We start from the raw sequence: 288358 nt of genomic DNA on the forward strand, positions 1-288358 counted from the left end.
AGCTTAGCACTCCTTCTCATTTAAACTTACACAGTAAAGCACCTCAAGATTCAGCCTTTATGGCCTGTGCAGGCTTTTTTTTAAAATATAATTTCCTTTGAATTTGTAAGGATGACAAAAAAGGATTACATAGCTTGTGATTAATTTTGATCCTTTAAATGTGACTAACCTTTCTGTTTATATTTGTTTCTGTTATCAAACAGGGGAAAGTGCCATTTAGAGTAAACAGCTATTTAAAAGTGGGAAACCAAGTAAGAGAGAAACTAGAGTATGGTATATCATCTTTCATCTGGTGCGGGTGGGGGAGTTCATAGAGGGTTTTGTAATTTTGTTATGATTGACCCTTGCTGTCTACAGATAATTCAGGGATCACATTATTTTTCTTGTCAGAGCTGTCTTAGTGCCATGAAACAATGCAATTTATTTTATTTTTTGCTATTATCTTGCTGGGATTTTTTTAAAAAACACGTTTGCTATAATTAGTATAACTTTACTTCCTCGATGCCTGTAATTATCACTGGTTTCAGAAAATAAACAGTGCTTTACAGAAGGACAGCAATGAAACCTAAGTAACTCCATTAGAGGAGTCAAAATTGGTAGCCCTATGACACAGTGTATCTCAATGCTATACTGGAATTTGCTTTTTTGATAATTCTGGAAGTGCTTGGTTTTGTATGCATGTCGATCCAGAATGACTACCATAATATTAGGTCATAATAATCCCATATTGCCTTACATTTGGATTCCTAGATGGTACTTTCCACTTTAAAGTACCAGTTTATTATGTCTTCTAAAATTAACCTACTCATCTTGTTCATGGGTATCAGTAATCTAATAGAAAATAATATGCAGTATAAATGGCTGCTTAGTACTAATACGTGGAACTCTAAAATGTTTTTTTTTTCCCAGCCTCTTAGAGTCTCGTCTGATTCTTATCACATCTTCGCCACATGGCTCTTTCTGTTGCATGTAATGTCCACATTACTGCAGAATGATTATGACCATATAGTGACTGGTTGTTCATTTTTAGCTGTGGAAATTTGTATCTTTCCTCTAGAAGAATGTCTGACGTACTTTATTAAAGAAAGAACTAATATGCAGATGCTTTGCATTTCCCCTTGAGTTTTTCTTGCGAAAGTGGCAATTATTCTACACCGTCTCCCTTTAAAAAAAAAAAAGGCATTTCCTACCTACCTTCTTGGAGTTCCGTCTGCTCAAAAGGTAGGAAAATTAGATTTGATCTAGTACCATCAAGTTATTGTGTGCCTGATGTCCTCCTGTGAGTCAGCAATTTGTATAAATATGTGTGTGCAAAAGAGAAAGTTAAAGGAATGTTCCTGTACACAAAAGTATGGAAAGAGCAATCCATTCTGGCCCATCTCCGTACAAATCCTCATTGCATTGTGTTGAAGAGCAAGAACAGAAGGGCAATCAACTAGATAGAAAACAAAGACACATTTGGAACAGACCCTACCATCTTTGAGTGACAGTAAATGGTGTAAAACTGGGTGACAATGGAACTTCTACTTTCTCTTCTCCAACCCTTTGCAACCCCTATCCATTTGTTCCAGGGGATTCCCTGAGCCCTGTAGTGTAGACTTCAGGGATGTGCAAGGGAAGAAAGAAGCAGACTCCCTCTACGTTGGATCTCAGCCAGTATATCTTAAGATAGAAGTTGTTGAAGCCAGCAGCTGGCAGAGCGACTCAAGTATAGCATCTTTGCCGTTGGGTAGGTACAAAGAAGCACCATTGACCACTCTCTTCCCAATTCAGAGAACTCTAGGGGTGGAAGGGATCATCTAGTCCAAGCCCCTGCAATACAGGAATCACAGCTGAAGAATTCTCAACAGATGGTCATCTAACCTCTTGTTTAAAAACCTCCAATGAAGGAGAATCTATCACCTTCCCAGGTAATTGATGTTAAATTAGTATTCAAGCTTCACAAACCCGGTTATAAACCTGGTTTCAAATTTTGGTTAACAGAAGAAATATAATTAGTGCAGTGTAAAAGTAATATTACCACCAAGGGCAAAGTACTCTTTGGAAAGAACCTCATGGAACTTAGGGCAGCAGGAAGAAACAAGGGATCTCACAGTACATTCCCAACAACCAGGGTTAGGAGACTGAGAGCATGCCATCCAGCCTGGCTTCATAAGGGATCATACTGAGTAATGTGTAACACAGATGGTGTGTGCAGTTTCTGCCCCCTTCTATATACACAGCCAAGTGAAAAGCATGTTCTAATAATTGTTAAAGACAATCTGTTTCTGAGTGTGATGTCACCACCTGGATCCCCATGACTCTACCTTCTGCAATGGGAAGGACAAGAATTCAAATAAGCCTATTTCGGGAAGATTGGGTCGCTGAACTGTTTCTCAGGACTGTTTTCTGAACTGAGCAATCCGTGTAAAGATTTTGCTGCCTGTGTTTATTAGTTTTCCTCTTCCTTCCTCATTCCTTTTTCCTTTTATGTCTTGTCTTTTTAAAATTGTAAGCTTGGAGGCAGGGAATGTGTTATTTCCGTTGATCTGTTAGCCGCCCTGGGAGTTTTTTCTGCTTGAAAAGGGGCAGATAAATGCTTTGAAGGTATGAATAAATAAAAAATATATTATTGTTTTCTCAGATTGATTAATGCCGAATACTAGGGCACGGTGCAGAGTCCCTTGTGTTGCACTTTGCAAACCATCTGAGCTCTAAATTAAAGACTTCTCATAGCTTCCTTCTAATATAGGCCTGGTGCAATGCAGTAACAACTGTTGGTTTCAGTTCTCCTCTGAAAACAATGGGCTGCTTAAATGGTGGCGCAGCCACGTTGGTCATCTTCCTGGCTTTTGAATGTCAGAGTTTTTTAAAGACTACTTTTACTGTTCTTCTGTGCGGGGCTCTCAAGAGTATACTTATGACAGTGATTAAACATGAAAGGTGTAATTTCGGAAACCAAACCTGCCTCCGTGCAGGATAGTAATCATCCTGCCTACCACAGTATGCTGTTCTCTGGAGGACAATCATCAGGGCTGTTAACTCTCTCATTGTACTTGCTAGCTAAAATTAGGGCCAAACTACACATTATGCAGGAGATCAATGACTGGATCACCTTTTCTTTCTTCCTTCCTTTCTTCCTCCCCCCTCCCTACTAAAATACAGCAATGGAAGCCTGTCTGGGTTTCTTGTGGGGGGGGGTGTTAGCAGCAGCAAGTCAGGGGCAGTTAGCCCTTTGCTCATCTCCTTCAGGGTCTCCTCTTCCAAATCCCTTGCCTAGGCTCCTCCTTTTCTGAGCAAACAGCAACTGGAGGGGTGCTCCTGTCTGGAAAAGCAGCAGAGGCAGAAGGAAAAAATTAAACACCTCTTTCCACACCACTGTTCCAAAGAAACCAGCACTGCCCCACTGTGGGTGCACTCCAGTGGAAAAGAGGTTAGGATACCCAGACACAAATCTCCTGTGTAACATGTAGCCTGGCCCTTTGAGGCAAGTGGAAGTCTCTGAGCAGGAAGTGCCTATTGAATTGCGTGTTGTCTACAATAAATTCTAGTGGCACCAACATGTAACATGATAGATGGTCCCAATAACACTTGATCCCGATGCAAGGAGGACAGGGACACCACCTGCTTCAGCTTATCTAGGGCAGTGGCTGAATTAGAAACGCACATGTTCTACTCAGATATGGCAGCCTACTCTGGAATGGCAGTGCCCTGCCAGCAGGTGTCACGGTGGACTGACACCAGATTCTCTCTATTGCTTACACCTCCAAATCGCAAGCTGAGTTTTGTGGAAGTTCACTGCTAGTGATTTTGTTACTTGATACCTTAATGTAAAACACATTGTTGGGTTGTGATGGCAGTGCAAGGGCTGGTGTGTTGGTGTCAAATTTGGGCTTCACTCCCACTCACAGGCGCCTGCACACCACAAGGCGGTGTGTGGCCTGTGGGTTCCACACTGGCAGCCCACTTGGTATGAAAAGCTGGACCACCCTGCTTTGGGCCATGTCCAGAAAGACACTAGAGAACGGAAGGTGTGCCTGGATCACTGGTGTTCGATTTAACTGAGTGCCAGGCTCTTGAACTCCTTCAAATGTGTAAAGGGGGTGGGGTGAGAAAAAAGGGTGTCTGGTGTTCCTAACTTTAGCCCTGTTTCCTGCTTTGCATCAGTCACTATTGCATGCCTCTGGTCCTCGATTGGGGGGATCCCCAGGCTTGGATTCAGACCCTGAATTCTGGTCTTAGCAATGCCACTGACTATAACCGAGCTATGATCCTCCCCATCATAAACAATCTGCTCAGTTGTTGGTAATAATGTTACATCAAGCCCAAATCCACATGTAGACATTCAAAATAGTGTGAGCACTTCCCATACCCTTTTGCTGGGCAAGAAGCAGGGCTGTTTTCACAACAGATAAATGATGGCCCAGGAAATTAATTTTCTCCCACTTCCTGTAGTACTGCAAATCAGTCTCTTTCTTTTGAGTTTTGTCTGACAACCATCCCCACGGCTCCCATGAGCTCTTCGAATCATCTTTGCATACCATGTGGCAGATTTATTGTATTGCAAATCTTGGCAAAACACATGGGTAGAGATTTAATAATGCCAGCATGACAGCAAACACGTTGGGTGCATTTTGCTGTAGCTGTAAATTTAATTTGCATGTGCGTCCAGACTTGGCGCCTTTGTTATCTGATAGAGTTAGGCTCTGTTGTGGATAACATCATTATTGAGAAATCAGTTCAGTTTATAAGCTGAACACACCGCAAAGTTTCAGCTGATGACAAGGTTCCTTGGGCTTGCAAATTGAATCACGCCACTCTAGAGAGGAAGAAAAAATATCCAGAAATGGGTTAAAAACCAAATTATTGTCATCCACATGCAACAAATGTATGAAATTATGGAGAAAAACCAAGAGAGGTCTTCGAAAGTATTTAAAATAAGGGAGGAAAGTGAGAGCAAGTGTGGTGTAGGAGTGTCAGACTAGGACCTGGGAGACCAGGGTTCAAATCCCCATTCGGGCATGAAGCTCACTGGGTGATTTTGGGCTCATCACTACCTCGCAACCTAACCTACCTTGGAGGGTTGTTGTAAGGATCAAAAGAGGAAAGAGAGAACCATGGAAGTCACTAAACCTATTGGAGAAAAATGTGGGATATGTGTGTGTGTAGATAAATACATTGAGCTTCAGGAGAGGAGAGTGTTCTGCTTAAAGACATTGCTGATGTTTCAGTTTACTGTTTGTGTAGCCTTGAACTGTTCTGTGTTGCATGTGACCTGCTCAATGGATCTGCTTGCTAAGAAGCAAATACATTGCCTTAGCTTACCCCAAGCATCAGGCCATTTGATTGATTTCATTATCTTCTTGGAGCAGTCAATGTTTGGTGTACCAAAGTCTTGACAGTTTAGCGCCTCCCAAATTGCCCATGAGAGAATGAGCTGTTTACACTCCCCTGAACAAATTAGTTTTCATCATGATCAGGGCTAATTCCTCAGCATGCCCAAAGCAAAGCAGTCCATGACTCAAGCAGAGCTATTGACCCATGCTGAGCTGGTGGTTTCTCATTTATTTTGAGACTCTACTGGAGTCTCCTTCAACAAGAGAACTGAAATTGGCCACGTCCTTAGTCTGACATTACTCATGCATGGCTTGCAAGTATGTACATTTGCCCCTTTCACCCACCATTTACCTCTTTTTTCATGTCTTCTGGAAAGATTAGGAGTGATACATGGTGTTCCCGGAAGGCCATATTTGATCTTGGATTCCTGCTATGAAGATTAGGAAGCAGCTTAAACTGAGACAAAACAATTGATGGTTTCTAAAAACAGCCAGCTTGGAAGTCAGCCCAAGAGAGCCCTACCTGCTGAGCTCAGATGTGGATGCATGCATTAACGGCTATTAAGGACATTTTGAAATTTAAGTTCCCACTATTTGAAGGTTAAGGCCTACTGTTAACATTTATCTTGAGCTGGGCCCACTCTGAAAAAGCTCTGCTCATAGGAACTTGGGTTGACACCCTTGGTTTCATACTGAAGCCTGTTAAGCACATTTCTATGCAGCAGGCACAAATTAATCAGTTAAACTTTATCCCCACCATCACTACATCTGGGCAAAATGTGGTCAGTTGTATTTTCCATGTCATCCAATTAAAGTAGATGGCACTTCAGATACAACTGTGAACCACCAGAAGAAGCTGAGTGCTATATAGATTTGACTCCTCCTACATGAACTTTCCTGTCTTTCAATCATGGTTGTCACTGGGGGCTCTGTTCTGTGTCCTGTAATCGGTGGGGATCTGGGGCAGAGCCTTATCAGTAGGAGCACCCCAACTGCACAACAAGGAAGTTAGACTGACCCCTTTTTGTTGCATATCAAGGGGGTGATAAATATATTTTTGTTCCCCAAGGCTTTTACATGCATTGTAATTTTACGCTTTCTCTGTATGGCTTGAGCATCTCTTCTTTCTTTCTTTTTTTAGGTATTGGTGTGGTTTTCTTTTTTACCCATTAATGTTTTTATCACGTTTTCAAGAAGTATTGTTACAGTTGCATAGTTACAGACACAGCTGTGAACCATTGTATTCAATCACTGTAATAAAAGAATGAAACCTGTGGGCTCTTTTAAAGCCCAAATGAGAAATGGAAATGTTTTATAAAGCTTGCTTTCTTAAAGCAATGCACTGAGATCTGCAACAACAACAAAAAATGCATCATGGACTGCTCCTGTTTGGAATGTCAGCTAGGTACCCTTTCCCAGGATATTCCATTCCTCCTCTTCCCCTGCTCACCCACCCAGTAGTCAGTGTTTCATGGCTACTGATCCCACCCAGTTTTCAGTGAGCAGGGATGGGGTGGAGGAAATCCCACATAGAATTTATTTCTAAAGATCATTGTGTTTCCGCAAGCCTTAGTGTGTGTGCATGGATGGCCCATGTTGACTCCATACTCAAAATCTTGAGTTTGCTATTGGTATCTAGGATTAATTTTCTGGGTATGTCTGTTCCACTTAGGGAGCTCTCCTAACTCCTGCTCTGGGATGGTGGGGTGGGTGGGTTTGGATTTGGCAAAGATGTCTTTCTCCCCACAGTACCCCCGGCCCAAGCTCATCCAGCTCCACAGAAGCACCTGCTGTGCCCACTGAAGGTGTGGGTGCCTTGGGAGCTGGTGGTGTTGGTGTTTCTGCTGGCAGTAGCAAAATGGTGTGGAGTGGAGCAAGTCTGTCACAGGATCTGCTGGATCATAGGCTTGTCCAGACCATGCCTCTGCTATGCTTCCTTGGAGGAGCAAGGGGGAAAAACACTACGCTTCTCTGCCACTCTGATCATCCCCAAGTTAGGATTGCTCTGCCCAGCATCTTTTCCTTTTTAAATCTTCCTCCTCCCACCTTAATTTAGCTCAATCACAGTTGTGTATTAAATTTTCTATTCTTCCTTGTCTCTTTTTTGGCTGGTGGTTGTCGTTTTTTTTGCAAAACGGCGACAGACGAGGCATAATAATGAATTAGTACCTTGACACAAATCACAGACTTTCAGCCCTGAAAAGAAACATTCACATGTTGTCCTGACCTCAGTCAGACTACAAATATAGCCAGAATTGCTGGTTACCAAGGCAGTTAAATCTTTAGTTAATGAAAACAAACAGAGGTAGTAATAAGCATGCTGGCACTCAGAATTGTTCGGGGTATTTATAAATGGCACTTGCTGTTTAGTGGCAGGCATAATCGGGGTAATTATCAAGAGCCTTTGCAGAACTCGGAATGAAAAGTTCTTCTGTTTGGGGAACAAATGCAAGGCAAGCCCTCGTTTCTTCCTGGGCCATAAACATTCAAAGCAGAAAATAGCTGTCATTGCTGCAAAGGCCTGTCCAGACAGCAGCTTCTCCTGTAGTTCATTGCGTGCTGTAGCTCCCTTGGCCAAGGGCCCTGGGAGGGTCCCACTGGGGCTGATGCCGATACCTATTTGGCCATTCTGCCAACCAGTTCCCTGCCCATTGGCTTAACTGGCCGCAGCAGCAATAGCAACTGGGTCTGATTACATTTCCCTACATGTCTTCAAGTGCCTGATGTAAACCAAGTGAGTCTTGCCACATTCTAAGGATTATCCACTTGAGATGCAGAGCTGTGCTTTTTCTCTGGTGGCACCAGTGCTGTGAAATTTACTCTCTCTGAAATAAAACAGTGTTATCATTCTGCATGCTTTTTAAGATATTGTATACCTGTTTGCTTTAGCATTCACTTCATCTCTTTAGTCTTCTGAGTTAATTGTGTTATTGCCTGTTTTGACTATGGTGATTTATATAGAATCATAGACATGGAGCTGGAATGGACCACAAGAGTCATCTAGTCCCAAATTCATGCAATGCATATTTTGCCAAATGTAGGACTTGAACCCACAACCCTGAGATTAAGAATCCGATACTCTACCAATTGAGCTGTCCCAGCTGTAATTTTAATATTTTGATTGGATTTTTATCATGCATTTCAATTATGGGTGTTTATATTTTAATGTCTGCACAATTGGTTTTTAGACTTGCAAACCGCTTGGAAGCTTATTCTGGCATTAAGTGGTATATAAATAAATACATAAGACAGTAACGGCAATCGGTATTGGTGTCAGGTAAGCTTCCCCTGTTTAGGGAAGTTTTTAATGTCTGATGTTTTATTGCTTTTTTATTTACAGATAGGTAGCCGTGTTGGTCTGCCATAGTCAAAACAAAAAAAATTCCTTCCAGTAGCACCTTAAAGACCAACTAAGTTAGTTCTTGGTATGAGCTTTCGTGTGCATGCACACTTCTTCAGATACCCCTTCCAGTAGCACCTATCTAAAGAAGTGTGCATGCACACAAAAGCTCATACCAAGAACTAACTTAGTTGGTCTTTAAGGTGCTACTGGAAGGAATTTTTTTTGTTTTGCTTTTTTATTGTTATTATTATCATTAATTCTGTTGGGAGCCGTCCAGAGTGGCTGGGGAAACTCAGCCAGATGGGTGGGGTATAAATAATGTTGTTGTTGTTGTTGTTACAGTATTGGGCTGAGACAGTGAATAAACCCTCTGCACTCCTTTCTTGCACAAAGGGCAGGTTGTAGCAGGGCTGCACTTTTAGCCCCGGCCCCATTGTTTGGGTTTCTTTGTCCAAATACAATGGCTAAAGCGCCAGCCCCTCCTTGCACGTGTGGTTTATGTGCCATTGGCACACTCACACAACCAACTTCTCAAATTGGGCAGCACCCCCTACATGTGAGGAGGTGCAAGCACCTTGCCTTGGCTTGGCTTTTGCATGCAGACAACCACATGCAGTTGCTATGAGAAGAAGATCCATTGTTGGGACAGGGTGAAAAGAGTGGCTCCTCTCCAGTCTGCATCCAGGTATGCTCTACGTGGAAATAACAAGCGTGTGTGGCTTTAGTTTTTGTGTAATTCTCTCCTTTCTTGAGTGATGCACAAAGAGTGGAGAAAAGGGCTCCAAAAATGGGCCAAGCAGGAAAAAAGGAGGGAGGGGTTATTCAGGGGCTCACTAGTACAAGAAATTTTTTACTCTCGAGAGCTTGAAAAACCTGAGAATTCTACAAACCTAGCCAACTGCAGAAACAGCTTGGAATAATATCGGCACAAAACAGATTTCTCTTTCTCTGCATCTAAGGTGAGCCTTTGCAATGACCCTTCTGGGCTGCGTTGTTTAGACTCCCCTTTCTAGTCCCTGGTTTGCCAATTGGAGAAGCAGGGATCTCTCTCAGTGTGAACAGCAGATGTCAGATATGCTGAATCCGGTTAATTAATGCATTTTTGCCTTTTGAGTCATACTGTACAAATATGTTTTGTTTACCCCTTTTTCTCAGTGCTACCATATATGCTGCGTAGATTACTCATGTGGTGAGAGCATCTGGGGCTCTGTGTTGTGTGGTACAGGGAACGGGAATGAACCCGGACTCTCTGCCTCCCTTAACAAACAACTGATGCTGATAAAGCCTCACTGTTTCAGCTGTCCATCTACATTGGTCCATGTAGCTCAGTATTGTCCACACTGATTGACAGCGGCTCTCCAGGTTTTTTAGGCAGGGTTCCCTCCCCCCATCCTACCTGGAGGTAACAGAGATCAAACCTGTGACCTCTGCCACTGAGCTGTGGCCCTTCCCATGGCTGCCTTGCTACCAAATGTGCTTTTTTTCCTGGATCAGGACTTGTGTGAATAGTCACAGATACTCACAAACCATAATCAGTGTTTTATTTTGTATAGGCATTTCCACATCCCGAAGAAGGTGAACTTCCTTTAAGGCATCCGTAGGGAATTGCTCAACTTCTGTAACACAAAGCCAAAATAGCACAAAACCTTTGGAGAACTCTGAGGCTTACAAGAAATAAATAAATCCTCGCAGTGTTCTGCATCATTGTTTGTATTTGCATGTCAAACAAGTGCTTGCTTCTTTCTATTTTCTTAGCTAAAAGACGGACACAAGTGTAGAAAATGTGAATGATGGTGGGGATGGAAGAGTCACGCTTTAAGAAGAAAGAGACAGTGAGAGACATGAATATTATTAAGACGCTATTAGGGCCAAATGCAGTGAAATGTACTTCACAGTCACCTGGTTCACAGGCTCAAGAAAAGAGTCTAGCTAAAGGAAAACAGAAGGAAATGGTTGCAGGGTGAACTGAAATAACCTGAAGATATCAAAACAAGCAAGTATCTTTACTGCTGTTTTTATCTTGACAATGTTGATTCTACTTATCTGCCTGTCCCCAGCCTGTTCTGCCCTTGCCCATTTTTTAATTCTTTGAAATTCCAACTATATTCATTTTCCTAATTACTTACATATTATGCTTTCATTCCTGTTAGGTCCCCAGAGCACCACGTAGCAGCTGGGAGAATCCCAAAAGAGCAGTGGGCAATTTCTTAAAATATTGCATTGAAACAGGGTTAACTTGCCATCTGAACTCAGTTGATGAGGTAGATAGATCTTCTGAAGCAATGAATTCCATAACTTGATCCCTGTTGATGAGATGATCTGGTCTTGCATCCTTGTTCTCACATCTCACAGGGTGGAGGAATAAATAACTAAACATCTCCTAGTCCTACAGGGCTTTGAAGGTAAGGGTCAGCATCTTGAATTTCACCAGCAAGCAAATTCAGAACCAATGTCACTGATCTAATATCAGTGTTTTGTAATATGGCTGAATAAACTAGGTTACCATCAGCAGCCTCACCAATGCATATTGCACCAATTGACATTTCCAGACATTTTCAAGGATGACCCAGACAGTGTTCTAAGATTTTCGTGGGGGAGTAGGCTGTATGCTGAGACTCTTCTAATTCCTGGCTAGCTTCCTGATAAAGCAATACAGTGGTACCTCGGGTTACAGATGCTTCAGGTTACAGACTCCGCTAACGCAGAAATAGTACCTTGGGTTAAGAACTTTGCTTCCGCATGAGAACAGAAATCATGCGGCGGCAGTGGGAGGCCCCATTAGCTAAAGTGGTGCTTCAGGTTAAGAACGGTTTCAGGTTAAGAACGGATCTCTGGAATGAATTAAGTTCTTAACCCGAGGTACCACTGTAGGCCATTAAGGAAACAAAGGGAACAGTTCTGTGCTAGGCCCCAAGAGGACCTTGCTTCTCCCATATCTGCTGCCTTGGACTCAAGCAAAAATCAGGCATGGCTCTGATTCTCTGGCTTCCCAGCCTGCTGCTTTGCTGCCAGCTTCAGGCTCACATAACTCTCAACTGTAGCCTTTGTACGTTTAAGGAAGCTTTTAATATTTGATGAATTATTGTATTTAATATTTTGTTGGAAGCCACCCAGAGTGCCTGGGGAAACCCAGCCAGATGGGTGGGGTATAAATATTTGTTGTTGTTGTTGTACCTTGGTTTAAGAACAGTCCAGTTTAAGAATGATTTGGTTTACAAACTCTGCAAAACCAGAAATAGTGTCTTGGTTTGAGAACTTTGCCTCGAAATCCGAACGGTGGAAGGGCACCAGCGGCGGGAGGCCTCATTAGGGAAAGCGTGCTTCGGTTTAAGAATGGAATTCCAGAACAGATTAAATTTGTAAACCGAGGTACCACTGTATTATTATTATAACCACCAGCCAGCTGAGGAAGGGGGACCTACCCATTTCCCATCAAGCATAGAGCTGTTCCCTCTGTTTCCTTAGGGGTGGTGTGCAACACTATGACAGTATTTTAATCTGGAAGTGTCCAGGGTGCTGGGTAACTGGCAAAATTAATACAGTCATACCTCAGAAGACGAACGCCTTGCAAGTTGAATGACTCCCGAACGCCGCAAACCCGGAAGTGAGTGTTCTGTTTTGTGAAGGTTCTTTGGAACCCGGATGTCCAACGCGGTTTCCACGGATTCCGATTGGCTGCAGGAGCTTCCTGCAGCCAATCGGAAGATGCACCTTGATTTCTGAACGTTTTGGAAGTTGAACGGACTTCTGGAACAGATTCTGTTCAACTTCTGAGGTACGACTGTATTCCCAAGTAAAGGCTGGAGCTGGCACAGCAGCTGAGGCTGGAAGCACGCTTTCAATTCTGGTTCAAGCTTGGCATGGAAGAGCCACGCTTCAGCAGTATTGATAGGAGCCCAGTTTTGAAAGGGCCAATGTGTGGCGACTCCTCATTTGCCTCCCTAGGGAAACATGTGCATAGGATTTCAAGACTATAGATGGCAGAGTCTCTGTTCACTACTACCATCTCCCCCGTAACCAAATTCTGGAAGCCGTTCAAACACCCAAGCATGGAAATACACATTTACACACGCTGTCTCAATCTGATGGCTTCCTTTCATGCCTACAGGAGCACCTATTTCAAACCGGCTGGTATCTTGTCCAGGGACCACGATAATAGGCTGAGCTGCCATTATGTCCTTGTTTGATCACATCATTACCACCCTACAAAAGAAGAAAACATTTTTTTCCACTGCTCCAGCCTTTGTTGTCTGCTGAAAATGCCTCCGTAGGAGATATTGCCATGGGGTGTTTTACACAGACCGTTTGTTAGAGAAAATAGAGAGGGATGTTCCTTTGCAGATTCCGACAAGCACAATCCAGCATTTAAGAACCGCATTTGTTCCTCCACGAGTCTCTCGTACAAGTGAGATACTTTTTTTCCTCCCCTTTAAAAGAAACACCATGATATTAATTAATTTGGACAGAAACTCCTCCGTAGAACAGGTGGAGTCTTTTAGCCATTTGTATATTAACACTCCTAAGTGAGGAATGTTCCTTTCATGTCTGCTCTTTTTAAAGAAACCAAGTCTTCGTCATGCACTTCTGCGACGAGACATAGGAATGCACGCAGAGCCCTGCTGGATCAGACCAAAGGTCCTCCTGCTCCAACATCCTTTTCCCTACAGTGGCTGGTCATATGCCTCTGGGAAGCTCAGAATTAGGACACAAAGGCAGCAGCCTTCTCCGGCGGTTGCTCCCCAGAGTCTGGCATTCAGTGAAATGAGTGCGCAGAAGGTTGCGCATTGCCTTTTTGAAGAGTAGGCATTACTCTCCATGAATCTATCTAATTCCCTTTTAAAGCCATCTAAGCAAGTAGCCATGACTAAGCCCGTGTAAGAAACGCCATGAACGAATTAGACAGATTTCCCAGAGGTAACAAGTTAATTCAGAACAAAGCCACATGAGCAATAAAAGAGTCTAGAGAAGACTCCCCCCCCCCCCCCGAGAAGGAGCCTGCGTATTATTGCAAGCTACTTGTGGCCTTGCTCATTGGCTTGGCCTCTAACAATAAATTTAATTGGCAGTCATGGTAAGTTAGGAATGGAAGGTGGTGCCTGGTGGCCAAGGTAAGGGCTGAGGCCCGTGTTCTGTCCAGGTGTATTCATGGCAAGTGAGGGAAATAGGGGTGGGTTTGGGGCTTGCCATAAAAGTCTCAGCACACCCTTTTGCTGCTGATTAGAGAAAAACCAGGTTTGCAGGGGGAGGAAGAAACTCCAAGCCTAATATAGCCAGTGTGGGTACCTGCTTGCTCACCTTCTGCTCAACCTATATATAGGTAAAAAAAGTTCCGCGACCCTGAACCAGTGCTGACAAGAAGCATGTCACCTGTAAAAAGCCTTGGACCCGGGTGGAAACAAACATCACCATCAAATGAGTGCAATTGATCATGGCATCATAGAGCTGGAAGGGACCCCGAGGGTCATCTAGTCCAACCCCCTGCAATGCAGGAATGCTGCCACAGCCACCATTGGGTGGACTCAAACCACCAACCTTCTGGTTAACAGCCAGACACACCGACTCACTGCGCCACCTTTCTACAAGGTGTGCATCTTCCTGATAAGTGCTGAAACCCGACTCCCTCGCTGGATTAGAAGAGCCTCCCCTATTCTTCACAAGGGGATTCAATTCTCAGAGTGGTTTAATAATCCTCCCTCCCAGGGAACTCCAAGAATTGCAATTCTGTGAGCGGCATTAGGAGTCTCCTAACAACTCTCGGCACCATTAACAAACTACAGTTCCCAAGATCCTGTGAGAAAGTAACAACTGCAAAGTGACATGAGAGTGCTTTAAATGGATAGTGTGGACGTGACCTAAGTGTCCTATATTCCATGGATTCTGCAAAAGGCTGCACTGGCCCTTCATACCACAAGGGGAAGCAAAGAGAGTTTACTATTGCATGGATTGCAGAGGTACAAAGTTACACTCAAGTCCTAGAGGTGGTGTTTGTTTGTTTTAGCATAGCGTTTTTTTTCAAGTGTGGCTTTCTGGGGGGAAACATGGGGCAGCTGCAGTTAGAATAGGTCCTAAGCTGGCTATTAGGAAAAGTTGAGGACGATGGATGAGGCCAAACCATAGGAGACTATGATGGTGAAGGTGAAGATTAGGAACAAAGTTTACCCCTTTTGTTAGGATAATTTAGACACTGCATGAAGTGGGACTCGGACTCCTAGACCAGGCTATGGCCAAATGGGAAAAAAGGGTAGAGAGGGAGAGTCTGCTTAACCCTTTCCCCTCTTGTACTTTTTTTTAGCACCAAATTGCTCTCAGGCTGCTTTTTGAACTGTGAGCAGGGAGGGAAAGGCAGGGTCCCCAGATGCGCTTGACTCCAGTTGTCTTTTGGAGGGAGTGTGGAATGCAGGGGAAATAATGTACTCTATAGCAAGAATCTTAGAGCTGCTCTCCTGGGACGAGAGAGAAAGAATGTAAGCAGCTCCCTTTTGAAGACTGGCTTTCCGCTCCCGTTTCTCCAGCAGAATTAATGTTGTGCCTCTAACATTAAGAACATGAGCTTTTGTTTGCTGGTAGTCCATCAGCAATTGGGACGCGGGTGGCGCTGTGGGTTAAAGCCTCAGCGCCTAGGGCTTGCCGATCGAAAGGTCGGCGGTTCGAATCCCCGCGGCGGGGTGCGCTCCCGTTGCTCGGTCCCAGCGCCTGCCAACCTAGCAGTTCGAAAGCACCCTCGGGTGCAAGTAGATAAATAGGGACCGCTTTCTAGCGGGAAGGTAAACGGCGTTTCCGTGTGCAGCTCTGGCTCGCCAGAGCAGCGATGTCACGCTGGCCACGTGACCCGGAAGTGTCTTCGGACAGCGCTGGCCCCTGGCCTCTTAAGTGAGATGGGCGCACAACCCCAGAGTCTGTCAAGACTGGCCCGTACGGGCAGGGGTACCTTTACCTTTACCTAGTCCATCAGCAGGACACCAAAAAGAAAGCAGGAAGCTGAAGTCTATAAATATTATCACTTAATTATATGGGGTTTGTATCGATGAGTCTTCACCGCAGGCAGCATAACAAACAAAGGGTTTCCTCTTATTGTAGCCATGTGATTTTATTATTTGCTGAGAAAAGATAAGAGCTGCAAACTGGAAAGCAGAAGCACTCCTCTCTGATGCAACTATTTCACTCTCCCATTGCCCTGTGTTGCAAGGGCAGCCTTCCTAGAGTTTCTTCCAGCAATGTAGCAATTCCAGTGTGAGAGCCAGTGTGGTGTAGTGGTTAAGAGCGGTAGACTCGTAATCTGGGGAACCGGGTTCGCGTCTCTGCTCCTCCACATGCAGCTGCTTGGGCTAGTCACACTTCTCTGAAGTCTCTCAGCCCCACTCACCTCACAGAGTGTGTGTTGTGCGGGAGGAAGGGAAAGGAGAATGTTAGCCGCTTTGAGACTCCTTCGGGTAGTGATAAAGTGGGATATCAAATCCAAACTACTCCTCCTCCTCCAGTGGAGGCTCTCACGAGGACTCTGGGAAGCTCTTGCAAGATCTCATGAGAGCCTCCCAGAGCTCAAAAGCTATTTTTGTGCAAGGTTTTCCCAGCATGGAAATAGCTTTTAAGCTCTCCACCGTCATTGCATTTAATTTGCGCAATTTCAATTGGCCAGTCACCAAGTATGTCAAGTTGAAATTGTGTAAGTTTAAAGGCGTGTAAGGTGTGAGTGATCTGTAATCTGTTTACAAATGTGCAGGTTGAACAGGTGCTAAATGGGCTTCAAAAGGTAGCATAATGTAGGAATCTAAATCTAAAGATGTTTGTTATAGCTTATAAAGCCCATGCGACCAAGCTGCTTGAAAGATCTCCTCTTTTGACAATCTCATGCTTTAAGAACGGATGTTCTGACCCTCTCGAATGTGTCATTTGTAGGGGAAACCTGCAGTGAAAGACACTTGTTTTTCAAGGAGATACGTTGATTGGTCTGTAGGATTCTTCCCCCCTGCTTAGTAGCACCTTGGCAAGCGGCAAGGGTTTGGGGTTTGCTTCATTGTTTGCTTTCACCCAAGTCTAAGTAGCAGCCGGATGTGGGAAGACCTGCTGGTGGGCCAGGTGTAGGCTGAGTACCTGCCAGCAGGAATGCAGCTGCAGAGTTGATTAACTGTGCTGGTCCCTGTAGATTGGCCTAGTTTGACAGGTGGGTTGAATTTGGGTATTAGGCCAGCAAGCCACCAAGAGTCTAGAAGAGAAGAGCTTTTTTCAGTTCCAGCACCTCACCAGTGCCATTCGAAGAGAACAAGGGAGGCATTCATGGTGAGTCCTGACACCTCTTTTTCTAGAAAAATAGCACTGTTGAAGAGTATATAAGTTTATCAGGTGGGGTCTGACTCCTGGAGGTTCATTGTAGGCCCTGACATAACTTAGCTGGTAGAGCATGGGTAGGCAAACTTAGGCCCAGGGGCCAGATTCGGCCCAATTGCCTTCTAAATCCGGCCCGGGGATGGTCCAGGAATCAGCGTGTGTTTACATGAGTAGAATGTGTGCTTTTATTTAAAATGCATTTCTGGGTTATTTGTGGGGCATAGGAATTCGTTCATTATATTTTTCAAAATATAGTCTGGCCCCCCTCAAGGTCTAAAGGACAGTGAACTGGCCCCCTGCTGAAAAAGTTTGCTGACCCCTGTGGTAGAGGATGAGGCTCTTAATCTCAAGGTTATGGGTTCAAGTCCCATGTTGGGTGAAAGATTCCTGCATTTCATGGAGTTGGACTGGTGAGGATCCTCGTGGTCCTTACTACTCTGATTCTGTGAAAGGGTGCAACAAACAGGCCAGCTGGAATCTTCCTGTTACTGATCACTGGAGCTCAGGGTAACTGAACGGGGAAGCGTTTTACCTTGTTCGTGCTATGTTAGTTGGCTTGAAGTCTGTTTTGCTGTTTTTGTTGTGCTGTGTTTAAGCCTGCTATTTAATGAAAGCAATGTGATGTCCCTGAATCAAAGAAGAAGAAAAGCTATTGCATTTGGCAAAAACATCATTGCACCCTGTATGTGTGGAATGTTGGGTTATCTTCCTCTTTGTTTGAAAACTTTCCTCTCCCCCATAAGCATTTGATTCTGTTCCTGTTTAATGCATCTGGTGTATGGTGCTGCTGTTTGTGGTTTTGCTACTCCTTTTAGTTAGTTAATTTGTGTTTTAATGGTTGGGTTATTTTTGCTTTTATATTTGTAAGCCTTTTTGAGCAACTTCTTGGTGGATGGGGGAAGTGGGGCATATACCCATTAACCAAAAATAGCTAAATTCATATTTGACTATCCTCCTGCATATCTTCATAATGTCGTGCTTTCTTGTTGTTGTTTCTGGAACTAATACAAGGTGATGCAGCATTATTAAAACAAGCATTTGGCGGCCGGGGGGATAAGTAGCTTTTAATTGTATATTTTATGAAACAATGGAGATTTAGGATACACATCAAATTGATGGTTTCAATTTTTCATAGCAATAGAAATGATTAAAAATCCATCTATACAGATCAGAGAAATGTTTTCAGGGAAGGAGGAAAAGATAGCAAACTATGACAGATGCTAACTGTTAATCCTTCATCTAGTCTAGAAAATTGTAGGAAAGTAATAGAATACCTGGGAATTTTGTGGCATATGGAAGAAGTTGGAGGCAGAAGGAGACTGACCTGATCTTTCAGTGATATTTATGTTAAAAATAAAACGTATTGGGATGACCTAGACATATGCAATTAAAATGAATAAGAAATGAATGCAATTCAGATGAATTTTTAAAATGAAAATGAATTGAGAAAATTTGCACACCTTTTAGTAAAGAATCTTAACCTCTTGCAACTTGAACAAACAGTACCTAATTGACACAAACTTTACTGTGTTCTTGAAATTAAAGGGTTTAGTTTGTTCATATTTCCTGGCATACCAATTTAACTGTGTTCTTTTAAGATTTATTTATGTTTAAGTGGGCTGTAATTGTGCTGTGCTTTGTGATGCCTTCTGAGCACTAAAGTCAAGTCATCCTGTACTATATTTGAAACTGATTTATTAGCTGAACAACATCATTACACAACATAAACACCATTAAGCATGGTAGATAAATGTAAACATCTAGCAGTTCTTGCCTCTGTCCGGTTGTAATTCACATTGCCCTAAAGCTAAGTGGTCACTAATTTAATTCAGACCGAAATTAGTTGCCACCTATGTCAACTGCATTATTCAACTTTTTAGAAATGGTGTATTACACTGAAGCTGGCTGGGAAATTACCCTGAGGTATGCTGCTTCAGTCTAAAGAATAGCACACACTACTAACATCTTGGGAGCTGTAGTTTTTTAAGGGTGCTAACGCCCCTCTTCCTCTCACAGAGCTTCATTACTCAGAGTAGCTTAACACTCAATTCCTCTTTCAGGAAACTCCAGGAATCATAGTTCTGTGGTTTTCTAACAACTCTCAACACCCTTAAACTGCAACTCCCAGAATTCTTTGGGAGAATCCATAACTGTTTAAAGTGGTACCATAGTTCTTTAAATGTACGATGTGATTGTGGTCCTGGTCAAGATTAGCTGGTTATCTTTGTGTTCTTAACAGCTATGAGTTCTTATCAGGTGGAATAAAAATAAGAAGGAAGGAAGGAAGGAAGGAAGGAAGGAAGGAAGGAAGGAAGGAAGGAAGGAAGGAAGGAAGGAAGGAAGGAAGGAAGGAAGGAAGGAAGGAAGGAAGGAAGGAATAATAAACCTTTAATTTGTGGGTGCTGCTTAGCTGCAAAAATACAGAGGGCCTCTGATTAAAAGTATTTGGTGTTCCAGAAGTGTGTATCTCATCATAGCTAAAATAGGCACATCATGAAATATGTCAGAATCAGATAGCAGCCTCGGCACTGTCACTTTTTGCAGAGCAGGGAGACAAAATAAGCCCCTTTCTCGGTAATTGGTTGCTCTACTGTACTTATCCCCATTTTCTTACTGCCAAGTCTCATTTGCTCATTTATTCTGTGATTTGGATTGACAGTGCCTCTCCACAGTCATTCTCATTACAGCAGCCCAAGGGGCATAGTGGTCTTACTTAACGTAGGAAGGACTCAGACAGGGAAATGTTGCCTGCTAGAATCCTGCTCAGAAGATTCTGAAGTGCTGATCATGGCATTTGATTCTTTCCTACCTCCTGGTAACTTGCTAGATGAGGCAGCCGGCCCAACTGTAGTTCATCAGCCATCTTTTGCATGCAGTACAAATACTGCTCTTGGAAAAGGACCACAGCTCAGTGGCAGTCTGACCTGGTATAAAATAGTTTAGGCACAACAAATTAAAATAGTAAAGTAAATGGACAGCTGAGACACAGTTTTCACTGTATGAATGTGCATAAGCAGGCAGCACCGGCCCTACCATTGTGAAGCAGCTGCCTCAGGCAGCTGATTGTGGGTGTCAAGAAAGGCAGAACATTGTTACCTGTAGATATTATTGTATTGTTTCTCTGCCAGGGAAGGGAAAGAGCTGATTGTGGGACTTCCGCTTCCAGTGCCTGCCTTGGGATACATGATGTGGGGTTGAGGGGAATTTGGTGTCCTGCCTCAGACAGCAAAATGTCATGGGATGACCCTGGCTGGTGCTATGGATAAACGTTCTGTGCATTCCATATCGTGTGCAAACACATTTGTCATGTGGCTTGTGTCCATTTGTGTTCAGACCTAGGCTTCCAACCACGCCCTTTCTTGCTTCCAGACTCTGCATGTGATTGGGCTTTCTGTATGGTGAATGAATGTATATGTGGTGAGGTGCATGGCATGGCATGGCATGCTTACATAGGCTGGTTCTTTACCCACTACCAGAGTCTTTACAGCACTAATGCATTCACAAGCATATTTAGCATATACGTGCAGATTTCGGAAGGCATGTGCTGCTTGACTGAGAGCAGAAAGGGCCGGGTGCGAAAATGAGAAAGACATTTCACTTAATCCTGTGGCGGAAAGCAGGGCTTGTGAGCCTTTGTACTTGTCACTGGTCATAAAAAACAATATCCTTCATGGCTTGTGCTTAATTCATTACCATTTCAATATGAAAAAGGGCTCCATCCCTTGCAAGCCTTTTATCCCCTAATTAGATTTTCCTGTTATTGATGCTCTCATAATAATGGCTGCATCTGAATGGAATTTATGCAGTTAGATGACATTTAAAAAAAATAATAACTACACAGAACCAGTGCATAGAGCACCATATGTAAAGTGCCACTAACTGCATGTGGTTTCCCTGATAAGCTCTCTGCACACTCTCTCTCTCTCTCTCTCTCTCTCTCTCTCTCTCTCTCTCTCTCTCACACACACACACACACACACACACACACACACTCAACCATCTAATGTGACATCTGTGGCATTTAAATGTCTTACTATGAAATGTTTCTCTTCGCCCCCCCCCCCTTTAAATACAAAACCCTTTAACACTGAGGCAAATCGTGCTCAGCAGAGAAAGCGAATGCATGCGTTGGAGTGATTTAGAGGACACTGTATTTCCAATGATGTCATTGTAAATGAGGCTGAGCAGTTCGGCTGAAAACACCCATCTGAAAGCCAAGACCTTTCTGGCGGTGGAAATTGCTCATGGCTGCTCAGGGCTTTACCCACATCCAGTAGATTAGGAATGGGGAGCCTGTGGCCCTCTGAATGTCACTGGACTACAATTCCCATCAGCCCCAGCCAGCATGGCCAATGGGAAAAGATGATGGGAATTATAGTCAAACAACTTCTGCAGGCCTGCAGCTCTGTGGTAGATACATTGAGTTGCTGTTGCGTTTTATCAACAGACAAGCCTTTTGACTTAGTGTGTTTGTTGCATTAGTGGCATTTAGTTGTTCAGACTTGTTGGTGGTCTACAACAAATAAAAGAAAAGCAACCAACTAGGTCTTTAATGTATGCACACAGCTGGTGAGTGGCCTGATAAAAATGTGGTTTATTCTGCAAAAAGCGGCATCTAACCACTAACTGAATTTCTTCGTATTAACACATCTAAGCTAGTACCGTTGTTTGTCAGGAAATCATTTACTAGCTTTGTGTTGTCCAAGTGACCACAAAAACAATAGGGTATCTTGTAGTTCTTTAAAAAGTTTCCAAGTAGTTCTATCTGAGGAGGGTGCAATGGCGTGCCAAATTATTATTATTAAATAGTATATAGGGGGATAATGATATTCAGCATTAGCCATACTCAGAGCAGACACCCTGGAATCAACAGAGTTACGTAATGTAAGTCCATTTATTTCAATGTGGCAGCTTGGAGTATGACAGATGTTGGATATTGCCCATAATTAAGAATTAATCCTAGTTTCCTTAAGAAGTATCTAGGCCTGTGTTTTGAACAGGGACAAATCTCAGCACTATGATTCATTACCATTCTATAAATGATGACCAGCACCATGGTTTTCAGCCAAATTGGAATTGCGTGCTGAAAAGCTCTGTCTTATACAGATTTATTTGGTCCATCTACATCAGTATTTTTTTTACAGAGATTGGCAATGGTTTTGGGCAGACCTCTTGATGCAGCCATACCTGGAAAAGCCAGGGGTTGAACCTGAGGTCTCCTACGTGCAAAGTATTGAGCTGAAGCCCCAAAATTCCATCCAGTTGTGAGCGCCTCATGCTATTTAGCCAAGTGAAAAGTGTTATCCATCATTTAGCAGTGGTATCCTGAGTCGGGCTCAACATGTTAAATTTTATTTGGCCAATACTGGTTTTTTTAGCTGCAAGAGCAAGTTTTGACTGACTTATCATAGAATGATTGTCATCATTAGGCTAAATAGCTCAGCACAACCGCTGAGGAGGATTTTGTTTTAACGTGATGTAACCTTTCCCAACCCAATATCCATTTGAAGTGTTTTAATTAAATAAATAAGCCTGTGTGAAGGAAAACGGGCACTTGCCTTTTAAAAACCATGTAAACGGGGTTTTAAGTGATTCAGCAGAAAGCTGTTGCTGAGGGCCACTATACTGATAGAAGTATTTGGTGTATTATACTCTTTGCAGAAATCAGGATACATTGGGCAGTGTTGCAAGAACAGCCCAAGGTAATTCAAATGTCTGTGCTTCACCATCAGATAACTTACATGGTTATATGATAGCATGCTGGTGTGGTTATCTCAGATCAGCTCTTACAGAGAGCCTTGTAATCATGTGATACCCGCTGGTGGAGACAAGTTTATCAAGTGAAACCCAGAGCGTGTCATAAGTACCACCTCACTTCATCAGAGAAAATTGGATTCCACTTTAATCGGATAGAGTATTGATAAGTGTTTCACTTCCAGTGTAAGGTTTTTTTTTAACTGCTTCAAAGTGGGGTGGGAGGAAGCTCCACATCTTTAACCCAGGGGGTATCAGGTTGACAGTTCAATAGCGGGAGCCATAGAAGTAAATTTGACTCATACAATGCTAGGACAACCTAGCCATTTTTGTCACTTTCATCATTGTCTGGAATATGAAATATATGAGCAGGTTCACATTGTCAAGTCACACCAACATTAAAAACAACAAACTGCACTTCCTGTTGAATTCCCTTTTCTACACGAATATTAATAGTTGCCAATGCATTGGGTCACCCTACGCAGCGTGGACATATGAAATAAACCCAGGCCAATGTATTGTGCAAGTTCCCATGTAACTGCAAATGCCCTTTAAGTTTTTGCAAAATAAACGGCTTCTAATATCATGCTCCCTGATCCAGCAAATTGCTCCAGGTGCAGCTGCTCCATTGTCCATCCCATAATGACAATGAATTGTTCCTTAAGTAACATTAAGAGCACTTCACAGCAAGCCCTGTCTTGAACAAGGGTTGCCAGCTGTCTTGTTTTCCACATGATATCTCACCTTGGAGACTCTATCTTCCTTCAAGCAAGAGCCAATTATTTGTCCCCTACACAGAGGCTTAAGGGACAAATCATGCTGCTGCCTGCACAACTTTGGGGGCTTTGGGGGGGCACTGTGAACAAGTCTTTGACATCGGTTGGAAATGTCCATCAGACATTTCTCCTTCATTTTTTTTCTCAGCTTATTAATAAGGCAGGTGCAGGGAGTCACTGGAATAAAATTGGAGCTCCTGTAACATTGGTCCTCATGCACATTGTGGCAGGTAAGAATGGTAGGATATGACATTAGTTTGGGTAACTAAACTTGACTGAAGGAGCCATGATTTGGTTTCTGGTTCTTGAGCAGAGAAGCCCCAATTCCCTGTTCTCAACCAAAAAGTTCTTCCTCCCTCTGCCATTCCTGTTTAGTCTTGTCCTGTCCTTGGTTGGTGCACCCAGTAGCATGCAATCAGCAAATGCCAATAGATGTGACCCTGTCATATTTCCATGGGCTCAGGCAGCTGAGCCAATGAGCCAAGTCACTAGCACAAACTGCAGAAAGATGTTGTGCCAGTTATGTTTTTGCTCTGGGAGGCAGTGCAGTGCAGAGGAAGGGACACCACAAATGGGATTGCAACATTAAAGGAAACCATTGCACTTTACTCTTGCTGTGCTTAAGTTTTAAGGAAGAGGTTTCTTTTCGTGAAGAAAACAAAGCCTGATGAGGCACAGGCAGGAAGCAGAACTTCCCGGTGATTTTAGGTGTGTTTTGACGGCTTGATATTGCACTGGTAGGCTTATCTATATCTTTAAAGGTGTTTGGAAGGCAACTGGAGGACAGCAACATGCAATGATAAGGCTGCTAGTTCACTGAGCAAGAAGGTATCGTCTATCCCAGCATAGTTTAAGATAAGCAGAACACAGATAGCCCTTCTTTAGTTCCACAACTTGATACCGTTTCATCCACTGGACTTGAAAGGGGTGGTAAATTTGCATGACCACAAGACTAACACAACTGTAGTCTTTGCTTAAGTGGCGACCCACAGTTCAGAGGCCAGAGGCCTATTTAAAAGCCATGCCTTACCCCCACCTCTCTCATGAAAGGGGAAGTGAGCTGTTCTGCTGGTTGTACCTCTTATTTGGCCACACCCAGGCTGTGCCCGTCTCCGCCCATTCAGCAGAGAACTAGCAAAGAAAAAGTGTCCAGGGGAAACCTCTCTTGGTGGCAACAAGATTGGTGAACCGATTCTGCAGATGCAAAGTTAATGCAATCTACTCTGTATAGCCTTTCACTGTAGGACTGCCTCTAGTATTGTCACTGGCTGATCCACTGTTCAGGTGGTAGTCCTGATTCAGTCCTTAATGCTTCAACCTACAACATTGCAGCTATTTAATACTTGAACCTAGGGCTTTTTTTCAGCTGGAACTCAGCGGAACTCAGTTCCGGCACCTCTCAGGTGGGCGCTATTGCCATGATAAAAGAACAGAACATTTCCCCAGAAAAATAGCACTGCTTGAACTGAAATCATTTGAGTAAGAAATCCTAACTGTGTTGCTTAAATGGTGTATCTTTTATTGAGAAGGCTTTGCTGGAAGGGAATGGTGTTTCTGAGGTGCACAGAACATTTTGGATCAATCTTGTCTTATCAGCTGAGCATGGTAAGCACTCACTTGATTATCTTGTCTCTAACAAAATCAGGGTTGACGCTGGCACTCAACAAAAAGACAATTTAAATCTCTTAAAAATGACTTCATTTGCTTCAAATTTATTGCACCTTGTGATGTCGTACCCCATTTTATTATTTTTAGCAGAAACATTAGGAGGCAGATCTTGGTTTGTATATTCAGCTTACAGTGAGTATGAAATTTCGAAAAACAAATCCATGTTAAAACCACATAATGGGAAGATTGATGGATCTGGAAGTTTAAAAAGGCTATTTAAAAACCTGAAACAAAACAAAAAATTGAACTTCAGTTTTAGGCCAATAACATGGGAATTGTATCATAAAACATTTTAATGTGAATTACTTCTTCACTTCCACAAAATGATAAAACTATGTACAGTATTTTGTTTGCAGTTTGGTCACTTTTACATTAGCTGTAGACATCTGCAGATGTTCTTAGGTGGAAATAGGTATATGCACCTTACTCAGGCATTTAATGGCTGACTGATTGCACATGTTCCTTCTATGCAACGGCTCTCCCACAGTGCACTGTGCCAGGAGTAAGCACTTTGTATTTACATTCCCCTTTTTATTTATGGCTCAACAACAAAAAAGAAACCCAAAAGAGTAGCACTTTCAAAGCTGAACACTGCCAAGTATCTTCGTCATAGAATTTTGCTTAATCTGTGCATTTGCTTACATTTTCAGCCCTGATTTTTAAGTTAGATGTGCAACAACAGGCCTAACACAACAAACTATTATAGAACTGCACTGCTCCTAAATCAAGGAATCACTGCACACCTAGATTTTCCCCAAAAATCAAGGCACTTTTCTGAGCAATGACAAAAGCTCCTTCCCTTGCCATTATGACGTATTTCCAGTCAGGAAAACCAATTTGTTTTTCTGTTATGACAATGATATTTTTCTGCACAAGATTATTGAATCATGACACCTTTTACACATATACAGAGTGTTTTAGCCAGCAATATTATTTCCATGTTAGAACAATTCAGTTGCCTCTGCACACAGAATCGCTATGTACATTCACAGTTTTCATGGATAGTAATTAGCTTCTCCAGTTGTGCTTTTAAAATTCCAGGATTTCCCCTCCCACTAGTAGTAAGTGCAAAGCAAAATGTCTTGTGCAGCTACAATGGTTGCAGAGTTATAAACTCCAAAATAATGAGAATGTTCTTTCATTCTCCATTTTCTTCACCCGCCTTTTCAGGTATAGCCTCCAGGCTTCGACGGGGCTTTGAACCCTCGGCTGTTTCTGATCCTGGCTTGTTCAGTCCACATGAAACAGTAGCATAGTGGATTTGCTTTAGGTTCTCCAGGGCTTTGTTCTTAGCATCTTTGAGAAGATCAGCCTGCCCCTGTTAAGAACAAAAGCAGTCACAACTATCAATAATGAGACCATTTTCTAGACTTGATTTATTGTGCCACAGCCTAGTTCATGAAGATGAAAACCAGATTACTTTGAGCTAAGACACACACACACACACACACACACACACACACACACTGGATTGAACTGCATTCAACTGGCTGGATGCATTTAAAAGACAATAATATTTCCCACCAAACAATTCTGGGCAAATAACTTTTGCTAAGAGTTTTATTGTTGTGGAAGGAATCCAAGAGCCATCAGGAGTTTATTATTCATTGTGATCCAGCAACTGCACTGCCTTTATACTGAGCTTCTTTGTAACATTCAGAGTTAGGAAGAGAGTGCCCAGGGATAGCAGCTACCTTTCAAAAAAGAAAGATGCATGTGTGTGCATGACCACAGGCTTCAGGTTATTTTCAGTTTCATTGGCCAGCACTCCAGGCGTAGGCAGGAGAGCCCTGTTCTGAACAGGAGTTCCAAAAAGTAAGTGGTTTTGGCATGGGCTGAATGGCTTATGGGGTAAAGAAAATGAGCATCTAGGAAGGGTTGGGTGATATAAACATCACATTTTTTCATTAGCAACTCCTTTGGAGCTGTTGGTGGGATGGCAGCATAGTCCTCTCGTAAGCGTAAGGAAAACTGCTTCTAGGACAATTCCCCCCGACTTTCTCTGGAGGGTGGAATGCTTTGCAGAGCAGAAAACCACAAGTCTGGCAAGGTTCCAGACCTTGAGGATAAGGCAGACACTGCATTCTTCTAAGAAAAGCAGCTTGGACCATCAAATCATGGTCTAAGAATACAGAGCATATCTTCTATAACTGGGAAAGACACCACTAGCTGAATAATAAAACAGAAAGACCAAAACCCCTATGAACATTCATATGGCAATGTTGAGTTTTTTCCTGTAGGGAAGAACATCTATTCATTGGACTCTGGCTTTAGTGGCATTCTTTAATCTGTCAAAACAAAACTGGTATCCTTTTAAAATTCCCATGAAAAAGGAAACAAAGAAAGATATATGAAACATTATATGGCAGAGCAGATGAATCATATGTACGTTATCACAAATGTTTCTATGAACTTCAGCACATAATCATTTATTTAGTTCATGTTGTTTTCACTTTGGTTTGTTTAAATCTAAGCTAATCTAGGCTGACTCTTGCTAAAATAAACCGAGTGAATTAAATGCTGGGTGCAATTTTCAGAGCGCTTAGAATCCAACTGCAGCCCAACTGAAGCAGTTTTCAGCTGCCTTGTCTGCTTATCTGTTACTTGTAAATAAAGTGAGCTATAACTGACAGAAAATTCAGAAGCTGCTAGCAACTGCAGAGGAATCTCAAGCAAAACTCAACACTTGGAAATTTTTCTCTGCAAAAAGGGCATAGCCACATCCATCAAAACTCCAAAATAAGTCTTTGATCACAAATGTAAAGCAAATTATTTAAGAAGCTTAAGGCTGATACATGGCTTCCAGAGAACAGTTGCTACTGAGTGAGCTCCGAGGCCTGTTCCTAAAGGTGAGCAAGTTAATTTTAATGGGAAATGATTTAATAACACTTTCCACAAATGGCATATTCACTGCCCCATAAGGGCACTGTGATCGGCTAATGAAATCTGGCTAGTTTCTTCAAGGCTGATGATTATTGGCTTGTGGTAACATAGAGCAGACTCTTTTACTGGTAACACCAGTGCTTGTGGAAGACTCTCCCTACTGAAATACAAAAGTCCCTAAAAATGTTGACATTTCGCCAGCTCCCTAAAAATGTGCTTGTTTAGGCAAACATTTCCCTGAATTGAACTTGTGGTTTGTTTTTAAACTGTTTTAATTGTTCATTTGCTTTACGTACATTTTAATTAAGGATGTTTTAACATCATTGTGTATTTTAATTATGGCCTGATATTATAGTTGTAAATGACTTATATGCCAAAATGGCTTCCAAGAGGTAAATTGACAAATAAAATGTTGCTTTCTGAAATATTACTAGTAAATGAATTGTTTCATAGGGTCCTGTTTGCTAGTTTTTGTATCTTAGGAGAGCAAACAGCAAGATAGTTTTCTTAAAATGACTTGTTCACTTTGTTCATCCCTCCCTCCACAGATGATTCGTAAGTGCAGCGCTAGAGACCAGGAAAGATGGGCTGCTTTGCTGAGATGTGTGGGAGGGAATTAAGATGAGGTTTACAGTTTGTATGTTGGATGTGTTTCTACAATAGAATTCTATGACAAGTTAGTGAGTGGGAAGAATGAAGCTGAGAGGAGGTGAAATGAAACTGTATTTTTGAAAAACTGAAAGAAAGCTTTCAAAAGTGTGTGAGAGAGAGAGAGTGCCATGAAATGTGATGTCGTTAAAATAGATTCCAGAGTTTAGTGCAGGGATGAGGTATTCGGTGGGCAAATGGGACCTTTATCTGTTTGGGGAAGAAAGACAGGGAATGAATTACAGGCAGGCAGCTGCACTAACTTTGCCACTTTTTCCATTTTGCTGAATGGAAAACATTGCTGAGAACAAATGGAAACAACTCTGCATTTTAATTGTATACTTCCATATGAAAAAAGGCTTTGTTTATTATATGATTTTAAATTCATGCAAAATGTAAAGCAAAAATGTTAAGATGGAGTTAAGCCTAGAGAAGTGTGAAGCAAGCATATGCCTAAAAAAGAAAAGATGTTAATACTTTCCCTCCTGTGTACCTCATTAAGTACCATTGATACTTTTCAAAAGAGCGGCAAAGTATTTAATTTTCTCTTCCTAACTGCATTAATGTTAATTCAGCTGCTTCCTTTCAAAGAAGTAAACAGATTTCTAATAGCTTCATGGAGCCTCTTTAGAGCCCTAGCCACTTCACATAAAAATCGGTTTTAATGATGCCAAGTTTATAGTCTGACAACGGGGGATTCTGATATCACTAGGATGTTTTTTAAAAAGAAAACATCGAAACAGGAACACCGACAAAATTGGCAAATGTTCTTTTAAATAACTGTTTTAACGAAACAAAAAGTGCAATGATCTTTGATGTCTATCATTTTCCCCATCTCAAATATGGCCATGCAAAGGTCTAAATCAACTAGTAAACCACCATGCTTATTCAAGGGGGTGCATCATAATCAGTATGTTTAATCGCGTCTTGAGGTTACTGAGGTGTGGATATAGCAATGAGAGGTTCAACCATGAAGCTTATGGTCATGGCCATAATGGCCTCCAAGTGTAATTTACTTCACATCGCAGTTGAGGACCTCATTTTATTTGCACAAGTTCCATGTGTCAAAGGGCAGGGTCTAAATATGACACAACGTATATCCCCCGGACCATTTATTCCATGTGCCAGTGGCCCTTATTTTACACATGTGATCTTTTACAGGGAAGTAGTGGCCTTTGTGCACAAGGCAGCTGAAGAGGTTTAAGAGGAGGTTGCCCCCTGAATGCAAAGGAGACTTCAGGAATTGCTTGCTCAGAAAATCCTGAAGATTATCTGTACCTCTTCATCCTTGCAGATTAGTGCTACTTCACAAGTGCACCTGACACCTAGGAGCCCCTGTTCCCAATAGGGCCTCTGCCCACACTTATTTTCACTGCATTGCATTCATTTCATCACTTTTCCATAATCTCCAGCTAAGAAGGTCAGTTAAACACATCAATAATCAGTTAGGTCAGTTAAAACACATCAATAATAATAATATAATAAATTTTATTTATATCCCACCTCCCTGGCCAGAGCCGGGCTCAGGGTGGCAACACCAGTAAAATTACAATAAAAATATAATGGGGGGGGGGCAATTTAAAATGCAGCCTCATTTTAAAAGTAGCCCATAGATCAAAACCATAAGAGGAGGGAACCATAAGGGTCAGACTGCGTCTAAACCAAAGGCCAGGCAGAACTGCTCTGTCTTGCAGGCCCTGCGGAAAGATGTCATGTCCCGCAAGGCCCTAGTCTCTTGTGACAGAGCATTCCACCAAGTCGGGGCCAGTACTGAAAAGGCCCTGGCCCTAGTTGAGACCAATCTAACCACCTTGAGACTTGGGACCTCCAAAGTGTTGTCATTTGTGAACCTTAAGGTCCTCCGCGGGGCATACCAAGAGAGGCGGTACATGGGTCCTAGGCTGCATAGGGCTTTAAATGTCAAAACCAGCACCCTAAACCTGACCCTGTACTCCACCAGGAGCCAGTGCAGGTGGTAAAGCACTGGATGAATGTGATCCAGCAGCAAGGACATTGTAAGGAGCTTTGTCGCAGCATTCTGTACCTGCTGGAGTTTCTGAGTCAGCTTCAAGGGCAGCCCTGCGTAGAGCAAGTTACAATAATCAAGCCTAGATGTGACCGTCGCATGGATCACTGTGGCCAGATCAGAGCAAGAAAGGTAAGGACCAACTGCTTAATACGGCAGAGATGGAAAATGCCACCTTTGTGAAAGACCTCAGTTTGAGACCCTGGAGAGTTGCTGCCTGTCACAGAATCTGTTGCTGTTGGCCTCCAACTCCTGTCTGCCCCAGATATCAAGGCCAGTGATGACGGGATGATGGGAGCTGGTAGTCCAGCAACATCTGGAGAACCAGATGTTCTCCACCCTTCATCATCTGTGCAGTTTTTATTCCTATGTCTTTGATAGCTAAAACTAGACAAGTATTCCAGCTGCATCTAACTAATAAAGGGTGATGCTACTGTTCATATCCAAGGCACAAATGTTTCTGTAAATACAACAAAAGGACGGCATTTCCATTTTAAGTATAATCAAACTTTGTATTCAGTAGAACTTGGTATATATAGTGTAATCATATGGTCTAAGCATGGTGGTTTATGTTTCAAAAAGTATTCAACTTAAAAAGACATACCTTTAGGATTGTAATATTCCATGTAAAGCTCTCCACTGCTTTTTGTAGCTTTCTCTCCTTTAAACCTTCCTTGGCTCCTATACTTTGTAAATTCTCATGGAACTCCATCGCTGGGGGAAGGAAAAACAAAACAAAAGTGATCTAAGAGAATATAAAGAAAATGAAGCGATACCTTATACAATAAACCTCTGCCAACTATATATTAAGTCATGTAGGATTTGCTGCAGCACAATTATTAATTTGCTCTAAATTAATGTGAGAGAGCACACAAAATAACAGGGATCACAGCTGAGTATAATCTCATTTTCACAAGGGTCTAGGGAGGTTCACCTGGTGCTGCCTCTCTTCATCAGTGCCTCTGCTAAGCAATACAACATGATAGTGCATTAACTATTTTTGCATTAATACATACTGGATCTGATACGCTTGGTTTCTACCAACTAAACAAGGTGTCAGTTAATGATGACAGCTCATTAATTCTGAAACACAGTGACTTACAAATCATCTTTGCAATTTCAAAAGAGGAAAGCAAAAAAAGAAAGGGCAATCTCAGGGCCCTTATAGATGAATAAAATATTTTCCCCTTTAGAACTGTATTCTTGAAAGTTTCAATGCAGTGTCTAGAAAGGTTCTAAAAGGCAAAATAGGCAAATGGCATGAATGATAAATTGCCTCAGGAAACACACTAGAAGGCTGCCATCTGGCTAAAGAGTATTACTGCTAGAATGAATACTGTTGATAAAATGGCATATATGAAAAAGAAATGAAGTCTTAATAAGAAGAGTATCTCTCTGATGCAAAGAAACAGAATAACAGCTCTATGCAGATGGCTTTACCTGGTTGATGAGCTGAGGATACCACTTTAAGACACTGAGAAATCACTATGTATGAAAGTATTAACTTGTCAGGGAAATGACTAGGCTACAATTGTTCTACCTGACTTTCTAGTTTTTTTTATGTGGAATTACTTTGTATGAAAGAGGATTCACTCATGTGAACCTCCATCTGAAGTCTGAGGTGGGACAACACAAACGCACATACCCCTAGAGCAAAGATAAAACTATTGTACATTTTACCTTAAAAAGTTAGTAGAGATCTATGTAGACTCATGCATCTGCATAGACCAAGATACACAGAAGGATTTTTAATCCTAAACACAGCCCATGGGAAAATTCCACCGCAAACAAGGCTACACCCCCATGTGTTTGTGAGACTAAAAATGCAAGTCAAGGTTGTTGCTTCCTGAAAGAATTTGCAAAATCAGGATGCTATGTCAAAAATATTCATCTACCTTTCTCTTTACTCCTTCGTAAAAGACGACTTGGTCATAATTAAATGCAGTGCAAAAAAATATCCAGCAACAAATTTTTTTTGCACAAAACAAACATAAGGAAAACTAAACACTGGAGGTTTATCAGCCAGACCAAGGTTACTTATTAATACAAATATTTGATAGGTTAATATTGAACCATATACAGTGGCTTGCTAAATCAGAACCTGAGCCATGGAGCAAGTCAGACTTCACACGTACACCCAGTTCAACAATTGCATCCACCACTTCCCCAACGCAACTTCAGCACTGAAGGGTTTTGTGCACTGTGGGGCTCCATGCCGTAACTACTTGAATCAACAGTTTGCCACATGTCTTACTGAAAATGCCTGGGCATGGAAACAGTCTACATTGTTAGTAGGATCAGACATCCTTTCTATTGCCCATTTATGATGATTGCACATGCAAAAATTTGGCTTCACCTCCAATCTGTGCACATCCCATAACATCCTGGTGGAATCCTGTAACTTTTTATACCACAAACAATAGCTCAGTCAGTCTTAATCTCAGAGTTTTGAGCCCCGCATTGGGTAAAAGCTTCTGCATCACAGGGAGTTGGACTAGATGACTCTCATGGTCCCTTCCAACTCTCTGAATCACATTTATTTTTGTTGTACTTTTGTTAACAAAAGTTATAATCCCTCTTGGGAAAGCATTGCAAAACAAACTAATACAAGACTAATGCACTAGAACATGTTGCAGAAACATTGTAAATCACAGCCGTCATCTGAAGCAGTCCCTAGGAGCTTCAGTGTATAAGGACCACAACATTATCCACACTGACACAAAGAAATGGTTCCCATGAAGGCAGAACAACACCTCCAAAATGCATGTGCTAATCAGACTGCTTAGTTGGGATAATAAGTAATTCCACGGATACTTTTAGCAGTGCAATCCTGTGCCTGCCTACTCTGTCTGCTAAGTTCAATGGGTTCCTACTCAGAGTAAAGGTAAAGGTAAAGGGACCCCTGATCATTAGGTCCAGTCGTGACCGACTCTGGGGTTGCGGCACTCATCTCGCTTTATTGGCCAAGGGAGCCGGTGTACAGCTTCCGGGTCATGTGGCCAGCATGACTAAGCCGCTTCTGGTGAACCAGAGCAGCACACGGAAACGCCGTTTAACTTCCCACTGGAGTGGTACCTATTTATCTTCTTGAACTTGATGTGCTTTCGAACTGCTAGGTTGGCAGGAGCAGGGACCAAGCAACGGGAGCTCACCACGTTGCGGGGATTCGAACCGCTGACCTTCTGATCGGCAAGTCCTAGGCTCTGTGGTTTAACCCACAGCGCCACCCACGTCCCTTAATGAACCCAGTTCATGTCCCCTAACCTCAAAGGACCCACTCTGAGTAGGACTAGTACTGAATACCACCCTATATGCTTACTGACAGGTAAAGGGTTAAAGATTACAACCTTCCTAGACAATTCATCAGGCAGGAAGACAGAATTCTAACTAAAAAGCTCTTTATGCCATTTAGACCAACAAAAACATCTTTATGTTTTCTTTGTGATAAATGCAATGGTATCAATTGCACATTTATTTCCAGCATTTGATCATTAAATCTTCATCTGTTCCACTCAACTGCAAAAAAATGCATTCCTATCTGGTCCTAAAAAATGTAATTACACCTGCAAGACATGTATTACTTTCTGCTTTACAAACAAAACAAAACAAAATAGGTAGAAATTAAATGACCTATAATGTGAGATCCTCTGGCTCGCAACTGTATATACATTGCTTCCAAATGGCATAAATCCATCCTTAGAGAAATCCTGCCAACACACTATATTTTCACTATTTCATTGTCAAATAAAAGGTGGAAATAATTGAGACAGGGAAGCTGTATACTATGTATTATAAATATTTTATGTGATTTTAAATGCTATTAAACTTCCCTGTCAGGTGGAAGCTGCTCATTTAATTCTTGTTCCAGTTAACGCTTTTAAATTTTGGCATTGGCAGACTGAGGCAAATCTTGATTCTTTTCCGAGTTAAGGCTAATGTGAGACCTTCGGCAAATCACTTGCCAAAACGTTTCACTCAGCCAAAAAGCAAGTTTTTTACTCATTGTAAATTGAAATGAAAAATGAAAGAATAGAATAATCAGCTGCAATGTTCCATGTATCAAAGAAACATAACTCTCACATAGCTCCTAAAATCTTTAACACAAAAACCCAAAAGTAAGTAACTGAAATTCGTCTGTTGAATCATGTTGGTTATATAATACATTGATGTGTGACTATTTTTACACTTTTAGTAGAATATGTTAACCCACTGCAGAATACTGAATAAAAATAGAGTTGTGTCCTTACCTGCTTTTTGGCACTGGGCTATTTTTTCATATACGTTATCTGCATTTTCTATCAGAGTCTTGATAGTTTGAATCATCTGTAACAAGAGAATAACTTGAGCAATGAGAAAATGAGCAATGAAAACTAGAAGTCAGAGCACTGGCGAATGCAGACTCACAGCCTGCATAAACTGGCCATTTCTCAGGCAGAACGTATTTCCCTACCCGAGCTCTTTTCTTAATTGAGGTTGCTAGAGATTAAAACGGGACAATTGTGGCCTTCCACTTGCAAAGGATAAACTCTGCTACAGAGCTGTGGCTCCTCTCTAAACTTTGTATTGTAACATTCTCAGATTACGGTGGTACCTCGGGTTAAGTACTTAATTCGTTCTGGAGGTCTGTTCTTAACCTGAAACTGTTCTTAACCTGAAGAACCACTTTAGCTAATGGGGCCTCCCGCTGCTGCTATGCCACCGCAGTGCGATTTCTGTTCTAATCCTGAAGCAAAGTTCTTAACCCGAGGTACTATATCTGGGTTCGCAGAGTCTGTAACCTGAAGCGTATGTAACCCGAGGTACCACTGTACTACATTGCTGGTGATACTACCAGAGGCGCCAGGTTCTGTCCAGCCTATGAGCAACACAGGCCATGAGGCCCGCTGCCACCCCCGTGAGGCCTGGTGTTGCAAGGCCCAAACCCTCAAGATTGGGGTGGGGCCCTCAGTCCCATCCCCGCAGACTTGCGGAGCTGAAGACACCTCAGCCCTATGGAGCTGGAGCCTATGGACACTACTGCATTACTTTTTTAAAAAGCTATTTATTTAGATTTATACCCCACTTTTCTCAGAGACTCAAAGTACCGTATTTTTCGCTTTTCCCCTCCTAAAAAGTAAGGGGAAATGTGTGTGCATCTTATGGAGTTAATGCAGGCAGGAGGCTCTGCTCAGCGCTCCCTTTAAAGAGCCGCATACACGCTCCATGCGCTCTTTAAAGGGAGCAGAGCTCTTGGGGTAGCCTTCATCCCGCTGCCCAGAAGAGGCTGTGCACGGCTATCCCAGAAACCAGATCCCTCTTGCTGTTCTGGTTTCTGGGAGTCAGAATATATATTTTTTCTTGTTTTCCTCCTCCAAAAACTAGGTGCGTCTTACAGAGCGAAAAATATGGTACCTTTGAAAAATTCACATATGTTCTAGTAATTCGATCATATACAAATGTACAAGATTCTATAATAATTGCCTCCCTGAGGAAAACATATTCACAGGGCTGTTATTTGTACTCACTCATTTATTTGCTAATATGCCAAGTCATCCTTCTTTACTAACAGGCATTTCAAAGTGTCAGAATTTGCCATGTTAATTGTGAGTGAGTGTTTGTGGATTCTACAGATTTAGAGGTGTAGTTATGCAATAAAATGCATAGGTTGCTCCTTTTAGAATACAGTGCTTCCATGAGAACACGCTGTATATATGTTTCAAGCCACAAATCCCAGGAGCAATGCTCAACATTGATTTCATGCCTAGAGTTTAAAATGGCCCAGTTTGGATACATAAGAGTCCACAATGCTGCATCTTGCCAAGTATTGCTTGTCGGAACAAAATGCAGTCAAACAGGGCCTGAGATCTGTGAAATATTTCCTCACATATCCACTGCCTAGCAAACAGCAAGGCGGCCAGGGAAATGTCACTACCATGGCACTACACTGATGAGTTGAAACAGTTTTCACTAAAGAAGGGAACTGCCACAACACTGCAGAAACATCTCCAAGCCAGGTGAGGTCAACTTCGTAGTGTTTCATAGTCTCCATACTCCCCAAAATAGCCCAGTCTCAATTTCTCTCTTATAAACAAGGGGCAAAAGATCATACAACCCATATATTTTATAAATAATGCACAGAAAGGCAAATTATCTTTAAATTATTTTAAGACTCCTCAAGAAACATTTAATGAAGGCAGTAACATCAAATTAGCAGGTGGAGAATTGTACCATGTCCTGTATTGTATATCCTGTGCCCACCAACTGATTTAAAAATTTGGTTCATAAAGCCACAAGTTTAATGATGAAGGGCTTTGAAATACTTTCAGTAAACCCATTACATCAGATTCAATACAGCAATAAGTCTTCAATATATAGCAATAAGCAATACCTTATAGCAATATCTTCAGCTGGTTGTCAAGTTAAAGTGATCCATCTCCAAAATACAGAAAATCCAATAGCAAAAAGAAATCCTTTGTAATCCTCTTTTTGTTTTCAGATTATCATTTACTCATTATTTCAGTGTCTCACTTTCAGGGTTATTGGAGCACATTCAAAAACCTGTTTTTCATTACCTCCCCTCAGTGGAGTTAATTTACTTTAGCTTTATTCTGGTTTGTTGCCTTCTTCTGTCATGGTGTATTTTCCTACTTCACCCTGAAACTACACTCCTCCAGACCAAATTGTCCAATTGGCCCAATCAAATAATGACTAAATAAGCCAGGATATGTACCCACATGAAGCCCCTTTGCTCCTCCTTTGGGGAAAGTGCAGAAACAAGACACGGAGCTGCAGTTAACCATAGTTTCCTGTGAGCTGGAAACTGTGGTTAGTAGCTTCCAAATGAGCCAGGATTTAAACCATGGTAGAATTCCATTGCAAGGTATATATGACTGTGGAAAGGAGCCTAAGAAGATCCAACCATAAACAATTCCAATGAGAAAGCGAAATGGGACACATTTTAAAATGTGATAGCACAAAAAACTTTTAGTGGCAATATAGTTGGTGGAAGGGATACAGGTCGGAGCGAAACAATATAAACTTAAAGCGTTTGCAGATGACTTAGTTCTGACATTACAGGAGCCAGAATCTAGTACGAAAAGAGTACTACAACTAATCCAAGATTTTGGTCGGGATTTAAACTAAATAAGCAAAAAACTAAGGTGTTGGGAAAAAACTTGACAGATATTGAGTCGGAACGGTTTCAGAGAGAGACAGAGTTAACTGTGGTTAAGAAAGTTAAATACCTAGGGGTAAACATAACAGCAAAGAATCTGAGTCTGTTCAAAGATAATTATGAAAAATGTTGGTCTGAAATTAAGAGAGACTTGGATAGCTGGTCAAAATTGAAACTCTCATTGTTAGGTCGAATAGCTGCTATTAAGATGAATGTATTGCCAAAAATGTTGTTTTTGTTTCAGACATTGCAGATTGTAGATAAAACGGAGTGCTTCCGGAAGTGGCAGAAAGATATCTCCAAATTTGTCTGGCAGGGCAAAAAGCCCAGAATTAAGCTTAAGATATTAACGGACGCAAAAGAAAGAGGGGGCTTTGCCCTGCCAGACTTAAAGTTGTACTATGAAGCCGCAGCTTTCTGCTGGCTAAAAGACTGGCTACTTCTGGAAGACACGGACGTGCTGGATTTGGAAGGTTTTAACAATGCATTTGGATGGCATGCATATTTATGGTACGATAAGGTTAAGATTAACAAGGTCTTTAAGAACCATATTGTCAGAAAAGCAATATTTAATGTCTGGACAAGATACAAAGACTTATTAGAGAACAAAACACCGAGGTGGCTGTCACCTTTGGAGGCTAAGGCCCGAAAAAGACCCAATATGGAGGCCAATTGGCCAAAATATTGGGAAATACTAGAAAGGGATGGAGACAATTGGAAACTGCAGAGTTTAGAGAAAATGAAAGATAAAGTGCGAGACTGGTTACACTATGCTCAGATTAAAGAAGTGTTTAAGATTGATAAAAAGTTAGGATTCCAGGTGGAGAAATCGAAACTGGAAACAGAACTGTTAGAACCTAAGACCAAGGTACTTTCAAAAATGTATAACTTGCTGCTGAAATGGAACACACAAGACGAATTGGTTAAATCGGCTATGATAAAGTGGGCCCAGGATATTGGGCACAACATTATGTTTGAGGACTGGGAAAGGTTATGGACCACCGGGCTGAACTTCACAGCATGTAATGCTCTGAAGGAAAATGTAATGAAAATGATATATAGATGGTACATGACCCCAGTGAAATTGGCTAAAATACACCATTCGTCTGATAACAAATGTTGGAAATGTAAGGAAAATGAAGGAACATTCTTTCACCTCTGGTGGACCTGCCCTAAAGTGAAGGCCTTCTGGGAAATGATATATAATGAGTTAAAAAAGGTATTTAAGTATACCTTCACCAAGAAACCAGAGGCCTTCCTTCTGGGCATGGTCGGCCAGAACGTGTTAAAGAAGGACAGAACATTTTTTATGTATGCTACAACGGCGGCAAGGATACTTATTGCTAAGAGCTGGAAAACTCAAGATCTACCCACACTGGAAGAATGGCAGATGCAGCTGATGGACTATATGCAACTAGCTGAGATGACTGGCAGAATCCGCGACCTGGGAGAGGAGAGGGTTGAAGAAGACTGGAAGAAATTTAAGATTTATTTACAAAAGTACTGTAATTTGGTTGAATCCTAACAAGGAAGCCAGAGCAGAAATAACTGTCTACCATTAAATTATAATTTTTTATTTGAGCTTAATCTAAATACTGCACTTAAGATCATAAACAAGATGATAATTTGCTTGGAAAAATTCATTTTTAATGATGAAGTGGAAGCGGGAGACGTGAGGGAGTCCACAATAGAATGAAAGGATGTTATGAAACCTATTCTGTTTGTTAAATATGTATCTGTAAAAAATCTTAATAAAAATTTTTATAAAAAAAAAAAAACTTTTAGTGGCAATATAATAGCAATTAAGACACAAGCTTAGTAAGGAGGGTTTGGGGTTTTTTAAGGGACATGCAAAAGAAGTTAAAACAAAAGACAGGTCACTAAGGATGAATACAAAATTGTTTAGTTCAGTCTTGTAGGGCAAAAGCTACTTGCTTTAGGGTTTGATTTTACTTTAGGAATTTCTTTCACCCAATACACTGTTATACTAAAAGTTGAATTAGCAAAGTAGGTCACATTAAGTGGTTGAATCTGACAAGTAAAAGCAACTTTTAAATAGTGCTAACCTAACACTCAGTATTGATATAAGAAACAGTTATCCAGCCTTTTCTTAGTGTCTATCAGGTCTTTTTTATCACTCTTTGTCCTTTAGAATTCTTTTGTCATTAGAAATACAGGGTTTATTTATTTCCATTATTCATAGAACTGGGATAAGAACTCAAAATAAAGAGAACTCGGTGACTGCGAGTCCTTGAGTTCCCCCTGATACTTCTTGGGTGGTGTATACATGGAGCTGCATTTCAAATGTTACCCCAAACATTAACATTTTGAGAAAATACGCAATCCATACTCTTGTGGAAATATGGGCACAGCCTTTCTGAAATACATTAACTGGCTTGGAGTCACATCTAGGTATGAGAGCTTCATCAGGACCTGGGAATTAGGCAGCTCAAGTAAGAATTTGTCCATCGGGAACTTAGATGGATAGTTAGGCATGAGCAGTTATGCAACTTTATTAAGAGAGGTAATATGAAGGTAATCCTTTAACCTCTATCCTAATGACAAGATTGCAGAACTAGAAATTATGTACAGATTTGCAATGTCTCAAGAAGTTAAGAACATCTTAAGTATTAACCGGGCCTTTATCAAATTGTGATGGTTCCAGCACATCCAGTAAGGGAATTACACTAACCCATCAAACAAGGCAATGATTTAACTATGGAGAGAAGATTTAAAATATCAGATAGTGACACTTGTCAGATCACTTGAAAACAGATACTAATTAAGCTCTTACATGGCGGTTTGTAGTCCAACAACATCTGAAGAGCCGCAAGTTACCTGCTCTCGTTATAGATCAATATATGAGTGTGTCGAAACGACTGCAATATTCTTGGTTTGTTCAACATTTTACAGAGTCGTAGGGCTTCATTTCTGACTCTCCAATCTAACCTAATCTCAAGATTTGTCAGTAGCCTTCATTAAATGCTTTTCCAGAGCAGCAGGCTCACAAGTTGTTACTACAGAAATAGTACTACCTGGGAGAAGGCCACTGATATTATACCTACCGCTCTGGCAAATGTGTAGCATTTCATAACCTCTATAATTATGTTGGCAATAACACATAGCATGTATTAAACAAACTTAATAGCTATTGCCTATCAAAATGTTTTCTGAAACTTTACTTTCTTCATATACCTTATAATTTCAATGATAACAACTTCTGGGATTGGTGAAGTACAGACCTTCACTTAAGAGGAGCTTTTTACGTCAACCTCTGTGACAGCACATAGGGAAAAGAACTTGCAAACAAGACGGCAATCAATAGTAACCTCATTACTGACCAGCTGTGGTTAGGCTCAGGCAATCAAAGTCGATTTATAATGAAGTGTAATTGATCTTTCTACTGCTTTAAATGCTGTCCAAAATTGCCATGGTAAGAAAACAAATCTTCTGGGTGTTACTTATGTTTACAATAAAGTACTTGTCATCCATATAAGACTGCTTGGACAAGGTTTAAGAAATAGAATTTGTCTGGTGTTCCTAATTGGTCTGAAAACCATGGATTTCTCATTACAATACAGAAACCATATTTGTACATTGTGGCACTGCATGGTGCTATTCATCTACGGGACAAGTAAACAAAGCTTGAAAAGAACATTATTGACCTCTTTAGAACAGCCTAAAAGTGTTTTCCCTACTTTAACTACTTTTTAAAAAAAAGCCACGCTGGAGAAAGAACCATCTAATACAGCATCTTGTTCTTATATGTTCTAGCTTTTTGTTCTAGCTTTTTCTAGCAAAACTCTGTCTGCACCTGTGGGTTTCTTTCTCATATTCGGATCCCGGCTGTCCAGTCCTAGTCACAATTCCTTAGTACTCTTTGGATCCTTCACAAAATGTCTCTCAATGTATATCACAATGTAATCTAATCTTGGAGGAGGTCTCATTTCCTTGCATCAACATGTTTTTGTATTATCCCTTTATACCTCATAATTTCATCACCCATTTTATCAGAACTTTTAGCTTAAAGGAAAGCATTTTCTTCTTAGGGTTTCAAGGAAATGCAGGACAGTAGGTATTACTAGTCTCATGGTGAGAGGGAGAAACCAATATTGTACAACAATTTTGTCTCATTGCAACTTATTAGTTGCCATAATGAATCTATAGAAGGAACTGAACATAGAACCATGAATGTTTAATCTAGTTTTGGGGTGGAGCTATGTTCTCAATTCCAGGTTGGTTACAGTCTTCTTGATTCCCAGATTTGGTGTGCCAAATCCTTCAGTCATTCAATTGAGTTGCCCAAAAAAGAGTACACTGGTACCTCGGTTTACGAACTTAATCCGTTCCGGATGTCAGTTCTTAAACCGAAACCATTCTTAAACCAAGGTGCACTTTCCCTAATGAGGCCTTCTGCCACCGATGCCCTTCCACTGTTCGGATTCCATTCGTAGACCAAGGTAAAGTTCTCAAACCGGGACACTATTTCCAGTTTTGCGGAGTTTGTAAACCGAATGGTTCGTAAACCAGACTGTTCATAAACCAAGGTACCACTGTATATTAATCAGGGGTCCTCATGCTTGTTTGGTATATTAACCAGGGGCCTCATGCTTGTTTCAAGAATGTTACACGTTCAACTAGATATAGCAATGTTCCTGTTCTGTAACTTATGGTTCTAGCATCTCTCCACTTACTATAAATACTATAAATTCATCCAAATGTGGGTTCAGGCTCAACTCCCAACTGAAATAATTTGCAACTTCTCCATTAGTCCACATCAGAATAGCCTGGGGGGAAATTCCCCAATGCAAACCCAACCACTTGCATGCAATAATGTATACTGAATTTGAAATTTTTTTATCGTGCTTTATATTTTTATGAGGAAAATGTATAATCTAACAACTATCCAGGGACATCTTAATTAACTGAAAATACTTGCTCACTTGACACTAGTTCTTTAATAATTATAAGTTTCTCCTTTAACACAGAGCACATTTTCATTCTATAATGCCTCAATTCCCTGTAGTATTTTGTCATTTTAAATTACTCTGATATTGGCTAGCATTTTTACTGGAGACAGCTTACACCCTTTTGTAGGTTAATGAACAAATATACTGAGCTCCCTAGTTACTCATTGTGCAAAAATGAATTTAAAATACTAAACTAGAGAGAGGATTACTTCAGTTACCAGTGTAAATGTTTGCTCTAATTTTTATGGTAAGGAAGATATTTCTGACAAAGAAACGTTAAATATTAAATTAGTATATTTATCTGCGATGGGATTGACCCAGGAACTATTGTACTTTCAGAAACATCCATGATAACCACGAAGCATACTGAGAATGAAGAAAACAATGTAAATCAGAGATAGCCCATGCACTCACCATGGAAACCAAGGTTTGTTTTTAAAACATTCCATAAGGAAATGCCCATGTTTTCACTCTAGTGCAGAGCAAAGGCTGCAGCGTGTTAAAACACAAGTTATAAACTAGCTTTGCAGCACAAAAGTAAAAGGGTTTCTATTCTTATTTAAGAAGAGTTCGACATAACTCTACCATAAACATCACTATGATTTACATGCAATACCTATACATTTGCAGCATTGCTTGCCAATAGAGACTTTCCTTGCCCCTTACATATATACACATCCTACCAAATCACATTCTCTTGTCCAATTCTTAATGACATATTCCTGCTTCCTGCAACATATGACAAACTACATGTATAGTTTTATAGCAGCAACGTTTAACTTTCAACGTGGAGGCCCTTCGCTGCTAAGTTTTGAAATAGCTTTTGTACTAAGTTTCCTATGACATTTTTTGTCTGGAACTGAACTTTGCTCCTAAAAGCTGGGCAAATGTGCACCTACTGTATTATGGTGTCAAGCAGTTTCTAGTCTCAACAAAATGCTTAGAACAATTAATATTTTAAGTGCAAAGTTTAAACAGATTGTTTGCTATATTGCAAATATATCCTCATCCCTATCTGAGTCCCGACATCAGCTCCTGATAAAGGTAATTGTGGAAATGCAGCTTTGTCTATCTATCCACTAACAAAAGGAAATGGTTAGCAGAATGGGGGAGGGAAGCCAGTTTTGCCAACTTCCCCTCCACCCCACAGCTCCATCATCACCCCATCTGCTCTGCAGGTTCCCCCATGCCCCTGGAACAGAACAGTATCATGGATCAGATGGTTCTACAAGAAGACTATAAGCTCCTCTTAGTGTCTTAATGTGAAAATGGAATGAGCTACAGTGATACCTCGGGTTACATACGCTTCAGGTTACATACGCTTCAGGTTACAGACTCCGCTAACGCAGAAATAATATGTCAGGTTAAGAACTTTGCTTCAGGATGAGAACAGAAATTGTGCTCCGGTGGCGCAGCGGCAGCAGGAGGCCCCATTAGCTAAAGTGCTTCAGGTTAAGAACAGTTTCAGGTTAAGAACGGACCTCTGGAACGAATTAAGTTCTTAACCAGAGGTACCACTGTACTCTCAAAGTCCATTTGTTCAATAAAGACAGGACTCACTGAGAAGGGAACAAAGTTTGGGGAAATATAATGGGAGATGTTTCATTTTAGCTTGCTAAGTAACAGTTCTCGAGTGTTTCCCTTTTCCATGTTCTAGAAGCTGTATAATTTAATAGATATAATTGTATTTGCTAGATAGCCTAAGCATTAAAATATTCACATTTTTTATGAATTTCAGGATACATCTAGCTTTAAAACACATTTTCCGAAACATATACAAGGTGTTAAAGCTTGGTTGCTGTTTTTAAGTGACCACAGCTGCCCAAATTCTGGTAGCACAGAAGTGGAGAAGAGACGAAGTACCATCACAAGAAGAATGAATATATAGAACTTGCCAGCATGACAAATAGAATAAGAAATAAAGATGATAAAATTTAAAAGAGGACTGGACATTATATATAGATTATATGGAAAAATATTACAACAAGAGAGTAATCATAACAGGCTGACAAAAATACTTAGCAGTAGAGGTTACAACGTGGGATAATATAAGATAATGAAAACAACTTAGTAGAGTAAGACAACACAGTGGAAAAGATAGCAGTTAGGAAACCAAGGAGAGAGTGGGAGTAAAAGTTAAGGTTTATAAGACTCAAATAAATTGGAGGAATAAGATGTTATCATCAATATACATATATATGTCTTATACTTATGTATTTTTCTTATTATCCTGTGTGTAACACAGTGTGCGTTGATGATATGATAAAACAGAAAAGCAAATAAAAATATATATTTAAAAAAAGCTTGTAAAGAAGTTTCTAAAAATTGAACTGAACCAGGTATTGAAACTAATATGATTCACATTTTTGTAATAAAACTAAACCCTTAAAACAACACCATTTTCTTTTCCCCCTCAGACTAAAAACAAGGCTACAGCTTGGTTATATATATAAAATTGCACAGCAGTAACCCACACACACGAGCACAGCATCAGATACACATCAAGCAAATGTTCTTTTTGATAACAATGACTTGCACAGGCCACAGCTCATGCGTTATTATCTCTACAGTTTCATACAAAAACATACCCTCTGCATTCATGCAAATGATCTTCCATCCACGTGATTTGGAAGGTTAGACTAATATTTTGAAAGTAATATATTGTCTAAAAGATGTTTAATAAAGGCTACTCACTGTTTCATATGCTGTTACAATTTTTTTCAAAACTTCTGGAATGATTCCTTGCAATTCCATAACGGGATACTGTTCGCTGAGATTCATCACAACCAAGGGTGTGTTATCAGATCTCACCAAGCGTGTAGATACTGCCAGAATGCATTGCATGAGGTTTGCTACAGGAGAGAGGCCACACAGCTCTTTGAATAAAACCACTGCATTCTGTTGAAAAGGAAGAAAGAAGTTATATTTCACTTATACACATTTTGAATCTCAATTATCTTTAGTTTAAGATATTTCAGCCTCATTGTACAATCCTAATAACTACCAAAATAAAACAGCCCATATCTGTAGCCATGTTCTGCAGAAACATCAACTTTCTGAAGTAATTAAGGTACCAACAAGGCTTGCAGTAGTTATCCAGAATTAAAATTAAGCAGATATGCTTTAGAATGCTTCTACATTCTAAAGTAATCCCACTTTTCAGCTGCAGTTGACAGTACTATAATCATTTCTTCTCCCTGCAGAGAAACAGTCAAAATTCCAGCTCATGCTCTTTACTTGAAAAGCTTTCGGTCATCAATATTGTCATGCAAACTTTTTCTCTCTAGGAGTTAAGTGATCATGGGTCATTTTACATTACTCTTCAGATATATATTTTTCCAGTGCTGTATTATGATGTCTACGATGCAGGTCAACATCTGTTGATCCTGCCCAATGTTAGTGTATCTATTTCAATTCACTTTAGTCTTTGATTCATCCTTTAACAAGGTAAAACGAATCACAGGCAGGAAGCCTTATCCTAGAATAATTTAACATTAAATAAAATACCTAATATTAGTACTTGCTTAGTACCAAACTATGAGAACAGCAATCTACTTGACACGACAGTGCAGGAAACAACATAGAAATGCTGAGGATATGGAAGGTCTTGCCTCAGCAACAATTTAATATGGGGACTTGTAAACATACACCTTAAGTTTATCCCCTTCTCTAACACTAGTTTATGCAGTGCCTTTACATCCCTTGATGACTGCAGAATCAAGTGATGGATTGCATATATGAATGAGCCATCTTAGACCACACACCACAAACACAATGCTTTTTGATGCACTTAGCTCATACAATCAGCTGCAAGCCAACAAACACAACTGTTTTCTGAAAAACAGGTATGCTGAACCCCAGGCTTGCAAGCCTCATCCAACTCACCAAGCCTTTTCTGGTAGCCTAGAAGTGCCACTGAACAAAGTTCCTCTCCTCTTATTTATCTGCTACCATTGAGCAGATCAGAGCACTGGAAACCTGAGCACTGGGAGTATCAAAATAAGGCAGCGACTTTGTGTTCTGACCTATATTCACCACAATCAACAGCGTATCCATTCTGCTGCAGTCTGGCTTCTACAAAGTATGTTATTATCTTGCTGTCTGCAATTTAACATAACTTGCATAACTATTATGTATCTTAACATCCCTTTCAGTGTAAAGGAAATGTCAAAACACTGTAGAAAGGTCATTAATTACTTACTGTTCATAGAACTAAACAAGAACAACATTGAACAAAGACCAGTCACATTTGTTTACCATTCCTGACCACACATGAACATGCCAACTGCAGCAATTTCTGATTTCTTTTCTGTTTTTGTCTGAACTCTCTGATACCCCTAGCTGGGAGTGCTTGGGAAACATCAGAGCAGAGTAGAGCACTCCCTCCAGTTTCCAGAGAGCTCCAATCTGTTCAGTGGCAGTGGAGAGAAAGAAAGGAAAGGCACTTCACTCAATGCTCATGAGGAAGGGACACCGGGGAGGAAGACGACCTTCTCCCTGGCAGAGCGCTGGGGGAAGTTTCCCTCCCCACTTCCCCCTCCCTGCTAGAACACTACAGCTACAGAAGGAGCATTTTTGTCTTCCCATCCTTCACATGGCACTAAAAAAGAAGACGTCCACCTCAGGATGCTGCAGCATACAATTGCTCCATCAAGTCGAATGCTGGGCTCCTTGGCACGCTTGAGCTCCTGAACCTCTTTCCTATCTGCCATGGGTAAAAAGGTGTTGTGAAGGAGGAATGGGGGCTTTCTGCAAGCCATGTGTGGGGTGAGATGATGTATGCTGTGTGTGTACTGTGAGTATATGTGCCATGAGAAAGAAGGGGCAAAGGTGGGGTGGGGCATCAGAACCCACTAGTGCTTTGATCATAGGCGCCATTGGGATGTAGCCCTCAGATTAGTCAGCATGTAATGCAGCCCTGAGATTAAAATTCTACTCTGGGACAGATTTTAATGGAGATCAGGCTATATATTACCAAAATAAATAATAAGAGCCAGTGAGGTGTAGTAGTTAAGTGTTGAACTAGGACTGGGGAGACCCCGGGTTCAAATGTGATTCAGCCATGAAGTTCACTGGGTGACCTTGGACTAGGTCTCTCTCTCTCGCTCGCTCTGCCTCTGCCTAATTTACCTGCCTAATTTACCTCACATAGTTGCTGAGAGGATAAAATGGGGAAGAGGGAGAAGTGCCATGCCACCTCAAGCTCCTTGGAGGAAAAGTGAGGTAGTTTGTGATTATAAGTTGCTTCAAACGGTTTATTAAAAAATATTGTTGGACTGTTTTATCATTGTAACTTGCCCTGGGACCTTAGGATGAAGGGCAGGTCAATAATACTACTAAAAATAAAAATACAGCGGTACCTCGGAAGTCGAATAAAATCCGTTCCGGAAGTCCGTTAGACTTCCAAAACATTCAGAAATCAAGGCACGGCTTCCGATTGGCTGCTGGAAGCTCCTGCAGCCATTTGGAACCCTCGTAAGCCACGTCGGACGTTCGGCTTCCAAAGAACGGTTGCAAACCGGAACACTCACTTCCGGGTTTGCAATGTTTAGGAGCCAAAATGTTCGACTTGCAAGGCGTTCGGGATCCAAGGAACAACTGTAAATAAATAAACCCAGTTAGCCAACCTTGCTATAAAACATATCTATAATCAGTCATCCTTCAGAAGAGCAGTCAGATAACAGAAAATACCTTACAGCACAAAAACTGAATCCAGGTAGGGTGGCATCCGTGCCCGAGTATCTTACAGCCATCACTTGAGGGCACTGATAACTCTAATCCTTACTTTTAACTGTCTGCAAAGTCACTGAACCTCTGAGCACATTTACTACGCTTAACTTATGTCACATTATTTATTATGGAAACATATAATTACACCAGTATATCTGTATGTAAAATGGTAATCTCATATAAATGGTAGTGAATAAAAGACGGTACCTGCATGTTCTCCCTCAAATCTGTGGCATCCCGTATGGGCTGGAGAGCATTCTTGAATACCTCGTCAATGGTTTTAATCCATAAAGTCCTCATACAGGCATATTCTCTGGATTTCTTGCTCTTCCTGACAGACAGGCCCCGTTTATGTGGCTTTCCACCACCCCTTCTATTAGTTATAGCAACGTGGACAAATAAGAAAGCATGTGCCAGAGCTTCTCCTGTTAAAGACTGAAGGGGGACATGGCGATAACCTGTCTGTAAACACTCAAAGGGAATTGTGTACTGCCCAATAAATTCATCCCCGATATAATCATCGTCCAGCACTACAAAGCGCACCATGGCGAGTTCAGGTAGATTAATCTGAAATTCAAAACTCTCATCAAAAATTGGGTTGTCCCCATTCTGGTGCACAGTTTTTGTCCTTTGCTCTGCACAGTCTGCAGGGATCCCATGGATTTCTACATAGACATAAGGGTCTACAACATCACCTTTGGCACCTGACCCTTTTGGTTTAGGAAAGTTCTGTCCGCTAATAATCTTAACATGAAGAAGCTGAGGTGAAACTCCAGGCACAGAGTCCTTCGTATTTGCACTGAAGTAAGAGACTTCTTCCCGCATGATAGCAGGTCGAAGAACATAGCCACAGTTACCGTTTTGACGAAACCAACCAATGTTGAGGTCCATCATTAGTCCAGGTGTCTGAAAGTTCATTGCTACTATCTGACAGCCACACTTCCAAAAATCCTGTGGGTTCATATTACTAGAATCAATTCTCATAGGGCTAGGGAAAACCCTGGCCAGAAAACGTTTGTTGTAATTCACAAAGTCTCCAGGGTTTTCATTGGCATATTTGGTAGCAAGCACTTCATTGAAAGAGCAAACTTCCCAGTATTTCTGAAGCTGAAATGAAACCTGAAAATCTTTAAATTGAACCGACTTACACATGCTTACCAGTTCTGAAAGCTCTTTGCAGAGCTGAAACCGTTTTACTGTGATAATATTCTGTTGTTCCACACCCTCTTTTCCCATTCTCTGGGACATTTCTACGCCTTCGTCTTCATCTGTAACATCTCCCTCTAGCCCAGAACAATTAGGAGACAGCTTCTTGGCTTTAATTAGTATTTTCCCTCTAAGAGATTCAGGAGAAGGCAGATAAGATTCCTCTGTGTTTGGAGACTGCGTGTGGACCTTGTCTCCCAGTATTTTCTTTATATGCTGAACCATCACCTTCTGCTGCTTGAGACAACAATGGTTTTCTAAGCACAAAATAAGAGGGTATTCCGAAGCAACGAATGCATATTTGTTTATAATGTCGATTACACTGCGGAAGACTATCTGCGAGGTCATGGTGTGCCCTGTGTAAATTACTGGTTCATTGTCAGGACCATCCCACACATCCAACTCGACACACCGACACCCCATTTTCAAAGCACGAATGTATCCTGTGATATCAGATGGGCCTCGGAACTGATCCTCTATCAAGTACGTGTTATGAGATGAGTTTATAAAATAATGAGACAGAGGGTGGTTCATGCCCTGGCACACTTTTTTGTGCTCTGGGTCAAATATATGGCATTCTGGAGAAGTAAGGTAATTTGTAAAACCGTCTATGGAAAGCCAGCCCTTTTCCTGGCCCTCTTTAGATGGCTCATATTTGTGAATAATATCCAGGCTTATCTCTTCGGTGACATGTGCAATACCCTGTTCTGCTTCTAAAAACATCATAAGGTCCTTTGTGTCCAGGAATTCTTTATTGCTAGAAAATTGAACTAACAAAAAATAGATCTCAGGGCGAGTGCAAAGCTCATGAAAGACTTCAATAAACTCTTCCTTTGTGATTTCTGTACCAGGCTTGTCTTTTGTTCTATGTAGCTCTTTGAACTTCAATTCAATTTTACTAGTTTTTAAACCAGGATTTAAATTTTTTATAAACTGTACAGCTCTGCACATGGATATGCGCCCCAAATTATCAATATCTGTTTCTTTAAACATTTGTGAAACCCATGAAGTCCGCATTTTATCTTGGCTACTTTCTAGCATATCTAGCGTGTGTTTTCCATACGATATCAGGTATCTCAGTCCAGTGACCCATATATTTGCAACATCTGCAGAATTTGCAACGAGATCTAGAGACTCATAATTATCTCCATAAATAATAGAAAATGCGCAGTCTTCCGAAATCTGTTCCGAAATTCCATTGCTACGAAAAATGTCTGTATTTTTCCCTGTTCTCACTTCTTTGATTGATTTAACGTCGATCTTTGCTTTCTCAGAATCCTTCTTTGAAGGTTCCCAACGTAGAGACTGCATGTCCGCATCTAAAAGGAAGTACCGGTGGTAAATTCTGGAGTTGGAGCGAACCTTTCTGAGTTCTGAGCCTTCAACCATGGCGTTAATACAGTCGCTTGCACTGCTGATCTTCTTTTCAGTTGGCATGCTGCTAAATGACACCGTCTTTTTCCGTTCTCTTTTTTGCTTCGTACCATCCTGAAAAGTAGAGGAAGGGAAAGTTGGTAAGGTACTTGCCACATGTTACAAAAACAGAATATTCTTAAAAGATCTGTCGAGGACTAACAATGTATGTCCACCAGTACTGACATCTATGCAAAATGAATTAAAAGCTACACTAAAAGGTAACAGATATGCAATTTACCCTTATGCTGTTGTGTCCAACTGAGCTCAGTACGACTTATTACCAACTAAGTGTACAAGGGATTGCATTCTTAGGTGTCAATGGTGTTTTGTGGCCACTTTTTCTGCATTTTTGCAGATAGTATCTATTATTGCCTCTCTTTTTTTTACACTCACAATCAGGAGACTTGCTGAAGACCGACCAAACCAACCAACCAAACTATGCTTCAACAGTACATTACTGTACATTATCTATAAACATGTAATGTGTTTGTGGGCATAGCTATATTTTAATATCTGTTGATATTCTAGGCCACAATTGTTAACATATTAATACAAATGCCCAGAATTTTATTACAAGTCCTGGAAAGAAGAGACGCATATACTTCGTGTGTGGGTTGGGTACTGATTCCTCTGCAATGTGAGACAGAAGAATGGGCCCCATGACAGGGGGAGAGGGCAAAGGATATGAGATGCCAAACTAAGGAGCAAACAGCAGAGTGATATGAAGCCTAGCAATGTCTTCCTAGCAACTAACGAAGGAGAAAGGAACCTGCGGCTACTTTTGCCATGGCCTCAAACACTCCCCTAGCCACTGCTGTCTGCTAAGGAGTAAAGGGGTGCTTTAAATTGAGATCCTGCTCCTGGGCATGAACATGGAAATGGGTACAGCTTGGAAAACTGCCTAGAAAAGGTAGAATTCTAGCTTCGTTTACATTATAGCAGGTATAAGTAGGAGGCTAAGTTACACATTGCAGGGCTGCTGAACAGGGCTGAAAAAAGCAGTAGTTTTAAGTCAGAATTCAAAAGTCCTGCTGGCAAAAGACCCAGTGCAAAATCTAGGAGCATTAGCTTCTGCCAACTTCAACTGAAGATGCATAACAAAACTCTTGGCTGCACAGTGAAACTGACAAAAGTGGGGTGTGGGGTGAGCATAAGCTGCTTTTGGAACGGTTTCTTAAGGTAATGGGCCAAGCAAGTCTGGCTTGTCCTAGTCTTTGCATATTTAGTGTTTGGGATCAAATGGCCATCAACAATTAGTATCTACATGTCACCTTGCCTATTAGAAATGGACTAAGGTTGGCCTATTTATTGGGGGGGGGGTGAAATCAGGAAAGGCCTATAACTTAAAATGTCATTTTATTCTCCATGAAATCATCTTCATAATTCTTTCCCCAGACTTTTCTTATTAACACACAGCAGTTGCAGCAAGCTTGGAGACTGAGAGGAAGACTAGGGAAAGAAGGGGTGTTTATGCATTCCGCCTCATGCTGTTTTTATTTGGTGGTGGGAAGAATGAAAAGATACCTAGTCCTCAAGGTTGCATACCTTTCTGAAGGAATGAGGGGATATATACTTATACTGCCCATGGCAACATCTATCCATGTATGATGGGAGCAGTGGGAGTGTGGGTGGCAAGAAAAGATTGGGAAAGAACCATAACCGTATCCCACCCCCATACTCATGTCTGTACACCTGTACACATCAGATTTGATGGGTCTTAGTAACTTCACAACGTTATTCAAAATTAAAGCAACAGTATTGATATCTACACAAGTATTTCTGCAGCAAAATCAAGGACACAAAGCTGATAGGAAGCAGAGCTCAACAGTAAAACTCTGGAGAGGGGGTTGTGTTCCAGCGATCACGCCTAAAGCCAAAACTGTATATGGTCAAAACACATTGGGTACAATGGCAGGTGGGATTGCCAAAGTCTTTTTTTTCCTGGATGTTTGCCCCCGCTTTAATTTTTTTCAAATTTTTTTGGGCCAAGTTCATTGAATGTGCATAAGTTGTGGGCTTACTGTAATGCTATTTAAGCACAATGGATGTGAATCACCAGGTTAAATTTCTGAAATTATCAAAATAATAAAGCAGAGCAAAGATTTGATAAAATGCTCATTCTAAAGCAAAACCTGTCACACTGATGGTCATAACATCTAACATACAAGGATCTGTTTATACATTTATAGCTGCTACATAAAATTCACTTTACTATCTCTCCACGTGGCAACTGTTACATGAGAAGGGAACACTTAACGATGGCAATAGATGTGGGGAACTAGTGTTCAGTAGACATGCTGTAAGGTTGCAAGGAAATGGAAGGTGGCTAACTACCAAACATGCTAGGAAAAACTAATAGCATACAGAAATTGAAAGGCTAATGCCTCCATCTATAGAGCCCCATGTATTCTCCAGAGTGTCCACCCAGCTCTGATATTCACATGGAGACATGTGATTGCACCTCTGAGCTTTTGGCATTTCTATGTCAAATAAATATATGCATATATAGTCATCTACTTCCATAACTGAAATTAATGAAGCCAATGATGGCATTCATGTTTACGGTACATCTTGCAACTGATGTTTCTACATACAAGAAATCAAGAATTTTTTTGGGGGGGAGCACACCTCTTCACTCCAAATTTACACACTATCTTAAATTTACAACCAAATTTTCAAACAGGCATCAGATAATTCATTCAATTTATTTTTATTTTTTCTTTATATGCTGCAAAGCTCTGTCAAAGAATTTTAATAATTACATTAAAACTGTAAAACATTTTTAAAAATAGAAATAAATCAGTCCCGTTTATGAAACACAACGGCATCAGTTTAATGTGTTGTTTTACTAAAACATCTCTGTGGCTACAATCCTAAGTATTTTTGAAAGTATATTCTTTTGACATCTGTACAGGGATATGAGAGAAACAACCAGGCAAAGGATACAATATGAGTCACAACAGTACAGCTTCAAATGACTTTTCATTACAAAATAAGATAACCAAGTTGTAGTTCTTCCATAAATCTGAGAACACCATAACAAATCTGAAGTTGCTGATGAAGGCTTGTTGTCTGCAAAATTCATAACTCAGTAAAATATTTTCTAATATATGGTAGTACTTCCTGGCATCTGGATTCTAGAGAATTTTTCAGCTGTGCTTAAGAATCATAGAATTATAGAGCTGGAAGGGACCTAAAGGGTCATCTGGTCCAACCCCCTGCAATGCAGTAATATATCATTTGTAGAATATATCACTAGTGTACATTAATCATTTAGCCTGACGGATTTCTATTACTGCAAATCAGGAAGAAACAACGCTAGGTGGAAGCCAATGACTCACCACTCTGCTCTACAAATGAAACTGTATCTCAAACATAATTCTCGCTCAGGAGAATTAATTACCTCATCAAATGAAGAGATTTAACTTGATCAATCGATTGATCATTATTAATGCATGTAATAACTATTCAGAAAATCACTCACAGGGCTGTGGAAGCCCTAGCAAGTTATATAGTCTGACATCACTAGTGGGGAGGCTCATCTGTTCCCCTTACCATAGTATTTTAATGCTTCTTCCCCTCACACTAAAAAAAAAAATTCTTAACATGTATACAAACTCCTATATCATTCAAACACAAGAAAACCCAGAGAGTTCTCTGCTAAACCGTCCAACACCAACAGGGCTACCTCATCTCCCTTACAGTAATACCATGTTACTTCATAGGTATTTTGCTGCTTTGCAAAATGTTATTTAACTTTGAAAGCTCTACACTCACTCGCTCCAGTGATGTCCTCTGACTGATTTACTCATTTCAAGTAGGGGGGGAAAAAGAGTATAGCTATTCCCAAGCGTAGTACCTCTCCCCTTACACAGAGACAATGATTGCTTTTGGTTCTGGATTGGTGCTACTGTGAATACGGTGGTACCTCGGGTTACAGACGCTTCAGGTTACAGACTCCGCTAACCCAGAAGTAGTACCCCAGGTTAAGAACTTTAATTTCAGGATGAGAACAGAAATCGTGTGGTGGCGGCGGGAGGCCCCATTAGCTAAAGTGGTACCTCAGGTTAAGAAGAGTTTCATGTTAAGAATAGACCTCTGGAACGAATTAAGTTCTTAACCCAAGGTACCACTGTATAGCCCTTTTTAAAAGGTATGCCTTTATGGGTGCTTAGAAGGACCCTTTGTATAACCACATACACGAATATCCAGCAACATTTAAAAATAAATAAATACTGCATCACTGCGCTATAGCAGGATGTAATTTCAGCAGGTTTAGTCTAATACTTAGACAGAAAAAAATAGCAGCTATTATAGTTTATTTTAACAGCTACACCGATTACTCCGTAATCTGTGTATGGACACCATGGCAAAATCATGAGCAAATCTTCACTCAGTGTTCTCTGTCTATTCAACTTCCTGGTTAATCTCCCTGATTCGGTCATTTATTCCTGCCCATGGTGAAGGGAGTCCACAATCCAGAAGCTCCTCTACAATTTCACAAACAGGGAAAAGCCACTTTTTCACTAAACCAAGCCACTTGCTTTCATCCTTTAATTCACTGGGATCCACAGAATGTTCACTACGCCAGTGTGGTGTAGTGGTTAAGAGCAGTGGACTCATAATCTGGTGAACCGGGTTCGATTCCCCGCTCCTCCACATGCAGCTGCTGGGTGACCTTGGGCTAGTCACCCTTCTCTGAAGTCTCTCAGCCCCACTCACCTCACAGAGTGTTTGTTGTGGGGGAGGAAGGGAGGAGATTGTTAGCCACTTTGAGACTCCTTAGGGTAGCGATAAAGCGGGATATCAAATCCAAACTCCTCTTCTTCTTCACTATTGTGATTGTTGGCAACAATCGCGATTAGTACCAAACTGAGACAGCAACAACATACTGACACTGCATGAAACAAAATGGCCGTGCCGAGAAAATGAAAATTCTGGCACTGGCAGCTACTTAATGTGGGAACCACAATAAAGAGTCCAATGGGCTATAATTAACACAGACAGCAAGTTCACAAAGCACAGGGAGAACAAAATAGTTTTGTTTGTTGTCTATACTTGGTCAGCATTACATCCTAGCAATGCCAAAATAATGACATGGCTTCCAATGTTGCACTCAAGCAACTAAGCCCATATGCTTTCCACTAAAGCCCAGAAAAATGGCATGCCCAGAAAAATGTGCAAGACACCCAAACCGAACTGATTTCATATGTTAACAATTAAGGCTAAATATGGTGGGCAATTTGCCTCTCACACTTGTGTTGTACAATCTGAAACGAACCTTAAAATTATACCAATCAGACCAGATGTTTGAGCCAGTCACTTTGCATGCAATAAAGCTTTGAGAAAGGAACAAAAACTACTTTGAGATTCATCAGGTAGTAGTTTACAATGACATTTTGTGTATATGGTTTAAGCCCGCAATCTTATTTGTACGAATAAATCTATAGCAGTGTGAATGAAGTGCCACTCTTGAGCTTGGGCTCCATAAATTGGCCTCTTGGCAAAAAAAGCAAAACACATCTATCAGGTTTTATTTATTTATTCTTTGGACTGAAGCTGTCACCCTTTCTTAAGTTTGGGAACAGATTATTAAGTATTGTTTTTTTAAAAGTGAACTCTTTAAAACAAGAATATTCTTTTTAGTAAAGAATACTACAAAATCCCGTTTGGCAGCAACAATTGCCTATACTTTATTTATCACTGGAACCAATGGCCCTGCAGAGATGGAAAATTCAGAGATAATTCAAATGACAACATGCCAGAAATACTGCAGAATTATTAGCTAAGGTGTTCTACTACATCCTCAAAGCTCAGAGGTGCCTTGTAATAATGACAAAAGTTTCTTAAATTTACAGGATGTGTCACAGGCAATAGATGGGATTCAAACAGCTGGTCAAGCTTATGCAAATAGCTGGCACAACTAACCAAGTGGATTTTTATGGTACTTTTACCCTTCTGAACAGCTGAACTCATGTGATTAGCATAAACGTCTACTGCAACTGCCAACTCCTCATTTCCTGTATGGTATACTGAAGACTAAATCCTCATAGGATCCTTATCCATGTTTATGACATTCAGCTCTGCCTCCTTCAGTACAAAGCCTATTCAGTTTCTTGCTGCTTATGAGGTTACTCTGGTAAAGGATTTGGCTCAGTTCACCTTGTTATGTGGATAATTACACATTTGTTTCACCATATTCCCCTTCTGAACCTCAGCTCCGTATCAAGGCAATCCTTCTGTGGCAGTTTTGTGGGGCAAATGACCACCACGTAATTGAATCACTTTCAAAGTTCAATAAATCTCAAGGTTAGCTTTCGAATCAAATTCCACCTTGTTTATGTTTTGCAGTTACTTCAGTTAAGCTGCAGCTCTGCCCCACTAAATGATGCTTACACAGCAGCACAAACCATTGTTTATGGCTAAAATTGATCCTCAAGATCAGACTGCTTGGCTTAGCAAATGCATTGCTTGGCTTAGCAAATGCATTGCAAGGGAAGAAATGGAACATAAAACCCTAAATGCTGCAAAAGGAAATACATTAATTTCTTATGGCCACTAAACAGAACATGAAAAGAAATTATGACCTGGTGTCCTTCTATTCTTTTTTAAAGTCTCAAGTGGGTAGTACAATGTGTGCCTGTGATTTGTTAACAGCAAGCCAGCTAGTCCAGATGTCTATAAATAATTAAATTACACAGACAGTTCTGCATTGACATACAAACATTTTCCTTGCCTAAAGGGATGGAGAGACTATGCTAAAAATGACCCTCTTTATAGCCAAAAGTTGTTGATAAGTTGTTACCACTTAAAGGGTTTCAAATCTTCCAACACAAATCTGGAAAATCTGTTGGTTTACATTTTTTTATTATTTTCATTTTATTTTTGAAGGGAAAATATGGCACTTTATATTTCAACAAAAGGTGCACTATTAATGCAGACCTCCCATTTCCAGAATTCTTTGTTTCTTTTAATAGAACAGGGGATGTATCTAGTTCAGATATAAAGAATGCAATCTAACGCACACTTCCTTGGGTGTAAGACTTATAGAATTCAGTGGAACTTATTCAGAGTGATCTTGAATAGAGTTGCACTGTGAACTGCTCTCCAAATGGATAGTGGGGCTGTCATTTTTTCAGCCAGAAAACTGAACAGTGATTAATTGAACACAGCTTTTGAATTTTTGAGATTAGACTGTTATTGCAGCCAGGGCTGAACAACTGAGATTATTGTTGCAGTTAACTTCAATAGGCTAATTGTGACTCACACTGTTATATGCCCTGTTTAAACTCAAAATTACCCACATTTTAGGTCAAGTCTCAGAACATGGTACTAAAAAGTTCCTTGGCACCTTTGGAGGGGCTCAGAAATCCAACTTGAAGTTCATACTCCGGGGGGTGGGGTGGGGGGACAGAATTTGGGAAACATCCTTACCAGAGATCATGGAAGGTTCCTGGAAGTCAGTAGACAAAACTAGGCTTCAAGGCAGATAGTTAAAAGCAGGGTATAACTTCCTTAAATTAATATATGTGCAAATAAACTGACCTGGTATAAGAGAGTTTTCTATGTTTCCTAAACCTCTATGTTATGTTATACAGCTGCACAGCCCAAAGAAAGGATGGTGTGGGTGTTGATGACTTCACTGACAACTAAGGGCATGATCCAACCAGTATTGCTTCTGCACAGATCCATTCATTTTCAGTAAAACTCACACAAGGCTCATACACTAAACATGAGATGAAAGGAGGGCTCCCGACTCATGGTTGAAAAATTAACTGTTGAAGAAAGCTGTTTATTGAAGATAAACAGATCCTACATTATGCTGTCAGCTTTAGATAAACAGAATGGACTCCTCTAATTCCAGACATACTGGTGTGAAGCCATTTAATCCTATAAAAGAAAATGACAATATTTTAAAGCAGTTGCCTTACTGGTACGTGTGCGGAATGTTTACTCATTTTCTTTCTAGATAGCTGGCCATACAGCGTCTCCTTATGTTCACTTATAAAAAGTAAAGTTCATATATATAATTGGAGGCCTTTGATTTAAACTTCCGCATTTGCATTCTGCTCACCTGGAAGTTTCTTTAAATGAGATAGCTCCAATGAACTTGAGATACTGGAAATAACTTTAGTGCAGAAGGTGTGGGATCTCATAGCTAGAGTATCAGACTTGGGCAAGGGCATTTAAAGCACATGACTTCCCCCAAAGAATCCCCTCACAGAGCTACTATACTCAGCACCCCATAAACAAACCACACAGAAACACCTAGCTTCAAATTCCCACTCAGTTACTGGGTGACCTTGGACCAGTAACCCGTTCTCCCTCCCCTGTGGGAATGTTGTGATGATAAAATTGGGGGGGGGGGGATAGGGAAACAGAAGTACACATTACCCTGAGTTTTTCACAGGAACAGCAGGATAAAAATGTAAAACAAATGAACACACATGATAAAGGCACAATTCTGTGTTTCAAGGCTGAATAATAGCTTGGTCATAACTATTCAGTTTTAAGGAGGCCTGGGAAAGATGCAAAATAAAAAAACTGTGTGATATATGGATTCAAGATTGAGAGTTCACATTGAAAACATAGCATAGTTCAAACACATGCTTGATCCATGCATCTGTTTTCAAACAGGGGCAAGGAGAAAAAATTAAAACATAGCGTGATGCAATACCTATTTTGGAGCTCAAGATATTGGAGCTACAGTTTTGCATGTTGGCTACACGGTTCTATACTTCGTGTTCACACCTGGCGCTGAAGCCCAGAAGTGTGCAATATGTTTACTGGTCATAAGCACCATGTTGCCTTGAAAAATCAAGGTGAATACGATCAATTAAAAATGATGAATGATACTGTGATGATAACAAGGTTATAAATTATTTTGCTTTTATATATCCTCATTAATACATCCACATTGCCTGAGAAGCATAATAAAAGCACTTCTACGACCCCAGTACATCAAAGCAAAAACATAAACAGCTTCAGGTGACCCTCCCTTTCAATATTAGGGCTGTGCTGCAGGGGACAAATATTTTTCTACAGAAAAGCTTTCATTTATTCTGTGCCATCCTCTCGCACACCCTACCACTCAAACTGTATTTATGGCAGCTATGGGTTTGTGTAATAAGAGGGCTTGCATACTTTATTTATCTTTTAATCTAATTTTAAAATGAGATGCACAGACTTTCAGCTGCATAAATTATTTTGTTATAAAAGTTTCCTTAATTTCATGAGTTTAACAAGCAGATGAAGAATATTGTTTTATTTCTAGATCGGCTTTAAGCCTCTGGAAAATTTTGCCGATAGTCTCAACATATTCTCTCTCTTCTCTGCAATTCTCAGCTTTTGAAGGTAATGTTATGTTTCGGCAAAATCATTCGCCTAAGCAAAATATTCCACTAGAATAATAAAGTACGACACAGCATGGCCCAAAATGGTGATTGTTGAAAGACTGAGGCATGCCCCAATGCTGAATGACTCATATTACATTTAAACAGCAATGCAATCGATTTTGCAAGTGCTATCAATGCTACATGTGTACAGGTGTACTTCACATGAGAAGGCCAAAAATAATTTCAAATAGGAATGAGAGAGTCTATTTGGTGCAGAGATGAACCACTGGGATAAGTTTCATAAACATTTTTGCGCCCCTCTGTGGAGAGCTGAGTGGGGGGGGGCTCAGTTATTCATTACAACACCTGACCCTTCCGTCCCCTTTGGCAACAAACTATGCAACAAAGCAGTCAGAGTCAATGTTTTTCTGTGGTGTCTCTAGAATAGCTGGTGTTATATAATGTTATGTATGAGTATATTGTGGTATTTATTTATTACATTTCAATGCCATGTTTACTGCAAATAACTCAAAGCAGTAAAAACGGTTCCCTCTCCCTTCCCCTTATTTTTCTATGCACAGCAACCCTATGCAATACGGTGAGGCTGAAAGTGTGTGACTCACCCAGTATCACCCACAGAGAATCTAATGGCAGAGAGGTATCTGAAACTGGGTCTTCCTTGGCCATTGTCCAAAAGTTTAACCACAGCACCCAGGGGCCATTCGGAACAGCAGCACCCAGTATCAGCTGCATGTAAGCGATTTCTATGGGGAAAGGTAAAGGTAAAGGGATCCCTGACTTATTAGGTCCAGTCGTGGCTGACTCTGGGGTTGCGGTGCTCATCTCGCTTTATCGGACGAGGGAGCCAACATACAGCTTCCAGGTCATGTGGCCAGCATGACTAAGCCGTTTCTGGCGAACCAGAGCAGCGCACGGAAACGCCGTTTACCTTCCCGCCAGAGCGGTACCAATTTATCTACTTGCACTTTGACGTGCTTTCGAACTGCTAGGTTGGAAGGAGCAGGGACTGAGCAATGGGAGCTCATCCCATCGTGGGGATTCGAACTGCCAACCTTCTGATCGGCAAGTCCTAGGCTTTGTGGTTTAACCCACAGTTCCACCCGCGTCCCTATGGGGAAAGAGTGGGGCCTTATTATTAAATCTGAGAAAATATTTTCTCCTCTTGCCCAATGTTTTCTGTAACTGTAGTAAGCTAAAACTTATTTCCTCTTATTCCAATGCAGCCTGAAGTCATGGGAAAACTTTACAATCAAAATTAACATCACATTGGAAAAAACTCTAGGAATACGGGCGGGGAAGAGGAGAAAGGTCAAATGATTCAGTTTGGGGGTTTTTTATGTAGAAAGTGTTGGATATATTCCATTAAAAGCAGTTCGTTTTACTCTGCTTTAATAACTCAAACATTGTAAAGGGATAATCCTGTTTGAGAAGATAACCATGTCAGAGAAAAGCTCTCCCATCAGCTTCAGAGAGTTTCATACCACAAAAATAACATTATGAATGGCAACAAATCACATAATGGCCAGCTTGGCTAATATCAACTATCAGCTTTCCAGTGACGTTTCAATAGCCTTACTAGGGTTAATAGAATCTGCAGCCAAAGAACTGGGTGCTTCCTGAAATCAGTCTGTGGAGTTTAGTGTCCTGACCATCACTACTGTACTTAGGTCCTCTTTGCTGCAAAGACAGAAGAACCCACAATAGGCAGAATTCCCCTGACCAGGGTCTATGAACCTCATTTCTGTCCCCACCACAATACACAGACCCTCAATGCAAAATGTATTCATATTCATCTCTCTAGCTTCAATTCCTTGTCCCCTCAATCCCTTTCCTTAAGCCACCTATCCTTTCTTCCGCTCCCCATCTTAGTTCATTCTCTACTCTGTACCCAGCCAAACTGACACATTTCCCTTCTCTTACAGAAGCTGGATACCACACGATTTAGTTCTCTGAGCAACTGAACATTCTGTGCCACCATACCAGCTTAGGCGTACAGTACAGTACAGTACAGATTTAATTAACATATCTTCCTCAGACAATTAGTGTGCTATTCTTCGACCCCAGGGCTCAATGATGTCTTAAAAAATTAAGCAATGCTGCATGCATTACTAATAGCACAGGGAGATAAGACAGCAGGTTAAAAGCAAGCAAGGTATGTACAAAAGAGCATTGTATAGAATTGTACTTTAAAAACAAACCTATGATCTAGGTGTGTGAGACATTGGTCTACCTAGACCAGTATTAATCTGCACTGATTGGCAACAGCCAAACAGGTTTTAGTCCCATCTGGTGGTGCCAGGTTTTGGAACCTGGGAGGCCTTTCATAGCCACTGAGCTATGACCTTCTTTCAAGGCCCCTTGTTATTTCCATCTTCTAAGATGGGAAAAGCTAGAACAATAACAGGCTTTTCTCATTTAGAAAACAAACAAGTTAACTCTGCTAGGGTTTCTAAGAGAGGATAGATCATTCTCTACAATTCACCCATCTCATTTGGCTCTCCCGTCTTCATTTGCAATTGTACCAATGCATGGAACTATGCACAGCTGTTTATATGGAAAAAATGGTCTCTGGAGGCCAGTAATTGCTATATGTGTAGATGTTACGTTCACCAGCTTAATCAAAGGCATCTGATTAGCAGCTCAGAATAGGAGCCGAGTATTATAGGAAGCCCTTGGATATATTATTCTCTTGAAATTTTTATTTTGTCTTAAATTAGAACAATTTAGAAGTAAAAGGGAAATACTTGAGTGAGATGTAAACGAGGTATCACAGTCCATGTTGCTATTTGAATAGGACAATCATTATGCAAGAAAACAAAGGAGTCAAGCTATGTTTTCCTAAAGGGAAAAAAGTAGCATTAAAAACTATAGTTGCTGCTTTAAAAATCATGGATATGCCAACCAATAAGCTGCTACCGCACCACTTTGAAATAAATGTTAAAGAAATATATCTTTCACTAATGTTATTAGTCTTGGAAGGCTTAATAATAAACAGATAATGGGTGAAACTGGCTCAATACCTCAATTCACTGTACTTCATTCTGCATTAATGCTGAAACATTTTCATTATACTGCTGGTAGAATTATTAATTCTTCCTTGAGACAAATTAATACAATTGATCAAAGTGTCTTGGAAAATTAAACACCGGGTTTTCTTTTGCAATTTATGACAACCGGCTTTAAAGCAGAAAAATCCTGTAAATGTGACATCTTTTTCTCCGTTCCTTTGCTAGATCGAGTTGAAAGACATTACATTAAAACATCAATTTGTACACTTTTCCTCCGTATCTTGCAATTTCCTGCTAACATGTGTCATAATGCTACTTCAATTTTTTCTTCCCTGTTGCAGCTTTAAGTTTAGGTTTTAATTGCAGCACAACTGGTGGATTTTTGTCCCTCTGGGAACCGGTTTATTTGAAAAGTAGCACATAAAATAAATGCAGCTCTCGCCCTAAAAAAATATATATCCACAAATAACAGGAGGCATGAATGAAGCTAAGCCCTGATCAAATATTTTCCCTTAACATTTAGCTGCACAAACTGGCTGGAGCCTTCCAGACTTTGTAACTTGGTTCAAAGTTGGGTACAAAGATTAGTCTGCACCAGCAACAGTAAAACCGCATAAGCAAAGGACCTTTTAAAAAAATCATGAAAGCACAACTGAAGAGACAAGCCACTTTCCCTATGGCCAGAATTCAAAGCTCTGCAGCTGGGATCCAAAGAACGGTGTTATCTCTAATGCTAGTTCTTCCCCTTCCCAGCAATGCCTTATAGCACACCACTTCCAAAATTGAAATTTTGGAAATTGGAAATGGAATTCAACAAGAAGTTTTGGGGGGCGGGCACTGGATGTACCTAAATTTGAGGGGACGTCAAATGTAAATCTTGGGGTTCTAGATTGGGGAATTTAGCTCCATAACAAACGTTTTGGGACAAAGGTGGGGGAAGAAGCATTCGATAAGCATTTTATAAATGGTATTGGAATCAGCTGTTTAAAGGGGGTAGAATAAGTAAAAAAAGGGGGATCAAATGGGCTGGTGCAAACCCCTTGCATTTGTCTAACAGGTTCCTTAGATCTTAGTCTATGTAACTGTGGTGCAAGGCTGAAATAAAATATACTTGTTTCATAACCAAATCTAGCAACAGTTCATGGTAAGTTCCCCGGAGGCTACCAGCGTAGCTGCAAAAGGAGAAGAAAAACTAGCACCCTCATTGGAGGATGTTGTGAGGTGATGATGAAAGCTTGAGAATTGCTAATTCAACACTGTGCAGATCTGGTTGTTTGAGTGGCCAGAAGCAACATCAGGGCCCACCCTGGACACTGCTAGCAGCCACTAAGCAATCACATACTTAGCAGATTTAAAAAAAAAAATCTTTTGTGCACTGTAAATTTGAAATATGCTGTATTGAAATATGGTGTATTTCAGAGAATTCGAAATAAATTTCATTGAAACACTTATTACAGAGACATGCAGTGGGTCTTTTGTATATATATTTATTAAAAAGATGAACCTTACGACTAATTCAGAGGCGGGTTTGGGGGCAGAGGAATTTGTTTAAAAGATGTAAGATAACCCTCCTGTGGCTTCCAGCAACTGGTATTCAGAACCATTACTGCCTCCATAGTTTAACTATGTGCTGTGTGAAGAAGACCTTCCTTTTATCTGTCCAGAATCTTCCAACATCTTCTGAAGTGCCCCGCACTTGCTCTTTACTGGCCCTAAATTCATCCATAAGGATCTATGGACACTTCTCCTTGTAGCAGCCCACATGTCTATTGCGGAAGGACGGAAGATGTTCTCAGACTTTATCCTTGAGGGCCAGTATTGGCGCAATAGCATTGTCTGAGAAACTCCTTTGCACCATCCAGCTTGCCACAACTTGATTCCCCATTTTCCTATGTCTCCATAGAGAGACTGTCCCCATCTTCACAGCTAAGCTTCTGGAAGACTCTATACAGTGACGAGCTCAAACTGCTGCATTATCCTCCTCTTGATCTCCCTCCCTTCCTCTTCCCTCAACCTTACTTTAAGTTATTTTTAAACTGTGCATTTACCCATGTTCGTTCGTTCTTTCCTTCTCTATTCTCTTTAGTTTATTTGTTTTGAGATTTACCTGTTGTTACATTATGACTGTTTTGCATTATTTGAATTTGACTCACAATATTTTAAACCCCAAACAACTTACAGTTAAGAGGTACCACCTCCTGCTATACTACCCTGCTCATCCCCTAAGGAGAGGCCCTTCTCGTGTCTGATCTGGTGTGCAAGCACAACTTGTCCCAAGAATCTTGAATGCACCATTCTATGTTGGTTGACAAAAACCAATTTCAACTGTGCAAGAAACTTCGCACTAGTAAAAATGTGATACTCCATGTAGAGGCCATGTTTTATCTGCAAACCATGCCTTTGCGGTGCTGTATGTTTCTGTGAATATATAGATTATATCTATGGGGTTTCTTTTTCAGGCAACCCTACCAGATCTTTACTAACCCATGCATTAAGCAGTTAATGCAGTCTCTGATCAGACTTCATCTAATACATATTAGATGTGTCTGTAAAAGGTTTGTTTAAAAAGCTCCCAGAACAATTAGAGGACTGGAACATCTGCTTTATCAGAGGAAGAGTTAAGAAGATCTGTCTGCTTAAGTTTATCTAAGACAAAGATTAAAAAGTGATCCCAAATGTGAGTGGCGATTCCTGCTGCCAGAAATTGCAGAGATGGGTGGGTGCTGGTAACCGTTGTGCTAAAGTAGAATCAATTGGCTTGTTCAGATTTGGTTCTGAGCAACAATATCCACATCTGTACAGAATAGGTCTCTGCCTGTAGGCAGCTCCTTAAACCCACTACCTTTATAGGTGTAATAGAAACCAGTAGATGTAAGATGGTGTTATATATATATATATATATATATATATATATATATATATATATTCACTTTTCTTCAACTCCAAAAACCCATTAGAAAATAATCACAAGAATTAATCATGTGATATGATAAACAACATGCCTTACAAAAATAGAGAGTTTAGTTTACACTGGAATTACAGGGGAATAAATGCCAAAGAGCTACGGACCAGATTATCGTACTGATAGATTTGTAAAGCCATGAATCTATAAAGGCTGCTATACACAAATGTACTTGATGCTAGGAAGTGGTATACAAGCCATTTACTGTATATAATTGATGAGAACAGTGCTGCAGATGTTAAATTATCCCCAGGTAATTTACTTTGTGCTTCTGGGATAGTCCTTTGCCAACCATCTGGTACATTTTAAATGATGGCACAAAATATCAGACAGTACTTGTACAGATGACTTTGTGCTCCAATCCTTTTGTTTTATTGCAGACAATTTTTCTGTTTATACTTTGTCATAATAATGGTGTTAAGTCCTATTCAACTGAAGAACAAAATGTGGGCTATGAGAAGAGCCAAGCATGTGAGATTCTAGGGTGGCAGAAACACACTTGGCACAAAACTGAAATTAAAAAATGGAAACAAGCTGGTTTTTAAAAGGTGGGAGCGAAGCAGATTCCCCACTATTCCATATGCTCCTTTCTCACTGCCAGCCTGCCCTCTACTTTATTATTTCCAGGCAGCCAAAAGGAACATATTATCTTATGCTAGAAGCCAGGGGAGAAAAAGTCAACAGGCCCTGGAGCAGAGCAACCCAACTTTCATACCAAGTAAGAGGTTGTTAAGTTTTGCTAATGACCAGAAAATTCTCTTTAGTTTGCAGATCTGAGAGCCTCATAGTATTCACATGTACATTAACGAGTAACTCAAAATTCGTAATGGTTTAATTGCTGCATGAGGATCAAAATACCCAACAATAACCAAAGTAGTTTTACCTCAGCTCTATATAGTACATATGGTAAATGCAGCACTTTTTCCAGGCAGAACTCACCAGAACTCAGTTCTGGCACCACTCAGGTGGGTGCCATTGCCATCATAAAGAGAACAAGGGAGAAGTTTATGGTGAGTTCCGCCACGGCTTTTTCTAGGAAAAGAGCACTGAGTAAATCTATGTTACAATAGCTTAGTGCAATTTCAGAAATCAAAGTAAACACATACAAACACACACGGTTTTAATTATTTCACCAAATTTACAACGTACAATTGCCTGCTATAAGAAATAGGATGCTCTTGGCAGGTGGATTAAAATTCTCTTTAGCCAAACAATTAGCAGGAAAGCATTAGCAATGAATTAACAGTTGTATTTATACAGAGTGTTGCTTTTGGAGAGCAGACATAAATATTTGATGGCTTTGTTTCGAATGTTAAAAATAAATTAAGCTTCATATTTACAACAACCCATAATGCACTATACAAAATGAAAATGTGTCGTAATTTATTAGAAAGCTTTCCATGAAGTATGTGGGGTATATGTTATATAGTACTATGGTGATATTTTTCAGTGTTACTTGGACTTTTTTTTTAAAAAAAATCCTTACATAAGGGAAGTCTGACTGAGCTGGGGGAGAGCTGGCTTAGGATAATGGCTACGTGAACTATGTTCCGTTCTAGTTAAAACCAACAAATAAAGAGGCCTAAGTTATATCCAAAAATAGTATATGCAATGTAATAATGCAAATTTTAAACTGCATACAAAATAATACAATGATCACTAATAAAGCATTCATTTTAACAAATACTCTCTGCAAGTTCCTGCAGATGAACAATATCAAATTCCTTCAGTGAGAGAGTTTATCATCAAATTCCAGCTTAATGATTAATTCAAACTGGAATTTGATAAGAAAGTTCCCTGCAGGAAAGGTGGCATATAAATATAGTAATAAATAAATAATGCAAGTCATTTATAAAAAGGGAAAAAGCAACCTAGATTTCATTTGAAACCAAGACTCCACTTTTCCTCCAAAAGAGAACTACTTATCAAACTGAAGACACTGTCAAGAGGCTGCTCTACACCTGCACACACACTACTGATACATACACATATATTAATATTAAAATATTATAAGCAGCATTGCACAGTCCTTTGTATGTACAACAGAACTTTCCCCAACACTGAAGATCAAGTCTTATGCAGATGCATGTATGCTTTGTAGTTACAGTGGTACCTCGGGTTACAAACACCTCGGGTTACAGACTCCGCTAACCTGGAAGTAGTACCTTAGGTTAAGAACTTTACCTCAGGATGAGAACAGAAATCGTGCGGCGGCGGCGGCAGGAGGCCCCATTAGCTAAAGTGGTACCTCAGGTTAAGAACGGTTTCAGGTTAAGAATGGACCTCCGGAATGAATTAGGCTCTTAACCAGAGGAACCACTGTACAGTATCAAGGAGCCCTGTATCACAGTCACTAAATTTTGGACTACTGAAAAAGATACTGTACTGTACTCTCATGCAATTCAGAGAAGGGCTATTTGTGCTTCTCTCCAGTTCACCTGTGCATTGCCCCTATAGGCTAATATTCAAATATTAGGTTTTGTGGAAGCCAGAGTAAACAATGTTCCAAATCTACATGGTCTAAAAAGTAAATACGGTAATAAATAGTTCTGATATGAATTTAATGAATAAAATGCTCTCCTACATTAATCTGGATCTTATTATGAAGTAGAAGGATTCGGGAACCACAATCTGACTATAAAACTACTCTCAAAAAAAAAGGTTTAAAACAACTAATATACTCATAAACTGTATGTAATAATTATTCTTCCTGACTCCAAAATAATTGATTTTTTGCAGTAAGGAAAGTGGTGGGAAAATACAATGGAAAGTGCAGGGTAACAGCCACTTGATATCAACATCATATAACAGTCAAACAATTTTTGCGAAATAAAGTCAGGAGGATTGATCAATATGTGCTTCACTGGGAAATAACCTAAACCCTATTACATAATTATTCCTCATATCAAATGAAGAATTGAATACTGTTCTAATATAGCATTGCATTCTTTTCTTGGTTTAAACTATTCAAGTACTTTCGTTTTTCGTATTATTTGCACAACCAACACTGCAATAAACTATATTTCTAAAAACCATACAAATTTTCTTTTTAAAAAAAGATTAAAACATTAAATAAGGGTTTTTTCTAGTATTAAGATAGCCTAGCATTTGGCTATCACTGGAAAAAACCATTTCCAAAATGAAAAATGACTGCATATGAGATGAGATTACCCTGTCTCATGAAAAGTCAAGAGGTATCGAATATCATTAAACCTAAGATGCATAAATCTAACCGAACTCTTTGGCTTTCTTGCTATAAAGGGGCAGATCAATATCCACCCTTAAAACTGTTTTAATTATCTTTTTAATAAGCATTTTATTTGCAATAAGTTAAAACAGTAAAGTTAACTATCACGCGAAGATATTATATTGATTATAAAAGTGCATTGCATGGAGCTGCTAAGACCCAAGCAAGAGAAAAAAAATACATAAATAAAGCAAAGTTATCAAGATAATTAAAATGACAGCTTTGATCATATGCCAAAGAAAAAGGCTGATAAGAGCTTGTTCAACTGAAACTTTGGCCCAATGGAGATTTAATGGTGTAATCAAATTAAGTGTCAGCTTCTGAATTCTAAGAGAATGGGCTTCATCCTTAATATTTAAGTCCTCACCTCTTTTACCCCACTTCTTAGCCACAATGCAAGACAAGAAAACTGGAATTGCTAAGTTAATTAGTGATCCTACTGCAGATAAATCCTTCCAGGTCCACTGCAAGTCTTTGCCTAAGCAATAATCTGTCCAGAGGGGTCCTCAGCTGCTCTTCACTCATGACTTGTCTCTAACCTTGCACTGTTCCTCATTTGTCAGTTCCTGCTCCCAGCTCCCCTGGATACCCAGCATGGCTGAAGCTCCACTTCATCCTGGTTCAGCTCTGTCCTCACTGTTCTGGCTTCTTCCTCTGCCTCTTGTTGACTCTACTCTCAGCTGTTTCTTCCTGGCCCTCCACTCATGTCTTATCAAAACCCTTCAGCTTGTGGGCCATATGTTTGGACTGCAAAAGCTCTTGGAGGCTCACACTGCTCTACAAAATAGGAAAAACTGGCACATATACAGCACACCTTATTATGATGCTGCAAAGTGGAAATGTGGCATTAAGGAAGACCCACCCAACCACCCCCCACCCCCGCTGCCCAAACATCCTGAATTGGGCTAGTTTGGATTTCAGAGCTAGAAATGCCAAACCGTTCCATGAAGTAGGCTTAGAGATTTTGATGTGCCTGCTAACTGGTGCCCCCTTGCTGACTTCCATCCATGCCCTCCTGTTGCTCCCACACATCTACCAGCTGCAGTTACGGCCCCATTGTTCCTTACCACTGCCCACTGCACAGATTAAAACTAACAGCATGCATCATTAGAAGGCTATGTAATCAATGCACTTTAAAAAAATAAATAAGGCAGGCCATAGAACTTTACATTGTGTGGCAGTGTACAAATGTTGTTAGTCAACAAATATAAACAGATTTAATAAAGACCAGCATTCTTATCCATTAAGTCTTTATTTCACGCTGCACCCATTCTGGCTTCAACAATATGTCAAGAGAAAGAATGACACTGCTTTCCAATAGACTGTTCTCTAATGGAAAGCTGTTTCACCGTATTATCAAATCTGTTTTCTCTCGCCTTGCTGTACATTCCTATCACATCAGCTTTTCTGATGAGGCATCTAGAAATCCATTCGCCAGCAAGTGCCCCCTGGCCTTCTAGTGAACAGATTCCCTCCCTGACCCACACCACTTCCAAGTAAGTACTGCTCAACGCTGACAAAATATGAAATGTTTTTATCTATTGAAAGGTATTTTGTCGAGAACCTTAAGCTTTGTGGTCATGGGCTTTTTACTTATTTATTCATAATATTCGTTTAGCACTTCTTGACCACAACGGTGCTCCTGTAACATCTGCTACGGTTTAAAAGCTAGTTTTATAGGAATGAGATTTACAACGTATATAGTGCTTATTTACATTCAGGCAGAGTGTTTATGAACCTCAACAGTTGTTTTACATTCTGTGTTACCTTCCAAGCATTAGTTAAACACGTCCTCCATGTTTCACCAAAATGTTACGCTGAGTACACACACTGAAGACTTACGTTTTTAGAGAGATTCTACAAACATTGAACAACGTAAATTTCTAGGAAGATAAACATTGCACCACAAAAGATTAAAATGCTGCAAGATTATCCTCTGAAAGTGCAAGCTGCCATTATTATTTGTAAAGCTACACAGCGGTACCTCAGGTTAAGAACTTAATTTGTTCTGGAGGTTTGTTCTTAACCTGAAACTGTTCTTAACCTGAAGCAGCACTTTAGCTAATGGGGCCTCCCGCTGCCACCGCGCCACCAAAGCATGATTTCTGTTCTCATCCTGAAGCAAAGTTCTTAACCCAAGGTACTATTTCCGGGTTAGCTGAGTCTGTAACCTGAAGCGTCTGTAACCTGAAGCGTCTGTAACCCGAGGTACCACTGTATATTATGCAAAGACAGAAAAAAGCTGTATCAAACTTTTGGATTCTTCCAAAAATAAATAAATCTGTAAATAATAAAAGAAAAAATCTGTAAATAACACTCCTAATGCGATTCAGGATTTTGCCCAAATTGTATTTGCTTACATCCTAGTCTTAATTTAAGTAGTATCCTTTCTGTAAGGGACAAACACTCATCCTCTGCTTTCCTTTCAGTAACATGCTCTTGTACTTAATGCTAACACATACACAAAAATACACAGACCAGCAGCTTTCCAACTACTTCCAAACAAATTGCATTGAAATCAACTGAATTGTTTCCTAAGTGAAAATATACTTAACGTGGATGTGTAAACAAGAATAAAAGTTTTTGAAAGATTTATGATTCATTTTATAACCTTTATAAACTGTGTTTTTTAGAAAAAGATACCAGGCTGCTATTCAGATGAAGATCAAAGAGCAGAATTGTTGCTGGGGGAAGAAACAACAGATGTACTTGGGAAGGGTCACTGCTCAGTGAAAGAGCATCTGTATAAATTCAGGTCCTAGAATAACTCCCGTCTGAACCCTGGAGAGCCACCGCCAGTCAGCATAGAGAAAATACTGAACCCCATGGCTCACTATAAGGTAGCTTCCTTCTAAGAGAACTATGCATATTGTGACATGAGCTCATGGGTGCTTTGTTGACAGTGGTGCCCAAAGGTGGTTAAATGCAAATGATTTTTCTCCAAAACCTGCTTACAAACGGCATTCAAAGCAGCTCTTTGAACTCCCTTATACAGATACTGCAGCTATTGCCACAAAAGCTGGGCTCTCTTCCTCTGGACCCACCAGTGACTTGGACTGGGGCCCAGAGGGAGAGAGCTCCAGCTCCTTCCTCCAGGGATTGCTCCTCTTCGCCACTACTTGACTGGGGTAAGTAGTGGTGGCAAAAGTAGTCCAATGCTCGAACTTAGGATGAAAGGGAGAAATGTGCTAAGAGGAGGACACGTTTGGCAAATCCTCACCGTGATCTACTCCACCTGCAAACCTATGTCCCCACTGTCGAAGGATGTGTGGATCCAGAATTGGCCTCCAAGGTCACTTATGGACTCACTGTTAAGACCGTGTTCATGGAAGACAATCTTACTCAGCTACAAGTGATTGCCAAAGAAGAGAAGCAGCAGGAGTCTTTCCAGCCTCAGGCCCCCAGATGTTGCTGGGCTACAATTGCCATCATTCTCCAGCCAGTATGGCTAATTGTCAGGGATAACAGGAGTTGTAGTCTTATAACATCTGGGGCTCCAAGGCTGGGAAAAGCTGTGTGACAACACACAATTAAGTTACACAAAATGGAAGCGGTGTAGCTGGTGATGGGGTCTCTTCCAAGGTTTTAATGAGCCACAGATAACTGAATGAAATCATGTTTTAGTGCAGCAACACCATAAAGCCACCATTCGTTGCAACCATCACCACAACAAAACAGCCCTTCAAGTAAGCTATATGTTGTCTTCAGCTGCAACTCAATTTGCACCTTCTGCTGTCTGTGTTCCAGCTTTTCTCACAATAGCTCACTGAACTAATGAGTCATTGGACTTCCAGACTATGGGAGATTGTACCAAAACTGCAATGGTGTCCAATGATTTCTGCATTCCAAAGATCTACAACATTGACTCTAGAAGAGCTAAGGATGCCAGGGTATAAATCCCCTGAGATTTCTTGACTGTTACAGAATCCATCTTGATCCAGACACAGACCATTCAGATTGGTCTCCCAATTCTACAGGGGTAGCTTGAGCTCTAACTAGGTCATGAGCTGCCCACAGCAATTCCCAGCACAATCCAAGAAGAAATCCCACATATGTTACTGGGCCCAATAGATAAACCTATATCATATATTCCTGAGCTATACCTTTCTGTCAAAGTAACCTTAGAAAGGAAACTGAGGTCCCTCTAGGTGACTTCAATACAAAATCAAAGAATGCCTCTGTCAAGCTCAGGAAGAGTGGTGGATAGTACACTAGTTCCATTGGATACTTAACCAAAAGTTTATTATATTTCTAGTTTACAACAGCTGCACTTCCCTACCATTTGAAAGGGTGTTATTGTTTTTGTGTACTCAACTGGCAACATCTGGATCAAAACAGGCAACCCTGCCTCATTCAGTCAGGTTCCAGTAATGCATACCAGACTGACAGCCTGATTCAGGATTATATCATGCATAACTTTTGCTTTGATTGTGACATTGATAAGCACCGACTGAAACTAGGAAACTAGTGGTGTAACGGCCAGTATAACTGGGACTGATGAGATGGAACACAAATACAGTTTTCCCATCAACCACTGTTTATTCCTCACCACCCCCCTCAATTTCCATTGCACCCAAGGCTCGGATTTCGGTCGTCTTGGGATTCTACTTGAAGAATACAAATATGAGAAAAGCACAAACCTACCACAGCTTTAATCCCACAGGAGAGTAGATGACTCTCTTTGTTTCCCAATTTGCTTTCAGCTACTAATCTTGTGTGACAACAAAAGTTCACATTTTGTTCCTTCCTCTCTGTATGAGATTTCTGACTTGAATAAAACATAATTTCACATTTTGCCTTGCACAATATTGTAGCATGAAGGAAAACTGGGCATGTTTCAGGACATAAAATTCATTGCAATGCATCTTGATGATGCCACCGCCTGTTGGTAGTTTCAATCACTTCTTCTTGGCCTTTATCCTTCAGTGTGTTTCAGTAAAAACCATTCAAGGGTTCTCTTGGGCAGCTGTGAGATCAGCTGTCCAGCTCAAGAATGTGTTTTTTCTCTCCCCATCAGTAACAATTGCCCATGGCTGCTTTCCCAGATTGACAGTTCTAAACCTTCTGGCGGCCCTCCTGCTATTCTGTAGGAACTACATGCAAGACCAGTAAATTCTACACAAAACTGCATTTGGCACTGAAGCAAAATCCCCCACCCACCCGCTCCCATTTAGTCAGAGTGATGAGTGACCCCTAGACTTAAGCTTAGATGCTAAATGCTACAATACTAAGCCATCCTTACCCAGAGAACACAGTGGGCTGAGTAAACAAACGATTGTGTTGCAAGTCCTACAGAGCTATCTGTTTTATGGTGCAGTGCACCTTGCCTGACCCTGTTTGCTTGTGTCGTAACTGTGGTCTGGATTATGTGGATTTATGGTTAAAGTCTGGGTGCAAAAGTTGTGGCCTTTCAGGTCATATGGCAAGCCAAGGTTTATGGTTTGCTCCTGACACAATCAAGCATTTGGGAGAATCACAGGAGTGGCCCACAAAATCACCCCCCTTTTGTTTTGTTTATTAATATGAACTTTTCAGAAGCCACAGATTCTGTATTCAGCAATCATTTAGGTGATGGGTGAAAGCAGAGCTGTAGCTACGGGGGGGGGGGGAGCTAGCCAGGTTTTTTGCCCCAGATGAAGCCTCCAGAGGGGTGCCATTGAGGCTCCCCGCCTGTGGTGGGGTGCCAAACTGGGTCTTCGACCTGGGTGAAATAAAGCCTAGTTTCGCCTCTGGTGAAAGAAAGCCAAAAACATTCATTTGCAAAGAGATGGCTGAAGTATGTCAAGTAGAAAATAAATTATGTGAAAAGACAGAAAGCAAGCACCATATTAATATAAAGGAATATTAATATTAAGTGGGTTAGAAGTTAGATACAGTTGGGGGAGGGACTGTTTTATCTCATCCAAGTCTCCCAAGTAGGGAATGGAATGGCTGGCTGAAGAAGACAGTAGAGCACGGATCAACCCAATATATTTACAGAGTAATTTGAATGGATTCAGTACAGAAGGTGATGCAAACCATAGGATTGCAAGCTGCTTGGATTCAACCCTTAAGATGGAGATAGTAGTTACCAAACTCACACCAGTTGAGAAAAGCCAACAAGTTTAACCTTAAAAATACTATTTTGAAAGCTGATTGGAAATGCAAACAGTTCAGTAATATGGGTGACTACGTAAGCAGCCCAGCACTTGAGCTGTTTTCTGTAGCGCAGATCATAGGTCCAACTTAAACAAGATGCTGGCATGCATTCAGTTTTACACATTCAAGATTTGATGGAGCCAAACATTACATTCAAAAAATTCTTAACCCACACAGTGACCCCAAAATGCATCTTATATGCACCACCAAAGCTTCTCTCACAGAGTAGGTCTTTGGTGCTCTAGCACAACATGCAATAGATCCAGCACACATGTGAGGTGTGTGTGTGTGTGTGTGTGTGTGTGTGCACTACTCTGTAATTTATATAAGCTCTAAGCAGTCTGCACAAAAATATTCAATAGCGTTTCCTGAAAACTAGATTAAAACCAAGAGTAAAAATAAAAACCTAGCAGTGAAGCTTAAGAATGCAGGGAGAGAATGTAGTTGAATGACAGAGAACATGCTTTGAATGCAGAAGGTCCCAGCGTTCAATATCCAGCAACTCCTGGTAGGCCTGGGAGACACTCCCATATGAAACCCTGGAGGTCCACTGCTAGTCAGTTTTGACCAGGGGTTGTCAAACTGGTCCCTACCGCTCACTAGTGGGTGCTTCAGGATTCTAGGTGGGCAGTAGGGGGTTCTATGGCACAAGCTGAATCCTCCTTCCATTGAGCACTGGTGGGCGGTAAGGAAATTTTACCATCAATACGCATAAGTGGGCAGTAAGTAGAAAATGTTGACTACCCCTGGTTTAGACAGTGCTGTGCTAGATGAACCAATAGGCCTGTCTCTGTATAAGTTTCCTGTGTTCCCACCTTTTAAATGTGTATGGAACTCTGCACAAAAGCTTATGCACCATCAAGAGTTTCATCTCGGTCCATTCCCGTTCACTGTTGGGAGCAAAATGTCTCACCAGGTAAGACAAAACGGTCGTAATAGCTGGCACCTGGTTCAAAAGTTACACAGAAGCGTAGAAAACAAAAGCACAAGTTAGCTACAGATACACTTTTACTCCTTTTATGCATCACTACTTTTGACCTGACGACCCCTGGAGCTCATGCATCTCACCAGGGGTGAAATCTGCAAATTCCACAGGGCATGTTTCAGCAGGCTGTTCGATGCAGAAGCCAATATTGAGAAAAAGTTATACTTAACACCCAACTGATTTATGACCATATAGTTGCACCAGCACTACTTGACAGAGCACTTCTCATTAAATATCTCCTCATTCTCCTCATCTTCCAATTAGCCTCTATTCCACTTTCAAATCTAGTACAATCCTCTTATGTGTCCCTTATGTGTAATCCTTTCCATGGGCAGTCACCGTTCTACCTTTGTAAGTAGGACCTGTTTACTTACTTTTATATCCTGCATTTCTTCCACCATGCTTCCCAGGAGGCCACCCATCCAGGCACTGACCAGACCCAGAGCTCCTCAGTTTCAGCCAAGTGCTGAGCTCAGACTGTGTCCTGGGGCCATACCATGTTGCAAATTTATCCTTGCCTACTAAAAATGAGTGCCTCTGGCTCAAAATTCCAGTCATCTATGGCCTCCTCTTCCAGTACTTTGCGATGAGTATTCTTGCTGCTGTTGTAGCATACATATTTTCCAATTTGAACTCAATATTTTGCAGCTACTGAGTATACTGAGTATACTTAGTCTTCATTTGGCTGTTTTTTGGGGTGTTATGTTTACAGTTTTGTTACTTTTACATAAACTCTTGGGTTTCCCCAAGCATGCCAGTAGCAACTTTTGTTTCTCAGTAGCCCCATTCCTATCAATATTTACCACCAAAACTTGCTATTAGTGGGGTTGCTATATGTGTACCATATTTTTCTCCAAATGCTTCTTCTGTGCTCTTAACGTTAGTTTCCTTACACTAAAATTTACTCTTCCTACCAAGATCTCAGCATAACTTATATATGGTTCCCAGGTGTTCTCCTATTCAGGCTACACTTAGCTTACCCCAATCCCTATCAGGACATGTCACCCACTTCCCAGGTCCCTATCTAGGTTTTTTTCCCAAGCCATAACTTCTCATCTGACAGATTCCCATCTGACAATTTACCGTAACTGAAAAGTTCTAATTTTCTGACTCACCTGGCCCTTCTGATTGGTTGCCAGGTCACCACAAAGCTGACCCAGAGTCTCTCCACCACACTAATCTAATTTTAATCCAATTATTTATCTGTCCCTAATGGCTGGAACACATATACTAGGAACTGGCAACTAGCACCTTTGAGGGACTATTTCGTTCCTCAGAGATGTCTGCTATGGAGCTCAACAATGCTTCCCATCTCATGGCTTCCAAATATTATGCAACTTGGCTATTTTTCAGTGCTGACCTAGGAAATTTGCCTTCACCCTCTCCTGTCCATAAGAAAAGATAATGCAACAACAAGTTCAAAATTTTCACAAGGGAACTCTTTCAAGGGCCTGTGGCTGTTCACATGGCTATATTGAGATTCAGAGAGCAATTCGCCTGTGTCAGCTCTCATGGGACTGAATCAAGAAAAGGAGCCAAAGTTGCTCTTTTTGATCCTTGTTAAAAATTAGTTGCCAACTAGGTACAGTACCTAGTTTGCAATCGCTCTCTGTTCCTCTTCCAAGCTTGTTTTTTAAAAAAGGACTCCGCACCCACCCTCTGACCTTTAACTCTTGCCCGCCCCCTGCAATTGCATTAGCTTACAGTTAAGATATATTGCTCTACCCTAAGCTTCTGCCCCCCACTCTCAATTTTTCATTATCTTGTACTCTGCTTATTAAGAGAATACCTAATGCTAGTTTTGAAATGGAAAACAGAAAAAAGTGACACAGCGAGTCTTCCCTTCATGTTATAGAGCAGGTGAAAAGCAGCAACCCCTTTTGTTTTCCCACTGGGATTTGGGAGAGAAAACAGAGCATGCTGCCTCCCCTTCTGGGAACTCATTTCTGGCACATGTGATGTTTGTCGAAAGCTTAAAGTGCAAAGAGGATAGAGACAAATTTTTACATGTCTACATAGCCATTTCCCATTACAGTCAACAGATATTCTGAGCACCATTGAGCATCAGGATATTTTCTGTAACAGCAACAACAACAACAACCCATGCTAATACACCAAAAGGCTGTATTCCTGTTCTAAAATATAATGCCACAGCCTTCTGCTTACAGCTGGATGAAATCAATCTATGTAAAGAGACCATCTCTTACCCCAGAGCTGCCAAACAGCAGACAGCTAAAATGGCTGGGGGCTGATAACAGTGGGTGCTGCCGGATTCAATTTTCACCAAACTGGAAACTGACATGTTGGTGTGTCATACATTTACATAAAATTTAGTCTGCAGATATATACGAATAAAATTTCCATTTAGAACTATATTTGGCAATGCAGTCCTAGAATCTTTATTTTTGAAATTGTGAAGTGTTCCTAGCAATTGGTACCAATCACCCCAGTCTTTGCCAGCTGGAATCCACCTACTTAATCACATGGCTGGTGGATATGATAGTGGGTGGATCAATATGATAGTCTGATTACCAGTGAACACCTCTTCAGTTGGTAGAGCATGAGGCTCTTAATCTCAGGGTGATGGGTTCAAGCCCCATGTTGGACGAAAGATTCCTGCATTGAAGGGCGTTGGACTAGATGATCCTTGTGACCCCTTCCAACTCTACGGGTTCTACAATTTTATGATTGTTTTTCTTTTGGGACAGTATGCCAGGTGAGCAAGACAAATTCCCTTGATATTCCTTGCAGAGTGAGGTGGTCAACCCATACTATTGCTTACCCTGATAGATGGGTTAGTTGCCCCTCTCCATCCTTTACATCCGAATAAGCACTACCATGACAATAGTCACGCAGAATGAGCTACAAAAGAGGCTTACCATCTTTGCAAGATACAGGCTAGATTTTATGATCTGGAAAACCCTACAAGGAACACTGTGTACACAAGCGTCCAAATGCAGGGAATAGTCTAACACAAATTAAGATGCAGGAGAAAAGCTATACAATCCACGGAATCAAGATACATGGATGCTCTAAGGCTGGCAGGCAATTAGCAATGACAAAGGGGATGGCAGCAAACAAGTCGATAATTCAGTCAAAACGGGCTACAAGTTCCTGAACTGGGCTAAGGCCTAAAGCAGTCAGAGAGTCAAAAGTTTAAGTAGAAAAATAAAAATCAAGGTCAGAAGTAAAAAAAAGGAGCAACTAGTCTAGTAAATATCTTTGCACACACGCCTCTTCTGTGTATGCTGTGTCTCCCAAGAGTGGTCTGCTCCCCACATTTTGAAAAAGCATTTTGATCCAACTGCAATAAATTTCACTTAAACTGCATTTTAATAACCTTGCCAGTTATACAGAAAATCAGACTTACTTCCAATGCTTATTATCACCACATGACTCTGGACAAGTTTTATAAGGCCTCTGAAAAAAAGCATTATTTTAGGGTGGAAGAATTTCTGTTGTGCAGCTTTGAGGTTTTCGTTACACCGCTGATCAGCAAGGTCAATATTACAACTATTTACATTTAAACAAAACCCACATCTAATTTTGTAAAATGACTGAAACTCAAACCTGTTTGAATTACAAACGAGGGGAAAGAATTAAACATGCAATTATATACTACTTTTTTAACATCTATAGGCTCCTTGAAGGGACAAGTTCTGATTATTTCACCAACAGAGAAAGTAATATTTTTGTACCAAAAAAACCACACACACATGCGGTGCTGCCATCCTCCAGCTCCACTGTACAAGACCCTGTACAAACCACCCGAGCCTCCCCCCCCCCCCACTGTTCCCTCACATTATGAGAGTAGAGAAGTCTTGGACCCTTTATGTCAAGCAACATCTTGCACCTGCTATTACTATAAAAGGGCTCATTTTCAGCTGGTTCCTTGCTGGAACACAAGAAACTGTGTTTCCCAGAGTACAGCCTGAACCCTGCATTATCCTCCATCCTCCACAGAGCCTTGCCACATTGCAGAGTGGCACAGTGATGGAGAAACCCTTTTGGGTTATGCTCAGAAGACAGGGCTTTCAAAAAATGAGCCAAGACTTCCCTAGGCTAAGAGCAGAATGCTTGCTTCTAGGGATTCCACCATCTCTTCAGTCACAAAATACTTGCTTGCAGATAGCTAAGTGCATAGCTTAGTGGTAAGCATTAAGGAACTTTTCTACCCTGACAAGACAGTTAATCTCCTCATTCTCATTTGCCTATTCATCCAGTAGGATTACCTTCAGATCTCATATCACCACTGGCTGGTTCCTAATCTGCAAGTGACCGCAAAGTCACCATGCTAAGATGCCCAAAGCAACATTTCACCTCCAAAAGCATCCTCAAAGTTGTCCTACTACAGACCAACGCCTACATGTCATTCAGGAAAGGTGGCAACACAATCTCTTTTTATGCCACCATTTCCTGATGGGGAAGGAACAACCACAAAATGTTGCAACAGAGCTTGTCCGGAGTTAAGAGATATTTCTAGGGGAGAAAAATCAGCTGCTTTGGGCTGGTGCTTGTATGCACAGATGAAGTACCAGAAATAACTGCAACCAATTCATTTGCATTTATACCCGTATGTGTAGTCCCACCATCACTCAAGCAAATGAACATATAAAAATGAATAGTATAAATCCACCCATTTAACTCAACTGGCCTAATGTATTTATAAACATAAATGTTAACGTTTTACTTCTTTCCACCCTAAAGGTTCACAGTAGATGTCTGCATTGCTGGGGGTTGGACTAGATGACTCTCATGGTCCCTTCCAACCCCATTATTCTACAATTCTATTATCCCACAAATTGCCATTGGTCAGCCAACATACTAGACACATTGAGAACAGATTTTTAACCCATGACTCCACTTCCTTCTAGGTGGCAGGGTTTCTAGGGGTCCACAATAACAAGAGTAAAAATGACAAAAGACCTGTTGATACAGGAATCATCTCCCACACCTTTGCCCAAAAACTCTTTCTTTCACAGTACCGTAGTAAACTAAACTTGTAAACACTGAGCTGTGTCTGACTATGCAATGGGGTATTTCCCTCTTAGTTAACTCTATCCAAAAGGAGCTCAAGAGGAGCTCCTTCCCAATTCATACCTCCCTTTCCCTAGTTCCAGTGAACAGAAAGTGCCCAGCATCCATTTCTGCAGTGCTCAGTCTAGAGCAGTTATTCTACATATAGTTCATCTCCTTTTGACTGAATGGCTATTCCCCACCCATCACTCAACAGCTCACCTAGAACACATCATAAAAATGGGGTAATTTCAGTGACCTGGTTTGCAGGCAGTAGTAAAACAAATTGGCCAAGTGTGCGGAAGCATGCAGATACTTACAGCAAAAAAGTGGGGCTGCTCTGCTCCTCCCCCACTCTTCCTGCTGCCATGCTGCCCAGAAACAAGCCATGGTTTGGTTTAGTGTTATGGTTTGTCTCACTCCAGAGGCACTTTTCCACAAAAATTTAGATCACAAACGGCGAAGGGCTTTATATAATCACCAGCACCTTGAATGTGGCTCAGAAGCAAACAGGTAGCCACCATAGTTCTTTCAGAATAAATGGTATGTTTATCCCAATTAGCTGTTCAATCTTGCAACCCAGAGCTGCAACTTCTGGGTCATCTTCCAAGGACACCCTTCAAAGAGTGCATTACAATAGTATAGTTAAAAGGTTATCTAGAATCATAGAAGTGTAAAAGTTGGAAGAGACCTCAAGGGTCATCTAGTCCAACACCATGCAATATAGGAATCTTAACTAAAGCATACATGACAGATGACCATCCCACATCTGCTTAAAAACCTCCAAGGAAGGAGAGTCCACCACCTCCCAAGGGAGTCCACTCCACTGTTGAATAGGACAGATCATCTATTTAAACCACTCACAGCACCACCATCTTGTTGAGATCCAACTTGAATTTATCTGTCCTCATCCAGCCCATTACAACTGCCAGACACTGACCCAGCCTCACCTGATTATGGTACAGCCTCCTTTTCGTCACATACCTGTGCATAGTTATCTTATTTAACTTGGATAGCCTCCTAACCGAACATTTTTCTCTCCTCAGTACTATATTGGCAGTAACATGTTATAAGCAATTACAAAGCTTCTCTAAGTTAAGAACTTTCAAAAAATATAGCAGCAAATAATTGATGCAGTAACGGGGAATTAGATGTTAAATCCCCGTAGCTATGGTACAAACTGAAAGAATTTCATAGATTAATTGTGGTATTTTAGAATGCACTTTTTTTCTTTTCTGCACAACACAGCTGGCACAAAACAATGTGTAAGCATTAAGCAGGTTAATCAGGCAGGCAAAACTTGCAATTGATTGGAAAACTATTTCCATATCTACAAAAGAAGTTCATTGGTGCACATAGCCTCACTATCATGTCAGAGCAAAGGCCCATCTGTAGAATCAATCTGCATTGACATGCATTTACCACCAACTAAAATGTTGTAAGTATGGATTCATGAAGAAGCCTCAAAACCAAAGTAACCAGTTGAGGAATATACTAACACATTTTGTTCTTCAGCAAGCTTCTCATTCTAACATGGTTATTTTTACAGTCAAGAGGCTTTCAAAATGGATTTAGAATAAAGGTACATTTGAATATTTGTCCAAATAGGGTAACATGATTTTATTTTTTCAAAGACATTTTTTTAAAAAACCCGTAGAGGCAGTCTATTTTTGTAAAGAGTCAAGTGGATTAGCTAGCTAGCTATGTAGCTTACAGAAAAGCAAATACCTAGAATGGCCACTGCAGAAGACAACTCTAGTTGGCTGTTACTAAGAAATGTGGTTAACTACATCATTATTTAAAAATAACTTTAGGAATCACCTCTGAAGGATCACAGAAACATTTGACTGTAGCTACTTCTGTGGCTCATGATATCATGCTATTATTTTTGTGAATCATGTTAACCAATAAGCATTTACATAACTTTTAAACTATTTGAAACAGTGCACTTAAAGTTGTAAATTCTATAGACAGTGTGATGGAGTGGATAATGTATTAGCCTTAGACAAGGCATACATGGGCTCGAATTCCTGACTGAGTGCATGTCAGCAACTCTCACCTCACTGAGTTGTTGCAAGGAAACAATGAGATAACTTTTGAGTTCTGTAAAAAAAGGACAGGATAACAAATGAAATACTATAACTGAAATTAAATGTCTCTCCCTCACCAATAGTTTCTTATCTGCATTTAACAAAAAAAGCTTTCTAGAAATAGCTATCACACAGTAATACCATGCTCTTTCTTGCGAAGTTATGACAACCACCTCATAAGAACATGAGCCCTGCAGGATCAGACTGAAGGCCTATCTAGTCCAGCATGCTGTTCTCACAAATGCCTCTGGGAAGCCTATAAGCACCTCACCCAGAAGTCACGTTCCATATTAAGTTCTACAATGTCCTGCCATTCGTGGAACCTAATCTCCTGCAATCAAGTTCAGCCTCTATTTCTAAGAAGCCCAGAGCCTCAGTTGGTTTCCCAAAAGTCTACCATATTGCTTCAAAAGTGACTTACTAAGGACTACCACAGGTACAGCTCCTTTACTTACCCTCTATTGCCTTATAGAACCAAGTATTATGGTCTTCTGCCTCAGTCAACGATCAGGACTAAGCAACCCTTGCCTTCTCTGGATAAGAAAACTTCTGTTCCTGCTAGATCATCTTCTGAGGTCATTTTCTTTGTGTGCCTTCTCCTTGAGAGATCTGGCGGGCTTCTCTGCAGTGGCTCCCCGTCTATGGAATGCTCTCCCCACAGGGAAGTTTGCCTGGCACCTTCATTATATGCTTTTAGGCGCCAGGCAAAAACGTTCCTTTTTAACCAGGCCTTTGGTTGATTTGATTAACATCCTATGCCCTTTTAAAATGTGAGTGGGTTTTTGTGGGGGTGGGGGAGGGTTACTGGGTTGTCGTTTTTATTTTGATAGTGTATTCTGTGGTTTTATATTTTGATTTTATTCTGTTAACCACCCTGAGACCTCCAGGTATAGGGCGGTATATAAATTCAATAAATAGATCAACAATGAACAGCTTTCCACTTAGTTGTGCTGGAACTGGGTTATTTACTAAACTTATAGGCTTGTACTCCATGGTTGTCCTCTACTGACAAGTGCCCCTTGATCCAGTATCGTCTTCCAAAGGAACAGAGAGGGGATTTTGATCTGTTCCTTGACTTCCCATTCTATCCCCTCCATGACTTTCCATTCTGTTGCAAAAGGCCCACCAACCCTTGAAAGCAGATTGGGGGCTGCAGGGGGGAAAGGTGAAAATTACATCCCTCCCTGGTTCCACTGAGAAGCCTCTGTTGGGTCAAAGTGCCTTCTATCATGAGAGGGACATTTAGAAGAATTTCATAAAGAGCAGTCAATATATTCCATTGGGATAACCCTGCAAAGTGCCATGTTGGCCTGAGTAGCAGTGACAAAAATCACAGCTCCTCTTACTCCTGGATTTTAGTGCCTTAGAAGAAAATGCACATTCCATTTATGTGTATGGCTTGCACAGCCAGATGTAGAGATAATATTTTCCAGTGATGCATTAAAATATGGAGTACACACTGGTTAAAATAACTGCTGTCTTAGACTGAGATATCAAGTGTATCAAAACTGAGTTTACTTTCAAATAATCTGTAGGAATTACTTCCAAGTGAATATTTTTGAAATAATGGATAAAAAAGATCGACTGGTCTTTATGTTAGAAGCTGCAAGGTATAGATTTGATTTCATTCAAGGAATTATTTGGTTAAATTGAATCTAGACACAATGCAGCCATAATCTGCCACAACATTAAATACAGAGATTTTTAATATCATAAATCCCTAATCCTAAAAAGGCTTAGGAACGCATAGTCACATTTCATTCATGTCTATATAAAAATATGTAGGACTAGCACCTCAATTGTTATGTAATTTATTTCAAATTAAAGTAAAAGAGAGTGCTGGGATATTTTTTTGTATAGGAATCTATTATGACAATTTGCCAGATTATTAGTAATAACCTACTCATTTATTCCTGATCAGTCAAGGTGGAAGAATGCAAGCCTAAAGGCCCACTCTTAGTATCTAACAGATGACCATCCGGAGAGTGGGTACAACGTCTGAACAGGCCCATCTGTCTTCCACTTTTGTGGTAACGGACATAAGCTGCCATTATTCAACCCCCAAAATCAATTCAGCAAGAAAATCCTGCACATTCAGAGAAGTACAGTCATACCTCGAGTTAGACGCTTCAGGTTGCGTTTTTTCGGGTTGTGGACCGCTGAAACCTGGAAATACCGGAACGGGTTACTTCTGGGTTTCGGCGGTTGCACATGGCAGAAGCGCTAAATCACACTTTGCACATGCGCAGAAGCGCCAAATCACAACCCATGCGTGTGCAGATGCATCGCTGCGGGTTGCGAGGGTGCATCCCACACGGATCACGTTCGCAACCCGAGCATCCACTGTATTCCTGTTCCTCCAGTCGTCACTTCAGTGTTCTCAGGGTGAATTGGAACTGGCATTGTAAACCGATGCCTGGTTCAAACTCTGGCTACATGAGACCTCCCACAACCAAAGCATACAGTACCTACCATATTACGCCACAAATAACAGCAACAGGTAGAAGAAAAGAATCCAGCGTATTCAGAGGAAGGAAAGCCAAGCCACAAACTAAAAATGTACAATTTTAAAGAATCCAGGGAAATGAAATAGCAGGAGGAAAGAAAGGATTATAGGTTCGCTCTTCCTCTTTGTTCCATAAAGGGAAATGAAAACAAAAAGTAAGGACAATAATATTCAGCAAGTTCATCTATTCACAATCCTTATATGATGAGATACCCTCCTGTTTCAGGGTTTTCTCTACATTACAGCCTATGAGTAGTTCGAATCTTCTGGAGGCCACTAGGTTAGTGAAGGCTGGGCTCTATAGCTTTTTAAATTTATTTATTTAAAGCTGAAAAAAACAGGGCATTGGTTGGGTTCCCCCCCTAAAACAACAACAACAACAATGTATTTAGGGGAAAGAAAAATAGTTTTCAAGTCTTTTAGAAGCATCATTGGCAGGTTTGGGTATGTGAACAATGCAAATATGTACTGCAAGCAGATACACATATTTTCCTGGGTGAGCTTGGTCCAATCATTATCTCGCACCCTATACCTAAACTGCTTCACAGGGTTGTTGTGAAGACAAAAAGAAGTGCAAAGAATCATATATGCTGCCTTGAGCTCCTTGGAAGATATATAAGATCTAAATGTAAAAAAACCAAACAAACACAGAATACAGTTAAACCCACCCACTACTCACACAGAAACATGGATACAAGCTTCTGTATTCCTCTACAAACTAAATGCAGATTTAGCATGCATGACAAAAGCCAATAGACACTAAGGTAGTAAAGTCACATGCTCTGAATGTGCATGTAGCTGTTCATATTACACAATGATTGTGCTGACCTCAAGTGACGACTACCATCTTGGTATTGCATGCACAAGTGGGCATTACCCTGAAACACCAATATCATATGTTTTAAGGGAGGAGCAATTTGAGTACAGTACTATGAAGGAGAGAAGCCTTCTTCCCTAGGATTGCCATGTGGAAAAGCAACAGTGGCAGCATTGAAAAGAAACTTCCTCAGGCTGTTTTAGTGAAAAAAAAGGTTGGGAAAACTCAGCCCAGAATAAAGTCCGGCAATACATGCTTTGTTAACGATGCCATTCCAGAGTTTTCCACAGACTACTCTTTGGTGATTGCGACTGCACAGCTTTTGTACCTACACTTCAAACCTAGCTTTAAAAACTTGGCGGAGTATTTGAGGGGAGAAAGAAGAATTTTGATGGACTTATGCATCAGGAATATCTAGAATAAAGCTGCTTCCACACAGAGGCTTAATACTACACATGGGTTGTTAGCAACTGTTTAGTTTTTTAATTTAGAGGATTTTGTGCAGAAAATTCATTTTAAGGGGGGTGCAGAATACAGGGTGGCATTTTCATGCCAATGATGTCATGTGGATGCTATGGAAAACTTGCATGAGCGGCACCTGTCTAGAAGCACGCAACTGTTTTTGAGAAATGTTGGATATGGCTCACAGGATTCTTCATATTTTGAACATGACTTCTGCAACTACGAAGAGCAGAAACTCTAGGTTTTGTTTCTCAAGCCAACATTCTACAGCAGAGTTGAAAGGCAGTGTGATCTTGTCAACAGTCAAGTAGAATTGGATTGGGAAGACCTGGGTTCTAATTTCAGCACTGTCTTTAACAAACCTCTCTTTTTGGGAGGGTTGGGCTGGTGTGTTAGCGGAAGGAGATTCAGCTGGGCTCCTGTCTAATATTACAGACAATGAAGAATGCCAATCCAGCCTTTGAAACAGTCATATCTTTATACGAATGTGATTTCTATTTTTGTGATTCAAGCTGCAAAATACGACCCTAAAGTGTAAAAGCATTTTATTTTGCTATTAATACCAAGGACAGCCTTGTGAAACATTTTTCTACCAATTTTGGTCATATGCAAATGAATTTATCCAACCGTAGCTGAAAGCTAAGTTTCCTAATAAAGATGATCTTTTTTCCGAGGCATAATATAGAATATTACTACTAAACAGTTCAAACAAGCTTTTGGACTCTGTAAGGAAGTAACACCTACTATTTCCTAGTACCACAACATAGCTATGAATGCCTTTCTGGTCTGTCACTTGGCAGAGAGATGGCATCTTCACACATACACAAATAAGAACACATTACAACCCTGTCCCACAAAAACACAAGACCAAACAAAACACACCAACACATTGCATGTTTAAGTCAAAAGGGCACAGCATCACAGAATCGCCTGCAACAGTCAAGAGAAAAAAGGAGATGAACAAATAATATAAATCACCCTAAGAATTAAATATAATTTTAAGAAATTCAAGATAGAAAATAGTGTGTAGTTCTCTACCAGTGTGATATGATTAAGCAGAAGCAACTTCCAAAAGAATTCAATCAAAATTATTGAGCTTAGGAAATCAAGTAATTTTTATCATTAGCAAAACCTGGCTGGCCAGCCATTTTAAGAAAAGCATTGTAAGACCTATTGAAATATCCCTTTCACAAGACGGTAGGACTCACCTCCTTGTACATTGGCTTCCACTATATCTGAATTAGTACCAACACACTAATAAACCTATCTGGTCATTTTATTTGTTATCATCTGAAAAAAGCTTTAGGAAATCTTGGATGCAAAAGTTAGATCCACAGACTTCCATGGGACTTAGCCCAAGATTAAACATGTACAGGACTGCAACCTTAAAATGTCAACTGAGTTTTTTAACCAGATCTAATCCTTTGCCTTACATTCTTGCTAAACACCTATAAAATGCATCACAAGTATCGGTAAATATCGTTTACTGGTCTGAAGTTGTATTTTAGCAATGAAATATTTTATGTCATATATACATTTAAAACAGTCTTACAGTATTTAACTTGTTTCTGAACCTGAGATGAATGCTAACATAAAATGCTCTATATTTGCTCTATATCTGGGTTTGGTTTTTTGGTGTGCTCTTTTTTCTTTTCTTTTTTTACTACTTTGAAAAGTATGTACTTTTGGAAACATTTTTTCTGTTTCCTGAGGTTTAGGTGGCTGTTGTATAAACAAAGAAGGACTCCAAGTAACAACAGCAAGACCTATTGGAGGGCTAGGTCCAGTCTAAACAGAGGCTGACATGCAACTTGATGAATTCCTGTCCTTTGTGATAGCATTATATATTTTTGCACAGACTAAACAATTCCTCTTAAAACAAATGAAGACTATGTTGAGTCATTCAACTCCTGGTTTTGTTGTAACACAGTGCCACAACAAAGCCAGCTTGACACATTGCAATAAATTATTTGCACTTTCTTTATATATCAAAGAGCTGATGAAGTTGTTCTAGTGATTATAAGCATTTAGGGCTGAGTGTGGACAGAACAACTGTTAGCAATAAAAACTGTTGGTCATTTTCTTCCGGGCATTTTCCTTTCTCCCCACCTCCATTCCCAGATCAATATGGAAAAGGAGCCCAAGTTCTGGAGTGCTCTGTTCATTACGCCTTGGGCCATAGAAGCTACTATCATGGGTTTTTTTAGGATAAAGAAAGAAAAGAAAGAAAATGGTACTTCTAATTTGTCTATCTGTCCTAGTACTGTACATATAACAATGGGAGAAAGCAATCCTAACACGTTACCTTACAGCAGGGATGAGGTACCTGTGCCCCTACAGGTGTTGCTTACTCCAGCTTTCAACAGGCCTAATGAGCATGCCCAATGGTCAAAGATGTAGGAATCTGGTAGTCCAACATCATCTGGCAGGTAACCTATTCCTGCTCTATAGTCATATACATACATACATACATACATACATACATATATACATATGAGATATGATGAAATAATCTGTGGAAAAGATGTCATTATTCCATTTCAGAAGTTTCTACTTTCAGTATCCTTAGTATTGTTCCTTTGGGATAACCAAATTCTATTTTAACTGTCCAACAGTGGAGCAGACTCCCACGAGAGGTGGTAGTTGACATTCCTTCATTGGTGGTTTTTAAGCAAAGATTGGATGGCCACCTGTCATATATGATCTAGTTAGGATTCCTGCAGTGCAAGGGGTTGGACTAGATAACCCTAGGGATCCCTTCCAACTCTACACCTCTAGGCTTCTCACATGTAAATGGTATGTACATTCAGATGTGCTGTTAGTCAATCAAAATGTCAATTCAACTATGATTTCTAACTCCGTGGTTGGAGTAAAAACAAGAATGCCAATGCAGTATAGTTGCTAAGAGTTTCAGACTAAGGTTGGGGGAAGACCCTGCTCTGAATCCCAACTCACCCAACGAAGCTCACTGAGTTACCTTGAAAAAGTCGCTACCTTTCAGCCTAACCTTTCCTACACGATTGTTGCTGTATGGGGAAAAAGAGAGAAGAACCACATCTGCTACCTCATGCAACTTAGAGGAAGGGGAAGGATATAAAAAATATTTTTGTTATATTTTTTAAGGCAAAGACATCTCCTTCCTAACTGCTTGTTTTAAAAACTACTCCGAATGAAAACATGCAGGAACTGTGTTACAATGAGAAAGTGAAGCTTTAATAGGTTACTGCAATATAAATGTTACTAATGCATTGCCTTTTGTGGCATTTATCTCCAGCAGAAATTGAGAACATACCCTAACTTAAAGTAGGGGGAAGGACAAAGCATGAACAGAGAAAATATTCTTGCTGCTGCTTTTCCAAAATGCGTGGAGAGCTAGAAATATTGTTTGCTATGCACAGGATCTCTGTGCAGAAGTGGTGCTTGCCCAATCCAGCAGGCTATGCCGGCAAGCTGTCCTACATGCCAAAATCATCTGGAAGTGGGAGGAAGGGAGGGCTAAGCCAGTAACAGGTTAAGAAAGCAAAAGACTTTCCAGTTCGCTAACAGCATTCATCAAGCCAGGCTCACTGTCCAGCTTTTAAAAAGTGATAATGTAAATGTAAGCAGAGTACTTGTATACAGCAAAAGTAGGGACTCCCAATTAAATAAACAAACTATATTGTATAACATCGTTACTACTGTATCAGTAACATATGCATAAAACTTCAATATACAGAACAACAGAGAGTTGAAGCTCGTCGTGCAACATTCTACTCCTAAATGGTTGTGTTAGCTTCAGCCAGATGCACACCACCAAAGATAAAGCACTATTTTAAGAATGACCAAATGAGGTTCCATTTGCCATTTAGTTTCATAAAGTGCTGCACTGAAAACTCCTGTTGCAATCAGGAGTGCCCACGTGGTAAAACAACTCTAAGGGTTACAGATGGGGCATGTAAAATTGCAACACAGAAGCGGTCTACCACAGAGAAGTAGCACACAAGCCAGCCCTTTGAACGCAGAAATCCTCTTACTACAAATCCCGAGCACAGCACAGGGTCCCTAAAAAGTGGTGACAGTTCTTATGATTTTACATACGCAGCCAAGCCTAGCAACAAACCAAGGGTCAGGTTCCACAATGGATAAAACGGCAACTTCTGCTGGAACTGGAGCACTACAGCCAAATCCTAAAACCTGCTACCAAAGCAGAGCACTGTAGTTTTTTGCAGGCCCATACTTTTCGTAAGATTAAAATTGTTTACTCCAGCTCTCAACAAGCCTAGCCACTGTTCATAGAAATGTAATAAACTACACTGGGGGAAGAGGCTCAGAATACCAGTATGGTGGGCACTGCTTAAACAACAGTATATTATTTGCATAAGCAGGCATTTATTATCATATTTGCACTTACATTTCAACATCAGTTTTTAGTATATAACTCAGGAGCTCCAGATGTACTTGGCAGGTAGAAGCACCATTAAACAAAGATTAGTTTCAATAAATAGGAATCTGTGTTTATGATGTTAAAATTATACTATAGGAAGCAGTTATTTTAGTGCCACTAACTTATACAAGTGTTTTGCCAAACTCTTGTATTGGCAGCCACATACTTCAAAAAGAATGCCAACTGTAAAATAGATAATATAGTTGTGTTCAACTAAATGGAAAGTAACAGCTGACGCAAGAAACTCGTATTATTTGCTAATGCTGCATGTCTATAGGGCAAGGATTTGCAAAAACTTCAATATGGATATCCATAATCAATAGCATGTTTAAAATTGCGCATCTAGGGCTTTTAAATTTTTTGCATATGTATGAAGGTGACCTTGAACAATAAACAAATTCTGAATAAATTCCAAACCTTAGTTCACTTAAAATTCCTGTTCCCACTGAACTTGGTAGGACTTGCTTCCAAGTAAACACACATCAGATGTGGCTGTAAATATGGCTGACACTCCAATACAAAATAATTATAAGCCAAGGCATGTTATTGGAGTTCACACCATGCTGAACCACTAATGGGAGTAATAATACGAAAGAGATAGTGAGGAAAGCAACTAACGTTATTCTTAAAAATACTTATATACCACTTTATCATAAAAAGAAAAATGTTAGGAAACAGATCTACAGTTTTAACCCATAGTTAGGTAGATGAACCACATAAGTCATAGATGTGTGGAAGGCAAAGTCCACTTTCAAGTTACCAAATTCTGAATCCCAATCCTAGCTTTAAAGCAAGCTACAGTTTGAAAAAATGTTTCTTTTATTCCTACCCTTTTGAAGCACAAGCTTGCTACAGAAACTAAAAAATATATACACCACTATTTAACAAACTCCAGTAATACAGCAATTATATTGTTGTTTGGACTGCCAGGGAACACAATTGCAGAGTTATAAATTAACTCTGTGCTTGGTTCAAAAGATATTTTGGCAGGCTAAATGAATACGGTATTGAATTTATACCTAAACAAGAAGCAACAGAAGTTTGCCACTGTGCTGCAGACGTTTGTCACACAGGCACACTGCTGCAAGTGGTTAACAAACCTGCACCACCTCTCTCTGACAGGATGGGTGGATGAAAGACTGTCAAATGCACTCTACCACTGACTGTCCTTGTTCTCCCCTTGATTCTGAAAACAAGATCCTGCAGCTTGCTGCACAACTTGAGATCTGCTGCTAATGGAGTATTCATTATAGAAACATTCCACTTTACAACATGCTACTGAAAATACCTCTTCTCAGCAAGGAGATATCATTGGCTATGGACTTGCTGTATTCATACATATTGCAACTCTATTATTTTATGTAACTTTTAATGCAGCTCATCTGTGTTTAAAATTACCAGTATGGGTCATATGCCATTCAGCTATTATGAATTCTATGCCCTGTAGCGATCAAATATAAATTACTGTCACTTTTTTTAAAAAAATAAACAAACTGTTTTCTTTAAAACTAACAAGACTTATAGCCAGGAATCCATCGTTTTGTGAATCTCTGATTCACCTACCAGCATTGTCTTATCTCCCCGTACCTGTTTGATATGTGACAATAATATCTAGAAAGTAATTAAGAAAGGCTAAGAATATAGGCATAAGCTGCCATAAGCAATCTCTTGATGGATGCACTGTCACCTTTAGGAGGGCATTCATCTTTTCCCCCCCTCATCCACGTCATTTATCCTTGGTTTTCACATCACTTGCTGTGCGTCTGTCAACAGGGTACAAAATTGCTCTGCACAGGTGCACCCAGCATCCCACAGAATCAGCAAAAACCTGCGTAGTCTGAAATCTCTGCATGGCAAGCTGATTCCGTACTTAACTAGGCAGCAGTACCTTCCTTCCTTCTTTCATTTCAGAAGCACAAGTTCTCGCTCCTTCCCCCCCCCCCCATTGCCCCCAACTTTACCTCTTTATACAGACACACGCACCAAAGCTCCACACTCATATAATCAAAATTCAATAGCCAGGTTGTGTCCTCTCCCTGCTTTAAAGCTGTGTGTTCACCTGCACAAGTCAGCAGACACATTTATTGCCACACACACGCCTGAGTTGGCTCACCTGGAGCCTGGCATTTGTGCATGTCCATTTCCATCATCCCCTTTCCCACCCCCAAATAGCAGAGAACCCCAGGTAGCATATCCTCTTACCTTGATGATGCTCGTTTTCTTGGGGTGACCAGGTTTGCCATCTGGCTGCAGGGTGGGACATCCTCTCTCTGTGGCAGGGCTGCCAGACTGAGTAGACTCTGTCTCTTCTCTGGTGCCCATCAGAGCACAGTCCCCATTGGAGACCCCGTTGCCGGCACTGTCCAAGTGGGTTCTTGCAACCCCACCTCCTCCTCCACCACCACCACCTTCCCCATCTCCCGCTTTGAAGGCCACCTTCCCGTGTGCAGGGCTTGGGGAGGACGCTATGCCCCCACTGCTGGTGCCACCCCCTCTGCTGCCAAACTCCGCCATCAGCCTCGCCAGTTCTAGAGGAGCAACAATATCGACGACCCTTCTCTTCTCCCTCCTCCTCCTCCTCCTCCTGCTGCAGCAGCAGCAGCTCGGCGATGATGATGATTGGGCTTCTCCTCCTTCCGCTTTTTCTTTCTTTCTTTCTCCTCCCCCCCGATATATGCAAAGGCTCTAAAGAGGCGGGTTGCAAAACTCTCCCGTCTCCGACCGTCGGTCAAACTGCAAAGGTTGCAAAGCGCCTGAGCGATCGCACAGATCCCGGTTCCGCCAGCGCCAGCCGTGGCTTTTCAGCACCTGGGAGAGGAAACAAGAGAGAGAAGGAGGGAGGGGGGGAGAGGGGGGCGGGATGAAAACGTGACAATCAGCTCTCAAATGAGGCGCACGAAACAATAACATACTTTGTAAAAAATACGACATACTGCATGCATCCGGTGGGGCGGCGATGCACCGCCTTACACACATACACACACGCAACGCGGCGTGCACGGAGAGGTGAAGGATAGGAGTCCTCCCCGAAACACAACAACAAAGGCGCTCTCCCCGAGGGAGGAGGGAGGGGAGGAGACAAGAGAGCTCCCCCCCCCATAAGGAGCTAGAGGCACGGGCGCGCGCGCGAGGCGCAGCACCCTTGCAAAAAAAGGCGGCAGCTGCTGCCGCCGCCGCCGCTACTAAACCAACAGCGACTTCAAAGCAGCGGTGATTATTTGTGCATTATCTGGAAGGCGGGGAGGAGAGCGAGCAAGCTCTGAAAGGAAGTCGCGCGGCCAGTCACTTCCTCACAATATCGATGCTTGCTTGCATCGTCCTCCTCCCGCTCGCCGTTATAATTCCCGCGTGCGCGGGGGGCCAAGGAGCGCCTCCTTCCCTTCCTCGCCGGAGAGCCGTCCCGCCTCTTTGTGTCCTCTCCTACCGGCTGCACACGCAGCTGAGGGCACTGCAGTGGCGCCTCGCAAGCGTCCACCTGTGCCGACACGGGGACACACGCGCGCGCGCGCGAGAAAGTCAGCACACGCAGAGAGCCGCCTTGTACACACACACACACACACACACACACACGTATACACGCCCCTCTTCCTCCAGCACCCAGGGGCATTTTTACGCGCTACTCTTAACCTGCCCCTCCCCGCCACCGGGCAGGCAAGCAAGGGCGCGCGCGCGCCCCACCCCGGTTTCTGGGCTCCAGGGCAGCACCTCTCTCTCCTGCGCGCGCAGGGTCCCCCAAACTGCCCTTCCCCGCGCACAGGCGCTGTTTCGGCCAGCTGTCACTTTTCCCGCCTTCCTTTCCCTCCCGCAACCTTTCCAGCAGCTCTCCCTCCCCGTCCAAAGAATGCGCACACCTCCACGGCAAGGTGACAGAGTCGCCGCCGTCGCCGCCGCTGCTCTCGGCATGGCCGCAGTCAGAGCAGGCGTCCCCTCCCTTCCCGCTTCCCCGCTATGGTCGCCGCCTCTGCCTGAAGCCGGATACGCGCCGAGAGACTGATTCATGTGCCTGAGCTGTGCTTTCCCCCACCCCGTCTCTTGCCTCACCCGTTGGGAGAAAGGGTGGCGGGCGGGCGGGCGGCGGCGGCTGCCGCGGCTTCCCTCCTGGGCTGCCTGAGGTGAAGGGGCAGCTGCGAGCGTGACGCCGGAGCGCCCCCGCCTGTGGGAAGGCAGGGAAAAGCCCCGCGAAAACAGCCCCCGCCTCCGTCTAATTGCCTGTGCGTATCTTGCACCGGTGCCGGCTGGGCCCGACCCTGTTGTCAATCAGACGGACGAGCACCGCTCAGATTGGGCAGCCGCCCAGCACCCCCTCCGGCAAGCCCAACACACTACAGTGGAGCCCAGGGAGGGAGAAGCCAATCTGTCAGGCAAACGTTGCCCACTCGGGGTGACCTGGCGCTTTGCCTTCACAGACACCCCCTTCCTTTTTACCCCGCCCCCCCATAACCAGTTGCTTGGGGTTGTTTTAATGGCGAAGGAACTCAGCCTAAAGTGCTCTTCCTTCATATTCCTCTCATTTTTTTTGCTTTTCAACACACCTTCCTCTCCTGACCTCTTCCAGGGCTATTTTCCTTGGTCTCTCATTTTATTTTGTTTTTTAAAACCGCACTTTTTACCTTGATGCGAACAACCGCGTGTGACATGGCACTTTCACAAATGGGTTTAATTGTTTTGTTTTCATTTTCCGCTTCTGTGATTGAATCTAAAGCCTCGTTTGGCTAGAACATGCGTTCCATTTAAAACTGGCTCTCTCCTGCGTTAATAATGCGCAGAAGAAGTGATACATTCCAGACTAAAATGCATTCTCGGCTTCACTTGTAAAAATGCCCTCAGGACTTTCAGTGGTTAATCCATCGGACCATCTGGATTGGGTTAGAGTCACATTCCTGGACAATCAATCCTTTTCCTGTCCATTAATGGCTTCCAAAGTGTAAATCAAATTGAAATGGATGTGTGTACATGCCGTATGCTCAAGGACATATAGATGACGCTTCCAAAAAGAGGCAGAGAGCAGACAAAACAAAAACAACAGAATAAGTGTGCTGGTAAAAAAGCAAGGATATATGCGTTTTTTACACATGCTTTCCATACACCAACCACATCATGACAGCCCAGAGCACATTCTTGATGTGAAGTCTACCAGCCACTTAATGACCACAAAGCCTGCCCTTATACAAGCATACTGGCATTTCAGGTAAATTATATAATTATATTAATAATAAATTATTTTCCAGCCTTCTGCATGCTGTACAAAAAATGCAAAAGGGATCCTGTGAAAACAGGCAGCATAACGGTCACAAAAGAGTTCACTCTTCACTCTTCACTTTTGTTTTAATTGATGTGCTATAGCTACTAGCCTCTTGCTGTTTACTCACTAACTTTAATACAAACACACACTGAAAGGGTTTGGGGAAGGAAACACCTCTGCTTCACTCACTCTCTTTTGCTACCTAGATCATTGGTTCCCAATTAGCTAACGACTGAGGACCCCCTGTTTTTCAAAAGCCAAGCCACAGACCCCCTACTTTTGAAAACTCTGGTATCCCTATGGTAGTTTTAGTTATGTGAATGGTGCCACGGACCCTGAGTAGGCTATGCAGACCCCCTGGGGTCCATGGACCACCAACTGGGAACCACTGACCTTGATAATCTACACTAAGCATCTCAAAGTTGGTTAAGGAGCAATGACTGAATCTGCATTAAATGAGTCTGTGTTAAATGAATTCGAGTAAATACATTAAGTGACATCATGGAAGATAAAGTTGAAAGAGAGATTAGATGGTTTGATAAAGCAACTGCAATATTAACAGCACATGGCAGAACCGAATCTGTCATGGCCCTGAAAACACTTTGCAAAAGAAAACAGATATTGTGGGAGTGTTTAAAAGAGGAATGGAATAACTTGATAGACAAAGCTTTAGCACAGTTGAAGAAGGAAAAGAAGGATTGCATCCTAAATACACTTACTAGGGTGTAAACCCCACTGAATACAGTGGAATGTCCTTCTGAGTAATAGGATAGGATTACTCATGAATTTCCTTCTGAGTAAACAAGCATATAACCATTTCTGAATGTACAACAAGGCAGAAGCAAGAAAGGATAAAAGCGGGGTGAAGAAAAGAGGTCTGGAACAGACAGAGACTAGTTTGAAAGTGACATAGAAATCCACAGGGGGTCAGTATAAGTGATGGGCTGTGTCATTGCCTATAGGAGAGAAAATGCAGAACAGAAAGAAGAAGCAAGGCTTTTCAAAGGACATTTAAAAAAAAATCACTGACGCACAAGTACATGCATTGCAACATGACAAAATAAATAACAAAAACAAACATGAATAAATAAGTCTATAACAAATACTGTAGGAATAAAATAATAGCCCCAAAGACTTACTTACAGTAATTATGTTATAATTTGCTTTATAAGACAAGTGTCTTTTCAAAATAATAATTGAGATGATGGAGGATAAAACTCCCAAGAGACCTTCACTGATGTGAGAAATGAAAGGAAACCACTTCTCAAAAAAGGAATTTTGTATAGCTGTGTGTTTTTGTAAGTCTGCTCTGTGATGCATTAACTTTTTGAGCAATTGGGATAAAACCAGCACACAGATTACAACTGGCAACACAAGGGGTGTTATTGGAAAAAGCAGGTACCTTGCCCTCCCCCCTCCCCTCTGAACAAATCTTCATTCAAACTGCACAGCCTCCATATGACCTTCAAATGGGGCTTGTTGGTTGTGACTTGTAGAGCAGCATGAAGCTGAGGTCTGCTATGTGCATATACTGTAGCTATCAAATGTGCAGTTTTCACCATATCCAGTCCCATAACTTACCGGTAGACCAATGCAGATATCCCAGTACAGTGAAAAGAAGCTAAGAGATGGAATATCAACCATTTAAAAGACAGAAGACAGGTTGACTAGGAATAGGATAGAAAATAGATTTTGTTTGGAAAGAAAGATAGCTGAAAACTTAGTAACAGTCATTTTAGATGAGTAGAATAGAGGACATCGGCAAGATAACTAAAAAACAGAAAGGACATGCTGTACACCCACTGCTGAAAGACAGCAAGAATCAGGAGTGAAAACTAGGGAGACGAAATCTTAGAAGACAAATGGAAGAGGAGACAAACATTGTCTTAATGGCATTGATGCTCAGCCATGTCAGTCCTCTGATTCAGTAAGTTTCTGTTTCCTATTTCTCCATTTAGAAAAGCACTGTACAATTTAAAATCCTTTGTTGGTGGATACCAATGTATTAAAATAGTCACTAGGCACATTCCACCATACATTACAGTGCACGCTAACATTCCAAGGTTACAAGTCTATCCACCTCAATTTAAGCAAGTCTACAATGAATTCAGTTGGCTTGACGTCTGATGGAACATGCATAAGATTCAGCCGCATGGCTACTATTGATGGAGTGTCTGTGAGCTGTGTCCAGAAAGGGAGTTAAGTCCTTGGCTTGGGTTAGGACTCCCTTTGCTAGTCTACCACAGCAGCAAAACAGAGGGAGGAAAGGAAACAGGGAAAGTAAAACCTGATGTTGCCACCTTGATTATGATACTGGTTTCTCTTGTCCCATAGAGAGAGCCTTGCTACCGTTATTCTGGTCCATCCTAGCTTTGCCTTCCTGGTGGATTTTGCTTATTGGTTCAAAATAGGTTTGTAAAATTTATCTCCCCTCTTAAATGCCTCATGGACCCTGTAGGTTTTCAAGGCAAGACCCTGAAAGAGTCCTTGTATTTTTAGGAGTTGCATGGAGAAGGTAATTTTACCTGGTGTGTCTTTTTTCTCCACCACAACTCTTAGTTTAACTTGTTTAATAATTTCAAATTACACCCAGAATATACTATTAAATGCATTTCTAAATGTAAGTCTGCAAGAATTTCTCATGTAGAAAATGTAGTTAGAAAAACGCACTTACTAACAGCAGAGAAGAGGTCATTTTCATTTAACATTTTTTTTAAAAAAAATAACAAAATTAAGAACTAATCAATAACAAAATAACCAGTCAATTACCTAATAAATGCTGCTGGCCCAAAATCAATGGTTGTGTCTCATTGCTTGTACTGTTTGTGCTGTTTCTACATCCTGTTGGTGACAAGGAAAAAAAACAGATATAAAAAAAGAATTCCTGGATGCATGGCTCAAAGTTTGGGGCAAGTACTCTGTGTAGAGAGAACCCCAGCAGAGATTTAAAATCACAATATGCAGTAAAGTGCGGAAATATAAGCTGCTCAAACCTGAGTTCCAAAATACTGCCCTCTTTAACCAGCATAGCAAAATACCACACATTTTGTTAGTTTAAAATGGTGTACTTGCAAACTCTCCAAAGGTTTCAAGGAAGGCTTGTTAGAATCATGTGGTCTGAACTTGGAAAAACCAGCTCAGACCTCTTTACATGCTAAGCTTATTAGGTAGACTGAGGAAACAACAGGCTTGATTACCTAGTCCCTCCCAAAGTGCGCTAAGCCTGGCAGGGCAGTTCACTCAATGGCATTAACCCTTTCACACATTCCCTTCATGCATTTATTAGACTTAAGCATACTGGTTGTATGAGGCTAGTTATCCCACACATCCAATGTTCTAGGGCAGACATAGGCAAACTCAGCCCTCCAGATGTTTTGGGACTACAACTCCCATCATCCCTAGCTAACAGAACCAGTGGTCAGGGATGATGGGAGTTGTAGTCCCAAAACAGCTGGAGGGCCGAGTTTGCCTATGCCTGTTCTAGGGAAAATATTTGGTTGTTTTTAGCTTTCCACATGCATAAATATTATTATTCAAACTGTTTTCTGAACAGATTTGGTAGTCCTATATATTAACCTTACAAATATATTAACGTGCACACTTTTTACCAGATATTATAAAAACAATTCATATAAAAATTCCAGACCATTTGAAATGCTAACTATTGGGGATCAATGTAATCATCAAGAAATAGATAAAACTATGCCTAAATTGCTAGTGTTAAATCCACAGATTGGGCTGGATTTATTTTTTGTGCTGCTTCACAAATTACATTATAAATGGCAGGCTGAAATTAAGTATGGATTTACAGTAACATCTTTAGATATACAAACCCTTCTGGACAAACAGTCTCTCCCTCATTAGCCTCAAATTAAAATTCTGAATTTAAAAGCTGCAGGAACCCCAAGTTATTAGAATTCTTTGTCATGTAGCCTCTCCAGCAGCGCAGAGAACATGAGTAATGATTTCAGCCATTTTGCCACTTAAAATGCAAGTACAGAACCATCTCCTTGTCACTGCTGATCAGACTGATAACAAAATTTGACTTCTGCATCAGTACAGTATAGCATGATAACGGATATTGTAAGAGCTGCGGCATTAACATTAAACTTTGGCAGAATGCTCCTGAAGCATGCTGGCCATAAAGAGATTATCCTATGCAGCAGTTGTTCATGGCAAAAGATGTCTAGCTATAAATCTCTCTGAATATATGCTTAATGAATCTGTGATGCCAGGAAGCATCAATGAAATAAGTTTGGGAAGCAAGGACATGTTGTAATTGTGATAAGATTTAGTGTTAATGCCTGAGCCTTGTTTTCATGCTGCTTCTCCCCTGGCACAGTTATACTGAGGAGATCAGAAGCACTGACTTCCTTTTCAATGAACTGCAGCTTAGCTTTACTTCTAGGCCCTAAACTATGGTAAATCTTGACTGTGGGTCGTTGAAACAAGCAATCTTCCCAAACTACAATTTGCAATTGAGCTGGTTTATATTAAACCTGTTTTGTCTGGGATTGCACAAATCTAGACTCTCAAGCCATAGTGGACTCCCTCAGAGGGACTCTGGACTTCTCAGAGACAAAGCAAAACCTGTATGAGTTCAACGCAGGGACTCCTGGAGCACCTTGTGGTGCCTCAGCAATCCAAACATATAAAAAAAAACTGCTGCAAAGTGTCTGCTAAAAGTGAACTGGGAGTCTCTAATCTTATCATATAAGGAAAACACCAGAGTGGGCTGATGGGCGAAAGGACATTAAACATCAGTACAGGGAAAGGGCAAAGTGAGAGCTGACAAGTTATAATCAGAGGGAATGGGTTTACCCAGAAGGCAAATCCCTTTAATTCTTTTCTTCAACCAACTTTAAAGGAAATGATAGCCTTTGGAAGTATTTCTCTACAGTTTGGCAGGCTTATTGCCCCGGGGCACATATCTCAAGTCTTCAATTTTTAGACCAATTGCCCACAAGCGCTAGGAAAACACCCTAAAACTGTGAAGGTTGCCATTGTGGGTAAACCATTGCAGCTATCATTCTGAAATTTGACAGAATTCAATCTGGCCTGTAAATGTCATCCAATTCCACCCCAAAATAAGTTCTAAAAATTCCCCTTTAGGAAAAGGAAGAAATTAGAAATTTGAACTCTAGAAGATGCCCTGCACACACACACCCTATTTGCCTGTAATTTGGCAGGCTTTATTCATTCCAGAAGGGTTGCATACCTGAAGATTTCATCCACTTTTGTCAAAAGGGAAGCAAAGCAAACTTGGGCAGACCCTAAGGCAAATCAGCTGCCCTACAAAGTGTTCCTGATTGAGATGGGTTGTTTTTCAAAGCACTGAATTGATATCCAAACCAAATCTTGAAGTCCTTGTCTTGTGTCTAGCATCAGAACTCAGGTGCCACAATGGTTCTCTAGTGGCACAATCAGTGGCAGAGGAAGCCGCTCGGGTGCCTGGGGCGGTGCACCCAGGGATGGGGTGAGCCTCCCATAGGGGCGGGACGCACCATGGGGCCTCCAGAGTCTGCCTGCCTCCTCCCACACAGCCGCCCTACAGCTGGGGGGGGGAGGCAGTGGGCGGACCGTTTGGGCAGCATGGAGCCTGCACACCCAAGCCACTGCGTCTCTCCCAGGAGAGTGGTGACACCCAGGGTGGCCCGCACCTCCGTTCCTCCACCCCTGGCCACAATATCCAATCATAAACAGGATGCATTTGCCATACAGTCTGTGTACTGTTTTTGATAAGAGGGGGAACAATTGTTCAAGCACAGCCTTATCATAATCATCATCAAATGTTAGGATTCTGCAGATTTCTAGCTGTGATGATGATGGTTATAAATTAACTTCCTGCTTATTTTTTTGAGCAGAAGTAATAAAAAACCACACCCCAGAGAATCAACTGAGTCATATGCACTTAAACTGAAACACATATGTTTTCCTGAAAAGATGAGGATAACAAATCTGTTCTAGATTGACTTATTAATAGATACAGATTTTTGTCTCATTCCTTGGTTGAAATCTCTAAGACCAGCAAGGTCACAAGGGATATATATATATATATATATATATATATATATATATATATATATATACACACACACACACACACACACACACACACACACACACACACACACACAGCTGAGAGCGAGAAACTGAGAGAGAGAGAAAGTAATTTTCTTCACATAAATGTTAATAAATTATAAGTTATGTATCAGACTTTGAAGCTATATACCAGATTCTATCTTCAGACCCTCTGAAGATTAATTCTGAGCAATTGCCTAGGTTACACAGTGCGGTATTGAAAAGGCAAGCATTCATAAAGTCATGAGATAGATCCCTGCAATAATTAGATTTGCTTTAAAACTTCATACATACAGTGCTAACCTGAAGGCAAAAACAGGGGTTTGTCTACTTTTGAAACAGGGATGGAAGAGCAGTGGCCCTTGGGCCATTATAGGGTTCCAACTCCCATCAGCCCCATCCAGCAGGGCCCATGATTAGGGTGATATGAGTTGTTGCAACGGAACGACGGAAACCAGAGCACACAGAAATGCTGTTTACCTTCCTGCCGCAGCGGTACCTATTTATCTACTTGCACTGGTGTGCTTTCAAACTGCTAGATGGCAGGAGCTGGGACAGAGCAACAGGAACTCACTCCATTGTGCAGATTCAAACTGCCAACCTTCCAATTGGCAAGCCCAAGAGGCTCAGTGGTTTAGACCACAGTGCCACCCGCATACTGTGGTATGGCTGCAGGAAACTCCAAGGTAATATGGCATATGATGGTGTGGTTCTGAACAGTATGTAGCTGACTGCAGCTGAAGGGTGTAGCATGAGACTGCCATCTTCTCCCCCTCTCCCGACAGGTTTCTCTGCCTAGAGATGCTGGTGAAAAAGCTTCATCTTCTAAAGCAGACCTTTCAAAACTTTTCATGTTGGTGACACACTTTTTAGACATGCATCATTTCACAACAAAGTAATTCAATTTTACTAGCAAACCGGAAATTAAACTAACTCCTTTCCAGCCCCAGAAGCAGCATGGGGGCATTCACGTGACACACCTACACAATGTAGCTGACAAACTAATGGGTTGTGTCGCAACACACAGTTTGGAAAATTTTGTTCTAAAGCTACACTGGAGGGGGGGGGGACAAGGTGGCAGGAAATGGTGCCTCCTATCCCTGAATTTGTAAATAGACCATAAGGTGTTGAGCTGAGTAATTTGCAGGAAGATACCTGAAGTCATCATGACTTACACACATATTCCAATACTGGAACCTTTCTAGGAATTAAAGTACCATTGATAGGTTAGTCATTGTTTTGCATACGGGTCTTATTTGCATACAGGCATTATTTGCATGGTTGTCACTAAAACTTAACTCCCATTATCCCTAGCTAACAGGACCAGTGGTCAAGGATGATGGGAGTCGTAGTTACAAAACATCTGGAAGGCCGAGTTTGCCTATGCCTGAGTTTAGATCTCTGGATCCTAATATTGTATGACTATTTCATCTTCTTCAGCTAAGGAACCCAATTTCATTATTTCTGCAGTTGCAACCTTATGAAACAAATTATCGCCATTATAATTTACATGTCTGAAAACACTGAACCTATTTGTAAATTGTTCAAAGGAAGAGTCCTAACTTGATATCTTACATCCCAGATTCAAATACCATTTTCATTTGGCCAGGAGATACAGTGTCACTATTTGAATATAAGTTGATCTGCTCCAGTCAAAAGTTAACAATCACAGTGGTTCTTAAAAAAGAAAATTGTTTTGAGAATTCCTCATTCATGGATACATCTATAGCACATATCTCCATGTTTCTTCTTGCCCAGCCTCCTAAAGGAAGATGGAAATCTGACACATATTCATTTCAGTTGTACAGTTTCTCCATTCTGATGTTAGCAATTATCTTGCCAGTCTGAAAGCTGATGACACGCTATACTCCAATGGGAGTAAATGATAAGGATCACAAAAGAATTAGTATCAGTCTGATAAGTGGCATACAAGTTACATCATTCTATTTTAGTCAAATGGCTCCTGAAGTATTATATGATACATACCTCCTGAAAAGAAAATGAGACAGGGCCGATTAAACCAAGCACAAACACTTTGAGATACCTGCCTTTGCCCAACCATAAACATACATTATGATTTCCTCTTAAGGACAGATCTTGATGCTACAGTATTAGCATTAAAGGTAATTGGGAGGGGGCATAAAGCTATGGGCCCAATGTCTGTTTTGGGGAAATTCGTGGAAATTAAAGCAATCTTCTGGAGTTCTCCAAGAGAATGGAAGAACATAAGGACAGCCTGGTGGATCAACCCAATGGCCCATCAAGTTCAGCATCCTTTCTCATGCTGGCCAACCAGATGTCTGTGGGAAACCCACAAGCAGGAACTGAGTGCAGGAGCCCTCCCTCACTGTGGTTTGTTCCAACTCTTTCTGGCTTGGCTCCAGTCTCCACACCAGGTGCTGGTCATGGATACTAGACGCTCTGCCACTGTGGCCTATCCCGAAAATGAGAGTGTGAGGAACACTTGGGCTAGAACCAGAGAGACCTTCAGCCTTGTGCAATGCTGCCTTGTGAATCAGCTTTGTTTTAAATAGCCTGCATTGAGTTCTATAAAGGTAAAGGTAAAGGGACCCTGACAATTAAGTCCAGTCGCGAATGACTCTGGGGGTTGCGGTGCTCATCTCACTTTACAGGCCGAGGGAGCCGGCATTTGTCCGCTTCTGCAGACAGTTTTTCCGGGTCATGTGGCCAGCCTGGAAAAGCCGTTTACCTTCCCACCGGAGCGGTACCTATTTATCTACTTGCACTGCGTGCTTTCGAACTGCTAGGTTGGCAGGAGCTGGGACCAAACAACAGCAGCTCACTCCGTCACAGGGATTTGAACCGCGACCTTTCGATCAGCAAGTCCAAGCGGCACAGTGGTTTAACCCACAGTGCCACCCGCGTCCCATTGAGTACTATAGGGCAAAATAAATAGGCCATAATTTGTAATGTTGTTGAGGGAACATTTTCCCTCATCTCTACACTGGGTTTGCCAGAGGCAGGAGACAGCTTTAGTATTCCTTCCAAGGTACATTCCTTGACCTATTCACATATTTATTTATTTATTTATATTTATAAATATTCACATATTTATTTTTATAGAGACTGGCATTTGGGAATGACGTTGTGGAGAAGGATCCCTTTACTACCACTTGCTCTAAGATGATCAGTTCAAAAGTATATGAATCTGCTATTTTTCAAATGCAAGCCTGCAAATTCAGTGTTCCTCAAGAAATTTGGCACACTACAAGGATGATTGCAGAAGATCTTAACTAGGGTCACCATATGTCTGGAATTTCCCAGACACAGCCAGGATTCAGCCGTCGGAAACAGTGTCCAGGAAGAAAGCGCTGCAGTGTCTGGGAAAATCTGGACATAAGGCAACCCAGGTTGGAAGTGTAGACTTTGGTGGGATTTTCACTTTTTGAAATATGGCAACCCTATCTTAACAGCAGATCCTGAAACAAAAGCCAATGATGAAAACCTTAATCAGCTCCTCTATCTACAACCAGCCATTTTTTTGTTCATTCAGTCAACTGTGACTGAATCTGGCCAAAACAGCTCATGCGGATGCCTCCTCAAATAAGTGTGTTTTGACCATATGTGGAGGATAAAAAGGCAGCCTGACAAATAGGAGGAAGGGGCTGTAAATGGAAGTAAATAAAGTCCACTGGAGAGGAATCTGAGAACAGCAGAAGAAAGAAAAAGGAGAAAGGGTACACTGGTCTGTTGGAATACGCCTACTTTATATCAGTGGCTTGGTGCAGGTAAGATTCCCCAAACTCTTCCCATTTCCTCTTGAGGTTCACACACTTCCCTGCCACTTGATATCAGCATCTCACTCCTTTTCAGCACTAATGGTTAGCAGCTGTTGCCTCAACCTGAATGCCAACCACAGATAGTGCTCCAGTTTAAAGATACCGTAAGTACCCTGAGTTTTCAGCTCATTGCATCTGTAATGCTCACCACAGTTAGCACTGAAAGGGAAAAGGAGGAATTTCAGCAAGTGAGGTTAGAAGCAGCACACAAGCCAGAGGGGAAAGGAGGAGTATTCAGATTCTAGATTGATAAACATTATGTCTATAATGAGTCAATGAGATGTAGAGAGGAAGAGAGGAAATGAAAAACATCTACTATTAACAGAAGAGATTTTGACACAAGGACTAAAGGTTTCCTGTGCAACAAAACCGTTTCCCAATACTGTATACAGAGCACTGCACACTCCTAATGGTACTCAAATGTATCAGCCAAAACAGAGAAGCCAAGGAAGGAGAACACTGAATACATGAATTGTGTGGAATTGTTTTAGCCAGATGGTGTGTCCTCCTGTGAAGCCCGGTGTCCTTGGGATCAGAAGCTCAGGCCTTGTCTTTCTGTTTATATTTTGTAAATATCCCTAAGCCCGCTGTAAACAGTGTACAGTAGTCACACATTTATCTGTTGTCTAAGGAGCAAGTACACAACAGAAGGGGACTGAAAGCATGCTGTTTACTAAGGCAGTAGAACTTTTCAATGTCGATAAGAATTTTTTGTTCCTCATCAAGGGCATTAGTATCCTTGGGAATACTCAAAAAGAGAAACAGAGGAATATCTTGTAATGGTAAATAACCAAACTCCAAATAAATCCTTTGTTTGTCACCACTGAAACCCTAATTATAGGTGCAAGCAGTGCTTTTTTTCTAAAAAAATGTTTAGGGGTACTCTCATTTTCCCACACATTGAAATACTGCCCCTCACTTATATTAACAAAATGTTTAGGGGTATGTGTACCCCTGCCCTCCCCAAAGCACTGGGTGCAGGTATTCTTTTGCTATCAGTCATTATTATTATTATTATTATTATTATTATTATTATTATTATTATTATTATTATTTTGCCGTACCAGGAGTTCTAAAACTACAATGGAAGGGCTCTAGCTCCATGGTAGAATATTGTTTTGCATGCAGAAGGTTCCTGGTTGAATCTCTGTCATCTCCAAGTAAGGCTTGGAATGTCCCCCATCTAAAATCCTGGGGAGCTGCTACCAGTTGCAGTGTGGACAATACTGAGCTAGATGGACGAAGGGACTCACTCAGTATAAGACAGTGTTCCTACACATGGTAATGAAGATCTGCACACAACTATGTTGTGTGTAGTCATCTATTTTGTTTTGAATTTGTTTCTCTCCTGGGGTGCACCTTGCACAGAATAAATGGTTACTCCAAATTGCTCAATCTTTGAGCAGTGTGAGATTCCAGGTATTTTCCTAGGATTCGGTTTCCTTGGAATGAGGGACAGCGGAGATTGTGGTCTTTATGCTATATGGTTTAAGGTAAAGGGACCCCTGACCATTAGGTCCAGTTGCGGACGACTCTGGGGTTGCAGCACTCATCTCGCTTTATTGGCCAAGGGAGCCGGCGTACAGCTTCCGGGTCATGTGGCCAGCATGACTAAGCCACTTCTGGCAAACCAGAGCAGCGCACGAAAACGCCGTTTACCTTCCCGCCGGAGCGGTACCTATTTATCTACTTGCATTTTGACGTTCTTTCTAACTGCTAGGTTGGCAGGAGCAGGGACCGAGCAATGGGAGCTCACCCCATTGTGGGGATTTGAACCGCCGACCTTCTGATCAGCAAGTCCTAGGCTCTGTGGTTTAACCCACAGTGCCACCGGCGTCTACCCGTTTACTTGCACATATATACAACCTGAGACTATGATGGCGGGGGGAGGACTTACAACATTAATACCCCAGAAGGTCTTGCTTCTCCCATCCTCACAGCCTTGGATTCAAGCAGAAATTAAGCATGGCTCTCACTCTCTGGCTTTCTGCCTGCATCTAGCCCAGCTCACATAATTTTAGCCATTGTCCTTCTAACTATCAGTCAGGTAAGGGAAGCAGGACCTGCCCATTGCCCTCTGGCACAAAGCCATGCTTAGACCCATTAACTCACCAAGAAGCCTGGCTAGTTCAACAACTGAATCCTCCATTAGATTTCAGCCCTTGCTGGATCCAGGAGCCAGGCATCATGCAGACTAACCCCAACCTCCCAAATGTACAGCAATATTTTAAAATATGCTATGTTCAAAGAAGCCACTGTGCTACTCTGCTTTCCTCCTTTTGCTCTGATGCTGCCTTTCTGCTTTTATCTCAGCCAAGGAATATTATTAAAGGATTTCAAGGTGATATGTACTCCTTAGTCACCAGCCTAGCAAAATCTGAACATATTACAAAGGGAAGCACAGCTACTCCACTTGAGGGGGAAATGTACTAAGTAATAGGAAGACATTGTCTGCTGTTCATCCTACAAGCCTCAGTGCTAATAACAATTGTGTTTGGCGGGGCTTGTGTCCTTTTGCAGTGCAAGCACAACTACATTTTGTACAATCAAAAATGACAAAAGGGACTATGAGACATCTCAAGTCCCCACGCTTAAGAGCCACAAGATGACAGCTGATGCAACTAAGGCTGCAATCCAACGTATATCCCATTGAACAAACTACTTCTGAGTACAGATGGATAAGACTACACCAAACATCTCCTTCCTGAACCTTGCCATCACCACCGTTGAAACTTTTCCTATTCCAGCAGCCATGGTGGCATTTTTCACCCTGCAAGAGCTCCTGCACAGCAGCTTGTTCCTCTGGCCCTATTTCTCTTTCTATCCCCCTTCCCTTCCCACAGCTTCATCCACAATCTCCAGGGATATGTGAGTCTAGCAGACTGTCTGCCAGCAACACCTCTTCTTGCTCCTCTGGTAGCTGATTCCAGAATATGTTTGGGAGAGGAAAAGGGGAGTGATGATCGCAGGAAGCTGCTTTTTATCAAATCAGGCTGTTGATTAATCTAGTCATATTGTCTATACTGACTGAGGGCTGTTCTCTAGGGTTTCAGTCACAGTGCCAGGGACCGAAGCAGGAACCTTCTGCAGGCACCACTGAGCTATGCATGATGCTCTTGCAACACATATGTATACAATAGCAGCTTCTTTTATTTTGTTTTTTATTCATTTTATTCCACTGCCCAGAATACAGATGTGGTTCACTAGGCATCTCATGCAGCTAATATTTTCTCTGGAGGAAACCCTGGAAGCAGCTATTTGGAGTCAAGGAATTGGGATTCTAGGCTGCCAAGATTAAAAGAGTCAAGACAAAGAAAAGAAACGAAATGTATTTTTTATCCCCATCGAGGTAAAAAATGACAGTAAATTTATATCAGAAAGGACATTTTTCTGCTTATGTAACAACTTGCTCTTTGCACAGGCCAATGCTAATTAGAGGCATCTGTAATGTGTTATCTGAAATGTGCACTGGAAATATATGAAAATCAGCAGAACAGCAATGTATCATTGCTCACAATTTTAGGCAGGGTCATCAATACAGCCAAGAGGCACTTGGATGACAAACATCTGCGTTTTCAGCACTATTATCTTATTGATCACCCTCAACTCTTAAATGCAAGATGTAGGGTTGTGAACAGGCTTCTGCTTTTGCCTTCCCCCATCCCCCTCACATGCTGCTCAGCTGAGCACATTCAAAGCCATTCATTTCCATGTTGGAAATTATGTAAAGTAGTAAACATGGAGAAGCACTCTTCTGTGGTTATATGAAAATAGCACCCAGGATTGTTATTGGTTGTAGAAATACTCTCTAATGAACTATACAGGTACTAATATTGCTGCTTTGGTAAACTCTCTGAATAGAGATGACTGTACCATTGGTTTATTAATATGCTATTTGAAAGGGAGCATCAATGCTCAGGTGCAGTCAATCATCCAGGGTGCATGTGCGGCAATTTCTCCTCTGCTGGAGCTCACACAAGATCCACTCTAGCATAGATGTTGGGAAGCCTTCCGTTAACAATGTGAGGAAGATTTTAGAAGATACAGCTGCATAACAATACTAAAATAGATATTGCATTATTTTTTTAAGATGTCTCTTTCATTCTCTTGCAACATCTCATTCCTTCTGCACATTAGAAAAAGATTCAGGAGCACCAGTAGGAAGATTAGTCATGAATGATGCTGCCAAAAATAATGGAGAGACAGCCAGGAAACACCAGGAGCACAGGCTAGATCATAAATGTTCAAATTATTCCTGCCTCCCAGTATAACTAGCTTGTGGTTTCCAATAGCTATATTTCAATATAGTTTCACCTCATTATACAGCCAGTGTTGTATGCGCCTGTTCCAAGATTCATAGGGCTCATCTACAGTGGAGCTTAATGTGGGTTTGAAACTGCTTATATCACTAATTATTTGTTTTTGCAGTGTCCACATGACATTCTCCTGATCCAAGTGGCAGTCCTCACTTTCCCACTGGTAAAATAGGATTCTCCTGATTTGTGGATAATCTGATAAGGAAAGAAAATCCAGTATAAACTTGCATGTTACCTGATGGTGGAGGTACTGAAGCCCATTGTGTAGGTGAGCTTTTTTTCATGTGTGATGACGTTTTTCAGTTTTTCACCGAAAAACATTTCTTCTTAAATTGCTTGTAAGAAGTCAAATGTTGCGTTTAACAGCTCTCGGTGTTACAGAAAATGTGATCAAATCGCTTGGTAGTATTTAACACTGTTGATTTGCCACAGATAGAAGTTGCCTGTGCTCAGATGTTTCTAATCTTTCCATCAAATGCTTCAAGAGAGTATGAACTTTGTGTAAACGAAAGTGAAGGAATTGCAAAACCAACCTAACAAACCTAAATAGACTAAGCTCAAACTATAAATAGGAATCACTGGGCGAACAAAGAACTTAATCTGAAAGTCACACAATAAGAGCAATAATATTGGCTCAGGTCAACTAGGGGCATGAATCTGTTTAAAATCATGCATCTAGCATGATACAGATGTTCACAATGTAAATATGAACGTGCATTATGCTCGGATGTTTCCATGATTATTTCCCCACCTATGCTGTACTAGTAGAGACTGTTTGCACTAGCGGAGTCTGTTGGTAATGTAATTCTGTAATTTAGCAAAAGGAAACACCAGCTCTTTCTCTAGCGAAGTAGGATATGATGGCTCTTCTATCAATTTCCATCTAGTTCTTTTCAGAAATCCTCATTTGGGCTGTTACTGGCTCTTCAATTCTGTTTTCCTGTTCTTTCCCTTTGGCTCAGTGCCAGTGTTATATTCCCTGCTATTCAGATGTTCTGTTTGATTACACCTGGCCGTGTAGTACTAACTGCTCGCCCCAATCTCTGATCCTTGAGATCAATCCATTACGTGCTGACCCTGCAAGAACCCAAATACTTGAGGAGACCCTAAGCATAGCTATGTTTGTTGAGTCAATATTGAAAGAGAGGAGAATTCTTTTGTTTAAAACATAGACATCAGTTGGAGCCCTTGCGGAGCAGAAAAGTCAGTAAATATCAAGAATGTTTAACCAGATGTGAGAGAAGAGGCACAGTAACAACTTTCAAAACTAATACGATCAGAAACCATTTTCACAACTGGAAATTTAGGCACAACTTTTCTATCCGCTTTCCTGTTTTATTGTCATCGTTTTATTTCTACGCCGCCTTTCTACAGTTAAACCCATGCTCATGGTGGCTTACAACATGAAAATGAATATATAATTACAAACATAGCAAAACTAATCATAAATAATAAAACACATCAAAAAGTACACAACCAAACTGAACAACTTCCACATAAATAATATCTTAAAAATAATCACAAAAAAATAATATCAGTAACAGCAACACAACCCCCTAAACCAGTGCTTTCCAAACTGTGTGTCGCGACACGTTACTCTGTTGGCTGCAGTGTGTAGGTGTGTTGCACAAACGCTTCCCACGCTCTTCCCGGGGCCTGAAAGGGGTTAGTTTAATCTTTGGTTTGCTGGCAAAACTGAATTACTGTGTCGTGAAATGATGCATGTCTAAAAGGTGTGTTACCAACCTAAAAAGTTTGAAAGCTCTGCCCAAACAAAACCCCAGTCCAATAATCTGTTTAACAACTTCAACTTTTGTAGCGGGAGTCAGTCAGCCTTGACCTCCCAAGCCAGATGTCAAAAAGGCCAACAAGACAAGGGGCAGGTCTTCCAGGACTCACAGCCAAGATGGCTATGTATGACTGAATATGAATTACATAAGGCTGTAGCCCTATTTAGCCATGCTGACAAGCCCGTCCTCTTCTCAGCATATCATGGTCTCCATCTTTACAGCTGTCCTTAGGTTAAAGCAGGGAATCTCTTGTGCTTGTGTGGGCTCCATCCCACTCCCTGCCCTGGTTATTTATAACTCTGATTATGTAGAGTTTGCCATCGTGCATATATAATATTATTTATTATAATATATATTTATTATTATTTTGCCAAATGCATAAAGCTGAATGTTAAATGTGCTTAAGTTGCAGGCTTACTGTATGTGCACAATAAAGAGCTCTAGTTGTGTTTTGTTATAAGTAGGATTACTATGCCCCAACCCAGAGATTGCCACTTTTAAGAGCGCACACAGGTACCAATATTGTTTCCAAAGGTCTCCACAGTCCTCACCCAATCGACTACACTGCCTGCTGCAGTCACCATGCCTATAAGTGTGGCTCACAATGTGCAGCTTGATGGTGTTTTCCTCAACGTGCTCTACCTATGGTGAAAGCTAGCTGTCAATAATATTCTTAGCTTTGGATAATTGACTTTATAGCAATTAATCCTTTAGAGCAGCCTTCCCCCAAGCTGGAGTCCTCCAGATTGTGGACTCCAGTTCCCATTATCCCCATCTAATATGGATGACAGTCAGGGATGATGGGAGTTGTAATCCAAAACATGTAGATGGTCCCAGATTGGAGAAAACTGGTTTAAAGGGAGAAAAAAAGGTAAAGTGGAAGAAGGGGGTTGGGAAATGTTATCTGCATAAACCAATACACTTTTCAGTAGTAAGTTATTAACAAAACAAAACAAAATGGAGGAAGGGAAAGGCTGTTGCATACTGTTGTAAACCACATCCATAGGATTATCCAACACATGGGCACCAGAATGCAATGAACACACAATGGCAAGTTGTGAAATTAAAGGCCTCTGTGGCACTTGTCCACAATCAACTTCTGGTGTGTATACACATTAACCAAAAGTTTAACACTGCTGAAGACCAAGGAGCCACAGTTTGGCCACAGGTTGCCTCTTCTGCGTGGGTCAAAAGCTGGAGGGGGGGAACCTTAGGTGGGGGACCTCAGGCTTTGCCTCTCTGTCTGTAGGAACTCACCCCAGACCACATCCATCACTAGCCCTGCTCCACATACTGCTTGAGTGCTTTTGCCCGGCTGGAATTTGTCCTTGAAACTGCAATGGTGTTTCTTGCTTACCTGGTCAGAGGATGGAGATCTAGCTGTAGAAATCTCCAGCTTTGTGTGGCTGGAATGTAGCCTACTGTAGAAAGGTATGAGTCACATCTGTTGCTCCACCTTCCACTAGCTTGCAGTCCTTGGAAGTTTGCCCATGAAGGAATTCGGCCTTGAGGCTCAACAAGGTTCTCCGCCCCTACTTTAACAGAAGGCACGACTGACCAAGCCTGCTAATATTCCTCAGAACCTGACACAGGATTGCTCCTTCTAAAGAGACATCCTCAGTCTGTTTCCTCAGGATTCAGCAGAATCTCACTTCTGTCTATATTTGTTTACTTTGTTCTGCTGAGTAATCACCCACAAAGGCATATGGGCGATCTTCGGCCACCACTTCTTTAAAAAGTTCAACACCGGCGGCCAGTTTTGCTTCCAAGCATAATCCAAAATGCTGATTTTAACCTTTAAAGATCTAACTGGATTGGGACCATGATCCCTGAAGGCACTACCCCCTAACAAACTTAACATAAATTAAGTCCTTCAGAATGAGGCCTCTTTCTCTCTGTGCCCTCCTGATCCTTAGATATTTGTAAGGTGCCTTCCAGAGAGAGTGTTTGGAATTTGCTGTGTTTAGAATCCCCTCTCCAGATAGCTTTGCCTAACTTCGTCATGAACATCTTGTTCACCTGTGCTTTTCACACTGTGTGGTTTTACTCCTGCTGTTACTAATTTATTGATTTCAGGCAGCTTTTTTTAGATGGTATTTGCACTGTTGATTTTCATTTCTATCAGCCACCTTGAGCACTATTTTTAGGGGAAAGTCAGGATAGAAATGTCCTAAATAAATCAATCAATATCTGGCACATAGTTCATCTCTTAGTTCCTTCTCTGCACTAGTCACCATAGTGTACTTGGCTGCCTAGATATCAGATTAGTTTCTCTATTTTTCCCCTTCTATACAAAGAAGCATTACACCAGGAGTAGCTAACATGGGACCCTCCAGATGTTGTGGACTACAACTCCTATCATCCCCAGCCAGCATGGCGAATGGTCAGGGATGGGAGTTCTAGTCCACAACATCTGGCGGCAACTAGATTGGCTACCCTTAAAATACTTCAATTTCTCACTGACTCCACATCCTTAAAATAACAGTTTCTATTAAGTGTTACTGGGTTAACACTTAGTCTTGTTTTAAGAATTCCCAATGGGAACAAATTTATGCCTAATGCAAATGGTGACAAAAAGTGGTTCAGGCTTCTGTAAGTGTCCTGTTTCCCTATCCTCAGTTATATTAATACAGGGGTCGGCAACCTAAGGCCCATGGGCCGGTAGAGGCTCACGAGGCTTGTCTAACCAGCCCATGGCGCCCCCTGCCACCCGCTCTTACCGGCACGGGGACTGACCTCCGGGTTGATGGCACCTGTGCGCATGCGCACGGGTGCTCCTCCAACCCGGATGTGCACCAGAAATAGCATGTGCACATGTGTGTGGGACGGAGAAGCGCCCATGAGCATGTGCACACACTATTTCCAGCACACTTCCAGGTCGCAGGAGTGCGGGAAATAGCGTGTGCATGCGCACGGGCGCTCCTCTGACCTGGAAGAGCTCGCGTGTGCACACGTTCTGGCCCATCTTCCAAGGACAAAGCGTCAACCGGCCCATCCTCTGCTAAGGTTGCTGACCTCTGTATTAATACCTTCAGCTTGGGTGGAGGAAGAGGACTTCAGTCATGAACATGTCACAAGGGGAAAGGGTTCAATATGCCCTTTCCCTGTTGCTATCCTCAATAAATTCACAGCCCTACTCAATAGCTGCTTTGAAGCTTTAGAAAAGGCATTCAAGGATCTAAACCCAGATCTCCTGCCTAATGGGAAATCTGGCACTCACACAATAGGAAGGAGACTAGTTAGACCAGTCTCCTGAAGCGCCAAAGTCCAGCATCAATCATATTGGCCTTATCTGCGCATCAGGGTACACTATTGTTAATTGCTCTTTTTCGGTCTGTTCTGCTCCACTCCACTACCAGTGAGAGCAAATAAACTACATTCACTGTGGGTTCTCAGCAAGCTATGCTCTGTAGCTAAGATTATTTCTTAGCGTACTGATGATGGCATATTGGAGCAAAATGTGCTACATTCCCTGGTTCATGGAACATGAAGCCAGGGGTTGTTGTCTTACGCCCAGTCCTCGGCATTTCCTCCCATATCCTCCTGACAAAGTATTTACCTTGTACAATGTGAAAGGTTCTGGGCGTGGGAGCTTCCTTTGGAATAGTGGAGAAGAGTGAAGAAGAATTTCCAGTTACCTAGCAACTGTTTATCCAGTGTGTTCTAGTTGTTATGCAAATGGAATGCCACTTAAGAATTACTGTAAATTAAATGGCATTTTTAATTATTCTCATTATTAACCACAACAGAAATGGGGGCGGGGGGGGGGGAGAGGTGTCTTTTCAAGTAATCTAAACTTAAGAAATCTAAGGAGGAGAAGAAAAAGTACCTTAGATGTCGGACAAGGGGCACCAAGTGCTACCAGTTACACAACTTCAAGCACTTACCTTGCAAAGAGCTGAAGTTGATGATAAAATGATGGGCTTTTCTAAACAAAATTCAGTCCTTAGAAAGCTTGCCTGTTGGCAGAGGGAAGAGTCTGACAACAGGTAACTTGGAGGATCGTGATGGGGCCAAATCTCCATCCAGAATGCTACCTCGTGCAGGACAGCAAGGGTGTTTGCCGCCAAAGTGGTTATCATTTTGGCAGCAGTCTTTCTTGTCATTAGGAGGTTTCGAGGTGTGCAGAGGAAGGCAATGATAAAGGGTCTGGAAACCAAGCCTTATGAGGAATAGTTGAAGGAATTGGGTATGTTTAGCCTGGGTATCAGGAGACTGAGAGGAGCTATGATAGCCATTGGAACTTCCTGCTCCGATTGTCTGAAATCAAATTGGTAATCCAATGGAAGAAAATCAAGGTGGATGTGCTTAGAGAGAATAACAACAAGAAGAAGACATAGATAGAATTTAATTGTTGGATCTTGAAAGACTGACATTTCCCTTTGTTTGTAAAACAAAAAGTGCAATAGGATCTGCCTAGTCGCTAATCAAAATTTTAGAACAGTGTCTAAATATCTGTAAAGTCCCTGTGGACTAAATGAATGACTAGTTATCTAATATCAGAAAGCCTGGTTCAAGTGACATTGGCCACTCAACAACTAAAACTTCTTTCTCAAATACATTTGAGTTGCATGTTCTTCCTTAGTCAAATTGTTGTCATAAAATGTGTCAACAGTTGTGTGTTTTTTTAATATTCCCAAACTTCTTGCTTTTTTCAGAGGCAGACAGAAAAACCTATTGCGTTTTGAGAGTGGAGGAAAATACAGCAACTGCCTACTTCTGCCAGGAAGTACGGAGGAGTAGCAAATAATGGAAAATTAATTAATCACATGTTTGTATCTTATACTCAGAAACACAAAATTGGCTTTTAGCATGTCAGACCATTGATCGTAGCTCAGAACCTTTTGCATGAAAAACATGAACTCTAACCACTCCTCCAATTTTATCAAAATAATTCTTCTTATTCCTGCTGCTCTAATAATGGTATACTTAGTTACATACACATCAAGTAAGTCAAAAATAATTTTAAAATAATTATTACCATTTATTGCCAACCTTTTACCCACAAGGTCCCAGAGTGGCTTGCAACAATCAAAACATAGTATTAAAAATTAGTCTTCCTGCTGCTAAGAGTAATACTATTTTATTTCTTGCTTTCAGAAAGGGCATTCTATTACCCTCTGAGCGGATCATGTTCTGATCACAAAGTATTTCTGCAACTCAACAATAGTGGTGATGAAAAATATGCCCTCACTCCTCTACACAGAAGCTATTATATTTCAAAAGCAACTCAGTTCTCATGTTTACAGACTATCTTGACCAAAGACCACAGCACAAGTATTGTGTTGTTGCAGACTGAATGCCATTTGTTTCCACAAAAACAAGCCCTCACCTTTTCCTCCCTGTTTCTAAATAAGAAAGATTTGAAACTCACAGGATTTGACATAGCAAGCTTTGCTATGATACCTTAGCCATTTTGCAAGACAGGTGAGGTTCCCCTTTATGAACCATCATCAATAACCTGGACCGCACTGTGCTGTGCCAGAACCAATCCAAACCTACCTTAAATGAAATGTCAGACTGCCTTTCTTCTGCTGCTCAGAGTGTTTTCTGCTAAGCTTTCTCTTTCTCTTTCTTCCTCTTGCCAGTCCTCTCCCCACCCCCAGGTTGCTAGGCAACCAAATGATATGGCTGTGCATGCATGTCCAGCAATAACGAACACTGTGTGATAATTTTTTATTTGATTTCTCAGATGGAAAACAGGGGAATATCCTGGCAAAGTTTCACCTCCTAATGAGTAAGTTTCAGAAAGTTTAAGCTTCCAAATACACACCAACCAAGCCACAGAACTTTTAGATGGTGGGACACCTAAAATTACCAGTCTACTGTTATATAACCTTCACTGTTGTATTGAATGTTCCATGGACATTTTTGTGCTTATAACTGCATGACAAACTCTCACCTGCTGAAATTTCTTCTTCTACACAGCTATTAAAGTTGCAGATACCCTGGTTTCTATTGGATCTGGGCACACTCTCTCCTTGACCTTTTGTATCTGGGGAGGTAACCTTTTAAATACTAATAGGCAACATCCAGTCCAGCCAAGCTTGGGCATTTGTAAGACTGCAACCCTATGCATGCTTGTTTGGAAATAGGCCCAAGTTAAACACAGTGAGATTTACTTCCAAATAGGCAAGCACAGGATTAAGCTAAGCAACCCATTTGTTTTAATGGCAGAGGTGCAAAGCACTAGCCTGAGCAATTACTATGTTTTACAAAGGTTCCTTCCCATTGCCTCCAAGTGTCCCTATTTTCCAGGGACTGTCCTGGAATTATGAAAGTCATCCTTGCTTCTGATTTGATCCCATAATGTCCCTATATTTCCTGCCAGTGCCGAGCTCGGGGAGGTGGTTGAGCTAGCGTTTGTCCCAAGGAGTAGCTGCATGAAGCTATGAAGGGGAACCTCATTGCATCTATAATCAATAATATTGTGGCCGTTTCGATGCCAAACTGGTGTCATGTCATTTTTGCTACTTCTGCATCCCAGTGGCCCCCAGCCCACTACACATGGGCCTGCAAAGTTGTGTGGCTGTGTGCATGTCTCTGTGGGGGGGGATGGGGGGTGGAAGGATGTGTGTACTTGAGTGTGAGCCTGCACATGCAAATCTTTGGGACCCTAACCAACTGCCCCTCCCTCTATTCAACACCCCCAAATGGCTTAACCCTAATTCTACAACAGGAAATGTAAATCTACATTTTGTGTTGTACACTGGAATCTGCAGTGGATATATAATTTGTAGTGCAAACGTTAAAATTGTAAGGTAATCTTGTCTTTTATTGGCTTGCAAAACGTCAGGATTATATTTCACAGTGTGGTGATAAAGAATTCTGTGACATTACACACACACACACACACACACACACACACACACACAAAGTTCCTCTGCTCCTTTCCTCAGCAATTGAGAAATCACTTCATCTCTGTGATGAAATTTCTCCCTCTTCCACCCCCATCCCAGACAACCAATCTGTTAAAGTGGATGGCTACAGTGCCCTCCTTTGACCTAACAATGACTTAACAGATTGAGGGCTTTTTTATTTTATCAGGCTCCTCCACTAGGGGCTAGGTTATATTCAGAAAGATCTGTTTGCAGCTCTGACCCTATGTAATCTCTCTAAATATTTGTAGACTATATATCTGACAGTCCACTGTTAAGGCCAAATGGCTTTTCCCATTAATACAAATTATTACATTTAAAATAAACAGGAGACAGCTAATCCAGCATCTGATTTCTCTATTCATATGAACCTATGAAATGGCCACACTGAATCAGACCATGATCTTTCCAACGCAGTATTGTCTTTCAAGCAAGTGTCTTTCCAAGCTGTGATGAGACTTGGAATGCACATCTCACATCACTAAGCTACATTCATGAACTGGATACTTTGCTTTGTTAATGGTGTTTCACAGGCCAACCTGGGTCTTTGGCTTAATAATAACAATAGAGAGCTCCATCTGGCAGCAGGAGGAAACTTATGGCGGGGGGGGGGGAGTGAAATGAAATCTCAAACCTCTTAAGTTCCCACTCTCCAATTCTCAAACATAGTGCAGTTCTACAGCTCGGAACACATGGATTCCTAGACAATAATGTATCAACATTAACATTTTGGCTGGTACGGTAGATCCTTACCCAAACGTGATATTGCTTGCAACACCATGCAGTTGGCAGTAATACACAAAAGGGTCAAGTCAAGTTAAGTCATAGAGAATCATGTACCAGCAGGCAGCGTTCCCCCTATGTCCCTCTGCTAATAATGTGTTACTACACTGGAGCTGTAGAACAAAGATGCAAAGCATCTTCCAATGAGAAAATTCTTTAAAAATCATTTTTTGTAGAGGTTCACAAGCTGGTGAAGGCATAGCTTGTGTACCTTTTCACTGATAGCACAAAAATGTATTATGTGTGGAAATTGTGTATTAACGTAACTGTACCTCACCAAAAACATGACATTCATGCAACCAAATTCCATATAGCTATCGCAGTCCTGATCAATCGTCCTATAATCTCCCAAGAATTTGGAGAATTTAAGAAAAGCTCTGCTGGGTCAGTGATCCACCCAGTCCAGCACAGAATCCAGTTCTCATAGTGGCCAACCAGATGGGCCAGCCATGGGAAACCTGCAAGCAGGACCTTGGCACAACAGTGCTCTTCTCACCTGCAATTCCCAGCTACTTGTATTCAGAAGCATACAACCAGTAAAGGTAGAGCGTAACCATTGTTGCTAGTAACCACTGTTTGGAGAACAGAAAATTGCTGTGGTCAACGGTCCCTGGCTTCTCTTGCATATGCTAGATCTTTGCATAGAAATGGCAGGCACAGATTTTGTGTATTTCAATAGAAGGGACACAAGATACCATCCTAGATCTGACTATTTGTCCCCTTATCCTAGTACAGCCTACTCTGGCTGGCAGTGGCTCCAGAGTCTCATTTGTCTTCCCCATCAGTTTTTAACTGGAAATGCCAGGGATATTCTGGGATCTTTGTGTACAAAGCAGACATTCTACCACTAAGCTATGCTCCCTCCACCCCTACTGGAACTGCCAGTGATAAAGCTGGGATCTTTTCATTCCACTGCCTGAGAATACCTGAGACTTCTTTTGTTTATTGCCCAACTTCCTCAATCAATTAAAAGTTCCAGGGGAAGTACTACCCAAGTATGGTTTCTTTTGGAAGTGAAACCACTGGAGACCTGGTACATGGTAGTAATATTTCCTTTATTTACAAATATACAAAGAGAGTTTTCACTAAAATAAGAAAAGAAGCAAGGCATCACATCTGCTATTCCATATCAAATTCCCAGCTATAAGTTGGCTCCATCTATACACCTCTTCTGAAAATGATAAACTTATCTCTCTTTCCCCTACACTTTTCTCTCACTTACACACACACACCGTTCCTTTTTCTTGTAGAGAAATATGTTTCACCTTCTTCAGACTCTGATGGCTGTCTCATTCAAAACACTCAAAAGAGGTCTGGCTGTCAGGATACTTTTTCCTAATCTGTTTTTTTTTTAATTGATTAGAGTAGCAATTTACCTAACAAAACAAGAAAGAGGTTCATTGCATCTTCATGAGTAAGTAATATATTATGGCATCAGCTTTCCTGGATTACAGTCCACACCATCAGATGCATGAAGTGTTATCCTGAGTTACAGATGGAGGCGGGATTGTAAACAGTGGGAACTGTAATACAGAAAATGCAGACAGCGACAATTACTTAATTAACAATGGTCACATTGGTAAATCAATTAACAGATGTAATGTGATAAAAATACTTTCTCCTAGTTCAGTTTTTGAGTGAAGCAGTTGATGAACTGTAATTGAGCAGTTTCACAATGCAACCTCCCACTGAAGTTCTTTTGTTGGCTTAGCCATTAATAATAGCCTTACCCTCCATGAATTTATCTAATCCTCACTACATCATGTGGGGGCAAATTCCATAGTTTAGCTATGTGCTGTGTCAAGAAGCACTTATTTTCATTTGTCTGGAATCTTCCAACGTTCAGCTTCATTGGATGCTGGAAGATACATTTTCACTCTTTTGCAACCACTCAGTCGCTTATTTCCATTTAAGAGTTAGGAAGCAGAAGAGAGTCGGAAAGGAAATCGTGCCCTAACCCTATGATGCTTTTTTCCTTTTATAGGACAAATTCAAGGGCAGGAAGTTGGTTGTTGATGGCTCTTACTCATAATAGCCAAAGATGGAACCATAATATTCAAAGGAAGCATACTTCTTACCTCAAGATACCAGGGACCAGCAGCAGAGGGTGGGCTATCAGCATTGTATTCCATTCGTGGGGTTTTCAAATAGACTTTGAGAAATGCAATGTAGAAATAGATGGACTGTGGTCTACGTCTCCCCACAGGTAGGGAGGATTTCCTAACTATGCAGAACATTTACTCTAGACTTGTACTTTAAAAAAAAAAAATCACAGGGCACTGAGGTTCTAGCTAAATATATACACAAAAGGAGACCATGTATGCTTGAAGTGTGACATTTTTTCTGATCACCACTGCTAACCAAGCAAAACTGAGACACAGAAGTGAATTGCAATCAAATGAAGAGCTGCTTAGATTATTATGAGGAAGCAGTCTGGTAGACCACTCCTGCACATGTGATTGCAGGTCTATTTTTTGATGGCATCAATCAAATATTATTGTGAACTTCCAGCTGGGCTTCACACAATCATTAATGGCAGAGTTGAGTCAATAAGGTCATGAAAAAAACTCTTGTTGTGAAATGCGGTTATTCCTAAGCAAATATTTGGGTGGTGGACATCTAACGTTTGAAGGCTATATTTATTGCTTTTGCATTCTGCATAGGGCAAACAGGTTAGTCTCTACCTAAAAGAATGGGCACAGATCTGACAGCAGAAATGGCAATATATTCAGAGACTAATAGGGTTTTCAACTTCCCAGCTTATTCTGCTACTCACTTTAAAGTGTCTGTACAAAGGGACTTCAAAGGGAGACTGCACTGCGAAAGTGCTCAATTACAATTCATTAAGAGGTTCATTGCTGTTATCTGTGAACTGAATAGGGTAAAAGGGTTTTTGTTACACCACCAGTGTTAATTGGCTTACTAATCCCAGTATATCTGCATTAGCAACAATAGCTGTTTTGTGAATGACCACTGTTAATCACATAATTATGGAAATTTACCTACCAAACCACCTAATATAACTTGCACCTTTGTTAATATAAAAAAATACGCAGTTTGTCTTTATTCTTGTTTCCTACCTACCAAGGAATCTGTGTGTTTCACCTAAGGTTGGAGAGAGATTTGGGTAACAGCAGCTTCTTCCATTTCCAGAGATGGGAAAAGTTGTGTATTCCACCTTCCCAAAAGGCTTTGGTGTAGCCAAAGACCTGCAAAGCACCTATAGCACATCATTTGAATGTCTGCTACATTCCCCCCTCTTAAGACTATTACAAGATAAAGACTCATGGCTTTGCCACCAGCTAATTCCCCCACCCCCCTTCTCTCCCCATTTGCTTGGTTTATCATCTAGCCTGATGAAGCATTCTGGAAAACTCAAAAGCTTGCACACCGTTTTGTTGCATTTACGCTTGTTCCCTTTCCCTGTGAACTCGCTATTTATAATCCCCTCCACCGACTAGATAACTGTGGCAGTGCAGGTATAGTATAGTGGCTAGAGTACTGGACTAGGACTGGGGAGACCCAGATTCAAATCCCTACTCAGCCATGAACTCACTAGGTTACCTTGGGCCAGTCATGCTCTGTTGGCTTAACTTCACATGGTTGTTGTGAGGATAAAAATGGGGAAGGCGAGAACTGTGTGTGCCAACCTTGAGCTGCTTGGAGGAAAGGCAGCATAAAAATGTAAACAAACACACAGTGCATCAGATGAAGTGAACTGCAGACCTTGAAAACTCATGTTACAATAAATGTGTCTTTAAGATGCCAGAATAACTGTTTTTGCTGCAACAAATTAAGACAGTTACCCTCTGCAAATGACTGTTTCCTGTTTTTTAAAATGCTTCAGCACTAAGGATGTATATTTTTAGTGCACTTGGGACATAGAAGCCAAAGATGTCCCAACACAGAAAGCTTTTAACCTGCACAGTAGAAATGAATACAGAGTCCACCTGTGAGTCGGACATGTGTGTTACAACCCACATATGTAAAGGTGCAATGCAGGCCAGCAGATAACCTGACACATGGACAAGCTTATGTGGGGCAATGTGGTCTTTTTGTTACCCAGCTCCCAATCTCTATAGGGCTTTCATCATCAAGCCCATTGCTTTGAGTTCAGAAATGGAATGGCAGCCAGTGCAGCTGTTTTAAAACCAGGGAGCTAGTTTCCATTGCCTGGTCCCAATTTGTAGCCCAGCAGTTACACCATTTTGGAGTAACAACAGCTTCCAAGCATTCTTCAAAGGTAGTCCCGCCTATAGCAGAGTTGCAGCAATCTGATCTGAAGGTTACCAGATACTTATGACCAGGCTGCTTCTGTCCAGGAGGGGTCGCATTTGGAACACCAGCACCATCTCGTGGAATCTGCTGTATGCTGCGGGTGCCACTTGGGCCTCTGGTATTGTAAGTGAAATATTAACTGCTGTTTGCCCCATAAAACACAGCTATTGTGCTTCCTGTTACTTGCTGGGGACAGTGGTTATGCAAATGTTGCAGAACCCTATTGGATAGTGCCTATGACATCACTGGCAGGCATGTCATTAATCCCTCCTTTGTCCTATTCACACAATCTTGAACTGCTTGTTTATTTTAACTTCTCCACTTCCTCAAACTCTATGCAGCTGCATATGGTACTAAAAACAGAGCTTCCCTCTTGAGTTAGGCTACCCTGTGTGGTGCAGTTAATTCCACTTTATGAGGGTAGAGGTCACATGGCAAGCAGGTGCCATGAGGAGGACATAGAAGGTTGTGTCTGGCTGGAAGTTGGCAACCCTACAGTGTAAGGATTTTTGTATTTAGAAAACAGTAGCCGAGTCAGTCTTGAGGGTGTTGCTTTTCAATTTCTTGCACTTAAGCAAAAAATGATGGAGATCATGCCACACAGCAGGTTGTCAAATCCTTTAACACACCACCTGAGGCCTCAGAAGACAAGTCTTCAATACATCCTTGCTGCCAGAACTATAGCTGATCTTTAGAAATCCGGCAACCATCTACCACATTTATCACTTTTTATTCTCTTTCCTATATAGATGAGATAAAATTTGTAAGAAATGTTCAAGCAGTTGGTAGAGATAAGCAACAGGAAAATTTATTGAGCTAAGTGATGGCCTAAGCATCTTTTCAGTGCTGGAACACACATTTCTCTTCAGTGTGTGTGTGTGTGTGTGTATTTAAAGAAAGCCACATCTGTACAGATATTCCCCTGGCAATAGCCTATGCTCTGTTTACCTTCCCCATGTTACCTGTGCTCTGGATATTGTACTGCTATCTTTGAAATAGTGTTTGGCTGTCAATGACTATGATAAAAGACATTGGGTGATAATCAATGTAAGTTTTACTCAGAGCAGACCCATTGAAATTCATGAGCATGACTAAATTTCAATGGGTCTACTCTTATTAAAATTTAATTGAATACCATCCTCAACAAATGCATTTGGAACAAAAATAAATCCTTCAAGTAGCACCTTAGAGACCAACTAAGTTTGTTTCTGGTATGAGCTTCCATGCACACTTCTTCAGATACACTGAAACAGAAGTGAGAGGGTGGGGAGGGGTATTACTCAGAAGGGTGGTGGGAATGGGTGACTGGCTGATAGGTGTGGTAAACTTGTTGACCACTGTTAATGACTGCAATTGGTCTTACAGGAAAACGCAAGGGGTGAGATGGCTAAAAATAGCTTTATCATGTATAATGAGAAAAGAATCCAATGTCTCTACTCAGACCAGGTCTCTCCAAGGTTTTAAGTTTGGTAATAAGTTGCAATTCAGCAACTTTTCTTTCCAGTCTATTTCTGAAATTCTTTTGTAAGAAGACAGCTACTTTGAGATCTTGTATAGAATGTCCTGGGAGACTGAAGTGTTCTCCTACTGGTTTCTCTGTCTTGTGATTCCTGATATCAGATTTCTGTCCATTTATCCTTTGGCGTAGAGTTTGGCCTGTTTGTCCAATATAGAGGGCTGAAGGGCAATGTTGGCATTTGTTGGAATACAGAATGTTAGAAGATGAGCAATTAAATAGTCCTGAGATGGTATGTTTGATATTGTTGGGGCCAGTAATGGTGTTGTCCAGGTGTATGTGGCAGCAAAGTTGGCATCTGGGTTTATTGCAAGCTCTGGTACCAGTGTCCATGTTAAGTCTGATTGTTGTATTATTGTGGGTGAGGAGTTGTTTAAGATTGGGTGGCTGTCTGTAGGCAATGAAAGGTCTTCCTCCCAGAGCTTGAGAAAGAGAACTGTCATTGTCTAGGAAAGGTTGTAGATCTCTGATGATGTGTTGAACTGTTTTAACTTGGGAGCTGTATATGATTACTAGTGGTGTTCTGTTATTTCCTTTTTTGGGTCTGTCTTGCAGCAAGTTCTCTCTGGGTATCAGTCTGGCTCTGTTGATCTGTTGTTTAACTTCATCAGGTGGATATTTTAGTTCTTAAAAGGTTTGCTGTAGATCTCTTAGGTGAGAGTCTCTGTCTGTAGAGTTGGAACAGATGCGGCTGTAACATAGGGCCTGACTATATACAATGGATTGTTTGGTATGTTTGGGATGGTAACTAGAAGCATGTAGAGGAAGGCACGCTTGGCAAATCCACACTGTGATCAACTCCCGCCCAGGAACAAATGTCCCCCCTGTGGAAGGACATGCAGGTCCAGAATTGGCCTCCACAGTCACTTACGGACTCATGGTTAAAACCGTGTTTATGGAAGACAATCTTGCTCGGCTATGAGTGATCATCAAAGAAGAAGAAGAAAGACAAGATACAGACTAATGGCTTTGCCACCAGCTAACTCCCCCACCCCCTTCTCTCCCCATTTGCTTGGTTTATCATCTAGCCTGATGAAGCATTCCGGAGAACTCAAAAGCTTGTTCCCTTTCCCTGTGAACTTGCTATTTATAACCCCCTCCACCAACTATATAACTGTGGCAGGGTAGTGTAGTAGCTATGTGATCTGAATATACAGATATACATCTGTTTCATATGAGCTATAACAGAAAAAGATAATTTGCCTAATTTAGCAGGTTTTGGTCATTCCTATTGTTAAATAATTAGGGGTCAGAATCTCTTACTGCAAATCATCCAGCCACCTAGGAGATCAAGATCTGTCCTCTGCTGTCCTAGGCAAAGCACCAAGAACAGTGTAGTGAGCGCTGTAATTGAGAGACACATTCCTACAGGAAATGGAAGGGATAGGGATGGGATTATAGAGATGATCCCTGGAAGAACAAAGGCTCTGAACATCAGGGAGGAAGGTGAATGCTCCATAATGACTGCGTGGCGAGGCCCAGGCCAAAGCCCACAGGAGAACCGGCCCAGATCCGACAAAGGGGACAAATGGAGGTCACTCTCCCAGCCACTCCTCGGTTTAAATGGCAAGTGGCCACGCCCCCCAGCTAATCTGATGGTTAGCTCCCGGAAAAGGGGAGCTGTCCTCCCAGAACCTGTCTGAAAAGACTGCCACAGGGCAAGGAACTGTATGGTAAAGACTCACATTAGGGTGATATGCTGGGAACATCTAATCTTCGGAACATTTATCATAAATGACAGTTGGGCTAATGTTTTTACGTGTTTGTTGTTGCTTCTAGTCGGGAGGAAAAGGGAGATGCAGTGATTGCTGGCATTTACAGACACTTCATTAATTTAGAGGTTATCTCTAGCGAAAGAGCCAGTCGCAAGAGGAGCTCCAATGTAAGTTGTTCGTATATCTATCGGGCAATGAAATATTATATTAGCTTCTTCATGTGAGTAAACCCCTAAGCACAACATTTCAGCACAGGCAGGAATTCTTGTTTTCTACATATACAACCACATTTGCAGGTCCACCCACCCATGAGGCAAGGTGAGGAGAGTAAAGTGCCAGCCTATAGCCCAGCATCTTGGAGTCTTAAGTGTGTAAATACTTCCCCAGTTATTTTACTCATATTAGTCTAATTGAAATCAATTAGGTGAATCACTACAAGAAAAACAGCTCCTACAGCTATCTATCCGCTGGATTAAGCTCTCAGGTACATTCTAATAAAAGCCGCTGACTATATGAGTCACCAGTAGGAGCACTAAAAGGTTTGATATGGAAAATAGTAAGAAGGTGGGGTAGAGTGGTCTGCCTCTTTTGGGAATACCTGAATGCATGGCAGGGTAGAAATTCATGCATAGAGCCAGTTAGAACCTGCCATAAGCAGAGAATGTCTCTAGCCTTTCTACTGCAATTAGGAAGTTTTCAGGCATGTCTTATTTGCTCTTTCACTATTACAGGTGGGGAAGCTCTGGTCCGTTGGCCAGATTTGACATGTCAGGCTTCTTCATTTGACCCACAAGGCTGCTTTCCCCAAAGCATGCCTACCTGCTTAACACCCAATTTTCTAAAAAATTTCTAGATTTTTTTCCTAAAAAATCTACTACAGATGTAAAAGGTCCCTTGCTGGAGATGTTCACCTGAAGAAGCTAGCATTTCTGAACCATTCACCATGCAGATGAGAGATACGGGAAATCTAAATTTCTGAGCAAAAGGTCCCATGGCTGAAGGCAGCTGAACCTTCCCTTCCCTTCCCTTGCCACTCTGTCCTTTACTTCCCAATCTGGCTCCCAATATTGCAGCCAGGCTAGGGGTTGATAGTTGCACAGAAGAGGGACTTTTAACCAGTGCAGACAGCACCATCTGTCTATTAGGGATACTGAAATCTCATCCTTGTTTGCATGTGGTCCCCCTAGGGAGCATCCTCAGAGCAGGAGCCCTGACTCTCTCCACCTATGAACTGGAGCTAGACAGGCAACAGTTTTCAAATGAGGGGAGGCTTTGTCAACTCTAGTTTCTTTTAATGGGGGAGCTGGGTGTGTGTGCAGTCTTCTGGAGACCATAGCAGTGCAGCCAACCTGATATCAACCAACATCAAGCTGTATATAAAGCAACCCTTTACATCTTAAATGATGTTCTGGATAGAGAGGAGGATGTTGCAGCACCACCAATGGAGGGGCAAGAAGCAGCTGTGTTGCCACCAATGAAGGAAGAGCAGTGACAAAAACATAATGTTTCACAATCAACAGCTGCCTATGCCCCATGGTGCCGCTGGGTCTTTAATCTTTATTTTATGATTTGTTTCTTCCATTCTATGCCCTTTGGACCCTGCAAACTCATTTATAGAAAATCAGTACAATCAAAATGAAAAAACAAACATTAGGAGCAAATAAAGCAAAGCACATGCAGGATTCTGGCCAAATCACACCCATTCCATTTAGCTGGGAAGCTTAGCTTACTCATGAATGCCACTTTACATTATTTCACTGTAATAGCAGGGAAAGGGGGAAATGCAAGAATTAACTGGGAGTGAGAGAGCCCACAGGGAGATAAATTCACCAAATGAAATGTGGTTTTTGTACCCACATTGGTCACTGTTGTGTACAGTGTTGAGAACAAGTGCCAAGGGCTGTGTCAAGGCATTGCTTTGTCTCTTGACTGTGTTGGCAATGAAGCCACTGGACTGGAAGTCACTGAATTTGGCTTTTCCTAATTTTTCTTCTCAGATTATCAAATCTTGATGTTTTGAGTCAGAAGTATGTCAGACTCTAGGAAAGGATAGAGCAGGTTGACTGACCAAGAAGTGAACTAACTTTTGAATGGAGGCCTACATTGTTTCCAGCATCTGTGTGGCCAACATTACAATAATCTACATTATTTATTATTTAATCAATCAACCTGTATACTGAACATACACACTGTTCCCAGTGATGCATTTATAATCTGTGTTCATGTTATCCAAAATACATGCCACCTGTACTGTGTTTGCAGAATTCATCATGCGAAAGGCGGGGCTAGATGAATCCGAAGCCAGAATTAAGATTGCCAGAAGAAATATCAACAACCTCAGATATGCAGATGACACAGCCTTGATGGCAGAAAGTGAGGAGGAATTAAAGAACCTTTTATTGAGGGTGAAAGAGGAGAGCGCAAAATATGGTCTGAAGCTCAACATAAAAAAAACGAAGATCATGGCCACTGGTCCCATCACCTCCTGGCAAATAGAAGGGGAAGAAATGGAGGCAGTAAGAGATTTTACTTGCTTGGGCTCCATGATCACTGCAGATGGTGACAGCAGTCACGAAATTAAAAGTCGCCTGCTTCTTGGGAGAAAAGCAATGACAAACCTAGACAGCATCTTAAAAAGTAGAGACATCACCTTGCCGACATCACCAAAGGTCCGTATAGTAAAAGCTATGGTTTTCCCAGTAGTGATGTATGGAAGTGAGAGCTGGACCATAAAGAAGGCTGACTGCCGAAGAATTGATGCTTTTGAATTATGGTGCTGGAGGAGACTCTTGAGAGTCCCATGGACTGCAAGAAAATCAAATGTATCCATTCTTAAGGAAATTAGCCCTGAGTGCTCACTGGAAGGACAGACTGTGAAGCTGAGGCTTCAGTACTTTGGCCACCTCATGAGAAGAGAAGACTCCTTGGAAAAGACCCTGATGTTGGGAAAGATGGAGGGCACAAGGAGAAGGGGACGACAGAGGACGAGATGGTTGGATGGTGTTCTCGAAGCTACCAGCATGAGTTTGACCAAACTGTGGGAGGCAGTGGAGGACAGAAGTGCCTGGCATGCTCTGGTCCATGGGGTCACGAAAAGTCGGACATGACTAAATGACTAAACAACAACAACAACAAAGTACTGTGTTATACTACTGTCTGATGTATTGTTTCTCAACCCAGCCTCCCACTGATTAAAGTCCTTAAGCCTTTCCTAATTCATGTCTAGCCAAGGTGTGAACACCTTTGCATAGGGTAAATACATCCCCGTCTATGACCCCTGGTGTGTATACAAAAAGAAATGAACTGATGCCCTGCTGATGTGAACAGCTGTTGAAAGGGGGGGCAAATTCCCTGCACTGGTAACATGAACATCCCTCTTTAGGCAAAATACGGGTCACATAGAAACTATAATTATAGGCTTGATCAGGACTACGGGTTCATGACAAGGAACTGTTGGAAGATGGAGGAACATACTAACAGCTATCCAGTAAATAACTTATGTTTCAGCATAATGGAAATGTTGATTACCATGCCAATGATAGACATTAGGTGCATCACTCACTGTTGCCACCAATTGTGTTAACTTGATACATCCCACAGAAAGACAATTCCTAATTTCAGAGGGCAGTGTGCAATGTGAAGGGGGAGTCTATGTTTCTGCATTCTTTTAAGATTAGATAAAAACAGCTTTGTTTCACTATTCTGCAGCACCCCTCTTAAAATATTATTTAAAGCAGAGAAGTGACATACACAAACCTAACATACCAAGTACCCACATTTTGAGATGTAAGATTAAGTGGAATGCAGATTCCTATCTCAAGTTATGGTTTTGAAAAATAAGCCTCATCATGGGAATTTGTTTCTGCCTAGCTCTTTAATTTGCTTGCTTTCTGCTGAAATATGCAAACTGGGTATGGGAATTGTTCGTGAAACTGATCTAGTGTTCCATGCGGGATCTTTTATCATTGGACAGTAGAACTACAATCTCTCAACCACCCAAAGTAAATCCTAAAGAGGTTAAAAGTGCAGAGGCTATTGGGGAAGGATCATAGCTCAGTGGTTGTGCATTGGCTTTGCATGAAGAAAATTTCAGCTCCAAACCGGGCATTCAGAAGATATCAGCTTCAATCCCTGGCATTCTAGGTGAGGCTGAAATCCTGAAGAGCAACTGCCAGTCAGTGTAGGCAATACTGTGCTAGATGGACCAATGGTCCGCTTAGGTATAAGGCAGCTTCCTGTGTGAATCAAATTGTTTAGTACCTGTTAGAATCTTGCCATGTTCATGCTTATACAGCCCTGTCTCTAGGGGGTGTAGGGCTGGGGCAAATAACACTATGTACCCACTTCCATTGCTCCCACATCCTCCTATCTGCACTGTCCTTCTGATGGTAGTGGCAGTGGCAGTTCCTTCCCACCTACTATTCATTGCTTTAGCAGCAACTTTGCTGGTGAGGTCCTCTATTTCCACATCCTCCCTCCCAGGCTCCCCCTAGGAAGGGGTGGTTTGAGAGAGCCTTGTCAAATGAGAGGGAGGCAACAGGGCTGCCAGCCATGGCCACCAGTACCAGCCACAGTGTGCCCTACAGAACAGGGTCCAAGGCTTATTCACTTCCCTGAAGATAGCCCTAGGCCTCTGTATCCAAAATGACCCATTGAGAAGAGTAAGGAATCAGCAAACTGCCATTAACCCCCAAGAACACAATATATATATATACTGGGGGGAAATAACTACCCCCAACTCCCATATCAACTTGTGCTGAGTCAAATGACTTCCCCCAAAGAATCCTTGGAACTGCAGTTTGTTAAGTGTACTGGAAATCGTACCTCTGTGAGGAGTAAGCTACACTTCCCAGGATTCTCTGGGGTAAGTAATGTGCTTTAAATATATGGTGTGTATGAAGCACTGAGAGAGAGAAAACTGACAACTGAATATGAGGGAAGGATAGAATTTAGAAGGTGGAACAGGAGGACACACACATACACATACACATACACACACACACACACACACACACATACACACACACACTGCAGGGAGAACCATTGCCTGGATGTCACTACCTGGTTCATACTGAAAAACTATGTCCCAAGGGACAGAAATGAGAGCCACCCACACCTATCAATGGAGAAACCCAATATTTTAATGCAGCTGGAGGTAGACACCCTTGTTCCCAACTCCTCCTCCCCCTGAGGTTTCCAACTTTTTCTAACTCAGTTTTTATTTAGTATGATTTAAAACAAAAACAATCTTGCCAATCCAAATTCCAGACAACACAGTTAACGGTCCTCAAATAGCAGGTTGGAAGGGGCTGTTGCTTGGATAGACTTGGAAGCTGCTTAGAAGTAGTTTATGATGGTCCTGCAGTATAGTACATGAAGGCTTGCAAGAACCCTGCCATGTTGTCCAGAGGTATTGGAACCTATTTATTGCAGGTTGGGCTGAAGTTGAGAGAAGTTGGGTTTACAACAACCCTGCAGGGTTATCTACTGTGTTTATCCCCACCATTGTAGGCTGCTGAGAGAGTAGTATACAACAACCCTGCAATGTCTTCTTCTATACCTTTACCTCATGTTGGAGTGCTGTGTTGAGGGTAGCTTACAGATGCCCAGCAACATGGTCCACTTAAATTGCTACTTCAGACACACTTCCTGGCCAAATCAAGCACTTAATTGCATGGGATAGCCTCTTGAGCAGAGACTCCTTCCTCTGATGCTAAATTTTGTTTTCTCAACATCCTCATCTAAAGGCTGAGTTAACTGATACAGACATGCTCTACTGCTCAGTTCTGCTCAGGTAATGGACACAGTCCTGCTCTACACATATCTGCAATGGTGGTATCTAAAACTCTTGCTTATGTGACCTGGAGGCAACCTCAGCAGCCTCCTTTGGATTATGTCCATACCTTTTATGGTAAATGGAATCAGAATTACTGCACAAATAAAGGTCATAAAGATCAGTGGCAAACCTTCTAAATTAGCTGGAGATCAAAGTAATGAGCTCATAAATGATGTCATAAGTCATAAAAGATCACAAAACAACTCCAGAGCTACAAATATGCTATAAACATAACAAGCTCACACTCACAATGCACTCTAGTCTGAGCACACTTCTTGCCTACAAGGCACTATACTGTAGTAAGAAAGCACATTCACACAGAGGTAACGGCAACCTGTTGCTCAAAGTGACATAAAATCTGTCCTAATCTGAATGTTTAAAGTATTAAAACTTTATACTTCTTACATGCATGTTATAGAATATCAACTACACAGGTCTGTTCCTTTAAAAAAAAAAAAATCAAGAAAGGTAAAAGTAAAGATAAAAGGACCCCTGGACAGTTAAGTCCAGTCAAAGGTGACTATGGGGTGCGATACTCATATCACTTTTAGGCCAAGAGAGCCGGTGTTTGTCCACAGACAGTTTTCTGGGTCTTGTGGCCAGCATGACTAAACCACTTCTGGTGCAACGGAACACCGTGACGGAAACCAGAGCACACAGGAACGCCATTTACCTTCCCACCACAGAGGTACCTATTTATCTACTTGCACTGACATACTTTCAAACTACTAGGCTGGTAGAAACTGGGACAGAGTAACGGGAGCTCACCCCATAACACGAATTTGAACCACTGACTGGCAACCCCAAGAGGCTCAGTGGTTTAGACCACAGCATCACCCACATCAGTTTTAGGAATCAAGAAAACACAGTTGTCAAATCTGGTGGATGACATCATTTGCGCATTACTTCAGGAGAGGGAAGACTTCAAGCTTTTCAGATCAAATTTGTCTTTTTTTTTTCTATAACGCCAAGATCTACTAGAGCCATGGACAAAAGACATGCAGTTAGAATTAAAGAATACAGTGTCTCTGAGCCTAGGAATTTGTTGTTGGTACCATAAATGAATTGAACACAGAGTATTTTCACATTAAAGTCCACTTCTCATGAATTTTCTCCATTTCAGCTTCCCAATTTGGATAGGAAAATTTTGTTGTCACTACCATCAAGTAAGGAGGCGCCAGAAACACTTGCTGTCTACTGCACATCACTCATGGCTACACCAGTTGATCTTGATCTATTTTCTCCCACACATCCCTGCTCTATACAACAGGCGAACTTGTAAACATGGATGGTATGAGAGCAGATTAAAACAGCAACCTTGAACTTACTGTAGAAACAGCCTGGCAATTACTCATTTTCCCCATCCCATGACCTTTTTCATTCATGCATCCAGCTGCAGAAAGGATAAAATGTTAAGAGCCCTGAAAGATACCCAACACCATCCACTGTATCATTCTGACACTGAAGTGATCCTCTCGAGACCAATTATTCTGTCATCAGAGCCAGTTGCATATGACAGAACAGCAAGCTGAGTTGGTCCAATGAGTTCAGCCCCTTATCTTGCAGCCCTCAGTGTGCTATTGGCAATGAATCAGTAATACACGTTAAAGACCAGTAACAGTCGTGGGGGAGCTGAAGAGTTAAATTCCAGGAAATGGTTTTTTGTTTTCATCACAGTAGCTGAAGACTGGCATGTTTATGGGGAAGGAGTCTCTTAACATTCTGCTTAAAATAGAAACCATTTCAACGAGGGGGTTTAGCTCTTTAGTTACTATTTCCGCTTATGAATCTATTTTGAGGAACCCAGTAATCTGAAACTCCATGTGGGGGAATGCACTGATATAAGAGAAGGCAGCAAGGCTGGGGGTTAAATGAGTTTTAGATCATGCTAGTAGCAGCAGCAACTGCTTCATTTCTTCCCTTGCTAGCCCCTGAGAGGGGCACCTGCTCAAAAAAGGGGGCGACTCCTTGTGCAGTTTTTCAAGGAGAATTTCTTTTGATGGAGTAAAAAAAGCCTGTCTGATGTTTGCTGGCTCTGGCTGTGTTACAGGGCCCAAGGTCGGGGCAGCTAGTAAGGAACTGAAAGAGGCCTCGGGTTGATTTGAACAGTCCAAAACAGGAATTGGAAAGAAAACTGTGCTGAGCTGGAGCCCAGCATTAGAAAACAGATCTCGCAGAGCTTTCAGCTAGAAAAATGGATGCACCTGGGGTTAGTTAACCAGGTAGAAAGAAAGAGTGCCTCTCAGCAAGGTGAACTCCATATGGTAGCTTGAATTATGTAGGGCAGATGTTGGATTAGTGAGATCACCTTTATAAAGAAAACACCACCCTAAAACTCTATAAACTCCATGAGCTGAGGGGGAAGGAAATGACTGCCCATTGAGGTGGGGGGGGGGGGAGGACACATGATTAAAATTAAAATCTTGAACAAGAGCAGAGCTAAAGAATTTGTTTTCAATATCTGTACAGGTTTCTTTCTACACTGAAATCCATGCCTGGGAAAGTGCATCCCTGCAAGGGAAAGTGTGGTGTAGTGGTTAAGTGCGGTAGACTCGTAATCTGGTGAACCGGGTTCGCGTCTCCACTCCTCCATATGCAGCTGCTGGGTGACCTTGGCCAGTCACACTTCTTTGAAGTCTCTTAGCCTCACTCACCTCACAGAGTGTTTGTTGTGGGGGGAGGAAGGGAAAGGAGAATGTTAGCCGCTTTGAGACTCCTTAGGGTAGTGATAAAGCGGGATATCAAATCCAAACTCTTCTTCTTCATTTTAGCAGCCTAATATAAAGTACGAGAAGAAAAAAAGCCTTGGTGGCAATACTGTTAAAGACCTGGGAGTTAAAACTCTTGCTTATAACCAGTGCTTTTTCCGGGGGTGGGGGGGCATGAAGGGTACGCATACCGCTAAACATTTTGTGAATCTAAGTTTGGCCTCATTGAGGGGCAATATTTCAATATGTGTAGGAAAATGAGAATACCCCTAAACATTTTTAAAGAAAAAAAGCACTGTTCCTAGCTAAGGGAGGAAGATAGCCTCAAGACATATCACCTCTTGTAGATCTGTAACTGGTTAAGAAACAGGGAGAACACAGAAGGAATAATAGACAGTTCTCCCAATGGAGGGATATAGAAAATGGAGACAGTCCCCAAAGATTGGTATCGGGACCTGTGCTTTTTAACTTGTTCACAAATTAACTAGAGTTAGGAGTAAGCAGTGAGGTAACCGAGTTTGCTGATGATACCAAATTGTTCATGATGGTTAAAATCAAAATGGATTGTGAAGAGCTCCCCAAGGATCTCTGAAGAACTGAGCAGTAAAGTGGCAAATGCAATTCAATGTAAGCAAGTGCAATGTGATGCAAATTAGAACAAAACCCCTGCTTAATTACACATATATACTAATGAGGTCTGAACTGGTGGGGACTGATCAGAAATGAGATCTTGAGGTTGTAGTGGATAGATTGATGAAGATGTTGACCTAGCACTGAGCAGTTGTGAAGAAGGCAAATGCCATACTAGAGATCAATAGGAAAGAGGTTGAAAATAAAATTGCCAACGTCACAATGGTGGTGCAACTATTTTTGAAATCGTGTATACAGTTCTGGTCACTTCATTTCAAAAACTATATTGCAGAGCTTCAGGAAAGAGCCACCAAAATGATTAAGCGGATGGAGCAACTCCTGTCTGAGGAAAGGTTACAACATTTCGGCCTTTTTAGTTTAGACAAATGGCATGTAAGAGGAGACATTATAGAGGTGTATGAAATATTATGCATGCTGTGGAGAATGTGGCTAGAGAAATATTATTATCCCTCTTACATAAGATTAGAACTTGGGGACATTCAATGAAGCTGAATGTTGTGAAATTCGGGACAGATAAAAGAAAGTACTTCTTCACAATGCAAAAATAAAATATAGAATTCATTCCTACAAGCCTTACTTTACCTGGTACCTGTTTGTACTATGCACCAGAACTAGACTGCCACAGATTTATAGACAATTTTTGAAAAATTAGAAATTGTTGTGCAGAAGGATTAATTACAAGTAGGTCAGGTGTGTTGTCTGGCAGTGATTATAATGATGAAACTGCAGGATGCTTTTGGAAGAGTCCACATAATATTTTTTTCATACGCTTCCAATGATGTCCAGTTTAATGTCTGCTTCGGGGATGAACTCCAACCCTAATGACATTTGTCTCATTCAATTGCTTTTCAAAACTAAAGTTCAAATGCAACGGGAAATTCACCTCATCAATGGGAAACTGGTTGAACTGCCTTTTTCATAAAACAAAAAAACTTAACTTACGGTCATACAAAAGGAATATATGGCCCCAAGGAAAAGTAATAAGAGTACATGCCCTTTATAAAGCAAACAATAAGTCACCAGCTGTGGAAAATTCAAATTTGCTTCTAAAATAAACCTTTTGATACTGACTGGTATGGCGGAAACTAAAGTTAATCATCAAAAAGGAAAAAAAGAGCCAGCGTAAGATGCAATGGGAATCTGATGGCAAGAAAACATTTATTTACCGTGCATTGATGATGAATGAGGGCTACTAAATCAGTAAGACTCATGTCATACGATGGGGTGAGGAGTAGAGATGCCACTAATGAGAGAAATCTGAGTTTTACAGCTATCTAAATGAATGAGTCAGAGATTGGGGAAGAAGAGCACAAAGGTGTGGGGGGTGTTTGTTTTTTGAGGGAACTGATACTGCTTTACAGACCACTGCAAGCTGTCTGGGTACTTGCCTGCTCCCCTATGCTCAATGTCTGTTTGTAAATAAAAAGAAATCCACTGTAGCAAAATAAAAATGTCCTGAGTCTCCAGTGCTCTGTCCTTGCAAAGAAATAGATTCATATACTGGCAGCCCCTAGCATTTTTAAAAATGTATTGTTGTATAAAAACAATACAATATGGATAACCTGCAATCCTGTATGTTTATTATAGATAGATATAATTGTGTAATATTAATAGATATTCATATCAATCAAACAAACACATATTTTCCTATTTCTGTTCAATATCATCCTTTAATCATCATATTTGTAATCACTCAGCAAAGTGTGGTGCTGTATGTAGCAAAACAATACAAAGATAAATACTAAGAGAACTAGTTTGCAAGCAAACCGATGGTGGGGCTATTATGACAAAAAATGATAGATTCAATTTTAACCTGGTATTAGTGTTTGGTAGATGCAATGGGGAATATGTTCTGTGGCTCAATATGACACAAGGCTCATTCATACATACATATTTATCACTTGCTATCTTTCAGCCAATGTGTGAACTATGAACTACAGAAAAATATTATTTGACTTGACAATGGTGACTAAGACATGATGGCAGACTTGCACATACAGTGGTACCTCGGGTTACAGACGCTTCAGGTTACAAACTCCGCTAACCCAGAAATAGTACCTTGGGTTAAGAACTTTACATCAGGATGAGAACAGAAATTGTGTGGTGGTGGCATAGCAGCAGTAGGAGGCCCCATTAGCTAAAGTGGTACCTCAGGTTAAGAACAGTTTCAGGTTAAGAACGGACCTCCAGAACGAATTAAGTTTCAACCCGAGGTACCACTGTATAAGTTACTGCTTGACACTAGAGTCAGCAAATTTATAAACCTGCACATGCACAAACCTGTCTATTGCTCTGCTTGCATGCTCAGAGGATGCTTCAACAATCAGAGCTAAGGCTGCCGTCTTACTCCCACTTACCTGAGAGTAAGCGCTATTAAATTCAGTAGGACTTATGAGCAGACATGGTTAGGATTGCTCTATAAGGTTGCCATCCTATGCACAATACCTTAGGTGTAGGTCCCATTGTATGTAGATGGATTAATTCAAAGTAAATCTTCATAATTTATTCTGAGTAAATTTTGGAATAACATTTTAAATAACAATTCTCACCAAATACATGTGTTCAGCCCAGAATAAATCTTATTTCAACCAGTAGGTAGGGTATAACTGCCAGTGGTACTTTCTTAGATTTGTGCTTGGTTGTATGTTTTGAAAACCAGAAAGGCTTCCAATGCATTAATAGACTTGTGTGCGAATAGACCAGTGAGAATATATGAATTGGGGCTATGCAGGGTTCCATCCTAAATCTGCTCTTCACCATTTAATATTTTTATATGCTACTGGGAGAAAATTACACTGAATATAAGAAGATAGCACAATGGTAATGAAGAACTAGATAAATGTTTTGGCATTGGCCGCATTAGACTTTTTAATCTATATGTTGATTAGATGGCACAGCTGGATGGCACTGTGAGGATGCAACAGAGGAAGCAAAGTATTCCTTCTTTGCTGACTTTGCCGCCACTGAGTAGGCTTGATAATGAGCATTCAATAGTGTTCAACTGTATTCATCTGGAGTTTTCACTGTCCTAAGCTCTGATGTATATCAAGAAACCAAGCAGGCTCTACAAAACAGAGGAGGGCTCTCATTGGCAATTGTCAACGACTTGGCCCATTTACATTTCCCACAAATCAGCCAGAACTTTAACAGAGTGTCATCCATATCAGCTATAAAATCACCCAGAGCTGCCTTGAAGTAAACTGGGATCCATCAGCCTTCAAGAGTGGGCCACCCTAGTAGGTTCCACACACTTGCAGAGGGGAAAAGATGCTGAAAGCCTAAATTTCAGCCTGAACATGCATAGGATTTTAGGTTAACAGGACACTTGTAAAATCTGGATACTTGTGCACATACACACATACTGAATGAAGGTAACCTAAATTCTGCATCACAAAAAGCTGGATTCTGTAACCTGTGTAAATCAGGCAAATTAAGTGCATTAGCCTACTTCAGCTATTTCTGCTAGTCATGGGAAGATGCCTGCTACCTGGTTGCAAGTTCTCTGTCAAAACTGCATTTTAGGATGCCCAATGCAGTGTTATAAGCTGCGTTCATCCTAGCTAGTGGAATGATCCTGAGGACCTCCTGTATTTTAAGCAGTGGTCGTTGTTTATGCAAAGCTGTTTTTAAAAAGTAATGACAATAAATATTTCTACTCAGTTTTCAGTGACAAAGGTCTTAATTACTGAGCACTTTGGTAATGGATATCAAACAATACATCTGTCAACCATGCCAAATTACATCTTTCCTGTGCACACCTTTCTCTGCTTCAGACAATAGTTGTCAAGGTTGTATACGTGCACCAGGAAACACAAATGCTCCCAACAATTCTAACAGTTTGGTTGCCTTCTGAACATACCATCAGTTTAATGCTATAAGAAGACACAGAACAAGCAGCCCACATGGAAAGGACATGTGTTTCATATAATAAGTTGGCATAGGGTTGCATCTTTTATATAAAAATGCCTTTTATATTTTAGCCCACACACGCTATTTTACAACCCCGTAAAATAATGTGTGGGTTAAAATATAAAAGGCATTTTTTCAAGCTGACAATGCAAGTATGAGCTCATAAATGCACTATGAAAAATTTAAGTTGTTTATTAGTGTATGTTTGAATTATTCAAAAAATAGTACGCAAAAACTGGGCATACTCCGTTCCCAGAAACTTTAACATTATAGTATCAAAGTTACTCCTGTATCACACATTATAGAATTAAGTGGTATATAATCTAAGGCGGTCATAGGCAAACTCAGCCCTCCATATGTTTTGGGGCTACAACTCCCGTCATCCCTAGCTAACAGGACCAGTGGTCAGGGATGATGGGAGTTGTGTCCCAAAACATCTGGAGGGCCAAGTTTGCCAATGCCTGATCTAAGGTGTATGGGTGTTGGGGAGAAGTGGTATCTCTGGTGGGTCACACATCTGGTGGGGGACACATCGTGCTTCTTCTGGGGTAGTTCGTCCACTTTTGGTCCCTACTCTGCACTCAGCTATGACTGTGGTTCCTAGAAGCTGTCAGCATGTGAGAGTGGCCACACTCCAGGAAATGGCTTTGACTAGCCGATTAAACCAAGTGAGGGTAGCCAATGGGTCTCAAGCCCTTGGTGAGCTATGGATTTCTTCTGCATGCTAAGACAGGCTCCAGCAGATTGAGCAGACGAGACCAATAGGTTAATCCAATAGTCAAGAAAGCAGTTAGCAGAAGCCAAAGTCCATCCCTGTGGTTACTGCATATGCTGCAGAGGGAAATGAGGGACAGGTGGGGCTCATCAAGGTAGCCTATTTAGAAGAAGGAAAACTCTGATCCTAAACTTCAGCTGCCTTACAGCTGTACACATATGCAAGAAGTAAACCCCAAGGCGAAGAAAAGGCTAAGGAGTAAACCCTAAACAAATCAGGAACAGATGGCATTTTGTATACCTCCTTCCAGCAACTCCTGCAGCCAAGCTGGTGCCAAATGTATTGCTCTGTTTTCATTTGGACATCAATGAGGCTGAGAGGGGGATCTTGGCGTTTGGGCAGCCCAGAAGCTCCATACACACTACCCAGGCTTGTGCCCTGGAGAGGTCAGTTTGGTGCTAGTAATGCAGCAAAAACAATGCTGGAGGCAGAAGTTATGAGTTACTGGTCTCTCTCTGCAGCCACAGCAGGCGCTGTGATTCTCCAGTGATTTCACTTCACCCCCAGAGATGCAATCTATTACCTCCCAAGACAGATGCCAACAACACAGAGCCTAGGATCCTACCAATTCTTTCTAAAGTTAGAATACTATCTTCTTGAGAAACTGGTTATGTCTGGGTCTTGGTTCAGATACGGGACTTGTGTGTACATTTTGCTGTGCTTCTACTGTCTTCTAACAACTTCTAACTTAAAAGTGAGCATAGACATACCTGAAGTTAGGATGACAGCAATTGCCTCCAATTCTCATGTCTTACAAGCTCTCTTTGATCTAAAAAAGCACAAGTGTATGTTTATTGTTAATGCTGATACATAGCTACACTTCAAAATCAAATGATTATTAAACCTCAAGGAATTATTGAAAGTGTGTTTTGAAGTATTTTTCTTGGAGATGTCAGTATTTAACATACATGGCATATTTTGAAAAACAACATAGAAATCGTTTTCTTTTTTCTCCCCCCCCCCCCACTGAACACTGCTGCATCAGTTTACTGTAATATATATCATGACTCTATGAATTAAATAAAGAAATGTTTCCTAGATGGTTACAAGGCACTGACTACTGAATGCTCTATTTAATATTTCACATTAAGACAGACACTTATAGTTAATCCAGAGGAGAGAGAGAGAGTGAAAGAGAGATGTACATTACTGGATGGTATTATTTTGCTTGTCTCCTGACAAATGCCTTAATTTAAAGATTACACAAAAAGGTCAGCTATCAGACTAAGTGGGGCAGGTTCTACTGAGTAATCCAGGTGGCTTAATTGGTCATCTACAAGTGCCGCCTCTTTTAACACTTACAAGAAACATAGTAACATAGGAAGCTGCCTTAAACCAAGTCAGATCGTTGAACCATTTGCTCAGAATTGTTGATACTGACTAGCAGCGACATTCCCAGAGTTTCAGGCACGAGTCTTTCCCATGCCCTACCTGCGGGCACTAGAGATTGAACCTGGAAACATTTTGCGTGGAAACCATGTGCTTTCCCAACGTCAGGAACAGCGACTTTCACATCTCTTCTGTGGGACATGCATGAGTTAGATGTAGTAGAGTTTGGACATCTCTCTAGAGGACAGATATAAAAGCAGTACTCCGTACATTACTCATAAGCATGGAAAGAGGATGCATAGAAAGAGAATGTTTGTGGCACTTCCAGGTATGTCCAAAGCCCAGGCATGTTAATTCAGAAGTAACCTGCACTATGTTTTGATGGAGCTTCCTTCAAGCTAAGTGTGCCTAGGATTGCAGCCTGTTATCCAGTGAAGAGTGATATGGATAGGAGTGAAGCCTGCTGATGAAAACTATTATTTTGGAAGTTTCCTCTGCCAAAATAAAAGCTTAGAGGGCTTCCAGGCTGCAGGGGAAAAACCAGGCTTTGTTTCACCTGGGTCAAAGAGCCAGTTTGGCACACAATACCCTTCACATCTGTATACACACAGAGGCTGGGAGCCTCAATGGCACCCCTCTGGAGGCTTCAACCAGGGCACAAACCAGCAAGTTCAGGTTGTGTAATTAAAGCTTACTGGGAGATCTTGTGCAACAAACCCTGCTTCCCCAAAAGATCAGACTTTTTGCAGTAAGGCAAGTGAGAAGAAAGTACACTGGAAATTTTAGGTTAATGCTTGCAGTTATGCAACATGGCCTACCTTCACAGCAAGTGAATCAATATTAACGCTCAGTAAACAGTCAATGTTGTCTGATCTACTGCAACAAATCAGAATGGAATGTTCCAAAAGGTAATTTGGAAGCACCCCTGCTCTTCCAATGAAAGTCGAGGCCCCTTCTTAGGTTTAGCAGTGTAGGAGGAACTACAGTATGTGGGTGTCCTCCTTGCATTGCTCCAGAAATGCATTCTGGACTACCAGGTGCTATAGAATGCTTTGAAGATCTGTTGCTACATTTGTTTCACTGCTGCTGAAATTAAATGGAAATAAACTAGTGACAATGGACACAAGGCATTTAGTAAATTTTAAGCAGTTATGTTTAGTGGCAAAAAAAATCCATCCAGACATAAAGAGGACAAATAACTAAATTTCATTTAGTTTAAAATGAAATTGAAAAATTATCTTCCGATGGAAAGATGGGGGCACCATTGCCATGCTAGAATAATAATGCAAGAAGAATGAATAACTTCTCATAGGTTTCAAGAAAAAGGCACCTGGGAACTCCCCACAAATACATCAGTGCCTTATAACCATTCTTTGAGTAAAACCACATAGTAGTTTAAAATGAGTATATTTAAATTCAAGTTGACTAGGAAATAAGTATTCTGTATTCATTATTGCACCATCCACTATAATTAAATGCATCTGCGTTTAATTACCCTACAAGAGAGACAGTTTTTATTATTATTAATGGTGGAGTTCTAGCTTCAAGATCAACCAGGTCACTGAAAACAAAAGTTCTTGAACACGCTGTTAATTTGGGCAGAGATCAAATCATGCATGTATTGATAATGCATAGTTTAAAGATTATAAAAGATTTGTTGGCTATCCCTGAATCACATAGCCAATTATATGAGTGTGGACTTCAATGTGTTCGTCAGCAACAATGAATTCCCTTTTTTCACTCTCATTTTTTCACAAAGGTTTGGCATGCAGTTTATTGTTTATTCATCTTTTGCCCTTAAACACTTTACATTGGAGAGAGAGAGAAAAGAATTACTGCCATCTGCTTTACAAATTACTATTGGTAACTTAGCAGGGCATAGGAGAAAAGGAAGATCCAAGATTGCCATTTATGCAGTTAGAAGGACAACAATTTTCAGTTCAAATGCCAAAGGAAGAGCCCTGTCCATAAAAGGAACAAAATATTAGAGGCTGCTTGGAGTAAAGAGAAGTCAACAACAGTAACACAGAAACTGTGTGACAGTCCATTAATCAGTCCCTATCCCCAAACTGCAGACTGCAGTGGAAGACAGGAGTGCCTGGCATGCTCTGGTCCACAGGGTCACAAAAAGTCGGACTCATTAAACAACAATTAATCAGTCCCACCTCCCTGCAGAGGGGAATGGTCATGGAGAAGTCTAGTTGCACCAGGAAGTGATCCGACCATGGCACTTCTTTTGTTTCATATTTAATTAGTGTCAGATCACCCACGTCCACAGAGGTGAACACCAGGTCTAAGGCACGTCCCCGGCTATGGGTTGGGCCAAACTGATTCAGGGACAGCCCCATGGAGGTCTTTCCACAAAGTCCCGAGCAGCCTCTTGTAAGGTTGTGTTGGCATGGATGTTAAAATCCCTAGGACAACCAAACTAGGTGTCTCCAGGAGAACATCCACCACAACCTGAAGCAGCTCAGACAAGGAATCCTTGGTGGAGTGGGGATGTTGGTGCTCCTTTAGGAATCCTGTACTGCCCCTATTGCCAAACTTCCAGAACATGCACTCAGAAAACTGGGTCTTCCCAAAAGGACACCTGGTGCAAGCTAATGACTTCCTAAAATCACTGCAACAACCCCTTCTGCCCACATGACCTGGGTTGCTGTGTGTAAGAGAAATCTGGTGGACAAGCAGTGTCAAGAACAAGCCCATCTGCCATGTCCAACCAAGTTTCTGTTACACATGCCAGGTCAATTCCTCCATCCACGATCAAGTCATGGATGGCAGTGGTCTTCTGGATCATTGACCTGGCATTGCGCAGCGGCACCTTAAGATCATGTGGGTCACCCTTTTTGATTCCAGTATCCTTCCGGTAAGGACCAGACCCGGATGAAGGGATAGTCTTCAAACAACTAAACCTGTCTCCTCAGTAATGACGTGGTCTGATTGTAGCGTAACTCCTCCTCCTGACCATGATAACCGAGATTGGGTGTCCCAATATATCCCACCCTCTGTAGAACCTGCCCCAGCCATCCTATTGGTTAGGGCCCACTCTGGGGGCAGCCCAAAACCTATCCCCTTAAAAACAAGTTTTCTTATAAAAACAACAAAACAAACCCATAAACCTACTAGAAAATAATAAAAGAAGCATAATTTACAATGGCACACAAATTAAACTAACACACAACCCCATTTAAACTTTAAAACCACCCCAAAACCACCCAAATTTTAAACCCCATAGATTAAAAGCTACTTGACCACCTTTTAAAATACATTAGACAGTTGGAGAAGGGAAACAATAGCAGAACCCCCCCCCCCGCAATGCCCCAAGGTTTGTTCCAGTGAGTCCAGGCCCTGCCCCCTAGGCCAGATGGTAAAGGCCTTGCAAAGGGCGCAGGCCCTCTAGCCTCACCACAGCAGAACTATATTATATGGCAGCTATTCATTTCTCTCATCGCAATAAGGATAATGTCATTCTTTCACTCAATGTACTCTCAATTACTGTACAATGAAAGGTGGATTACACCTACAACCCAAGATAACCATGAATTAGATAAACTGCAGTATGGTCAAGAAAAGCTTATGCCATAAAACTTTTGCCACCGGATTCTTTGTTGTACTTAACACTTTGCACTGAATTATTTTACCTGTCTTTGGCTTGAGGTTTAGCTTATTGACTTTGCTTAAATCAACTATAGATGTCTTTTCTCCCTTAAGGTTGGTTTTCTTAAGCTGTTGTTAATTGTTTTACTTTTTTGCTGTTTAAAAAAACACTCTAACACACTATTAAAAACAATATAAAAAATAAGCACAAGTTCTTAATTAAGTCCTAATTGCATCATTTTTCATCAATGTAAGTAGGAGATTAGAATTCACATTATGAGAATTTACATAATGGAAGTCTGTTATTAAGCTTTAAAGCAAGACTAAAAGAAGCATCTTATTTTTGTTTGGTTTTTAGCAACAAAAATAGCCAAAGGTCTAGTTTGATTCAAAGTTACAGTAAAAGTATACATTGCCCAATTCTCAAAGGAGATGGGCAGATAGATGTACATTAAAAAAACTAGTAAAAATTATTTCACAATTAAACAAATAAATTTGTATTAATTTATGTAATTTAGACACATACAGAATATTGCCTGACTTCAGCTTGGCTTCCTCCTGGCCTGTGGTAAGCCTTTAATACTCCTCCTTGTAACACCCAAAATTCACTTTTTACATAATAGTATTAGGACACTAACAATGACATATCCAAAACTGGATGGGTTTGCATTATAATTTTTGTAAAATGAAAGGCTTTCAGCACTAATGGATATCACTATATATTTACTAAGTACTATTTTTGCATAAACTTTGCTATGGCACTCTTCATCATCCTGGGATAGCAAATTTATTGTCAGCCACATACAAATAAAATCTGGTTTGAAAAAGTAGTTCCTTTGAGTAGGTTTTGCATTTCAAAACTACATAAAAGAAGTAACGGGCATTACAGGTGGTTGTAAGAAGCCAATTCAACTAACTATCCTTTTGTAATGAACAAGGTAATGCATTTTAATTCTCAGGCACATCAGCTGTTGGGCTAAAAGATCACAGAGGATTAAGATCAACACTAGTCACAATCTTATCAGTTATTCTAGGTCTGGAAGGTTGCTTGTTTGCACTCTTGATGTTTGCACACAGCTTGTCGTCTATTGTTTATTATCCAAACTGATTCTTGTCTCATTTAGAGACGAATTCACAAATAAGAAGTTACATGCACAGTCTAAAGAGAAGAGGAGAATGCTATCAAGAGAAAACTGGTCCTTTTCAAATGTAGATTGCAGCCTTTAACAGTATATCCTTTTGACATGATAGGGAAACAGAGATTTGACTCTTCACTTAGGCAGGCCAATGAGAGAGAGAACAGTTAATATATCGCTTTTTAGGACACAAGCTTTTATAGACCAGCTGGATAAGCAACATATTTTTATCCATATCCTAGCAATGCTGATATCACACACCATCTTGTGGTGAAATGAGATATACCTTAGTTTTTCATAAATTAAAACAGTTTATTGGTCAACTTGTAATTCAATACAACTTGATTCTGCCCCCCCAAAAAAGCCATGCTGTAGCTATTTTCCATACAAATAAGTTTTGAAGAGCATATTCCATGTATAACAATGCAATCCAACATTCTTGCCAAAACCAATCCTCATAGTCTCCTCCATTGAGGTTATAAACTTACTAACGAAGCAAATGTAATTCTTCGGGTGTCTGTTATAACTTTATTATAGTAAGACTCCTGCTCCAGGCCTCAGTCAATCTCTGCATGGGCCTGAAGGGCGGTAATTTTTTTGGTTGGCATGCATACTTATGGTTGGCATGCATACTTGGCTTTTGGTTGGCATGCATACTTATGGTATGACAAAGTTAAGGTCAATAAGGCCTTTAAGAAGCATATTGTCAGGAAAGCTGTGTTCAATGTCTGGACAAAATATAAAGACTTATTGGAAAACAAAACTCCAAGGTGGCTTTCACCTCTGGAAGCTAAGGCCCGAAAAAGACCCAATATGGAGGCCAAATGGCCAAAGTATTGGGAAATCCTAGAAAAAGATGGAGACAATTGGAAACTGCAGAGTTTGGAGAAAATGAAGGATAAAGTGCGAGACTGGTTACATTATGCTCAGATTAAAGAAGTTTTTAAAAATGATAAAAAGTTAGGGTTCCAGGTGGAGAAATCGAAGCTGGAAACAGAACTGTTAGAACCTAAGACTAAGGTACTTTCAAGAATGTATAACTTGCTGTTGAAATGGAATACACAAGACGAAATGGTTAAATCGGCTATGATAAAGTGGGCACAGGATATTGGGCACAACATTATGTTTGAAGATTGGGAAAGGTTGTGGACCACTGGGCTGAACTTCACTGCATGTAATGCTCTGAAGGAAAATGTAATGAAAATGATATATAGATGGTACATGACCCCAGTTAAACTTGCCAAAATATACCATTTGTCTGACAATAAATGTTGGAAATGTAAAGAAAATGAAGGAACATTCTTTCACCTCTGGTGGACTTGCCCTAAAGTGAAGGCCTTCTGGGAAATGATATATAATGAGTTGAAAAAGGTATTTAAGTATACCTTTACCAAGAAACCAGAGGCCTTCCTTCTGGGCATTGTCGGCCAGAATGTGCTAAAGAAGGACCGAACATTTTTTATGTATGCAACAACGGCAGCAAGGATACTCATCGCTAAGAACTGGAAAACTCAAGATCTACCTACACTGGAAGAATGGCAGATGCAGCTGATGGACTATATGCAACTAGCTGAGATGACTGGCATAATCCGAGACCTGGGAGAAGAGAGGGTTGAAGAAGACTGGAAGAAATTTAAGATTTATTTACAAAAACATTGTAACTTGGTTGAATGTTAAGAAGGATGCTAGATCATAAATAATTGTCCACCACTAAATTAGATTTGAATTTGACGATAAGTGAGATTAAGGAAATTATATATTCTTTGGAGAATTGTTAGATTGTATTTAAATGAATGGATATAAGATTCTAAACAAGATGATAATTTGCTTGAAAAAACTTATCTACGATGTAAGTGGGTGCGGGAGACGTGAGGGAGTCCAAAGAAGTGATGAAAATATGTTATATAAGTAAAGTTGGTTATTACCTACGCATTTGTATTTAAAAACCTTAATAAATATTTTATGAAGGGCGGTAATTTTTTTAAATAAATAAATAATACGAAGATACTTGTCCCAGTCCTCAAATACCGGTATGCTCCTGGGAAATAATCCCAACCAAGAAATGAAGGCCCAAGCACCTGCTTCCCTCATTGGGCTGCTGCTGCTGCTGTCTCTCACAGCCTTTGACTCTTGTCAACAGAGGAAGAAAATTATGGAAATGCAAAGGTTCTTAGATGCCACGCCCCCCCCCCCCCCCCCGTTCTCAGATGTTACAAGTGTTTCATGCAATAAATCATGGGATGGCCTCTGCATGGAAGTGTGACTGGCACTGATCATTTTGACACTAAGTAGAGGCCTACCTTGCCTGCGTGACTGTTAGATACAGTACTAGTGTCAGTATGCTGCTGCAATTAAGGAGTCAATGAGTAGGGTTGTTGTTTTTTTTTTAACTGTATAGGAGTTAAAGTTTTGTTATGTTTTTACCTGGTCTTTTAACTGTATAGAAACATTTTTGTTGTTTCAACTATATTGTACTCCACCCTGGCCTCAAAGGATAAAAGGTAGACTAAAAGTACTCTTAATAAATAAATCCATGCAGTATGCCTACAGAGGTGTGGACACGTGGCTCCAATAGAAATCTAAGATATTGGAACTGAATGTTTCTCTTCATAACAGCTCCATGTGGCGGAAGTGTGCTGGTTCCAGAGTCTATCTGTGTACTCAGAACACTGCAGTCAGAGAAAGCTAAGAGTGCAGAATTTTATTGGGCTGGAATGTAAGAACACAAACAAAAGCTTATATATTTAAAATGTTGTTAAAGTTTGTATGTTCATGTCATTGGATTTTAAAGGATAAAAGTCTTAAAAGGTTATCATAAATATACAGTAAACCCATGCATTTGGATCAGAAAATTTGAAAAGATATTACCATATTATAATGATATTATTACTTAGCCTATTAATCCAAAATAATCATCTCCTGAAATGGCAACTATTAAAATTACTCCTTTAAAAATAAATAAATAAATATTACACATAACCAAGTTCCTTCCTTTTTTCAACATCTTATTAACTTCCTATGCTGCTCATTTTTATACCTGCTTCTCATTTTGTCCTCTTTTGTCATTCCTTGCACCTTGCAGGTCTTTTGTCTGTTTTATGAATTATGGAAATACCAAACAATTGTCAGGCTCCAAAACCTGTGAATTTCATTTAATGAGACTTAGTACCTTTCATACTTCCCCTGCTTTTTTAAATCACCAGACCTTGTGCAGCTTTTGAACTAGATGGGAGTTTCAAAAATGGTTTTTAATGTGGAACTGATATTCAATGACATTTTTCTGGATTTGTGTTAAGTCCACGAACCTAGGCATTTCTTTGTCCCCCTGTCATTCTCTTTAAACCAGACATGCAGCCTCATCTGCTGAGTTCACTGGGACTTCCTTTAAAGTAATTATGCGTAAATAGCATTGTAGCTATAGTAGACATTAGAACATTCCTGTTGCACAAAGTGCAAAAAAAGAAAAAGATTGATAGGAGTCCTCTGGAAGTTACACATTCCACAAGCAGTTATTTAATGTTATTGTGCTGCTCCACATCCCAGAGTAGTGGCATAATAAGCAGCCTTTGCAGACTCAGTTTACTTTGGAGAACAGAACCCTGTAGTTTATGGTATTTTTGTTAAAATCCATTTACAAATCTGTAGGTTGAACAAAGAACAGCATGAGAGAAGCAGCCAACATAGACAATACTGATCCAAAGATAGAAGTGTGGAAGTCTTTCCAACAGAAGAATTTCAAAGGGAAATAGTTGAATTCCAAACTAATAATGAAGTTTGGTTGTATTCATTTGAGTACAAATAGAGACAATGATTTTCTGCCACACAAATGTTTATTTTATTTGCCCATGCCAGAATGATTGCATTATCATTAATTACTGCTGTTCTGAATGATCACAAATAGTTTCTATGTAATGTTTACATTTTCTTGTTGGACAATCTCTTGTTTCTTGTTTGGAAGGGTTTGAAATGCTAAGAAGGAAGCAAAGCATAGGATGAAATGGAATGCCCACCATTGCCTAATCACTAAAAATTAAAGAACAGGCTTAATTTTTAAAAAGAAAAGGTAATTCTATTGCCTTCCTAGCTGTGTTTAGAAGCTGTGTTACTTATATGAGCATTCAATATGAGCAAAATAATGTATATTACATAATTTATTCAATGTATTCTCATGTAGGCTGTAACATTTAACCTGTGGTCTGTGCACCTGGCTATTAACCAGAAGGTTGGTGGTTCGAACCCACCCAGGGATGGCAGTGGGCAAGATTCCTATATTGCAGGAGGTTGGGCTAGATGACTTTTGGGGTGCCTTCCAACTTTAAAATTATTTGACTCCAAGTTGTTCAGTGGGACAGAATATATAGCACAGGTTTCTTAAAGATAATATTTTATGATATAAAATATAACTGAGTTTTTCAAGACAGAAGATGTAAAAACTATATATGTAATGCATAGTATCAAAGTACCCATAGGCATTTTCTGTCAAGTTATACTTGCTGAAATTCCCTCATCTATACAAATATTACATATGATCTCTTTTCTATCTCCCTACCTTGTTGGCGAAGAAAACTATAGTCTGATCCTACGCAGTCAATTCATTTCTGCTGTCGGCAGAATTGGCTAGCCCTTTGGCGAGGTATCATTTTCAGACCAAAGAGCTGCAGTCTCATATGGGCAGCCTTCTAGCAAAAGTGACCAAGCAACGGATGTGACTTTTACCTTTGTACAACACACTTCATTCCAGCCACACAAAAGTCAGATTTTTTACATATCCCCACCCACAACTCTCCACCCTCCATCCAGGCAAGCAAAAGGCATTATCACAGTTTAGGACACATTCCAGCCAGCCAGACACACTCAGTGAGGGTATACAGCACAGTTAGTAAAAGTGTGTGGCCTTGAGAAAGTTTCAAGGACCAAACAGAGAAACTTGGATGGTCACTTTTGGTACTCACTCCTGCCTTAGATATACAGGCAATGACCGATTAACACATGTCTGAATGACGCATGATTGTGTGCATGTACACAGCGGTGAACCCAGAGGTGACCGAAGGTGTCACTAAACACGTCACTAAAAGGGCAGAAAAGGGATGGGAGGGGGCAGAATGGAGGTAGGGCGGAATGGGGCATGCTTAAGCGCTTATGCTCATGCTGACACACATGACACACATGACACACAACGGTGTATGATACAAAACTAGGCACACCTAATTGGGGCTGAAATAATAGAACCAAGTTGTCAATAAGGAGTATTTTCAACAAAGAATGGGTTCCCCAGCTTGGTGAAAAATAATATTCTATTGCCTTAACACATCACTAACACCTTGCTTTATGCCGTCTTATATCTTAAAATATTCAAATCTTGGCTCAGTAATAAAGTTTACTGACTTGAGGTCACATCATGCATGTTGCTGAACTCATGGGCAGAATTAAAATATGATGGATTGAAAACAAACACTGCCTCTGATCATAATAACCTTAGATGATTAAGCGCTATACAAATCCTGTTAAATAAAAAAAAATAACCTAGATGTTATTGTTCAGTAATCAGCCAACATACATACACTTCACAGTAATTATTAATATGTAATAACAACACCATTACCCTGATGCCAAATTCACAATCATTGTCATGGATTAGGACTCTCAATTAACCTAGCAGTATGCAGTGTCAAAGTGGGATAAATCTATCCCACTCCTTAGCAAAAAATGTTATGTTGAGAAAGCTTAAGGATAGATGGGACATACGGTAGGTAAATCAGTGTAGAAGACTTTGATACCCTAGATAACCTAATCTGTTTGCAGTTATTTAATTGTACTAAATCTTAATAAAATAAAAGTACATTTATCAAATAAAGCTTTAAAATAAATGCCTGGTGCTTACCTGTTATTCCAGTGCCTTTGCTCTCATTGGTCAAAACAGTGGAAGGCAGGAGCCGTTTTCTTCTTTAGTAAAAAACTGGTGAGGATAATGACTTCATTTTTTTTTTTAATAGCCACAAGTAATTAGGTTTTGTTGTTGGTGGGGATAGTGGTAAATAAAAGTAGAACATCCATGGAGCTTGACTGAAATTTCTCTGAGGAAATGTGCTTACACATTCCTTAATTCAAAATTTATTGACCATTAGGTGATGAACAAAACTTAAAAATACTTTTGTGACTTTGAATGATAGTTCCACAAACTTTAGATAAACCATTAACCCCAAACAGTGGGGTTTTAATTTCTTTATGAACTAGTTTTAATTTAGTTTTAATTTCTTTATGAAAGCAAACCATTCATTCCTTAAAACAAGTATAGCTTTTACTTATTTACATCTTCAGATTCTTAATTATTTATCATGGACCATTCTCACTTGACCATGACTTGCTTTTTAAATATAAAATATATTCTGTTTCTTATTTGGAGATTAATTAACACTATTATCAACAGTCATTTTAACAATTCCATAAGAACCAAAGCACCTCTTCCAGAAAGGGGTGAAGATGAGAAGGGTGAGCTGTCCATGGAAGCATAAGAGCCCTCCCCCTTCTCCCCAAAACAGCAGCCAAACCTAGACTGACTCTCTTCATCTCCGTCTGTTCTCACTTGACACCTCTCTAACTAGCAGACTTTTAAACCATGTTAATGATATCACAAAGAAGGATATGACACTGCTCCTTGACAGCCTAACTTAGGGTTGCCATATTTCGAAAAGTAAAAACCAGGACACCCAAAAAGTTGCTGAGACTTTTAAAGACAAAACGCAAAAAAAACCCACCCCACATTTTTTCAATTGACTACCTAAGATCCAGGACAATGCGCCGCCTTTCAGAAATTCTCCCCAGACATCAATTCTGCCTTTGAAATCCCAGTAATGTCTGGGAAAATACAGACATATGTTAGCCCTAGGATGGTAATGGTTCCTCTTGAATCCAGATGTTTCCTTAGAACATTGAGGCACCTGCTGTTCTTTCTACCAAGTTACTTAGGAAACAACTTTCTTAATTTTCATAACTCCATTTAGGAAGACCATCACAGAAAAGTCATACCTCCCCATATTATCATTTATCCTAAAAGCAAGCAATCTTTTCTACAGGCCATACGGTGCCATTCCTTTCTTAAAAATAATAATAGAGAAAAGTATTTTCTGACTGTGAAGAGCGGGGAACTTCTTACCGGTGCAATAAAATCATTGGAGGTGCAATATGACTTGTAATATGACTTGCTTCACTTCTAGATGAAACAGTCCTCTCAAAATTCCACAAATTAAAATAGGAACGACAAAAATCACTGTGTTTGGAAATAAACTGAAAGGCAGTGTGATTCTTAAAGGTTGCCATTTCATGCTTTGTTCCTATTTATGGGAACTATGCCCCATTGAACACAGTGGGACTTTATTCTGAATTAACACGCCTAGGATTGTGCTGTATATTCTTAACTCAGCCCCCAGCCTGGCAGTCCCTGCTCAGAACTGGCACCAGGGGTTGTCTCTTGCACATAAGAAATCAATTTTGCCTAGTGGAATAGCTTGATTCACCACTTACCAGCTGTCTTTCCTTCATCTAACATACATCTCTCTAGGTTAACTGCTGTGTTTAGCTTGATCTGCAGGGCTAGGTTTCTACACTTCTTTACAGCTTCACTGATATTTTTCTATGCATAATCAATAATGTTCAAAGATATGTGTCTGTGTGTAAATGCCATTTCAAAAAACAAAAACATATTTGCTTAGTAAGAACATAGGAACAGCCCTGGTAGCTCATGCCAAAGGCACATTTAATCCAGCATCATGTTCTCACCAGTGGCAAACCAGATGCCGGTAGGAAGCCTGCAAGCAAGATCTGAGTGCAAGATCAAGACTCTCCCAACTTGCAATTCCCAGCAACTAATATTCATAGGCTTACTGCCTCCAACCGTGGAGGAAGAACATAGCCATCATAATTAGCTCTATTGATAAAGATAATATTATTCCCAATGCATGTTTCTAATGCTCTTTAAAGTCATCCAAGTTGGTGGAATGCATTGTGACTTTGTCAGTTTTCTTTGTGCAGGACTGGATACAAAGTTGTGCTGCTGCTATTGATTGGTGCTAGGTCTCATATCATGACTTCTGTGATCCAGCTTGCTTAATTGGTAGCATATTGATATGAGCTCCTGTAGCATATCCATCAGTGTTTATAAAGGAATCAGTACAGCCATGTGTTGGCTGCAGGGTTCACATGATGTAGGTAGGTAGCCGCTCTTAGATACTAGCTAGGACACATTCATTAAGATAAATTGAGAGATTTTCTCTAAATTTCTTTTGGCGTATTATATACGTTATGTCTAATATTCAGTCCTGAAATATTTTTCTTTTGTCCACTTTCATCTATTGCAATCCTGATCTGATCATTTGTAACAAAATGTGTACCACCCTTAGATCAATAAATAATGATTCTTATAATACACTTTTTATTAAGTCATATCTGCAGCACAATTTGTTTCAGGGATACTTAAAATAAAGCAAACTTCACTTATTAAAATGAATACAATCTCTTCAGGGGGAAAAATATTCCTTTCCTGAGACAGCTCCTACTGCTCCACGCACCCACCCACCCGTGACAAAAATCCTTTCCCTGCAGAGAACCTACAGCTGTCCAAAATAAGTTATTTTTCTAGCCAAATTTTTATTAAGGACACAGTTAAGGTGTTATTTAAAAAGAAATACTTCAGAAAAGGAGGTGCGGTTCCATCCCACTATTTTGCACTTAGCATCTCAACAACCCTTTTATCAGTCTAAACTTAGTGCAAAATTGTGTAGCACAAAATTACATAGTTAATGGGCATTGTGAATGGTTGTTGTACGATCACACTATTTTAATTTTTTTTAATAAGGAGACAGCCATTTTGAACACCTTCTGCCTTTCACCGCACTTTTGAGTGTGGCCAACTGGTGGATTCTGAGAGAGGGAGAACAAAACAAATCCAGGCCCCAATATTGCACCACACGTTTCTCACAGAACCCACAAGTCCAGCCAATGGCCCCTTTGCTAGTAACTAACAGCACAATCCTATGCATGTCTACTTAGAAGTAGGCCCCACTGAATTCAATGCGACTTTTAATCCTAGGAGGACTGTGCCCAAAGCACATATCTTCTACCACATATCTTCTACCACATACTTAATTTAAGGCTACTAAGGTGTTAAGACTGCCAAAAAAAAGACAGCACCAAACTACATAATGACTATGCATAAGGGCCGTTGCTATGTATAAGAAAAGGTAGGTCATCTAAGCATTTCATTATTATTTTTTACACGAAACACGTTTTTAATTCAGATCCAGATTAACAGATGCGCAACCATCCCCTTTCCTGTAACCTCACGAGGGTCAGTGTCGGTTTAAAAAAGCGCTTTTCACAATGGCGTTTTTAAGCCGCTGACGTGAAAGTCGATTGAAGGTCTCTTAATTTTTTTTATTTTTTTACTCAGGACGGTCCTGAACGGTGAAGAAAAATGGGGGTCGGCGACACGCGCCCACTCCCCAACGAATAAAAAAACCCCATCCCTTTTAAAGTTTTACCTCAGTGCGGGGGGAAGGTAGGAAGTAAAACAGAGGTGGCGTGTCTTTTTATATATATATATATCTTTGAAACGCTCTTCCTACGTGACAACGCTATATGGCAGCCTCTCTCGGGTTAAAAAATAAACCGAATAAGCGTTCAAAATTGAGGGGGGGGGGGGAGAGTGAGCAAATTATTAGGACCAAGTCCCGCCTTGGCCCCTTTTGGGTGTGGCGAAGAGCCGTGGGCGGGGTCTCTCTCTAGGGGCGCTTTCTGGAGCAGCTGCTGACATGTTTTAAAGGGAGGGGAGGGGAAATTAGTGGATTTGGTTGTGGTGGTGGGGTGTTTTTATTTATTTATTATTTAAAGGGGGGGAAGAGAGAAAGCCTTTGTTTTCCATTTCAACGAGTTCAAAGGTTTGCCCTAGAAGATGGTAAGTTAAGTAAAAAAAAAGTGGTGTTCCAAGTTCTTCAGGGGCAGCCACGTTGTTTTACTTCGTCGGTAAAAAGAATGGCTTTTCAGAGAACCGCGAGGGCTAAGTCGGGGGATGGAGCCGGGGAGGGGGGAAAGAGAGGTTCCCCCCCCATCCATGTAAGGAAGGGGGCAAGGGGTCCATTCGTCTTCCCTTTCGGAATCTAGCGTCGCGCGCGACGAGGTGCGCTTTTCGTGAGGGGAGGAGAGGCCGGCTCGACTCGGCCTCGAAATAGCGGCTTGGGGCGAAGGCGGCTCTTCCTCCTCCGCACCTATTGAGGGGTCGAGGGCTGCCATGGGGGACGGGAAGAGAAGCGGGCCTCGAAAGGCTTCGTGAAAAAAGCCGTCGGAAAGGCCTCCGTAGAGCGCGAGGAGGGAAGGCGGTGAGGAGAAATGGGCACCATTTTGTCGCGCGGCGATTTTTTTTTTTTAAAAAAACTTTATTTGAAGGCGCTGCCCCTCCCGCAAAACGGGTTCCCCCCTTTTGTTGGGTGTCTGGAACTGGAAGAGAATAGTCCTCTCCAACGGATCAGCTAACGCTGAATTTGAGCACGCGCGCGCGTGTGTGTGTGGAGTGCGAAGCGAGCGGCTCCAAACGCGCAGGAATGGCGGGCACCGCCGCTGCGTTCGTGCTGCGCACGCGCACCAGGCCCTGCCGCTTTGCGACTGAAGAACGGTCTTAATTTGGGTTCGCGGCTAACGTGATGTGTCTAATAATGAGCATCGGTTGGCAGTAATATCGGGGTGCGGGGCACCTGTTCGCTGTGGTTCGTTTCTTTCTTGGAGGAAACATGTCTCGTAGTTACTTAACTCTTCTCAACTAGGAGGGAGCGGCGTGGAGGAAACTGCGAGAAGGGGCTTCTTCAGTCGGTGCAGCCTCGGTGCAAGCTGCCAATGCGAGATCGGGGGGCGGGGAGGGTGTAGGGAGCGTGCATTTTTATTTCAAGGGTTTGGGATCCCAAGCAGCTCGCAAGGCTCCTAAGCATCCTGGCGATTGCTTTGCAGCCCGAGCCATCTCTTGCCCAATGAAAATGTCTCCTGTTTCTTCCCCCTCTCTCCCTCGAGGGGTTTCAGCTGCTTCGCAGTATCCAGGCCTCCGGGGTGGGGTGGGACAAGCTGGGGAGGAAGCAGCAGGGCAGCTGCCCATACCAATGTGGTGGCCCACCCCAGCTGCCCAGTCCAGCAAGGGGGTGCCACACTTGCACCAGCAACCCACACAGCATCTCTGCAACTAGGTAGGGACAGGTAGCTTTGATCTTGTAAAGACCCCACAGAACTACAGAATCGCTCGAATATTCTGTTTAATTCTTAAATCGAGGCCTTAAGATTTTAGAGTTTAAAATATTTTTATTATACATGTGTTGTATAGGCATGTGTTGCTTGGAGACTGTAATGAATCTACAGTAGGACCAATGTTTTTCTCTGTCCGGTACAGTACTTAAAATTTTCCAACGCAGCATTCTAAAACAGTCATGTTGCAGACAAACTTCAAGGGAAGGTAAAAAGAATCCTGATGTTAGCTAGAAAAATGCACTTGGTATTCTGTTCTTCATGTTAGTTTTATCCACATAGAGCAGAAAATGTCTAATAAACAAGTGTGACAATTCTTATAAAATGGTATATAAAATTTGTTCATAGTCTGCTGCAAATCAAGACTCCCAAAACATTACCCGAGAAGAAAATGCTCAGTTGCCTGCAACAAGCCAAGGCTATGTTCTGCCTGAAGGGAAAATCATGCCAAATACCATTTTTGTCGGTGGAATTGACATTCGGGTATGTATGCTTTTTATTTTGAGCTTATTAAGATTTGTTAAAATTGGTGCATTGATCTGTCTTGAGGACTTGGGGCAGATGAGTATATGCACAATAAAGGCACAATAAGCTTTTATGGGAACTTAAGTCCAATAAGTCCAGAACTTAGGGGGACTTAATTCTGATTAGATATGCATAGGATTGCACTGAAAAACTACTCTAGCCCGGATATTACTTAAGGTCCCCTATTTGGTTGCTTTATGTGGAGGTATTATCACTAGTGCTGCTTTTAAATACATTACTCAGACTTAAGAATTTTCATCTTGCCACAATAAAAAAATAATCAGTGGCTGTCCAGAGTAGGAGCAAATGTTTGACACATTGTAATCACAAGATCTTCAAATGCAGCTGGAGAGCTAGTAGCATTACTACTTTAGTCAAAATATCTCTAATTTGGTGTTCAAAAAATTGCACAGCCTTTAGAAATGATTTTTACAACCTTATTTTCGCTTGGAGAAATATCTTGTGCTCAGGATGCATTGAAGAAAATATATGCAGTAAGCCTCAGAAACCCAATGAGAACTTTTAGGCAGTGTGCTGCCTTCTTACATTGAGACTCAGTACTTCTCAGCCTCCCTCAGTGATCATACTAAGGATGATTTCAGTTCTCTCACTCATACATGCCTTTCCCCCATTACCTTCTGTTCTTATGTTGCTGACTAAAGCTAGCTATTTTAAGTCTTGTTTAAGTTTTAAAATATCCTCAGTAGGCAGTGTTAGAAACTGAGATGAAAACTAGGAGCAAAATGGCAAAAACCTAGGTTTTTGTCTAGGAATGTCTAGGTGTGTTTTTTTTTTTAAAAAAAAGAAGAATACAAAGCTGAAAATGAATGAACTGCAGCTAAAATATTATGTTCATTTTTCACATGGTCTAGTCCTTCCCCTACTATTCTTAAGAGGGTCTTCTCCAGTCTTCAGAAAGCAGATGGAAGTGGGGAGGCAAAAAAAGGTCCTCCTTTCCTCCCACTCTCTAGTTTTAATCTGAAATCTTAGGCGCAGTACTGTGCCCAGAGCTCAAGTACTAACTGCTCGCGCTAATGAAATTTCCTGTCACAAAATGCGCCTAGAACAATGGGAGTTTTGAACACTGTCAGTCTGCATATTGCTAGCCCATAGAATAGGCATATTGGCTCCATTCAGCTTCTAGCACTTCGTTAAGCAACAATAATTTATTGTTGCTGCAGGATCATAAACTGCTGAGAGTTAATTATTTTGCTGCAAACACTTTTAAAACAATTTTGAAGCCATACTTGCTAGATTCATGATACTGCAATGATTTTCACTGGGCCTTTGTTCATATGGTGCAATGTACTTCTAGATGGATGAGACAGAAATTCGGAGCTTCTTTGCACGATATGGCACTGTTAAAGAAGTGAAAATAATCACCGACAGAACTGGTGTGTCCAAGGGGTGAGTAGATTGCCTTGATAACCGTGTGACCATTAATAAGGTGTCAGTCATACCAAATTAGCCTATTAGCTGCTAGGGTAAATGTGGATGGGGTAAGATAAGCACAGGAAGTATCAGTTGCTATTAGAGATATCAGTACATCGTAGATCTGTGTGAGCTGTGAATTGGTAAATCCCAGCCATGAACACTGTAAATGGTTTAGTGCCTCTGATTTATAACTCGTGTCTTTGTATTTTATTGTAATAGTGTTTTGATTTTGTCCTGCTAAATATGTTTTCAGGCCTTCGGAAGAGATTAGGTATGAGTTTAAAGTAGTCGCCTCCTGTAGAATACTGTTCTTGTTTTACATTTGATGCTGCTGTGTATTTTATATCTGTTAAAGTATTTTATTTTTTCCCTCTGACAATTTGATGAAGAGTGGGATATAAATGCAACAAATAAAATAATACATATGTGTTTAATCAATATTGTAAGCCACTTTGTGGGATCTCGCAGCCAAAGGGTGGGATATAAATCTTCAAAATAAATTGAATTTATTAAGAAGCAATGTGGCTATCAATAAATCCACTTGTCCTTGACTTTGAGGATTACAAGAAAGTGACAATCAAATTTGAGAAATTAGTGGTGTCTCTCCACTCCCAACTTTCAGGAACATAACTGCCGTCATCCATTCTTCATCTTGTTTGGCTTGGGATTGTACTTGCCTTGATGTTTTTCTTCTAGTGTATGAGGTTCAGTTTAAGTGGTGTTACTAATGCTGAAAGGTTACACTACTGTAGCTAATTTTGACTTACCTTTGCAGATATGGATTCGTGTCATTTTTGGACAATGTCGATGTACAGAAAATAGTAGAAGTAAGTTGTCATTTGGGATGTCTTATATGTGAGAATTATCTTCAATATCCAAGGGTTCAGTTCTGGTTTGGCATGGGATCAGTAAGGGGTTCAACTTGGAAAGAGAACATTGGATTAGAGTGGCTGGTCTTGGTTTCAGGTGGGATGCAAATTGACTGTTTTCAAGGGTCTCCTTTCTACCCAAAGACTGCTTCTTCTCATTCCAAATGTTCATCTAGCAGATAACTCTCTATCTTCTTGTGTTGTGTTCAGTCTGCTATACTTCTGATTGTAATTTGTTTACACATAGGTTCTTAGCCTCTGTAGAAATGGTTGCATTATCAGACATTGCTTGCAGATTTTAAACTGCTATTGAAAAATAATGATTTATTGATAAGTGTACATCACTCCTGAATAACTGACTTTATTCGTTGAAGAAATGAGTAAGCTTCTGTAGCTGCTTCACCAGATCAAGCTACATCAAAGGTCTTTGCCCAAATAAGTTTAAAAAGAAACTCTTCTGTGGAAATCTGTTTAGTGTATCAGTACACTACCAGTGTGGTAATTTTTATTTTTTGTACTGTTCCGCCTTTTTGCTTATTTTACAGAATATATTTGCTGCTTCCAATTTGTCAGTTAACACTTCTAGAAAAAATAAATTAAAATAGAGAAAGTACTAATTAGAATGACATACCATGAAAGCAGTTGCAGAGGCTTGTGGCGTTTGTATGTTCCATAGTCTGCAATGTTTGACCCAATTAAGAAAATGTAGGGATCAAACTCTCACATAACTCTTTTTTCAGTCACAAATCAACTTCCATGGGAAGAAACTCAAACTAGGACCTGCAATAAGAAAACACCCAAACCTATGTGAGTATCGTTAAACGTGTTCAACTGTATCAGGTGAAACTTTGTAGTACCAAACTTAATGTTCTTACTATAATTATCAGTATAAATCACAGCAATAATTATGAAATTTAAACATAAATAACTTATACAGATTTGTACCATAGTGTGTTGTTTTGCTGATAAAACCAAATATTTTTACAGAGCATTTGTAATTCTTCCCAGGGAACAGCAGGGAAGACCTGCCGAGATGTCCCAAGCTCTGCTTGCTTGTGCTAGCCAAGGCGAAATGTGATTTTCATGGGTGTTTTCTGGCTTATTGCTAGACTCTTCAGGTTGACATAGCTGAAAGGCCCAAGCATCCATGGAGTTTTGAATCCAGAAGATCTCCACTGGCGACCTGTCCTAAAACACTGTTTCAGAGCTTTCCATCAGCCGGAGAACCTCAGTGATAGCTTCCTGTTTGGGCAAAGCAGGGAGGGACTGCCAACACGGCAAAACTCTCCTCAACTGGCAGTTCCTTTCTCTTAATAAGTCCAGTGGAGAGACAGCTATATGTTGTCCTAGTGCTGCACCCAATTCATATAGGGTGTGTGTTTGACTGCCTCTTGTGGATGCAATCCTAAACACACCAACCGGGGAGTAAGCCTCATTGAAGACAGTGAGATTTACTACTTGGTGAACATACATTCACAAGAGTAACTCTTGTGCTTGATGCAGTTCAGTGGCATATCTACTAGTACTGTCTGTGACTTCTGTGGAACTGGAAAAATATTACAGTACCAGCTGTACAATTCCTTCAGGATAAAGAAGCCTAAACTTTTATTTTAAAATACAATACACTTGCAATTTAGGCACATTTGACTTGTGCGCATTCAGCTTTACATGCTTGGCAATTAAAAAAACACACACAATTGAAAAGGTAGTGGGCACCCAAGAAAAAAAAACTTTGGGAATCGCACCCACCATTGTACCCAATGTGTTTTGACTACTTGATTTTGGCTTTAGGCGCTATGCCCAGAATGTAACCCCCACATAAGTTGTGGGCTTACTGTATATGAAAGTTCTCAATGCTTCCCTTGTCTTCCAAGGTGCCTATCATGTGCCACCGAGACCAGTGCTTATTAATTCGCCCACACCTCAGTTCCACAGCGTTTGGAGCAACCAGGAAGCATATTTGCAGCCTCCAGCTGTGATGAGTCCTGTCACACAATATGTTCAGGTAACATTTTCTAAAGTAGGGCCTTAATACAAGTAAACAGCACTCCACAGCTATTTTATATTTTGGATTACTAAAAAAATTGAATTTAAAGATTCAATGTTTTCTGCATAGAAGGTGGACAAATGTGACTTAAGCAGTACTACAAGAATAAGGGTTGTATGTTGTAACCATTACTCCTTGCTTCCTTGTCTATTGCAAAGGCTTGGTAATGGGTTACATTTAGTTATTTAAATCAGGGCGTTTTTTCTAGAAAAAGAGGTGCCGGAACCTTTTGTTAGGGGCAGGGGGAGCAACCAACTAAAGTTGTCTTCACATGGGAGGATAACTCTTCTTCGCCCGCTCACCGTGGCAAAATAATATAAAATGTTGCTGCCTACATCACGCAGCTCCAAGTGCCATGGTGCCTCTACAGCACAGCACCGAGCACTGTGACAGGGAACAGCAACGCTACAGAGGTGCCGGAACTCACTTCCAGTTTGTTCCGGCTGAATGCCCTGATTAAAATACTTCTGAAAAATTGCATGAGAACTGGCAAACATAAAATGCACGTGGGGTAAAGGCTTCATTCTCTTGACACAGAACATTCATGTAGTTTGTGCCTCCCATATGATATAAACTGTTAATCTAAACCCAAAGCTGCTAATCTTCCATATTTACATCTTTCCAGAAGCATGTAAACCTTCTAAGTTGTCTATCAGGGAAGGTGGGATTCTCGAAAAGAATTATTTCATATGGGGTGGGACTCTTTGTACGGTAAATAGCTGTACAACAACCTTTTTACCTTTTGAAACAAAGCTTTCTACTAAATTAAATGCAGCTTTGAATTTGTCATAACTCATATGTTCCTCTTAACTAGTCAGTTCGCTCAAGACAGCAGCCGTTTTGTGTGGTGTCTTGCTATTAGAGCGTCAGATACAGTTATGTTTGCAGGTCCTTTCCACTTCAAATCTGGTTTAACTAAACTTATCTTAGACCTGTGGAGACATATATTTGGTTTAAACATAAACGAACCAGCAGTAACCTCAGGCTCACATCCTCCTCCCCTTTACATGTGGGGGTGGAGATTTAAAGCTTCCTGGCTGCTGCTTCTTGTGTTTTATTTTTTTTTAAAGAACTTGTGATTTGAGGAAAATACTTGCCAAGTTTGGATGCAGCAAGAAATAGGAAGTTTTAAATAACTTAAGAAGAGCTCTGCTGGATCTGGTCAAAGACAATAGCACTCAAGTTACTCATGATTCCAAACAACTTGTATTAAGAAGTATACTGTCTCCTGTCTCTATGCATGAAGATGAAGAGGATGCATGAGGCTGTGCTATGGTTAACAAGTCATCGTCTGCTATTGAGTATACACCACACCATAAATTTACTAGCTAACCTGGCACTTTGCCCATGATAGTTGCCTTGTAAGAATATACTTTTGCCTAACAATAGGGTTTTTTTTTAACTTTCAGGCATATCCTTATGGGTCACCAGCTTTATTAATTCAGCAACAGGTACCTGTAGGGTTTCAGCCTGCTTACAACTATCAGGTTTGTGTTGAAATACATTTCAATTCTACTACTGAAATGTGAAAGCCAAGCTTGATTAAGTCTGATCTCTTTACTTTTAGATGAATACTTAGTTTAAATATGTCTGGCAGATTGTTCAAATTGATTTGGATTTGTGCATAAATGGCTATAAAATGATTTAGATTTGTTAATAAGATTTGCTATAAGAACAGTTACCAAAATGGAAGTAGTCTTGAGTGATGTGGTGGTAGTATATTGGAATGGATATATGATTGAATTTACCTTTGTGGTCACTGAGCTGCTTTAAGCATAGGACCTTTTTTCAGTCTATTGTAAATAATCCTGACAATACTTACAATAAAAGGGCAGTATCCACATTAAAAAGAATAAAATGTTGGCTGCAGTGAGGCATGTCCTGCTACAAAGGCAAAAGTCCTTGCGCCAATGGGATTACTTAGTTGCATACCACCCTTGGTGCCCTATCCTTGTCCAGTTCTGTCACTGAGATGGCTGGCTGGCTTGCTTCTCTCTCCTCCTCTCGCCCCTTTGAAGAGATCATGCATTCTGTTTATAGTACTGTATCCAGCTTGTGCAAATCCTGATGCAACAGATCTTCATAAACTTGGTGAAAATACATTCAGATTTCTGCTCACACATAGCATTATTGTGAATCTTAGGACTGACATTTTAAAAAAACACTTTGAGGTAAAAAAATTTTTTTTGAAATAAATAAACTTGTTGAACTGTCTACTGCTAAAGGCTGCTGCATATTGAAACATCTTATTTCTTTCTTAAGGTTCCACCACAATGGCCACCTGGAGAACCCAGAAACTATATTGTGCCTCCGGTAAGAGGGCCACACCATGTATTTAAGCTTGAATGATTAAGCTAAATTGACAAAAAATAATTCAGATACTGAAGTACTGCCACAATAGTGTCTCATTAAAAATGGAAGGATTTTTCTACAGTGGAAGTGAGTGCTGAAAAAGGTTCCCAGTCTGTTTTTCGGCAGAGTGCTGAAGTTGTGCATCTGGCACATGTTAAGATTAAGAGTTAAATTTTAGATGCCATCCTTTACACTAGACATTTCAAGAAAGCCACAAAAATCTATCAGGCGTGCATGAAGCGCATATTTGAATTTTTTCCTCCCCCACTCCCTCCTTCCCCTCTTCCTATAAATTCCTGTATACACGTAATACTCCTGCTCTATTATGTCTTGGTCAGACCACACCTGGAGTACTGTGTCCAGTTCTGGGCACCACAATTTAGGAAGGATAGTGACAAGATGGATGGAACGTGCAGAAGGAGACGACCAAGATAATCAAGTGTATGGAAACCAAGCCTTATGAGGAATGGTTGAGGGAGTTGGGTATGAAATTCCTGCATTGCAGGTGTTGGACTAGGTGACCCTTGTGATCCCTTCCAACTCTGCAATTATCGTTCTATGAAAATACTTTTTACTTATGGTCACAAATCTATGCAGATACGCATTGCTATACATTATTTCATATCTGTAATAATTTTTGTATATATACTTCAACATAACTTTGTTAATATATTCAGAACCATTTATCCGAGTTTTTATTGTTTTGTTTTAATTTTATGTAATTCTTCCATGTTATACGCTTCAGTGTTAACAAAGATACAGTTCAATCCATGTTAAGAGTTTAAAAATAAAAATGAATAAATACTATGCTATCAAAACCTGTGGGATTGGTTTGTTGTTTATCTTCACTGACATGGTGACTACTGGTTCTATGGTTGCTCCTATGCCGGCCTAAGGTTAAAGCTACTTTAAGAATAAGGACAGAACTTTCTGATAGCTGCCACATTCCTATTTAATTATCCTATTCTAACTAACAAGAGAGCTTACTTTGAGGTGTGTTAAGGATGCATAATAAAGTGACTGTCCAGCACCTCATAAATTATCTTGCCACCCTCAATATTTACAACAAGAACCATAGAGAAGTAGAGGTGGAAGGTCCAGAGTGGCTCTTGTGAGTGATAGCTGTAGATTGGGGGCGGGGGGGGGGATGATGGGTTCCAGGAGATGCTGAGGCTGGTAGGGTAGGTGTGCTGTGCATAGCAGTGTGTTGTATTATAAATACTGGATGGCCCATCGAACCATTTGAGCTTTTAACTGGTGTGGGAGCAAAAGGTCACGATTTCATATAATAGCTTGCCTATAATACTTCCATTTGTTCTGCACCTGGAATAGACAGTGTTAATTTATATTAACTCTTATACTTCGTATTTTACATAGGCTTATACCATGAATTATGGTGGTGATTTGGAGGTAGGCGCAGAACAGGCAGAGTGTTCTATGGCTGAGACTGCACAGTCCTGTGGAAACAGTCCACAAAAGGTACCCATGATTTCTTTCAACATCCCCAAAGGGAAACGAGAGATAAGGAAATGCAGAGTATGAAAAGGGTGGGTGGGTGCATTGCTTCTCTCTGTTCCTGAAGTATTTTGTGGCCAAAGGTGAATAGAAATACTTGAGTTAAATGAGAAAAGGCTGCTGTCTTGCTTCATTCAGCATCTTGGCCTATGCTTGGCCTTTACATTTTAGTATTCTCCTATGCGTGAGCCCATTGCTGGAGAAAGTAGCATGGCAATGATAATTAAAGCAATGTGGCCTAAATTCGTTAGCATGGGATTCGTATTTCTGCTGTTGGAGGTCCTTGGCCAGACCAGAATCTACTTGTTTCTTATTACAAAAGATGATTAAATGCCTGAAATGGGCAGGAGGCTACAGTAGTATTCTGCCGAGTAGAATGTTCTATTCCAGAGAAACCTTTGACTCCAGCATGGTTTCTCTCTCTCTCGCTATATATATATATATATATATATACAGTGGTACCTTGGGTTAAGAACTTAATTTGTTCCAGAAGTCCGTTCTTAAGCTGAAACTGTTCTTAACCTGAAGCACCACTTTAGCTAATGGGGCCTCCTGATGCCGCCGCGCCGGCAGAGCACAATTTCTGTTCTCATCCTGAAGCAAAGTTCTTAACCCGAGGTATTATTTCTGGGTTAGCAGAGTCTGTGACCTGAAGCATATGTAACCCGAGGTACCACTGCATATATATTTGCCATTTTGAAGTTCTATGTTTGCATGTCTGAACAACCTAAGTGGAGGATGAGTCCCATAGAGGTGGGGAATGTGTACTTCATATCTGTCCCCTGGATGGTGTATGTACTTGGTTTGTGTAAATATTCACAGGTCAGCAGTATGCTACTATTTTGTTACCTCTGAATTTGGAGTTGTATTGGAATTTTGTCCATAGAATTCCAGATCAATTATTATATTTATGTAACTTTTAATCATAGTAAAAACTGTGTTCATTCTGTCCAAACCCCCTGTACCCCTAAGCAAATGATACATTGGGGTTGTAAGTTATTTTTTGTTCTCTGTCTTTCCCTAGTTGCTAGTTCTAGAATGCAGCAGTCAAGCAAAAGTTGATTTTGATAATGTTATTGTTGGTAGGATCTACCTAATCAAACAAGACTATTTTCAAGACATAATTTATTTAACGCTAGGAAATCCTCACTGTAGGTGAAGGGTATTTTTTTAAAGAGAAGGAATGGTTTTAATAAAACTTTCATTTTGTGTTAGTGCTGTGGTGTCTTCCAAAGTGGCTACTAGAAAGGTTACGAAAACAATAAAGATCTGATTTTGGAAATACCAACCTTTGCAGCAAAGGTCTTGGTACAGACAACTTTATTTGTTTTTACCCATGGTGTACATACTGTATTGAAAATAAACTAATAAAATGTAATTACTTTAGAAATCTGTGGACCGAAGCATACAGACGGTAGTGTCATGTCTATGTAATCCAGACAGCAGATTGAGGAACAATATTGTAACTCAGGAGGACTATCTTAAGGTATGAATATGATTGCAGACTACTAGAGGAGATCACATCATTAGGGCAGCAACTCTTAATCACTTGAATTTTATTAATTTGTTGAAGCGTTGGGTCAACTAACTTGCATTCAGAGTAGACCCATTTAAATTAATGTATCTAAATTGGTCATGATAATTAATTTTGATAGAGCTATTCTGGGTAAAAGTAAGTTGAAGCCAACCTTTAAAGCTTACTGCTGCTCCTGTTTGGGGCCTAGAGAAATCAGGATAATTGCATGTTCTGACTGCAGACTTGACAGTGACAACTACAAATAAGCACCTGCCTTCATAAGCCTTATTGCTGCATTTTAATTTGGCATTGAAATGTTCTTACTAAATACAACTGTTTAAGTGATGGTAGGGCTGGGCAATAAATGGTTGTCAACATCATAATATATCACCAGGTAAATATCTCTATATATCACAATATATATCTGCAGTGGCAGAAGGCCTTGCTGGGGCTTCCCACAGTGGCAGAACGTTCCATCGTACCTGCCTGTGGTTGTGGGAGGGTGCACCGCACTTCCCTGCAGCAGCAGAGAGCCTTGCCACGCCTCACCCCGGTGGCAGAGTGTCTCTCCGTAGTTGCAGAGGGTGTGCCACACTTCCCCCAGCAGCAGAGGGTCCTGACTCTACTCCCCACGGTGGTGGCGGGAGGAGGGTGTGCCGTGGTTCCCTGCAGCAGCTGAGGGGCGGTGGTGGAGGGCTTTAAAATGGATTCTGTGCATGCATAAGCCCCTTAGGTTAACTAAACTTTCTTCTACTTTCTGGGAGTAAGCCTCATTGAATTAAGTAGGGCTTGCTTGTGAGTAGACACACATTTGCTTGCACTGCTTACTGAAAAATGCCCTATGCATCATTCTCACATAGTACCCAATCTCCCATTTCAGCATAAGGCAGCCAGCTAAATCTTTCCCCCCACAGAAGCCCCCCCACAAGGCCTCTTCACACCGATTTCTCCATTTAGCAAGTAAACAAGCAAGCAAACAGATAGTCTCCTTTAAATAAATATAAAAAGCTTCCTTTTTGATATGGAGGAAAGCTATTTAGGGAAAATCAACATAAACGCCACCAGATAATAATAATAATAAAAATATAATAAATATAATAATAATAATAATAATAATAATAATAATAATAATAATAATTTATTTATATCCCGCCCTCCCCAGCCAAAGCCGGGCTCAGAGTGGCTAACAACAGTAAAATAATACAGCATTCTAAAATCAATTCATTATAAAATCAGTTCAAATCAAATTAATAAAATTAATTAATAAAAATTCTTCCCCCTCTTTTTTTCACTGGTGGGGGTGTGAGGGAAAAACGAACTTTATGGAAAGTATAATTGTGCTCTAATTTCTCTCTTTTCTTTTTCCCTCCCCTTTGCCACCTTTGTAGGAGAAAAGGGCACATCATTTTAGAAGAAGCAGAGCTGTACTCAAATCCGTTTGATTAATGACACTGACCTGAAGTGCTTCATCTATTGCGTTTAAAAGAGAGAGATTACATACACACATATATAAAAACGCACTTGACAATTATGTAGCCTTACTGGCAAAAGTTGTTTCAAGTTGGAGTTTGTTTGAATTATATGTTATCTATTTCTAGACATGTTAGAATGTTGTGTGTTTTCTATTTCTAGAAGTGTTTGTTTTACCTTGTCTAGATGTTTCACTGTTCTAAATTTCTAACCAGAAAACTTCTTGAGTTCAGTTTAAAAAAAGAGTTAAGTTGTGTTTATTCCTAAGCTTTAAAATATGTATGTTTCTGCATGTTGGCAGTTGCTTCTAACATTTTAACTTGTACCTTCAGTACTTTTTATTTACTTCCAGCTCACACTTAAAAAAACGAAGTTTTTTTTGCTAGAGGTATTTTTAGAACTGTACTTGAATCAGGTGAAGACATCCAGTTGCAACTCAATTAGTGCCAGAAGTACATAAGTACAGTGTTGCCTTAAAAATTCAATCAGTGGGGACTTCATTCACTGTGTGTGCTGCTTAGTTTTATCAGTTTGAGAACTGATAATTAAAAGTGTACTCAAGAATGTAACTTAACGGTATTAATTATACTTGGTGAGTTGCACTTTTTTTTTATACTGAGCCATCTTGGCTAATAGCCATATCCTAAAATTGTGGAAAGAATGAGTACTATACAGTGTGATCTTGTGCTTTTTAAAACTGGTCACCAACTTTAAATCAAAGAATTTGTAAAACTGTTTAATTATGTAGACTTTAGTTTTATATGAGAAGAATTCCACAAAATAAACTCTTTGAAGTGGATTTGTTTTGTGATTGGCTATCAATTTCAGTGAATCTTGAAAACCAAGGGATAACTACAGCATGTTAGTAGTACTTTTACTTTGTCTTAACACAGTTACTGTGTGGGTGAAACATAAGAATGATTCAAAATTATTTAGAATTCATACATTTCTCCTCTAACCATGGGTGTTGCCAGGATTTTTGTTGAGGGGGCAGGCCTTTTGTTAGGGGGGCAGAACCTCAGCTATTTTTTTTAATTGATTGGCCCCCCAGCCTTCCCTTGGCTACGCCCATGCCTCTAACTGACGCCATTGCTCCAGAAAGCAATTAGGAAATCATTAGGGTAGTGTTATCCCCACTTTGCCCTACATGTTTCGGTCCTGTTCTCTGCTTGTACATTTGATGTCAGTCAAACAAGACACAGGCGGCAACAATAGGCATAATTTGTTCCACTTGGGTGGGAAAAGAATTTATAATCTCAAAAAGCAGACCTCTGAACTTGCCTCCATGCATAGACCCACATGTAACATCTAATATCCTAGGGGGCTGGGCTGCAGCAGTCCAAGTCCGTCAAGATAAAAGGATCTACATGGGCTCCAACCTTGTAGTTAGGGCAAGAATAATATACAGACAAATAAGCAACTATAGTCTGTACTTTCCGAGGTCAACTCATCTAACAATACACATTATTTCACTTGCCAGCTGTCCCATCACAGTCCTGAGCTGATAGATCAGAAGCAGCTATACATAAACCCTTATGTGCCAGAAACAACTAACATGTGTACTTAAAGCTTTATCTTTTATACAGGACTTTAGGTTCAGATAACTTATACTTGCAAGAGAACATATATTTGAAGAATCCTGTAACCATGAGCTGGAAATATTTTAGAAGAGCAAGAGTATTCTGCCGTAGATTTGGTTCCCACAGCAACTCTTGTGGTTACGGAATGTGATCAAGCTTGATAAAATTTAAACTTTTATATACTGCTTTGATTTCAGTGAAGCTATTATGCATGCACCATTATAGCATTTTTAAAGGCTGCCTCCCAAAAGTTTAGAATGTTTTAAAAAAATAACTTGATATGTCCCAAATTTGAACAGCTTCCATAAATCTGTCTAATATCGTGTGTTACAGCTTAAGGTGATAAATGCTTCCTGTGCAGAAGGCAGTTGCCAAGCAGTCCCGTTATAGGATGGATTACTTCTACTAAATAACTTGTAATGTGGCTACTACTTCAGATAGCAGTTAAAGTGTGGCCACAAGGATTGCTGGATTGCAGGGCACATAGACCCAACAAAACAAATGCTGTTGATTAGGAATACATCTGATCTGAGGGGAGGTTTACATCCAGTGCCAGACAGAATTGCACTCCGACTCAAGACTCAGGATTACATCTTGGGGTGCTTTCAGATCCAGGGCTGCATCTGAAAGTTCGCAAGCAAAAATAATGGCCAGAAGTGCTTTTTTTTTTACACCAGTTCTTTGCCAGTTGCATCACTTCCTCGAGAAGCAAAACCTAGTTGATGTAATTCGCGTCTTAATGACATCCAGATTACACTACTGTATTACACTTTAGGTCTAGGATATGTTACTGCCTGCTGTTTCTCATATGAACTCACTTGTGTTTTACGAGGGCAGCACAGAGCCTTCTGTGCGGCAGCAACAAATAACCGAGGAGCTTCCCAGGGAGGTTCACTTTGGGCCGCCTCTCTTTTATAGGAACCCAGCCAAGGTGATTCTGTTTTAAAGAGCTTTTTGGGTGTCCAGAACAGACACTAACAATGCTCCATGCTTCATGGCTCCATTGATTGCTGCCGCTTTCATTGCTTGTAACATGTTCTATAAGTTGGCAGTGTGTGTGTGTGTGTGCTTGTGAAATTTCAGGCCAGGAGCTAGATTTCATTCTGGGCAACCTTTCGGGAGCCACGTTGCCAGTGGTGGGTGGGGCCAGAGGCAAAAGTGGGTGGAGCAACAAATGCAAAAAAAATCCACTGCAGGGTTCTGCACATGCCCATCTCTACCTTCCATCGTGATAAACAGGATAGGTTATTAGGGTTCAAAGGCACATTATAGCTGGCACAAACACTTGCTAAGCAAGGCCAGTGAGAAAAGTGACTTGGGGAGCGTTCTGATACAAAGTTATGGAGGGCCACATTTTGGCCCCTGGACCCAAGGTTTGCCAGCCTTGTTTTGTTCAATCTGGTATTTTTGCCTGTACATTCCTTTTAACCATTGGTAGCTGTGCTGGAGAGGGATGCGGGTGGCGATGTGGGTTAAACCACAGAGTCTAGGGCTTGCCGATCAGAAGGTCAGTGGTTTGAATCCCCGCGATGGGGTGAGCTCCCGTTGCTCGGTCCCTGCTCCTGCCAACCTAGCAGTTTGAAAGCATGTCAAAGTGCAAGTAGATAAATAGGTACTGCTCCGGCGGGAAGGTAAACGGCATTTCCGTGTGCTGCTCTGGTTCACCAGAAGCGGTTTAGTCATGCTGGCCACATGACCCGGAAGCTGTACGCCGGCTCCCTCGGCCAATAAAGCGAGATGAGCGCCGCAACCCCAGAGTCGGTGATGACTGGACCTAGCAGTCAGGGGTCCCTTTACCTTTACCTAGCTGTGCTGGAGTACATACGTACGTGTGTGTGTGTGTGCGTATGCATGTGAAAAGGCAGAATGCAAATATTTTAATATATATGTGCTTATTTGCAGAGGAGGGTATCGCCAAACAATGATAAAATGTAACTGCTTTTCTAGTAGATTTATAGGTTTAGATATATCTAGCCTAAAAGGTAAAGGTAAAGGTTCCCCTGATCGTTAGGTCCTGTTGCGGACAACTCTGGGGTTGCGCACTCATTTCGCTCTATAGGCCAAGGGACCCGGCGTTTGTCCGCAGCTTCTGGGTCATGTGGCCAGTATGACTAAGCCGCTTCTGGCGAACCAGAACAGCGCACGGAAACACTAGCCTAGGTCCTCACAAACATAATGGAATCTTGCTGGTTGGCATGATAGCACATTGTAATATAAGAAGTGACAGAACAGATACATATTTCCTTGACTTGGAACATGGGCTGTAATACTGTACTTCCACTGCAACATAATCACTGGCCAGCAGATGGGGTGTTAGGCTTAAGTATTACTACAAATTTCAGAAGCGCTGTCATGACTTAGTCTAGCAACAAAGAGAGTTCCTTGCAGTGCATTAGAGACCCATTGGTTTATTTTGACATGAGCTTCTTTATGCCTCAGCTTACCCTGTCAAGGTAAGTTCTGGGAAGGTGGTAGGACTATACACACATGGGCTTAAATATGGGGGGTAACAAGGTGAAAATAAAAGATAACTAATACAGAAACCACATCCTGATTGCTGAGGCAAACACAAATGCAGTACATAACTACATGGAAAATAACTTGTAGTAAGAAAGAGCTACCTGTCTTATTTGAGCTCTGTCTGAGAAATGCAAGTAAATTGTCTGTCTGTTGGATGAATACAAGATGCAAAGGAGATTGGGGATTGTGTACTTTTAATAGCTGTGTAGAAGAGAAAAGTTGCGGAGCAGAAGCACACACCGAAATTTATTTAGACCATTGCAATTAATAAATTTGTACATAGTCATAAAGAGACATGGGGGAACGCTTTTAAAATTTTATATAAATATGCTATCCAGTACAGTGGTACCTCAGGTTAAGTACTTAATTCATTCTGGAGGTCTGTTCTTATCCTGAAACTGTTCTTAACCTGAAGCACTATTTCTGGGTTAGCGGAGTCTGTAACCTCAAGCATATGTAACCTGAGGTACCACTGTACTTGGAAAATAAAAATTTAAAACCAGCATTCTGCACAAAGCACGAGAAAACTTTCACACACGAAAACATCTCTGAAAAGTCTGAATTGCCAGAACTCCCTCTGAGTGAAATCTAGTGCATCCCCTTACTAACTGGAGCTTCTTCTTCCTCTCCTCCCCCTGCAGTCCTCTCCTCATGCACCTCTAAAATCTGTTCCAGAGGGTGAAGCACACAATGCGTTCTTACGTCTTGTATATTACCAGTGAGTGTTGCTTAAATTTACTGTGTTACCTTAGCTGGTTGGATTTTTGTTTGTCGTCTTCTTGGATTTTATGCTTTGATTTTTAAAAAATTGTTTTAATATTGTATTGAGGCTTTTTTTAACAGGCACTGCCTTGTAATCCATGTTTTGGATGAAGGTGCAATTTACAGATTTTCAAAATAAAGAAACTTATATTTTCCCATTTGCTCTTGATGCTCTCTATGCATGTAAGAATCTAAGAGCAGCTCTGCAGGATCTAACCAAAGGCCCATCTAGTTCAGGATGCTGTTGCCTAAAGTGGCCTAGCAGATGCCTCTGGGAAGAGCACAAGTAAGGCTCAAATTGCTGTTCCCTAACAACAAATCAGCATTGAGAGGCATGCTGCATTTGATCCTCCAGGTAGTGTTTGGTCATCATGGCAAGTAACCCTTGCTAGCCTGAATCTAATCCCCTTCTAAAGCCATTCATGTTGGTGACTATTGCTACATACTATGTGACCCCCAAACCAAGGAGATATGTAACTATACAACCTTTAGAAAACATCTGAAGACAGTCCAGTATAGGGAAGTTTAATGTTTTATTTTATATATATATATATATATATATATATATATATATATATATATATATATATATATATATATGTTGACAGCTGCCCAGAGTGGCTGGGGCAACCCGGTCAGTTGGCAGGGTATTATTAATAGGACATCCCTATTTTAATGTTGGAGGGCATTTATATTATTATAGCAAGTACCATGGCTTCACTATGCCTTGCAATGTGTGAAGAAGTACTTCCTTTTTTCCCTGTCCTGAATCTTCCAACATTCAGCTTCATTGGATGACCTTGAGATTTAGTATTATGGGAAAGGGAGAAGTACTTATTCTTGTCAACTTTTCCCACATGATACCCCTCTACCATGGCGGCTCTCTTGACTTGCCCTTGTTCTAAACTGAAAAACCCAAAATGTCGAAACCTTTTCCAATAACCATTTCAAGGTGTGGCAACCAAAACTACACAGTATTCTTGTACACCATAGATAGAAATTAACAAGAGTTCTGATACTGGCAGTTTTATTTTTCAGTCTCTTTCCTAATTCCTATCATGAAATTTGCCTTTTTTCACATCTGCTGCACATGGAGCTGATATTTTCACTGCGCTAGTCACTGCAGTGTATCTTGGGTTTTGAGGATTTCAAATACAAAGAGAAGTTATAACAAACTAAGATTCTTGGGATGTACTGACTCACTGCTAGGGTATTAAAACCGTTAAGTCAGTTATACTTTATTATTTGTGGTCTCTAATGTAGACACGTCTGAGATCTGTGCCTGCTCAGAGCCACAACTCAAACACTTCTACTCAAGGGAAATGTCCCAATGCAAGACACATGAACATAGGAAGATGCCCTGTACCGACTTATACCATGAATCCATCTGGCTCATTTCCTTTTTTTGCCAGGCATTTGACTTTTAATTACGTTCTTGAGTGGGTGGGATGTTTTAATTCAGCTCTTTAAAAATGGAATTGTCTTTTAGATTTATGTTGTATTTTATGCCAGTTTTAATGTATGTGTGTGTTTATATATTGTAAGTAGCTTTGAGTTACCTTGGTTTAAAAGTGACAAAACAACAACAACAACAACAACTAAACAGCTTAGTATTGTCTTCCCTAGCTGGCAGCTTTTAAGGCTTTTAGGAAAGCCTATTTCCCAGCATAATCCGTGATTATGCTGATAATTGAATGTACTGTATTTTTCACTCCATAGGGCGCACTGGACCATAGGGCGCACCTAGTTTTTAGGGGGGGGAATAAAGAAAAAAAATCCCCCCCCCGCCCAAAAGAGCCACACACAACCTCTGCAGCCGGGAGAAGCTGCGCACGGCTTTGTTTTTAGCCACGGGGCTGGGACGGGGGAAGCCCGAGCTCCCCCCGACCCCAGAACAGGCTGCTTTCCGCAAGCCTTCTGAGCCCGGTGGGAACTCCCGCCGGGCTCAGAAGGCTTGTGGATAGCTACCTGAAGCCCGGGGAGCACAGCGGCAGTTGGGCTGCAAGCTGCTATCCGCAAGCCTTCGGAGCGCTCTGACCCCTCTCGCTTTCCAGGCTTCAGCAAAAGCCTGCATTCGCCCCATAGGACGCACACACATTTCCCCTTCATTTTTGGAGGGGAAAAAGTGCGTCCTATAGAGCGAAAAATATGGTACTTGTTTCATTTGCAAATAATGTGCTCCATGGCTCCTCCAAGGGCCAAGTGACATGCAAAGATCTTTGCAGTTTCCTGACTCACTGCCCGGAATGTAAAAATGGCGAAAGCAGTTTGACATTAGCTAGAAAGCTACATAAGGTACACATGTGGCCCAAAATACACTGACAAGTAGGAAAGCTTTAACTACTGTTCTGTCTAACACTCAAACTGTAAACCTCAGATCTTCGAATGAAGGGGCAGTAAAATAATAATAATAATAATAATAATAATAATAATAATAATAATAATAATAATAACAACAACAATACTATATTGATGGGGTTTACCTGGTATTAATTAGAGAGCTGCAAGAGGAAGTTTAGCACCACATGGAATAGGATGCTGGTCTGTTGAAGATCCATTTTCCCATCACATTGGCTGCATTGGGAGACCAGATCTGCTGCCCGTGTGGATCCTGCCACCTGAGGCACTAGCCTCACCTTACCTCATGGGTGGTCCGACCCTGATTCTTACATTCCACACTTCCAGTGCAGTTCTGCATCACTTGCCTAGCCTCAAAAAATCTGCTTCTTTTAAAAAGTCAATTTGTTCTGCTAGGGTGATGGAGCGCTTTAATCCATGTTAATTGTGCAAACCTAAGTTCCCCAGTGTGTGCTGGAATCTATCCTACAAATAAGACAGTGTGTGAGGGCTAAAAGTGCTGCAGATTTCAGACCGAGTTCCGCCTGTAACTATTACGACACATGATTTCTTTATGTAGCAGCTGATAACATTATTATCCATGGACTAGACAGAATATTCTGTATTGTCTTTTGAATCACATAAAGCTTGACCAAATTATGCTTCGTACAAGGAATTAAATAAAGTGCACAATAAATAGCTTCATTTTGGTATGATATTGTCACTTTATTTTTAGGAAACATCTCTTAAGTTTTAACTTTTAATAGCTTTGATGCTCTAGATATTCCTCAAGTTTCACCTTTGATGTTAAAAACCATCCACAGGGTGATATTAGAAGCCACTGGTGTAGTGCCCATGAGATTGGAGCTGGAAGTGCTGCTGACCCGACTTCTTGTAATAATATACTGAAAAGGCTGCACTTTCGCTCTTCCCCAGATGCTTTAACGCCACTATCAAAAACCTGTGCAATTATATGGCCCCCCTGTTGGGAGTGCATGCTGCTTTCTCGCATAGGCAGAAAGCTAGACAAGTCAATGAGTGGGGAAAAATGATGAGGTAAAGGAAGAGTGTGAGAGAGGAAAACAGTGCAAACACAAAAGGAAAATTCAAGGGGAGAAAGAAGAAAAGAGATGATAAGAATAAAAAGTCAGATGGTAAAATGACTGGAAAATGTATGCGCCCTGGCAGTGTTTTCATAATGAAGGACATGAGCCTGTTTTATGCTCTTCTTTCTAAATGTGTTCCCTTTAGGCAGCTTTTTTTATTTTTCCTTCTATTTTGTGCTAGATGGCAGCATAATTTAGATTATCTGTTATTTGCAAATGAGACCTGTTATCCCTCAATAAGCCTTCAATGCAGCTTCCTTTCTATTGTGAGGTGGCAGCGAGTAAAAACCTTTAGAAGAGCCTGTGCCCTATATAGTTAGTCTTTTATAGCACATGACAGCAAGGTTAGAAAGGCTAATTAGATGGTAATTATTATGTAAAGTGAGAGTATCGTACAGTCTATCCTATCCTAGTTACAGCCTTGCATTTAGGCTAGTTCCAAACACATTTTACTTACAAGCGCAGTGGGTCTGAGTGGAACTTGCTTCTGAGTAAACCTGTTTTGAATCAGAATTTGTAATTTTCTGTTTTGTTTATCAGCCATGGTCCAGGGCATGTTGGTACCTGCAGCAGAAAAATGCAAATAGTGCTCTTCAGGTGATAAAGATATAGTGGTTTTGGTAGCATAGCATGTGCCATATGAGACAAACCCCCACTTCCAAATGGTAGGACCCACTTTCCTCCATATAGGCAAAATAGAAAGCAACATGTTTCCTACAAACTTGAGTATCTAAGCAGTTTGTAAGGGACTAGAACTTAGCTGATGGAAAGAAGCCTGAATTAAGTTGTTAACTTCTAGGCTAGTAAGATGACAAGCCTAAAGAGTATGGACATAGCCAAGGGGAGGCAGGGGGGGGCAGCTGCCCCTCCCAAATCACTAAAAATCAATACAAATCTGAGGCTCTGCCCCCCCTAACAAAAGCCTGCCCCCTCTAACAAAAATCCTGGCTACATCCATGCTAAAGAGTAGGCTCACTAATACGCTTTCCCCTGCAGAGACTACAGAGACAATGTGATTTTCTGCCTTAACTCTGCACCTTCACCTACCTCCTTATACCTGAAGCAAAAGATAAGTGGTAGTAATAAGCAAGTTGAAATTCATTGTAACTGCTGGAAGCAATAGCATGTTCCCTGTCCATGCTCCTGAACAGGATTTTTAGCCTGCAGTTCTATACATCAGAGATGCCTAAGTTGTAACTCTCCAAATGCGGCCTATCTTCTCTGGCCATTGGCCATGCTGGCTGCAGCTGATGGGAGTTGGAGTCCAACAGCACTTGAGAGTACCACAGGTTGAGAGTACCACATCTGAGTAGGTACCTTATAAATATGTGTTTTACAACAACAACTACTACTACTACTACTACTACTAATGATAATAATGTTGGAATTCTGCTACCCGGTCATCGGTATGTGCCTATCTGATCAGGCACCGGCTGAATTCCTTAGACCTCCCTCCGGCGACTCCCGGCAGGATAAACAACACGAGGTCCGTTCCGGCGATTTTCCTCAGGCTGTGAGGAAAACACACCAACTGCTTCTCCTCCTCTCCTCCTCCCTGCATATCCCCAGGGAGGGGAATCAGACACAGACAGTAACATATCTACATGTCCTTTTATTTGTGTCTTTTAGCAGTCATCCAGTAAACATGTCTGCTCTCTTCAACATACAGAGAGAAACTCATAACTCCACCCATGTACATCCTGTACAGGTCATATGACATACCCACTGAGCTAACATCCGGTGCTCAGTACAGAATGGACTGCCCCTTTGTTCCCATGGCAACAGTCACAAACATCCTGTTTGGCTTTCCAGCCACAAGCAGCAGACTGTGCTGCCTTTGCTTGCTGCAGCTTTGGTGCTTTAGAATAACATCCTCCCCCTAAAGTATCAATGCGTGCTGCGAGCAAAGCGTCATCCAGAGAAGAAAACAAACAGTTGTTATACTTATAACATTCCCCTGTTGTTTCAGTTCCACCCTTGGAACTACCCGCCACTGGTTTTACTAATGTACCTCTCTGGTTGTGTGACTTCCAAGGAATGAGTGCTTCTGCATTACCTTGGTTAACAATTCTCTGTTGTGCCTTTGTCTCTGACTCAGACACAGCTTCAATCTGACCTTGGTCATTTACAACAGCAACAGTTAGGTAAGCAAACTCTTGTGAATACCTCTTGGGTGGTACACCCTTCGTTGCTCTCTCAGACCTACGTAAGAGGTGTTGCTCTTCTCTGCTTTCTGGTTCAGCCTTTGGACTCTCTGGAGAACCAGTACTAAGCTTAATCAGTGGTTCATCCTCCTCTTCTGAGGGTCTGGTCATTGTGTGAGACTTCCTCTCAATGACTGTGACAACTGAGCTGTCTGAGCTATCGCTGTCATCATCAGTACTACTGAACTCAATAAAATCAACATCATCATCATCAGAATCATCTTCACCTGTGGGAAATGTGTGAACAATCACTCTCTCCTGTTCAGGAGCACTCTCTAGAAATTTTGTGAGAATCACCTTTCCAGATTCAGACAAAATTACTCTGTAGAGACCCTTTTCATAACCCACAAAAATGCCTCTGGCATTCTTTACTCCACCTGGAGCTTCTGTTCTCACATGAGACCCAAAAACCTTGAAATGGGCAACAGAAGGTTTTCTGTGGAACAGTTTCTCAAAAGGAGAACTTCCCAACTCTTTTGAAAACTTTCTCAACCACGTGTAACAGAATGACATTAGCGACTCAGCCCAGTACTCATGTGGCAGATGTGAACTTAGCAATTGCGCATGCATTCCCTTTTGCAATTCTTTGTTCACCCTAACACAAACACATTTATTCCAAGCTTCTTCGGAAGCTGCAAGTTTGTGTCTTATCCCTTTCTTCTTCAGGAACCTCTGGAACTCCTGTAAAAGAAAAATTGGCTTCTCATCTGTGCAAAGACAACCTATGTCAGCATCATGCATATTTTTAACCTTGTCACAAAACTCTTTAAACCTTTCTAAGGCTTCTTTCGGTCTCTCCAAAAGATAAATCCAGACAAAACCTGTAAAAGAATCAACACATATTAGGTAATACTTTGCATTGCCTCTAGATGGTTCTAAAGGACCAATCACATCAGCATACACCCGCTGAAATGCTCTTTTGACCCTCGAGGTCACCTGCTTGGCGTTCTTCTCAGCTACACCTGCAAAAGAGATCATGTTAGAATCACAAGAATTACATTTCATGTAATCACTTTGATCAAAAGTCAACAAATACAGTCCATCTTTCTCTTTGGCAGAAAGATACAACTCTCCATCTTTGTAGATCTCGCATTTCTCATCATCATAGGACAGTTTCAGTCCCTTCTTGGCAATCTGCGAAGCGCTGAGCAGATTAAACTTCAATTCTGGAACCAGATAAACATTGCTTATAGTCAAGTTCAGACTTTTAAGATATACAATCCCAATTCCGGTCGCTTCCAGCTCTTGACCGTTGGCTTGTTGTACAGCGAAGCTTTGCTTCTTAAACGTAGAAAATAGTCCTCTGTGTCGACACATATGAACTGTGGCTCCAGTATCCAAAACAAAGAAATTCCCCGCTTCTGGTGTGGCTTTTAGCGACATCAAAGCCTTTGCAGTCTTTGCCTTTGGCTTGGTGTGACCTTTGTCTGACGCCTCAGACTTTGTGGAGCTCGCCTTAGCTCCTATGTTTCGACGTGGCTTCGTACAGTACCGTTGTAGATGCCCAGTCTGGTCACAATTGTAACATCGGACAACGTTCATAGCTACAGCATCTCCTCCAGTAGCTTGAGCAGTGGGGGCGTTAGAACTCCGTTCTTCCCTCCCCCTGTCCTTCACGTCCAGGGCGGCAAGCCTGTCATGTTCACAAAGAACAACGGCAAAGACCCTCTCCGACGTGAGATCATTCGCTGGGAGGGACCCCAGCTGACTGGCAACTGTTTTGTAAGTCCGATTCAGGCTGTTGATCACCATGAAGCAAAACACTTCCTCCTGCAGACGGAAATTGCGTTCCACCATCTGTTGACGCAGAAATTTCATTTCCGTCAGGTGCGCTTGAACATCTCCATCAGGCGCTAGCCTCAGGTTGGTCAGCTTCTCAAAATACAGCAACGCTGAAGAACCTGCATCTCTCTGATGTGTCCTTCTTAGCGTGTTCCAAACATCTCTCGCGTGCTCTAAGCCTTGTATGTGGATCAATTGCGAATCTGACACACACAAGAATTATAGCAGTTCTGGCCTTCACATCCTTTGACTCCCAAGCACGCGTTGGCGCTGCAGGAATGGGGTTCTCAATCACTGCAAACAGTCTCTGATTCTGCAGCAGGGCCTTCATCTTAATAGACCAAGATGCATAATTGTCACTGGTCAAAAGGGGCGGAGAAGGCAAAGCTCCCCCCTTCTTGGCATCCATTGTGAGTCCTTGCATTGACTCTTTAAAACACAAGCCTCTAAAACCCAATAGCTGGCTTGTTTACACTCTGTGCACCTGGCAGCTCTCAACGCTGGCTGCGTTGGAAATTTCCAAGAGCTCCTCAGACTTTGTAGTCATAACAATTCTATTGTTGCTTTCACTTCTCCTCTGTGAGGATTAGCCTTCACTGAAGGGCGTCGCTTAGCAACAGTACATTCCAATCCCTTGGAGAAGAAACCACAGGAATGTTTGGTATGCGGTTTCACTTTTAACTGGAGCTGTTTCCCATACGCTGCTCCCTCGAAGCAGAGAAATAACTCAATCTGCTTTCACTCTTCTAAGCCCGAAAATCACATACCTGGGCTCCGTGGCTTTTGCTTCAGCTTGCTCTGGTCAGCTTCTGGCTGCAGAGAATCAGCTTTCTCACCTCAGGCATCCATGGAAGCCTCTTCTTGATGCAGAGGGCGATGAAAACAGCAACCATCGGCTCTGATACCAATGTTGGAATTCTGCTACCCGGTCATCGGTATGTGCCTATCTGATCAGGCACCGGCTGAATTCCTTAGACCTCCCTCCGGCGACTCCCGGCAGGATAAACAACACGAGGTCCGTTCCGGCGATTTTCCTCAGGCTGTGAGGAAAACACACCAACTGCTTCTCCTCCTCTCCTCCTCCCTGCATATCCCCAGGGAGGGGAATCAGACACAGACAGTAACATATCTACATGTCCTTTTATTTGTGTCTTTTAGCAGTCATCCAGTAAACATGTCTGCTCTCTTCAACATACAGAGAGAAACTCATAACTCCACCCATGTACATCCTGTACAGGTCATATGACATACCCACTGAGCTAACATCCGGTGCTCAGTACAGAATGGACTGCCCCTTTGTTCCCATGGCAACAGTCACAAACATCCTGTTTGGCTTTCCAGCCACAAGCAGCAGACTGTGCTGCCTTTGCTTGCTGCAGCTTTGGTGCTTTAGAATAACAAATAATACCGCCCCCTCTGCTTGGTGCCATATATGGAAGAATTGCCTACACTACCCTAAATGTACCCTAAACCTGCACTGGCCACAGGTTTCCTGACCCTACACCAGGGGGCTGAAGGAGATGCAATTCCAAAGGAACCAGAATTCCAGTTACTGGAAATCCCAGGATCAGGGAATCCTCCTATGCTCAGATCCTACTTGTGGGTTTCCCACAGGCATCCAGTTGGCCATTGTGAGGACAGGAAACTGGACTGAACGGCCATGGGGATCTTCTTATGATCTTAACAAGAGAAAAGAAGCAGGGAAGAGGGGGCTGTTGGTTAGGAGACAGGGTGTAGGCCAAGAGATAGCGATGGTCCCAAGGTCACCCAGCGCATGTCTAAACCTGTGTCTCCCCATGGCTGAATCCAGCGCTCTAACCACTGCACCACCCCGCCCCTCCATGTTGCATCTGTCATGGTTTGAAGCAGCAGACTCAAGAGTGTCTGAGCGCTCAGGGCAGGCTCTTCAGGGGCCTAGGCAGTTGTCGATTTGGGGAGGGCCTGCTGAACAGCTTACAGGGCAAAGGTGCCACACCCAAACAGTCCCTGCCCACCTTGACCCAGGTGGTCTCTTCAGGGGTCATGACGTGAGCGACATTCACTCTGAAAGGGCTCTGAAGGGCGTGTCAGGCAACACAGGCCTACCTAAGTGGGCCACGTGAAATATAAAATACAAGGTGTACATGGGATTTTTGTTGGGGGGGACAGGCTTTTTATGGGGGGCAGAACCTCAATTTGCTATATATTTTTATTGATTGGGGGGGCGCAACTCCCACACACATACCCAAGCTTCAGTACCATGTCGCGAGCTTGTATTTTATCTTCCACCAAACTGAGGGGCAGCATGAAATCGGCCACCCATGTGCAGCAGCAAAAGGGCCACAAATATAAAGGATAAGCGCAAAGAGCTGCGCGTGTTTCCTTGGAGGCGAGCTCATCCCCCACGAACAGGATTAGGATTGGCCGCGCGCTCCTCGTCCTAGCAACTCTGGGAGGAATCTCAGATTTTGGGCGGGGAGAAATGGCCGGGCGGGGAGCCCTGCTCTGGGAGCCTGACTTCTTGCCGGCGTGCGAGGAAGGCGTCGTCGTCGTCCCCCAGCTTCGCCTCCGCTCCATTTTCCTCTCGCGGGGTGGGGTGGTGGGGAAGAGGAGGAAGTGCCTCGGATCCCCCCGGGGCCGAGCGAGAGGGGCTGCGCCCGCCGCTCCCCGCCCGACACGAGGCGCCTCCCAGTCCCGCTTCGGCGGCACCTCCTCCGGCGGCTGCTGCTGAAGCGCCGCCAAGCCAGCCCCTCCGAGCGCAACGCCCCGTCCAGAGAGGAGCAAACTTTCTTCGCGGCTGTGGCGATGAAGCGCGCGGAGAGCGGCTGCTCGGCGGGCTCCCGCCTCGGGCTGTGAGGGAGAAAGAAAAACGAAGCGAGGCGCGGCGTGTAAAAGGAGTCGATCCGCTTCGGCCTCCAGGAGGGAGAAGGGGAGCGAGCCCCAGGTGAGGGGGGGGGGCGAAGACCCTCCGGAGCAACCTCTCAGGTAGGCTGTCGTGAGGGGAAGGGGGCAGCCAAGGCAGGCGGTTTGGGCGCACCGTCGCCTTCGTTGATCCGGATTCCTTCCCTTGGCAGGCGTTTACAGCGCCTCGCCAAACTTCAGACCGTTAGGCGGGAGAGGAAAGTGTGCGTGTCTGATAGGTAGGCAGCGGGTAAGTGATATTATGATTATTATTATCCTCAGCTCCCCCCCCCCCCAGCTGGACAGGTGTGAGCGCTTTTGGAACAGCGCCGTGGGCGACCTGCCTGTTCTGGAGAATAATAATAATAATAATAACAGTAGTAGGAATAATAGTGGTAACGTTGGCGCAAAAAACTCCGCCTTCCACTGACTGAACGCTTCTGGCAACGGGCCGACCGTTTCGGAGTGGAGCCAAGGATTCCACCCCTCTGGGGTTTTTTTTGGAATCCGGAGTCGAACCAGATGCGCGCCTGAGAGAAACGAGGTGGTCCGGTTGCCTGCCTGCCTGCTTTGCAGGTTTGCTGTCTTTGGGAAGAAGCCTCTCTCAATCAGGCAGGAGGAAACCCATTTGCTTTAGGAGGTCTGATAACGGTCTCTGCTGCTTTCCTGTCTCTATTGAAAGATCTGGGGTAGGTAAAAATATAAAGTGGGAGGAGGGTGCTTGTGTTTGGGCTGTGTTCTTGCATTTCTGTCTCTTTTGGAAGTTTCTGGGAAATGGTCCTCTTCTATCTGCACCATGTACCTTAATTTATAGGAGTCTGCAACTATAAGAAGGGGGCATTGAAGCACGGGTGTTTGTATTGTGTATTTAAGCTGCTGGATGTTGTAAATTCGGAGGTGTGCCCACACCCGATGCTGGAATAAATTCCTAGGTGAAGACTAGAAAGCTTGCAAAAAAACAAATGGAGAGAGAGGGAATGTCATCAATAAGTGTAAAATGTACCACATTTACTGGTGTACAGCAACAATGTGGGCTTAATTTCCTCCCTCCCTCCCTCACACATGCATATGTGCATACACATACACTAACCTTAATCTTTTGCCACAGGCAGCTTGCACTAAAGATGTTATATTTCCCCAGTGGGTGGTATAAGCTGAAAGGACAGGCAGAAATGTTGGGTGGAAACATTGTCTTTCACTGTCATTTGGTATCATCCCTGTGAAAGTCTCTCATGAATCATAACGAGACAGTGAAGTACATGTCCTGCTTTGATGCCTTTTCTGGCGAGGGTCTCATCAAAAGTGCTGGACGTCAGTTGAAAGGTCTGGAAATGACTCTATTCACAAACTTCCACAACAAGAATAAATAAATAGGAACTTTCAGGGCCAAAGCCTGAGGCTGTTAGCTCAGTTTCATGAAACCAGTGGGGATCTCTCAGCCTGTCTAGGGCAGACATGGAGCACCTGTGGCCCTCTAGGTGTAACTGAGTTACAACTTGCATCATCCCTCGCTGTTGGCCATGATGGCTGGGAGATGATAGGAGCTGGTCCAACAGCATCTAGAGAGCCACAGGTTCTCCATCCCCCTTCAAAAGGCTGCTGTTGGCTTTTGCTTAGCCTCCGTCAAGCAAATGAGCATTCACACATTTACTTTTCAAAAAAATCTAAAACCTCCAAAAAGTTAAAACTGATCCATTTTGTTTCCTTGTTTTTAGCCTGACGTAGTCCAGTAACAGCACATCATTTGTTGATGTTTGAGTCTGGCATTGCTTTATTTGAGATACATTTAGGTAAAGTTTTGTGCGTGTTTGTGTGTGGGAGAGAGAGATTTCTTTAGAAGTGTGCACAGCAAAAACTAGATTGGATCAAGACTTAAATTGTTAAGTAGACCCATTGATAACTAACTTTCACTAATGTTAAGTTTTATAGATTTCAAAGGGTCTACTTTAAGCATGATTACATCTAGATCCAACACCATCTTTTCAGTGTCAGAAATGAAACCACCCCATAGTTAAAGGATGTTGTGGTTGTACCACACAGACTGCTAATTTAGGTCAGGATAGACCAGGTAAGGCCCTGAGACATGACAGCACTTTGTTGTCTCGCAGTTTCATGCTTAACTGGCCTTTTTTTTGGTGGGGGGACTTTTTTAGTGTTTTCAGAACACACTTGACACGATACTGTAAACATACTCATTTTGCCTGATAGGAGAAGCTTCTCTATAACCAACAACTTTTTGTAATTGTCATATAGGATAAATAGTGACCGCTTGTCTTTGGCATGAGCTACTGATTCCAGTAGATAGGTTTTGTATGTGTACTGTATTATGAACAATCATTTGAATTAAGAAAGAGCTGAAAAAAATTCCAACTGCTTGAGATGGCTTCTTTGGCCATGAACATCTTTAATTTGAGTGGGTGCAGGTGTAAAATTTATTAGAATAATAGAATTGTAGAGTTGGAAGGGACCCCAAGGGAGATGTTCTCCCTTTTCTACCATCTTGCCTGACTCCACTCTAGCTATCCCCCCCCCCCAGTGGACCTAGCATTGAATTCCATAAAATAGTTTAATAGCACTCTGGTTCTGGTAGCAAGGAATCATTATTGAAGTGAGTGAGGATGAGGAGAGCTTATTGCAGATAAGCAAAGGAAATGCTTTTCCATAGGTTGGGATATCATTCCCTGTGAAATGATGAAATTCCAGTAAAAGTTGAGTCAAGATGGGGGCACTGAGAAGCAGAAGAGGGGAACCCCCCCCCAATTTGCTGAAGTACAACAAACTCTAAAACAGCATAAGCAACCATTGCCCTATGAAGACCAATAGCCACAGAAAGTTGGCGGTCAGCTAGAAAGGAAAAAAAAACCTAAGAGGACATAGCTTGCTGGCTGAAACTCTGAACATGAGCATTCCTGTTAGGAGGATAGCAGACACTGCAACATCTTGCTGCAAGCTTCACTTACTCTTTATGCTATAAATGCTTTTCAATAGAATCATTAAATATAAGGGGTCATAATAGACTTCTCCACTCAAATGATGTTCTGTCTGTCTTGAAATAATGTTTGCATTGCATCTGCACATTTTTTGTTTCCCAGATAGAATGTTGTTAGGCATTAATGGGGCAACAGTAATATTAGATCTTCTGGTGACATAGAAAATATGTGAATAATAATGCTTTTGGCTGCATGTGAATGTTTGTCTTGAAAATGAAAATTATAGTATTATTTCCTCCCACCACAGCAGTTCATTGCATCCCTTTCTGAACCAGGAGGTGTCCTGACTCTTGAGGCTCTCTGTACATCACAGTCTTTTGAAAAATGGAATCTGAATAGGACTCCCCTTTGAGCTCATGTGTGATGCTTTTAGATTGGCCAGAGGGTTGCCGTTAAGTGATGTAAGGCAACATTGATTCCTTCATAGGAGTCAGCATGGTAACTCTGCAGCACTTTCTAATCCCATCTGGGGCAACAAATTGAACTAGATCTTTCTGCAAGGCAGTGCTGAACAATCAAGCCAGCTGAGTGAACTGGGTGATAGATTTAAAAAAAAGAACCGCTCAAGAATTTGCTTCAGCTAAGATTTAATTATACTGCAAGTTAAAGTCTTTAGTTGTAAAATCTAATGGCCATTTTATTTAATTTAAACAAAAAGTTACTCCACTTGCCTTCCTTTGACTAATCACTGTATTGTATATTATATTCATACAGGCTGCAATACTGCTTATGTTTTAGGCTGTTTCAATTCTGTTGGAATCAAAACAGTACAATAAGAGTATGACTGTGCAGAGGATTGCACCCCCAATTAGAATGTTTACCAATCAATATTTATTATGTAGTAGAGAGAAATTCTCTATGTTTCAGTTTCTGCAAATACTATTAAAACATTGTAGTTGAAATAGGGTTGACACTTCTAATCCTTGTAAAATGTGCAGGATCTGGGGCAGCCTTGTTATATTTGCCTTTTTCTACACAGTAGTTTCCAATCTATTAGCGTCAGCTTTTTACATTGGGATATAAGCTCTAAGATGTATTACTGCTATACAATCCTATTGGTCACAGATGTGACTACATTTGCTAGCATCTCCAAATGTTATTTTAATTTCTGTTGCTACTTTTACTTTGGAGGCATCTGACAAATTCAGCTTTAAAATACCGGGGGAGGGGGGATGTTGTTTTGAACTACTTGAGCTGTGGTGTTCTCTGCCTATCATGACATAGGTGGGGGGGAAATGTAGCTTTGAATATATGTGCATAAGCTGGGGATGGCTAAAGTCTAGCTATAGTTGGACTGCAACTCTCATCATCACCCACCAGAATGGCAATGGTCAGGGATGATGGGAGTTGTGGTTCCGCAACATTTGGAGGGCCATAGTTAGTCATAACTAATGAATGGCAAATGTTAAGGAAAATTCTGTATAGTGGTTTCAAGTGTGAAAGCTTTATTACCTTTTTTTTGCTCTGTCACTCCTATTTTCCATATCACTTTAGAAATGCAAGTTAATCTGTTGGATGAATAATTGATGCAGCATAACTATACTGCAACATCGCTGCTGCAAGTGTCTATGTAATGCAGTTCCTGGAACTATCATGGGAGGGTTGTTGGGTTAACCATTAAACACATTGACATAACATCTTGCAATTGTTCTTCATGTTTTTTGTGCGGAGGAGTGCAGAGTTTCAGTGCTACTGTTCTATGTCTCTTTCCGTTGAGGCTTGTGGCATACCTTGTGCTACTTAATCCTAACAAAACGTGGCCTTTGGCAAACTTGAAGTTCAAAATCATCCAACAAATCCGCTCACAGTGGCTGGTGTGGTACCACCTGCTAGCAAGCCTGATGAGCAGCCAGCTTCCATTCCAACTTGGAGACACCCTGAAGGCACCTTGTGGACCTTTGGGTAGGAATGCTGAACAGCACACAGTCCCACCCATCCTTTCCCTTGAGAAGAGCAGGGCACAGGGGGTGGGGTCTGGAGCTGGAGGCTACAATTTTTATCTTGTACAGCAAAGCCAGACAAGATTGTGGACCCCTGAAAAACATGATGGCTCTCTATCTACGTAACCTGTTGTGTTAGGCCTTTTTATATGTTCATTTTTCTTCATTTATTTTGCAGACTTGATCTTTCCTGTATACTTGTGAATAGATGAGGGTTAATGTAGATTTATTCTATTTGCTCTGCTCATGTATCTTATTTAACAGGGAGAATAGAAAGTTACTTATGATCTGCTGTAAAGCTCTCCACAAGTTTAGCATTTGTGCTCTGAACTCTATTCTTCCTTCCTTCCACCCGCAGGACGGTATCCAAAACATTATTAGCAGAGCAGAGAATGAATTTCTACGTAGAACTATGAGTCACCTGATTTGTTGTAATATAATACAGTGTAAAGAATTACAGTGGCACCTCTGGTTACGAGCTTAATTCATTCCGGAGGTCCGTTCTTAACCTGAAACCATTCTGAACCTGAGATACCACTTTTGCTAATGGGGCCTCTCGCTGCCGCTGCGCCACCAGTGCGCGATTTCTGTTTTCATCCTGGCAGAAAGTTCTTAACCCAAGGTACTATTTCTGGGTTAGCGGAGTCTGTAACCCAAAGTGTTTGTAACCTGAGGTGTTTGTAACCCAACGGTACCACTGTAAATCTAATCTGCAAGAAAGCTTGGGAATAGATGCGGACAAGGCAAATTAGTAAGGAAAAACTTGCATGAGTTTTGTCATATTCATCATTGCCAGTGCTGCTTCATCTGAAAGTTCATACTTGTTCTTCAGCCTTCTCTCTTCTGCATCTAACTCCTTGTGCAAGTTATGTGCTTAGATGATTGGTGTAATGTCAGAAGATGAAACTAATGGGGTCATGAACTTTCTTTTATAATCAGTGATTTCCATATTGGCTTGGTCGACATGTAACTGTAAGACAGAGTGAAACACACTATGGCTTACTGGGAACAAGCAACTGTTTTGGCACACCGTGTTGGTGCATACTATCTCAAATTGCACCTGCTGTCATCCCTTTGTTGCATTGGGAGGAAACAAACCAGAGCAATGACTTAGTGTTACACGCAAACCATTGCTTGTGGTTTGTTTCGCTCCAAACAAGCAAAGACTAAACCACTGGCTTACTGCCATGAAAAGGCCATTGTACCTCATTAAAGGTGGTCTGATATAATACTACTTACGCAAGTAGACCAGCATGAGTAGTTAAATGTGCAAGCAAATTGATGGAGATAAATGTGTCTGACTCGGCTCTGTTGCATAGAAAAAGGAGAAGTGCCTTGGAACCATGGGGCAGTTACACGAAAGTAACCTTTCAGTCCCAAATTTGATGATCTGAACATTGACATGTGAGGAAGTCATGTGAATATTCATCTAGTTTGGTCATTATTACTTAATCTCTTAAGTTCTGCTTAAATTGATCAGAACATCCAATTATAACACGACACACAGTAGTAGGAGAGCTATGTTGCTCTTTGCTGGTTGGGACTTGGGTACACGGTAGAGATGTGGTGGTGGTTGGCTGGACCATTCACTTGTTCTCTGACTTTCAACAAAAATGTGCTCAGGTGTTGTTGTTTTTAAAGTACAGTATAAACTACACATTCAAAGCAGTATAATCAAAAGGAAACTAAAATATTATCTTAAAGATTTCAAAACAAAACATTACAAAGGAAGTCAACTACCAGAATCCACATTTAACACAGAAAAGTTAACAAAAAATTATCTTAAGCATTTCAAAAGAAAACATTACTAAAGGATGTCAAATATAAAATGTTATCATACAAATATAACATTTCTGCTGCTATTGCTGCTAGTCCTGCCAACGCTGGTTCATGGCAGGCAGTGACTGTGGAAGCTCAGGCTTGATGACCTGGGTCTGCACTTAGAGACAGCCAAGATAGTCTCAACCCTCTTCAATAGCCTCTGCTTTTTGTTGCTGGAGTCAGTCACGGACCTGCCCTCCCAGACCAGGTGGAAAAAGCCCTGCAAGGCAGGGAGCAGGTCCCCCAGGACTAACAGCCAAGATATATTTATATTTATGTTTATATACATATGTATTTATCATTGTGTATATCTTTTTATAGTATAATTTAGACATTAGTACGGCATCTGTAGTATCATGTAAATTGATCAATTCAAGTAATCTTGGGAAGTAGTGGGGGTAGGAGAGCTGAAAAAAATAACATCTGGCAACCAATACACCCCTTTAGTTTCAGATTGTACATGGATAGATGTGTCTTAAAAGCCTGGAACACAAATTTTCGCAGCCCTCTAGCAGCTGTGGTCAGTCATTTACCATAAGTAATGTATTTGGTGTTAACTCCATAGCCATTCTGCCCACCTAGCAGTTCGAAAGCATGTCAAAGTGCAAGTAGATTAATAGGTACCGCTCCGGCGGGAAGGTAAACGGTGTTTCCGTGCGCTGCTCTGGTTCGCCAGAAGCGGCTTAGTTATGCTAGTCACATGACCCGGAAGCTGTACGCCGGCTCCCTCGGCCAATAAAGCGAGATGAGCGCCGCAACCCCAGCGTCGGTCACAACTGGACCTAATGGTCAGGGTCCCTTTACCTTTACCTTTTACCATAGCCATAGTTCTCCATGGTTATAGTTATAGTTATAGTCAGCCATAGTTATCTTCATGGATCCTGCATCCATGGAGAAGGAAAATACCAGGGGCAGTGGGGTGGTCCCTGGCACCCTTATTTGAATTACATTTGAATAAAAAAACACCAGAAATAAATGTCTTTTTATTCTTGGGCAGAGTAATCAGGGACAGGTGATGTTACTGTTCATCTAATGACAACAAGGGCTAGGGAACCCTTTTCAGCTGAAAGGCCGCATTCCCATCTGGGCCATCCGCCGGGGGCTGCATGCCAGTGGTGAGCAGGGTCAAGGGTGAAAGTGGGTGGGACAAATGCAATTTTAATCTTTTTTACACTAGGCTAGTTTCTGCACACTCTCTTCTCTGTCCTCTAGCAAGCAAGTGAGAAGTATTCTCAGAGTTCCAGCCAGGCAAAAATGCTCAAGGGGTATTTCCACACTACTATATATTTTAAAAAAAAATACAAGTAGGATTCAGTCACATACCAGCAAATTCAGGTTGTACAACTAAAGTTGATTTGGAGTTCCTGTGCAACAAACCTGCTTCCCTCCATAACTCAACTTTTTGCTATAAGGAATGTAAAAGGATAATGCACTGGGAAGTGTGGAGTAACGTTTGTTTGATGTAATGTTGTCTAAACTCCTCATTGGTGGTTTTTTACACAGCAGTGTGAGCTAGCATGGTATTCCGTGTAAAGCTACAAGGAACTAGGCAGAGGGCCTTTTCTGTAGTGGCACCCACCCTGTGGAATGCCCTCTCATCAGATGTCAAAGAAATGAGTAATTATATATCTTTTAGGAGACATCTGAAGGCAAACCTGTACAAGGGAAGCTTTTAAAGGTTTAATGTTTTACTATGTTTTTATATATGCTGGAAGCCACCCAGAGTGGCTGGGGCAACCCAGTCAAATGAGCGGGGTACAAAATAATAATAATAATAATAATAATAATAATAATAATAATAATAATAATAATAGTATCAGGATGAATGTTCAATACATAAGTTGTCTGGAACTGACTAAGGAGGGTATGAAGCAGTACCAGAAACGAGTGCTTCCTAAGAGGAAGGGTGTGGCATGGAGAGAGTCTCAAGGGATAGAGAGGCTTGGGGGCAACATTCCTGCCTCCTGCCTGAGGTTCTGTGCCCCTCCTCCCTCGGTCTAGAAGGTTAGGGAAACTTTCTTTAATCCTTTTGCAGCTTTTCCAGATTTTTCTGTAATAGCTCGAACATGATATATAAACTACACAACAATTCTGGGAAATTTCACTTTACACTATAATTGCAAACTTAATGGCTAAGGTCCTAAGGAAGTTCACGGAACAAAAGTTTCCCATCCTGTCATCTCTGCAGCTGTATGTATTTATGTATTATATTTTGGTTTAATGCTTAGTGGACTAATATCAGTGTAACTATGTAAATATTTAAATTATTGCTTTAAAAGTTTTTTAGAAAGAAATAATTCAAACTAGTTTCCAGTGTGTCTTGGAAATGATAAATGAAGGATTTCAGAGTTGGCTGATTGCTGAGATGAGTGTTCTCATTTTTAAATCTCAGAGGGAGGGAAGACAATGTTCTGCTCTTGTTGTGACCCTCCTTCATCACTCAAGAGGCATTAGAAATAATTCAATTGTAGCCCTTTATGTTGCTTATTCATTCAAAATTGGTGCTCCATGTGTATCTTTATATTAATTCTGTTAACGGTTATACAATCAGAGATAGATTTTCCGTCTTATTTTATCCATATGGTCGAACATATGAATGATTTAAGAGTCTCAAGATCCTTGCATTCATGGAGGAGTAATTTGTTAATCTAAATAAAATATGAGTTTTCCCCTGCGTCAGTATATACCATATAAGAGAGCTTGTGCTGTGATATTTGCAGTTTAAAAATGCTTTGAGCATTCAAGAGGTCTCACTCAAAGTAGAACCACTGAAATTAATGAAATTAAGTTAGTAACGTACATTCAATGAGTTTACTCTGTGTAGTTGTTAGGGATGTGCAAGCCCCTCACCCCAATCCAGTCTGGGGCCCAATCCACCACTTTGAATTGTCCTGGATTTGATGTGCAAATCCATTCAGGGGCCAGCCCTATTCTCAAATTAGGCTTTGAAACCCTATTAAACTTTCGGGGGGGGGGAGAAGGCGATGCTTGCCTCCCCCACCCAACTGCATGTTTAATCAGGGTTTAAAAATCTTAATTAAAGATACAGTTGGTGTGGGAAGGAGATGCACATCTCCTTTGCTCCTATGCTGCCACCACATTGCATAAAGTGGGACTGAACTTTCCACTCAGCAGCTGGTGAGAAAAGAGTTAAGTTTGGCTGTGTGAGCAAAGGGCACAAGCACACACAGCCAAAGCACAGTGCAGAGCTGTTTCAAAGCCCTTTTGCAAACAGCCCTGTGCTGCTCTTTAAACCTTGCAGAGGCTGCCTGGTTCTCCTTACCAACTCCCCCCACCAATTGCCTGATCACCCATAGCATTTTGAGAGCCCTGGATTGCTTTGGGTGGGCTGATCTAACCCAGGGCAATCTACAGCTGTCTCAACCTGATCCATCCAAAGCTTGGATCCACCCGGGTCAGCCTGAATTGGGCAAATCCAGACTTTGGCCAGAACTGGTAGTGCCTTTCACTCCTTGGGCCTGTGCAAGCTTATTGGTCTTCCAAGATTTGTGTAAGTGACTTATAAGAGAATGATCTTTTTTAAATATGCTCAATTATTTTAGTAAGTGCATGCTCCCTTTCCTACCAACAGCCACTTGTGTGGGTCTTTCCAGAAAATTGGTTTAAAAGATCTGGTGTAATTTTGGCTCCTCTCCTTGCACAAGTGTTTAGGAGCTTTTGCTTGTTCAGGGGACAGGATCTCAAATCTGTGCAACTGTGGTTCTGCAACATCCTGGTAAGAGTATTTTGATAAAATTGATGGGGTTCTTGCACAACAACAATATCCCTAAAAATGTTCTGATACAGTTTCTAGCAGTTCTTCTCCTTCATAGATCAATCTGTAGCAAACCATTTCCTTTTCTAGAAACTAAACCTCATTAAAGTTTTGAATGGCATAAAAATGCATATTTAGACTATTTATGTTGAAAGCATAGGAGTCAACTCCTAGGGGCCGAGGGGTCATCGCCCCCCCCCAATAAAATGTTTGAGGGGGCTGCTCCCTAAGTTGATGGGCATTGCCATTCAAATGATGTGTGTGCACCACATCATGTGATCAGTTACGCAGGGTGGGCCTTATCTGCCCCCCCATTTTATTCAAGTTGGCACCCCTGCTGAAAACTACATATATTCCTAATTCTTAGCATGTGTTGGTTTCCAGTGTTTGCTTGTTCTCGGTCTTGTTCTGAACTGAAGATGACTAAGAATACTCTGATTTCTTGTTTGCTGTGGCCAAAATCTCATTAGTAGGCATAGGGCAGACATAATGGGGTGAACAGTGGTTTTTCAAAGCTGTGGACTCGTATCTTCTCCCCATGTGCACATTTGCCCTAGCTTCCATGGTTTCCTTAACTGTTTAATTGGTTGGCATGGGTGTGAATACGTTTAAAGCAGTCTAGGATTGCCCTCATTGTCATGGTTTGTAAACCCACTTGAAACCATGGTTACAATGACAATCCTAGTTAACATTAATCATATTGATGTAACAGTAAATTATTGTTTACAGTAAATCATGGAGAGAGTGTTTAAGAGCCTGTGCAAATGGTGGGCTGCAAGTTACTATATCACATCTGTGTCGCATCTTGACAAGTCTGCTGTATATGTGTAATAGGTACTTTGCGTTCTAGGCTTACAGCATTTTTCAAAGTATTATTATGTTGTGTTTGTTTTACAACATGTAAAACAAATTGAGGATATGTTTTACACTGTTCTGTAGGGCATAACAAAAATTGAGAGCTGTAACTATAACAAATAATTACAATTCATTCTAAATGGGAAGTGTGTTTGATGTATTAGATTACATATAGCTCCTAAATGTCTGGACCATTTAATCATGCTGTTTCAAGGCTTACAGAAAATACAGTGATTCCAAGCAGACTATTCATGGCGGGTGATATACTTTGAACTAACTAGTGTTTTTCCCATCCCTTTTTGTCACCAGTTTTTGCAATGGGTTGCGGACTGAACAAGTTGGAAAAACATGATGAAAAGCGGCCTGGTAACATCTATTCAACTTTGAAGAGGCCTCAAGTAGAAACCAAAATAGATATTTTCTATGAATATCACTTCCTGGAATTTACAACTTTAAGTGATGGTAAGCCTATTCTTTATTTTTAGATTTTAAAAACATCCTATCTAGGATAGTTATTGTGGTTCATGTTGATAAGGAATATGGATAAATAAGCAGAGAAAATATTAACATGTAACTTTTGTCTATTTATTTGACATAGTATCATGCTCTGCCTTATGATGCTTTTCCAATTGTAAAATAGGTTTGGTATTTATTCTTGTTTTGTATAAAATAATGTAAAATATCAGCCATCATATGTGCCCCAGGGACAGAAGTTGGAGATTTCTAGTGTATGCTTAACAGGGAGCTAGCTATCATTTTTTGACTTGCTAAGTAGGATAACATATATGTGCTTGCAGTTCCTTAAAATATGAACATTTGTTTGGACTCCAGCACACAATATACCACTACTAATCAACTTTTCGACTATGCAAAAGCCTTTGACTGTGTCGACCACAGCAAACTATGGCAAGTTCTTAAAGAAATGGGAGTGCCTGATCACCTCATCTGTCTCCTGAGAAATCTCTATGTAGGACAAGAAGCTACAGTTAGAACTGGATATGAAACAACTGACTGGTTCAAAATTGGGAAAGGAGTACGGCAAGGCTGTATATTGTCTGCCTGCTTATTTAATTTATATGCAGAAATCATCATGCGAAAGGCTGGGCTGGATGAATCCCAAGCCGGAATTAAGATCGCCGGAAGAATTATCAACAACCTCAGATATGAAGATGACACAACCTTGATGGCAGAAAGTGAGGAGGAATTAAAGAACCTTTTAATGAGGGTGAAAGAGGAGAGCGCAAAATATGGTCTGAAGCTCAGCATCAAAAAAACCGAAGATCATGGCCACTGGGCCCATCACCTCCTGGCAAATAGAAGGGGAAGAAATGGAGGCAGTGAGAGATTTGACTTTCTTGGGCTCCATGATCACTGCAGATGGTGACAGCAGTCACAAAATTAAAAGACGCCTGCTCCTTGGGAGAAAGGCAATGGCAAACCTGGACAGCATCTTAAAAAGCAGAGACATCACCTTGCCAACAAAGGTCCGTATAGTTAAAGCCATGGTTTTCCCGGTAGTAATGTATGGAAGCGAGAGCTGCACCATAAAGAAGGCTGATCGCCGAAGAATTGATGCTTTTGAATTATGGTGCTGGAGGAGACTCTTGAGAGTCCCATGGACAGCAAGAAGATCAAACACATCCATTCTTAAGGAAATTAGCCCTGAGTGCTCACTGGAAGGACAGATCCTGAAGCTGAGGCTCCAATACTTTGGCCACCTCATGAGAAGAGAAGACTCTCTGGAAAAGACCCTGATACTGGGAAAGATTGAGGGCACAAGGAGAAGGGGACGACAGAGGACGAGATGGTTGGACAGTGTTCTCGAAGCTACAAACATGAGTCTGACCAAACTGCGGGAGGCAGTGGAAGACAGGAGTGCCTGGCGTGCTCTGGTCCATGGGGTCACGAAGAGTCGGACACGACTAAACGACTAAACAACAACAACAATCAACTTTTCATTGAAGAAGTGGGAAAGGGATGTGCAAGCCAACATGCTATTTCTGACCCCAAATTCATCTCTGCATACTCAGTGCATTATGTAAATCAGTGAGCATTCTCTTGAAACACAATGCATAAAATAATTGTTAAAAACAAACAATGAAAGACATCAAAAACCTTGCTTGCATAGAGGTGGCATTAAAATGGCTTATACTATGGACGTAAAACATAGTTAAAGAGCCTGTGTGAGTAAAAAGATATTCACTTGGTGCTGAGAAGATCATTCAAAAAACACCAGCCAAGCCTCTTTGGAGAGGTTGTCCATGTGTGGTGTCACTGCATCCTTCTCTACATCTCATCAGAATTTATAGGAGTTAGCTAGACATTTCTGTGTGAGAGAGAGTGGGAGTGAGTGAGTGAGTGAGTGAGTGAGTGAGTGTTGAGATGAGGTTGTTAAAGGTACACATCCTATCTAGATTGCCCCTTAGCTTGTCATTCACTCAGTTCTTCTACAGTTTGACCTAGATCATAAGTGGGCAGCTGAATCTATCCTATGGGCTTGTTTCCATCTGGTGACACCCACCTGTCATTCAATGAATGTCATAGGACCAGGATGAACTGTATACATTTTCTGAGGCATTTTGTGAAGACCAGCATTAGGAGCCAGGAATAAGCATGGAGTCAGTTTGGTTCTCTGTATTGGTACCTGTTGCTTTTACCATAAATACCCTTAACCATCATTTATAGGTTGTGGCACCCACATTAAACAAATGAGAATGTCCTATTGTTCCCCTTTGCTTCCATAGGCTGACTTGCTATGTTGCTTTTTAAATTACATTTGTCTAACTATAGTATGAGATTATCAAGAGATAACATATCAACATATAACATATAACACCTTTCCTGTAAATGAAACTTTGGCTTTGCTATATAATCATCTGCAGCTGTTTCTAACTAAAATTTGACTAGTACTGTTCTTAAAATTAAATCTAATGCATGCTACACTGCTCCTGGCCCATTCAGCGCTATTTCCTCTTCCTCACTTGTTAACAAATGAGGTGGTCACATTTACTGGTTGAGCATATAGTCAAGTAGAAAAAAATCTTGGTTTGCATTAAGACAGTTTAGATTTATGACTTTTCTAGTCGTAATTCTATTGAAAACAAACACACTTTACTTAATTCTAGCATTAAACTTTCATTTGTTTTTTTTGGTTTTTTTGCTTGGATAAGAGGGGAATTGTTCTGGGGGTATCTGTTATAAAGTCAGTGGGTGTGGTTAAATTATACAGCAAAAGAAATAAGGGTATATCAATGATGTATGGCAGATAAGATAAAAATATCCCGGTTTTATCCAGTTTCAAGGTAGTGCTTAATGCTACTTAAAATTCAACCAATTTCTGCTTAAATCTGTTGAATTATATTGGGTTTATTCCATCGTCCAAAGCTGACAAAGCTGAAATATAATAATCTGTAGATAGTTTTTATATATCTGTGAGTAGAATGGCAGGGTGGTGTGTGTAGAAAGGGTTGTAATGTAATCCAGATGCTGTGAGTTGCAGAGAAAGCAACAGAGTGGGTTGGATTCAAAACAGGAATAAAATGGGAGCTTGACTCCTAGGCTAAAGTGCTTTTTGTCATCTTTGCTCAATTTAGACTACAACTGTGCAAAACTCACTTTGGGTTAATTTTTTTTAAAGTTTAACTCCATATAAAACCAACTAAGGCTTCAGCCCTAACACCAATTACCTGAGAATAAGCCTCATGGAATTCAGTAGAGCTCACTTCTGAGTAGACATGGTTAGGATTGTGCTGTAAGAAAAAGGTTTCTTTTGATTAATTCAAGTAAATTTTAACGTATCAACATATATTGACAGCCCCCCCCCAAAAAAGAAGAAAAGACGATCAAAATCAGAAGAATATGAAGGAACTGAATCCAAAATGGGCTGTGAAAAAGAGTTTATATAATTGCTCCCACTGATGTTATATACACAAGAGGAAGAGGAATATTTTATTAAAAGTCTTGGCTTCAGTTGGTAGAAATGTTTACAGCCAACTGTTTTTGTGGGACTGATGCAACAGTAGGTTACACCCAAGCTGCTAAAAGCTTCCCAGCTGGTCTTCAGCTTTTCCTGTAGATATTATTGGATTTGTAGAAATGGCCCTCAGTGCTTCAGAGGTGGCATTAACATTCTTTGCTTGCTTGAGGAAAAAAAATTCTTGCTCACTTTGGGGGGGGGGGAGTTGCTTCACACCTGACAGTCTTCAGAGATTCTCAAACAAACTTCCACACACAATCTGAACTCTCCAGGAAAACTATTCAGAAGTCTTGCCAATTATCCTCGTTTCAAAAATTCAAGTTCTTGGCTTCTCCTGTGGTTAGCATTTCAGGGAAACTAACCTGGGAGCTGTTTGTAGAGTCCAGTTGTTAAGATGGTTGCTTCACAGTAGACTTGCTCCATGGAGTGGCTTGGGAATTATTGCTGGGGTGGGCGAAGCGGAAGTTGAGTTTAAACAGTTAATGACCACATTGATTATAAAAGTGAAAGCTTTTTGTTTGCATACTAAATATAGCTATTTGACAATGGCTGAAACTAATGTCTTCAGCACACTGGTTTCCAAATTTCTGGGCTGGTTCACAGTAACTCCTTGCCCATGGACACAAGGCAGGCTTATTTACTGTATTGGTTTTGCCACCTACATCCCCCCCTTTTAACCCTTACCCAAATATGCAATGTTGACACACATTTTAAACAAATGAATAAGATCCAAGTTGCTGGTGTTGTAGCTCACAAACCTTTCATCTCAGTAGTAGCCAATAGGAATTACAGCAACCTTGTAGCTAATAGGAATTATAGCACGGCAGGGGTCAGCAAACTTTTTCAGCAGGGGGTCGGTCCACTGTCCCTCAGACCTTGTGGGGGACCAGACTATATATATATATATTTTTTGGGGGGGAATGAACCAATTCCTATGCCCCACAAACAACCCAGATATGCATTTTAAATATAAGCACACATTCTACTCATGTAAAAACACCAGGCAGGCCCCACAAATAACCCAGAGATGCATTTTAAATAAAAGGACGCATTCTACTCATGTAAAAACACACTGATTCCCGTACCGTCTGCAGGCCGGATTCAGAAGGCGATTGGGCCAGATCTGGCCCCCGGGCCTTAGTTTGCCTACCCATGCAGTACGGGATCTCTGCTGCAAAGCTTAACGGTTTCAAGCATTCAGCACAGCTATAGTTTAGCTCCTGCCTGGAAACCTATGTCCCCACTGTGAAAGGGCATGTGGATCCAGAATTGGCCTCCTCAGTCATTTACAGACTCACTGTTAAGACCGTGTTCATGGAAGACAATCTTACTTGGCTACGAGTGATCGCCAAAGAAGAAGTTTAGCTCTTATAACAAGATCTGTAACAAGATCTTACAGTAATCAAGCAGCTTCAAATCTTCACAGAGGATTTCCAAATTCAGTCTCCTTTTTTTGCATCCTGTGCACCTAGTGGTACTTGTGCTCAGGGTGATCCAGGCTATTGCTGGTCACTGAAGTAAGATGTGCCTGAAGTACCAATTTGTTCCTTAACTTAGTGCATCATTTAAGTTGTGTTGCAGCTCTACACATGCAAATAGGGTTCCTTCAAAGTGATGAATCTTGGGATTCTTACAATAATAGTGTTCTACTAGCCTCCACCACCGGGTGACTTATGCTTTCTCTCCACTTTACATGTATGCTTTTAAACATATCCAGCATGCCTTAACATGTGCTAAAACACACAATTTGTGTTGCTCAGGGATTACCGTTTTCCTGCAAATAATTTTGATGCACTACATTAAGAAGATGGTTCGTGTTCTGCTACAGCTTTGGGTTTACCTACTTATTGCCTGATTTATTTCTCTTACTTTCTACCACTAGGAATTAGGTAGTAGTGGGGTTCCATATCTCCTAAAATGCTGATTTGGCAGATGATAATTGATTAGATTCTTTATTTTTCCAGTGTTGGAAGTTACCTAATTTCCTTGTTCTACTCTGAAAGCAGATGTGAAAATAAAGAAAATAAGCATTTCTAAGCTTTAGTTCCTTGCATTCAGTGTTTCATCTAACCTGTTTGTCTCAACCCTTCCTGAATCCATTGTGCCTTCAGTGGATAATAGGGGCGGAGTGACAGAGCGAACTTACTGAGCTTGGGTGAAAATAATCCGCAGTTTTACCAAATGCCATTCCTTCAGCAGTTTGACATTAAGAGTGTAGGTCGTTCTCAGCTGGATATACCCACAGGAGGAAGAATGGTGCAATACAGGGTGATATGGGTCAACTCTGCCGCTCCTACCAAAGGACTGTGGATGTGGCTATTATGCATCCTAGTTGCAGGGCAAGTTTTGTAAGATAATTCCCCCAGGAGTTTATGATGTGATCCTATAGTTTGCCGTCTCTTGCATTGGGCAGGGACTGTACCAGGTATGACAGCATATACAGAGCAAAAAACAAAATAATTTCTATGAAAGCAACACTCTAGTACTGTTTCCCTCCAGCAGCTCATTTGGAGCACAACAACACTTTAGCAAGAAACATCCATACAGCAGCTGGTGAAAAAGCATGTAGTTGCCTCTGAAGCCTTCTCCAGTGCTGGTTTCTTTTTGTAATTTACGGAGTGGAAAGATCTGTTCTTCCGAGTTTGTCTCTCACTATGTCCTTGCCCCCAACACAGTGAAAGCTGCTTCTGCATGCTGCTTTATGTGTTTTCTTCATTTTTGTTATTAACGTTGGAGTGCAACGCAGGGGTGTAGTGTGGCGGCTGGGGGGTCGTGGCCCCGGCTGCATTTTTGAGAGGATGCACAACCAGGATGCACAACCAGGCACCCCGCCCAACAGGCTCCCTCATTGGAGCCTGGATCCGGTGTGCAAGGGAGCTGCTGCGCCTCTCCTGCACTGAGCTGCATGCACAAAGGAGCAGCTCCCTTGTGCCCAGCCGCAGCTCTGATCCGGGAGGCAGAGTGAAGGAGGAGAGTCACGGCAGTATTTCTGTCCCTCTTCTCAGCTGGGCAGTGACCTAGGTGGCAGGAGTGTACACTCCACCGCTGGTGCAACCACTGTTGGAGGAAGGGGGTGCGGTGGGTGTGGTCTGCCCTGGGTGTCATCCCTGAGGAGGGGTGACGTCGCCGATCCACCCCCCTGGGACGTTCGCCCTGCCCCTGGGTGCACAGCATGTGCTCCGCTCTGGGTGCCAGAGCACCTAGCTCCGCCTCTGGGTGCAACTCCAGCCATCTCTAACTATTGGCCATGCTGGCTAGGGATAGTGGATTTTGGAGTCCAAGAACACCTGGAGGGTGCCACGTTTGCTATCTCTGATTTCTGATGAGTTAATAAATCTGCCTTGATTTCTTGCAAGAGCATTGTTTTATGTGTGATAGAAGAAGCACTCAGCTTTGAGCTAAGACTATTGTTTCCACTTAACCATAATGATTCTGTGGCGCTTCTGACAGCTATGACATGCATTGTGGAATAAGCTTTTGTGGTTGGTATGTACACGTGTGTATAAATTCTGTTTACACATGCATATGCACCAATAAAAAGAGAATATGTTTCGCAAGAAACCTGAGGTGTCACATTCCTTTGCACGGCAGAAATGGTGTAATGGCAAGTCACATGAAGTACATTGTGGTTCCCATTTTACTGATAGCTGAGGGTAAGGAGATTGAGAGTAAGGCATAGCAGTTTTTTATTTCTAAACTATTTTTTATTAATACAATTTTTGATGACTACAATTGAAGTAACATGCCAATAAAAATAAAATGAATCAAGTCCAATTCATGAAAGGAAACGTTTTTGACTATATAATTTATTAATACAAATATACTGAACTGCCAGCTATGATGTATAAGTCTGAAGAAAAGCTGACCAAATGCTATTGTATTGTTCTTTGTTCACATTGATGCATTGCCAGCTTGGATGTGGACAGTGAGTACTGATCATTAATCCATTGTTGTATGGGAAGTGATCTCTACTTCCAGTGTTGAAGCACCATGTGTTTGGCAGATCCTAGTGCTTTCATGACCTGTATTTCATGAGGCACAGCAGTTTAACTCAGGTTAGTTACAGTTGAACAGTTACCTGGATACTGGTTGCTCAGCCCTAGTAATTTGTCCAGAAGAGCACATACATTTCTGTATTGCTGTAGAGGCGTATAAATAATTTGGACATTTGCTTTGTTTTTTAAAACTACATTAGGTGAATTTTCAAATTAAGATACAGACATAATGGCCAATATGTTCATTTTAATGGACCATGTTGTAATACTTGGAATTTAGGAACACCCACGCAACTGTTGCATGATAGACAGATGGTTAAAATCTTTTACACCAAGTGGTGACAGCTTCCCTACTGAGAGAAGATGGGGAATCTTGTCTTTTTGACTAAGATTTAATGTAAACCACCAAGTGCTGAGGAAATTATTTTCATGGAAGGAAAAAAAACCTTTAGTGACTGTCAGTTACAGATTTGCCAGGAAAAAAATGTAATTACTTTTGATTGGCTGAGCAATACAGCTTTTCTTCAGTCAGGTGTTCTGTACTTGGCTCATTTGCTAATTCTTATAGGCTGCATGGTTTTAAGAAATAATATTCAGCAAATAGGCATGGGGTTGTCAAGTAAGTATACGTATGCAAGGGAAGCTCTCCACCCTATCTCTTCCCCAGCAGCTCTCTGTCCACTCTGAAAAACCTTTCCAGAGGGCAAGAAGACCCTGAGTAAAGACTTGGGATATAGGGTAAGGAGCTTCGGTGAGAAAGGAGAGTCAGGAAAAATTGGATAGAAGAGGTAGCTGGTTAAGCAGGCATTTTTCTATACAGTCATACCTTGGATCCCAAATGCCTTGGCTCCCAAACAAATTGGCTCCCAAACAATTGAAACCCGGAAGTGAATGTTCCGGTTTTTGAACACCGAACATCGGGTGCGGCTTCTGCAGCTTCTGACTGGCTGCAGGAGCTTTCTGCAGCCAATCAGAAGACACGCTTTGGTTTCCGGATGTTTTGGAAGTCAAACAGACTTCCGGAATGGATTCCATTCGACTTCCAAGGTACAACTGTACATTGTTCCTCTTTTTCTTCACCTTTTGTTTCTATTTCTATTGTCAGTCTTTGGGGTTGTCCCCTATTTACTTATACTTACCCTGTCCAATTCACTTTAGTTTGAACATCATGAAATTAATTTCTCTTTTTACTTTGCCTTACATCACCAGATGTCTTGTCTGGTTTACAACATTGATCTGCAGTTCTTAAAGTAATTTTTTCCTGAACTAATCTGTGTAGTCTACTATCAGTGACATTCTTATCTACCCCTGCCCATATCATCTTGGCAGACCAGATGTTTTGCATTGGTTGTAGGAAGAGGAACACAGGGTGTGAGATAGGCCTAAGGCACAAAAACAGGAGAACTTTAAGAGGATGTGACAAAGATTTACTTGCCCAAAGACAAAGATGAAGTAGAGGAGGCCAAAAAGAAGGTATTTTAATATGGTTTGGGTGGTTTAAGCAGTTCTTTTTTCTCTGGGGTGCATACTCCTAAACATTTTGTGAATCTAAGTTTGGCTTCACTGAGGGGCAGAATTTCAATATCGGTAGGAAAATGAGAGTACCCGTTTTTTTAAAGAAAAAAAGCACTGGGTTTAAGTATGGAAACTGAGCACATTCTACCCTTATGTCATTTGTGTACATACTGTCACCGACATTGCCTGTCATTAAAGTGATTTTTAAACACATGTAATGTGTCTTGCCCCACTTTTTTCCAACTGCACATTATCAGCTTTACAACTGCATATTTGGGAAGTTTTTAATGACTGATGTTTTAATGTATTTTTAATCTGTTGGAAGCCGCCCAGAGGGGCTGGGGAAACCCAGCCAGATGGGTGGGGTACAAATAAATCGTTGTTGTTGTTGTTGTTATATTTTGTGTCCAGCTGCAAATAAAAAAACCCTGCCTAGGCTGAGAGAGTTGTTGGAACAACATCTACAGTCATACCTCGGGTTACAGACACTTTGGGTTGCGCGATTTCGGGTTGTGCACCGCACCGAACCCAGAAGTACCGGAACAGGATACATCTGGGTTTGGCGCATGCGCAGAAGTGCTAAATCACGCTTTGCGCATGCGCAGAAGCACCAGATCACAACCCACGTGTGCGCATACGCAGCTCTGCAGGTTGCCGACACTGCTGGTTGCGGACATGCTTCCTGCAGGGATCACGTTCGCAACCCGAGCGTCCACTGTATGTGCTAGTTCTGTGCCGTGCCCGCTATTGGATCTCCTGCCTCTGCCACACCTGGCCACAGACTGCTCTGACTTTGCCTCTCACCTGACCTTTGTTGTGGCCTCTGCTTGCTCGGCCTCTGAGCTTATAATGGACCTGGATACTGCTTTGGTTGCTGCTGGCAAGTCTCCTGTTTATTCAAGGGCCTAGTGAAAACAGGGCACCTGTACTAAGAAGACACCATTATATAAATATATATATATATATATATATATATATATATATATATATATAGTCAGGGAAGAGAAACTAAAACCTCACTGTCCAGTGTTCATTATCAGTCTCAGCTCTGTCTTCTCACCTTTTTCTCCGTTCAGCTTGGCTCCTCTCTCCACAGCAAAATTCTGTTGCCAGTGCACAGCAAGCAAGATGGTGCAGTCGGCTTCTAGGCCCTGGAAAATAGGCTGCACCTCTCTCTTTGTCGATTAGCCTTGACTATAGTATCTGTCTCCTTTTTTGTTGTTGCCTGACCATTAGGGCGGGTGGTGTGTCAGCACCCCTGGCCAATCTTAGGGGGAGTTTGATCCTCGTTTTCCATTTTCCACATCTCTGGTACAATCTCAAGTAAAAGTATTTACAGTACAATTTCAAATGTTTCGTGTGTGTAGTTGAGTAGGCTTTCAAAAATGGTAAGGGAGGTAAGGGAAATCAACAGGAATTGTGAAGGGAGAAGCATAAAGTGACAAACTATATTGGAGAATGCAGTTGTTGAGACGATGATTTACAAGTAGCCTCAATTATATCATTAGGCCTACTCATGGAGAAGGACTTCATTCATCCAGAGATCATCCCCTTGGAAACAGACCTCCCTTTTCACAGATATATTTGTTCTAGAGGCCAGTTTGAACACAGAATTTTATGAATTGTTTATAAAGATGGTGGGCTGGTTTGTATACAGCTGAACATGTAGCTTTGTCTGAAAAAAAGTTTCGTTTTCGGCAACAGTTTCTCTTGCAACTTGTGGTGTCTTAGGTGATTTAGCCTGGAATCCTTTGCACACTTTATCAGGAATAAGCCCTGTTAGATTCAGTAAGGCTTATTTCTGCACAGACCTTCATTCTTGCTTTCTGTACTTAGTGCATTATGCTGAAATCGTGTCTCATTTCTCTCTGAATACATATTTTCCTAAGGATGTCATCACACTGCAGTTCACATGGTTGCGGTTAGGCAGCCCAGCCCAGTGAGCAGAAATTTGGTGAGGTTTAAGGGGGAGGAGGGGTAGCTTTTGCGAGTGAAGTGAGCAGGGGTGCAGGCCCTAGTTGTAGCTTTTTTAATGTCTTGTTTCTCTCAACCTATAGCTCCCTTAATCCCTTACATTTGTTTTCTCAATTGCTATTTTGAGCAAGTAATGCTAGTTGTATAAAGTAAAGGACTTCAACATTGCAATTTGATTAAATTAAACAGTATGAACTCCTCTTTTCCTGCATTATTGCCTAGAGTAGACTGAGTGAAATACAGGCACAACTAAAAAAGGGTCAGCACATCCTTTAGAGTAATTATTGCAGGGGTATTTGCTTTTTCATGAGCCTGATATTGTGCTATGATAAACTATTACAATAAGAGCCACATTGTGATTTTATAACGGGCAAAGCATAATTTATGATACCACATTTCTTTAAAATTATAGTTGGCAGCATGCTGGAGCTGTGAAGCCTCGTTATGATAAGGCCCTAAATTTGGTCTTCATAGTACTTTTAAGTTCTTGATAATACAGAGGAAGTGGCCTAGTAGCTAAAATAAACATCACTGTTTATTTTAAATCATAACTTGCATCTGTCACACGATCAGTAGCTATTGGAATGGGAAACTGGAGAGTAGCAGAAAGGGATTTCATAGCTGGTAAAGCAACCATGCTGAACCCTCCTAAGTCACTAGGGCTGCTGTGGGGGCAGCCAGCTTTTTGAAATATTTGTGCAAAGTTTTTGCGATATATCAATTTTTAATGTTGAAAATGGAAATCATGGATTAATGGGCTGGACTTTAAAGAGATCTACACAACCCAAATAGCAGATCGATACTTTTTTCTTTTTTAAAAGTTGAGGGTTAAAATCAAATATTTGTTTTATTAAGATCATGTCCAGGTATGTGTACAAGGTTGCACATCTCAGGGGAGGATTTGTCGTAAGGGAGAAAAGGCTTGTCTACAAAAGATGGGAGTTTCTTAACAGACACCGTGACATTTCTTTCAAAATGCACAACTTTCCCCTTTGGTGTTAGGCAAAGAGGAAGCACACTTTGGTGTTAAGCAGAGAGGATACACAGAATTTGACAGACTGCTCAGTCTGCATGTGCCAGTGTAAATTTTCCCTGTAACAAAAAATAAAACTACAGTTGCATGCAACAGGTGGCCAAGGGTCTATAATTAGACCTGTAGCTTGAAGAATATAAAATGATAGGAAAGAATAGATAATCTTTTCAGTTTTCAGGCAGCATCTATAAATCTTTATTACATATTGATGAACTGATCTTTCTACTGAGCAGTAAATGCCTTCATTTTTTTAATGTGACAACTAATTTTGGTTCTCTAACCATTACTGTCTATTCATAAATAAAGTAATTATCCTTTTGTCTTTTCTAATGGGATATGTTGTCATCTGGCTCTGATGGTGTTTTGTGCTGTATGTGCCTGTCTTATTTATTTTATGGAGTGCTACTAATGAAAGGCAAATAAACTTCAAAAAAAAATTTAATTCTAAAATATTGTAATTTCTGAGTACTGTATAGGCTAACTTGTAAAGGAACAGTTCTTTCAAGTACATGGGCAATTGCTTCTGAAGACTGTGTGGTACCAAATACTTTCTTATCTACTCGCCCACTCACTCCTTTCCTCTGTGCTCACCAAATTTGCTACAACAAAACTGACAGGAAGTGCAAGGAGTGCAGCTTGATAACAAAAAGTCAGACAATTACGAAGTATTTTATTCAGTGAACATGTGGTGAAGAACAATGAAAATAATCTTGCAGAATATGTTTTAATTTTAGTCATTTGATCATTTGAAAAGCTTCATCAAGGCAGTCAACCCAGCTGGCTAAAAAGGAGGCAAGACTACAGAGAAAGACAGATGCTGCTTCTGAGCCGAGCTTTCCAAAATAAATAACACAATACAAAATCCAAAAAATAAAAATAATAAAATTACTCTGACACAGTTCCAAACTTTACACAACAGCGGCTTAACAAGAGACCACTTATTGTGCCATTCTCTTTTCTCTCTTTAGTTTTGAGATCTAGGATGCAAGTAGATGTTAATTTGTTTTGCATTTTAATAAACAGTACAATGGTTGGTGGCAAATTAATTCATACGATTTAGCACCCTTTGTCAGTTCTTGTGTCATGGAACAATTTTTAAGTGAGAGCACTGATGCAGAGCTCAGCCAGCAAAGCGTAACAGCGGCAGGCTGATGCCTATTTATATTTTATTAGCATCTATCTCATCCATTAACTTCCCAAACTCTATCAACTTAATTTGTAAGCCTCATAGTTTATTCCCTTTCAGATTAACTCCTTTTATCATTTCATTTGGAAATATGTGGCATCTGTAGGACTCCTCACAGCACTGAAATCTTTAATTTTTTATGTATCTTGCAACATGTGAAGGCTCCCCCCTCAGTTGATATGAAGCTCTTTGTGCAATGAATGTTTATGAGAAGCTGGTGAGAAGTTTGTCGCTTAGAACACCTGTCAAACTTCTGCACATTGATCAAGAGCTGTGGCTGAAATCAGAAGCTAATGAGAGCATTTCTTCCCCTTTTAAAGCTATTCCTTTTCTCAAGAAAAGCTACATCTGATCTTTAGAAATGTACAGTTGCTGTCTCTAGTAAGTTTTCCTTGTATCACTTTGCATGAACTGCTGACAAGGAATGTTCAGTTCACAGCTTTTTCTTGACAATTTATATCCAGTTCTATCTGCAGAGGTGAATATTTGAATGAAATATGGACAGGTCTTCTCTTTTTCATCCACGTATTCCAAATGTGTATATATAATTATATAATTGACTAGTTAAATTTTATTGTAGTTGGGCATTACTGAAGTCGATAAAAGGGTTCGAAAGGGTCAGATATTTTCCTATTTCCAAGCTGTACAGTTTGCATTTAGTATTTGGCCTATCTCCCCCTTTTTTTTTTACTGCTGGCCTTCTGGGATTACTTTTTTTCTTTTGGTGCTGTTCCATTTGCCATTGTTGCTTCCCTTATACCTGCATCCTTCTAAGTGTAGGTATGTACAGTCTGGTAATTGGAAGGAATTTGATTTTGGTGGTACTTTTTATTGTATTTGCATAGGCCAAGGGCAGAAGCCTTATGGGCCAAGTAGCTGCTCATAGCCTTGCTTTGCTTGCCAATAGTTCACATGTAACACTAAACTTTGTTTAGAACAGGGATGTTCAACTTCCAAGAGACTGCGATCTCCAATTTTTAAAAAATCTGGCAATGATCTATCCATTGTATTGACCATAGTTGTTGAGCTTTTTGTGGGGAGGAAGACTCAAAGCTTTTTTTGGGACCTGTTGGACATCCCTGGTTTGGGATAACTATCGTTTGAGTTAATCCAGCCCAGGAAGCCGATCATGACTTGCTGTCATATAAACCATGGTTTGTTTTAACTGTGTCTTGCACTGGGTCAGAATCCAACTGGGTTTGTTCTTAACTGTGAATTGTTTGGTTACCTTGCCCCATTCAAGCTGGAAAACAAACAACTTTGGAGGAAAAAGCCATGGCTTGTTTACTCATCTGTGAGATGATATCTCACATGGCTCACGGTTTGCTGAACTAACAATGCTTAAAACAAGCCATGGCTTAACATATGTGAGTGCTGCCACTGTATTAAGGAAATTCTATACCAACTTGGATGTGTTTATTTCTGCTTATAATACAGTGGTACCTCAGGTTAAGTACTTAATTCATTCCGGAGGTCCGTTCTTAACCTGAAGCACCACTTTAGCTAATGGGGCCTCCTGGTGCCGCCGGAACATGATTTCTGTTCTCATCTTGAAGCAGAGTTCTTAACCCAAGGTGCTATTTCTGGGTTAGCAGAGTCTGTAACCTGAAGCGTATGTAACCTGAAGCATATGTAACCCGAGGTACCACTGTATGTAGTTGTAAAATAATGCCCTCTACATTATTGGTAGGAGATGGAATATATTTGTGTGGTGAGATATTCATCTTCTTTCTTGTTCTTTGAGCTCAGTCCTCTCCTGGTCTATCAGAACTTTGCCTTTATTTCAGATTCTGGCTCAGCTTCTTTTCTGGATTGTTTTTGTTAAGCATCTGCTGGTGACGGCTAAAAGTATTTGTCATAGTTGCTGCATTAGCTGATATTCCATGGTATTTGCTGAAACATATAATAAACTGAAAAAGCAGGCCTGTAAACTGGGCATAGTGCAGTTTAGGGGCTTTGGTTGATCACTGTTTTGTCCCATGGGAAAAGCCATAAACCATCTTCCTAGCCAGTGTGTGCTCATATTATTTAAATATACTTTAGGGAAATCTCTCTGTCCCCAATACAACTACTCAACTAGTAAGAAATGAGAACAAAGGCAAGGAGGAAAATAATTTATGTTGAAATTATACACTTGTGTAAGCCAAATCTTATACTGCTGAGATACACATTTTTTTCTAATGTCTTTAACTGTCTTACCTAATTATTACACGTTTGGGTAATAATGTTCCTGAACATTACTAGTGATGACTCTTCTAATACATTCACAAAATGAAGAGGCAAAAATATATGTGCTGCCTAATTTGTAGTTCATGCTTTTCCAGTACCCTGTTTATTCTCTCTAAAGTTTTAGATATTATAATAAAAGTAAGCACGAGGAATTCATCTTTGTGGAAATTCCAGATTTGTCTTGAATATTTAATACTGATTTGTTTAATGGTGTTATTTATTATGCTCCTTCAAAGTAAAAAGAGAAACTGGGAATGTCACTTAACATAGTATATCAAGAAAAAAAGCATGAAATATTTACTTGTCTTTTTTTCTTCCCAGATCCTAGTCTCAGTCAATGTCTCTGAGGTTTTGTGTGCCTATAGGTTCTTAAACCTTTCTGTTCTCACTCCCTATCTCTTGTTTGTTGTTGTTGGTTTTTTTAAAAAAAGACTACCATTTAGGTTTATTTCATAGTATTCCTGTTTAGGATAGCTTCATTCATGCAGCACAGCAGACATAGATTTTAGGTAGATCCAGACTCATTAATTTAGTACGTCAATCAATGTAGTAGTGGTTGTTTCAGGAATTGTTAATGGCTTTATTTTTCAGTGCTCCCTGGACACAATAACTCACAGTAAATGTATCTGTGAGTGAAACTGGGAGACAGGCTGTGCCACGCTAGATAAGATTAAAAGTAGATTGCAAGTTTTATTGAGCATACTAAATAGCAATGCTATTTATTATTTAGGAACAATGCTATCCCTGCCTTATTATTCCAGCCTAGAAACTGATCTGATTACTTGTCATGGTTTGATCCTAAACTGACAAAGCAAGTTTTGAAAAGTAGTGCTGATTTTGCAGTCGATAGATGTCAACAATGTATGCCTGAAAAAAAGAGGGTGAGTTCTTTATGGCTTGGTTTGTACAAAATACCAAGTCATTGTTTATTTAGCAAACCATGAGTTAACCCACAGATAGTCATACAAACCATGGCTTATTTCTCCATATATTTCCCGCTTGGCTCATGTCTGTAGTTTGGTAAGCATCTGATCTGGTCAAAGAAACTTGTGGCTAAGGAGGCATACTTGGTTCACATGTAACACCAAGACATAGCTAAACCAAGGTTGTAAGCCAGTAACTAGCCATAACTTCATATTGTGATTTATTGACAGGAAGCAAACTATAATTAAGCTGCTGGGCTGGGTTCACACATAACACTAAACCATAGTTAAAAAAAACAATAGTTTAAGGTTATGTGTGAATCAGGCTGTATATGGAGGGGTAAGTGGTGGTAACTGTAAACATAAGGACTGTTCATTTTGGATCATGATGCTTAGGACTGGGGCTTAGTCTGAGGAGGTTGATATGATAGGAGGTTCAGTATGATAGCCTTTTAGAATATTGCTTATTTTGCTGTGATGCCATTTCTAATACATTTATCTGTATCCCAGGAAGGCATAGAGTAATGAGTATGATAAAGTTCATTTTGTTACTCATTGTAGATATTTTTCCAGTTCGCAAGTAACCCTGAGTCAAACCATGACTTAGTTTGGACAAGTAAATGGACAGGCAACTAGAGAGAGAAGATAATTGCTGCATTGTTCCTCTCTGCCTGCTTTCCTGATGCTCTGTGCTATAGTATGTTGTCTGAATCTGGACTTGTGGTTTAGTTCTCTCCAGACAAACCATGACCTGTAACCAAGGTTTGTCCTGTGGTTTATGGTTTGCCTAGAAGAGTTAAACCACAAGTCCAGGTTCAGATGTCATGCTAAGCTAAACCATGGCTTAACTCGGCATAGTACAATGACTGGGGAGGAGTTCAGTGGGCACAGTCTTCTTTTCTGGAGCCCACACATTTGTGCTAAGCCATGGTTTGACTTAGTGTGATGTGTGACCTTGGGCAGTGAATTTGGAATCCTGCCTGCATATAATTCATTTTTGGTCTAGGGACTAGTTAGAACTAGTTCTTAGGAGGTATTCAGTTTACAAGGGGAAAGTTTCACATACATGGTTTTATACCCTTGCTCTGTTATTTATCAATACAGAATATTTGCTAGTGTTTGAGGGCAATCAGGAGAGGAGCATTGCCTCTTTAAGTCTTGAGCGATACATATGAAATTTTAGGGATATGACAGAGGAAGGCTGTGGCATATTTGTGTGAACACTGAACAGCTGGTTGTGTTTCCTGCAGATGTTCTCAAACTCTGACCATTTTTAGTAATGCAGCATAGCTAGGTACATAGAAAATGATATTATTTAGAAACTTCCAGTTACCTGTTCTCCCTCTGACCCCAAGGTTATATTTCTACATCTTCATCATGAAAAGACAAGTTTCTCAGAGTGTGAACCATTATGGTGCTGTGTGTAGAGTTTGGGACCTGGATGTGCAAAATTGCCTTGGATTTTGAATAGAGCCTTCCAACTATACCCCTTTACTGTGGTACCCTGTGATCACACCTGTTTTTGAGGTGGGTGTGATGCACCACTTTACCCCCACCTGATATTAGGCTAAAAGGATTCCACCCAGTCCAGTGATGACTCCCTGGGCCTGGGGCCTGCCGCAATGGGCCACAACAACCGTCCTCCCCAGGACTGGGTAAGCGGCCATTTACTGGAGAAGAGTTTGAATCCAAGCCACAACCTAAAACAGATGGTTGAATTGTCCTGGACTGAAGCAAAGTGTATGTTGGCCATGTGCTTCCGCAGAGTCCAGTCTAACCTACTCATGTATCAGTTCTTGACAAATACCTTGATGAATACTGGTCAGACCCTCCTTCACCAGCCCAGGGTTATGAAAAGGGCATGAAATGACTGCAACTGACAAGACTCTCTCCTGCCTTGCTTGACTCACCTATCCTTTCGGTTGGCTGTGCATAGACTGCCCAAGTTCAGAAACAGGGTTTAATTATTTTACTCCTAGAAGACTAGACATGGGGGAGCTGAGATAGGATGATACCTGTGATTCTGTGATACAGCCCATGTATCCTTAATGCAGTTTTTAGGCCTAGCAGTTATGGCTAACACTTCTATTGACTTTAGGTAACCAATGGTGCCAACAGTTGGGTGTACTACTGTATCATCAGAGAGAAAACCTATCTTCTGCTGTTTGTGCCTATCTACAGTTCTCTGTTTCAGAGCCGCCACCCCCTAACTGTCAGAAGCAGGGTTGTTGGTTTTTTTTTGGGGGGGGGTGTTAAATAGGAAGAACAGGCCTGTGAAAATTGGGTGCCACACCTTGCATGAACAGAATGCTTTCCACTAAGACAAAGACACAATTGAATAAAATCCTGAGCAGAGTGCTAAAAAAGGAAGAAAGGTTGTTTTTTAAAAGAATAAAAATAAAATAAAAAAGCAATTAAAGTTTTCAACACCCACCTCTGAATTTGTTTTGTATGCTTGGCACAGGGTCAGTCTGTTTTGACAGGCAGCTTGGTTACTTATATCTTACAGCACATGCATTCCATAACTTAGTGGATTTTGTTATGAATTTCACTTCATTTGTATGCTGTGACAGAACTGTGGGTTGTATTATTCTTCAGTATATGCATTTCTTCAGTTTTTCCCTCTCTATTTAAAGAAATAATGATGTTGTGTCCTGTGCTCCTCAATCAGAAGCTCCATTGTATATTCCTGGAATATGGTTTTTGCAGGTTAAGAGAAACTGTGGCAGGAGTATAGGGCAGCAGCTACCTATCCTATTATTATTTAAATTATGCCTCTTATTATTAGTTCTGAATATGTATTAGTTTTTATTATAACTTCTTCTTTTATTATTCAGAAAGAGAGAGCCATACATTCTTATGGGAAATGCAGGAGAGAAAAAAATACTTTTTAAAGAGCCTACTGTCTTTCATACAGACTGTATTCCTCAGGGTTTTACATAGAAGAAGAGCTTGCTTCAAGAACCTTCATACCTTTCGTAAGCTCTTATTCTTGTTGATGTTGAACAGTAGCTAGGTACACTGAAACTCCCTCAAGATCACGATCTGTAGCAGTACGAGTAGGAAGGAAATTAAAGAGGCAAACACTGAGAAATGGAATCAGCATGGTGACGGAGTGTGTCTGTGTGTGAATGTGAGTGTGTGAATGCAGACTGGAGTATTTGATGAATCACCTTTAGATTGGAAGCTCTTCTGGCCTCTGGACTCTCAGGGACTGTTTTGTTGTTTACACAGAAATCCAGAATTTGGCTTTGCCCGTTGTACACTGCATTTGCCCAAATAATAATTGCATTGTAATCTGAAATGCAAACATTGTTAAGGAATATGAGGGGAATTTAGTACTTAAAACCTTTGTTTTACTAAAACTTTGCAGCTGTAGCTTTTGCTGCTTTAGGTGTCTTCTTAGTTTATGAGTAACATTTACTTAAGTTGGTAGGGTGGTTAAAACAACTTTGTTTAAGAAATCTGGAGATGCAAAGATTATAGCTTTAAAGGTCAGTTATGATGAAGGGCAGGTTAGAAATGCACCAAATGAAATGTAATTTAAGCATTTAGGTATCCTGGCTGATAGCTGTTGGAGATTTGAAATTCATCTACAGTGGTGCCCCGCAAGACGAATGCCTCGCAAGACGAAAAACCCGCAAGACGAAAGGGTTTTTCGGTTTTTGCGACGCTTCGCTAGACGATTTTCCCTATGGGCTTGCTTCGCAAGACGAAAGCCCATAGGGAAATCTCCGGGGACCTCTTTTAAATGCTGGCGGTGGGGAGCAAAGCCTTTCCCCCCCCCTCCGGACTTCAGAAGAGGTCCAGGAAGGCCGGCGGGGGCGAAAGGCTTTGCTCCCCACCGCCAGCATTTTAAAAGCGGTCCGGGATAGCAGGGAAGCGCTTCCCGCTATCCCGGACGGCTTTTGAAGGCAGGCGGGGGGGAGCAAAGACTTTTGCCCCCCGCCTGCCTTCAAAAGCCGTCCGGGCGCTTTTAAATCGCCCCGGACAGTCCCGGGGCGATTTAAAAGCCCCCGGTTAGGCAGGCAGGGGGGGACAAAGACTTTTGCCCCCCGCCCGCCTTCGGAAGAGGTCCTGGACCTCTTCCGAAGGCTGGCGGGGGGCAAAAGTCTTTGCTCCCCCCCGCCTGCCTTCAAAAGCCGTCCGGGCGCTTTTAAATCGCCCCGGACAGTCCCGGGGCGATTTAAAAGCCCCCAGTTAGGCAGGCAGGGGGGACAAAGACTTTTGCACCCCGCCTTCGGAAGAGGTCGGGGGACAGACTGTCCCCGGACCTGGTCTGAAGGCGGTTTCCATAGGAACGCATTAATTGATTTTTAATGCATTCCTATGGGAAACCGTGCTTCGCAAGACGAAAAACTCGCAAGACGAAAAGACTTGCGGAACGAATTAATTTCGTCTTGCGAGGCACCACTGTACTTTGGCCAAAGCCCTTAGCCATTGCACCTTTTGGGAGGGAGGTTTAAACTATAGTAAATTTATTTGTGGAGAAGGCCTTGGATATTGGAGATGTGAATCAAGTAATTGGTCACATACTGGTTAAGCAGGGTGGAAGAACAGGGGAGATGGTTTTGTAGCAGTGTGTTCACAGCTAAAAGAATACTGTAATTCTACAGCATTGGGGATCCCAGGTGTTGTCTAATATTAAAGGTTGGATGTATGACCTCCTGTAACAGGATGTGTATGAAATGGCCCTTTTTAATAAAATGCAAAAAATGAAACTTTTGAAAGATCTGGTGTGGATTTTTAGAATTGTTTGCAGAATAACATCTAGAGCCATAAATTAGGGGAACAATATTTTCTTTTTTTTCTTTTGTGCTTAGCATTACTGCTACTAATAGCGGACTTATTCTTATTGCTGTTAGAGTTGCCATTAATATATAACATAAACAAACAAATGCACCCAACAGGTATGTATTTAGCTACTTTGCAGAAGTGCCTTTTTGTTACTAAAGAGAATGTAGATATTTAAAAACTCAACATAACGCTTACATAATATAATTCAGGTTTATTTATCAGTCTCTCTCTTTTTGGTTCCAGCTGAGCTACTGGGATCATCAGCAATCAGGCTCTCTTCCTTGCGTGATCTTCCTGCTCAGCTGCAAGAATTGTACCAGCAGGGTTTCATCTTGGCTGCTGTCCATCCCTTTGTGCAGCCAACTAATGAGAATGAGAGGACTCCCCAGGAACAAATCTTCAGGGCTGTACTGATCAAGAAAACAGAAAGGTAAAGCTCAAGATAGTGAGCAGGGAATAAAAATAGACAATGGGATTTCCTGCTGAGATTTGACCTAGATCAGGAAATAATAGCAGTGTCATGTTAATATTTGCTGTGCAAGCCTTGGGTATTTTCATAGGCTTAGCATGTTTTGCGTGTTTTATGATCCATCTGCAGCTTGGCAGCAGTGTCTGAGGATAACAAGCTGAAATGTGTTTCATATTTTGGAATACAGTACACTGTCACCAGGAAACAACCAATCCTGGGCAGAAGTTTGAGAGGCTGGCCTGTTCTTTTCCTCTTTTAGTGTAATAATTTTATTTTGTTAACATGCATCTAGAAAAACCATTTGGTTTTGATAATCACTTTTCCATTGTCTGTATAGTTGGTGGTATTATATAGGCAGTGCTATTTAAAAAGAAGTTGAAAATTTGCAATTATATTAGAATTCAACCCCCAGTACACCTATAAAATAATTTTCTTGCTAAATATAGACACATCACAGCAAGAGATTTGTTTTGTTTTGCTTTGATTTCATTTCAGTGCAGATAAGCAGCTCATTTTAATGCAACCTATGTTCAAAGGAGATTAGGAGTGAGACAGAACTTTAAAAAAAGCCCTCGTGAGTTGGTTAAACTTCAGACCTTGAGGACATGAGATATCTCAGTTTTGGAGTTGATCAGCAGAAGAATTGTTTACCATGTAAATGTGATTTGTAAAAAAAAGCCAAAATGGCCAGTGTCATTATTTGTGGTTGCTTGTCCCTTAAGTCACTTGGCCATAGGTGGACGATGCAGAGGAGAAGTCAGTCTTGCATTTCACATTGATTGAAATGCAGCCCTTCTATTTTCATTACAGGGAGGCAAATGTCTGGGACCCCTCCTTGCTGCAGACCACACACCAGCTGCCCCCTAGGCCAAACCAGCATCCATATGGGTGTAGTGTAAGCTTTCTCCCATGCAGCTTAGCCTTCCAAGGGTTAAAAATAAGCTGACTCAGTTCCTAGAGAGGAGAGGAAATTAATGTGGGAAGGAGAAATCATTTTACAAAGGAAATACTATTTTCTCCCCCTCTCCACCCCCAAAGTCTTTTCCATGGCCTTGTATCACCACTGAAATCAAAAAGCCTTTTCCTGCCTGGCTGGAGTGAAGTGACGCCTGTCACTCCCAAGCCCTGCATTGTGACCTCTTCTTGGATCTGGTGAGCTCCCACACCCAGTCTTCATGCATTTGGGTGAAAGGGAGCCCCAGGATTGCAGGAAGGAGGGTGCATAGGAAGATCTGCAAGGCAGGAAAGCGAGGAGAAGACTAGGAGACCCGGAGGGGTGGAGGGAAGAGATGCCCAGATTCCAACACCGGGCAGTGAATGGAAGCACAACTGATTGGGAGGGTGTGGGGGCCTGAGAAGAGCAGGTGAGACCCTACCTCCATTTCATCCCATAGAATAGGAATACCCCACAACAACACCCAGACCAGGGAGTGAAGCTTCTGCCTTTCCTCTACCTGTGCTGTTTCCAGGTGGAGCAAGGAAAGGTCGCTTTGTTTAACACTAAATAATTTAATGTGTAAAGAAAGAAAGATTTTTTTTTCTATAAGGAACCTAGGTTTTCTATATATGTGCATAATGTCATGCTTCCCAGTAGATTCAAGTCTCTCATCGGTGCAGGCAGGTTTACAGTCCAAACACAACAACAGCCCTAGAACGAAACAAGGCCAAGCACATAGAATCAGTCTAGATCCATCCACAATCCAGAAGCAAGCTCAGAAATGGGGCTTTTCTCCTCCATAGAGCAATGAGAGAAAACCAGCCTCTAGTCTGTGATGGGCAGATAATGCATAGCCTCTCACCCTGCTTCTAATGCAGTCACCGGGAAGAAATTTACAGTTGCTGGTAGTGACTCCTTTTGTGAAACTAGCGGTAAGAATGGGGAGACAAAAGGAGCGTTGGATCTGAAGGTGTTCCATTTTCAGTGTTCTTTCACCAGTGTAGCTGCTGCTTCTCCCACTATTGTTTCTACACCAGTAACTGAATATTTAAGCCCATGTGGGTTGTTCCAACATAGCTATTTAAAAAATAAAAATAAAAAATGCAGTATAAGCACGGATAATTGGGAAACACTGGCCTGCAAGTGCTCCAATTGGAAAATAGCCTCTACCAAAGGCATCATGGACTTTGAAGAAGCACAAACTCAGGATGAAAGGGAGAATTGAGCTAAGAGGAAGGCACGTTTGGCCAGTGGCGGAGCTTCATGCTCTGGCATCGGGGTGAAGAGCAGGCAGGGCCGGGGCTGGCGCCCATCCCGGGGGTGTGGTGTGCAGCCCACAGGGGCATGGCGTGCGTCCTGGGGGCGTGGCGCCCAGCGCGGGTGGCGGGAACAGCCGCAATGGCACCCCACCCAGATTATGCTGCTGGGGGCGGTGCACTCCCCCCGCACCCCTCTACCTCCACCAATGCATTTGGCAAATCCTCACCGTGATCAACTTCCACCCGGAAACCTATGTCCCCACTGTGGAAGGACGTGTGGATCCAGAATTGGCCTCCACAGTCACTTACGGACACATCGCTAATACCATATTCATGGAAGACAATCTTACTCGGCCACGTGTGATCGCCAAAGAAGAAAGAGGGAGTAAAGGTGCAGGGGATGCTCAGGCTACTGAGGTGCATAGCTTGCCTGGCTAACCCTGTTTCCACAGTAACCCACATAGGTAGAAGTTATCAGTGTGTTATCAATGTGGGAGTAAGCACAAGAGACAGTGGTGGTCTAATCAAAATCTCAGATGCTGCAGTTTTCCATTAAGAAACAAAGAAGAAGAGGTAGTTGTAGCCACCTGGTTCCAATATGAATTTTTATGCCAAAAATGTAAAGAGGCTACCATCATAAAAGAGAGGGGAATAGAATAAACTAGGGTGGGCAATACTTTGACACTAGAGGCTATGTAGTTTGACAGCTGTTCCCTTTTTGGTTATGTGCAATATAAAACATGTAGCTATGGTGGGTAAACTGCCTGTGTTAATAAGAAGCTTTATAAACAAAAGAGAGCACATGCAATTTTAGTCTTTAAGCAGAGCATTTTATCACAAATCGGATTGCTTGTAGCCAAACAGCTAGGTGGAAATAAAATGTCTAATTTTGACATTTTGCTGAAGAGGCTGCAGCTAGTGCTAATTTTCATCTGGCATATGCAAAAACCTTAAGATTACTGGAGGCTCAGTTGTAAGTGCAAATTCATTAGCAGAACTTGCATGCCCTAAGAATTTAGCTAGGACTTCCTGCTATTTTCAGCAGTCCTGATTACAAATTCTGACAAATTGCATGATGTGATAAAAAGCTTTTAGTCTTTATTTGTGGAGCACAGCACAGTTTCTGTTAAGTCCTCTCCACACACCCAGAATTGTTTGGTTTCTCCTTATTCTCTTGTACAAGTACTACATGCATCTCTGACTCCCCCCCCCCCCCGGAATTTAATGCAGTGTGGAATCAGGATTGTTTGATATGGTTTTATTCACTATGTGCAATGTATAGCATATAATAATGTAATCCTTGAATTAATATGTGCTGGCATTGGTATTTTGATTTTTGTTGCAGCTTATTTGTAAGCTGACAGTTGAAGACTTCGAAACTCTATTTTTGCATCTTGGAAAAGTGTCACTGAAATGAATGCCAATTCTACTGTGTTGCTACTGACTTGATACAGTCATCTCTGGTGATTGCACACCTTGCATTTCACATTATTTTGAAAGTGTCCTCACATGAAAAGAATGCCCCATATGGAAAGCTAACACACTTTTTCTCTTGACATACATACATGTTTTTCACATGGGGACAGTTTTAAATAAATGAGCTGTTGCCTGAAATCTGAGGTGGTGCAGTCAGATGACACACTGTACTAAGTTAGGAACAACTTTACGATTCATCAGTCATTGTGAATGGTAATAATATTGATGAATCTAAGGAGAAATATTCAGTCTTTCCCCACCCCCCACCCCCACCCCCGTGATCAAATGTGAGGAGAGAGACAGATACAGAGTGAGAGATCAGGTGGAATTATTAATTGGGCCATTACTGAGTGTCGTAGGGAGCATGCTTTCATGTGAGCTTATTTTTCAGGACATATATGTTGTGGTGGATAATATTGCTCTTTTCTTTTCTTAAGATCAAATGGTGTTAAGCATATGAACCTGCCCCCTTCTCTAGACAATGCAGGACAATAATTAGTAGATGTGCAAAATGTGTTTCAGTACTGGCCAGTCCACCCCCTCCTGCCTGGGCACTCCAGCCCAGGTGAGCCCAGACCCACCCCACCTGGGAGAGATCAACATGAGTTTCTTTCAAGCTCATCCTCACTTAGTGTGGGGACACCATGTGCTCCACAAGCCCAACTATTGTTTTCCTCCTTCTTATCCTGCAGGTACATACTTTCTCACTACAGGTCACCACATACAGAGTACCTATACATGTTATGTTTCTTTGCATACACTGGCAAGCGTCATATAAAACATAGTGCTCAATTCTGGGATATCGTCCACTAAAAGAGAAAGGTGCAAGTACATTGATGAAGTCCCAAAGATTTTAGGTGGGGTTTCACATACTTGAAATGGCTTTTGGGTCGCTGTTTGATACACAGGTTAATGACGCTTCTCTTAGATAATACTGACCATGGGATTGCTTGCTGAACGAACTGCTATTCACTTTTAATGTTTCAGTGTTCAATTGTGAGCTAAAATATATTCCTCAGAAGTTTTTAAGCAGTCTTTACAGCTGAACACATTTAGTTTCTGTTACGTTGCGGTGATTGTGGGCATCCCAGAATATGAGTACCGGTATATGCAAACTCTCTTACTCTAGAGACTAAAGGGGATTTTTGTGTGTGTTTTTAGAAGAAAATAATCATAACAAAAACTGTGTGGTTTTATTTCTGCACTTATTTAATTGAGCAAAAAGGCACCTCAAATAACATGCTTAGCAAATGACATTTCCTCCTGGCATATTTTATGCTTCCCTTTCCTACCCTACAGCACTTAAATATTCTAGAGTTTCAACCTGTGTTTCAGATGTAGTATCATGATGTCAGTATTTTAGAGGAGTGTTTTTCAGACAGGGTACCATGAGCAATTCCCTCCAGAGGTTCCACAAAATTTTACAACCTTCCACCTCAAGCACTTTCCCCTCTTGCACCTGCCAGTCATTCCTCAAGCTGCATTGCTGAAAAGTTAATGAACCCACAGAATTGCATTTGTGAAAAACATTCTGATCGTTGAATGATTTGAATAATATTCCAATTATTAATTAGCAAAAAATTCTTGCCTTTGAATTTTGTAACTGTTAAATAATGTTCTTAATGGTGTTTACTGCTTTGTGGTGGGGGCAGGGAGACGTTGCTGAGATTCTGCAGGATATCACTGTATGCCGCAGTATTTCCTCTACAAAAAAAACAGAGGAAGAAAGATAGAAAATGACTGTTTGCACTAAATGTGTCATTAGAAACCACATCAACTTTTTTAATTGGTGTGCCCACCCCCACCGATTTTTCCCCCCTGGACTGCCGCAAGCTAGGAGGAGAAATTTCACTGTTCCTTCCTCACCTTCAATTCTGAAAAAAATAAAATTGCACCCCACACCTACTATTATTAATTATAGGTGCCACTGGGAACTTTAAGACTAATAGCAGCTTGGGAGTAGGTGATTTTCACTGTGGCTTTGATGGAGGGAAGAGTGAAACTCCTCCACATGCTGCAGACCTGATGAAAATCATCCCACCCCTGCCTATTGTTAAATTTTATAACCCAGTATAGTTTCTAATGACACACTCATCATCATTTGTCCTTTGACCATTAGAGTTACGGAAGTAGGAGAAATCAAATGCAAGTGCATGAACTAAGGACAGTCCAAAGATGCTTTTAGGTGGAAAGATGTGATTATATACTCTCTCACACTCTTTTGCAGAGAAGAAGCTGCAAAGGGTGCCACCAGAACTGGCTCATTATCACCTTATGCCTCTGTTGCTTCCCAGGCATCTAGAAATAGCACATAACCATGCATGTAATGTGCAGAAAAGGCCATGATCAGAGCCTGGGTTGCATTGTAAGGAGTGCTCTAATTATGAGGTGCATTATAAAGGGTGATTTCAGAATGATGGTGGGAATTTTTGAGATGGCTATGAAGAGGCAGCAGATGTGAGGTTTAATCTCGGGACGGCTTGTTCACAGTGATTCTCACATGACAGAACTGATTCACACTGATTTACACTTTCAGGAAAACCCCTTACAGAAGAGGAATTGCTAGCGGGTGACAGCTTATTACAAAGCATGTTTTTCTACAAGCTTCTTTCAGTTCTAGTAAAGTGGCCAGAATAAGAAAATGAGGGCTATATGTGTGTACACACACACACACACACACACACACAGAGAGAGAGAGAGAGAGAGAGAGAGAGAGAGAGAGAGAGAATATGAGAATGAATGAAGCAGGCTCACAAAAAGGTCCTCAGGAGCTTCAGAAAGGCATTATGACCAACTTGGTCGGTCATCTTGTTTTCTTGCAGCAGCAAGAGGCCCCATTAGCTAAAGTGGTGCTTCGTTCTGGAGGTCCATTCTTAACCTGAAACTGTTCTTAACCTGAAGCACCACTTAACTAATGGGGCCTCCTGCTGCTGCTGCGTCGCCGCTGCACGATTTCTGTTCCCATCCTGAAGCAAAGTTCTTAACCTGAGGTACTGTTTTTGGGTTAGCGGAGTCTGTAACCTGAAGCGTATGTACCTGAGGTACCACTGTATATAGTGTTGAAATTGGATAGGGAAGACGTGAGTTTAAATTCTTTTTCAAGCTTTATAAATGACCTTGAGCAAGTTAGTATTCCTTAATACAGGGATGGGGAACCTTTGGCCCTCCAGATGTTGCTGGATTACAACTCCCTTTCCATTGGCCATGCTGGCTGGCGGTGATGGGAACTGTAGTTCAACAGCATCTAGAAGACCAGATTCCATACTCCTGACTTATTCTAAGCTTCCTTAAGGAGTTTTTAGAAGGATAAAATAGGAATACCAATTGAAGCTACTGATATGTATTCAATGGTAGATCTGTGTAAAGAGTCTTACAGGCACCTTGTCTGGATGTGGCCAAGATGTGAGTAACCGAAGACAGATGTTTCACACATACATGGGCTGTATCCAGCTAAGTCCCACACAGAGTAGGACTTAATTCACTAGGACTCACACTGGATGCAACATGTATATACACACATGTATATATACACACACGCACAGAGGTGGTGACCATTTTGCACGGGGGTTCCGTTCCCAGCCCCCACATGCTTCAGTGGAGCATGCACAAGCACCCCCGCCCCCTTATGCCACACCCCCTTATGCCTCCTGCCCTTTTCTGGGTCAAGAAAGCTCACACATCAGCAATTGCATGACAATTGGATGCGCCTAAATGGTTGCCACCTGTATACCGATTCTTACAACTAATTTTAAAATATGTTTGTGTATTTTTTGTCAGGCTGCTACTAAGCTAATCTTTTTAAGCATACAGACAAGGGAAGCTGCTTTATATTGAATTGTAACAATGGTCCATCTACTTCAGTATTGTCTACACTGACTGGCAGCAGCTCTCCAGAGTTTCTGACAGGATTTCCGCTCTACTTGAAGATGCCAGGGATTGAACCTAGGACCTTTTGCATGCAAAACATATGCTCTACCACTGTGCTCTGGCTCTTCCCTTGCGTATGAAATATGCATCAATTTTAAACACACTTCTCTTACATCAGCAGTAAGGTAGTAGAATTAGAGTCACTAATAGAAGAGTACATACTAGCATTTACACATAGCTCCTTTCAAGCAGCTTTGTTCATTAGAGAACGTGGTGGAGACAGGAAGTACAAATGCTGTGCCCTTCCTGTTCCCTGCACTTCTTTGTATCATCTGAAATACAACATTTACCTTTTATCCTGGAGGAAGGTATAGGAGTTCTATTTCTGGCACTACGGAGACACTTGCGCTTCCTGTCCACCCTGTGTTTCTCAGTATCGGAAGCCATTCTTCAAGTCACAGTGCAAACAGTTATGAAGCCTGAAACTGCTTTACAGAATTACTCAGATTGTAGTCTTAGCAGATTTTCCCCAAATAAAAAGCTTTTAATGAAGCCGTTTTGAGTAATGGTATCAGAATATATATGGTTATTCACATGGACATCACTTTTTGAAGTTGTTAATGGTTTTGAAAGTTACATCACATTGGCATTCTGCACGATCTGTTTTATTCATTGAATGCAAGTTGTACAGACCAAGCACTGGTGTATTTGGTTTTAGAGAGTTGAGTGTCTTCAGTAATACAACAGGAAGTCAAGTTCCTCTTTAAACCATTTCCTCCTCCTTTGCTGCCATGTACAGTGGTACCTTGGGTTAAGAATGTGGTCTGTTCTTAACTTGAAATTGTTCTTAACCTGAAGACCACTTTAGCTAATGGGGCCTCTCGTTGCTGCTGCGTTGCCAGAGCACGATTTATGTTCTCAGCCTGAAGCAAAGTTCTTAACCCGAGGTACTATTTCTGGGTTAGCGGAGTCTGTAACCTAAAGCGCCTGTAACCTAAAGCATCTGTAACCCGAGGTACGACTGTATATAAATTAAAACATGAATATTTGAAAGAATTGTTCAACCTAAATCTCTCCCAAGTTCTATCACATTCACATAATAGGGGCAAAGGAAGTCCCATCTTCATGTTAAGTAGTGAGAAAATAGATCTCATAGCTTCCCAAGCCCTCTACGTTTTCCGCAGAACTTCAGGGAGAGTTGTGTGAGTAATGACCCCCAATAATGACTGTCTCTGCCAAAGCCACCCAGAGTTTGTTAGGAGTGCCAGCTTGGCCCCACGACAGTGGGTGCCTGGGGTCGTGGGTGCCATACAGCATGCATGGCCCTGGTGCTGAAATTTATGGGTGCCCAGACCCTTTGTGGGGAATTTTGTGGGTGCTTGGGCACCCAGGGCCCCAGGGAACCAGCACCTATGGAGTTTGTGGATTTCTATTTTTATTTTAACATTTTTTTATTAAAGATTTCTTGGTTTACAAAAGTATGTGCCACCCTTTCCAAGTTACATTTTCTACAGATCAGTTTCATTTGTTGAGACATTAGCGTTACATTAGGAAGAAAAGGGGGAAAGAGGTGGAGGGGGGCATGGTGAGTGGGGGTGGGGTCAGGTGGTTATGTTTCTATTCTACTTAATGTATGTGGGGGGGGGGGGGTTGTGTCCGTGTTGCTTGTGCGGGTTCTCTCTACTATTCGCTTGTGGATTTAAGTTTGTGAATTTCTTACTGCTAGTTCATTGGTTTGAATTAAGGGTAAACAGAAAACAAAGAATATCAGCCTGTGTTTTGGTGGGCTAGTGCCCTGTTTGTGGCAGCATACTCAGAAGTCTTTTTTACTGACTGTGCACTCAGGGTTCAAACACCCTGGTATGGTGTTTTACTAAATAGTAAATAGTACAGTGGTACCTCAGGTTACAGACGCTTCAGGTTACATGCGCTACAGCTTACAGACTCTGCTAACCCAGAAATATTACCTTGGGTTAAGAACTTTGCTTCAGGATGAGAACAGAAATTGTGCTCTGGCAGCGCAGCGGCAGCGGGAGGCCCCATTAGCTAAAGTGGTGCTTCAGGTTAAGAACAGTTTCAGGTTAAGAATGGACCTCCAGAACGAATTAAGTACTTAACCTGAGGTACCACTGTACCTCCACATTTCAAGAAAGGAGATTTCAACCAAATTTACTGAGCTGTCTTAGAAAGTGGTGGGCTTTTTTTTTAAGGGGTTTTTAAGCAGACTCTGGGTTTCTTTCAGGGATGTTTCTGCAGGGGATTACCTTCATTGGCAAGGGACCGAATCAGGTGACCTTTGATGTTCCTTCCAACTGTGAATTTGCTATTTTTAAAAATTAAGGAAACTTCCTCTTTTCTAACAAACACTCAACCTCCGTTGCCTTCTGATAACCTCGGTTATTGTCAGGCTGTTTTGAGCTTTCTTTTCCTTTCCTTAAAAACAAAACAAAAAACCACGCAAATATTTAGCATGCCTGAGGAAACTCCCAAATATTGGGAAACCACCACTGTTTCAAATGTAGTTGGCACCATTTTGCTGCATAGCTAATGGACATGGCAGTAGAAGGAATGATAATCTACAAACATTTTTCCCTCCACCTCTGGAAAAGGAAATGAATGCAGCCCAAGAAATCTGAAAAGGAGCCTACGCTTCCCCTTTAACGGTGGGCATGAGTGGTCCCATGTTGTTTACAGTCCTAACGTTATAGGAAAGAGAAAGGGGCATGTAGGGTAAAATGAAAATGTGACCTCTCTTTTTTTCGGGGGGAGGGAACTCTCTATAATGTCCACAGGAAACAGTGCAGTCTTGGACTGCCTTAACAGTCATTTTCACTCTTCACTGTCCCAGTCTCATAGTTCTGAATGTGTTAGAAGCTTTGCAAGTACCTAGGGACCACCTTCCTCTGTAGCGAGCAAGCATTTGGAGTGTCTGACAGCTGGTACTGATCAGTTCGGAATACTCAAAAGATTGTATGTTGTTTTCCCTGCTGTTTAGCTAATATGAAGCTACCATTTTGGCTCAAGTAGCACAGAGCTTTGCAATTCCCTTAAAACCATAGCAGCAATTTTGTACTCTTCTTCCTGTTCGAAACAACTTGGCTGGTAAATTAAGAAGGGTGATATTTCATTGTGTGACAAAAATATAGGACTGTGGCTTTAAGGCAGTAGGCAGTACATGACAACAGGGTAGTATTTTGTTAAGTTTTCTCTTTAAACAAATAAAAAAGGGAGAATTTGAATTATTTTCTATTTTTACATTTATTCATTCAGTTCATGTTCTAAGATACCTAATGTATGTTACAATGTTTAAATAACAACTTCTAGTTTAGCCCTCTGTTTCAAAAGACTCTCATACTTTAATAATACTTTAATAATTTCTTACTATTACAGGATATGCATTGATCTTAGAGTTCTTGTTACACAATTGAGTGTTCTGTGTCACTGCTTGTCTAGGAACTACAATATGTCTGAGATATGCATAGAACATGTTAGTTTTTGGTGACTTGTCACCTGCTTATGAAAAACGCCTTCTTTTTCTTTTTCTTTTCAGATCCCTGAAAAATGATGCTGTCAGTGAAGGAAATACCTTAGAGATAGAAAGTTGCTTCTCCTCAGACCACCTTCTAGATAAATCAAAGATGCCAGATCTTATAAAGAAAGTAAGTACAGTAGAAGCAAAATATTCGCAAATAACAGTACAGATAGTTGCATTTAAAACTGATACTAAGGTACTAATGTTTACCAACCCCCAACCCCCCAATCTATGGAACACATTGTTCTGTCTTTCTGGTATATTCATCTGTTTTGTTGAAATCAAGTTCTAAAAATTAGAACTGGTTTAAGCGATACTGAGATTTACTATTTTCCTCTTAGTTGCAATATTAAGCCCTGTTTTACATTGCTCACACCTAATGCAATTAAGCCCCAAGCTTTTTGGGCCCACAGAATGCAAAAAGGGCGGAAGATCAGGTGAGACACACTAGCTGAATCAAAATGGGCTATATATATTGTTACATGGAATCCTAATCTCTACAGCAGTGCAAGATTCCAGGGGTTCCCGGAACTAATCCAGGATTCACGGTGGACAGTGAAGTAGGCGATACTGAGCACTCATTGTAAGCCATTAATGCCTCACCACTCGTGCCTAATCTGTTGTGTCTTTCCTCACTCCCACCTGCACCAGAGGGAACTATTTCATTGTCACCGCTTAGGCTAGCATCCTATTCTCTCTCTTCTCCCCCAAAATCAAGATTCAGCCAGGTGCCTTTATCAGCTTGCAAGCAGTGCAGAAAGGTAACATACTTCCTATGTGTTCTCTCTGTATTACCCTCCCTCCGCCCCATATGGTATGTTACCTTTGGAAAGCCTCTATCAAATATTGTGGTAAAGTTCAACGTCAGGAAAAAAATGCATTAATTATCAGGGGGGTCATTGCTAGCTCCATATCTGAGATTTGCTGTATCATTTTAGAACAGGTGTTATTCTAATGAAAATTAGAATTTTGCATGTGTCAATTATGTGTAGCAAATTAATGACTATAGAAACTGACAAGTTTTTTTAAAAAAATACACTGTAAATAGCCATCTGTGGTGTTGTACTAGAAAAAATGTCCCCTATGAATAACATGGTGGCGCTTCTTTAGTACCCAGATTAACTTTTATATCTGCAACTATTCTCTACTCCACAGATATTTCTTGTGTCCCTCTTGATGTTGTTGAACCAGCGGTGGCGGAAGCCGCTCGGGCGCCTAGGGCGGCGTGCCCAGGGGTGGGGTGACCCACCCATAGGGGCAGGGCAAGCCACCCGTAGGGGAATGGCACACTGCGGGGCCTCTGGAGTCTGTCTGCCTCCTCCCACTCAGCCACCCTACAGCTGGGGGGGGGGAGCCAGCAGGTGGACCGTTTGCGCAGCGCGGAGCCTGCATACACCCAAGCCACCACGTCTCTCCCAGCAGAGACATGTGGCTTGGGCATGCTGCAGGCCCTGCGGTGAGTGCTGTCCTGCATTTTGTCACCCCCTCAGTGGTGACACCCAGGGCACACCGTACCCTCTGCATCCCTTTCCTCTGCCCTTGTGTTGAACTACAACTCTGATTCTCCCTATTGGCCATTCTGACTGAGGCTGATGAGAGTTGTAGCTCAGCAACATCTGGAAGGGCACACATTGATTACCCCTGCTAATACTACTGCATTCTGTGGCTCTCCCCTAGTTCTCGTTTCAGCTGCATACTTCATCTTCGTTTGTGTACAGCTTTCACAGAGTTCTCATTTTCCCTTGAATTAATCTGTGGCCTTTTTACAGTCGCTGGGGGAATCATGATCTTGTGCTGATGAGTTTGAGGGAAATTGACCTTTAAATATTACTGTGAGTTGTGTGTAACATGGAGTCTGTGTGTGTGTGTGTGTGTGTGTGTGTGTGTGGTAGCAACCTACATAAAATGAGAACAGGAGGATAGAAGGTCCTTAGCTGCTCCTAAACAAATGTCATATTTAGAAGTTGAAGATCAAAGGTTTTATGAGACCAATGTGAAATATTTTACTTGTGGAGAAGTTACATTTTACACACCCATACACACCCACCAAGTTCAGTGTAACTTCAAATGCATAAAATACCCTCGTGGTTTACATGGAGAAGTTATGTCTGGTTTTGATCACTAGTTAAGTACAAGAGAAATTAGCTGAAAACTTAAAATATATTATGAAACGGTGGGCCCTGTAACCCTTATTGTTCTTGGAAGAGCAAAAATGCATCTGGGAACATGCATGCATTCTAACAGATGGGAAAGGGGCGTCTGCTGCTATATAAAAACAATTTTTATCTACAGTGAATAATATTTAATCAAAACACAGAACTGGGAAATGACTGTATCCCAACATTTTTCATTAAACATACAGTGGGTTTTTAATATATAAAAAAGTAAATTTCCATTGCATTCCATAATTTCTGACTAATTGTTTAAATATATAATTCTTTGCTTGCAGTCCAGAAATAAACTAGATTTAACACATGGCCAGAGTGATAAAACTGTTGTGCTGTTCATTTGCTTTAAATGTTTCCTGTTATGAATGCATTCTTCATTTTTGTTCAATAATCTGAGACATTAGTCGTCATGTCTCACAAAAAGATCCTAATACATCTTGGGTTTTTAACTTGTCTTAAAGCAAATTATTATTATTTGTAATGGAGAAAAATTGGAACAAAAACTGCTTCTGGCCTTCAAACAGAAAAGTCTGAAATGACCCTGCTGTAATGTTACTTATTGCCCAAAGGATTTGCTATCTAAGTGATCTGAAACACTTTGAAACCATTCCTGTCTTTCAGGAAAACACTTGTCCTTTCCTCAAAGTCTTTACAAAAGAGCATTTTTACATTTATTTCTTTGCACTTCATAATAAGGGCTTCTCTCAAAGCATTGAACTTGGGGCTTTATTTTCTGCACACTCAGAAAGCAAACAGAAACCATCTCTTTGTTTAAGGATCTTGACATAGATATAATCTAGAATAAAGCAATAAGACTGGTCAGGAGTGCTCCTGCTGAGAGCTGTCTTTGGCAATAATGTTTTGAAAGCATATGTAAAACAAAGGATTGTGGAAAATAGTGCACATTGTATATTAGGTATCATGGTGTGAAGAGCAACATATGTTCTTGGTTACACTTCTAAAAAAAAACTTACATTCATTGTTACTCTGCAGTATAACTTTGGTATTCAGAAACTCACTCTGATTGTAGCAAAATATTCCATTGTGCCCTCGGGGGACTTGATTTGCTTTTGTAATCCTTTGTCCCACGGACTTTTTTTAAAAGGTTCATCTTCCTGGCCAATGTAAAAATAGATGTGGTAGATGTGTATAGTACATGGCCCCAGCATTCCAGAGCTTTCCCCCCTGAAGACCAGAAAGAAAATTTGAAGCAAACATCTGTTTATGTTGCATTAATATGTGTCCCAATGATTTGTTCATTGGGACACATATTAGGGACACATTTCCTTTTAATCCAGATTTTGCATGGAGAACTTCAGTGCTGAAAAGCAAAGATTGATGTTGTGTATTCAGAACATCCATGAAAATGTGGCTCTTGGCAGGAAAAAGGCTGCCCACCTGTTCTGCATAACATGCAGTTACTACTGTGGATGGTAAAAGCATTAGCACTCCTGAAGTGGGCAGTAGGGGCAAGGCTACCCACCTTGTAAAACCTTAATTTGTTAATATGGGAATTGAATGGAGGGGTGAGGCACAAAGCAGTCATTTGTTGGTTACTGAATGCGACTGTGCTCTGAACACTGACAGGCCTTATTCATCCAGGTGTATGGCAGTGGTGGCTGGAGCCCATTGGGACTGGTAGGGCAGAAGACAGGGAGACTGACTATAGATGGCTCAATCATAGGTTGAGCCAACTAATTCGAGTTTTGTCCCCATCCTCCTCTCTCCCAAGTTCTGCAAGGACAACACAGAGATTGCAAATGAAACTTCCTATGTGCATGGTGCTGGGGAAATATATTTCTGGACAATGAGACCAGATTTAGTCCATTACCTACAAAAGAGGGCTTTTAGAGTTCAATATTAAATGGATATGTTTACAATACCACCTCCATTTTATGACTTTAAGGAGTCACTGTCAAATGAGCAGCATGTGTTATTTATCTTCTGTAATACTCTTGCAGAACTCAGACCTAATGTAGTGGAGGTTTAGTGCTTTGGGTAGTTCTTCAGTTTGAACTTATCTTATGGATACTCAAACTTTAATATATGGGGGAAAGACTGAAAAATAAAGATCATGAACTTGAACTTCCCGACTATAAGAAATATTTAGGTATGAGATTTATTTTCAGTAGGAAATGTGCTAAACTTGATGGTGGTAGTGTTTAGTTTAAAACTTGAGCAGCTGCTGTCTCTTGGAAACAGGATTTATGTAGCTTCCTTTATAGCTACATTATGTTCACGAAGTGAACATGTTAGAGCTGTGAATTTCTGCATTAATTCTGCCAGTGATTAAACACTGTATTCCGTTCATATACATAGAATTGGTATATAACCAGCCATAGAACAAAATATGCAGACCTGCATTGGCAACCTCCCCACCCATTTAACCGTCCAGGGGTCCTTTACCTGTACTCCCCTTACCATGTGTTCTTGGTATCTAGGATTTGGCACTTGGTCCATGGACTAACATGTAGCCATTCAGGATCTAGGAGTCTTGGTTGACCACAAACTTGACATGAGCCAACAGTGTGACGCGGCAGCTAAAAAAGCCAATGCAATTCTGGGCTGCATCAATAGGAGTATAGCATCTAGATCAAGGGAAGTAATAGTGCCACTGTATTCTGCTCTGGTCAGACCTCACCTGGAGTACTGTGTCCAGTTCTGGGCACCACAGTTCAAGAAGGACACTGACAAATTGGAATGTGTCCAGAGGAGGGCAACCAAAATGGTCAAAGGCCTGGAAACGATGCCTTATGAGGAACGGCTAAGGGAGCTGGGCATGTTTATCCTGGAGAAGAGGAGGTTAAGGGGTGATATGATAGCCATGTTCAAATATATAAAAGGATGTCACATAGAGGAGGGAGAAAGGTTGTTTTCTGCTGCTCCAGAGAAGCGGACACGGAGCAATGGATCCAAACTACAAGAAAGAAGATTCCACCTAAACATTAGGAAGAACTTCCTGACAGTAAGAGCTGTTCGACAGTGGAATTTGCTGCCAAGGAGTGTGGTGGAGTCTCCTTCTTTGGAGGTCTTTAAGCAGAGGCTTGACAACCATATGTCAGGAGTGCTCTGATGGTGTTTCCTGCTTGGCAGGGGGTTGGACTCGATAGCCCTGGTGGTCTCCTCCAACTCTATGATTCTATGATTCTAGGTGTTGTTGGATTATAATCCCTGGTCATTGGCCATGTTGACTACCGCTGGTGGGATTTGGAGTCCAGCAGCATCTCTTAGCCACATCTGCTGAAGACCATACAACTACTACAACTGTTTAACATTCTCTGCAGGAAATCCAGAATGCCCTATTAGCTGGAACCGTTTTTGCTACCTTAACTAGTATTAGTAATATCAACTATTTTTGCACAGCTGTTGGACCATGCAGTATCCAAACATGTAGTTGTGCCTTTTGCATAGATCATTGAGCTGTCGCAGTGCAGCCCCTTTGTGGATTGCATCCTTACTTCCATCTATGGCAATAGTCCCCAGCTTTCATATGGTATAAACTGCTACCTGCAATTAACATGTGTAGCATAAATGTAGTAGAAATCTGCTTTGATCGTGAGTTGTAATTTAAAATTATAATATTGGCTGCTAATATCCTTAAAAACAGATGCAAAGTAAAGTGTACAGTTTATTGTAATAACTATATGCTGATGTAGTAGTAGACCCAGCTACATGGAAGTTGTAACCCGATAATAAAAAAAATGATCTTAAGATGAACACAAGTGAAAATAGTTAGTCATTTTGGAAAGATCACAGCCTAATTCAGAGTCTTCTCTGAATGCTATAGAAGGGAGCAGTTTCCCAAACCTACTCTTTCACATATGTTCACATCAAATTCTTAACCAAGGAATTGTATCAATTTATGAAAAATGTCAAGGACAACAGAAAAGTTGCTTTCAAATTTAAAAGTGTCTCTTCACAAATGAACCTTCTAAACAACGCAAAAGTCAATGGGAGGTTTCTGACAAATGGCCTCAGAGAAATACTAATGAAGAATGATGGTGCTTGAATGTGTAAGTAAGTAAGCCACAATTTCACAGCAATATTTGACATGGTGTTATATATATTTTTCTCAGTACCTTTTGCCTGCAGATTTTTGTTGGCATGCCACCTGTCAGAGCATATTTGTGTAACTTTTAACAGGAAATTGTTTGAAGAGGGTTATCTCTGTTCTACATATATTTCCAGTCAAGATGTATGACAATCTCACAAACATAGAAATTAGGTGTATTTTGGGTTTTTGTTTTTGTTTTTTAAAAGTGTTGTCCATTCTTTTGGTTATTGGGTGATACATATTAAGCAGCAATACTAAACTTTGTTACTGGATTTTATCTTTTTCTAAAGCAAAAGAAGGATCTCCTATACATCAGGACAGAAGAAAGTAATTTGATGCTGGACACACCTTTTAAAAATCCCTTATCCAGAAATAGCTTTGCTACATTAAATTGGAATGGTCAGTTAGCAACTCACAGGCTGAATCTGGCTCTAAGAACAATTTCATCTACCCCCACAAGATTTTAATTAGTTTACTACCGTATTTAAATTTCATGTCTGGCGCTGTATAATAAACCACTGAGCCTCTTGGGCTTGCTGATTGGAAGGTCAGCAGTTCGAGTCTGCACAATGTCTTAGCCCCTGCCCAACCTAGCAGTTCGAAAGCATACCAACATGAGTAGACAAATAGGTACTGGTGTGGCGTGAAAGTAAACGGTGTTTCTGTGCACTCTGGTACTCGTCATGGTGTTCTGTGCGCCAGAAGTGGCTGGCCACATGACCTGGAAAGCTGTTTGCAGACAAACACCGGCTCCCTCGGCCTGAAGCGAGATGAGCACCGCACCCCATAGACTGTGGCTATGTATAATCTAAATGAATGTTCCATACCTGTACCAGGTAAATGAACTTTATAGAACCTGACTAGCTCTATAGTTTGGGATGTATTTTCCCCCCTGATAACATAGTGTCCATTCAAACATAAAGAAGTCGACCTTCCCTGCTTTAAATACTGATGTTTCATTTCCACAGAAACTGTTGCTCCTGCATTCTTTCTTGGAGCATGAATCATATCCCAACCCTGTCTTTAAGGTATTAGTGAAGTAACCACTTTGCTCTAATGATTAGTTTGCGAAAATAACCAAGTCAATCTAAAATACTGCAAGCTGTGTTGAATTAGTGCATACTAGTAGTTTTCGAGTGAACATTTGCTCTGGATGGAAGCCAAGAAATTCCAGTTGCTGGCGTCAAAACAGTTAAGAGAAGTTTGGAACACCCATCTTTCTAAGTCAGCCATGTGTCTTCATTTTATTACATTGTTATGCTGCATTTATGTGGTGCTTGGTGGAATACTTGATATTGAGCACGTACAAGATATATGATGTGATAATTGTAACATACAGACCAAAATTGATAAGAAAAAGAACTGTCTGTGAACAATTAATAACATCTAGGCACAGATTTCAGTTTCTATTATTGCACTCTATACTGCTGTGTTCTGATATTGCGTGAGGTTTCTTTACCTTTTATAAGCCAAGCCTGCTCCAGGAATTGATGCAGCTGTAAAGATTTAAGTCAAAATAAAGAGTTGGTTTAAGAAGAATTCTTTTTTTAAAAAAGTCTAAAACCTATTCACTTATTCTATAACCAGTATTTTTAAAATCACTTCTGCATTTTAATATTTAAATGCAGTTACAATACTGATACATCTGCTTCTATTTCTAATTACTGTTTTAAAACAAAGCAAACCCATCATCTTGCTGCTGCGCCACTATGCCCATTCCTTCTATGAGGTCTTGGACATGGCTTGTAACTATATTGGAGGCATTCAAAGGACACATGGCAAACATATTGGAGTGAAAGTCAGAACCTAAATTCAAAGTTGTTAGTATGGTATTAAGAGCAGTAAGCTGCCTGTCCACCTAGCCAAAGATTCATCAAGTTTGATGGGCAGACGAGGCATGGAGACTGGGCACTGTGGTTCATTAAGGGTTATTGGGAATTGTAACTTTGCAAAAAGTAAACTACAGGGCCCATAATTCTTTGAGGGAAAGACTGCTCTTTGAATGTGCATTAAAGGTATAGTGTGCACTTGGTTGTGTATACCCCCTCACCCCATTTACTCTGTACCCAAGGCACTCCCACCACTGGTTTGGGAAATTATCTGAAATGCATTATCTGAAATGCATATACATCCTGCATATGCAACCCCCACATTTCACTATTATCTAAAGTGGTATTGTGCACAAACCTTTTGTTTCACCAACAGTCCAGAAGCTGTATTCCTATAAAGTTTCCTTTCCCTCCGCCTATCTGAATTGATGCGTTGACCTCTCTTTTGCTGTTTAACCATTTTTGAAGGTTAGCACCTACCTTTCTTAAGCACCTACCTAACTGTAGTTTGACTAGTGTCAACAGTCTTGACCCAAAGACAATCAATATTATCCTCTCAATTTTGCTGCATCTCTGTGAGGTAGGCTGCCATCGTTAATATTTTATACATGTAGTTTTGAGATAGACTTGTCTACAATAGTCCAAGTTTAGGTGCCCCCCCTTGCTGTGAGGTGAGTCAGTACTTTTCATGATGTACAAATAAGGCAATGAGATTGAAAGGGTAACACTACCCATTTGCTGTGTCTGTTGTTGAGCTGAAAAATTGAATCATCGTATTAGTGCAAAGTTGAGCAATTCCTTCAAATGCCAATTCTGGACTTATGTCAAGAGTTTTACATAGACTGTTTCTGGAACACAAAGTATTACTTAGTGCCCATTGCATAGCCCCAGTCTTGGTGGCTTTCTGCTGCTGCAAAACTGTCACAAAGTGGTTGCTATTGTGCTCATGGATGCTATAAACCCACTTGAAAACTATGAACAAAGAGGACTGGACTGATCAACTCCAAATGTTTCAGCTGTTAGCTTTTCTTGAGATACGCAAGTTATCCGGCAGCTAGGAATCTATTTATATATTTATTTATTTATTAGCATTGGGTAACTTATACATTTAATGTACTCAATTGCTTTTTAATTCAAGACATTTTAAAATTACATATGCTCATTAAAGTTTATAGCAGCAAAAATTTATTTAGATTTGTTTTTTATTATAAATATATCCGAAGCAGTAGAAACAAGAAAGTTAAAAGCTAAAGGTATTTCATGTCATTCTAAATTGCACAGGTAGGCATATTCTGTGACCCTGAACAGCAGCAAATGACCAAACAGGACACCAGGTGCTGGTATGAAATCAAGCCAAATCTTTTATTGACTGTAGCAGGCAGGATATGTGTTGATATAGCAGTAGGGACAGGATCTGTTCATCATTCCACTCACCCCATGCTGGTGGAATGGGATTAGCTGGGGTTGGACCATGCCAAGCCGATTCCGTGGGAGTTGGCCAGTGTTGAATCCTTTTGTGGTGCAACCAAGCTGGCAAGGTCTTACTGGGTGACCAGAGTTAGGATTACAGCCAGGCAGAGGGCCCGAACCCAAGCTTGGGTGAATGCCATGGCCAATCCTGCACTAAGGCTCCTGCACTAAGGTCCCTTCGCTATGTTGATCCTGCCCAATGCCATTTCTGCCCTTGAATATACATCATTCTGCCTAACAGAGGAAAGTTATATGTTTCACTAAGAAAAAGGCAAAACAAACAAACAAACAAACAAACAAACAAGGGCCAATCAGTTTGGGAGAAAAATTTCTTTCAGGCCCTGTCAACCAACGATCCAGATTGCCCATATCTGGTGTGGTGATTGGCACATAAAGACACACAATTTTGTAATGTTTTTTCCAATCTGGAAAACCTTTCCTGTTATCCTGCCAATGTTGAATGGTATTATTTTAGATTCCAGCTTCTCCCAAGAGCCAAGTGTATGTGTGGGATAAATTCTTCCAAAATCTGGTATGCAAAAAAAAAAAAAAAAAAAAAAAAGATTTGACAGACTATAATGATGTACACTGTACAGTATACCTAGCTTATAAAAGCTAAGTGATTGCAGACACCCCATTCAGCCCCACTGCATTAGGCTTCATACTACTTGGGAAGATCCTTTCATTTGTTCATTTGTGGTAGACTATTCTGGGGGTCAACAAGCATACCCCCCCAAACAAATTTTGGCTCATTCAGCGCCAATCACTTGCTTGAGAAGCAGGAAGAGAGAGATTGAATGAGGGCTTTCTTTTCTATCCAAACCAACTTATGTCGCTATCAGAGCTGACCACAGAAATACAACCCACTGCTGCATGAAGATCTTTGAGACAAAGCCTTGAACGTAGCACATACTCTGGCAAATATTATAGTTAAACAGATTTCATGCAGCTTTCTTAAATGTGTTGGCTGCTTGAGAAATAGGGTCAGTTTGAAAGGTTTTTTAAAAAGTTTTTTTTTTAAGATTTAAAAATGTAATTCAAAGCCTTCAGCAGATACAGAAAATCAGTAAAATTAATCCGCACTTTTGACTTTGCAGCACCTTATAGAGAGCAATAGTGCCTCTGAAGCTGGAGCCTCCATGTGTCTCATTGGTAATAGACCCACCTTCTCTGCATTTGTGTATCAGTGGTTCAGTTTTTAAATATAAATTTGGCCAAGTATGATGCACTGCCTGTAAAATCTGCTGTTAATCTAGAAGATCTGTTTCTGTTCAGAGAGGATCATATATTTATTCTGGTTCAAAAATAAATGTAAATGAATTCCAAAGTTTAATGCTAGCTCAGAAGTAAAAGCTGTTCTTTCATGGCAGAGTGCAGTGAACTTTTTGTTCATGTCAATAAAATGTACTTTATTACTATATAGTTCATACTGTATAATATGGGACATAACTCCACGCAGTGTAGAAATTAATTTCACTAAGCACACACATAATATGAATTGTGAGGTTATTTGATATCCCTGTGGCTTAACTGCTAGTTAATTTATTTGTACTAAGCTTCTTTAAAATATACATCTTAATCTGAACCATGTGGCATGGACTAGTTGCCTTTGAAAGTGGACTGAATACCAATCTACTGTCATAAGTGCTTTCTCCTTGTTAAAAATAAGATTCTTACCCAGTGCATTGAAACTTACTGAGGATAAATGTAGCCTCTTACCTATGCTATGATATTTCATATATTGTTGCAGTGGTCATAAAAAATTGTGTTCCTAGGAAACTTTAAAGGCTTCCTTGATGACATTGATAGTGGTGGAAAAGCTGCCCCAAACATGTGTCCCTGCCTCTGCTTGAAGGGGCTCAGGGCAACAAATATGGGGCATTCCCATGTTACTGCCATAGACAGTTGGAGGTAGGCTAGACTGAGGGCTATGTAAATATTCATAGGTTAAAAGGCAGCGAGGTCATTTCTTTCTGCTGCATTTCATGCCGAATATGCACATATCTGTACACACCGGGGTGGGGAAATCTTTACTCAGTGTGCATTACTCGTTTGGTTTCCCTGTGCCTGCAACCCCCAACACCCATTCATGAAGCTGTCGTCTGTGCATGTGCAGCGGCTGCCTCAAATGAGCACACCTTGGCTTAACTGCAAAATGAATGTGGCTTATGTTTATGAATCAGGTGAAAGCTGGTTTGAGGGGAAATGCAGCAAGCAGCATTATTTCTCAGGAAGCTGCGGGATAGATGGATTGTGCCAACATCATGTGTACCCAACTTCAAACACCAGTGGTAGAAGCATGCTGGAGCCAGAGTAAATGCTATTGTGTACATAGCTTGAGAGCCAGCTATCTGAAGCCATACAATTGTCTTCAGGGTTGAGCTGGAATTTCAAACCTTTTAACTGCCTTATCTAGAACATTGCACGTGTTGGAAAAAACAAAAAGTGTCTTGAAGCACCATTAAAGCTAACAGATTTATTTTGGCATGAACTTGCATGGATTTCAGTCAATTTAGTCAGATGTGTTATGTGTTATCCCCGCGTTCCAGGTGTTTATACAGTGGTACCTTGGTTCTCAAACACCTTGGTTCTCAAATGCCTTGGCTCTCAAACGTCTTTTCCCAAACGCCGAAAACCCAGAAGTAAGTGTTCCGGTTTTTGAACGTCCGATGTGGCTGTCCGCTATTGTTTCTGGGCGCCTGCACCAATCAGAAGCTGCACCTTGGTTTCTGAACACTTCGGAAGTCAAACGGACTTCCGGAACAAATTAAGTTTGGTGCTTTTGTTTTTGCTATCTATTTTGTGTTTTTTGAGGCATTTTCACTTAATTTGTTTTTGTGGCTGTGTGGAACCCAGTCCAGCTACTGGCTGATTGATTGTGTGACTGTGAAAATGGATTATCATCAGTGCAGGTAAGAAAAAAATGTAATTTTAATTTTTATCATCTACAATACTGTCTTATTTCTTTTATAGTACAGTACATTGATTATTGCTTTCATTTTATGGATCAATGGTCTTGTTAGATAGCAAAATTCATGTTAAATTGCTGTTTTTAAAAGGCTGGAACGGATTAATCCATTTTGCATTACTTTCTATGGGAAAGCGCGCCTTGGTTTTGGAATGGACTTCCAGAACGGATTAAGTTTGAGAACCAAAGTACCACTATACACATGAGAGAGAGAGAGAGAGAGAGAGAGAGAGAGAGAGAGAGAGAGAGAGAGAGAGAGAGAGTAAGTAAACAAGGAGGTCTGAGGAAATGGAATGTTGAAAATAGTGACAGTAATCATTATCTTCTTAAAACTGATCATTCATAAAATAGTTTGTGATAACAAAAACATCCTAGCTTTGATAAGTCAATTAACACATGTAGTGTGATTTAAAAAAAACAAAAACAAAAGGATTTGTCCTGATTCAAGTCACTTGAAATTTACCAAGAGGCTCAGTTCTAATTTACATTGCTGTCTCATTCTAGCTGTCAACATGCCTGACTATCTGATATTACATCTGCAGGAAAGTATTGAGAGCATTCTGGGTGCACACTATTTGCTTAAGGCAATAGGTCTCAGAACCCTCTGTGCCGTGCATGGATTCCTCAGCAGGCAAATAGATGGGGAAAGGGTTCCCTGAGGGTAGGGAACATCATCCAGAGCCTATGGATACCTCTTTATTTCAGTGCACGCAGCATATATGTTGCTTGGAGTAGTTTGACGAGTGGTCTCTAAGGCTATTCAGTCATTGCATACCTGTGGTGCAGTTATCTTCCTTGTTGCTACTATAGCTACTTAGTAAACAGCAGTAATAGTAGTAGCAATGGAAGCTCTACAGATGCTTATCAACCATTTTGCCCAAACCTGCAGGGAGTTAGCCTTACCATTAGCCTGAAGAAGGCAAACATCCTAGGTGAGGACATCACCAGCACTTCATGCTTCAGCATTGGTGACCACACACTTGAGGTGGTAGAATATTTTGTCTACCTGGTCTCCACCAAAACCAGCAACCTCTCCATTGATGCTGAGCTGTACAAATGTATTGGCAAGGCAGCTACAAAAGGGTATGGGAGAATGTGGTACTAACGTACAATACCAAGATGAAGGTCTAGCAGTTATCGAAGTGAGTTGTGGGCAACTTACAAGTGCCAGGAGTGACAGCTCAATGCCTCCACATGTGCTGCATCAGAAAGATTTGGGGCATCATGTGGCGGGCCAAAGTGTCAAAGATGTGCTCTCCCAAGCCCACATTCCCCGCATGTTCACACACTCCTGTCTCAGTGATGTCTACACTGGCATGGTCATGTCCACAGAATGGAAGATGGCAGGATCTCCAAGGAAGTGCTCTATGAGGAGCTGGCTTCAGGCACCAGCCTCATTTGAAGACCAACTCTGCATAACAAAGATTGCCTGCAAACATGACATGAAGGTTGGAAACATCTACCCCACAAGGGAATCCCTTGCAGACAAACACAGTGCCTGAATACAGGCAGTCAGGTTGTGCATCCACAGCAATGACCAGAGGAAGAATGACCACTGGGAGGACCACACAGAGAGAAAATGTCATGGTGTATCTGCAGTAGCAGAACTGGACGCCTTCCTCTGCCCCAGCTGCAACAAAACATGTCTCTCCCATATTTGTCTCTGTAGCCACAGCAGGCGCTGCAACCTTCCAACACCCCCAAAGGCACACTCCTCCCATTGTCTCTTGAGACAGATCCAACCATGTCACAACCATGGAGTAGTAGTAATAATGTAGTAGTACAGTAGTAGTAGTAGTAGTAGTAGTATCATCTTAAAGTGTTTCACAACAATCCTAAGATGAACAAGTAGTCCTAACCCCATGTTCTAGATGGAAATGGTGGCTGATCCTTAAACATGGTGCTTTGCCTAAGGTGAGCCCATGTCCAAGTTCAAATCTGAACAGGGAGCTGCTGGTTCATGCTCTTAATTCTTAGGCTACACCACCTCAAATGAAATTCTGTTTCATAGGAGGACTGGCATGCTCCTATGCAAATGCAGCTTTGATTAGCACTCAAAATATGAACAAGATTTAATTGCAGACAAATAATGAGTGCATTGCAAATTATTTGTATAATGCCAGGGGCAGGAGGGGGTTGGTATTAATTTCAGAAATTGCTACCAGTCATGAACTTTTACCCAATCCGCTTTCTGCTTCTGTGGTCCAAGAGTAGCATACTAGAGCAGGTAGTGGTTTTTCAATCGACAGACTGTCTAAAATTGCTACACATCAAGATTTGCTACCTGGATCGCCACCTTATTAATCCTGGGGTAACAAAGGTTACCCCGATTTCAAGCAGAAGTAGGATATATTTAGCAGTAAAGTGCTTCATCATTCACTGATATTTGAGTGAATGGAGGCAAGTGCATGCAAAGGTAGGCAAGCTCTGGGCTAAATGTCAAAAAACTGCTTCTTGTCATGACCTCACACCCGAATTACTCTCTTATTTCCATGGTCTAAGTTGCTATTTTTTAATGAAAATAAAAAAATGGAAACCGATCCAGAAAATCTGTCTCACTCAATAATGCCTGGAGTTGTTCAGTTCTCCTGGTTCCCAGTCCCTCGTTCATCTGGAAAACCAGTATCTATGACCTAGCTATGATACTCATAAAACAGATTATGTCCATTTCTGTGGTACAGGGGCCCATCAAACTGTTTCTCCGTCAGAAAGCTGAAACTCTACCTCTGCTAGGCTATTAATTTTGACAAAGAGCTTCCACTGTCATGTTCACATCACCTTGGCATTGTATCAGCAAATTGAAACTGGTTCCAAAATCCTGCAACTGTGACCTTCTGGCTTTCCGGGGGAAGCAAGCTTCAATTCCTGCCTTCACACAGCTCAGCAAATAAACTGTAACAATGGTGTAAGAGAGGAAGTTGTCTCTTCTATCATCCAGGTGTCTTGTATGTATTTAGCACAGTAGCATGACCATCAGGAAATTGGATGATTCATAACATTTTTGGGGAAAGATAGAATGAGTTTCCTATGGTGTGTTTTTCCCCCCTTGGGATGGAATAAAATGACTGCTTCTCTACACTGCCATCTCTGTCAGCATGTAGCTCATGCGGAGAATTGATTCCACCTTATTTGCATTTGAAAAAGCTTGCATTGTCTTTATTTTGGTCTCTAATAACAGAATACATTGACACTGCGTACTTAAAGTGGATGGTTGGGAGAGACAAGACCCATCTCATTCTAATACCATTTATTTTTGTAATGGGGTTTTATTTGAACTCCTAATTATGAGTGAATGTAGCTTTCCCACTGTGTCGCCTCTTCTCACAGCAGTGAATTTACCTGTATTTGAAAGAAGCAGCCTGTCAGTTGTATCTTTTCATTATAGTATCAAAAAAATCAAGCCTTGGGTCCTATTATTCTCTGCTCTGTTGCTGAACCCTCAGTGAAGTACATGGTGGTTGGGGCCAGCAGGTCAGCTCTGGATGACAGGGGACATAATCACATGCACACACACACCTCTATCATAGTAACAAACTACACACAGTCTTTTCGTGGTTCATTTCTGTAGTAACTTGTTTTTCCTCCTTCATTAACTCCTCTAATCCTTAGTTTTCACAGCTAGGCAGATTTAGGTGCCAAAAAGCAAGGAAAGCTACCACAGGCTTGTAACCAAAGAGCAACTTGAGCATTCCAGCATTCTTCAGTGGTGGGAGTTTCTCAGTTTTTCTGCCAGTTTTACCATCTCCAGCTGCTCCCTTGTTGCTTTATCACAAGTGGTTCTGGAGGTTGCTCAAGCCTCTTGTAGGAAAGGGGCATAAATGCTTGATTTAGTAGTATGAGCAGAATTTTGCCCATGCTTCTTTGGATCCAAGCTATTATGTCTCAGGTTTTTAAGAAATGTTAACTTTATTTCTTCCATTTCTGACATCTTGTAAAACGGCTATTGTTCCTGAAGAACTTCTTCCGTATCTCTGTTTTGTGCTTTAGTAACCCTTGATCTTCCACTTCCAGTAAGCTCATCCCAGGTCATGAAAATAACCACGTACAATCACATCTGTTTTCTGTGATTCTTTATGTTCTTTTTCTGCATGGTTATGGTTTGTAGTTCTGCTTTCAGTATTATTACCTTCAGGAATACCAGGTTCCTTCCTCTTTCATGCATTTTATATTTCCAGGGTTTTATTATTTTCCTAGAATCATGAATTATCTGCAGTTCTAAATTCTGAAGTCAGCACTATGTGGTTCCCATTTTAGGAACCTAAAATTATTACTACTTAATAAGCTTTTCTCTTAGTGCCTTCTGCTTTTATATACTCCACCAGCTCTTCCCTGTATCTCAGCTTCTAGTTATTTAGAAGAACCTACTGAAACAATAAAGTTGTTTCCAAATGTATGCTAATACTTTTAAGGAGCTAAATATTTGTTAAGTTGTTCTGGGGTGGAGGATTAAAAATTTATATAAATATAGTTACAGATAGGTAGCCGTGTTGGTCTGCCATAGTCAAAACAAAAAAAATTCCTTCCAGTAGCACCTTAAAGACCAACTAAGTTAGTTCTTGGTATGAGCTTTCGTGTGCATGCACACTTCTTCAGATACACATATTTTTATATAAATATGTTGCAGTTGTTTTTCAGTTCTATCATGGTAGTTTAAATTTGAATCTGAATGGTGATAGAAATATGTTTTAAAAGGCAGATGCAAGGGGAAAAAATAGGGATAGCCTGAAATTTGTAAGAGAAGTGGCACATTGCATCTATGCCATTTCTTTGCTTTACATGAACATTGTTAAATAGAAGAACAAAGGTAACAAATCAGAAATATTCCATTTTCATTGAGGGTATGCAAAGAATATATAAACAATACATACCATTGTGTTTTCACATTTTATTTTAAAAAAATACTTAAAGGAGTTCATGTCAGACTTCCTTGGAATGCAGTATACAAACCCAGTGAGGCTTTTCCTGCAGTATGGAGGGGGATAGGGAATCTATACCATAAAATAACACAGCTTCACTTGACATGTGGTATATTTGAAACACTTCTATTCCTGAAGGACAACTTGTAAATTAAAATGTAATCTCTCTTGGATTTTATAGATTCAAGATGCAGCAAGTCGGGGCTTGAGGTTTGTTGGAATAATACCTCAATATGCTTCCGAAATGAACTCCAAGAGCAGCAGTGCTGTAATATCCACCAGCAACAGCTCCAGGGAACTAAAAGGTGATAAAAACCCATCAGATTTTGCTGAGGATTGTGTTTCATCAGATCATGAGAAAGCAGGTTGCACTAATGGATGCAAAGTCCCAGCAGCAAGGGAGGAAAACGTTGACCAGTGTGTGGACCCCAATGAAGACTTGAGAGGTGAAGGGCAGGTCATTGAACATCTCAGTTTGAGCTCTGCTGGAGAAAATGGAGGTCAACTTCAAGGTGAGAATTCAAGTTTTGTCCCCCAAGTCTACTGTGGGCAGGTTATCACGATGCTGTATTGGGACCAGATTCTCTGTCACTTACTGTACAGTACTAATGAATAAACTCATGTGTTTTGCCATATATTTTCATTGATAATGCAGAACACTTTATAATCTTCTTTGTTCTTGCAGCAGTGCTACAGGTAGGTGTCATAATAGCCATGTTATAAACAGGGTACTTGGGATGTAAAGATTCTGGTTTGTCATGGACCCTTGGCTGTATTAGCATTTACCCTAGCAGTTCTAAGAATCAAAGGCTTTCATTTCCTGGACTAAGCAGGCTTTCACTGAGTATTAGAGGAAGAATTACCGTATTTTTTGCTCTATAAGACTCACTTTTTCCCTCCTAAAAAGTAAGGGGAAATGTGTGTGCGTCTTATGGAGCGAATGCAGGCTGTGCAGCTATCCCAGAAGCCAGAACAGCAAGAGGGATTGCTGTTTTCACTGTGCAGCGATCCCTCTTGCTGTTCTGGCTTCTGAGATTCAGAATATTTTTTTTTCTTGTTTTCCTCCTCCAAAAACTAGGTGCGTCTTGTGGTCTGAAGCAAAAAATACGGTAGCTTGGAATAAAAGGAAAGATAAATAAGGTGCAAAGAGCCTATCTAGTCTAGCATTCTGTTACCTGCAGTAGCCAAGGAGATATCTATGAGAAATTCACAAGCAGGATATGAATGTAATGGACGTGAAAGCTTGAGGCTTTCAGAAGCTTGAGAGCCAGTGTGGTGTAGTGGTTAAAAGCTGTAGACTCATAATCTGGGGAACCGTGTCCGCGTCTCTGCTGCTCCACATGCAGCTACTGGGTGACCTTGGGCTAGTCACACTTCAGCCTCACTCACCTCACAGAGTGTTTGTTGTGGGGGAGAAAGGGAAAGGAGAATGTTAGCCGCTTTGAGACTCCTTTGGGTAGTGATAAAGCGGGATATCAAATCCAAACCTCCACCTCCTCCTCCTCCTCCTCCTCCTCCTCCTCCTCCTCCTCCTCCTCCTCTTCTTCTTCTTCTTCTTCTTCTTCTTCTTCTTCTTCTTCTTCTTCTTCTTCTTCTTTCAATCATGGCTAAGGCTGTAACTCAATGGTAGAACATCTGCTTTGTATACAGAAATCCCTAGGTTCAATCCCTGGCATCTCCATATAGGGCTGGGAACGTTTACTGTCTGAAATCTTGGAGAGCTGCTTCCAGTCACTGTAGACAATACTGTGCTAGATGTATCCAGTGGTCTGATTTGGTATGTCAGCTCCTTAAGCTCCTAACACCATTGATAGCCTTACTAGCTAATCCCCATTTAAACCTCTTCAAGTTGGTGGTCATCACCACATTTTGTGGAAACAAATTTCATAGTTTGGACGTGCCACAGTTGGGGAATCTTTTTGACCTGGTGGGCCAGATCTTTATCATCCCATCCCCACCTTCTGGCCAATTTTGACATGTGAGCAAGGCCACAGCTGCATCAAGTGACTGATAGGTGGATAATCATGCCCATCTGTCAGCCTAATTGGTCCTCAGGAGTGGGGGCAAGGGGTCTGTTTTACCAGTGAGTAGTCCCTTCCCCCCTGTACATCACTTTATATTAAACCACATTTGCCATTTTGATGCCCATTCACCCAGTTCAGTGAGATCCTTTTGAAGCGCCTCACAATTTGTCTTTACTTCTAGCATCCTGAACAAGTTGGTGTCATCAGTAAACACTGTTAAACCCTAATTCTATTATTATTATTTCATTTTCAGTTTGTTTTTATTTGCTTTTCTATTACAGTTCTTCATTGATATATCAGCAATAGTACAACAACTGTTGCATTTTTAAAAAATGAAAATAAAAAAGAGTAAGGAAAGGGAAAAAAGAAAACTTCTTTTCATATACTTCCCTTCCACTCCTTCCCTGATTTCCTCTCTATTCCCAACCTATCTGCATCTTATTGTTCTTCTAAATTTTCCTCTCTCCTTTTCTTTATCTCATAACCTACACTGCTGAATTATGTTGATCCTGCTACATTGATTGTCTTTTGGTAATATTTTTTCATATATTCTATATATAACATCCAATCCTCATTAAGTTTTTTTAAATCTCTGTTTCTTATTCTATTCTATTCTATTCTATTCTATTCTATTCTATTCTATTCTATTCTATTCTATTCTATTCTATTAGTCATACCTACTAGTTCCGTGTATTCCAGCAGTTTATGGTGCCCCACCTCTTTTGTTGGAACCATGTCTGTTCTCCACTTTTGTGCAAGTTAAACCCCAATTCTAGACCACTTACGAACAGGTTACAACTTGCCAGTCATAAAAGTTGATGCTCAACAGACTCCACTTTTTATATCCCTGCTTTTAACCAAAAGGAGTTAAAATTGGTCCACTGCCTTCTGCATTTGTTTCCTCCCTGCAGAGCTGATGTTCTCTAACCTCCAGATTGCACTTTCATTCCATTTACTACTTGCTGATAGAAAATGGAAATTCCCAGGGAATTTTGAAATTCCCAGAGAGAGGATACAAAGTTCAAAGCATTTGGGATGATATCAGAGGCAGTGTAGGTCACTTTTCACTTTTCTGCTAATTTAGAGTAGTACAAGAGTTCAAATTTGGAAGGCTTGTGAATAATTGTGATGATGCCAGCTACTATTACTCTTTTAATCACATGGTATAGTCAGTACCTCTACAGCCCCCCTTTTTGGACTTGGTTTCTCAAGATTGCTTAATAACTTGTAACTTGAGAGCAAAATTACTACTTCTAATGCTAGAGCAGCAAAAAACAACAACCCCCAAAAACCAATTCCTTTCCATTCATTTTTGAACAAAAGCCCAATGTGCTACATTAATTCAAAACAAGCACATAGTTTATTAGATTTCTACATTAGTATCTCTTGCAAGATGTTAATTTAGTATAAAATTGTATATAGTGTTATATAAAAAGAAAAACACCATAGAGCCTGCCAACTATTTTTAAACACATATCTAAAACCATTTTTTGCCATGTTTCCCTTAGAGGATTCAATCCCACATGATTTCTCTTTCAAACTAGAGGGAGGATACTCACACACATTTTTGCAGTATAATTTCTTCCACACAGCTAAGATTTATTAAGTTATTCTGAAATTGTTAATTAGGCCCATCTGGCAGGATTTTCAGGTTACTTCCTATCTTCTGTTCTAGTTTATAGTAACTGCCTCTCATGATTCTGCTTTTAAGCAGGTTTGTGTGATAGACACACAGCAGCACTTTAATTCGTAAATTGTCACAGAATACCCTTTACAGACCTTACATTCTTCCCAACATGTTGTTTTGAGGGACCTTGCTTTAAACTGCAATTACAGCTACATTTGCAATTTACTGGCATTTCTGAGCTGTCATTTATTGCTATGTATCTCACTTTGCAAGGGCATTTCCCTGGATGGGTCATTAAGAGAACAAAGGAGAGGGGGCTCTGTGCCAGATGACAAATGGGTGGGGCCCCTCCTCTAGCTCTTAGAGAGTTGGAAAGACGAAGCCTGTGTTTTAGAGCAGAGTTTGCTGCCTTGCGACCTAGAGAAAATAGCTACAGGCAGGAAGGGAAGAGAGAAAGTCATGGCTGATTTCTTATTGAATCCAAGGCTGTGGCAATGGGAGATGAGGGTTTCACTGCTGTGAACTTCTAAGTCATAGGCTGGCTCAGCTTGTATGTGCATAGTAGGCTCAGGTTGTAATTAAACAATTTATAATAAAGACACCACTGTCTCCGCTGTACCTCATTCCCAAAAGGAAACACAAACCCTGGTTAACGCCTGGAACCCTTGGAATCTCACACCGCTCAGAGATTGGGGTGCCATGCAAACATTCTATGCATAAGCAACTCAATAAATCTGTATCAATGGCTTGTTCACATTACTGTGATCAGAAAAGGCTGGTATGCATTTAAGTGTGTACACGATAAACATGCTATGTATATGTAATAAACATGTTGCTGTATATCTGATCTCTATGACCCCTCCTCTGTTTCTTTGAGAACAGGATAGCAAAAATCAGCCCTGGGCCATATATTGCCAGTGCAGGATTTCTAGCAGAAATTGCCTTTTAAAAAATCAGTTCTTTAAAATGCAACCAAAATAAATGTAACCAGAAGAACCATGGCTTTGTCTTTTTTGTTTTGGGGGATGGCATGGCTAAGTGAAGTCTTAAGAAGAGAGCACAAACTAATCTGTGAACTTTAAACAAAGAAGAAAGTAGAGACTTGCAAAGCTAAAGGGTGCAATAACAGCCAGATTATTAAGAGTATATTTCACTTACTATCAGTTTTCTCTTTCAGTCTGGGCTGTGGGTTTTTGTTTTTTGTTTTTTTTGTAGTTGGTTTAAATCCATTATAAAGAGCTGTTGTTTGCTTCCATGTTAACATCACCAGTAAAGTATTTTATGTTGTGTTGTTTGCACAGCTTTCTGAATTGGGATTAAACTCATTTGACTCCACCCCATGGTTAAGATTGATGCAAATTGCAACTTTTAAACAGGATTAAGGCTGGCAGGGTAAGAATGGGAGGAAGGAGTGTTTGTAGGAGCTGGGGGACCACATGATTCTGCGGCCTGCTTCTGATTTTTGTGTCAAAGATGATGATGGTTATAATTTATTACCTGTCCTTCATCCCAAGGTCCCAAGCAAGATTACAACACATTATTAGAAACAGTGTAAAACAGCTTGCCATTACAGAAATAAGGGAGGATGTCACAGTGATAGAATTAAGAGCATGGAGAGGAGACTGGACCAAAGTTGCATATGATAAAATGCAACAAATTGCAGGAATGCCTCTTGAAAGAAACCAGGGAAACAATATATTTTCTGACTGTTCCGATGACCTGTTGAGATGTTATCTCTTTTACTTGTGGATCCACTTTTTTACCTGCTAACGGTTTGCAAATTTGGGGTGTGTGCTCTGTTATTTGTGTGTGGATGAGAAAAGGAGGTATCTTCCTGTACCAAAATATTTTCCCACACTGCATTTCTTTATTATCCCTTTGCGACCACATTTTTCTTCAGCACTTCCTTTTCCTAACCTGGAAAACTTATTCCAGTTTTGGCAGTGATCTTTCTTCCTCCCATGTGAGCACAGGGTATTATCTGCCTTATCTTTTACAAGGCAACCTTTTCTCCACATACCTCTTTCCTTTTCAGAAGTCCATTTTTTTTGCCAAACCAGACTTTGTTAATGAGGACTTCGTTATATCTTCTGCTCCAGAGTTCTGACTTTTTTTCTTCTAATGACACCATTTGTTTTTCACTTTCCCCCCTCCCTTTGTCTTGTACTGCTTTGTAACTTTGAAAGGTCTTTACTTAGCCATGTGTTATGTTGACCTTACATATGACTTGCAGAATGTTATATCTTATCCACAAGTGTATTCTTAACTTTTTCGTGAGAATATAAATATGTTTCCATTTACAACAGTATTTAAACATAATTGCTTGTGTTGAAATAATATTGGGTTCCTTTTTAATATGTGTACGTTGAATTGTAAAGTCCTTGGCTGGGAAAAATCCTTATCCTGTTTCCTACAACTACAAAATGATAAAACAACCCTCTTGATCTATATAAATCTTGGCTCAGCAGTTGGATGGTTTTTCCTAATCAGCATCTCTACATCTATCTTTTATTCGTGTAAAACAATCATATTCCACTATTACTAATTTGCATTCACACATTTTAAAGTGAGAAATGCCATGAATTTGAAGATTTCTAACATTGTGTTTTTCAGCTGCAGGATCAAACTACATGTGTGTGACCCTGCATTTTTCCCTCCGAATTTTCTTTAAACTGTCTGATACAAATTCTTAAAATGTAAGGTAAAGGGACCCCTGACCATTAGGTCCAGTCGTGGCCAACTCTGGGGTTGCAGCACTCGTCTCGCTTTATTGGCCAAGGGAGCCGGCGTACAGCTTCCAGGTCATGTGGCCAGCATGACTAAGCCACTTCTGGCGAACCAGAGCAGCACACGGAAACGCTGTTTACCTTCCTGCTGGAGCGGCACTTATTTATCTACTTGCATTTTGGCGTGCTTTTGAACTGCTAGGTTGGCAGGAGCAGGGACCGAGCAACGGGAGCTCACCCCGTCGCAGGGATTCGAACCACCACCTTCTGATCGGCAAGTCCTAGGCTCAGTGGTTTAACCCACAGCACCACCCGCGTCCCATCTTAAAATGTACCTGAACACAAAAAGCAGTTTAGGAATCTGGCAAGAAAGTGCTTTGAATGTTATTTTTAACCTAAATTTCCATCATTACAAAATTTTGTTCCAAATTGCCTTATTAACTGATAATTTGATTTTTGTAAAACAAAATAGAGGCATTTTAAAGAAGTTTTGGGTTTTTGGGGGGAACAGATGTCAATGCACACACCCCAGATTATGGTATGCAACTTATTTTAACAGTTGTGGGTTATAGATTTGTGAACTAGTGAGCTGGAGATCAATCTTTTCTTAGTTATAGGAAGTGTCCTAGCCATTATCCTTCTGTCCTGCTTCTTAAATCAAAGTAAACAGAGGTGGGAGATGCCTGTGGCTTATTGGCAGAGCCATATGCTCTGCACACAGAAGGCATGAGATTCAGCCACTAGAATATCCATTTAAAGAGAACCCGGATAGCAAGTCCTGTACTCCAAACAATAAGAGACTTTCTAACAGAGCAGTCAGCCTTAAGCTTAGAGAGACCAACAGTCTGGTTCTGTATCATACTGCTTTGTGTGTTTGTCTGAAAATACCTTTTCACACAGTGCAAACTATGAAATTCACTTCCACAAGGGATAGTGATGGTCACCAATTTTGATAGCTTTCAAAGAGGGTTAGACAAATCCATGGAGGGTAAGGCTACATTCTGCCTCCACAGACAGAGTTCTTGCAGGCTTCCTATGATCATTTAGTTGGCCTTTGTGAGAATAGGATGCTGGATTAGATTGGCCTTTGACCTGATACGGCAGGGCTCTTCTCATGTTCTGTCTTTTTATTATTTTAAAATATTTTAATCCATGCTTCATTGTTAAAGAGATCCCTGGTCAAGGTGCAGTAAAATAGGAATAAAACCAAAAAACATCAACAGGAGCAGATAAATAAACAGCTTAAGCAATATCAGCACCGATACCAGAACCTCATCATATATAGTCCATTTCATAGGTTTGTTGTAACAAGCTAAGAATAGCAATGTAGTGAGCGCATTTAAAGGGCTACTATAATAATGACAATAATGGATCAAGTCTTGTTGCACATCTCAATGCTCCTAGGCTCAGATTAACGTTCACATTTTGTTGATTCTGCTAATTCCTGACTGAACGTCTTTCTGTTTTTCTAATCCTTTATTCGCTGTTCCGTTCGAATATCAAACTTTGCAGAATAGTGTTTAAGGCGACAAATTAAACTGCAAGTTTTCATTCCTTTATTACGCCCACTTGCTGGTTCATTGATTGGCCCCTGAATTGTATGTATGTGTATATGTCTCCTTTGGAGAAACAAATGCAACCATCTGCCCATTATGTCATTTTCTACCACAAGCTGTGGTCATGGCCACCTACTTAGATGACTTCAAAAGGGGGTTGGACAAATTCATGGAAGGCAAGGCTATCAATGGTTACTATTCATCACGGCTGTATACCGCCTCCAGGATCAGAGGCACCATGTTGGAGAACGCAAGTGGGAGCGTTAGATTGCCCTCATGTCCTACTTGTGGTCTTTCCATGGGCTTCTAGTTGGCCGCCATGGGAAACAGGATGCTCGGTTAAATAGATCCTGCTTGATCTTGCAGGTCTGCTGTACTTGTTTTTACATGACACAATATCATTAACAGAAGCTGTGATGATGAATTAATAAGTGTGCCGTTAAACAAAGTTTTATGATCCATGCTGAAACCTTTTTGTGGGAAGGAGGGAGGGATAAGTGGGAAATGTTTTTTAAAAATCAAAGGTTATATAGAACATGAGCTTTTGATTTAGAAATTGAAAAAAAAATGCTGTTAAAATGGGTTATGTGGCATGACTAAATAACTACTGTTACTGCAAGGCCAATTGGAATATACATGTGCTGTCTTTTTCCCGCAGAACAATTTTGTACAATACTTATTAAAGGCAAAAGAGATTTTTAATAGAATAACCTTTCTTGTGCATTAAACGTGAATGTGTTTTTTTCAGTGCCTAAGAACAGCTTGTCGGGAAAGCTTGTTAGTATTTGCAATACTTTGTTTCTGCCTTAATTAAAGCGTATATTTTTCTATTTGGAAAAAAAGTCATTATCTGCCTCCTGTGGGAACTACTTTTCCCTCCTTGAACAGTTTATTGATGTTATAGTGCTCTATAAAGAGAGATGTTTGCAAAGTGTATGTCACTTTTAAGAGGAGTCGGCGCTCTCTCTCTCTCGCAGGAAGCGAGAACTAGGGGGGAAAGGAAGAGGCAGCTACAAGCTGGAATAGATAGCTTCACTTTGTTCAGCAAAGTAAGGTTAGCATTTGAAGTTAACAAAAGAAATCTAAGCTCGCTGTTCAGGAACACCTTGGTGACAAGGTGAAAGAAAGAGAGACTCAGAAACAGGGAAGAAAAGCAAACAAAAACCTGTGAAGAAAAGAGCTGGTTTCACCTTATGTAGCAAAAGTATAGAAGAATAGGGATGGGCAAATGCAGCCCTCCAAAATGCAGCACAACCCTCAATAGGACTCATCAATTTTTGAGGGAAAGGATCACTTTACTAAAGTATGCAGCCTGAAGTAAATGGGAGTGTGGCAATCACACAGGGTCCCCAGACGTTTAACGGTCTATTGATCCCTGTGCCACCACTGTGCCCACTTCCCCGATAAGGCCACCTCTTGCATCCCCACCAAGTGTGCCTGTGTGGACGGCAGGACTGAGAGAAGGACTTCCCCCAGGTCTTAGAGCCCAAGCAGGGAATATGGTTTTCCATATAGCCTGGCCCTAAGCCATATAGGGCTTTATATAGGCACTTTGAATTATGCCTGGAAACAGACCAGTAGCTTGTTGCAACAAGGGAGTCGTATGCTCCTATAACCAGCAAACAGACCAAAGCCCCCAGATTAACCAAATAGGCCAAGGCCAGTGAAAGGGGCAGTGTTGTTTGGGGAATAAATACAAAAACTGGAATACTTAAAAATGTGACCCAGCAACCTGTAACAACCTCTTACACCGAAATACAATTGCTTGTAGATAAAGGAACACAGCTATCAACAGCTTAAAATAAGTAACCTGTGGAGGCTTGCAAGAATGCCCAAGAGTGTAATCACTGCAGCAGTATGGATTTGGGGCAACTGATAATGAACTCTAACAGTACAAGGACAGTTAAAAGAATTGTGCCGAGGGGAAGGGGAGCTCAGTATTGTAGCAAATCACTCTACCATCTAGTCTTACCCAACTATTCTTACTAGGAAACTCTGAACATTGTTGTATCTTGCTCACAGTGAACATTCTAGAATTGTAAAGTCTACTGTGATGGGAAAATGTCTGTTTTTCCAGATGAAGGGCTTATCCACAATCAACTTAACTCCACTCTTTCCAGACACAATCTGCAATTTAAAGCTATGTGTCTGAGCACCCTCCCCCCCCAGAACTTTCCCTGTGAAAACCTGCTCTTTAAAGCTCAATTGGAACAAACATCAATCTACTCTGATTCTGCTTTAAATAGTGGGTTCTCATGGGAACAGCTTGGGGCAAAAAAACACACACAACCCGCTTGGACACTGAGTGTTAAAGGGCACAATCTTTGCCTGGAAAGAGCAAGGCCGAGGTTAAGTGTGAACAGTGCCTACAATCAGAACCCAACAAGATTTGAGAGTGGACGCAGGGTTGTTGCTTTTCTTTTTGCTGCCCGAAATATCATTAACTGTGTGTGTGTGTGTGTGTGTGTGCCTGTGCCTGGACGTCATGGTCACAGAATTGGAGAAGTTCTTTAGTATTCTCACAACAAAGTGGCCCTTAACTGCAAGAAACCTCTGAAAGTGGGAATTAATGTGAAAGGTGTATCATGTGGAACTTCACTTCTTCTTCCAGAACAATGGCTACATTAGCCTGGAGCAGCAGGAAGGACTTAAGGTGTATCCAAGTGCTACATCACATTCATTCATCTTTATAACTGTTAATTCATGCATATATTTTGTATAAATACTCAGTCATGGTTTTCATCTTCAACTGTATTTTCCTGATTTTGTCAGCCCTATGTCCTGCTAATGCCTTGCAAATCTGTTTCCTGCTTTATTTGTCGTACAAATTCAGTTGGCAAGAATGCGTTATGGTTAAAATTATTAGTTTGTTGCTTAATAATATAGGTCATTTTGTAGCATGGTGGAAAAACAGTTTTTGTTAATGACCCAGTAATGTTTTAATTATACATGGGAAAAGCTCAGTTAATAGTGCTTATTAATGTGTTACTTCTTTATGCTGGCAGACTGTACCCTAGAGAGAGAGGGTGCACTATTTTCATTGCTTTTATCGTTATTGCTATTTCAGCACTTTGTATGGTTGTGTGTGTTTTTTTAGAAACCGAGATCTTTGCTGTCTACAACAAGCCAAAGGCTTTGCAGAGATCCAGCCAGTACTACAGTTTAACAATCCCTGTGAAAATCACCAGTGATGGGCAGAGCATTTGCAGCTTGGAAGCCAATTGGCTGGAGCATATGACAGATCACTTTCGGAAAGGGAGCACATTGGTGAATGCTATCTTCAGTCTTGGAATGATAAATGGTACGGAATTTCCCTGCAAGATTATTACTCTGTTTATATACTTCATTCGTTCAAAAGATCAGCTATTTTCTCTTTGTTTGTGACTATTAGAATGCACAAAAATTGCTCAGAACCTGAACATGAAAACGTGAGAATATTCATTATATATAAGTGGTAGGAACACTTTTTTAGTATGAAATCAAAGAAATGAGGCAGATGTGCCTAAGTAGCACCTCATTCTCTTGCTTCAATTTCCACTCTTTCAGATAGGTTCTTAGCAAAAAGGAACATTCCCTCTTTCTGCTAATTACACCTTGAAATTACATGCCATACTGAGTGCAAATTATTTGTTGGTGTCAATCAGGAACAGTCTTTGAAGCAGCAGCACCTTTGCAAATTTTCAGGCTGCTGAGTTTTAATTCCTGCAAAACTTCTTTGCTGTTTTGTGACAATGGATCTTTTAAAATTCAAGGTAGGCTGCATAAAAGCCTCAAACCGGAGCCCATGGAGTATGTGTGTAAACTATATGCATGCACAGGCTCAGTGTCAAGAGGCTTCTAAACCATTAGGAAGAGTGAAGTGGCTGCCTCAAGTGAAAAATTCTTGGGAAGAGGGGCAGTGGCAGCAGCTTTCCCAGCTGTTCCTCCCAATTTATCCTGGCTTTTCCTTTTTTGGGGGGCGAGGATAGTGTACCACATTAGTCTCCCCAGTTAGAGCCAGTGTGGTGTAGTGGTGAAGAGCAGTGGACTTGTAATCTGGTGAACTGGGTTCGATTCCCCACTCCTCCGCATGGAGCTGCTGGGTGACCATGGGCTAGTCACACTTCTCTGAAGTCTCTCAGCCCCACTCACCTCACAGAGTGTTTGTTGTGGGGAAGGAAGGGAAAGGAGAATGTTAGCCGCTTTGAGACTCCTTCGGGTAGTGATAAAGCAGGATATCAAATCCAAACTCCTCCTCCCCTGCGCTCCCCAATGTCTTGGCCTGGCCTTGGTTCAGAAGCAAGGATGAGCTAGAGTTGCCTATGGAAGCCCAGTAGGGAACTGTTTTCCCAGTAACCCTGGGATGTTTACAGTTTCTGAGGAAGCTGCTTTCTCTTCCTGCTCATCTGTTGTGTTCCAGTACATACCTGATCCTTCTCTGTCTTCTCCCTCCTCCCAAGTAACCCCACCCCCCATAATGAAGGCCTAACTGCCAGGCAAACACTCCTCCATCAACTCTGGGCTTATTGCTGGGCCTGACTCCACCTCTGCTACCGGGGAATTGGGTGTGGATAGGGATGGTCTGTGGCTGAGGCAATTATGGTTTGGCAGGGGGCAGCAAAGGTTTCTTGGGGGCTGAGTAAGTTGGGCTGCTCAGCTATGACATTGGGCTCCTTGGTGTGGCTGGACAATGTCCTGCTCCTGCTCTTCAGATGAGGTTCCTCTGTGGTCCTGTTCAGGGCTGAGCTCTGACAGAAATGAATGGAAAAGTCATTAGGAGCCGTGGAGCTTGGTAGAACAGCTGGAGATATGGCAGCTGGAAGAAATCATTGGACTGAGATAAACTTTTGCAGTGAGTAGTTCAAAGTACTGCTGTGGAGGCTGGTGAAATTTAGAGCAGAGATTCTTTGTTATGTCCAGGCTGTTGCTTCCCCCAGTGACTGCAGTAGGAAGTGGAGGCAAAAGGTCCCTATTAGGAAGAGGCTGTTTAATGCTACAGGTATTGTCTTGGAGTGTGCCACCTGTGCCACTCCTCCTGGCTTATATACAGTTAGTGATAGTTTGGCAACACCAACATTTTCAAGCACTTGCTTCATGACAGCATTTGTTCTGCAGTAGTCACTTGCCTAAAGAAGTCATAAACACCAATGTGTATGCAAATTAAAAAAATATCTTTTCAGCTTTTTATTCCCCATTGGCTTTGTTGTGCATACCAATATCTGAAAGAACCACATGAAGTATGCATGTTATTTCTGAGTGAGTAACAACTCACTTCCATAGGTACAGGTTTTACTGATGTTTAATAACTAAACATCAAACACACACATAGTCTTTTTGATTCAGGACAATCAAATGTCATTCTGTCCTCTCCTCCTCCTGTCTGGTGTAGTGGTTAAGAGCAGTAGCCTCGTAATTTGGTGAACTGGGTTCGCTTCCTCGTTCCTCCACATGCAGCTGCTGGGTGACCTTGGGCCAGTCACACTTCTTTGAAGTCTCTCAGCCCCACTCACCTCACAGAGTATTTGCTGTGGGGGAGGAAGGGAAAGGAGATTGTTAGCCACTTTGAGATTCCTTAAGGCGAGTAAAAGGCGGGATATCAAGTCCAAACTACTACTACTACTACTACTCCTCCTCCTCCTCCTCCTCCTCCTCCTCCTCCTCCTCCTCCTCTTCTTCTTCTTCTTCTTCTTCTTCTTCACCACCACCACCACCACCACCACCACCACCATGATATTTTTCTATCATGAGTGGTGACTACAAACCACAAACTAATTCTGCAGTTGCTAGCTCTCTTCATCTGCTATCTCCATTCTGTTGTTCTCTAACAGGGAAATAGGCAGCTGTTGTTTTTTACAGTCTGAACACAGAAATCTTGACTTGTAACACGCATGGTGATAAGGATGAGACTCTTTATCAAATCTGTCAGTTTTTGTTTAGCTGAGCTACATACCTCAACTCTGCTTATTCTTTTGACTACTCAGAAATAGTAATATACACGGTCTTGATCTATCTCTAAGATTTCCAAACAGCAGTTTATGTAAATGAAAGGCCAAAGCCTATGTATTTGTGCTAGATGCCATATGTTAGTTGGTGCTATTGTAGGAAACAAAAATGTTATTTTTAGAACTTGGCTTGGGAGCTAAAGCTCCGAGCATGGATATTTAACATTTTTTGCTTCTCTCTCTGTGTGTTTTTAAACACAAAAGCTTTATTTGTCTTCCTGTCTTTCCTCTAGGGAACTCAAGGCAATGTTCATGAAGATCCTAGGCAGTCTTCTCTCCAGGCACTGATTAGATGCAGACTTGCTTAGCTTCAGTCGGGCTGCTGCATTATGTGCCATACCCCTAAACCCAATATTGTTCATATTGCTCATTTTAATATCTCTGCTACCAGTCTGAAGATAGAACTAGTGTTGCCACATTCCAGTGAGGTAGCCTTAGACAAGTTTATTTTGACATACACTTCCAAGGACTAGGGCCCACTTCTCGGTTGATATGTGTATGTGTGCAGTGGTGGCTGGTGTCCATTGAGACTGGCGGGGCATAAGACAGGAGGCCAACAGTAGACAGAGACAGAGCCAATGACTGATGCAACCACAGCCAATAATAGACAAAGCCAAGTAATTTTAGTTTCCTCCCCATCCTCCTCCCTACTCAAGGACAATGCTGAAACAAAGGAGGAGGAAGGTTACACCCTGGACTGGTTGTAAGGAGGAAGGTAGGTAGGTGGGGGCTGACTGAGGGCAGCAAGTGCCCCATACACCCTAATGTAGCAGCCTCTGCTGCCTTGTGTGGTATTCATGTGAAAGCCCTTCTTCCCTTGCTGTTCCATATGGTTGAAACTGCCTTCTAGAATGCTTGTGCAATGCCATCTTTCCTACGTCCTTCAAATCTCTCCTCATAGCCCACCTTTTCCATGAACGCTTTGGAGCAGCCCCCTTTGTCCCATGCCCTCTAGTAGCTTAACCTGCACCTAAGATTAAGCATGTGCAATCGAAACAACTGCCTATTCCTTCCTGTTTACCTCTGCCTCCATTTCCCACCCCTTTCAGTTTCTTCTGTGTCACGTTACAATCTCCAGGTACAGGCCCCTTACAATCTGAAGCACCGTTGTTGGGTAGTGGTGGTGGTGATGATGATGATAATTATGCCAGTAACATGGATATTAATTCCATGATATTTTGAGGCAAAAGATAATGCAACTACATAGAACACAGAAAACAAGTCTATAAATACATACAAAGATTTGATTTTCGTTAGACTCGGCTGGGGAGTCTAACAAAGTTTTTGGAAGTTTCTTGGTAGGTTTTGATAAGTATTCAGCAACTTGCGGTATCACATATTTTTACGTGAGAGTCATGAAATGTGGAATTAGATTCAGAAATCCCACCACATGAGTGTTACATCCTATGAAATCTGGCTCCAGAGGATTGGTGGGGGCATGCTGTAGAGCAGCTGCCTGGAATGCAAGTAATTAAAAGTGAGGAGATCAGTGACACACCCTCACTCTCCGCTCATGCAAAGTAGGGTCTTCAGATCCAGCTCAAAGTCAAGCCTCAGGCAGCTTCTAGAAGGCTCTTCTCCATCTCACACTCCTGCCTGTGGAGTAGTCAGTGAAATTAGTTATCTTCGTTAAAATTAAATGGGGAAATTAACAGCCAGGCTTAATTTTTTCATCCCACAGCAAAGGAAATTCTAAAGGTCACATGATGGAATGCTTTCTTCTAGCTTGTTGGCAACCCATGTAAGTTGCAACTGAACGTTCTCAGAAACAAATGGTCATTTATTTTATATGTATAAACTGCAGTTTTGAAACTATGAGTCACTTGGCCTGATGCAGACCAATTAGGCCTGTTTTTCTTAAGGGCAAACATTTTATTTCTGGCTCCTTATCAGCGTATTGCTTAATATCCCAAATACAACATAGGAGAAGTATTATTCTGTTGTTTACACATTAAAAGTGAATTTACATAACAACAGGGCTCCGGGGGAGTTTCCTAATGTCAGATTCTGCAGTTAAAATGCCTTCAAAAGTGGGGATGCAAGATGAGCACAAAGAGTTTACTTTGTGAACAACCATAATAGGGCAATCAGTTTACACTTGGAATTTGGGAGATGTTTGGGATGCTGTTTCCTAAAGGTGCCTTTCTACCTGTGGTTGTGAAAACTGAAGTTAATGTAGTTGCACCTAATAAAGAACTGTAAGCATTGCAAGACAGTGTAAGAGGCAGCGCCCCATAGAAGAAAGTTAAGTTTTGGTTTTGCAAACTAGACAGAATTATATTATCACAGAATAACAACACCTTCAACCTGTTACCAAATTGTCCCTCAAATGTGTGTGTATGCTTTCTCTTTTCTGTTTCATTTTTTTCCTTTCTGGGGAGGAAGGGAATGGGGAGGGATAGTATAGTTATGACACCGTGACTGAACAATGTGATTTTTAATAAATATAAAAATCACAAATTAATTATTAGCTGAATCCTACTGGACATTTTGCCACTTAATGTTAAGTAATACCATCATGAAGTGAAATGACTAATATTGAGTAAAGAAACTTGAGCAAGTAGCTTGGGGGGATTAAGATAAGAAGGAACTTTGCACGGGGTAAAGTTCCTATATCTTCCATTTAAGAAATGCCATTTAAGAAATAGTCATGCACCTATTTTGTCACATGTTTGGGTTCCTGGAACCCGTCGCTAACGGATGACAAATACATGTGCATTATCAGTGTAGGAAATGTTAGTGGGAAACAGCCCGTATATGTTGGTGAGCATCAGCCAGGGGCAAAGGTGGAGGGCACATTTCTTTGTTGTACCTGTGGCAGTGATTTTTTTCACAGCAATAACAATAACGTAAAGGTTAGGCTTTGTGCATGACACTTAATAGTTCAAAGACAACAAACAACACAGGGAGACATTGCTTCCCACTAGTATGGCTGTCATAATAGAATAAGAAATCTTTTCCCATAGTCATCTTGTAAATCATGTGCAGGAACATTAAAATGACATTTTGCCCAGCAGAACATCATCAAATATTTATATACCCAAGTGAAAATAGCCTTTTGAGCACAGTGGGAGAGCATCTTACCTTAATAAAAAATGCAGTGATAATGGAACCTTTTCCCATGAAGGAGGGTGGATTAACCTTTTCCATGAGCTTAGCGAAGGTAAAAGGTGAAAAATTATAACGAAGCTTGGGCAGAATAGAAGCAGTTTTTAGTTTTAATGGAATGTAAGGCTGTGCTGAGCTGGTTATTAGTACAAATGAGCCATCACTTTATCATTTAGTTTTTGAAATTAATTGTGTTGATGTAATGTGCTGGAATCCACTGGATTAATTATGTGCTAAGTGAAAACAAGTTAACTGCTCAAAAAAGGGGCCTTTCTGGAGAGGAGAGGGGTTAAATAGATGTGATAGTTAATGTGAGACTGATACTTCAAAAAGCCCTTGTAAGAGCTTCAGTATTTTTTTGGATGACTGCTACTAAAGCAGGTATGCTTCTACTCAAAAGCAGGCTATTGCATGGGGTTTCTTATAATAAATTGAGTTACTTTGGCATTCCCAAAAGGGAATGTTAGGATTTGTGCATGAGCAGGTATTCTACAGTAAAACCCATTAAATTGTTTATTAATGCCAGGTTAACTATGGACACTTGCAGTTTTTCAAACACTTCTGCAGTGATTTGGAGAGCCATCGTTTTTTCCCAGCATTCATGTCCTAGTATGTGGAGAGTTTTTTCTCGTGTCTTTATATGGCATTGTATATGTATGGCATACTAGAGATTTTTTTAAGTGTGGTGGCAAAACACCCCAAATTCAGGGTCACCATCACCATTTAATATTATGAGGGTTTGTGCAGTCATCAAAAATGTTTAAGGAAGGCAAGAGTAATCGGGAAATCTTGACTCGAAAGGTTCACTGTATGAGAAAACATTTGTTGCTACAGAGCTGTCCTCCTAAAAACCTCATCCAAACTAGCAGTGCCCAGTATACCAATTACCTGACAAATGATTCGGGATAGTGGAAAATTCTGACCGCAACTCTTCGTTCCCTAAACAGAAAAGGGATGCATCAAATATTCTGACCATTCCTAAAACAAAGGCTGCATTGAAAGCTGCAACTCAGTTGCATCTATGATTGTTGACTTCCAAAGAAAATGCCCAGTGCAGATGTTACTGCAGACTTGCAGTTTCCAGGGAAAAGAGGAAGCACAATTCATAGGTAGAGGAACAGAATCCAGTTCTGGGGAAGTTGTAAGGCATGCTTGATATCCCTACAATCCCATCTCTTGCCATGGCCATGCCTCTTGGCTAGGTCAGTGCCTTAGATACTAGTCAAGGAGAAGGGAAGAAATGCCTCAAGCTCCGGAAGTGTCCACCACCAAGCTTGCATGTGCACGTATCTTTTTATGTGTAAATAGCCAATAAAAATAAGTGCAATTCTGTTTTATAATGGTTGCTAGCAGCACAGCACCGCATACAAAAGATTCATTTGTACACCTACTATTAGTCTCATTCATTTTAATATAGTTGGACCATGCAGGGGTCTTTCTCTCCCTGTGTTTTGCAAATAACATGCTGGGAAGAAATTAGGATTGTGATAATGAACACACACACACACACACACACTTTAAAATTGTTCATAGGATACCCTAACTGTGTAGCTTATAGAAACGATTTGTTTCTGCACAGATTCTTTCCAGGGGATGACAGATGGCGTGTTCATCTTTGAAGATATTTCTGTGGAAGACAACAAGAATATACAAGGCTATGATGCTATTGTTGTAGAACAATGGACTGTTCTGGAAGTAAGTGTGTTGTTTTGCTTTTGTTTGTTTCCTAATATCTTGAATCACAACCTAATGAGAAACTAATAGGTTTTTTTAAAAAAAATCTTGCTTGCTGCGTCTATTAGCAATAACTTATTTAGCAATTTTCAGTATCCAAGATTTCTTACAATCTTTTAAAATTTATTCTCTCAGCAATCCCAGTGGACTACCCAAAGGAGTATTAGGGAAACAGTGAAAGGTCTAGTTGTTATATTAATTTGTTACCCAGTTAGTTTTTTCATGTCTTATTAAAAAGAGGTTTCACATTGCACTGATAAAACTAACTAGTGTTGGGATATTTGAGCAGCTTCAAACGTTTCATTTTCCTACATATATGCTGAACAATGTATGAAAGGTGCTTTCATCCTGTCCCCACCCTTGCTGCAGCTTTCTCAAAACAGTAGCTAAGAAGGAGCTTTAGAGAGGGATAGATTTTTTTGTTTTGTTTCCTTCCCCCCTACCATAAGTTTACCAAATTATTTTCAATGAATCCAGGGACACTTTTCAACTTCAATGGATTTTGTATGGGCACTGATTTGTAAATCCGGGGACTGTCCTTGGGAAATGGGGACATCTGATAACCTTACTCTGCCATCAGTACATACAGAGAAAAAAACACTGGTTCCACCCTGCAAAGGTAGGGAAAATGTAATACATAAAGCAGGGCTCTGAATCATTTTTAAATGAGGGTCTTTGTGGTGCCAGACAAGTCTCCTTTGTTTATTGCAAGGCTTTTGGAATCATCGAAATAGAATGCATGTAGTTGCAAAGAATGTCACAAATGTGCTTTGCAGGTCATTTGGCTCTTGCTATGTGTTTAATCAACTCAGTGTTTAAGTGCATGGTTAACATCAAGCATGCAGCTCCTAAAAAAGAAAAAAAACCTTTAATATTGCATCTGCTTATCCCTGCTTAACTTCAGAGCTAGCAGTCCTAGCAAATTTACACACATTTATACCAAATTATTTCAGTCTGTTTTTAAATCATCATTATTAATAGCAGTATATTAAAAACATTTATACCTGCTTTTCTGTGTGTTTCAAGATAACCCATGAAAGCTTAAAAACAATTTTGAAATAGAAGTATTCACACGACACCTTTAAAGCACATTTGAAACACATTTGTCAGGACTGCCTCCAGGTCCCAGCTCACAGAGGACCAACGCCCAGTTGATTTAATGTACAAAAGTCTTTATTGAAGTTTAGTTTCCATTTCAAACCCCAGAGCGTGCAGCCCTACGTCTTGACTTCAGATCGGCGAAGTCCCCTCTGAATCACTACCCCTTCCGCACCAGTTTAAGATCCTGGCCCGGCTCCACCTCCTCCGCTGTTCTTTCCTCCTCTGGGTCCTTCTGCCCCCTGGAGTTTCCTCCCTTCTGGACTCTTCTGACGCTGACCCTCCTGAGTCCTGCCCTTCCTTCCGGCGGGCTTTAGGACCTGGCTCCCCATCCGGGCTACCTGCTGTGCCGCTTGCCTGTACATTTGAACTTGGCGCGCGCGCCCAGCCGGTAACCTTCCTCCTGACCGTTCCCCCGCTCTCCGATGTGGGCGTGGTCAACCCTGACTCATCTCCTCTCGCTGGTGGCGAGAACACTGTTCCCGATTCCTGGGACTCCTCCCCCCTACTGTGCTCTGGTGGGGAAGCTGGTCCTGATTTCCAGCTGCTGCTCAAGGAGTCCCCGCTGGCCCCTTCCTTCTGGGGCTTCCCCTTTGGCACCCCCCTCGCCCTGGCCAGTCTTCCGATTCGCTGGTGAGACTCGTGGAATCTCTCTGACCACTGTCACTGCCTACTCCCCCCTTGGATTCCTCCTCCTCGCTCTCCATTTGCTCCCTCTCCTGTGTCTCTGCTCCTGAACCCCTGACAACATTCTTTCTCTCAAAGAATTCTGGGCACTGTGGTTTATCCCTCACATAGTTACAATTCCTAGCAACCCTTAACAAACTACAGTGTCCAGAAGTGAGGGAAAGAACGTGCTTTGTAGTTTAGAGTGTACACACCCTAAGAAACAGCCAAAGCTGGACAACAGAGTAATTAAAAGCTAAGTTTTAGCTGTTCATGCAAAGATCCATCAGAAAGTAGACACATGGGTCTCTTTGGAGAGGTCATTCTACAGTCTAGTACAGCCTTTCTCAACCTTGGGTCCCTATATGTTATTGGACTACAACTCCCATCATCCCTAGCTACCAGTGGTCGGGGGGGGGATGAGAGTTATAGTCTTAAGTACACATAGGGAGTTGAGAAAGGCTGTTCTAGTAACTGCAGCTAAAAAAGGTTATAATGTTACCATCTGCCATTTTTCAGATGATAAGGGTATAATCAACAGGGGCTCAGTTGTTGAATGAAGCTCCCAAGTAGGTTCATGAAAAAAGGTATTCTAGTCCCAGACTATATAAGGTTTTAAAGGTAAGACCAGCATTTTTAATTGTGCCCAGGAACAAATTGGCAGCCAGTGCAGCTGAGAGTGTTATACAAGGCATTCTGGGGGTTTAAGAGCAAATACAGTTTTAAGTATGCATACAGAAGCTCAGACTGGAAGCTGTTTTCTATATAGTCATGTTATTGAGTGTTTCACCTGTTTACTTTCTGCATGTCATGCTGCTGTTAAAGATGCAGCAGAAAAAAAGGGGGAAGGAAATCCTTAGACTGAAATCCAATATATATTTTCTTGGGATCAAATCCTACCGCATTCAACAGAACTCACTTCCAAGTAAGCATGCATTAGATTGGGTTACATAGTGCCATGCATCTTACTTAGAAGTGAGTCCCACTGTGTTCAAGTTGAGTTTCCATTATGTGAGTGTGTACATGGTTGCAGCCTTTTAGTGCCCCATTTCCCATTAGTTCTGCCTATTGCAACTTCCTGGATCTGCCTACATTTAGATACTCTGCCTCCCCGCTCCCCACCTAATGGGTACCAGCTGTGGTAATGCTGAATCCTGAAGCATTTCTGAGCTACATACTAAAAAAAGATCAGAATCACTAGACCATGCTTATTCCTAGCCCTATGTTTGAATTACATTGTAAGTAGCCTGATTGCCTTACCTTTTGAGACAGCCCCCTTAGCTTCTTTTCAGAAGGATACCAGTCTCACCCTTGAAGGATCAAGAACACAAGTGGATAGTCTCACTTCTTCAAGAATCCTGTCTTTAAGTTGCACAAGTTTATCATAAAAAGTAGGAGTTGTGGCTGTGTTCACAATGTCTTCTCTAACTGTGGAGTCAGAACTGACACAAGTACCTTTATCTACAAAGTGTACCATAAATTGGCCACAGCAGACTGCTGTGAGTGTCACTATCCTCAGGAGGACTAAAATATAGAGGTCCACCACTTAGAACACTCCACCTGAACAAAACTGGACACAATAGTGCTGGTGAAGTAGAATGTCTAGGGTGCCATCACAAATTGGTTTCTGAAATTAGTTCTGGGCCATATTTAGTAAGTTTTGATATAAGTTTTCTTTCAGTGCTCTAGATATTTCCTTCAACTCCTCAGTAAACAAAGCTGAATGGGTTCTCTCCAGAAGAAGGTGGGGATCTAGGAATGATTGCATTAACCATGCAGGGTGTCTCCTGGTTCCTGAACCTGACTAGTGTGTTGTCAGAACTACCAGTCCTATTAGCAGAAACATCCTGCAGGAGGCATCAGAAAACCAATTGGGTCCATCAGCTTCCAAGGGCAGATCATTCTACTCAGTGCCCCACCCATACAAAATTATAGGACATAAGAATAAATCATTATTTTACCTTTTCAGTTGGACATATATAGGGTCTTAAGTCATCTTCCTGCCAGGCACTGACTAGACCCAGACCTGCTTAGCATTAGCAAGCTGGGTGCATTGTGTTCCTTCAGACTAAACCCTAAGTCTGCATAGGCTGCACAGTAGAGCTTTTGCTAAATGTGAAATTATTTTCCGTAAGTTTCCTTTCCCTTCCTTTTGGGCATGAAACACCTAAGTGCCCCTTAGGATTCTCCCAAATAATTTTGTGTGTGTGTGTCCTGCCGTAAGAGTGCACTTAGCAATGTAAGTTCAGTTGTGTTTTCGTTCACAACTTCATTTAACTGTGTTTGTGTGCATTATATCAAGTTTGAGCAGAAATCGGCATCTCCTTATGGACAAAAAGCACGGCATGCTTAATTTCTAACAACAGAGGAGCCTCCCAAGTGTGAGCAAGGGGAACATGTTCAACACTCTGATGCGCTCGGTATGTGTGTAAAATGTCACTGAGTAGAGAATGTAAAGCTTCCAGCTGTCACAGTATGTAGTCCTTGCCAAGTAATAGACAGGATGCAGTAGTGCTGAGTTATTTAACTCTTAAAATTTAGAACAAACTGTGGCATTCTTGCCTTTTTGAGCAGGGGCCTCTTAATGATTACATGCCTTAAGCTGCCCTTTTACTTCTACCCTATAAATGTTGGGCTGCATTAATTCCACTAGACTTCATGTGATCTAGCATTGAAACCTCTTTGGTTTTAATTCTCTTTGCCTAGGAAAGTCCCTTGTTAACCAGAGCCTACACAACCTTTCTTTGCTTCCCCACATTTTGCCTGTCGTCATGTTTTTGCACCAAATAAAAGAAGATAATTCTTTTGCAAGCTGATCCTTTTGCAAGTTCTGCAAAATAATTCCCTGGCTGCACAATGTTGGTGAAACTTCATTTCTTGAGTGAAGGTTTTCTCTGAAAATACTTCCTGTGACTTAAGAGAATTTAGGTGGTGGTGACAGTTGTCTCTCTCTAGCTCTTCTGGAGACATTGGAGTGCCTTTTTTGTGGTTGCTGCTGCTGTGCATTTTCAGCATTTTGACACGAAGTATGAGTACACAGTTTCAATCTGTTGAGATGGCAGATTGCCTAGTGGAAATGATTCCACTGTGTAGCCATGTTTTTGCTGCAGAGCATTCATAAAGCGGAGCTCTTTACTGATGAGGGGTTTGTGGTTTGTGAAGTGGGTGAGCAGGAGCGACGTAAATACGATGATCTGCTGTTCTTTCTGGAGGTGTCTATGAAGAGCCAGCTCTGATTTGGCCTTCATTCTCGATCTGTTAAATGTGTGGTGAGTTTGGGCTTGAGCAACACAGTTTGATGCCTGCTGCTGAACAAACTACGCATGCCTAAAGCAACAGGGGGCCAAAAGTGATGAGCGTGAAATTCAGCCCTTTGAAAGGTCCTGGATGCTGTTTGAAGGTGACCTAGAAAGAAGGTGGGAGAAGATTTTGGTAGGTGCCCTTTGGGCTTCTCTTTCTATATGGATGAGAAAGGGGTTGTTGAGCAATGTGTATTTGGGCTTTTTTCCTTTAAAAGGCTTTTTTCATGTGTGCGTGTTTCTGTTTAGCTTAGAAATATTCAGAATGCCAAGGATCAGGTTTTGCAGAAACCGTTCTTAGATGTAACAGCGTAGCTTGGCAGCAGTTTCGGTTCTTAATGTTTAAAAGTGCTGCACTTTGAACATAGGGATCATTTCTTACACAATTTTTGTATGGTGTTTGTACTAAGTAAGAGGTATGAAAGTAAACAGACATCTGAATAAAAAGAACTTCCCTTTTCAAGCTGTTTTCGCCATTGTTTATCTCTGAGCTTATCATACATTTTAGAGGCTCTTTCCTTCAACTATACAATCTTGCAGGAAGTGCAGAGATAGTGGAACTTGGGTTTTCAAAATAAAATGCTAAGTAAAACAGAATGTTGTGAACACTGGCCCAACTGAACGCAAAAGTGTATTATAATTTGCATGTCTGAATAACATAAACGTACAGAATTTTATTATTACCAAACCTGGTTACACTGACACAAATTCAGGCACACTCCAGTTTAATATTCCTGTAACTACTTGATAAGACGTGTGTGTGTGTGTGTGTGCGCGCGTGTGTGCGCGCGCATGCGTGTGAATTCATGTTAGGAAGAGTGTTGGGATGAAATAGCAAATGTGTGTGTTGGGAAACTGGGACTTGCCCTCTACTTAATTCATAAAGCAAATAACACCAAGCCAGCTTTGTCCTTCAGCAGAATACACTTAAGATACAGTGTACAAAGCAAAGATAATGGCAAGATTTTTCTGAATTGGCTGGATTTTGGGCCCTTGGAAGTAGCCTAGCTGAAATGCAATCTAAATGACTGAGAGATGTTATTTTTCTACAGTCTAATGTTCTGCACACCCTAATCTCCAAGCAGGGAGAGATCTCAAGAATCTGAGCATATACCTTAGGTTTGGTTCTGTTGGAATGAAAGTCCCGGGGAGGTAGGGGGGAGACTGGTGAGCTTTTCTCTAGTGTAAGGTTTGTTTACACTCTCTGTAGCATAAGCAAGCAGGACCCAAAATGCATGAGGAATCAGATGCCACATTTTGAAGTAGGTGAAGTAGTCCACCTCCCCACCAGAACCATCACCAGTAAGATAATTGAATCCAGAGGCTAAAATTAACTGACTTAAGCCCTGGCTCCCTGTGGTCCTTCTCCCACTCAGGGTCCTCATTTTGTCTTAATAGAACACTGTGAATGAGGTTTTGTAGCAATGTAGAACCATTTGCTTGGGGGCAGTGTGGTGTGGTGCAAAGGATAGGTCACAGTAGCATATCTGTGATTCTGCCTCCCTTTCCAAGTACTCCGTCTGGCACACTGCCAATATTAAAAGTACGGTATTATCTGTTTGATGCTGGAGACAGAGTGCTTGTTCCATTGGTATACCCACCCATCTCACTGGTTTTCTGCTCCACTCACCCCAAGCTGGACTTGTAGCACAATCCTGTAGATGTCTACTCAGAAGGCTGTTCCAGTAAGCTCAATAGAACTTACTCCCTTGTTAGTGTGCTTGCAGCCTTACAGATTCTTGTTGTGGGAAAGTTGAGATCGATAAAAGAAGCTCCACACAATGAAGAACTGACCTTTTCATTTCAGGAAATGCCTTGAGCGTCCAGTGCATTCCCTAACATCATAAAGAACAGGGGGAAACTGAGTCAGAACCTCTTTTCTTTTCAGCTTTTGGGGGAGAGATGTTTAGCGAAGTCCATAGGCCCCACTGCCTGTATTAGTTTGTGGTTTGTGCCTTTCTTTGTGGTTTCAAAGATGGAAGTTACCAGGCACTTATCAGGGCTGCTTATGTCATATTCTGTCGTAGCCTTTCTCCGACATGGTGGTGTCCTCTAGAAGTTTTGGACTACAATTTAATCAGTTGCAGCCAGTTTAGCTAATGGTAAAGGATGATGGGAGTCATAGTCCAGAATGTCTGGGGAGCATCACGCTGCAGAATCTTTCTTCAACAAACAAGTGGTTGAGGTGGATTGATGGCCAGTTACACAGCTTCAAATTCTAAAATTATAACTTCAATCCACTGATTGGGCATGAGGAATTAATTGCTGCAAATGAGCTCCCCCCTGTGTTATATGGCTTCTGGATCTTGTTATTTTGTTTACTTCTCAATTTTGTTTTATTTTTATATCTGCAGCAGGAGGAAAAAGATAAAATTGCTAATGCAGGTTGTTTTCCTTTCTAGTGACTTGGCCTAGATATTTCCCCCCTCTTATTTCTCAAATTGCAGAGCTTTCTAGTTTTTCCTAATGAGCTAGACTATTGCTGAGTGAGAGAAGAAGAAAAAAACCCTAAAAAATCATAAGTAAAATTGAATTCTTTTTATCTGCTGCAAGACAGGAAAACAGCCATCTCAACATGCTCTGGTTTTTGACACTCAAGGTGTGATCAGAGATTACTTATCAACTGCAGGAGAATGGGGAATGAGAGAATGAGTTCATTAAATTTTTGCTCGCTTGCTCTCTCACAGAAGGAAACGTCTCTCAGTTTGATTTGTAGATCAGCCCACACTATCTCCCCCCCTCAACTCCCTGCGACTATGCTTTTTTAAAAAGAAAAAATCTTTTGTCTCGAGGTTTTGACCATTTCTTGTTATGCTGAGCTTAAAAAATAAATGAATCATACGTTGTTGCTATAGATTCACCTTATGTGTTGATTGGGTTACAACTTAACATTTCTGCCGTCTTCAATGATAAGTATGAAATGTCATTTTAAATGCTTGGGTTGTTAGTGCCCTTTAATCACTTCCTCTAATAGTAAACGCAGGTGGTGAGCACAGACAGAAATGGAGCCAAAATGGAGGAGCCACCAAAAAACAAGAAGACATGCACTGAAGTTTTCAGAAGAACAAATTTACTTAAAAAGAAAACAATGGAAACTGGGCATACTAAGAAGCCATATAATGTTTACTGTCAATTGGATTTAATAATTAATAATAATAATAATAATAATAATAATACTGCCCGTCATTCGTAAATCTCAGGGTGGTTCACAACATAAAATAAAAATAAAAAGAGAGGATTTGGGGGTAAGAGGAGGAAGGGAGTGGAATCTTTCACTTAAGCTTCTACAACTTAGGACATCTTGAAGGAAGGCATGGCAAGCTGGCAGGAATCATAAGTGGAAGTCCTCCTTCCAGGACCTAAGGATACACCATAGCATTTTATTTTAGGTCCTACATGCATGATAGAGTTTGGAATTTTATGCAAGGGCGGGGGAATGCTGCCACCTAAACTGTCACGTTGTCACCTTTCAGATTTCAGTACAATGCGCAGTGAATCATCGTAGCAGCAAGTCACACATTTTGCTGAGTTACCAGAGGCAGTGCATTCTACATGCTGTTTCTGCCCTCTTCATTTGTCATTCTAGTTACTCTGAGGATCGTTGCTGGCGGCATTTGAACAAACTTCCATTTTTATTTCCACTGAAATAAATGTGAAAGACATACATGCAACTTTTACAGGTTGTTTCCTTGACGTAAGGCACTTAGGCATGTGGCAGGGTTGTGCAGAAGACTCAAGAAAACCGCATGTAGTTAGTTTTGTGAGATGCTCCTATGTGTGGCTTCTTCATGACATGTACACTGCAACTTACACACAACTTTCTCTACTTTCCTTACCTGGAGCTACCGTATTGACCCAAATATAAGCAGCACCCAACTATAAGCCACACCTTTAAAATTCGAGGGGAGGGAGGAGGAAAAAATGCAATACCCGAATACAAGCCGCTCCCTTAAAATTCCGCAGGCATTCACACCCGTTCCATTTTACCGTATATCCGTTTCAGCAGTGATTTCGTAAAGCCAATTCTTGTAAGATTGCCGGTTTAACTTTCCGCGCAGTTTAACTTTCCACGGTTGGAATTTGGGCAGAAAGTGAGGCTTATATTCAGGCCAATACGGTACTTTCTGTAAGGATAAATGCTTAATAGCGCTGCTCTTGGGTAGGAAGCAATTCAGTCTTTCCCCTCTCACATTTACATTGTCACTGGCCAGAACTGGTTGACCTGTTCAGACTTGGGAAGGGAGCATGGCTCTGCAGCAGAGAGCATGCTTTGCATTCAGATGACTGCGGGTTCAGTCCCTGAGAGCTTCATTTAAAATTATCAGACAGCAGGTGATGTGAAAGATCCTCTGCTTGAGATCCTGGGGTACCACTGCCAGTCAGTGTAGATAACAATGAATTTGATGGACAGATAGGTATACGGGCAACTTTTCATGTTCCTAAGTAATGCACTTTCCCGTGTTCGGCTATTGGGTGATATGTTAGTCTATTTGATGCAGCCCTGACCTCTAGGCAGCTGATGGGGTCTAGCATTTCAGCAGGTTCCACTGCAGACAGCTGCCTTTTTGGCTCCTGAAGACACCTGTGGTTTTTCTTTTCTGTGCCTCATAAGTTGAGCTGCCTTCTGAGGCATTGTGAGTGATATAATATGGCTGCCATCAGCCTCTGGCCCAGCTAGGCATCCTCAGTGGCCTTGCTGTGGAGTAAGCCCCCCAAGGCCCCTTAGGGGAGCCAGACTCACCAGATGGCACCAAGCTCCGGGAGTAAGGGGTCCTCAGCAATTTGGCACCGAAGCTAAGGAGAGGCTGATGATTCCCAAGGATTGTGGAAGGTCCTTAATCTGAACCAAATGAAAATGTACTTCCTTGCGTGTAACAGGATCCAATTTACAGGGCAGGCTGGGCAACCTGACAATTGTAATGGCAGTAACACTTTGTAGTACAATGTGGAGAGAAGCAGCACTTGGCTGTCTAGAAATCTGCTCACTGCTCTTTTAAACTGACCTTTGCCTTTTTCGAGCTGATAGATGTTCAAAGAACTTTCAGTTCAGCGCTTGGCTTTTTTTCCTTCCTGAATTTGTGCGAAGGTCTAAGACGGCATCTGCTTGAAGAGAGTGCTGGTTTGACAAGTGAGACCAGTTTGGATTTTACAGCCTTGTGTCATTGGAAAAAAAAAGTCTGTGACAGGAAAAAACGTGCAGCACTGAAATGATACAGCTTCTGCAGATGCCAAGTGGATGCCCCAATTTGCCAGAATGGCTTAGTCTCAGGCTTTGACATCTTGTTGCGTGCCGTGACAGAAATGGGTGGTGCTCCCTTGTAACTAGGACCCTTGGGCTTTGGGCTATTTGAAAAACTTATCAAGAGGAAAGAAATCTGTTTGGCAGCAAGATACTACGGGGTCTTGATATAGGAGGCAGTGTTATCCTGTTGTGATTGTGATAGCTGTCAGAAGCATCCTGCTATGCTCTAGAGGAAATGGGTCATGTTTATGCTGATACTGATCGTCCCTCACCAACCCCATTTTTCTTCATAGACCGGCCTGTAAATGGTGGTCCTGCCAGCTGCTTCTGAGGAGAGTCTTGTATTACATCTTCATGGAAAGCCAAACAGATCTGTATCCAGTGATCAGAGAGGTTCTGTGTATTTCTGGTCTTTAAATTGGATTCCTTAAGTTACTCCTTTTGAGCATCAATGTCTTTATAAACAACTTGGATGAAGGAATTGAGGGGATGCTCATCCAGTTTGCAGATGACACCAGATGGGTGGGGTAGCTAATGCCACAGTAGATGGAATTGGGATTCAAGATGATCTTAACAGTTTGGAGAACTGGGCCCAAAGTAATGGAATGAATTCCAATAGGGACAAATGCCAGGTTCCAGGCAGGAAGAACCAGCTGCACCAGAATAAGTGGCTTGCCAGCAGTACATGTGAAAAGGATCTAGGGATCTTAGTAGACCACAAACTTAACATGAGTCAACAGTGTGATGCAGGAGCAAAAAAAGCTAATGCAATTCTAGGCTGCAGAAGTTTCTGACAAGTTAAAGTTGTTCAACAGTGGAATGTACTCACTCTCCTTCACTGGAGGTTTTTAAGCAGAGGTTGGGTGGCCATCTGTCATGGATGCTTTAGCTGAGATTCCTGAATTGCAGGGGGTTGGACTAGATGAGCCTCGGGATCCCTTTCAACTCTACAGTCCTGTGATTCTGTGATCAAGTGGACAAAGCAGATAGTGATAGGCAAAATGAATTTTGGTTAAGGAGAGAGATCAAGAAGAGGGAAATTAAGGGAAGGGGTACTTTTTTGGCATGGTGGGCTTCATTCCAAAACCATGGTAGCAAAGCAGAAGCGACAAGTAGCCTAGGACAAGCCACTGGTTCAAAATTTAGCTCCCTACCTGTAAAACAGGAGTAATGGTGACCTACCTCAGGGGGTTGTTGCGAGGATTAATCCAGTGGACTGTGATTGCTTCCAGATAGGTAGCTCCTAGCACTATTGCTCTTCTGTTATAAGGTACAAGTAGAATTGCAGCTGACTTTTCACACTGTTGGGAATATTGTGCATTTTCTGTGTTTACATCCCACTATGTTCCATCCACAGCAGTGCAAATGACATTGCTTGGCATCAGTTTTTTTAAAATTTTTAATTGATAATTAGCACTAAAATGCTTTTCCAGCTTTTTTTAAAAAAAATAAACAAGACCGATATAGAGCTATAATACTGTAAGTGAACTGGAGCATATTTTATAAAGCTAAGATGAAAATTTGTTGATTAGTCCTCTCTCTGGAGTGGTCTGTCATAGCTGCCATTTTGTACTTCACTGCAGGGAATTATTTGATCTCGTATATTAACTGAGACAATTGGCAGAGCCAGACTCTAAAGTGAAAGGTACCATTTTTATCTCACCCGTGCATTTGCTGATGAAACATAACAAACAGGCTGTGCTCTTGTGTCTGTGTGCATGACAAAAGGAATAAAATGGATTGCATCCATATTTTCATGCTGCTGGATGCAAATGACCTGTACTCATTACCACCATAATGTCATTTAACACACCATGAGATGCTCTGGAAATCAATGGAGCAGCTATTCTCTGGGCTCAACTGGTGTAAACTTAAGAGTTGCTCGCTTTATTTTAACAGAATTGCTCAGCAGCTCCACCTTGTATAGTTCAGAGCAGAATTAGCCCTGGTTAGCATAGCTGGATTTTTGTACTGCTTGAATACCCTTTTGTCTGGAAGGAGGTAATTGTTCTCTTTCAGCTAATATTGCAGGAGGCCATTCATCCAGGGGATCTCCAACAAAACAAAATGAATTAGTCCTGTTGATCTGATTCATCAGCTGCCACACGGAAGGTTTTGGAGCATGGAAAGAAATGTGTTTCTACTGTTTAAACAAAATTATTTAACCCTTCAGCAAGAACTGAAAAATGACCCTTCATTCCTTTTGTTTTTCAGTATTTATTTCTTCTCCTGTTTTGCTGAACTGGCAGAAATTATCCTCACCCGTAAATAAACAACCTTTATAAAATAGCCTCGCTTTTCACATTTAACTCTTAACGGCTTAATTTCTCTTCCCCAGGGAGCTCGAGTGCAGGCAGATTACGTTCCCCTGCTGAACTCTCTCGCCATATATGGCTGGCAGCTGACTTGCGTGCTTCCCACTCCAGTTGTAAAGACAAACAGGTACGGTGCAGAAAAAGCCTATGGGAGTCAGCCATAAAAGCCATCCTTGCTCATAGCATGGGGTCCCTATCCGTGTGCATTAAAGCAGCCCACAACTGTGAGAATCATGGTACGAGCATGAAATGCTTCAGTTCCTCCTCTTTGTTTGCCCAGTGGGGCGAGTAACAGGAGGCGTTTGGCAGGCTGTGCAGAATATCTGGGCTTCAGACGCAAGTCCCGTCTCAGATAATTGATGCTAACCAATGGTTTTAACTTTCCTTTCCTGCTGAAGGTGGGGGCTGAGCATTCCCTTTCACCTCTCAGATGCTGTTTCATCTCAGTGACCTGGTTCACCAGCCACTTTACAGCATAAGTTTAAATACCAACGTTTAAACAAACAAGTTTAAAGCCCACTTCATCAGTTGGAGGAAGTCCATTGGTTGGCAGATACATGCCTATTGTGGCAGTGGGGGAGTGTGAACAGTGGAGCCTAAAGGCCATGAAATGCAGACACATCTGTTGGTCTGTCATGTACAGGTAGCAATCATTTTACATGTGTCTGATTGATGTCAACCACACACACAACCATTGCTGCAGATCTGGAAGTGGTCCAAATACAGCATGGGCTTATGCGCGCTCCGCAGACGCACGTGGGGCCAGAAATACAGTCCCTGCACAAATGGGATGTTACCTGTACTTTATGCACATGACAAAGTAGACTCTAGTCCCTGAATGTTCAATAGTCTTTAAGGTGTCACGGGGCACTTCTTTTCTCATTAGTGCTTGATACAAGAGCACAGCTATCCATCTAGAATTCATTTAGGCTGTTCCCTCTTGGTACAGATTCACACAGATCCTGGTTTGTTCATGAATCATGCATTCCAGCTGCAAGCTATCCCATGTCTTGGCAAGGCCCATTGAATTTGCTTTGTCCGACAATAATAAAAATACACATTGGGCCATATATAAATAAAGACTCTATCTCCTATAGCTCTCCTTCATGCAGTAAATCACCTTGCGGTGGGAACAGATTTTCTTTTGTCAAATCCACCAATGTAAATATGCAGAAATAGCACATGAAACAGCCTTTCCTTGGCTGTCATCTTGGCTTGTGTTTCTTCACCTCCTTCCTTGGCCCACAAGGTCTCTTGGATCTGCTCATGGAGCCTTTAAGCTCAGTTGAATTAAGGGTCAATCTGTGTATTTAGTTTTATTTTGAGTTTTGTTGCACAGTTATGTAATATGTTAATCAGCAGTTTAAGAGGCCTTGTAGTTTCTTTGCTAGGATCCATTACAGTTCAAAGACATCCCTCATGTGGACTGACTTTTCTGGAATGACTCATTTATTAAGGGCTTGTACCTCAACTCCAGAACATTTTGGCAGACAAAGTGTATACTGTACCACTGTCGGAATGTATCACAACGCAATAGACATGAGTGAAAAAGAGGCTTCTGGAGAGCTGAATGTTTTAAGTGCCAATCCTGGCGTTTTACTCTGGCAAAGGACACCGTGTTCGGGATCTTGTTAAACACTGATTTTAATGGATGGTTATGAGATGTTCGTTGAATTTTAAAGGACGCTCCGGATAAATGGAAGTCATTTGTAGGATTGTGTTTTTATATATATATATATATTTAATATAGGGATGGGAATTTGGCTACTAAGCAGATCGTCTTTCTTCAGAGACCCCTCCTGCCCCAGAAAACCAAGAAGAAACAGTCTAAGGTATATGGCCTTGAATTGCTCTGTGTGTTTGCTTTGGCAAAGCTGTCATAGTCTAATTGATTTTCCACATCAGTAGAAACAGCTTGTTTAACACTGCTGTGGTTTAAAAGATTTGCGGAACACTTTTGAACTATGTCTTGAGTTGTTAAACTAAAGAAAAAATAAGTGAGAGGTCCCATCCTCCTTTCTCCCATTACAGCAAGAGAGCTGGATTCTGTGTGGTATATGAGATTCTCCACCCCCACCTGGATTCAGCTTTAGATTTTCCACATAACTCTTGAATTTCCACATAACTCTTGAGTAGCTCAACTGCTGTCCACTCACACTTTAGAATATATACTTAGGTGTAGTGTAGGACTACAAGCTAACAAACTTTTCCATTTGTGACTTTTAACCTTCAAAAAAGAACCAAAGCACACCGGGTGGACTTAGCATCCAGCTATGCATAGTGCTGTTGTGTCGTTCTGTTCATTCTGGGCTCAGTAATGTTATTTTCTAATTATTAAATGTGCGTGGTTTAACTCTATCTTAAAAACAATCTTTTTTAAAAGTGACTTATATAGATAGGGAGGTTATATATAGTTGGGCAGCTGCATGCACACACGGGTATCTTTCTGTAGCTTGAAGGTATTTTGGAGATAAACAGAAGGAAGCAATCTTGATGAAATTATAACAGTGCAATGGAAATATATAATCTGTGTGCTGGTTTAAGTCTGTGTCAGCATTTCTGTGTGATGAAATGAGAGATTATGAGATTGGGAATGAGGTGGACAGGCTGGCATGATGTTGGCCCAGGTTAGTTATCATAGCAATAAGCAGAATTCTTAGCATACTTTCAGACATACTTTTCCATCTGTTTTTTTCTGTGTTTGGGTTTTAAAAACAAAACAAAATGAAAGCACATTTCCTATAGATGTGAAAACCCCCACCCCACCCCCTTCACACGCACATGGGTGAGCTGATCCACCCATGTGGATAAATTAATGCCTTTTGCCAGCTATGGTAGAAGAGTGAAATAATAATAGCAATAGTGAAATAACCGTGTACCTACCATCTCCAGTAGCCAGATGTGACATGCTCATGAGATACGTTAAGACAAGAGCACACTACGTCAGGGTACTTACTTGAGAGAACTTCAGATTAAAATGGTTTCAAAGAGGGCTTGCATGCTGGTTTTTGAAAATAGTTTACATACCAAACTTTTCAAACACTTGTTTGCATAAGTGGCCAGGTTTCCTCTTACAAGCATATTTTTCCAAAAGCAATGCTGTCTTAATCAACATGGCTGTGTGTGTGCCTTACCTGGGCTTGCTTTCAAAACAATAATAAAAATGTAACATCATACCTTGCACCTGTCTGAGTTTGGAGGGCAGGATGCAGGAGGACAATACCTTGTGCTGCAACTGTTCATTCCTTTACCGTGGGCAAGATGCACAAAACCGGGTGCGTAACAGCTCCCCATTGCCATATATAAAGGAAACATCCTACATATGCTGTCTGCGAACTTTCACTAGTTCATAGAAGAGATTGGGGAGGTTAACACATTTTCAAAATGCAGATCAAAATGTGCCGTTTAAGAAGATTGCTGTTTTCTAAGAGAAGCTTAGCATGTACCTACAGGAGAGCTAACAAGCCAAGCTATTTCACTTTCCTAAAAAGTGCTCCTGTTTAAAAATAGAAATCCACAACCTGTCTCGTCTCATCACACTTATTAAATTAACATTCAGCATTGAATTTAAATAGATTTCTGCTGGTGCCTCTCTCTCTTTTTTTAACATAACCTTTATCACTATATCTGTTTGCAGTTTCATTGGAGGTTCTCCAAAGAAGACAGACACCAGAAGCAAGCCAAGAAATCTCTGAAGGCAAAACTAAGTGCCAAAGAGCGGCACCAGACAGGAGAAATGCAAGAGTTAGAAGTTACGGAAAATGCAAGAAATTCAGAAACACAGTTCTGCACAACTGAAAGTGGCTTGCAGTTCCCAGTAATCTCAGATCAACAGCTGGCTGCTGTTGAAGACGGAGGAACCGAAACTCTTGGGCATGGAGACGGGCCTCTCTACAACAATGAAGTGTTTGCAGAAAAGTGGAATGCAGGTCATAATGCTGAACAGGATGGAGGAGGCTTGTGTTTGGAGCAGACAGGCATGCATGAAAACTGTGAGGGCCAAATATTTCAAGACCATTGCACTGCAACTGACACTGATTGGAGCTGTGGGGCAGAAGCAACAGAAACCAGTTTTGATGCCGGGTGTCAGTTCGACTGAGAGAGGCAATTATTTGCCAAAGTAAGAAACTCACTTGATTTCACATTGCTGGTTTTCTACAGGTACACAGTGGAAATGTTAGTCCTATTGCATTTTCCACTTGGCAATGTATGCAAGCCTATTCAGGCTTTTTCTGCCACCCAGGGAAACCCATGGATATTGGAAACTGTGTTGAGCTGCTTTTTCAACCAAACAGAAACTGTCCTGTGCTTTATATGTTCATATTTTTAAACAAAGTATAATTGGTGTGCACCATATTTTTATTCAGTTTTGTGAAATGGGAGTTCAGGATATAAGAAGCTTTAAAGAAGTGGCTATAAATTGCATTTGTCTTAAACACATTTATTAGTATGCCTTTGGAACTACTAATCTCTTGCAAAAAAAAAAAAAATCTAAAGCAATAAAGTGTTTTTGTCTGGGAAACCACTAGTGGCAGAGAGAGAAAGGGAACACAATGATTTTCTATATGCTTAAGAATCTCATTCATACTCAGTGTATCCGATTACCATTTAATCAAGATTATGTTCCAGATTTTTAGGTTGCTAATCAACTTGTCACATAAAACAGATCATAAAACAAAATGCATGTAAAAGACAACCTGGTTAACTTGTGTATATTTCATAAAACGGAGGACCCGGGGCATTTATCACCTACTTGTATTGGAAGCAGGTGAGTCTTTACTGAGAATTTTCCTCAAGGAAATAATCTGCTAGCAAACATAGAAGCCACTATGGTCTTGAAATGCACAAACTAATACACCATTTTCTCAGCTGACAACTAGGGTTGGGGAAGGCATTTATTTGGTCCACTTTTCACAGCAGACGGGCCTAATAAAACAGTCCCAAATTTACTTGCAGATTGGAATGCAACTCAGCCTGATTTTCTGTTTCTCCAGATTTTGTGATGCAGTTTTAGTCTGCAAAAGGTGCACACAGAAACACACGTTTTGGAAATTAATATATTGCATAGTGAATGGCCTATTTCACGTAGTAAAGTGCATATGGTCTAAATGCAGACTTCCCATGTATTGTTTAAAAAAATCTGCATAAAACCTATTGAGCATCAGTGAGACTGAAACAGGTTGGGATTTGCTGTTCAGCCCATCCCTACTGATAGTACATGATGTAAAATCACTGATTTTTCTCATATTTTTCAGGCATATTAATCTTTACAATAAAACTTGTGTTATTGGAATTTTTAAATGCTCTCGAATATATATTAATTCTCAGTCACCTTTTATGTATACATTGTAGTTGCATTACCTAGCAACCCACCTGGGTTCACATTTGGGCAATGTTTAGAATCTGTAAAGTGTTTTGAAAATGCCTTCTGTCCTTTCACAAATTCAAACTCAAGTCTATAAACAATACAGCTGCTTTTCTTTACCAGCTGATTTATGTTTGATAGTTCCCATTAGTTTCTTTGTAAAGTATTTTGACTCAATAAAACATGGTCTCTAGGTACACATCATGCATACTTAAGCTATTTTTTAAACTGTCAGCTTCATCTGCAAGAAACTGCAATTTGCAGAACACTTTAAAACAAAGCTGTACCACTTCAAATGGCTGCATAAAAGATAATGGAAGGATAGTTTAAATCATTTCATTCCCCACACACAAGGCAATTTAATCCCTCCCCCAAGTAATTGAAGAATGTTTACTTTGGCTTCAGCAACTTAGCCGAATATTAGAAAAACAGGACTGTAAATAACTTTAATTACTCTTGGAATTCTAGATAGGGGTATCTCACCCTGAAGCAACCATGAAATATCCGTGCCCCAATCTTACATTTAATTGCTGCTTAAATACAAATAACTTTGTGTCTACTTTTTTATAAGCCTGTGCCATAATCTGTAAATATATATACCAGTGACACTACAAAATTAGATACACTTAAAAGCTGTGAATCTTTTAATTCCTGCAGTAGTTTACTGTTCTTCATGATCCCTGTATAGAAGCACAGAGCCTTTGTCAAGACCCTTCTAGAATGCTAGTCTACAGATTTTGGTGGAAGGGTAGGTACCCTTGAGTCCCGTGAACACATCCTAAGGTGCATAGCCCCTTCTTTGACCAACACAGTAGCAACATCAAGGCCAACTTCCTCTTGCTAGTTCTTCATCTAAACAAGCTAGATCTACCCTGTTCAAAATCCCACCCCCATCCCATTTACCTTTCTTTTGCTTCTTCTAGTTCTTTCATTTTGCATTTTTTGTTTGCTCACAGTGGTTCTCGTGGTTGCCGCTGGGTGCCTGTAGCACAACCCCAAGAGACGTGACTGTTGTGTCTTTGGTTTAGGAGAGGAACATAAGCCTAAGAGCTGTGTTAACCCTCAAGTACTTACCAGTGCTTTGGGCTGCAAACCCTTGCTAGCTCCAAATGGAGAGCATATCCCTATCAGCTCCTGTGGTCCATTAGTTGGATTATTGTAGCCTCAGCAATGCCATTGTCATTTGTATCTACTGACTTTGGTCCCACTCATTCTTATTATTTACTCTTTCCTACAACTACTTTCTAGTCACTCTTTTTTCCTGCTGTTCTACATCCTCATCTGCCATGGAGATATTCAGCGCTGTGTTAAAACATTTTGGCAAAATGGCCATCTCCCTATAAACACACCCAGAATTCAAAATCTATTTATTATTGGCTAATTATTTAAGGCACCCATAGAACATTTAATCGAGTTTATAGATGCCTTTAAAAAAAGTACAGGAAGGATGTTTAACTTTCTCTATTAAAGGTCCATTTTAGAATTGTAGTAACACAGGCTACGGTTCTGTCTACAAACACTCTCCAGAATATCTCTACCTTACTATGTGGCTCTCAGTCTGCTAAGTTATCAGGATCTCAGAGGGAGGCTGTGAACAAAAGAAACAGGTAAAAACACAGATGTATTCTTTTACTTCCAACTGTTGAAAAGTCATATAACGAATCATAGAACTGTAGAGTTGGAAGGACCATGAGGCTCATCTAGTTCAACTCCCTAAAATGCAGGAATCTTTCACCAACATGGGGATCAAACCCATGATCCTGAGATTAAGAGTCTCTTGTTCTACAAACAGATGGATCCAAAATATGAGTTTGTCTATTGTGAATGATGGCCAAGCTTATTCTTAAAGGTAAAGGGACCCATGACAGTTAAGTCCAGTTGCGAATGACTCTGGGTTTGCAATGCTCATCTCGCGAGCAGCCAGCGTTTGTCAGCTCTGCAGACAGTTTTTCTGGGTCATGTGGCCAGCATGACTAAGCCGCTTCTGGCAAACCTGAGCAGTGCACGGAAACGCTGTTTACCTTCCCGCCAGAGCGGGATTTATCTACTTGCACTTTGACGTGCTTTTGAACTGCTAGGTTGGCAGGAGCAGAAACCGAGCAACAGGAGCTCACCCCGTCGTGGGGATTCAAACCGCCAACCTTCTGATCAGCAAGTCCTAGGCTCTGTGGTTTAACCCACAGTGCCACCTGTGTCCCAAGCTTATTCTTACTGCATCCTAAAAATCTGCAGCCTACACTCACCATTCCAGAAGACCTCCCAGTCCTGAGGGGCACAGGGAGCTACAGTGGGGAGAGGGCAGGAATGCTCTATTGACCAAAATTAGTTACACATGCTACTGTGGATACAATCCCCGATAAAGTAACCAGTGCAAAGGTGTGTAGATAACACCAACCATTGCCTGCCTTCTCATGGGCGTTTTGAAAATTATATTTCCCTTTTAATCTTGATTAATTTAACTAGATAGAAACACTTTCTTTTTTAAAAAAGCATTTTGTCCCCTCCAAATTATTCAGTCTACTCAAGACACACCAAAGCAGCCATCCTACTTCAAAGGCTACTGACATTTTCTGTCCCACGATCACTGCACTGGGACGTGTTTCCTGAACCACACCTCATTTTTTAACTGGCAAGGTATAAATTAATTCTTGAATATTAACCATGGCAGTTGCAATAACAACTGATTGAATCAGACTGTCAGAAGTCTGTTTTCTTGAAGAACAGTAATAGGCCAAATGTCTGTTTTAATATGATAGATGTAAATAGAGTGAGAAACACATCTATAGTAACACAGCGACAAATAAGTTGCATTTTACACTCACTGGAAGAGGACAACCAGCTGTCCTGGTTTAAAAACAAAAGTACTATTAAAAATGACCATCTGAAACTCTTAAATCCTACAAGAAATAATTGCAAATAACACT

At 41.2% G+C, this 288358-nt stretch overlaps 4 protein-coding genes and 5 long non-coding RNA genes across 30 annotated transcripts in view; 7 read left to right on the top strand and 2 right to left on the bottom strand.

Annotated features, from left to right (window-relative positions):
• TBC1D5 (TBC1 domain family member 5) overlaps window positions 1–1102 on the top strand; it is a 264700-nt gene extending 263598 nt beyond the window's left edge. For all 8 annotated transcript variants that reach the window (XM_081883202.1, XM_081883203.1, XM_081883200.1 and 5 more), the window contains one exon: window positions 1–1102. This exon is cut by the window's left edge and continues 2961 nt beyond it. The gene's annotated coding sequence lies outside the window, so the exon portion shown is untranslated.
• A 7830-nt stretch (window positions 1103–8932) lies between these two features.
• Window positions 8933–45540, top strand: LOC309353843. The gene is made up of 3 exons (XR_014162059.1): window positions 8933–11060; window positions 43201–43288; window positions 44600–45540. It is a non-coding gene; the product is annotated as an uncharacterized lncRNA (long non-coding RNA).
• PLCL2 (phospholipase C like 2) lies at window positions 25206–154764 on the bottom strand. 9 transcript variants are annotated; one of them, XM_081883156.1, is made up of 11 exons: window positions 154445–154764; window positions 144649–144916; window positions 143212–143270; window positions 100235–100306; window positions 94426–95031; window positions 48799–51285; window positions 45556–45759; window positions 34986–35061; window positions 31343–31452; window positions 26344–26499; window positions 25206–25405 (listed from the first exon to the last, which is right to left on the bottom strand). In XM_081883156.1, exons 5-11 carry the CDS (start codon window positions 94735–94737, stop codon window positions 25394–25396), a joined length of 3357 nt encoding a protein of 1118 aa, XP_081739282.1. In that variant the 5' UTR covers window positions 94738–95031; window positions 100235–100306; window positions 143212–143270; window positions 144649–144916; window positions 154445–154764; the 3' UTR covers window positions 25206–25393. The 9 variants fall into 9 exon arrangements, with proteins under 9 accessions (XP_081739282.1, XP_081739275.1, XP_081739276.1 ...); XM_081883149.1 differs by lacking the exon at window positions 25206–25405 and having other exon boundaries at window positions 25457–26499; window positions 144649–144913; window positions 154445–154763; XM_081883150.1 differs by lacking the exons at window positions 25206–25405; window positions 144649–144916 and having other exon boundaries at window positions 25457–26499; window positions 154445–154763.
• LOC309353890 lies at window positions 31460–34984 on the top strand. The gene is made up of 2 exons (XR_014162120.1): window positions 31460–33616; window positions 33960–34984. It is a non-coding gene; the product is annotated as an uncharacterized lncRNA (long non-coding RNA).
• On the top strand, window positions 35428–41022 carry LOC309353889. The gene is made up of 2 exons (XR_014162119.1): window positions 35428–37719; window positions 39691–41022. It is a non-coding gene; the product is annotated as an uncharacterized lncRNA (long non-coding RNA).
• Window positions 117351–123430, top strand: LOC309353871. Of its 2 annotated transcripts, XR_014162099.1 has the most exons (4): window positions 117351–117441; window positions 119145–119251; window positions 119381–119455; window positions 123098–123430. It is a non-coding gene; the product is annotated as an uncharacterized lncRNA (long non-coding RNA). The 2 variants fall into 2 exon arrangements; XR_014162100.1 differs by lacking the exon at window positions 119145–119251.
• A 3183-nt stretch (window positions 154765–157947) lies between the features above and the next one.
• DAZL (deleted in azoospermia like) lies at window positions 157948–172349 on the top strand. 3 transcript variants are annotated; one of them, XM_081883439.1, is made up of 11 exons: window positions 157948–158116; window positions 160189–160323; window positions 161681–161772; window positions 162575–162626; window positions 163409–163475; window positions 164543–164673; window positions 166125–166202; window positions 166978–167028; window positions 168445–168546; window positions 169970–170068; window positions 171487–172349. In XM_081883439.1, exons 2-11 carry the CDS (start codon window positions 160285–160287, stop codon window positions 171538–171540), a joined length of 765 nt encoding a protein of 254 aa, XP_081739565.1. In that variant the 5' UTR covers window positions 157948–158116; window positions 160189–160284; the 3' UTR covers window positions 171541–172349. The 3 variants fall into 3 exon arrangements, with proteins under 3 accessions (XP_081739565.1, XP_081739563.1, XP_081739564.1); XM_081883437.1 differs by lacking the exon at window positions 157948–158116 and adding an exon at window positions 158358–158512 and having other exon boundaries at window positions 171487–172346; XM_081883438.1 differs by lacking the exon at window positions 157948–158116 and adding an exon at window positions 158753–158933.
• A 14275-nt stretch (window positions 172350–186624) lies between these two features.
• RFTN1 (raftlin, lipid raft linker 1) lies at window positions 186625–285370 on the top strand. 4 transcript variants are annotated; one of them, XM_081883273.1, is made up of 10 exons: window positions 186625–186782; window positions 198430–198582; window positions 219992–220178; window positions 231307–231415; window positions 248875–249205; window positions 259724–259927; window positions 267295–267410; window positions 280093–280196; window positions 281820–281901; window positions 283707–285370. In XM_081883273.1, exons 2-10 carry the CDS (start codon window positions 198438–198440, stop codon window positions 284166–284168), a joined length of 1740 nt encoding a protein of 579 aa, XP_081739399.1. In that variant the 5' UTR covers window positions 186625–186782; window positions 198430–198437; the 3' UTR covers window positions 284169–285370. The 4 variants fall into 4 exon arrangements, with proteins under 4 accessions (XP_081739399.1, XP_081739398.1, XP_081739401.1 ...); XM_081883272.1 differs by having other exon boundaries at window positions 186629–186823; XM_081883275.1 differs by lacking the exon at window positions 186625–186782 and adding an exon at window positions 186895–186978.
• Window positions 284666–288358, bottom strand: part of LOC309353898 — a 7574-nt gene continuing 3881 nt past the window's right edge. The window contains exon 2 of the long non-coding RNA XR_014162128.1: window positions 284666–288358. This exon is cut by the window's right edge and continues 706 nt beyond it. This is a non-coding gene — a long non-coding RNA (uncharacterized lncRNA).

This window comes from Podarcis melisellensis, assembly GCF_964234715.1.
Source record: "Podarcis melisellensis genome assembly, chromosome: 12".
NCBI classification, from domain to species: Eukaryota; Metazoa; Chordata; class Lepidosauria; order Squamata; family Lacertidae; genus Podarcis; species Podarcis melisellensis.

Coding starts and splice junctions, on each gene's coding strand:
- PLCL2 (XM_081883150.1), bottom strand. CDS start 94,737: ATGGCGGAGTTTGGCAGCAGAGGGGGTGGCACCAGCAGTGGGGGCATA. Junction 45,760..48,798: donor ATTTGAGGGAGAACATGCAG/GTACCGTCTTTT, acceptor CCTTTTCAACAG/AATGCAGTGGTTTTATTCAA. Junction 31,453..34,985: donor AGCCCAGTGCCAAAAAGCAG/GTAAGGACACAA, acceptor TCCTTCCCCCAG/CGATGGAGTTCCATGAGAAT.
- DAZL (XM_081883437.1), top strand. Junction 162,627..163,408: donor ATGTACAGAAAATAGTAGAA/GTAAGTTGTCAT, acceptor CTCTTTTTTCAG/TCACAAATCAACTTCCATGG. Junction 168,547..169,969: donor GTGGAAACAGTCCACAAAAG/GTACCCATGATT, acceptor TAATTACTTTAG/AAATCTGTGGACCGAAGCAT.
- RFTN1 (XM_081883273.1), top strand. CDS start 198,438: ATGGGTTGCGGACTGAACAAGTTGGAAAAACATGATGAAAAGCGGCCT. Junction 220,179..231,306: donor CTGATCAAGAAAACAGAAAG/GTAAAGCTCAAG, acceptor TTTTCTTTTCAG/ATCCCTGAAAAATGATGCTG. Junction 280,197..281,819: donor CCAGTTGTAAAGACAAACAG/GTACGGTGCAGA, acceptor TATTTAATATAG/GGATGGGAATTTGGCTACTA.